Genomic DNA, 288,358 nt, shown 5'->3' on the forward strand with positions numbered 1-288,358 from the left:
GCTATGGCTTCCCCCAAAGGATTCCAGGAGGTAAGACTGCAGAGTTGTTGGGGAGACACCGCTATTCCCCTCCTAGAACTATGATTTCCAGAGTAGTTTGACAATCAATCCTTCTTTGCAGGGAATTCTATAAATTGTAGCCCTGGGAAGTGGAATATGGCATCCTAGAATCATGGAATTGTTGAGTTTGAAGGGATCCCGAGGGTCATCTAGTCCAACCCCCTGCAATGCAGGAATCTCAGCTGAAGCATACATGACAGGTGGCCATCCAACCTCTGCTTAAAAACCTCCAGTGAAGGAGAGTCCACAACCTCCAAAGGAAGTTCATTCCAGCTCGTACTGTCAGAAAGTTCTTCCTGATGTTTAGTCAGAATCTCCTTTCTTGCAACTTTTATCCATTGGATCAGGACCTATCCTCCAGAGGAGAAAACAAGCTTGCTCCATCTTCCATGTGACAGCCCTTTAGTTATTTGAAGATGGCTACCCTATCTCCTCTCAGTCTCTTCTTCTCCAGGCTAAACATATCCAGTTCCCTCAATCGTTCCTCATAAGGTTTGGTTTCCAGACCCTTGATCATCTTGCTTGCCCTCCTCTGCACACATTCCAGTTTGTACATAACCTTAGTAAACTGTGGTGCCCAGAACTGGATTCAGTACTTCAGGTGTGGTCTAACCAAGGCAGAATAGAGTGGCATTATTACTTCCCTTGATCAGGAAACTACCGTATTTACTCGAATAATGTGCACCTTTTTTGGCCAAATTACGTCACAAAGATTAGGGTGCACATTAGATTTGATGATGCAAACAAACACTTTTTGGTTTCAAGGTTTTGAAAATTGAGGTGCGCATTAAGATTTGCATAAATACGGTATACTTCTGTTGATGCAGTCTAGAATAGCATTAGCTTTTTCATCACACTGTTGACTCAGTAATGCTTGTAGCCAACAAAGACTCCTAGATCCTTGTCATGTATACTGCTGGCAAGCAGTCTTACGGGATGCAAGTGGTGCTGTGGTCTAAACCACTGAAACTCTTGGGCTTGCCAATCGGAAGGTTGGCGGTTCGAACAGGGTGAGCTGCCGTTGCTCTGTCCCAGCTCCTGCCAACCTAGCAGTTTGAAAGCATGCCAGTGCAAGTAGATAAATAGGTACTGCTGCAGCGGGAAAGTATTTGCAGCTGGTTATTCCTGGATATTACACTGCAAGCATCAAGGATGCATGCGGGGGTTAATGATCACACCAATTTCTGCCTAAACAATGATTTTAAAAAATCAATTGTTTTGACATCTGACAGTAAATATAGAGAGCTTGGAAGTGGAGAGTGAGCCTATGCATCATTCAACCACAAGGGGGTGCCATACCTCTATTTATTTATTTTCACTTTAATGCAGCTTGAGCTCCAGTGTTGGGCAGGAAGCAGTAGGCAAACTCCTCTTCCACTGCAAGCTTGCTGCATTATTGAAAAGGAATAAGGAGGGCAACATGACAGTAATCAGCTAGCTCTCTAAATCAGGGCATCTTTTGGGATTTCCACGTAATCTGTACATATCAAATGGTGATATGCACTTGGAAATAGCCCCAGAACTTCACGCGAGGGGCTCCTAGTAATCTTTCCTAAATAGAATAGAGCTCCTCAGAACAGAGCTTAAAAAACTGCACAAGGACATGATCTAACTTTGAATGGAAGTACCGATCTTACTTTATCTTCAGAACCGGAAATAAAAGTGTTTTGTTTTTTTTTAAGAAAAGCAGCACAAGAAATCCCCTTGTTCTCTTTTTTAAATTCATCTTCCAAGAGCACGTTGACATCTAAAAACCCCACGAGACAAGCACAGGCCAGATGCTCATGAGAATGGAAGCAAGCGTCTTGCGCATTGGTCTGAGACAGCTGAGTTGTACTCACCTCTTCCTAGAGAAATCCTTGTGTACTACCAGCTCACGCCAAAGATCTGCTCTCATCGCACAGGACTGCTCTGCTTCTCTGTGTGCCACAGGATCCCATTTTGGATGGAACATGCAAAAGCTGGATCAATGAATTTACTACCCTTTCTCTCCCACCAAATGTTATAGGATCCAGGATCCATCTCGACCAAGCTTCCACATTCTTCATCTGGTTTTTGCACTACAACACCCATTATTATGGGTCAGCATTTGTGCTGGCAGGAGCTTTGCAGTCTAAAAACAGTTGGAGGGCACTAGGGTGGGGAAGTTGGTCTTAATACACAGAACGCTTATTCTACATGTGCTAGAAGACTGCTGAATTTGGTAACATCTCCGAATGCTGAATGGTTGGATTTTTTTTTCAAAGGCTTTGTATAAATGATGGGCATGTTGTTTTAAAAGTAGGAAGCAGCCTTCAAAATAGAAAGTTAGGAGATTTTTACATTAATTTAGCTGGCACCCGAGCACTATCAGCGGGCCCTTTAAAAGTGTTTGTTTACTCAAAGAAATGCTAAAGTGGTTGTAAATGGAAAAGAGGTTACAAAATCAGTCACTCTTGCTATTGTGTACAGATCTTTAAAAAACAAAACCACACCCACACCCACACCCAAAACAGGTTTTTTTTTTAAACTAGGCAAGAAATCCCCTTTCTCCATAAGCAGCAAATCAGACGCAGCCCCACCTCTGGGTTATAAAATATACAGCCCATGTGGACTCCCAGCCAGTGTCTAGACAGTGGGGGGGGGGGAGAAGGAAGCAGAGGGTGGGGGGAAGAACATAAACACATTTGTGACAAGGCAGAAGCAAGCAAGCTCCTGGGCTTTTGGGAGGTAATGACAAAGCCAGGAGGCTTTGTATACAGAACGGGAGTGATGTATGAGAAAATTAATATATCTGAGAGATAAGGGACCAATAAAAGCAGAGCAAGTGGGGAAATCCTTTGTTTACTTAAAGTGTCTGGTGTTAAGGCAGAGGTGTCCAATAGTTGAAAATTAATTGCAACAGTGGCACTCAGTTACCAGAGTTAGCAGATGGCAGGTTTTTCGATTCCAAGTGTCTCCCGAGTGCAGTATTTCTTTGAGAGGGTGGAAAAACACCCAACAACAACACCGTCCAGAGAATTCCAACTTAATTCACAGGTTTCTCCCCCCCCCCCGCCCCACAAAATAAATAAATAATCAAGACCACTTTTACAGTATAAACACGCCAATTCATTCATTTTACTGATGGTTGCAAATATGAATTTCATTCTCATGGGGAGGGTGAACAGAAGGGTGTGGAAATTAAGAAAATAGCTATTTATAGAAAACAAAAAGGTGGGGTTCAGACAGAAAAAGAATCAGTGCTGACACTTTTGATGAACAGTCCCAAGGTGTCAGAAGGTTACCTGTGCAGTAGCAGCAGCAGGAGGAGGCATGCTGGGAAGCCTCAATTAGCATCGCAACTTCTGTTCCGCATATCCGGACTTCCTTTTAATGCTTCCCGAAAAACAAAGAGCCCGATAATTTCATACTGTATTTATTTAATAACTAAAATTCACAAATAAAAAGGTACTTGCAAAGTCCATTTCATTGCGTCGTCCCAATTCTCCTCCATTTTACTGCTTTCAGACCCATAGGCATAAAAAAATGGGCTTGGACTTTTTTTTTATAATAATTATAACTGTTGTATGATTGGTCAGTTGGAGCTGAAGCACCAATGGAGAAGATGCTTTATGGAGATGAGAGTACACCCCCCGGCCTTCCCACACACATTTTGGAGGAATGGAGGGAGATGTGCCAGCGCCTGGATTCCTCTGCTCCTATTTTCCCCACCCAGAGCAATCTTTGCGTTATTATATTTCTTCTTTCAAAGTCACTGACTGTAGCCTCTTTTACATTCCCCCCCCCTCTTCTGTCCCTGCAGGACTGCATACACGATGGACATTGTTCGTTTCTTACTCCTCTAGGCCACGAGCCAGCGGCAAGCAGGTCCTGTCACAGCTCAGTGCTAGATGTCGAATGGGTGTCTTTTCATTTCAGGTAGGTTTGTGTGTCTTTTCAGAAGGCTGCCATTCATTTCACTTCCTTTCATTTCTCTCTTGAGCTGCTGAAGAAGGCTACTCGTACTCCAGGAACTGTTTGTGATAGAACAGCAAATATCTGCAGGAAGATGACAAAAAGAGGAAGGACGGGGCACCATTTTAATGCTGGCTGCAGCAGCTGACTGACATTCCCATACAGCTCTCTCTCTCAGCCATGTTAAAAGCAGGACTGCTTCTCACAAGGCAGGAATTATTCCAGGGAGGCAGCAACGCTAGCTCTCTTTCGTGGTCATACTGTGAATCTCTAAATAATTTAAAGCCAATGACTCATCACGTTATGTGCCCATTCTATTCTGGATATGTACTAAATTGCTTAATGCAGAGACTGGTCTAGTTTGGTACCCAGGAAGGAGGCCTAAAGGACGAGGTCAGAGCTACACAAATGATGATGATGCTAAGCCAGTAGGGGGCACCCAGAGGGTTAACACACTGTGGCAATCAGGCTTCTGGTCTCTACAGTTAAGTTTCACTCTGGATAAATAATCAGCATTTCTCAAACCTCTAAAAGCCGTGGTACAACATTTCTGAATTAAAAACCAGCTCAAGGAGTCACTTTGAGCAATACCGAGAGAGTAAAAATTGCCTGCCTTTGGAAGAGACCGTTCCCTTCCCAAGATTTCAAATGAGTTCTCTTTTAAAATTTCCAAGGTCACACACCTACCCTTTAAGCAAGCAGTGGGGAGAAAATGTCAGGTGTAATTAAGAAAACAAGAACAGGATGATGGCATCAATCTTATCATAGCCAAGAGTGTGGAATGCCAGAAGCGAGGCAACTCCAGATTTCAAACTGTCATGCTTCTCCACGCCCCCCCCCCCAATTCCACACCAAAAATAGAATGCAGCTCTACAGTGATAAAGAACATCACAACATATTGCAGCCTTAACAACACCTAGCTATGGATAGTGGCAAGAATCATATGCCAAACCAGTTATAGGCCCTGGATGTGGCAACCACTGGGTGTCTTGTATGTCACAGGTCTGGAAAGTGCAGCTTTCAGCTTTAATTTTTTTAAAAGCCAAACACACACAAAAATACAATTTCTATTGACATCAGCTGCAGACAAGCTTGCAAACACATGCGATCAATGCGCATCAGAATCTTATAAACAAGATGTATGACTTTTGGCAGCTGGGAGTGTGGCTTCTGCATTCTTGACAAATTGCAGAGTTTATATATAGGGACCTTTATTAGGTTCCCTGAGCACAACCTTTTAAGTTCTGTTGAGTATGCAGTTTGAATTCTGCTGGACAAAACAAGCTTGCTTAACCCAAGACAACATATGTAAGGGAAAGGCGCTAGAATCCCCACTGCCTGTCCCTTGTGAGTGTATCCAAAAGGTCAGCCTGAAATCTGACTGCACATGTTCCTCTCCATTTCTCCTCATCTGGAGTCTGCTGCACTTTACACTTCATGAACGTACTGAAAAGGAACTGATCGAAACTGGCATTTTATGGCTTAAACAGGAGGTTGCCCTCCTCTGTGCTTTGCTCAAGACATACCCTTCGCTGTCTAGTACATCCTTAATGCTAGCCTTGGTGATGATGGCGTCGTCACATTTGAACCACTGGTCCTTGTGTTGCCGGATGAAGCTGGTATAGTGCCCGCTCTCCAGGGTTCCTTGGTGATTAACTACTGCAAACAAGGAATACCTGGTGGCAAAACAAGTTGGGAGAAAGCAATTAGGTCAAGAGGAAATGCAGCAGCTATTCCAATCAATGTTACTTGAGTCTTTATAAAATACTTGCAAAAGCGGGGCACATCCACAAGGGTGCTTCCTGGGCTCTGCACCCACAACTTTGGGAAATGCCAAGAGTGTTTAAAACCAACTATTAATAAGGGACATGATATGGAATGTAACTCTCAAAAGTCTCCTTGTAAGTAGTAAACATTAGAAGACTTCAGCACTGACTTGTTAATCCATGCAAAATTAGGTCAGCACAGCACTCACTCTCCTACAGTGGCCAACTGAATGACTCTGGGAAACTCATAAAACAGGACATAGTGGCACAAGGTCTCCATTGTGTAAGGGGTTTCTGAGTCTTCGGCTATGGGCTGAAGTAAATGGACTCAAGCATCTCACCCTCTGCACTGTCATTGCAGTTACCAGAAATGGGAGCTGCTGCAGAGATTCTCTGATGACGCAAGGAGTTTTACTTGGGCCTAGAATTTCACAATAATTTACCAAATCATCTCTAGAGAGAAGGCCAAGCTGTTGTCAGACTAACCCATGTCCTTGTCTGGTTTCATACCCCAGACTTCCGACCTGGCTGGAAATCAGCTTTTTGCTCACCTTACTGCACTAGACCCATCAACATTGATGCCTGGATTGCTCCCAACATATAGCAGTTAAGAGGAATATTGCCCTTAAAGAATGAGGTGCTATGGCTTCTAACAAACATCGAAAAACTGATGCGGCACACATTTTAAGTTAATTATTTTTCACAGGCCCCACCCCCCGGTGCTATGAGAGGCAACCTGTGAGGTGAATTATAATTACTGCAACAATTCTAAGCAATGCAGATAATGATTATTTGTAATAAGGTTCTCCAAGGAGCACAACCTCACATCCTGTATCAAAAGCATCCCCCTCTTTGCATTGTTGATAATGGGCTAAAATGAGTGGATTTCAAGTGGGTGGGACTAACATTGGCTACAATCCACAGCTAGGTAAGCACAAAGGCCAAGATTCATTTTACACAAAAGGAGAAGTATAACGATGCACCCAACTTAGCCTGTCACTTGCAGATGCCAGTCTCTCCTGCTGCTATCTACCCATTTACACTGCTTTCCTGACATCCTATATTCACCTTTTAAATCTGGGAATAGCAGCTGTAGTTGCATTGCTCTGGTAGCTAACAGTGCAAACCCTTGCTTTAAAGGAGTAGATTCAGGTAGGTAGCCGTGTTGGTCTGACACAGTTGAAATAAATAATAAATAAGAAATTGTCCAGTAGCACCTTATATAGAGTCCAACTAAGTTTGTTCTGGTATAAGCTTTCGTGTGCATGCACACTTCTTCAGATACTTCTTCTTAAGCAGTGTGCATGCACACGAAAGCTTATACCAGAACAAACTTAGTTGGTCTAGAAGGTGCTACTGGACAATTTTTTTAAAAAAACCTTTTATTTAAAGGAGTAGGTCAGTCATTGGGCTAGTGTGTAGGCAATGGTGGTAGAGGCAGATACAGGTGCTAAAATTGGATAGCTGATAGTAGGATTTGGAGCAGACTGTAGGATTTGGTAGCTGGCAATGGCAGAGGAGGCAAACGGAAGAGGAACAGCAGCAAACTGAACAAGCACAAAACCTAGCTCTTGGATTTTTTATTATCGGGGCTGATATATAATGCTACACGCTCAACACACCCACGCCTTTCTACACCTCTGCAGGACACAGGACAGATTTCTATTCCACTTCAACCAATTTAGTCCGTCTCATCCAAGAGGGAGAGCCACAGAATTCAATACTACTTACTTATTATCATTGTTTAGACTATCTGCCGGCTGCTGGTACTGCCCATTCATTCTGCTCTCTTTACTACAGCAAAAAACAAAAACACACACAAATATTCAGAATCATTTAAAAAGACAAAGGGTTGTAAATAGTTATTTGGTTTCTCTCCACAGAGTATATTCCAAACGTTGATTTGTATTTATAAGGTGTACATCATATAAGAGGGTTAAAAAAATATTCGTTCATGCTTGTGAAGATGCTTCTCAAAAGAAGGAGGCAGGGGGCTTAATATAAACAGCCATCTGGAACTGGCATCACCTACCCATGCATCAACAGAACTTGGTGTTTGCAGTACTAATAAAAACACCTATTGTGGCTGGTGGGGTGTGTGGGAGGGTTTGTGTACTCAGTACTGCAAGGACCTGTAACCCCCCCCCGGGGGGGGGGGAGTATTACACCTTTCTGTAAGATCTCTGCCACTGAGGGTTGCACAACTTAGGGTCGAGGGTGGAAGGCAGGTTTGGGTCTCCCTGTAACACTGTGCTACATATGGGCAATACTTTACAACCCCACCCCACCCGAATGAATGAGAAATCATTTTCCTATACAGGCCGCCCCCTGTTTATGTGGGGGTTCTGTTCCAAGGCCCTGCACATGTTGGTGAAATCACATAAAATTGAAACCCATTGAAAAAGCCTGCAAACACTCAGCTACGCCCCCGCCGCTGTTCTGCCCTTTTAGTGACGTTTCACAGACATCTTTATGACGTTTCTGGGTCACTTCCAGGTTCACTGCAATGTGCGTATATACACGGTTGTGTGTATTGAACATGCATAAACAGGAGGGCTGCCTATACAGAGGAAACAAAGGAGCACTACCAGGGTGGGAATCAAGTCTACTCCTGGCCCACAGTGATCTCAACCAATCAGAATAAAGCCACCTCTTAATCGGCAGGGAAGGGCAGGGGGAGAAATCATCATGTGCCCATATGCTTCCAACGCTTGCTCTGCGCACCAAAGCTTTTGCCTTACAAAACTGAGATGGATAGCAAGGCTAAGACGCAGAACAGCCTTCGCCTATCTGGCAACCTCTAGATTATAGTTCCCATCCGCCCCAGCCAGTACATTAACTTATAAAACACTTGCTGATGGAGAAGATGGGACACAGTAAAAAGGCTAACACTGCTTCAAAAAAGAAAGAAAAGTTTTATAGACAGGGGATAGAAATTCATGCCACTGCCCCATGGTAGTTTTCAAGGGGATAATACCAGATTTCAGGCTGCCTCTGTAAAAACTAACCAACGTAATGATTTTTTTATTTATTTAAAGCAAGCACAAGTAAGTGAAATGCACCTGACAGAACAAACCGTCTGATGAGGATGTGTGTGTCTGGTAGCTAAAATGTTTGAGGCCAAAGTAGAGCCTTTTTTTTACAGGTCATGTCACCTTCTTATCTTTGAGGGATGGGGAAGGACTGCTCCATATCCAGAATCTGGACTGGAGTGAAATGGAAGCATCCTGAAGTTAAATTCTAAAAAGCATTTGGGAAGATCTGTAGATATTGGACTACAATTCCCATCAGGCCAAGACAGCATGGCCAATGGTCATGGGAGCTGAAGTCAAGCTGCATCTGGAGGTCCACACACTAGCCACCCTTGTGGTCAATATAGGCCTCAACAGGTTCCCAGGGTGCTGCTCTCTTATGATTATAGAATCACAGAGTTGGACGTTGTTTGTACTGTCTGGAAACGACAGATGCTTTAAGGGTGGAAAATATAGTTTTGACCAATTTAGACTCATTTAGATTTCTTCTTTTATGATAGGTAAAAGCAGTGTAGCAGGATGGCCAATGGATGGCTGTATCCACTCCAAACATGCCTCTCTCATTATCCAATCACAATGATGTCCTATATTTGATGCTTTGCTAAAGAAAGGAGCCCTGGGAAGCCTTTTGTGTTGAGATCATCCATGACAGATTTCATGACAATCTAAGACTAAGGATACTTCTGTGTAAATCCCAAAACTGAAAGGAAGAGAAAATTAATCCAATTCTTCACTGAAAAGAAAATCTTAATTGCATTAGTTCTCTTTACACTGCTGAACCACACTTGCTCTTGTTCATTAGCATATTTTATGTTTTCGACTATGGCAATTGGATTACTGGTACTCTATTTCACCAGTGAAAATGATTACTAAAGGGGTGGAGAAACCAATAATTTTGAACTTATGATAAATATGTTAGCTAACATCTGAAATGTTATTTTAGTAAAATAACAATAGGAATAGGAATCCAAAGATTGGTGTGAACTTAAGTTTCTAAACACTAGTTTTAAAATGCAAGATTTCTACCCACTTCTGCAGGAAATGGCTTTGACAACAAGTGTCAGCTGCCACTAAAAAGAGTTTAACTTTCACTTCCTATGGGCAAGTATATTTTGACGTGTCTAACAACTCATTAGCCTGAGCTTGTATGCAGGAGTTATTTGTGAACATGCCTCTCCCTAAAGTATTCCAGCGAACAGAAGCATCAAGGAAGAGAGAATATATCTTGGTTAATTAGGATTAAAGCTAAACCAGGTCTTTCACAAGTGGAAGTTTAGGTACTGATATTTTATTTAAATTATTGAATGACATCTATGCCTTAAGGCAGGGCGGGAGGAGGGGAACTGAATCAGATTCCTTTCAGTTCAGGAGTACTTTCACTTAATCAAGTTTTGAAATAAGTTTAAATTTCACCACCATAAAAACACCAGTAACCAAATCATGCTGCAACTAGTTTCCAACCGGAAACTGACATTACTCATTTCTTTCTGCATGCTGTTCCACGGAAGGGGCTCCAAAACTCTTTTTAAGCAGTCTCCCTGCACAAGAATGGTTTCTCACAAGAGCAGGCCCTAGAACATACCTGGAGGCCATGAAAGGCGTCATGTCCAGCTCCAGCGGAAAGGAGACATATGTAGTGATCTTTCGTCTCAGTTTGGCTGAGTGTTCAAACCGCTAGAATAAAGAAATTAAGCGTGACTTCCTTTATGTAAGCACATCTCACTGGATAGTATCATTTCATTCTACCCAAGTCAAACCAGCAGACAGTAGGAGTAAACTACTGAAAAAGTGAGAACAAATAATGAGCAAGCCGCATTCTATTTGCACAATGTTTCTGTAGCATCTCTCTTTCCAGCAGGATTTGTGACGGACCATAACAAAACGCAACATCCTATGTACAATTCAAGTCTGCACAACAAAGTGTACAGACTTGCAATACACAACCTTTAGCATGCAGGAAAGATGATGCATCTTTAAGATCTCAATCATTAGGTCAATAATGACAATAATTTGAATTCATCATTTATCAAGTACCAGGGCCAGCAATCCAAGTTTCACCCATTCAACAAGCTGGTAAGAAGTCATTCACTGTAAGCAAGCATCTGCTTCATCTCAGATACACAGGTCAAGGAGACGAGAGCCAACCTGCATGCTCTGGCACCGGGGGTGGAGAGCAGGCAGGGGTGTGGATGGCGCGCGTCCCGGGGGGGTGGGAGAGGCGTCCCGGGGTGTGTGGCACCCGGCAGTGGGGTGGGGGTGCATAACGCGTGTCTGGGGATGGGGGCGAGCGTGATGGTATCCCCCTCCCCGATGATGCCGGGAGTGATGCGCTCCCCCCGCCCGTGACGAAAGCAGCACCGGCTTCATAATACGAGTCTTGGGACTAGAATAGACGGTCGGTCTGCCATTCACACGTTTGTGTAGATGATTTTCTATACAAGAGTGCCTGGAGGCAGTTGGAGGATAGATGGCAGCTAACAGATTGAGGTTGAATCCTGACAAGGCAGAGGTACTGTTTGTGGAGGACAGGAGGCGGGCAGGTGTGGAGGACTCCCTGGTCCTGAATGGGGTAACTGTGCCCCTGAAGGACCAGGTGCGCAGCCTGGGAGTCATTTTGGACTCACAGCTGTCCACGGAGGCGCAGGTCAATTCTGTATCCAGGGCAGCTGTCTATCAGCTCCATCTGGTACGCAGGCTGAGACCCTACCTGCCTGCAGACTGTCTCGTCAGAGTGGTGCATGCTCTGGTTATGTCCAGCTTGGACTACTGCAATGCGCTCTACGTGGGGCTACCTTTGAACGTGACCCAGAAACTACAACTAATCCAGAATGCGGCAGCTAGACTGGTGACTGGGAGCGGCCAAGACCACATAACACTACCGGTCTTGAAAGATCTACATTGGCTCCCCGTCACCAGACTTTTAGAAGACATCTGAAGGCAGCCCTGTTTAGGGAGGCTTTTAATGTTTAATAGATTACTGTATTTTATTTTTCTGTTGGAAGCCACCCAGAGTAGCTGGGGAAACCCAGCCAGATGGGCGGGGTATATAAATTATTATTATTATTTCCCATTATGAATATTAATGAGCAGGTTGGATTACTGCAATGATCTTTGCTTTTGAAAATACTACAGAAATATCAGCTGGTCCAGAGTGAGGCAGCAGGAGTTTTGTTGAGTATCAGCCCTTGGGCATAAGCAATGCTCAACTGACTTGCAGCTGCATTGGCTTCCAACTTGTTTCTGGGTACAATTCAAAATCCTAGATTTTAAAGCCTTAAACTGGACACAGGATAACTTAAAGGATCCTCTACTATCTTATGACTCTGCTCACTCTAAAATCTGCAGGGGAGGCTCTTCTCCACATCCCAACAATAGCAAAGGCATATTTGGTTGGAACACACGGGGGGGGGGGGTTCTTTGTGACTGTGCCCAAATTACGGGATTCTCTTCCCTGAAAAGTTCTGTTGGCTCCCTCTCTCGACCTTCTGCTGTCTGCTCAAGGTCATTTTATTCTGAAAGGCATTCAACCTATTAGGTTGAATAGTTTTAATAAGCTGATCTGGTTCTCTAGGTTTTCATCAATTGCTCCCATCTCTGGTTTTTAAAGTTTAATTGCTACCGGGAAGTTTTTAATGCTTGATGTTTTACTATGTTTTTATATGTGCTGTAAGCTGCTCAGAGTGTAGATGGGCGGGGGTTAAATAAATAAATAGTGTTCCTGTGGATGCTGCTGCAATCCACCTGGAGTACTGGGACAGCAATGGGAAAGCAGAGTACAGTGGTGCCTCGCTTAACAAATGCCCTGCTTAACGAAATTTCCGCTTAACGAAAGGATTTTTCGAGCGGAGGTTACCTCGCTAGACGAATGCGTTTTATGAAAAATTCGTCTAGCGAATCGCGGTTTCCCATAGGAATGCATTGAAATTCAATTAATGCGTTCCTATGGGCAAAAAAAAAATTCAATGCATTCCTATGGGATTCGCTAGACGAGTTTTTCGCTATAAGAAAAGACCCGTGGAATGAATTAATTTCGTCTAGCGAGGCACCACTGTATATAGTTCTAAATAAATAAATAAATGGTACCATTTGATTTTTGACAGAGGTTGAATTTGAATAGACAATAGCCCAGGTGCTACCCAGTATGTCTCTATCGACTTCTAATTAAAGGCTTAATCCAGTATCAAGTTTTTAAAAAACCCAACAGCCAAAAAAGGGAAAGGAAAAACAAAGAATACTCCGTATTGAAGTGCCACATCCTGACAAGAAATAAACAGAAAGGGAAGGTGGAAAGAAAGAGACAAGAAGAGATTAATTTCTGAGACAATGGGAAGTGTGATAAGCGCCACACTTTCACCATCATTTAAGCAGAATGCCACAGAAGAATGAGAGCAGGGAGCAAAAAGATGAATGAACTGTTCTTTAAGAAGGTGGCACCTCTCTCCATTTCTCGGAACTCCTGTCCTATTTACACTCTTTGTTAATTATTCTCAGCTTACAGCACCATTACAATTCCCTAGCAACAGATCGGGCTGTTTGAAAAAGAAGAAGAATCACATGAACTAGATATCCCTTTGCAGTTCTCCTCATCTTTTTTCACAGCATTATTAACACTGTCAGAACATATGCCTCTCATAATGACTTTGTTATCATTAGTTAAGCTACAAATAACTTACAGTTTCATAATTAAACAGCTGGTGGAATTTAGTAAAATTAGTTTCACCAGTGTCTGAATGCTGTTTTGATGCATGAAATATTAAATCTTAATTTTGGAAAGGATGACACAATAGCTTGTGGCAAGAGATCCTCCTCTGCTATTCAGCACAGATCTACAAATACTGTTTCAGTTTAAAACCATACTTCTCTGTACTTTAGATGGGCGGGGTATAAATGAATGAATGAATGAATAAATAAATAAATAATAATTATAAGTGGGAACTAGGTGTCTGCACAACTATGAATACACCTGAAAGTGCAAAAAATAAAAATACAAAGGCAGGTTCCCTACTGTGGAATCTGCTAACTATCACAAGCATTTCCTCTTAATCCTATGACAAAATTAGGACATTCTGATTACAGTACAGTGGGTATCTCTACCTATGAACACGACCCATTATGGGGTGCCATTCACACCCCGAAAAGTCCGTAAGTAGGGCGCCGCTACTGCGCATGTGTGAAGCGCGATAGAGCACTTCTGCACATGTGTGAAGCGCGAAGATTGCTTCTGCGCGTGCGGCAAAACCCGGAAGTATACACTTCCGGGTTTGCCGCGTTCGTAACCCGAAAATCTGCAACATGAAGCGAACGCAACCAGAGGTATGACTGTATTGGGAAATGCTGGCAAGTGCTGGGAGCTACTTGAGGCCCAATCACAAGTACGTTAAGAATGTTTTAAAAGCATATACCTTGGGAGATGTACATTATATGCTAAATAGACCAACATCGTTGTGAACACCCAATTGTGCATGAACGTTTGCTTGTAATTTCCATAAATCACACAATGAAAGGCAGAGTGCATAGTTCCAGTAGCAAAGACCCCTGCCCAGGAGGGTCCTTTGGATTCTAGACTGGGCCAGAAGTGGTTACTCCAATCCAGGGTTTTTACTCCCAGCTGCTGAAGCTGGAGAATGAAACTGAAACTTTTGATTACAGCAGTCAAAAGATGCAGCTCTTTTGACCCAGCAACAACAGACAGCCAAATTCCAAGTATTTATTTTAGGTCTGTGAATGGCCCTAGCCAATGCAGAGGCATCATGCTGCCCGACAGCAAAGGGAACAATGCTGCACATCCAATTTTCCACCTGTTCTTGGAGAGGGCTCTGAGACCTGAGCATGCAGAGTCTTGGATACACTACTTTCATATTAGAGCAGTGGTTCTCAAACTTTTTTTTTCTATAGGGCCACACTTTTAGAATAAAGATTTGCTTGGGCCACATGGAATGTTTTATTGATAAGAGATACATTGGAAAACACAACTAGGATTGTCCTCAGTTACGGCTGCTCTCATTTTGAAAATATATCTATCCATATTCCACAAAATAATAATAATATTTGGATATTATATACTACACTACACTGAAATGCTTAAATGTTTGATTGCCCTTGAATCTTCCCACGCTTGCCACCCTCTCCTGCCACATCCACTGAGAACTACTGTCTTAGATCTTGAGGTTCTTAATGTAGACCCAGGTGTTTTTGGCACCCTCCCCCCAAAAAATCTATCAAGCCTATAAGGGCAGGATTCTCTATCTGAAATCAGGATTTGGTAACTTACTTTGAGATGAAAACAGGCCACAATGGGTAATTTCTTCATAGTGAGTTGTTTGGTAGATTCCTGGTAGCTATGGCAACCACTACATTTGATTTTGGCACTGCTTCCTAGATGTTCTGGCCTTGTAAACCTAAACAAATATTTTAAGAAAAGAGTGAACGACCAGCATCAGTAAATCATTTCAACTGCACCTTGAGTTTCCACTTACATCTCCAGCACAATCTGGACGTTTATTCAGAAGTAGGTCCTACCAGATTAATCTGCTTACTCACAAGTAAGCATGCAAAGGATTGTCAATATGATGCTTCAGCAAAGGGGGCCCCGTGATCAAAGAAAGGCTAGCACTTGGTCATCCATAAAAAAGAATAGGTAGCGCTTTCAGCTCTTGGTTTCTCAGCCATTTTCCAAAAAACCCTCAAATCCTCTGTTCCCCAATAAGTAACTGGCTCTTGGCATATGACCTACTACTAAGATTAGTGTTTAAGAAAGCATTGGGGGAAATTAGTGATACCAAAAATCTTTGTACAACCTTATGAAAAACTAAAGTTTCTTTATGGAGACATTTACCCACACTGCTAACACTCATGAAACCACAATTTTAAAACCACATGGATTCAATTTTGGTTCAGTCTCCAATTTGGATGTTTATCACCATGTGGCTACCATGAGGAAGGGGAGACGAGCCGTTGGTCATCCACAAAAACTGGCTATGATGCTTCTTACACGGCTTGGTCAACTCTTTCTCCTTGCCCATTACTGCAATAACTGTGATACAAAGCTAATGATGGGCGAGCTTGCGTTCTGTTACATGGCAAAACTATGGAATTCTATCCCAAGTCCCAGCCCTGCAAAAGAGACAAGTGTTTGAGAAGGGGTGCTCTGGAAGAACAGATAATGCATATAAGCATGGAAATTTGTTTCAAAATTTCATCTCGAGCTTCTTTTTCATGGTCTAATCTACAAACCCAAAACATGCTTGCAATTTTTTCCACTTACTCACACTGCAATAAACAGAGAACCAAACCAATCTGTTTACAAATACAGTTGCTCAAGGAGTCTGTAGTTACTAAAACACAATCTTGACAATTCCTACATGGGTGTTGATTACATTAGACTTTCCACTCAACGGCCTTCTTCTTAAAACAGTCTTTGCCTTCTCACATCTATAAAGTCTCCACTACTTAATTTCCTTCATCTGGTTTCTGTGATGTTTAAATCACCCTGTGACATACATGATAAAATTACGTTCACAAAGCCTTCTTCCTTATCCAAAAAGAAGCCATCTGTATCTCATATGTACACAAACTCTTTTCCTAAAGAGATGCAACAATTACCTTTCTTTTAAAAAATATGCTTAGTATTACCAAACTTTATCTACCTTGTCTGGAATTTACTTCTGCTGAAATTTTAATTCCCAACTTCATAATCAGGCTACTTTGGTTGTTACTTTTCCTGACTCAATCTTTAAAGATGCACAGAAGATAAATGGTTGAAAGCACAAGCCTTTATAAGGTCCAAACTGTAAGACATCACTCAGATGCTGTCCAGTCTCTCAATGAGACTTGTTTTTTTGTTTTTATTATATATTTTGTGTTCTTTATCTTGTATTTTTATGTTGTGAACCACCCTGAGATCTATGGATGAAAGGCAGTATACAACTTTAGTAAATAGCCTGCATCTAAGATGTATCATTTCAGACTAGAGATGGGGCCTCTCACACTGAATGTTCCTCCTTTCCTTTATATCAAGATGACCAGACTAGAGCCCCTTTCTATATGGAGGGATTTTTTAAAACTCTTCTGATTTTGCAGCTGTGACAAGGTGCACATAAATGTCCGAAGCACCTTCTCTAAACAGATCACTTGTACTTCTATTCTGAAGTAACTGTCCCAAATAATGAAATGTGTTGGCCCAGTCCACCATGGAACTTGAGAATGAGGTTAACCCATGAACCTGCAGAAAACAACTTGATTGATATAATAAAATTACTATTTTTAGGCAACGTGCCAGTGCAGCTTTGAGGTAACACATAACAGACCATGATTTAGTGCTATGTGAAGGAGTATCGAAAAGCCTGAGCAAAGCATTGGGCTTGCATGCTCCTCCCTCATTTCTCCTCTTCCTGCACAGCTTAGAGGACAACTTCTGATGAGCTTTCAAAGATGTTGGCTTAGTGTTCCCTGTGATTCAAGCCTCCTGGTTAATAACAAACAAGTCAGTATGATAACCATAAAGTTAGCATCTAACCTCTGTCTGTTTTAACTCATGATTCCTGGTTCATGGGTAACAATGAGATCTTTGAAATGGAAAGTGATCTCAGGAGTCGTCCTGGCTGTGCAGGAGGAGGTGGCAGCAAGGTTTCCATGTGCAGGTCTGGCACTTCCCTTGGACTTATTAAGGCATGTCTACATAGAGCTAAGCTGTGGTTTATTGTTATGCATGAACCAGTCTTATGGAACTTGCTCTGTCCAAAAGTTACCAGGTATACTCAGCTGAATGTTAAGAAACACTATACTTTGAAGGTAGGCAGGTACAGAATGCCAAGGTTTTTAGCTTTGTCCAGCTAGAATGTGGTATTCCTTGCATTCTTTAGCCCAGAGGTTTTCAACCTTCTTGAGTCCATGGTTCACTTGACTGCCTTCTTTCTGCGGCCCCCCTCTGGGCTCAGGAGCCCACTTATGTCACCCCTTGCCTGCACAGTGGGCAGCCTCTCAGTTTTTCGAACACCCTCAGCCTCCTCTCTTCTCTCTACCTGGGAGTCCTCTGGGCAGCTGCTGCTGCCCCCCTCCCAAATAGAGAGACGCCACCTCAGGGGCCTGGGCAGAGGATGCCCCTAGCCTTAGCGGCCCAACAGAAACTGGCCGAACGTGAGGCCAGGACCTTACCTTGGGAGGCAGCAGTTGCAGCAGCAGGGCTGCTGCAACGAACAGCTGTGCAAGCCTTTGAGAGGCAGAGATGTGAGTGGGCATTAGAGAGGGAAGGAAAGAGGGACAGAGGCAAGTGTTGCCCACAGCACCCCTGACCATCATTCAAGGTGCCACGGCACCCTGGTTGAAAACCACTGCTCTAGTCAATGCTGAAGTGGCTTCATGTGAAGCCTAATGATGATGTGGCCAGCATCATAATGCTCTTATAGAAGTATTTGGTGTGGGTGCATTTGGAATACTGTGTACAACATTGGCTGCCCATTCTCAAAAGGATACTGTAGCACTGGAAAAGGGGTGGGGGAAGTAACTAAAATGACTAGGAGTTTGAGGACTTCCTTCTAAGTAATGACTAAAGCATTTTCCCAAACTGCAAGTTTGGGAAAAATTATTACGATAGGGGCATAATAGAATGTGTGCAATTATTTATTAAAAAAACACAAGGAAGCGCTCCTCTATATAACAAAGTTCTGATGCCCACTTCCATAGGACGTGGTAAAGATATGGTTTTAAGTCATGACAACTAAATAGAATCTCACATGCTCAGATGCAGTGTACCTCTGAATAGCGGGTGCCAGGGGCATACAATGGGGAAAGCTGTTGCCTTCAAGCCTGCTTTCCAGAGGCATCCCAACAGCCATTGTTGGGCATCGGATACTGGAATAGATGGAGCCTAAATCTTATGCAGAAGACCTGTTCTTATATTCTTTGCTACTATAAAGGAGGAGAACTGAGGACCACGTATTTCATAGAATAGACTAATCTGATGGCTTGTTTTGGAATGTGCTCTTGAGAATCCTGACAAGTGAGCAGGGACCTAGAGAAGGGGAAAGTGTGGATATTTGTTTGCTAATACAAGTAGTGAATAAAGCAGAAAATCACCATTATACAGTAGTGGAGCATCTCTTTGGAGTGACTTTCCTGTAGCTACAGCAGAGAACACTTAGAAAGCCTGAACAGAAGGACTTCTGCAGCATTCAACCAAAGCTATGAATAATAATAATATGATGTCAGGACTAAGCCAAGGAGATATATGGAAACACCTCCTCACTCTCATTCTTGAAATGGAAAGCTGTGGAACAAAGTGGGGAGAATTTCCTGGATTGTAACTGTGCAGAACTTGCTAAGACATGTAAGGCTCCTCTGCCTTAAGTCAAGCTGGTCCACCACCTTATTTGGAGGTCAAGAAACTCCATGCAGTATTGCCTACCAATTCATGTATGTTGCTGGACAAATTCTTTGGCAAGTACCTTTTGAATCTCCTTGAGCAGTAGGTGGCTTCTCAAAAAGATTTGGAGATACAGCTGATTAACAAATTCTATAGCCTAGGCTGGATCAATTTCTCAGCTCCATTGATCAATGGTACGATCATCAGGATGGCTGGAAGAATAGCGAGCCTACTCTGAAACCAGAACAAAACTTGCTTCTTGTTGGACTCTGCTCATATGCTGGTCTTGGTTACATTTATATGTACAGAGAAGCAGCTTATGTTAGGCAAGGGAAAGCAATGTTTTCTTTTTCCATAACAAAGCAATCAATGGGCAGCATCCAAAAAGGTAGGTGAAATTATGGGTCCTGCTGGCTTTTTCCTCTTCATACATTTCATAGTTCTTTATGAAAGGCTTGGCAATCCTAAAGCAAGGAATAAGCTAGGATGCTTCTTCCTCTTTTAACTGTTCTGGAAGCTGTCAGCTGCAACGCTGGACTGCATTGTTGAACTAAAATCTAAAGACTGTCTTGGTAGAGATTTTGCTGCTTCCTTCTTTAGTACATTTCTAGCTTTTCCCAATAACTGCAGTTGATCATTACTGCTAGACTGAAGGCTATCAGAATGATAGAAACATTGCTTGCAAACAATATGGACTTATTTAGACAGGCTTCTGGTTGTTCCAAAGATGGCTATGGAATATGGGCCCCTATGAAAGAGCTCATCTTTTCTCTCTCGTGATCATCTATACTTTGAGCTTCTATTATCACATGACTGCAGAATTTGGACTATTGAAAGGGTTGTTTGCCTTGGTGATATTGATTGACTACCTTCTCTAATTTTGTTCACAGAATATTGATCTATTTTATAAGTTGATAAATATGTTGTTATCACATTTTTTAGCCATGTGTTGCCTGTTATTGCTTAAGTTCATCTAGAATAGTGGCAGGAAACCTCTAGCCAATGGGCCTCATAGAGTTTACCAAGGCTTCCCCAGCTTTCTGGTGGTGCCTGTGTCATAATGAGATGCAGAATTAAGCAGGCACAACCCATGTTTCATCCCTCTGTAGTGTTGGGTAGAGGGGTATAAATTTTCTGCTCCGTCCAGAGCTGCTATGGAATGAAAATGTCCTCCTCCTTCCTCATCATAAGAGAGGGAGGTAAATAAGGTAAAGGTAAAAAAGGTAATTAAAACACTACTTCACAGCTGATCTGCATGGATCAGCTGGGGGGGGTTGTTGGTATGTCCATGTGCAAGCATGTGGGTGGCCACTCTCAGCACGACAGGTGCCCCCCACCCAAGGGTGGCCCATGGTTGAAAGATGTCCATGTGGACACCCTCCTTTATCTTCCCTAGTTGCCTTAGAGCTCTCTGGTGGCAGAAGGGGGCTCGGGGGGGAGAGGGGGGAGGGGACAAATCCAATTATAAAATGGACTGCCTTCGACTATCCACTTGCATGGATCTCCCTCGTGGCAGGAGGGGGTTCGTGGGGGTGGGTGGAAGAAGGGAGTAGATATGTTATGTATGTTCTTTTTTATTGTGTAAAATTAATAAAAATTATTTTTTTAAAAAAAAGAAAAGAAAGATGTTCATGGATGGAAAAAGGTTTCCTAGCCCAGCTTTAAGGGCAAGATGGCAGAAATATACACCCTATATCTGGCTGACTTTGCCCCCCACTCCTTAGGGTTCATTCCTACCTAGGAATTTGAAAACCCACTTCCATTAAATCTTTGTAATTTGAGGTGGGAAGGGAACCCTGTATTCCCTTCCTTAGTACTAACTTGACATGCTATTTCATCACCCACCACACACACCCTGCTTTCTCTAGCTGACAAAATTAAAAATCCTGTTCCATTTATAGAAACGTGCTTTTTTGGTGGGGAGGAGGAGATTCTGTGTATTTCCTCACATAGTATCTCTGTGAGCATCAAGTTCCTTCAGCCTGGCTGATTATCAAATGTAAGGCAATATAACATAAATAATTTTGCTCTCTTTTGCCATGTTAATCTTAAAACTCAGTTTTCCCCACTGCGTACAGTATCACAATGAACTCTGTCATTTGGACCTCTGCTCTTCAGTGGTGAATTAGCTGCCTGGAAACTTCTCTCACATCTAGCTGTTCCACACTACAAGAACTGAAGAAGAGGTACAGAAGAGAAAAGGAAGGAGACAGTACTAGATTCTTTGCCCAAAGGGTCCTGGGAAAACTGGCTGTTTTGTCCACCTTTTCCTCCTCCCCAGTATCATAAACCCCTCCCTGTCCTTTGAGAGACTCTTTCTGTCCCGACAACAAGAACGTAAAGGAGTGGTTGGAAGTCTTATGGGGAGCAGGAGCAATACTCCTATGTCAAGGTGTGCCCCTGATTCTCAGATACAGTGAAGTCCATAGTTCAACAGAATCTACATTAAAAATGTCTGGAAGAGGAGAGATCAAGCTCTAAGACTCCTTTAGCCATTTGTAGCTCTGCCGATTATTCCGAGAGGAGCATATTTTGTGCCAAATGAAGCCATATTTCCCGCAGTTTATACTTACAACAATGTGAGATAAGCAGTGCTGAAGCCTATCCATGGGGAAACTAACCAGTGGTCATCAGGTGGGACCACTTGAGTCTTGGTTACCTACCAGTTTTGTCAGTTTATGCTACATGCTTAGATTTGTCCTGGTTTCTTTTTCTGCAAGTGAACCGAACTGCTCTGCAAGATGATTCAGCAGTTAATAACTGCAGCTGAAGTGCTGTTTTGCTCCTTGGCCATTTGCCCGAAAACTGCTGGTCTGCAGACAGCAGGAGGGGGAGTTAAGATTGCTCCTTGCTAAAGGCCATCTGCCACAGTTTGTACCTTCGCAAGCAGTCCGTGAGGGTCGTGGTTCCTGACACGTGGCTCTCCCCATTCACCACACTGCCATCGCTGCCTGGGCTCAGAGGCCAAAACGGGGTAGAAGAACCTGGCAAGTCCAAACTGATGTCCCAGAATGGGTCTATCGTCGTGGAAACACCACTAGGGAGGAAGAGGAGAGATTGCAATCAAATGGATAAACTAAGCAATAGTTTGGGCAAAAGTGATACATAGGCATGATTGGCACATCCATTCTTTAAGCAGTGAAGTACTTTGAATGATTCACATGACAAAAGTGAATGTGAATGAGCACACATATGATAAAAAATATTAACAATCCTGTACGTTAATGGATTCTGAAAAATTGTTCCTTTTTAAAAGTATGTATTATTTGATATTGACATACAAAAATGTGTTCAGAAGACAATTAAACCATGTAAAAATTAGGAGGAAAGCTCCTTTTATGGCGACTCTTATCTCAAAATTGAATGTGTGGAACAGCCCTTACTTCAAGGCTGTATTTACTTGGTAGGGGGGTGAGAGGTAGTACTTCACCTCTAGAGGGTGCTCAAACTACAGAAAGCACCTCGGTCAAAACAGCTTCTTTTATTGTCAACTTTCTTTAAATGGACCTTTAAGAACATATTAAAGGGCATGGAATTTACAGCAATAGCCACTCACTCCATGAGATATACTGGCAGTGGGAATACGATCACTTAGAATGTAGTCCATGGGGTTTAGTGGTACAGAATTCTGGCACTTCCAGTCTGGACCCCAGGGCGGTAGGGGGGTGGGGGAGAAGAGATCTTCTTTCTTTAAACCAGGGGAGTGTGAAGCATACATTATTTCATAAAAGAGAGTTGGCTATGTCATCTTGTGTATTCCATGTTCATCATTTCAACGTCAAGTGAGTTATTCTGTATTTTAAAATGAAATTAACTCATTATACTTACTGGCAGACTTGACAAGTGACATCGGACTGTAGTCCACCTGTGAAAATTTGGTCTATGATGCAGTTACAGTGGTTGGGGTTGTTGGCTTTCTTCCCATTATCGTCACCTGAATAAAATAAAATAAAATAAAATAGAACAGACTTTGAAACAAATCCCTACGTAATGTATATAGGCAGATGTGCATAAAGGGCTCCACATAGTAGCAATAGCACGTATGTCAAGTTCTTAGCCTCTTTGCTATTATAGAAAGCCAAGGTAAAAGGAAATGGGTGCATGCAGAATATTGGGGGGGGGGGAACCCACCAAGTGTGAAAGTTACCTCTATATTATTGTTTGTGTTGCACTGAGTTCAATCAATGCAGAATGGAAAGTCAGTTAATCCAAAATGTACTCTGACAGAGCCCATAGTAGTGTGGGAGGATAATCTATTATTATTAACCAGAAGAATGGCTTGGCTTGGCCTGGCCTAATTCAAACACTGATTTCAGAATAGGCCAAGGTGGTTAGTGAAAATGTCTACTTAACCCCACTTAAGAGGACCAGTGAGCGACAAATGTACTTCTAGAAACAACAAGCATTTCCTGGCAAAATGGTTATTTCCACTTAATAAAATCACACATGCAATCTTATATGCACTACCTAAGTGAAATTGCCAAAGGGCGGTTAAGCAAGAAAATAAGGCATCAGCAAGTTTAAACATAGTATAAATTCTGTAGAATAATCTGGTTACCCTAACATGTTCAATAAGCTAACGGCAAGTTCTAATGTAAGAGCCAAGGCTAAGTTTCCTATTTAATGTTCTAGTCGAGTGGAATTCTCTCAACCACAGTTAAGAGCAAAGTATCATCATCTAATCACTGTTAAAGCCAGGAGGGGTAAGGGATAAGTTTAAACTGACTTAAAGTGCAGGTAAGCCTAGTCAGGTGCAATGCTTGACCAAGAGATGAACTTTGTTAACAATCCTAGATCATCAGGGAACCCACCTAGACATAACTATTACCTGTGACACAGTATCTATAAACTGGCATTAAGGTAGGTGGGGGAAATCTGCTTTATTGGAGGGAGGGAAACGAGACAGAGGGAGAACACACAATCCCATGACCCACTTCCAATCTCTTATATAGTTTTAAAAAGTATATCTCTCCTCTGGCTTGCAGGTGGGTTGGAATATATTAAACCAGAAATAACCAGTTGAAAGCACTAAGCAGGTAAACAGATTTTTAAAAAATAGACTCATCTTCAAATTCTATCAGAGTAATCCACTGCCACCAAAGTCAACCACAGTGAATATTCCATTAGGCAACATTAAAAATGCATCTACATAAGACATACTAGCAGGATGACAAAATCAAGTTTCGTAAGAATATATTTTTTGCATTGGGCTGATTTGGGATGGATAGAGTTAAAACCCTCTGCTTGACAATGGGTTATACAGTCGTACCTCGGGTTACGACCACCTCGGTTTGCGAACAGTTCGGGTTACGAACTGCGCAAACCCGGAAGTGTGTTCGCCGCGCGCGCATGCGCAGAAGCGGGGCGCGCGCGATCTGCGCATGCGCAAAGCGCGAAAATCACGCTTTGCGCATGCGCAAAATGGCAGCGCCCATCGCGTTCAGTTTACGAACTATTCGGGTTACGAACTGCGATCCGGAACGGATCGCGTTCGTAACCCGAGGTATTACTGTATTTTGCTTTAAACATTTTTTTAAAAAAGTATTGTTACCTGTCCCCATATCATTGGAATTGGGGAAGCTAATCCCACTGATTTGTAAGAAGGGCCAAGACCAGCTTGGAATACATTATTTTTAGCGGCGAATTACTAAATTCCAGGTGGACCCAGGTGGCGCTGTGGTTAAACCACTGAGCCTAGGGCTTGCTGATCAGAAGGTCGGCGGTTCAAATCCCTGTGACGGGGTGAGCTCCCGTTGCTTGGTCCCAGCTCCTGCCAGCCTAGCAGTTCGAAAGCACGTCAAAATGCAAGTAGATAAATAGGAACCGCTACAGCGGGAAGGTAAACGGCGTTTCCATGTGCTGCTCTGGTTCGCCAGAAGCAGCTTTGTCATGCTGGCCACATGACCTGGAAGCTGTACGCCGGCTCCCTCGGCCAATAATGCGAGATGAGCGCGCAACCCCAGAGTCGGTCACGACTGGACCTAATGGTCAGGGGTCCCTTTACCTTTACCTTTTACTAAATTTGCACAGCATTTAACAAGTGAACTATTTTACTATGGAACAGCTGTCAATCAAAAGGGATTTAACTTTCAGCCAGGAGACACAGTACACTAAATTCTTATTAACACACAATAGGTTCTCTGTTCCTTTTTTAAAAGAAGTCATGCAAAGTTGCATTGCTGACTCAGTTGTGGAGTGGGATGGAAAGAAAAAAGCTACACAGTATCACCTTGCTGCTTTGATTTCTCTTGTTTTGTGACAATTTTATATAATTTTAAAATTTTATTATTGCTTCTATTAATTATCTAAGAGGATCACTCTGATTCTGCTTCAGTGCAAAGAAACAAGACTTAATCCTTGCATCTGAAAAGCATTTCCTTCTCTTTAGGCTTTCTGGTACTCAGACAGAAGCCAACAAATGGCCTCTTCACATTTTCACTGTCCATCAGGCAACATCCCTGCTGGATATGCTTAATAGACAGCCATTTCTGCCCACAGGAGGATAAGATTGCTCCCTTTTCAATTACCCAAGTCAATTAGGTTCAGCGAGGAGGGGGTCTCAAAAGACTATTTTATAAGCTTGTTCACAGCAACACAGAAAGGTATTACCCATTCACTGGGCTTCCCATGGCATCTGGCAAGAAAGGAGGAAAAATGAAATTACCACCTACTTGCACCTGTCAATATGTAAAGCAGCAGCAACAGCAAAAAGGCGTATTATTCAACTGAAAGAAAATTATCACTTAAAGGAAAATGCTGCTCCATATGCCCTAATATATCAAAGGTAAAAACTGAAGGGGTTCAACTATGTGAGGTAGACCGGTTTTAAAAGCTCTATGTGCCCCACATGATGTGGCTAGATGGATCCAACTGAAGATTGTATTATTACACCTGTAATTAAAGTGTAAAAAGGAAAATGCTTCTCATATACTAGATGGAGAAGGAAACCTGGTTAGTGCTCGAATTGCTCTTAATTGCTCTTAAACAAGAGGCCATAATGGGAAAAACTGCCAGGAAAAAGCCTCACCTTTGCAGTGTCGATGTAGCACATCTAATGCAGCAATGAGGAACTCGTGTGCATCCTGTTGCTCGTACCCTGCTAAATGCCGTGCATGCGTCCATACCAGGTGCAATAACCTATATGGAATGTGAGGAGATCGGTGCCCAGAGTAGAACTGCTCGGAAAAAGAACGTAACAAATGGTCAAAATATTTTTCATTGGGATAGTTTGAATGCAATAATAAACCATTGTTCAGTGGTGTGAGAATGTGCCTAGCATCTGTCCAAGCCTTTTTGCAGCTGAAAAGGCAAGTTCAGAAGCTTTCACTTTCATCTTCCATTAACTATTGTATTCAATGGTGCTTACTCCCTAGTAAGCGAGTTCAGAATTTCAACCTCTGTGTCCATATCCAACCCACCATCCCAAGCAATTTACCACCATATCAGAAATGTTTTAGGTTACCTAAACCATTTCTGATATAGTATCTTGGAATATTTCATCCCTGTAACAAATACAATCTTGGGTTTGTTTATCACATGGATATGCAATGTCAAGTCAGAGCTGGCCTTTACTCTGCATTTTTTATTCTGGTACAGAATTCATGGCTGCCCCAGAACTTGGACTTTCAGTCCAGTTCATCAGCTGGTCTTGTCCTGCTGGTCTTGTCCACACATTCAGGGTGTGCTAGGCTGTGGTTGCAGAGCAAAAAATAAATGAAATCCTCTACTATGGGCCAGGAATACATGAGTTTGTGTGGTAATGTTGAACAGGCCTGTGCAATCCACACAGACAAGATATGGTAGATTGAGCAGACAAGACCAAAAGTGGGTCTAATGGTCAAGAAGGTGGTTTCTGATCTTAAACCTCTGCTGCCTTGCGGGGTATTATTGGGAGAAGAAAAGGCTAAGGAGTAAACCCTACACAAACCCAGAGTAGAGTCCCTAAGACAGTTGGGTGGTGCTGTGGATGCCTCCTTCTGGCAACTCCTGCAGCCAAGGCCCTCCATACACACTGCCCAGGCTTTGTGCACTGGGGAGGTCACTTCAGTGCTGCTAATGCAGCAGTTTGACTTCACCCCCGGAGGTACACTCCATTATCTTTGGAGACAGATGCGGGAAAAGGTTGAAGGAAGTACCTAATCAAATAAGCAACGAAGAGTTCTGCAAGAGAGTTCCATCTTCATGGGGAAAGGCAGTTGGGAAGGCAATTTTTTTTAAACTGCAGACATCACTCCAATGGGTGGGTGATATCTGCTGATGGTTTGGGGGTGTGGGGTTCAAATCTATGTTGACTGTGTGCACCAATGCCCCATGACAGAATGCTGTGCACAGCCAATGCAGAAGCATCAAACTACCCCCACCCTAATCATCAGCTGATGAGTTGGGGTTAAACCCTGCTCAGTTTGGCTGTACAAGTCAGTTTTTGGTTGTTGTTTTTTAACCAGGAAGGGTCTTGCACAGTAACACTGCTAAAATGGAGCACAACCCCTTCATTTTAAGCAGGGGTTTCAATGCAAACATCTACAAAGATGAAGTTGTTGTTGTTTAAAAAAACAATAACTCTGCTTTAGATGTGCCATGCTGCCTTCAGGCTTTCAAGATGTCAAATCACCTGGCATCACATCAGGTGACTGACATGTGGGCAATCCTGCCCACCTATCAAATTTAGCCTGCAGGGCCAATCCTGATAAGGGTCTGGCCTATGCAGTCAAAAAGGTTCCCCATCCATTTTACAGCCTTCAAGCCATAAAATTGATACAACTGATACAATTGACACACAGCATGCACACCTTTCTACATTATTCAAGTTTTCTTGTGGTGAATGTGGTTCTGTTCATTACTGGGACTGTAAATTATGTTCTTATTGTTGTGCACCGCCCTGGGATCTTTGGATCAGGGGTAGCATATAAATTGAATTACTTTTACTACTACTACTAATAATAATAGCGGACAGTAGACATCTTGCTCAGCCATCTTTAGAGAGGGATAGATGGGGAAGTAACAGCTTGTATATAACCTTATATGCAATTCAATTAAGAAGCAAAGTGTGTTTTCTTGCACAGCTACCCGTATTTTTGGCATGAAACTACACTGCAGTAATGCAACAATGCACAAGCACTTTTTATGCATAAGAGGATCGATAGGCAACTCTGAGATGCCAACAAGAATGTCACCAAGGGACTAGAGTCCGGGTGTGGTAACTGAAATCTGCTGACACTGCTGCTGTGACAACATAATTCAGGGAAATGCAGCAATAAAATTTGTCACTTCTTACAATTAGCCTTGGCACTATCCGGTCACTCTACCCAGTAGCACTTTCCATAATTACTTCACTGCAGCTACCCATTTTATATTATTTAGTGCTTCATTAGGATGAAAAGGAATCTTAAGAAGCAGCCTGGGCTAACCACTGGCTATTACCATGCGGAGGATGAAAATGCACCTAACCTGTATCTGAGCACAAGCAATGCTGTAGGTGCAGCAATAGTGCCTCTACATTCCTTTAGCCCCCCACCCACCCACCCCCGACCAAAGAACTTTAGCTTGGATGTGGTTCTTGATGTACAATATTTTCAATGGATAACAGTAAGCAGACAAAGAGGCAAAAATAGATTCTACCCTTTGATGTGGAAAAGCAGTTCAATACTAGAAAAGAGAGCCAAATTAAAGGTGAAAAGAGAGCGGGGATGGATGCCAAAGAACTGTTACACACACATACACAGCACACCAAGATTTTTATCCCAATGTAATCAAATAATAACCTGGTAAGCTTGTATGTAGCAAGAGCCCAACCCTGTCTCACCATATAAACTACAGAGTACAGTGTGCCCAGCAGGATTAAGACCTTGGGAGACCCTATACTCCAATCTTAGGCTTAATTTCTCAAAGCTTCCTTTTAGGAACCACTGTTTGAATCCAACATCTTTATCCAGTCTCCATTTTCAGAATGGCAGCTGCCGAAAGAGGACATTTATCTCTCTCGTGTGTTGCTTGTAAGCATGGCTGTATTAACTGCAGTGGAGGGCTGGGAAAATGCCCTGCAATAAGGAGAGTGGGTTTCACCTTCTCACCTTGGCCACGATTAAGGGATATATCTGACTAAGAAACATGGTGAAACAGGGAGCTTGATCAACCTTAACTGTGGTTAACACCAGTGCCAATTAATTCTTTTAATTACGAGTAAGAATGTCCTACAATCTTGCCCGGTACCCCCAAAGTTTATTGGCATAACCACACAAATATGGATGGAAAATAAGCCGAAAAGGCTTCCACACTGCCATCAAATGCTTGTATTTATTCTAGTTCCTCATACATCTTTATTTCAGAGATGAACTGTTAAAAAAAAGAACATTTCAAACTAACTAAAGCTCCCTTGGGAACAAGCCACTAAATTAATTTATTTCGTGACAAGAGGCTGCAGGAAAAGGGCGCTACATGATTCCTGTTTCATTTGATTTGATGAACAAATTCTACATTGTTATTTTTTTTAGGCTGCCCTATGTTACAGATAGCCTTCTTTAAAAGTTTCTGAATGAGGCCTTGTGCGGTCACAGAAAACCATGTGTGCACCTGCACACTGAGGCCACAAAAAGCAGCCACGGTTAAGTAGTATGTCTGAATATGGACGACATGTTTAAGGATGGGCTGCAATCTAAGGTGCAAAAAGTCCATTTCTACTGTACACCAAGATCTCCTATGAAAAGAAACACATTTCCAGAACCACATTCTTGTATTAGAAGACTAAACCACCCATCATCTACATACATGCACACTCATAAATATATTCATATTTCTCTCTCATAAATATATTCATATTTCTCTCCTATGGCAGGAAGCTAATGAAACAACCTTAGATGTGATGAAGCTAATGAAACAACCTTAGACCTTCATCACAGTGTAAACTAGGGGTTGGCAAGGTTTACCTCGCCTGGGCCAGTTCACTCCAGCAGAGATCCCTCTGTGGGCCGGATTGCGCATGTGCATGATTTCCGGCGCCTCGGAAGCGAGTCCCCACGCTGTGCCAGTTTAACGCAGTGCATGGGGACTCACCGAGTGGGCGGCTCGGTTCAGGGGCCGGTTAAACGACCCCTGTGAGCCGTTTGTGGCCCATGGGCCTTAGGTTGCCTACCCCTGGTGTAAACCCTATTCGGTTTTTATGCAATTCTAACTATATTAACTCTCTACCACAATAGACAGACAACACAACAGAACAGCTCCATTTGGCATTCACTCCCTTGATTGTCACCTGGCAGCAGCCATTCTCTCATGCTGCAGGCACAGCAAGAGATGAGAAGGAGGGTTACTTCTTAGGCTCTGCTGAGAGACCAGCTATATTTGGCTCTTCAGCTCCTTGAAAAGCTTTCATTCCATCTTATCATTTGTAAGAACTACTCTTTAAGAACTATTGTCTTGCCTAAGATTTCTTTTTTCATTTTCCCTCCCCATTCCCTTTACTTTTTATGTCATGTCTTTTAGATTGCCAGCCTGCAAGTGCTTTTGTTAATTGTGTGTAAGCTGCTCTGGAAGTCTTTTCAGCTGAAGAGAGAAGTAGAAATGCTTTAAATAAATAATGGTAAAATATGGTTTAGCATGATTTCTGAACTGACAAACTCTGCTGTGTGATCAGCTAGTGAAACAAATTACGAAGCATGTTTTCAAATGCATTTTTGAATTATGATTTGTGCTATTTGTTGTCCACATGGGTGCTACCGTATTTCTTTTTCTTCCTTTTTGCATCTTACCTTACTCTGTGCACTTGTAATTATGTACTTTTTATCTTTCAATAAAAAAAATATTTAAAAAGAATTACGATTTGTGCTAACCAGTTTGTTAAATGAGTAGACAAACTATAGTGATGGCCACTGACTGCACTGCCTCAAGAGGTTCCCGCACCATAGAGAGGAGAGTGAACTTACAAAGCTAAGTGTGGAGGGGACAAAAAATGAAGCTCTAAACCTCAGTTTGCCTGTTATACAGTGGTACCTCGACTTACAAACGACTTGACAACAGAATTTTTCGACTTACGAATGGGGGTAATGGCTTATGAATGTATCAACATCCCCCCCCCCAAAAAACCGCGGCGGTTTTAGATAGGGATTTTTTGACTTACGGATTTTTAGATAGGGTTGCTTTGACTTAATTTTTTTTCCGTTTTCAATGCATTCCTATGGGAAATCGCTTTTCCAATGGCGTTTTTCGACTTTCGAATTTTTCGACTTACGAAGGTGCCTTCGGAATGGATTAAATTCATAAGTCGAGGCACCACTGTACATTAAAAGCTTAAACCAGTTTAGGTTCTCAACTATAACTAAAGCAAACCACAGTTTGTCAAAGAACCTAATCTGAACCCAAGATTTAAAAAGTAATGTTGCCATTATAAGTGAAAAGGATGACTCACCTCCTGAAAAAGTGTGGACATTTCACAGACCAGACATGAGCTGGGGCTTTGCATTTCACATTTGTGTCTGTCGGAGAGGAAGAAATCTCGCAGTAGTGGAGTGTGGGTAAGTGCTTGGACAATACAGTTCATAAAACATGTGTTCCCAAGATTGATTAGCCCTCTTAGACCTATTAAAACAAGCAAAAAAGGGAGATTTTGTAAATTGTTTTGGGTTACAAATTTGTAGTCTGCTTAAATTAATTGATTTTTAAAATCGCCACATTCAACACACAGCTGCAAATCATGATTATTATTATTTTTAAAAATCAAGACTGATGATGTATCCAGTGATGTGGTCCATTCCACAAGGGAGAACTCATTTCTTCCTCTTTGAAAGGGACTTTCAATGCTTTTATAATCAAGCCTTTGAGATACAGCAAGCAATACATCTATATAAAACAAACATTTCAAAAAATGTGTATGCCTCATATACCACAGGTACATGCACAGAGTTATGCACATTAAAATACCTTCATATTATATTATAAAGCTGAAAAATATTATTGCAGCTATATCTAACACTGGGCTAATTAATCTAGAAACAGCCTCTCCTGCTAAAAATGGGCTGATAAAAAGCAGGTACATGTTTGCTTTGCCCCTCACTGTTGTGCAAAAGAGCAGGTGCTACCCATTGTGAACAATAATGCCAAGTGAAGATTTGGTCCCTCTACAAATAGCTGGAAACAGTCTACAAAGGGGCAACAAGGTTCTACAGCAGGTTTACTGCTGTGCTCCCATCCTTAACCCCCACTGGCACCAGCACCATGAACTTGATGCAGAACAAATTGCATCTTATATTGTAGTGATGGGTTTATTTGCTTTTTGAAATTTTGTCAACGCTCTGCCTCCTGGCTCAAGAACCCTGTCCCCTTTCTTTCTTACACACACACCAGGAAGCAGTTGTGCCCCCTCCCACCATTAACACTCAAAAGAAACAAAAATAGTAAAGCTGCTTGAATTGCTAGAAGAATATATATCAGTTTGCTGCAGTGAGAGGATCACCAAAAACATTCAGTGGCTGCAGTATACAGTGGAACCTCAGTTTATGAACACCTCGGTTTACGAATTTTCGGTTTACGAACGCCGCAGACCCATCTGGAATGGATTAATTCACTTTCCATTACTTTCAATGGGAAAGTTCGCTTCAGTTTATGAACGCTTCAGTTTATGAACAGACTTCCGAAACCAATTACACCCATGCTTCGGGTTAAGTACGCTTCAGGTTGAGTACTTCGCGGACTCGTCTGGAACGGATTAATCCGCTTTCCATGACTTTCAATGAGAAAGTTCGCTTCAGTTTATGAACGCTTCAGTTTATGAACAGACTTCCGGAACCAATTGTGTTCATAAACCGAGGTACCACTGTATTATGTTATTGAACTGCATCCCTAGGTATCCACTGGCTTATTGTGGAGTAGGTGATGTGGGCAGTGGATTACACCCAATAGTATCTTGGAACTGCAGTCATATCTTGTAAATCCAGCCATGCTTATAGAAATGCAGATCACCAAGTGGATGTCAAATATCAAACATATATTCACTTGTTCTGCTTTTTAAAAAAGGTTTCTGAGAGCCAAACACTGGAATAAGAATTGCTTAAGATTAGTGACGTTGAAAAGGACCATGGCAATATTCAGTTGTGAACATTTGTGGTTAAGAAATGGAACTTGCTATCTTCTCTAGTGTGGAAGTGCATTCCTCTACCTTGCAGTTGGGTTAAGAGTTAGGGTATCAAAGAGAGATAAATTCAAATCCAGAACTTCACCCTCCTACTGCCTCTGTCCTATGATACCCAAAAAGTTTCAAGAAAGGGAAGCTGGTACCCATATACAGTAATGAAGGGAATTGTGTGTTTGGATTTCATCTATATCTACAACTCGCTCTTTAAGAAAGAAAGAATGACAATTTCTCTCTCATGCAACTTTATGTATTATATCTGTGTCAATTCTATGTATTTTAAACAATTGATCAAAGTACTGCAAGAACTCTGGCTAATGCCTCTACCCTGAATTGACAATCATTGCTTACACAACGCAACAGCTCTGGTGAGCTTAGTTTTTGCTTCTAGAGTACAGATTATGATGCTGCAATTCACAAATGTCTACCAGCCCATGAGGATACTGTACAATGTGATAGCACTACTGAGATTGTTCAAAATACTAAAGGCTCTTGCAATACACAATAATGTGTTTGAAGAGCCCTTTAGCTTTCTTCACAAGGAGGGTGTGTAGCTTGTTGCTAGGTTACTGAAGACTGAAGATAGCAAATCACTGTGCTGGATTGTATACAGAGCATCAGATGATGGATGCTCAAATCTTTCTCAAATCATTGCCATTAGCAGAATATTGCCAGCCTCTCTAACCTAACTGACCAGTCACTAGTTTATCCCCAAAGACCAGCCATTATCATCAGCCATTACCACTTCTCCCCACCTCCCTCTCCCAGCACTAGTATATGCCACATTAACCACTGTGGTTTATAGTACAAACACTGCAAATGCAGGTATATTTTAGTTCACGTGTGTTGTGTGCCTTTGAAACAAGGAAGGTCCAAGGTATAGTATATTGCAAAGAAAAATCTCTGCATGCATGCATGCATGCACAAACAAATATATTTATGTGAAGCAGAGAACTGTCTAGCACAAGTGTTATCTAATAAAAAGAGCTGGGGGGGGGCAATATTGCAGAATTCTATTTCTGTAACAAATCCAAATTCTTCAACCAGAAAATAAACAAGCCAATTAAAAATTATTTATCCAAATCCGGCGCATTTGCAGGAGTAGTAAAAAGGACATACAGTACAAACCAAATGATTGATGCAAAATGAGAAAGTCAGTGTAAACCCTATCCACATTCTCCCAGCCTTTGCTGCATATGTAGTATAACAGTACAACAACCCAGGCTCCTATGACCCACCTACAAAGACAGTGAGGCTTCAGAGCCTGTCCTTTTCCCTCTCTGCCATACTGTATTAGATGGCATAATCACTTCCTGTTTTTATAGCATCTTCTGCCCTAATCTTGTTCTTCCAAAGGAGAAAAGGGCAAATTAGAAGCAGCAGCTTCAAGAAACAGGAAGTGATGGCATGATGTGCAAGAAGACTGTAGGTTAAAAGTCAAATAAGGCCAACCTTGAGGTGAGAGAAACAGCATGTTTTATGCATGTCTGAAAGTCCATGAAATCATCATATTTTAGGTACTCAGGAAACAGCACACATTTACATGTTTTCTCCATATGTGCTTAAAAATAAGACAAGACTAAAGTTGAGTTTCAAGAAACCACAAGCCCACTTTCATTTATCACCACCAAGATTTATAAATCTCCCTTGACAAGTCATTTCCCATTATTACACAAACAAACACAGTACAGAAGAATATTGGAGTACAGCCTTAATACGGTATAAAATGTACTTCTTATGTATGTTGAAGTGTTGTAAAGCGCTCTTAATTAAAGCTAGTACAGATAGTTTTTGGCACATATTTATTGAACATTGTTTTATTATACATGCTTGTGGCTACATCTGCTTTAGTATTGGTTGATCTCCTCGGTATTATTTCATTAAAATTTACATGTTTAGTTTGCCCCATATCTAATGTTAAGTTCATAATATTCAATTTTTTTTAATTCTCCCAAAAACTTTGCGAGGGAAGGCACAAAAGGTGGCAACACCACCACCACCACCCCGCCCCCAACTGACAACTGACAAGTGACTGCCGATGTGCAGGTCCTTTCGGACCCAGAAGAGGGCGGAACAGGGAGATTAACAGGGAGGGGCAGGCTTATTTGCGCTCCGCCAATGCTCACGGGGCTAGGAACGGAACCCCTGCACAAAATGTTCGCCGCCTGCATTAATATTTAGTTACAGCATAAGTTAACCCTAAGCAATACAGATGTGCCCAAGATGCCACCCAATGAATCCATGGCTTAGCTGCTGTTTCAGTGAAGGCCACCTAGATCTAGGCCAATGATGGGCAACCTTTTGAGCTTGATGTGTCAAAATTCACCAAAAAACCGAGCATAACTCAGGTGGTGTGTCACTTCGAGAAAAAAACCATAATTTCGCGATATTTATAGTTTAAATAACAAAAATGTATAATTGTTTCCCCTTTTAAAAAAGGAAAAAGGAGAGGGGAAAAATTATTAAAGTTATGGGCCAGCGGCATTCCGCCAGTGGCCAGAAGTGAGGTCTCGGCATGCGGCCGCGTGTCACCAAAAATGGCTATGCGTGTCAGTGCTGACACGCGTGTCATAGGTTCGCCATCACTGATCTAGGCTCTGCTGCTGTCCACTAAAATGCATTGCTTCAAACAAGCTGTGATAGAAGGTCCACAGTTACAATCTGGTAGCCACGGCAACAGTTGATCTGCTTTCAGAAGTTCTTCTGGTGTTCATTTTTGTTTGTGGGATGGCAGGGAGGAACCTAGGGTTCTGATGGAGGTTCTTGTGGTCACCTGGCAGGCTGATAGACTGGTCACAATGTAGCCTGTAACACACACAAAAACAGTAGAAGCTTTAGACACCATCTTATCTCATCAGTCCATATTTAACGAAAAATCTAGAATTAAAGGTTGCATCCAACTAAGCTGTTCTAAGTAAACCCACTGAAAGTAATGGAACTAAGTTGACAATTTCCATTCATTTCAATGAGTCTGTTCAGAGCATGACTAATGTTGGATACTACCCTAAATCTTGAACTTACTTGGGAAGGAGTTCAAACCTGGATTACAATAGGGTATCAGTAAGTGGAGGAGGTACAGCACACACTTTGAGACCTCACCTAGGGGGAAAACATATATTCAGTTAAGTTTAATATTACACAACAGAACAACTGTCTACTTAAAATGACTACCATCCTTACCTTGGGGAAGAAATACAGTCAAAATTCATGCTGGCAGTCAGTAGTGGGAATGGCAGAAACTATCCTTACATAGAACTCCTTAAGCAGAAAGAAAAGCAGCCAAAGTAAAACTTGGTGATTAAACAAAATGCAAGTGTGTGTTGGTGCAGCGTTGGTCTCTGCAATATACTTACACCATTAAACTAACCACACTGTGCAGACTATCACAGTAACCGTCAGAGAATTTAAAGATGATGTTTGATGTCGCCTGCAGCCTGAGTAGACAAGACCATGTAAATATGCTTGCTGTACACCATCCATGAGAGTGCCATAACTGGAAACTGGAATTCCAGATGCGAGTTATGAGGAAGTCCATCTTTGTTTGCTGCCATAGTTCTCAGTCACAGGTATCTCTAGTGATGTCAAGAGGGCTGGAAACATTCTGTGCAGATAGTGGAAGGCACTGAGTGGGCTATGCTCAGTGCTTAAACCAGGCACCCCCAAACTACGGCCCTCCAGATGTTTTGGCCTACAACTCCCATGATCCCTAGCTAAGAGGACCAGTGGTCAGGGATGATGGGAATTGTAGTCCAAAACATCTGGAGGGCTGAAGTTTGGGGGATGCCTGGCTTAAACAATTTCTATGGGCTGGATTCAACTGAACAGCTGTGCTAAATGGGAGCCAGAAAAACCAGTCATGCTGTCACAACTGGGGCTTCATCCCGAATTGGCTGGTGGGAATCAGACCCCCCCCCGAACAGTGTACAGTGTGGTGTAGTGGTTAAGTGCGGCAGACTCGTAATCTGGGGAACTGGGTTCGCGTCTCCACTCCTCCACATGCAGCTGCTGGGTGACCTTGGGCTAGTCACACTTCTCTGAAGTCTCTCAGCCCCACTCACCTCACAGAGTGTTTGTTGTGGGGGAGGAAGGGAAAGGAGAATGTTAGCCACTTTGAGACTCCTTCGGGTAGTGATAAAGCAGGATCTCAAATCCAAACTTTTCTTCTTCTACAGGGGGAAGAGAGGGGAGATAATTCTGTCTGGCAAGCAGAAATGCTTGCATTGGCAAAACAATTTAAATAGTGTGATGCTGAATTCCACCCAATTAGTTCACAAACTAATATATTTCTGTGTTCCTAGGTTGTCCCCCAAGTATGCAAAAAGAGGAAGTTAGAAAACACTTTTTCACAATACATAAGCCTGGGAAGAGTATTCAGTGCACCTTAAAACTGAAGGACTTCTGTTCTCAGTTTTCAAAGCTAGTTCAGGAAAATCAGGTTCTACAATCTGGGCTATAGTTGACTATAATAAAGTCACATCTGCCTGCTCGTTCACCTTTGCTACCTTATTTTAGCTTGTATTAGGTCACTTCAGGAAGGTAACACCCAACACACTGAAGACAGGTACATGTTTTATGGAAGTCTGGTTCAAGTCCAATCATCATCATCACTTGTAGTCCATCAGATATGATTCCACAACAGAGTAACAACTGCTTACCATTTCCATTTCTTTATACACTATCAGGGCTGGTCTCTACAAAATGCTTCCTGGTGCTTGTGTGCATCTCTGCAGTTGTAAATTAATTACCATGTATCTGTAAATGTTTTGATTTATGGAGTTATTCATGCAATAAGCTGGAAGAGCATCATTTTTAGTCACTTGCATACATCCTTCACTTATTGGCAAGATGCAATTCTGTGTTTCTGTAAAGGATTCAAACGTTTCGACCATATGACACACATGAAGCTTCCATACACCAAATCAGACCACTGGTCTATCCAAGTCATTACTGCCTACTCTGACTCACAGTGGTTCTCCAGGGTGTCAGGCAGTGGCCTTTCCAAGCTCTGCCAGCTGGGGACTGGATCTAGGACATTTTGTATACAATGGAGATAATCTAGCCATTGAATTATGGCTACCCCTATGATTATCACTGAGACCACTACAAATTCATTATTTGTTTAGTTTCACACAGGACCATCAATTCAGAGATTTAAAAAGCTCAAGCTATTTCCTCCAGGGAATGCAAGGTGTATTTAGTGATGTACTAAAGGCTGTAATTATAGGTCTGTTTACCTTATTAACAGCACCTTTTTGCTCCACTTGTGCAAGTATGCCCCGTTTCATAAATTTCCCAGGGCTGAGATAAGCAGGGCAGTAAGTGCAAAACACGACATCTCCCTGGCTCAGTCCCGAGTACAACATAGCAAGGGGAGGGGAACTGGGTTTTAACTGAAATAAGTTTAACAAAAGAAGGGTATGTTGTTTTATAAAAATTCCTCATGCAAATGATGCTATTTCTCAACACCCATTTTTTGTTCATAAAGATTTATGTTGAACTTGTGGGTCCACAAATTCACTTGTCATGCTGGTGAGCTCACACTGTGCTTTAGAGCACCGTCAAAGATCATTATGCCAAAGACAAAACTTTGGCCTCGGGGTCATGGCAACCTGAATTTTGGCTTGGATACCAAGGTCAGCCAAACTTTGTGCATCCCTAGTAAACAATTTAGATTTTAAAATGTTCCCAAAAAACTGCAGTCAATGTTAGAATAGTAATTAGCACATAAGCTTCTCATGGGTTTATACAATTTAGGACTCCATCATGGACAATAATGACTTTGGTGCATAAGGCCCTGACAAAATATAATATTACATTATTAAATCCCTTTGTGTTCAATCAGTTTTATTCTTCCTCCTCTGCATTATTCTGCTTAAATAACACTCAGAATTGGAACGATATCCAAACACATAGACATTACATGGCAACATGAATCAGAGGAGAGCAAGAACAGCTATATTTAGACTGGTAGGTATAAAGCATTTTGGACAGTTCTTTGTTCACTGATATCTACAATCACACAAGACATCCACCAATGCATTGCCTCCATATTTCTCTCTTGTGGTCAGACATTTTCACCTTCTTCTTCTTCCTTGGTTGCAGTGCAGACCTGATGTTCATGATGACTTAACCATGGTTAAAGCAACTGGAAGTGAGCTGTGGGGTCACAGGTTTTTCTTAATCACTACAACCACCACTGGCCTTAATCAACCTTTACCAATAAAGAACACAGTTGAATGAAGTAATGAACAACTCCACCATTCTTCGCAACAACGCAACAAGGCTAAAAGGATGGTCACACTTTGGCTGATAAAATATTAAAGGTCCTCAAATCTGCTGTAGAACAATGGCTTGGAGATACAGCAAGCATTAAGTTTCCATATTCCAGCCCATACAAAGCCTTCTGCTAGAAACAGTGGAGACAGTTAAACTTTGCAGCCCTCAGCAGCATTGTAAATCAATACTGGAGGAGCTCTGCAGTGACCTTGCATCTAACTGTGCGCCTTCATTTAAAATCAATCCCAAGGCAGTTTAACAGCACTGGACTAAAGGCACAGCAGGGTGAGCTTGCAAAAGCAGTCAGCTAGACAACACGATTTCATAACATTGCTTAGGCTGTTCGCAACAAAAAATGTGTAAAAGAATAAGCTTCTTCACCTTCCTCAGTAAATCTGAGAAATAAAAAGTATACCCCAAGTATTTAAGGCTCCATTCCATGCCTCCATGCTTCAGAAGCATTCCTGATGGCCACCAAGGGCACAGGATTTGCATTTTTGTCTTGGATAGCGCCAGGAGATGAGGATGCAGCATGCAATTTGAGAGACAGGACCCAGGATCCCTTGCAGTGCTGCCACTCCAGAACCATGCTGGCCTTTACAAATCAAAGGTGCCCCCAAAATCCATGTAATATTGCAAGAAAACCTGTGAGCACACTGATTAGAGATGGTACAGTTTGAAACTGGGATCTTCAGCATACAAAGTGTGTGCTATCTATGCCACGAAGCTATAGCCAATGTCAGAAATCCCCCAGATGCCAATGTGTTTTGCGACTGTCGCAGTTCTAATCGCGACCATATGGCGATCTCTGGATGCCAGGTTGGCAACTGGCATCTCTCTCTGGCTGCTCCCTCCAGCTTTCTTAAGCAGGTAAACAGAACAGCTTATTTATTGCATTTATATCCCACCTTTTTCTTCAAGAAGTACATGGTTCACCCCCTTCCTCAGTTAATCCCTACATCGACCCTGTGAGGTAGGTTAGGAGGCTGTGACTGGCCCAAGGTCACTCAGGGGGCATCATGACTGAGTGGGGATTTGAACCCTGATCTCCCAGGTCCTAGTCCTAGAATACTTCTGCCATGGGGCAGCTCTATAAATGAAGCAGGTAAATAAGTAAATGGAAAGCAAAATGTCACTTAGAGAAGGATGTGAAATAATTTCCAGGAGGCTTGAATTTGTTTTATTTTGGGATTGTTTTATTTGATGTTTTAATTTGTTCTAAACTGCTTTTGAGATTTTTTCCTTTAAAATAGAAAGCAGTATAGAAAGCAGTGTGTATCTGAAGAAGTGTGCATGCACACGAAAGCTCATACCAATGACAAACTTAGCTGGTCTCTAAGGTGCTACTGGAAGTAATTTTTTTTAAAAAATTGTTTCGCAGTATAGAAATGAAATTAATAGTAATGAAACACACTGGAGAGTGAATCCAGAGCAAAGAGAAATTCATGGCTAATTCCTTTATCCTGATAGTGTGCAATTGGCAGTAACAAGGTTAGGAATAATGGCAAGGTCAATGCAGAGGTAATTAAGGTAATCCAGTCCTTTCTTTGACAACAAGGCACTTATTTAGGGAGGGAATACTTAGGTGATTATTAAGAACTTCAAGTGCCACTGAAAACACTGATCACTGTAAAGTGCTTCACTAAGAACCCACAAGATGCTCAAGGAAATCTGAGCACTGGAGTCACTCTTCAAGGCAAATGGTTAGTTCAGAATCACAACTAAAGTGCTAGCACATTTTGTTACCAAGAAAGCTAGATGGAGACAAAGCATTCAACAACAGTGCCAGAAGTAACCACCCCAAAAGCCAAAAAGGCATGTCAAAATATACAAAGGTCTGAAAAAGTGCCTGTTGCTAGAAATCAGGCACTTCCAAACCAGTCTTGAGTTGGCAGGTGGCCTCACCTACAAGGATACGTACATGTACAAATAATACATAAGTGGTTGCAGACAGATGAACACAACTGTGACACAAAATTAGCATGATCTATGCCAAAATTTACTGGAACTGGGAGAAAGGGTTAACTTCTCTTCTAGAAGGCAGAGTCAACACAAGGACTTTCCCCCCTCTTTGGCCCTGGGAAGAGGAACCTCTCCTCTAGACCCAAGTTGGCCATAGCTTTGAAGAGAAACCTCCCCAAAACAACGACCCTGATAATCAACTTTAAAAAGAGAAAATAAGATCAGTAAAAGAAGAAAACTTAGAGGTACCAAACAGGAGTAATGGTCATGAATTCCTTAGTAAATAAAGGGAGAGGAGTCTTGTAGAGGAGAGCACAGAAGACAGTTCTCCTCCCATCCTCAAGCCATGTTTGACTCACAGAACAGGGTTGTATGCTCCATTTTAATTATCAGTTAGTGGAGTGGAGAATACAAGAGAGGGATGTTCAGAAACGGTATCCCCAGAAAAATGGGCAGGAAGAGGAACCCTGGCTAAACCACTTGCCAATGGTGTATCTGTCCACCTTCTTGTCTAAGTGGCCACTTTACGGGTGTCCTTCATGGGGGAACTGGTGTAAAGTGCTGCTGTTGCGGCTGTCTCACATAGTAAGTGTGCAGTGATGCCATGGGGAAGTATTCAAGATTTAGAACAAAAAGTCAGAGCAAAACACTCCAGGAACTACCGGCTAATGGGGACTGGGAAACATATTGCCTTGAGTCCCCAGTTTTAGGAAAAGAATGAGGAGCCTGTGTTACTCAAGGTAAGAGAGAGATAAGAAGATCCAGTTGGCCTTCTGGATGTCTAGCTTTATTTTATTTAATCCATTTCTACACTGCTTTATATTTAAATAATAAAAATCTCAAAGTGGTTTACAATCCAGTTTAAAACATAAAATAGAACGTTACGAATTATCAAACTAAAGTATTACACATAAAGATCAAATACAAAATACACATTTAAAGCAGTATGATTAGCAGGAAAACTTAGAAATGTCACAGACAAAAATCAAAGACAAAAATACAGTGAAACTACACAAAACAGCATTATTCGCGACAAAATAACTCAAATAAGAACTGCACCCATGCTTCCTTCACCTGAGTAACCTCCCCCAAATACATCCTTAACAATTTCCCACATACAAACCTCATTCTCAAGCGTTCCTGCCAACCATACAAATAATACAGCTAATCCCCAGCCAACCATTTTTTGCAAAGCGTATGTCTGGTCAACAAAAATCCCTAGCAGCATTAAACATAATTTACAACTATCTCTTTCACCCACCTCCATTTAGGGCCATATCATACAAAGAGCAACTTAATCACTCCCTCCCATATATGGCCTCATGCTATACCTCAGCTACTGCAGTCAAGTGAGGCCAATATGCATTGAGAAGTGTGGTGCAAAGTTGGGGAGAGGAAAGGGTCCCCACTACACTTAACAACAATGGGAAAGGGGGTGGGCTGCAGGAAAATCCCAACTCCTCCTCCTTGACTCCAGAAAGAGTGTGTTTTTCTATGCTGCCATATGAACAGGACTGATGAACTAGTTCCTAATTATTGCTGCATTCAGACTATGTACCAGCTTGCTTCTTTTACTAACAGCTCTATCTGATACTTCCATGGAACCATTTTGCTTGTTTCAACAATGCTACCTATATGCTCCAACCTGCTAGTATAGAGAATATTACATGATTCAAAATTCTTCCTGGTGCAGTACAGAGCTCTTCTTTTTCTCTGAAGCTCCCTGGGTGTGGTGGCTGCTTTCTATTTTTCTCGCCTATTGAACTGGAAAAGGAGGTAGGGAAATCATCTACGGAATTTATATCCAGAAAAAAGCATATTTGAAGTAGAACCTGGAGTCATCCACTCTCAGACCTGACCCTTGGTTTCTCAAGATGGGTAGCTTAATTAGCTGTGCAGGTTATGAGCAGGTGTCCAAACATTAAGCAGCCCCGTTGCAGTAGCAAACAAGAATTTCCCCATCTGTTCAGGGCTGAACAAGACTAAGATGAACTTGCTGAATTATGCAAACCTGGAAAGCAACCTAAAACTAAATCCTAAACCACCAAACCTGGATGACGCTGCACTATACACTATAACCCAGGCGTGGGGAATCTTTGGCCCTCCTTATGTTGCTGGACTGCAACACCCATCATCCCTGACCATTGGCCATGCTTGCTGGGGCTGATGGAAGTTGTAGTTCAGCAACATATGGAGGGCCAAAGATTCCCCACATCCGCTCTAACCTCAAACATGTAAAGCACAAGAAGCAGATAAAAGTGCCAAAAATCACTAGGTTATCAAAATTCCTGGCACAGTGCATATTGTCCTATGTGTGTGGCTACATAGAGGAAGCCTACAAGTAGTATGTAAACGGTTTATCCTCTTCTTTAACATCCCGGGCCCCGGCTTCTTTACTCCATGCTGGAGCAACTCACAAGCTGCATGGAAAGGCCTCAAGGTATCAGCGTATCTGTCACTTAACTTCGTGTCCATGTGTAAATGCTACAAAGCGCACCATAGCTCAGCTTAGGAATGGTTTGAGCGTTGCTCAAAGAGGGACATGAATCAAACACTGCATGCCTTGGAGGTCTGCACCCTGCGTAACAAAAAATTCCAGTGTCGAAGACAGCTACACAACTGCATAAAGACCGTAATGGTAACTGCTACTATAAACTATTATCTATGTAACTGATCAGGCAGCACTTCTGAGCCTTTTGACCAAATGTGGTAAGGCTGGCCTAGCTAGTAACACCTTATAGCTCATAAGCCTATGTAAGGGCCCAGCTGCAGGAACTGTGGGCAAGTTATCATACAGGAGTTTACATTGCAACATGAACACTCCGCTGTAGGGCTGGTTGATGTTAAGATTTTCAACATTGCAATGTATCACCAGCCAAACATCGTGCTTTGGCGATAAACCACAATGCTGAAGCAAGCTGCACTGGCCTCAGCCAGCGAGGCACAGGGTGAAACTGCCTCAGCTTTCACTGCAGGAGCTGAGGTGCTTTCATCCCAGTGCCTTGCAGGCTGAGGCCAAGGCCGCCGGCCCCAGCCTGCTGCTCAGCTGGGGGTGAGGGGTGGAAAGGCTCCTGCCCTCAGCTGAGCAACCCCCAATGTCCCTCCCACTCATGTGCGAGCAACAGGGGCCACGGGGCTCCTTTCTGAGGCTCGCTTGCCCCCCACTCCCCAAAGATGGACCAGGCAGTGGTAGCTAAGTGCACAGAGCCCACCAAGCTCCATGTGTTTGACTGCCTTTGCCCGTGTGGGGGCGCTGCCTCTTTTCTCCTGGGGTGGTCATTTATCCAGGGAGGAAAGACACAGCCCACCCTTCCAGGTGAAGTCTGCAAGATGATGTGCTGGCAAGCACTGGGCCTGGCAGCACCATCAGAGAGCCCTTGCACCGCCTGGCTGAGCCCACCTGACCCCAGATGAGGGAAGCATGTGCCAGCCTTGGCAGGGCAGGGGGAGAGGTCTAACGGAGCCGGCAGCTCCCCAGCTGAGCAGCCACAATCCTGCTCCTGCTCACAAGCAAGCAGGAGCTGGATCCGGGCTCTGTCAGCTGGGGCGGGGGAGCACTTTAACGGAGAGTCAGGGGCTCTGTAAAACTGCTTGGCTGAGGCAAGAGCACTGCGCACTCCTCAGACAAGCAGTTTAAAGAGGCAGAGGGAGGAACAAGTTGTATCGCACCTCGCCGATATATTGCCCAGGCCTACTCTAGTGAGGAGAAGAGACCACGCAAAGGTTCTTGAAAGTCAGCCATGGAAAAGCTGATGCATGGAACTTGGCAGCTGCATCAAATCACTCTGTATGGAGGCTGCCATTTAAGTCCAGTCGCAAACGATTCTGGGGTTGCAGCGCTCATCTCGCTTTACTGGCCGAGGGAGCCAACGTTTGTCCACAGACAGTTTTTCCGGGCCATGTGGCCAGTATGACTAAGCCGCTTCTGGCGAAACCAGAGCAGTGCATGGAAACGCTGTTTACCTTCCTGCTTGGAGCGGTACCTATTTATCTACTTGCACTGGCATGCTTTCGAACTGCTAGGTTGGCAGGAGCTGGGACTGAGCAATGGGAGCTCACCCCTTCGCGGGGATTCAAACCGCTGACCTTCCGATCGGCAAGCCCTAGGCTCAGTGGTTTAGACCACAGCGCCACCCGCGTCCCTTAGGATGTGCATGTAGGACCTTTCTAAAAAGCAACTTACAAGAATCTGCATATCATCACTTGCTCATACACATTAACCACAGTTTGGGCATATCTGCACATAACTGATGAGTAGAAATACCTGCTACTGACTCAGCTAAGTACTGGCTGGGAGGAGAAGCAGCGGTTTCAGAGGAGTGAGGGTACAGAGCACACCCTAAGTCTTTTAATTCTGATCTAAACATATGAGAAGTGGGGGGGGGGGACGACGACTACTGAATAATATGAACTGTCCAGGAGATGAGAGGCTTCAACCAGATTCTGAGGTACAGAGTAATCCTTTACTTGAGATATACCTTTCCTCCCACCCACATTGAACAAGTGACTCATTAAAAAGCATAATAAAAGGCAGGTGTGGTACAGTTAACATTGTCCTGGGTGCACAGATAATTGAAGACACACACAGAGAGTTCTGTGACTCATTGATTTATCACACAGTTGTTTCACCAGTTAAGTGAAAATATCTGCGTCAAAAAAGTTGGCTTTATATCTGTTGGCCATATATAACTGCCAAGAGTCTTACAGTGATGCCTTAGCTCTGGCGGAGGGAGGAGATCTTCAGAAAGCTTTCCAGCAGTTTCCAGAATGCATGAGTACCACCACCACCACCGCCACCACATGTGAGGCTTCCAAAATCCCACATAATATCTAGTAAGATCCATCCCTTTTAGGAATATTTTAGTTAGGTTAACAGTCATGTATCAATATTTCATTTGTTTTAAAAGAAAGTAAGTACAGCTAAAGGCTTCAAGCATATGCCCCTAGGAAGAAAATAATTGGAAAAGACTGCAGATTAAATTATACCCCATTGTAACATACAAAGACACTCCTCCTTCAGTTTTCAAATCCCCAAGCTAGCTGGTAGTGGCTATATGATTAAGTGGTTTTCTGTGTGAAGTATATACATAAGTTTTCTGATAAAGGGTAAATGCTGCTATGGCTGAATTAATCATCATCATCATCAAACCTTTTATTGGCATCACTTAAAAACATCCATAACAAATCAATACAGAATTACCACCTCCCCAGTGGCACAAAACATTAGCCAAAAGAAAAGAGGCAAAGCAGTCGCTCGTCACAGGCTGAATTAATCAGACTTTCTCACAAACAAATTTCATGAAGTTTAAATCTCACTCTGTCTTCAGGAGTCAGACAAAGCAAAATCCCCTTCAGCAGGACATTTTTTACTTCAGTGAATCTGATGCTTGTAATCTTCAATTTCATGCTCTGCAAAATGTGTATGAGTAAATCAAGTTTGCTGGTCCTTCCTGAGTAGGATTTCTTCTACTCAGATTAGACATCCAAAAGTGAAAGAAGCTAAAGAGATTTCATCAACCACTTGATTCCAACAATATGAGACATGCACTCCTGAAGAGAATTTAGTGTATTTTTAAAGGATTAAGATTGGAATAAATTGAGACAACCAACCATATTATACAGAGAGGGAAAACCTTCTTGCCCCCATGGGCCAGGTGTTGTGGGAAGAAAGCTGCAGCTGGTATATGCCAGTGGACTTTGAGGAACGTCAACCTTAACAGGGAGGAAGCAAATTCATCAGGAGAAATTGGCAAAGAGTGCAGCATGGGTACTTCCACAGGTTGAACTGGAGATTTCTGTGGGTCACACATGGCCCATGGGTTGCCGAGGTGTATTTTGTAAACCAAAATCCTTTTAAAAAGGATCATCAACTGAACCCTTCAAGCAGACCACTTACTGTGTAGTATTTCTGCCAGACAGCAATTGCTCTCAGCTGTAGAGGTGGATGGTGGCATTAACACTCTTTTTCAACACTACAAGGCTATTCTGGACGGTTTGAAACATTAATATCTCCCACATTCCACTGTTAGCAAACTGTCAACGTTCAATAATGTTTGCCATTGGTTTGTGGGTTTGCTGGTGCTGACCTTTAAAACCTGGAATGGCTTAGAACAAATTATATCAGAAACTGCTTAGTCCCATAGGAACACTCTGACCTGTCTTGGAGGTCTAGCTCTGTCCCATGTACTTGTGAGAACAGGTATGCAAGCACAAGAGATGGGGCCTTTTTGGTGGTCATAGAGAGGCTGTGGCATTCCTACTTCTTGGTACGGCAGGAGACCTGTGACCCTCCACTATACAATAGCACATGGCGCCAAGCCAAAAGGGCACAAAATAATAAAAAATGAATTATTGTGAAAATAATAAATACATGGGGAGGGCACTTAATTTTGTCTTTGCTCAGGGTACCATATTACCAAAGTCCGCCCCGTTGGATGGGACCATAGCTCAGTGACAGAGCACATGCTTTCTGTGTAGGTGGTTGCACATTGAATCTCCAGTAACTTCAATTAATAGGGCCTAGTATCAAGTGATGGGAAAGATCCCTGCCTTACGCCCTGTAGAGTTGCTGCCAGTCAAAGCAGACAGTATTGGGTTAGATGGAGAAAGAATGGGACGTCATAGGCTGCTTCCTAAGTTTCTAAAAATGGTTCATACATGAGTCATCACAAAATAAAAATCTGTAGCACAATCCAGAACTAAATTACATTGTATAAGAAAGTGGATGTTACACATTTGTTTTCCTAGGGAGCAGCTTACTTCCCAGGAGTAAGGAAAACAAGATGCAACAAAAAGGAGAGCAGTTTTCATTCTGAGTACATTGCAACTACAGAATTAAGGTACGTATTTTGATTAGCAAACGTATTCCAAAAAGCATTTTGAAATATGTACTTTTGGACTGGATTTTGCAGACTGAATGTTCATCCATTAGAAGGCGCACCAGAATATCTTTATTTATTTAACTAGATTTCAAACTGAATCACAGATATATTTTGTGCGGTTTGAAATAAAAATGATTGTTACTTGTGTTCCAAGCTTTGGGGGAGGGTCACATTATGAATGTGATGAACAAAAAAATTGCAGCAACAGAATTTATAAGTTCATTTATGTAAAAGAACTACAGATATTCTCAAGACCTGGATATCACATCATTTATGTATGCCCCCTTTCTATGCTCTCAAGAACTCAGCTTCCAAAAATGCCCAAATCCAAAACTGGAAGTGAGAAACAAAGCCACTGCTGCTCACATTCTGTATAAAGGAAAAACAAAGTTTCAAAATCAAACCGATCCAGTATGTGCTCAAATAAAAAAATAATTCAAAACTTCCACAAAAGCCAACGGTTACGTAAGCATAACTCTCTTGACTGAAATACAAACAAATGTTGTGTGTGTTTTGCATTCCTAAACAGTAAAATCTTGATAACAAGCATGCATTGGAGGCTAAATCAGATATAGGAAAACAGGTAGCCAAGAGCAAAAAAACAAAACCAGTAAAACTGTAAACCAACAAGCAAACATTCTGTCTCTTTTTACCTTACACAGTTCTAAATGCCATAATATAAGGAATGTCGGAAGTTCTTCATAAAACGGGTCAGAGGGAGAGGAAGCGAACATTCAGAACAGCAACAGATCCTATATAACTTAGCTAGCATCTATGCCACAAACTTTTAATTTTTGAACTTGTTAATTTTTGAACTTGTGATTTATCATCCAATCCCCTAAATGGAAATCTGTAAGTAGCGTCACTAAGGCGCATGATCACACCAGACATATGAACATCATTAGGTATTGAAAACCTAAGCGAACTGCATCCAAATCACCAGATTAGACACATCCCGTTAGGCAGCAAATCTGGGAGCTTTGATTTGACTAAAATTTAACATCAACCACAGATTTCTAGAAGCAACAAACCTCTTAGAACTCTGAAGCAGCTGCGTGATTCTTCTTTCACAGATGGCTGGTACAATTGAGCCTCCTGGAGCAGTCTGCTTTCAGAAAAGCTTTCTGGCCATTTATACACATGCCTTTTCCTTCTCTTTTTTGGAGGAAAAAAATACACATCAAGGATTTAAATTCTCTCATTATTACTGTATTAGTCAAAGATGACAAGCAAAGGCCCAAGTATTAGAAAGACTGAAGAGATAGTGGTAACTGAAAGCACAAAACTACCTTTCTGCATTTTTTAAAAGTAAAATGTTACGGTGCTGTCAACTTCAAAAAGAGCAATGTTTAGATCTTTGTATCTGCTGTAAAAAAACAACACTGGTCTATTTTAAAACACATTCTCGGTGAATAAAAGAAAGGTTTATTTTTTCCTGTCAGTTGATTCTACCAGAAAAACTTGAAGTACTTGCCAGTACAGGGCTTAAAATGTAAATTTTACATTTATTTTACAACCAAAAGTCCCCTGTGAGAGGGTGATTTTGCTAGTACTGCTGCAAAACAGTTTATGCAAGGAACTTAAACTGTTTTCAGAAATATGGATGAGCCTGCAGTTTGGCCCGGGGAAAAAATCGGTCTTAAATATCCTTACATCATTTACGTAGATATAAAATATAAATTTCAGCAATCTGAAAGCAAATCAGTTAATTAAGGGACCGCTCTCATTATTCATTTCCCAGTAAATTTAAGGTATATAGCCTACTACACAATTTAAAAATATTTAGGCAGCATTTTATGCCACTCTTGACTCAACATGTACATTCCAAGTCAAAACTGGAGATAGCAAAATCCACTTTCAACTATGCTTGTTAAGACTGCCACTTCAGTAAAAAAAAATTACCAACACTTAGCCCACCCCTGTTAAAATTTGTAACCAAAGTTTACGGTTTCTTACTCTAGTTCACCATCTGAACTAGATATTGGAAAGCAAAATAAACAGGCAAAAAAGTAGCACATTTTCTACTTTTAAAAGTAGGCAGTCCACATCTTCCCAACATCTCTACTTAGGCCCTTGTGTACAGAAGCTCATGCATAGTTTATACAATACTGAAAGATGAAGCAGTGTTTCTGGTTGCTGCCTAGAGAACCAGAAGTAATTTCCAGGCCACTGTTCTGCACACACTCCCTGCCTGTGCCACCTTTATGCTGAAGAACTATTGCAATATTTATTCCACTCATGCTTCACTCTCAGGTCATGCGGCCAGAGTGTCACACAGCTGCAAAAGCCACCTGCCACTGTTGTGTTGGCATTGTCTGTGGCACCTCCCCCAGCTCTCATCATTCTTCCTGAAAAGGATTTGAACTTCTTCCCTTTTCGGTCCCCCCCCCTTGGCTATGTAAAACAACAACAACAAAAAGTTTCTTCTCGCTGCCTTTAATTTTTTTTTTGCAACAATGCAAAGGGGAATCCCAGGTGGCTCTAGCTAATTACCCATGTGCTTTGGGAACCTAATACCACCTATTGTTAATGCAGTAGAGTCTTCAGCCACAAAGACACTTCATATGCTAATCAGAGGCAGGCTGATCCCTAGCTAATACCTCAGTCTGTTGAGGAGTACTGATCTTATGGAGGAGAGGGGGGGGGGAGACGATACAAAAATTTAAGTTGTGCAAGGAGACCAACAAGAAACTGAATTTTCCTTCCTCCTTCCGCTGCTTCTATCACTACTGCTGAAAATTAGTTTGAACATTAAAAGAAAACAGGAAGAAAAATAATAATTCTGTTTCAATCAACTTTAGAAAAAATTCAAGAATGATCCAGTCAAAACATTATCAGTCTTCCGATTCAGAGTATGCAGAGGCTGTCTGGTATGCCACAACAGAACAATTGAGCCTTAGACTGGAAGCCAGGGTTCATTCAGAGCGATGTCTATAAAGCTTGTTTTATATAAGCTAACCAGCTATGTTTTGTTGCTTTATGGTGTGCTCCTCACTTGCGCGATTTTTGCTTATGTGTGCAGGGACCCGGAACATAAACCCTGCGTAAAGGGGGGGGGGTGTATTTCCTCTACACAAGCAAAGATAAAAGTACACCATGTATGGAAACAACCTGTCTATACTGTCACCAAATGTTTATAGAAACCACAGAATGCTATGGCTTCCAATCATTAACATGTAGGGGAAAGATACCTTGCTAGTACTTCACAATCATGTACATTTTCCTTTCCTCCCCATACTTGTAAGGTGGTCCCTGCTTGTTTAGAGGCTTATCTAGTCCAGCTTCCTTTCCCTACAACAGGTGTTTTCAACCAGTGTGCTGTGGCACCCTGAGGTGTCTTGAATGATGGTCGGGGTGCCATGGGCAACACTAGCCTCTGTCCCTCTTTTCTTCCCTCTCTCCTCTTATGCCCTTTTGCATCACTGCCTCCCAAAGACTTGCACAGCTGTTTGTTGCAGCAGCCCTGGCTACAAGCTCCCCAGGCAAATAGTGCCTTTGGGGCTGGCCAGGGGGTGCTGGTTGCCAGCAGCTGAGGCAGCCTCGGAGTAAGCAAGTAAGTGGGTGAGGGAGCTAATGGGAGGCCAGGCAGGCATGCACTGTTCTCACCTTTCCTGTGCTTGCTGTGTGCAATGCCTGCCTGGGAGCTGAGTGCCCACTGCTGCCATTGCTGCTTCCCAAGGTAAGGTGCTGGCCTCGCATTCACGTTTCTCCAGTATCTGACAGGTCGCTAAAGCTGGGGGTATCCTCCTCCCAGGCCCCTGGGGGGGGGGGCAGTGCGAGAAGGCACCTCTCTTTGGGGTGGGTGGGGCAGCTCAGAGACCAGGAGTGGTGGCAGCGGCTGCCCAGAGGACTCCCAAGGGGAGGGAGAGGAGAGGAGACTGAGGGAACAATCAACGAGGAAGGGTGTTCAAAAAAGGGTGAGGGGCTGCCAGCTCTGCAGGCAAGGGATGACATAACTGGGCTCCTGAGTCCCACAGGGGTGCCGCAGGAAGAATGTAGTTGGCCAAGGGAGCTGTGGACTCAAAAAGGTTGGAAACCTCTGCCCAGGGCCGGCTCTAGGTAGAGTCCCGGTGGTGCGGGGTGCCAGGGCGCCGGGCTGGTAGGCAAGGTGCCGGAGCGGATCTCCGCCCATCAGCGCCAGGGCACGCGACCTGCTCGAAACTGCCCTGCCTCTGCCCCAGAAGAATTATCTAGAGGCCTCTAGTAAGCCTAGAGGCAAGACATGCAGGCCACAGCCCTCTCTCACAACTCCCTAGGAACTGGTACAGAGGCATCTGAACCAGAAAACAATAAACCGTTGTGACCACAGCATTATCCTTCATGAATGTTCAAAGCACTTTTAAAATAATCTAAGCTAGTTGTAGCCACCACATCAAATTCTGTAAGGTAACTACGGTTGGCATTCATCCATCTCAGGAGACAATGGAAGAGTGCACCTTTGGGAGTGAAGTCAAACCGTTGGAGAGTTACAGGGTCTGCTGTGGCTGTAGAGACTGATACAGGAGAGGCATGTTTTGTTGCAGCTAGGGCAAATGATGGTATCCAGTTATGCTGGTGCAGGTGTACCAAGGTGTCTCTTCCTTCTGCATTCCTCCTAGTGGTCCTTCCTCCTCTGGTTACTGTTGCGGATACAGAACCTGACTAATCATCTGCAGACACTGCCATCATCTTCAAGGGGATTCCCACATGGTGAAGTTAACGTTGCCAAACTTCATGTCACATTTGCAGACATCTTTGTAACACAGAGTTGGTCTGCCAACAGGCCTGGTGCCTGAAGCCAGCAACCCATAGAGCACGTCTTCCATTCTGTGTAAATGACCAAGCCAGCGTAGACGTCACTGAGACAGGAGTGCAAACATGCTAGGATTGGGGGCTTGGGAGAGCACATCTTCGTTTGAGACTGTGTCCTGTCATGTGATGCCCCAAATCTTCCTGACACAGTGCATTGGAAGGTTTATAGGCGTCACTCCTGGCAGGTGTAAGCTGCCCACATCTCAGTACCATAAAGCAATGTGCTCAACACACAAGCCTGGTAGACATTCATCTGGGTATTGATCATTAGCATCCCATTCTCCCATACCCTTTTGGAGAGACAAGCTGTTGCTGTAGCCGCCTTGCCAATACTACGCTTGTGCAACGCAGCGTAGATAAAATGAAATACATATTTTTGTATCTACTGAAACTCCTCCCCTGCCCTTTACTTTCATTGGAGGACCCCAAGTTCTAATGTTAAAAGGGGGAAAACCTTCTCCTTACTCACTTTTCACATCATGCATAATGCTATAATTCTTGATAATGTCCCCTTACTAGCCTTTCTTTCTAAACTGAACAACAACCTCCAAATCACAGGAGAGGTACTTCAGATGTGTGAACAGCGTGTTAGAATTTGTAGAACTAGAGAATATTCAGAGAAGGCTAAGATTTTAACATCTTACAATGTGATAACCAGAACTGTATGCCAACCATGGTCACATCTGTATAAAGCCATAAATTAGAATTTTATTTCTGAACGTTTTTTCTAACTTTCCTAAGCATAAAATTTACCACCCACACTACTTGCCACATATCAGTTCTCATTTTCATGCCATTCACCACAATCAATATATCTTTCCAGTTAACTCGTGAAAAATTGTGCTATCAGCAAGTTTGGCCATCTTCCTGTACTCCCTGAACCCCAGATCATTTAAAACAAATTAAAAGGCAATGGCCCCAATACGGAGGTTTGGGAAACCTCACTTCTTACTACACACTGTGAGACTTGTCCATTTTTCCTACTCCCTACTCTCTGCTTTCAATTCTTTAACAGTTACTAAACCATAAGAGGACCCCATCCTCTTATCCATAACTGCTAAGTTTATTCAGAAGCCTTTGCATGAAGGACTTTGCCAAAAGCTTTCTGAAAGTTCAAGGACTGTACAGTCTTTGCCCTGCATCACTCCTATCCACATGCTTGTTGACACTTTCAAAGAAAGGTTACTGAGAAGCTCTTACCTTTACTCATGTAAATAAGCATCAATCTGCAGGAAACAGGCATACAGAGTTTTAAAGAAAGGTTAAAAGAAGTCCAGTATTATGAATTTTCTATTTCAAAGGTGTGAACCTTTGTGAGCCATTTTGACCAACAAGCAGTATAGAAATGCTGTAACAATAACAGAATGCTCTGAAGAGGGAGGAGTGTGCGTGGAATAGGGCAGGTAGATTGCCAGATGAGTGCTCCTGAGCTATTCTACCCACACCAACCAGTACATGCATAAAACTTGATGATGAGGTTTACTGTCAATGTCACAAGCACTAAACAACAAACCACCCAGAGTACATTTATGCAACCTCATTCCTTATGACATTTAATCTTTAGAATTGCCTGATTTCTTTTAAGCATTTCCCAATATTTAAATTTTCTTGGTTTGCTGTGATAACAATCTCTGGTAAAATACTTTGCATTTTCACTGCAACAAAATATTGAGAAACGCAATTTCCTCTGGAGTTCTGTTGCTCTTGTGGACAATAACTGGATTACCTGCAATATATGAACAATTACACTTCAAACCTCCCTTTTCCAAAATAAAAGGATTGTGACCATTTCTTTCATTGGCTCTTCAGTCTGTAACAATTACTATACTTTCAGGTGATTGGGGGGGATCAGACTTGCAATACTGGGATATTCAAAAATTCAGATTTAAGAAACACTTATGCACAGAGCATAGGAATTCAGCTCTCGGATAAAGAATAGGGAAAACCTGTTATACAAAGTGGGCTTTGTTAACAGTTTCAAGTAATAAAAAGTTGATCATGTGGATGAAATTGGAGAATACAAAAATTTTAGATCTTGAGAGCTATAACTGCAGTTTTGGTTGGCACGCATATCTAAATTATGAAAAAGCTAAAATAAATAAAGAATTTGCTAACCATATATTAAGAGGGGCGTTAAATAAGGTATGGATTAAATATAAAAGGTATATCAAATTGAAAACGCCATGGTGGATCTCACCTATTGAGGCTCATGCAATTAAAAAATTAAATTCTGAGAGAAAATGGCCCACATATAGACAATTAGTATAAGAGCATGAAGAGGATTATAAATTAAAGACATATGAAGAATTAAAATGTTTCGGCATTAGTAATTGGCAGTATATACAATTGATTAGCATTTTTAGAGCAGATAAAAAAAATAGGGTTTGCAAAAGAAAATTCTAATTTTGAAAAGGAAGTGATTCAAAACAATAAAAAATTACTTTCTAGAACATATAATCTCATTTTGGGGTGGGATTAAATTGAAGAAGAAACAACTGAATCAATGATTAAATGGTCTAAAGATATCGGCCAAACAATTCAAATTAATCAATGGGAGAGATTGTGGAGTCAGGATATTAAATTCACGGCATCCTATAACATAAAAGAAAATTTTATTAAAATGTACCACAGGTGGTACCTAACACCAGTTAAGATGGCCAAAATTTATAAATTAAAAAACAATTTGTGCTGGAGATGCAGTGAGGAACCTGGCACATTTATACATATGTGGTGGACGTGCCAAGAAATAAAAAAGTTTTGGTCAATGATACATGAAGAATTAAAGAAAATCATGAAAAAATCAATAAAGAAAAAACCAGAGATGTACCTATTAGGATTATTAAATGAAGAGATTCCCAAAAAGAACAAGAAAGTGTGCTTATATGCGTGTACAGCAGCCAGGATTTTAATCGCTACATATTGGAAGACATCTAAAATACCTACAAAGGAGGAGTGGATTAGTAAATTCAGCGAGTACTTATTAATGGCCAAATTGACAGCAGCTTTGAGAAATCAGTCGAAACAAAAAGTAAGAAGCGAGTGGGAATGTTTTGATGAATACATTAAAAAATATTATGTAAGAGAGGATATGCTCTCATGCTTAGAATAAAAAGGTATGAAGTTTGATAAAAGATAAAAAGTGGAGATAAAGAAGATAGGGGGATAGGAAAATATATAAAAACAGAATGCATGCAAAGAACATATACAGAGGAATAAGTAATTAATTATACAATTAATTATATGTCCGCAGCACCAGAAATCGCTTCTGTGCCTGTCTGGAAGCCGAAAATCACATCTGGACATGCACAGAAGTGATTTCTGGAGCTGCACTGCCCATGTCCAAAATGTCCGCAGCGCCAGAAATCGCTTCTGCGGCTGCGCAGATGCGAATTCTGGTGCCGCTCAGCGAGTCCCCACGCCGCGCTTATTCTTCGCAGGGGGAAGGAGTTGGAGGGGCGGCTTTTTAAATGGAGACAGCTGTGTGCTGATGGCGAAGCTCAACTGAGCGGTGCCCAGCACAGGGGAAAGGAGAAGGAGGTGCGGTGCTGATTTCTGCAGCCATGGGAAAGGAGGAGGTGGACGAGCATACGGGAGGTGCCAACTCGCTCCAAGCCCGAGCCCAGCCGCTTGGCAGAGCCATGCTTCCCCGTCCCTGCAGGCGAGCCCACCCGCTGCCCTCCAGAGCGAAGACACAGAGGGCAGGTGAGGAAAAGGCAACGGGGGGGGGGGCGTACACTGGAATATACGGTAAATAATAATGGGGAAGTGAAGGGAAGAGAGATGATACCCTAAGATTAGGTATGAAGATAAGAATCCTAGGCTTCTCTTCAGATACAAGAGTGCATAAAATAAAATCATAAGTGCACAGTATTCTTAATCACTTTGACTAATATAATTCACAGGTAGTGTAATCAATCAAAATTTTAAGGTAATCAATGATTTACTAGACATTTTGAAATGGCAAACCTTCTTCCAAATTGAACAATAGGGCATGTTTTTAAGAAGCTGATGGACCAAGCATGACAGATTTAAACAAAATGTCTATAGCTTGCCAGGGGTTTGGGTGGGGGGAAGACTGAGAGAACACCCTCTGCCACCATTGACTTCCCAGTCTCACTTCAACAGCCCTTCTGCAGAACACAGCTGGCTCTAGGGAAAAGGGCCATCTTGAATACTCTCCCCACCCCCATCAGTAAGGGAAAGAGCAAACAGCAGAATGTACAGCAGCACAGGAGGATGGGTGAAGAAGGTCTATTTAAAGGAGGATGAAACTCTCTGCTTCAACCTACCATCTGCCCCCACCACGCCACCTGTGAAATTTCATGTGCTTTTGGGAAACATATAATAGCGTCTATACAAAGAAATATACATGCCTAGAATGTGACAGATAAAGAAATAATGAGACAAAGGGGAGGAAAGCATTTCTTCTCAATTATTTCTTACCAAAAATGATTAAAACAGATTCACTAACGCCTACTGCAGGCAAGTCATGTCGTCTGAATATCCAACAATAAATACAAACGAACACATGTGGAGGGGCTGCCCAAATAATAGCAATTTGTATCTGTATGTAATGCTGATGAATCAGTATGTAAGATAACACACAGAGAAATGGTTGGAAGCAGGTATGTATCCCCACTTCCCACAGTAAAAGTACTTTAGTGGAAGAAATCATTTTTTTCCTGTCAAATGTAGCCCTAAACCCCCAACTTTCTGGGCACATAGTTTTAGATACTTTTAAATCTTGACACAGACAAAAATTTGAAGGCTTGGTAGAAGACATTATTAAAAAACATGCCTTCAGAAATAAAGATCAGTCATTTCCCCTTATGCTTTGAATTTCAGAAGGTCCCCCCACCCCCCTTACTATGGCACAGAAGCTTTCACGGAGTCAAAAGACTTTTAAGAGGTACTGAGGGTAAAATTTAATGTTGTGCTTTTCCATCTGTGCGTACATTGCAGGTTGCCAGATGGAGCAATCCTCATTTCCCTCCATGCACTGTTCTGGGGATTCTCTTGACACACACACCTGAGGCAATTTGGGAAGGCACAGGAGTAGAAGAGAAGGGAAAGTCCATGTGCAGGACATCCACTGGCAGGGCTGGTTAGGTAAATCTCTCCCTAAATATTTTTAAGGGGCAGCAAAATACAGTGTGGTGTGGTAAACTGCAAATCTCAAAATAAAACTATCAGCAATCAGTTAAACCATCTCCAAACAACTTGACCATTCTTGAGGTATAGGCATGGCTTCACACACCATCCCTGCTATTCAGTATTGATGGACCTTCTGTTTTCTATTATATATTAACTATTTGTTTGAACCTACATCGTGTATTTTATGCATTGTGACTTGCTTGTATTTCTGTTGATTATAGTTTGGTAATTATTTACTGTATTGTACTTTCTAAATTTCTATTTAATTATTATTTACTGATATTATGAGAGTCTATTTTATTGTGTACTATTATATTCTAATGGATTGTTGAATACAAATTAATAATAATCATCATTATTATATTACTTTATTTGATATAAGTTGTTTATTTTAAAGCTATGTTTTATTATGTTTGTTTTTTAATTGGATCGGATTGTTATGTGACCTTTGGTGTATATTTTGTTGCTGTAAACCACCTTGTGTATAGCAATATGGAAAGGCGGTATACAAATTTAAAGTGAAATGAAATGAAACACATTCTAGCCACACAACGCCAATGTTACCCATGTGAATTTTTTTCATTATTTATGCAATTGGCTTCTAGAAACACAAATTTCAAAACATTAACACAGTATGGCAAAAACAATTATGAAGCAGAGTATTATTTATAAAGAGCCAGCAACTAAGGACTATACAAAGAGAGGCAGGCCCTTCCCACAATTATACAGACAAATAAGAACAAGAATTGTGACATCAGAAAGGAGTCAAAAGAGATACCGGGTTAGTAGGGAGGGTTGATTTAAAATGACAAGATGTTTGATTTAAATCACATTTCCACCAATGCTTCCTGTCTTTTCATATATTGTACAATGGTGGAAATCTGACCAGTAAATCATGTTAATTTACACTGTTTCTCACAATCTTATAGGAATACAGGAACCTGTACACTGGGAAATTCCATCTTTTCTTCTTTCTAGTGTTGTTCCTTTATTTTCCACTCTGCCTTGGTCCACACCCCCACCCTCAAAAACCAAAACAGCAAAACAAGAACGAAATATATACTTGACTGACAGGTAAAAGTACGATAGGGGCAAAGTAGAGTAGCTAATTTTCATCAGATCAAAATTAAATACCTATGGTTTGTAAATATTCATATTTGAGAAACTATCTGGAAGAGGCATTGATTCAGTTTAGAAATTAACCTTTGGGTTTTGATCAAGATTTAATATTAACCCAAGTGTTTAATTTGAGAAGCTTTGTATTTGAAAAAAGCTTTGGGGGGAAAATCTGATTTAAAATATAAAAACTATTTTTAAAAACCATTAAATTTATTCACCCTGTTGGGTAGGCCTGAAGAAAAGGAGCTTAACAACAAAGAAAGTGACATGGCTATCTGAAAATGCTTATCTTTGCCCCTTATTTATTGGGAAATAGATGAATAAACCTTAGACTGTATCTTCATCAATGAACCACCAGAATGAAGCAGATGTGTAGGTGTCAGCAAAAGTTGAAGTAATGAAAAATAAACAAAGGTGATATACTGTTAAAAAAAAGTAGAGTAAGAGGAGAAAGGCTGAAGAAAAGGAAGCTAGAAGAGAGAGAAGAATGTGACTAAAGTGAGAAACAGAAGAGCAAAGATAGAAGAAGTAGTTGAAGATAGAAAAAGACAACTACAACAGTTGGTCCTGTTTGCACATAACACTTAGCCAAATCATGGTTTAGTGGTTTGCTGCTCCATCGGGGCGAGGCGCAGGGCACCTTGTTGACGTCTAGCTCCAAGAAAGGAGGAGGAAAAATGAAGGGGTGGGAAGAAGCGGGAGGAGAGAGCCTGCAAGGAGGGAGGAGGAGGACTCTGTGCTGCTTGGCGGTGGCACATTAGCAGCATGGTCATGGACACCCCAGAGTAGGGGCCTTACTGGTGGGGTGGCTGAGGCCCCTCCGCACAAGCTGATTCAGTGTCTGGTGGGGTGCCCCCTCCTCAGACCAGCCCACTCCTGAACACAGTGAGTGGAGGTATCTCAGCCACTCTGTCTCCGATGGAAGGAGGGAGGGAAGGCATGAGCGCGTGCGGACGTACACCAGCCCACAGGTTCTGAGCGACAGTGAACCAGCCCCCCGCAGAAAAAGTTTGCTGACCCCTGATACATGCACTGAAGAAGCTGGGTTTTGCTCACCTATCCTGCTCTTAGATCATCCAGCTGTTTCCACTCTGAACTCAAATAGTCCCAAATGCATGAGTTTTGTTACTTTCTGAAAACTGGGGATATTTTTGTATTAATTGGGTTCCTGAAAAAATGTCAGGTGTGCCTTATTAGGTGGGGCATGCAATTGCAATCCCTTCCCCAACCACACAAAACCTTTAGATAGTTACAGTCACTTCTACATAGGGCACAAATGACTGACAGGCAGATCATCCATTATTTAAAAAGGGTCCAGAAGTAAAATTGTTTTATGCAAATCCTCTTTTCCTGGAAACTTCTAGTCATACCTGCCTTTCAAATTAGCCTTTCTTTAGGTCTAAAGTGAGCATACAAATGTTTAAAGGATAGAAATATGAAATAACCAAATTATATAATCAGTGAAGAAATGCAGAAATCTGAAGAATTCCATTTGAAGTCTGCCACAAGCTGAAGCAGAAAAAAGAGCCACATGTTACACTTTGCTAATGGTCTGCAGTTGTAAAGTTAAGCAGTAAGTTAAAGTAAAGTTAAAGTAAAGTTAACACTCTGATTTGGCTGCGTGATTTGTACCCGCACAACTCATTTGTACTGGAAACTGCAAGAGTTGAAACAGGATAAGCAAAACTCCAGAAGCTTTTTAGATTTTCTCCTATTAGGTCATTACATTTTCACACATTTGCTCCTTAGTATTTGTGTAAATAGAAATCAAGTCTCCTGCTTTGAAGACTACGAATGATGATTCTTAAGTATTTTAAGTGACAGGGGAGAGAACTGAAGTCAAAGTGCAGTCAAACTAATGGGGCAGGTCAGAAAACAATAGAAAATGGATATGCATTTAAACCTTGAAAAGGAAAAATATTATCCTGAAACATGGATACTGACCACAGTACTGTAGAATGGGCATGGAAATAGAAGACTCTTGCTTACCTATGGTGCAGTTTGTAGTTATTTTTCTCCGCTTGGGGTTGTGTCGAAGCAGCTCTAACTCTCGTTTGGTTGGCTCCCACGTTGAATACTTTTCTCCAATACCTGAGTAACAAAGAGAAATATATATGTACTTTGGAGGGTTGCTTGAAAAAGAGCTACAATGGTACATTGTAACGTAAACTGTACCATCCATTAAGCTGGATTCCCCATACATATTACCCCAACAGTAGGCTTGCTTTTCTCTATAGTTCAGAAAGGCAGCAATTGACCTTCACAATATGTTCCCATAAACATGTACTAAAAGCACACAAAGGCAGCTACTTGTGTAGAATTCCTACCCGTTTCCAAGTAACAGTTCTCTCTCTACTCTCCACCCGCAACAATGGGTGAAAAAACCTTCAATTAAAATCACAACAACAGATTGCCCTTCATATGGGAATTTGTTTCAAGCACCCACCATTCTCTTTGGGTTCACAGAGGTCATCCTGCCAGCACAACTACTCATTGAAGCTAAATACAAATGGGTTCAGAAACAGCCCCACTGTGTCCAGCTCTGTTCAATAAAATATGGCAAAAAAGCAACCCAACCCAACTTCTTTGACAAGCTACACACCTATGTTTAAGAGACATAACACAGAATCAGATATGTAAGAAGGGATATCAAATAGTTTATTTCGAAAGAAAGAAAGAAAGAAAGAAAGAAAGAAAGAAAGAAAGAAAGAAAGAAAGAAAGAAAGAAAGAAAGAAAACACATTTTGGGATGTACCGTATACAGAATATCAAGGAACACCTTGTATTTCCTTGAAACTGTCACTGCAGACTGGATCTCCAGAAATATATATGCCAGGACCCAAAGAACCATAAATTAAGTTATATGACCTGAAGGCAGCTTTAGACTCATCCTTCTCAAATAATAGTCCCCTATGGACGGTAAAGCAGCTTTGAAACAGAGACGTTTCAAAGGCCATTCTGGTGATCAGTATTCAAAGAGAAGTCAAAAAATTTAATCTGGCTAGCATGAACCCCTTGGGTGAGTCTAAGCAGCTCTTTGGGTTCCAGGCTTCAGTTAAACTACATGCTCCTGAAAAATATTTAGATGCACTGATTTTAATGTCTTAGGGCAGTTATCATCTCTCAACAGGAACAAAAAATGAATAAATACCACCCTTATCTCAAAGAGCTATAGCTGAAAATGTGTCATTCTAACAAAGCAACAATGCTTCTTGTGGGAGCCACAGTTTGAAGAGATTGTTCTTCAGAAAGGATGTTAGCAAAATGGACTAGATGCAGGAACCACATGCACAAATGCATGCACAAATGCATCTAGATTTTTAGTCTGAAGAAGTGTGCATGCACACGAAAGCTCATACCAAAATAAAAACTTAGTTGGTCTTTAAGGTGCTACTCTAGATTTTTAGTTTGAGATACTAAGGGACCAATAATGATCTAAGAAGCAACCCAACGGAGAAATGTGCAAGACTGGCTACTGTTAATCATAAAAGCATTTTGGTACTATTATGAAATGCACTATTGTAAAAATGAGGTTTAAAGCCAATTAAAGTTCATCTTGTTCTGTGTGGAATACATATTGCTCATAGTGGTAGTACAGAAAGCAATCAAGCAAATGCATTGTGCAAGACCAGGGTAAAACAGGTGGAAAGCATGTATAGCAGGCTTCCTCAAACTCAGCCCCCCAGATGTTTTTGGCCTACAACTCCCATGATCCCTAGCTAGCAGGACCAATGGTCAGGGATGTGGGAAATGTAGTCTCAAAACATCTGGAGGGAAGTTTGAGGAGGCCTGGTGTATAGTGTGCTGTGAGGTGTAATAGTTATTTGATATTCCAATATTTTTTTCATGGTGGTTTTTAATTTATTTATTTAACTTGTGCACCACATTGGGTGCCATTTTTATGGCAGAGAATATGGCCAAAAAGAACTCCACATAAGTGATCTTTCAATAAATGGAATGTTCCTCATGTGAAATTCAACAAAGCATACATCCCATCAACATCTTTTTCTCCTAGTGATTGAAGCGAGTAAGAAAAATAAATACGACCCACAAAAATAAAGGGAAAACTAATTTCCATGAAATATTGGGCTAAGTGGCTACAGTGTTTCAGTACATTATATAGTCTGCATTTGCAATGATGAATGAGGTACCATTACAAATACGTAACTACAACACAACTACTTAGCCAGATGCTTCTTGCTGGCATCTTCACTACAGCATTTAAAATTGTCCATCAGCACATATATTACAGAAGCTCATCTGCTCCCACAACCCAATGCTGCTTTAACTAATTGAAAACATTATAAATCTAATATTAAGTTATGCTACAGTTAGCATGAAGGAGTTAACCTGGTACAGCCTGTTAAAGAGGCTTCAGAACAAAAATGATAAACAAATATTCAGTATGTAAGGAAAGCATGTTTTAGGGCAAATCAAACAGAAATAGACATACACGTTTGTGTGGATTAGTGCCCAGCTACTTAACAGAAAAAATTGGCCAGCTCAGTAACAGAAAAGTAACCACACAGTTATATACATGGACAAATATTTAGAGCAAAACAGCTTGGGTTTCTAGGTTCTCTTTAGAAAATGAGTTTTGTTCAGTTTTAGAGTGCAAGCCAACTGTCATAGCGCCTTAGGTGGTCTCCTGTTTTTCTCAGGAAACACTTAAAACAAAGCAAGGTACCACTCAAATATGTAAGAATGCTGATGCCAATATTTTAGCAGATATACAACTGCTTTTTCAGCACATGGTCTGTTGTGACATAAAATTAGGTACATTAACATAATGACAACAGTAGTGACTAACCTAAAATCAGAATCACAGAAACTGACAGGCTGAAAATGATCAGAGAATACTGTAAGCTCAGTACTCTCCAATTGCCAGTGGCTGCTTTAGACAAGAGACTTTTAGTAGTGTTAACCACTGAAGCATTCAGGGATTGGTTCTACAAATTTACAGAATTTAAAAGGAATACACAGATAACTGTGTGTAGCTAAGGTTTTTCTTCTAAATGATAAAAACACCACACTTTGAACATAAAACTGTCATTTTACACCGTAAAATCAGAGTTGGAAGGGACCCAATCCAAACCCCTGCTCAGTGCAGGGTCTGCAATGCAGGATGAGTCTCTAGCATCCATGGCAAATGGCAATCCACTGAAGGACAGCCGTCATCCTCAAGGCAGTCTGTTTCACTGTTGAACAGCTCTTACTGCTTAATAGTAACAAAGCATTCACAGAGCTCTCTATGAGCATTCCAAACAGTTCCAATATATTACGAAAGCCAGTTCAGTATAGCACAGGGGTCCCCAGACTACAGCCCCCGGGCCGGATGCGGCCCAATTGGCCTCCCAATCCGGCCCGCGACGACCGCTGCCGCCCGCTGCCGCCGCCCGCTCTTACGGCGCAGCGGCGATCTTCAAAATCGGGGGGAAATTGCCAAAAATCCTTTGTGCGCATGCGTATGGGCTTCTCCCGACCCAGAAGAGGTCATTTCCGGTGCACTTCCGGGTCGGGGGAGGCCCATATGCATGCACACAAGCGATTTTCGGCGATTTTTTCCGACTGTGTGCGCATGCGCACGGGCGCGCGCTCCCCCGCCCTCCGGCCCGCTGCGCGTGCACTCCCCTACCCTCCGGCTCGCCGCGCGGTCGGCGCGGCGGGCACCGGCCCGGAGCCCGGTAAGTCTGGGGACCCCTGGTATAGCATATAAAGGGCAAGACTTGGATTGGAGAGACCTAGGTTCAAATCCCACCTAAGCAATGATGCCCACTGGGTCATCTTATGCCAATTGTGCTCTCACAGGGCTGTATCTGACAAAAGTTGTCTCATTAGGGCAAGCACTCCTGTGCAACAATATTTCCTCTCCCCACATGTCATCCCCAAATCTGCAAATGGATGGGTGTGGGTCCCAGAAGTGACTGGGGGGGGGCAGCATGGGGGTGGACAGGGAAAGGAGAGGGAGAGGAAGGCTCATCACACAGGCAGAAGTTTTTGCACTAACTGAATGCCTTTGTTGGATACAACCCACAGCCTAGCCTACTTCAGAAGGCTCTTTGAGGATAAAATGTGTCCCATTCTAAGGTTTGGGGAGAAAGGGTGGGATTTGAGGGTAATGATGTGTTTCCCTCTTTCATAATAAGTTGTTGGGCTTTTTAAAAAAAGGAATCATAGCTCAGTAGAACACATCCTTTGCATGTAGAATGTCCCTGGCTCAATCCTATTCTTGGTATCCCCAGTGAAAAGTATCAAGTTAAAAAGTTGAAAGACCTCATCCCAAGACCACTCGAGAGCTGCTGGGTTAGTTAGGCAAATAGTCTTATAGGCTATAAAAAGCTTCCTCTATAATTTATCATTACAACCCTTAAATTAGATGAGTATTATCCTCACACTGCAGGTAGGTGTTGAAGATGAGAGACAGCAGTTTAATGGAAGCCCTAGTCTTACACTGAAATGATTAGATCACACTCTTTACCACTACACTAACATTCTACATTCTCAAGTCCTTCAATTCTAATTCTTAAAATACTATTACCATCTTGCAGCCGCTAATATAAAAATACAGTATTTACTTGAATGAAAGATAACTTTTTTGGCCAAATTATGTTGCAAAATTTAGGGTGGGCACTAGATTTGATGGCACCAACAAATACTTTTTTGGCTTCAAGGTTTTGAAAACTGAGGTATGTATTAGATTTGATGGCGCATTAGATTCGCATAAATATGGTACACTGACCTGCTCTTCCCATACTAGGATAACCAACAATATACCTCAACATTTTCTCTTTCCTTTGCAGTATGTTTTTAAACACACACACAAAACCCTGGGGACTCATGAAGGATATCAGCTGAACTCTAAGTAATATTTACAACTATAAGTATGCCACACAACCATTAATGAGACTTGGCTGCATGTTTAGTATTGGGCTATCAATGCCAGACTACAAGTCACCAATTTATATTTTTTGTCCAGTGCTGCTGTTTTGCTCTTTCAATTTAATTACTTCTTGGGCCAAAGACAAGCAGATATTAACACATTTAACGGGTTACTTGATTACCATACACAGCACACAAGGTTTAGAAATACCTTCACAAGTATTTATTGTTGGGTATTCTTCTGCACTGTTACCTTAAAATGAATTTTGCATGAAACATTGTATGCTATGATTTTCTTGTTCTCAAATCCATCACTCTTCCCCCCCTTTCTCTGCCTGAACTACTTCAAAATATTAGTAGTCATTATTTTGAGAGATGAAGAACACTATCAGGCCTACAGCAATATTTATCACACAAGAGTAGGTGATATGGCTTTATTTTAAGAGCCATTTTCCTGAACCAATTAAATGGAGATTGACAAAGAGGTTCTTTTAAAAAAATGCTTCAATTTGGCCAGAACAATGTTTAGTTTTGCTTTCCTCTCAAAAAAATGAAGGGCATATTTTGGAGTAGGTCAACCATAGAAAGTTCATGCAAAGGTTTACCACCCTTTACCTCCTGATACACATTCTCTATAACAAGAAAGCAATCTATAAATGAAAAAGCGGCATTGTAAACCATGATTCTTGTCTTAAAATGGCAGATAATCGGCAAAGGGACGCTTGTTAGTGAAATGCGTCGCCAGGTCACACTTCTTACCTGTCATTGTACACTGGTAGTGAGAAACCATTGTTGGGGTGAAGGCTAAAAAAGAAAAAATTAGGGAAAGCAAACTGAATAACAAAACAAATGTGTGTACATATACTTGTGTGTAAATAGTTACAGATATACATACTATATGTATAAACAGAGTGTGTGCTTATAAACCTGGCACATTCTATGAGATAATCACACAGGGATAGAGGTGACACTTTGTAGGAAGGGAACATATTTCTTTTGTGCTATACTTAAAAGTAGATTTATTCTATTAACTTTGCACAATCACAAGAGAAGGGGTTATTTCATTGAAAGTAAATTTTAAAAGCGTAGGTTGGCTGAAATTTTATGAGGTGTGCATGTTAAGCAGTCTAGCCTCTGAAGATAAATTTATCTCTACATTTGTTGCTCCTACAACTTGCATTGGTACCCCGTTTCCCTATTATTGATTTCTACCTTTCGATGGGTGGGAGGGCCAGGTGTAACTAAGAATGAAAGTGAGCGTTCTTTCAGCAGATACTTAAATAAAATCAAACCTTGTAGCTTCCAAGCCTTCCGTTGTTCTTCTTTGGCAATTTGTTCCATATCTTTGTCGTATATGTAATCTTGACACATAAAGCAGTATATACCCCCATACAAAAGGTCTATGGCTGCAGAAACATAAGGGGGTTGGGAAGGGGGTTGGAGAGAGAAACACAAAAAATTAAAAAATTAAAAATGTAGGCATTGGCTTCCATAATAGCATCTACACACATATCCCCTGACCTTGAAAGGGGGAAGGAAGAACAAAAATACCAAGTGTTACTATGACACATGACACTTTTAACGCCAACAACCTTTTCTACAAACAAGTATTCTCAGACAAATAAGGAATGAACATTTAAAATATATTTCTCAGATTCTCCTGGTAGTTAAAATTATTCCTTGCCATGGACTCAGATTTGAACTCAACATGGACAACATGATAAAAATTCCTTCTCTTCAAATATAAATACAGGCAAATCTCTAATAAGGACTAAGATACAGAAAACAAACAGCTTGCAAATAAAAAAAAGGCAGTCCACTAGTGTTATAAAAGATGAAATAAGATGTTCAATTATAGAAAGCTGCATCAAAGCTAGGCTAGTGACAGAATTACTGTACTTCTTCTGCCTGAGAGATCAAAGTGGGCAAAAATCTATATCCCAAATACATATAACCAAAGCATTTTTTTCTAAGATGAACATCAGCACATTCCTCTCAATATTTTAAGGGTTCTCAATTTAGTAAATAAATCACAAATCACATCTATCTCCATTGACTGAAGTGTAAAAATCACTGATTCATTATTTTCCAGAGTTGCCATGGTGCAAAAACATGGATCCAAGCCACTTATCCATTAAATCTTATGTCACTTGTGTCAACAGATGTATTCCGCAATTTGCTGGTGGTTTTGCTGTTATCCTATGTAAAATTTAAGAGAATCCATGAGCACCCGTACCTTAGATCAATGTTTTTATGGTGCTGACAAGCACTACATCTGTGATTTTCACTGTACAGTCCATCACTGTTAGGGCTGGTGGTTTGGGGTGGGAAACTCATGTAAAATCAAGCAAATGCAAGAAGATCCATTTTAATTCTACTGGATACGATTTTCATCCAGACACTATGGAAAAGCAAATAATTTGTGCAAATGTGCTCTCTCTCTCTCTCTCTCAGTCTGGGGAGGGGTGTAGCAACCAGAGGAGTTGTTGCCCACTGTACTCTGTTCTAAATGTACTAAATATTCTAAATGTGCCCACATGTCCCCAGATATAAATAAAATATTTACAGCTAACAATGTAGGTGTACATTTCTGGAAGGATGCAGGATGAATAGTCCACCACCTAGAAAATGGTTCCCAAACTTTTTCGGCCACTGCTCCCCTTGGTTCCAATAAACTCATCCCCAGTGCTTCCTACCCCACCCTATAAAAAGCTTTATTCAAAATAGTGGTTTGCATGACCTACTAAGGAAGATTAACAACACAATTAAATTCAAAACAGTAACCACTGCACATTTGTTCAAAGTCTAATTTAAAATCTTTAATTTAATTAAATCAACAAAATTAATGAACTTGATACAGCGATACCAGCTTCTCCAAGTCTGGTAGTCATTTACACCTCCAGCACCCCCTGCCACACCATCTTAGTGCCCCCAGTTAGAGTACCTGGACACGAGAAGGAGTGACTAATGCATATCAGTTCAGCAGACTTAGTCTGTGACTCATCAATCTGTTGGTGTTCCTTGCTTGGTGTTACGTCTTGAATTGCTGAGTTTATTTGGAGCAAGGGAGATTTTTTTGTACTTGTATGTATCTATCTGCAAAAGCCTAAAAACTATGTCCAGAACTATTTTGCTGATCTTCTGTAACAGAAAACTATTTGGACCTTAAGCTGCTTCCTTGTGGTGAATGGTACTGGGGGCAACTTCCTCTGTGAATCATATCATTCTCAACAATATTTTGCTATCCCAATCTTCAAACAGCTCTTGAAGACATACACTTCTTTACTGTTCTTATATGAACTTCAAAACCTACAGGGCATTCTTACACAAAACAGATTCAATCTAATTAATCAGCTGGTTTTTATCTGCTAATACTTACTTCTTGCTGAAAATGGAGGTTCCAAAATTGCCCTCTAAAGATGCATTGAACTCCAAAAACAGAGTCAAATCAGTCTCCTCCCAATAAAAGACAACACAAGCTATTTACATTTTTTACAGATATTATATACACAAATTCATTAAGAAATTTCAGTTCAGACTGATATAAGACACATAAAAAAATTCTTGCATCAGTTTCACATCCTAATTTGGCTTAGATTGGTGCCACACTGACCCATAAAAGATGATAACCAGGATTTCAAACGTCCCATGGGTTCAGGTGGCTGCCAGTGTGTTCTGTCTCATTTTACAGATAAATGCCATATTTCTCAGCTGATAATTCAGTTGACATGGCTAAAAACAGATACTATACAGTGGTACCTCGGTCTACAAACAGCCCTGTTAACGAACTATTCGGTATACGAAATCTGCAAAACCAGAAGTAGGTGTTCTGGTTAGCGAACTTTCCCTCGGTCTACAAACAGAAGCCGAATGGTGGAAGGGCACCGGAGGAGGGAGGCCTCATTAGGGAAAGCACGCCTCGGTTTAAGAACGGCTTTGATTTAAGAACAGACTTCTGGCACAGAAGTTCATAAACAGGTACCACTGTATCTAATTCACACATGCCTCCTCCATCAGAAGAAACTAGGTTGACTTGAATGCAATGCCTGCATGTAACAAGAGCTAACTGAACCTCAAGATATAAGTCCAAGCTATTATAACCTCCTTTCTTCTCATCTTGTTTTGAAATAATGTGAACTATAAATATCCAATTTCAAATCTTCAGGTATAGAAGCCCTGAATTCTGAAGGACTTAATGTATGTGAAAGTTTAGAGCAGTATCTGAAAATATCTTAAATTAGATTTCCCAAAGCATGTTTTGAGAGAAGCTGTTCTTCCAACAAAGCCAATACACTGTGTTTCAAACGGTGGCCAGATACCTTTCATAAACTTTATCTTTAAAATAGACCATTGAAAGAAGTACCACTACATGCATTCCAAGTGTGCATTGCTGTTGCTTCTAAACATTATAATCATTATAAGCCTGACCAAAATAAGTTAGGGATATTATGTATCTTAAATCTTAAACTAACTAACTAACTAACTAACTCTACAAACTAAGGTTCCTATTCCTACCATTCTTGCTTATTATCAGTGTAGATTTAAAAAATAAAATGCCAATTTTAACTGTTGCATAGAATATGGTACTTGCTTATATAACAGTTACATACAAATTAACTGTTGCTATAGCAATAGGGTGGGTGGATGTTAGGAGCCTCATAAAGTGATATTTGAATGTTATATTTTAAAATAGTCAGATATTTTCAAGTGAATTATCATAGCCCTTTATATATATTATATACTACAACTTTATCATAAATCAAGGAAACCTCTGCAATTAGTTTAAATTTAAAAACAGAAGTCAATTATTACAAAGTCCTCCAGTATGTGATATGCAGTACAGGTATGTGGAGATTTGAAGAGAAATTGGATATTTATGAGACTCATTTTATTATAATCCTGCCTCATGAAGAATTTTCAAAACAAGTTGGAACAAAACAAGATGGAAAGGTGGAACAAAGGCTATTTTTTAGCTTGCAATTACTTTAACTTCTTCCACTAAGAGCTATTTAATACTCAATCTCTCTGAATTGACACAAACTTTTCAAGATTTTACCCAAGTACGTTTAGGGATTATGGGGCCAAAGCCTTCATCAATCCTTAGAAACCTTTTTCATTAGCAGTACTGTATATGCGACAAGACAGCTTTGCTAACAGATTCCCTGGAAGCAATCGGTGAGATGGCATCTCAAAATACCCTTTCCCGTCAAACGTTGAGGCTCATGATACACATTGCCAAGTCAATCACTAACAAACTGGACCTACACATTCCCTCTCATCTGCTCTCACACATAGCTGTACCTGCAGCTATTATCCCAGCCATTTATTAGCCAAGACTAGCAACATGAATTTCCTCATGCCTCAGCTCCTCTCTCAGAAATAACAGCCAATATTTTGGTTGGCTGCCCCACTTCTATAACAATGTGCAATGTAATGTCCAACTTTTTTTCCAAATAAGGGGTACGGGTCCAGATTTTCAAAATGAATATAGTGCCTCCTGCAAGACAGATTTCTGCAAGGCTTAGGTGTGAACATTCTCTAGACAATGTAATATAAGCTCCTGTGGTGAGATATATAGAAGCCAAGGACACAGCAGAAAAGACCCTGCACATTATGGGTGTGATCCCCAAACAAGCACATACTAGTTCTTTTCTACTTTATGTTCTTCTGTATATTTTGTTCTACTCTTTTACAAAAAGGGCAAGCATTTGAACTTCATCCTTCCCCCTAGGAACTGAGTTTTGTTTCTCCCTTATTGTAAGTACTCAATTATAGGATGGCCCCTGCAATGTTCTATATATGGAGTGTTTTTACTTTTAAAATGTTCAAAAACTTTGGCTCCACCCCCACCCCCAGCAAAAATCCTGGCTATGCCCTTGCTAGGATGTTTCATAGTTGGAAAGGGATTTGAACCTGGGTTTGCCACATCCAGTCACTGAACCACATTGGCTTTCCAACAGAGCTACTGTGGTAGGACATCTAACCATTTGGTGTCAAACACAGTCACAGAAGATGGTAGTACATATCTGAAATAGTAATGAAGTTTCATTGGGATTCAGGATTCTGCTGTTGAAAACTGCCTTAACTGTCTTGCATTCTGGCAAGTCACTGCACGTAAGGCCCGTTCCCATATTGCCACCCTCCAGACCTTTTGCGGGGAAGGCAACCAAGGAAGGGCCTCAGGTGACTCAGGGTTAGTTCATATTCGTGTCCATTTTCCTTTTTGCACAAAAAGTCCAAAAGGGGTTCCCAATTCAATGTCAGCAATCGTTTTTCTTTAATTAAAAGTATCAACTTTGCCGCCAACAATTTCAGAAACCATGCCTCCATATTAAATGGTAAATGTTTCCCTCTTGGCACATATAAGAGTCTCCCCACTGTGATCAAATGTTGAGATAATATTCCATAATTCTTTTGTATCCATTGGTTTGCACCCAGTTCTGTATCTTCAATTCCCATTTCCTGTTATATCTGCCATGCTTTCCCCATGGTATCTATTAATGATTGTTCCATTTGTGGTTCCATTTGTGTTCCTTCCATTCTTTTCCCAAATTTTAAATAGCTTCATCCTCTGGGATTACTCCAAGTTGTATGTGGAACTCTTTCTCTCTCTCAATTCCATCAATGTCAGATTATCCAGATCTTTCTTCATCCATAACTTCATTTTTGTTTTCCAGTATCTCAGCTTTATCAGTTAGCTTGCTGCATTCCCCCCCCCCCACATGCATAGTGGGTTCTTCGATTTCATCACTTGTCCCTTCTAGTTTTGCCATAGTTTCAGCTCTCAGTCCTACCAGTTCCTTGTCATCTAAAGCCTCTATGTCATATCTGAGTCCATTTTCCATTTCATTCAACTCTGGTTTAATTTCATTCCTTACTTCATTGACTGTTCTTCTAGTCTTATCAATTTTTTTTATCTATCCCCCCCTAAAGCCTATATTGTTTCATTGAGAGACATTGTTTGCTCTGTCATCATTTGCTTAAGAACATCCACCTCTTCCCCCCCCCTTCTGCCTTTTTTTTCTTATTCTGAATGGGGAGGCTATTTTCCTGCTTCACTGAAGTTATTAGGACTCCTGTCCCTTAATGGCCTCCATCACTTCTGCAGTATCACAAGCTTAATTCCATTCCCATGGATATAGTGTCAGTTGGCAAACTAACTTTCAATTTCTTAAACACACTTTCATCAAATAAAAAAAGAAAAAGAAAAATAATCCACTTAAAAGCTTCACAGAAATTCCCCTTGTCCATTTAAAACTTTCTCATTTCACACCATAAATCCAGCTTTTTGTTGCTTTTATCAATGCCATAAGCAGTAGCTTTCTTTCCTTTTCCTTCTTTATTACGGAAAGCAGTGAACTCACCAGGTGGCGATTTTCACTAACAGATGCAGGAACTCTTTTAGGCTGTAAGTTATCCTGTACCAAAGATGATTAAGAAAGTGAGGCATTTGCAGTCATAGTGCCCATAATAAGGCTGCAGGGTGGTTTGGGTAAGATGGTGGCTTCCAGGCACTGAACCCACAGGGCAGGAAAACAACCCTCCAACAATCTCTCTAAACTGCAAAGAGCAAATTTTCAAAGAAACAAGAGGGGCAATCCTTTTGTTTCAACTTCTTTCTGGAAGTGAAAGCTGACAGCAAAACCTGTATCAGGCTATCATCAAACATCATGCTGCTATCTCCCATCGGTAAGGAACCAACAAAAAACCTTCCGTCTGCCCGGGTTCCTCCCCCAGAAAAATGTATCTAACCATTCATAATCACCCCAGCAGTCGCTCCACTAAGAATGAATCAGAAACAGCAGCAACAATTCATCAGTCTGAACAGAAAGATTTAAAGCCATCCTGTGAAAGATGGCAAGTGAGTAAGTCCTACCAGGCACGCAGAGGGAAAGAGGTACAGTACATAAGAAACGTATACAGTATGTGACTGGTCGTCTGGGGTCAGACAGGGACCTGGAGAAAGGCATTCCTTTGTGATCAAGAGTCCACAGGTTAACAAATGGATGCCTAAAGTCCTTCAAATTCATTGAAGTCAGTGCACTTCTTTGGGGGGAGGGTCACCTACATCAGAACCAACTCTTTCCAAGTGAGCAATGTTGTTGTTGTTGTTGTTTAGTCGTTTAGTCGTGTCCGACTCTTCGTGACCCCATGGACCATAGCACGCCAGGCACTCCTGTCTTGCACTGCCTCCCGTAGTTTGGTCAAACTCATGTTCGTAGCTTCGAGAACACTGTCCAACCATCTTGTCCTCTGTCGTCCCCTTCTCCTAGTGCCCTCAATCTTTCCCAACATCAGGGTCTTTTCCTTTTTTTTTTTAAATACATTTTATTCCAATTTTCCAAATTCAACAAATTAACAAAACCAATCTTTTATACAAAATCTTATATTCACATCTTTTACCTTGCTCCGCCGAGCTATGACTTCCCCCCCTCCCTTCATGCGGGTTTCTTGTTAATTCCCTTTTTTGCAGTTCCTTTTTTAACATATTGGTCAATTCGTAAGGTTTATTTTAATCCTGCGAGAGTTTTTAATGATCTACAGTTTTTCTCCATATAGTCCACATATTTACTCCAGTCCTTTTGAAACCTTGTCTCCCCCTGGTCACGAATCTTGCATGTCAATCTAGCAAGTTCAGCATAGTCCATCATTTTTATCTGCCACTCCACAATTGTAGGTAATTCCTGTAATTTCCATTTTTGGGCTAACAAAGTCCTAGCCGCGGTTGTTGCATACATAAACAGTGTTTGATCTTCTTTTCTAATCTCTCCTCCTATTATTCCTAACAAAAATGCTTCTGGCTTTTTTGGAAAGGTATATCTAAACATCTTTTTCAATTCGTTATATAAACTTTCCCAAAATCTTTTAACTTTTTCGCATGTCCACCACATATGATAAAATTCACCATCTTTCTCTTTACATTTCCAGCAACTTTTATCACTCATTCTATACATTTTAGCTAATTTAACTGGAGTTAAATACCATCTGTACATCATCTTATATACATTTTCTTTCAAGGCAGTACATGCTGTAAATCTTAAAGTTTGATTCCATAATTTCAACCACGCATCATATTCGATATTATGCCCCAAATCTTTTGCCCATTTAATCATCACTTCTTTTGTCAACTCATCTTTTGTATACCACTCCAACAACAAATCATACATCTTTGCCAAAAGCTTTGTTTTGCCTTCTAGCACTTCTATTTGAAATTTGGATCTTTTATCCTCAAAACCTATTTTTCTATCTTCTTTAAGCACATCATTTATTTGATGGTATTCTATCCATCCTGTTAACACTCCTTTAATGTCCTCAAAAGGTTTTAAACTCCATCCTTTTTCAGTTTTCGTCAAGATTTCCTCATACGTGGCCCGCCTCTTCTCCATATTTACTTTCTTAACTGTTAATACCTCTGCTGGTGAGACCCACCAGGGTGTTTTAGTCTCTAACAGCCTTTTATTTCTTTCCCACACCTCGTACAGAGATCTTCTTATCACATGATTCGTAAACCCGGTATGTGATTTCTTTTTGTCATAACATAAATATGCATGCCATCCAAATCTATTGTTAAAACCTTCCAAATCTAACAAGTCCGTATTCTCTAGAGTTATCCATTCTTTTATCCAACAGATACAGGACGCTTCATAATAAAGTCTCAAGTCTGGCAGGGCGAATCCACCTCTTTCTTTCTTATCTACCAAAATCTTATATTTTATTCTAGGTTTTTTCCCCTGCCAGACAAATCTTGATAAAATCTTTTGCCACTCTTGGAATTGCCTCGTACCTTTAACCACAGGTATAGTTTGAAATAGGAATAACATCTTAGGTAATACATTCATCTTTATTGTTGCGATTCTTCCTAAGAATGACATTTTCATATTAGTCCATCTTTCCAGGTCTTTCTTTATTTCCTTCCATACTTGTTCGTAATTATCACTGTAAAGATTAATATTCTTTGCTGTCATCCATATTCCCAGATATTTTACCTTTTTAGCCACGTCGAGTCCATGTTTTAACTGTAATTCCTGTTTTTCTTCTTTCGTCATATTCATTGCCATAACCTTGGTTTTTTGTCTATTTAATTTGAATCCTGCCAATTGGCCAAATTTCTCCATTACTTCTATAGCTTCTGCAACACTTTCCTTTGGATTTTCCAATGTTAAAACTAAATCATCTGCGAAGGCTTTCACTTTAAATTGCTTTGCACCTATCTTAATACCTCTAATTGTAGATAGGTCTCTTAATCTGATCAATAATATTTCCAGGACCATGACATCAGGGTCTTTTCCAAGGATTCTTCTCTTCTCATGAGGTGGCCAAAGTCTTGGAGCCTCAGCTTCACGATCTGTCCTTCCAGGGAGCACTCAGGGCTGATTTCCTTAAGAATGGATAGGTTTGATCTTCTAGCAGTCCATGGGACTCTCAAGAGTCTCCTCCAGCACCATAATTCAAAAGCATCAATTCTTCGGCGATCAGCCTTCTTTATGGTCCAGCTCTCACTTCCATACATCACTACTGGGAAAACCATAGCTTTAACTATACGGACCTTTGTCGGCAAGGTGATGTCTCAATCACTGATGGATCAATGCCTTGTCGTGGCGAAGGGGCTTGAATAACTCAGAGAAGCTATGAGCTATGCCATGCAGGGCCACCCAAGATGGACAGGTCATAGTGGAGAGTTTTGACTAAACGTGATCCACCTGGAGAAGGAACTGGCAAGCCACTCCAGTATCCCTGCCAAGAAAACTCCATGGACAAAGACAACAGGCATATAAAAGTGAGCAATACAAACCTGATTAAAAGGTATTTGAAAAAGAAGATGTCTGCAGTGTCAATCTCCACAAAAAGAAACTGGAGGTGTTTAAAGATCACAATACTGCCTTGTCCATAATACTGATTGCTGCAGACTTTCAGTTCCTCTGGAAAATGTAACATAATACCATCACCCCAAAAAAGTTGAATAAATTTACGATTTCTGCTTTTCTCAGCCATAGGATCCAGATGCACCCAGAAACTCATTATTTGCTTATTTACAAATGTGTGTGTTAACCACACTGGAATACTGTATCCACTTTCATCTTCCCATACAATAAAATTGATCTAACTATGGTTCAGAAATTAAGCACAGATGCACAAATCACTGTATTTACAAAAACTACATGCATCTTGGCAGCAGCTCTTATATAGGTCTTGTGGCACTTTGCAGTCTATGTAGAGAAAGGGGAAGAGAAAGAAAACATGAACCTCCTGCATAATTTCATCCCAGTTGATTATTTTTAATGACTAATTCACACTGACTACATTCAAAGTAAAATACCCTGTTATTAGTTTTTGTTGTTTCTTATCCCATTTAGCCATTATAGGCAGTTCATAGGACAATTACTATCAAGCTGAAGCTAGCAGGAGCCAGTTCTATTGTTTCTAACTCTTGAGTTGAAAGCTATTCTAGGTCAGACTGTTTCTCAACCTAGCCCAGCAGTTCTCCAGGGTCTTAGGAGAGAAACCTTTCACACCACTTGCTATTCTGGAGATAGCAGGGACTGAATTAGAGATCTTCTGCATGCAAAGCATGAGGATTCCATACTCCCATTTTGATCCTAATTTATGATATTTTCTGCATAGTAAATTTGGTACACAGTAAATTCAGCTCAAGGAGCACTCCAGTTGTCCACCACCACTGAAGAAGTAGCAGGTGGCTGGAGTGGAGACCATCTTTTCAGTCCTATCAAACATACATTCCTTCCTGCTAAGGAATTAATATTGCAGTGTGGTCCTGCAGGCGAAGGGCTACAAAATGAGACTCACAAAGAAGATGACTGCCACAGGCTGGGGTCTCACTGTACAATACATAAGCCTATAATTACCTTGCCAGCAACTTTCTTTCTTTTTTCAACCAAGAGTCGTATTTTGAATGATCAAGGGCTTGGAGGTGGACTAGCTCGACCCACCAACCCACCTCCTACAAAGCATATGCACCAGCAAACGGCTCCAAGTTCTTTCTGCCCAGGAGGAACAGTAACAGATGCTTTGGCACAGGTCTTCCTTTATGCACCTCCATTCTGACTTATACACACAGGACAAATTTAGGTTGCTTTTAAAGGCCATAGAAATCAAGGTGTTAGAGAGTTCTAACTATATCTCCGTTTTGGAGAAAAGTTGTGAGATGCATAATACTGAATGAGAAGGGGAACTTGTCCTCAAGCTCAGGGGTTACACACTGGGGGTGGATTTCACCCCTAGTACATGCAAATACATCATTCTGTAGCATATATGTAGCTGCTTCTGCTAAAGCATCACAATTTGTTATCTGGAGCTTCAGGTTCTGCTCGTCTCCATGGAGACTGATGTAAGCTCAGCAAAGTCACTAAGTGCTTCAAAAATAATTTCAGTTCATTTTGAGATGTGTATGCATGTAACATATTTTTTGGTGGGTGATCAAATGGCATTCCAACGGTGCTGTTTCAGACACTGCTGTTAAGAATATTTTCATCTGACATTTCAGGGCTAGCACACATCAAAAGGGAGTTTCCCCAGTCGTAACCTTGGCCAGCAGGAATTTTTAGAATAAGTATTAAGACTTATATGCACTCTAAATTTAAGCATAAAAGATTTAAACCATATTACCACCATATAGATCCCAGGCAAATAATTGTAGCAATTAATTAGACCACACACTCTCACTCTCTCCCATTTTTCAAAAGGTTTTCTTAAAGCTAACGGCCAGTTCCCATTGGATAGCTTCATTTACCTCTAACAATCCTCTCCCCTCCCCACCAAAAAATGTTACAGGTATGTCACTCTTATTCCACTTGGTTGCAGATCTAAGCATCCCCACACTTTGCTGCTGTATGTTGGCACCACCAATTTGTCAAGCAACTAAATAATAATCATTAATATTTTTTTTTAAAGTATTTCTTCAAAAAAACCTGTAGGTGGCAAGGACCATCTTAAGAGGCACTCGCCCCTCACTCTCACACAGGGAGCCTTTTCCAAGATGTATGCCTGCTGTGACAGACAATATCTTTTTAAAAAGTATACTTCCTTTCTTCAAAACTTTTGTTAATGACATGTAAAATTATGCTAATTTAAAATGAACTTAAACTTAATCAAGTAAGATTTCTCTGATCATACAATAGCCTCAGTTTTCTCATACTGAAACCCACGTTACCCTCAGAGTACAGTATAGGTCAAGGTAGTGAGCCACTAGCCAATGGGCCTGCAAGATCCTATTTATGGTAACAGCAGCGCTGTAAAAATAATAATAATAAAATAATCATGAAGCAACAGTGGGAACCCCTTCCCCAAGCATTCACAAAACAGGTAGGTGCACTCTGGTCTGCCTGCTCCTAATTCCTGCAACTGAAAAAAACGCCTTAGCTGGTGAAAAGAAACACACACATAACTTTTAAGAATTCTGGCCCTCCTATTATGGTTTCATTGTGACAACTCCCATGCTATTTTCCAAGCCACTACAAGTTGACTGCATCTGAAATACAGTATATGAAGTTCCCGTATACTGGATCCGATCATGCTCTTTCTAGGCCAGTATGTAGAACATAAGAAGTTGCCTTATACAAAGGCAGAGCCTTAAGTCCATCTAGTTCAGTACTGGCTGGTAGCAGCTCTTCAGGGTTTCTGACAGGGCCTCTCCCAATCCTCCCTGGAGATGCCAGGGACTGAAGCTAGGGCCTTCTACATGCAAAGCAAATGCTCTATTGCTGAACTATGGTCCTTTCCCAATATTTTCCTGTATTCTCTAAGTGGCAGTAGCTCTTAGGGGTCTCAAGACAGAGGACTGCAACCAAACAACTGGTCCTGGCTAATTTGGATACTGTAATTTGTCCTTGAGAATATCACAGTTGGTGCCTGGATCACTAGGAGTTCCTTCAGTATCAAAAGTTTGAAAACTAATGTACTTTAGAAAGGATACGGCATGCATGCAAACATGCACAAAATGTGGGCAAAATGTCTGACTTTATGCATTGATAATTAAGTGAACAGGTAATTCAATCTTCATGGTTTCAGTTAAGCCTTTTCAAGATGTATAGTAAGAGTAAGAAGTACTATATATAATAGTTATTTAAATAATAGGGCATTTGCATAGACATTGATAAGATAATATGACATACTGTTTGCTGAATCCTACCAGGCTGAGCATCTGACAAGTCTGGGAAGGTGAGGCAGTAGATGGAAAGTTTTTAACTAACGAAGTAAATACATTACAATCAAAATTCATTTTTAAAAACACTCAAAAACACCTTCAAGGAGGTTGTCTATCCAAGTCACCATTATAAAGCTCATACATTAATGCAGGCCTAACTGGAAGTCCTGCTAGGTGAACTATGTTTCCTTCTTTATAAATAAAAGGGATTTAAGCATTTTAAAAATGAAGGTTTTCCAGGATAAACCACCAAAGACCATTTGATTTTAGGCAGGAAATTATAAAATTTAAAAGATATCAAGATCCAATGGAATTAAGTGTTTGACATTTTCTGTTAAAATCAAGAGATCAGCTTTGCAACTGTAACACTCAGGTATGCCAACATCTTACAAATGAGCTTTGCATCATAATAAAATGGAAAACATAAATACCACTCTCCTTTCCACTAACTAGAAAGCAGTTAGTTATGCACTGTGTGTGTGTGCTTGTGACTTATTTATTTTTAGCTACCTACTCTCAATTAATCAAGGCCATAATTATAGGGTAACTTCAGACTGTAAATTACCAGAAAAAAATGAGTGGGTTGTTGTTGTTGTTGTTGTTGTTGTTGTTGTTGTTGAGCATTCCCTAACCACACCCTCTGGAAATGACCGTCCAAGTAGGATTGGAACCACTGCAAAGTGGTGCTACCCACCCCTAGTTCTGACAGTCGCTCCAGCAGGATACCATGGACGAGGGTATCAAAAGCTGCTGAGAGGTCGAGAAGAATTAACAGGGACACGTTTCCCTTGTCTCTCTCTAGCCAGAGGTCATCATACAGGGCGACCAAAGCAGTTTCTGTGCCAAAACTGGGCCTAAAACCCCAATTGAAATGGTTCCAGAAACTCTGTTTCTTCCAAAAGCACCTGGATCTGGTCTACAACCACTCGCTGCATAACTTTGCTCAAGAAAGCGAGATTAGCAACTGGCTAGTTACCGGTAGTTAGTTAGGTTTTCCAAATCCAGGGAAGGTTTATCAAGGAGTGGTTTTACCACTGCCTCTTTTAAACAGGCAGGGGTCACCCCCTCTTGTAAAGAGGCATTGATCACCTCCCTGGTCCAGCTAGCTGTTCCCTCCCTGGTGGTTTTTATCAGCCAAGAGGGGCAAGGATCTACAGCACAAGTGGTCGCCCTGACCGATCCAAGCACCTTGTCCACATCCTCGAGCCTTATCAACTGAAACTCATCCAACACAACAGGACTAGACTGTACTCTGGGCACCCCATGAGATTCATCTGCTATAACAGCACGGTAAAGTTCTTGGTGGATGCAAGCGATTTTATCCTCAAAATGCATTGCAAACAAGTCACAGAGAGATACAGCTGGTTCTACCACCTCCTTTGGGCCAGCCTGTAAAAGGCTCCATACAACCCAGAAAAGCTCTGCCAGACAACATAATGAGGATGCAATGGAGGCAGCAAAGTATGCCTTTTTGCTGCCTTCACTGCCACTAGGTAGGCTCGATAATGAGCACTTAACAGAGTTCAGCTGCATTCATTCGGATCTTTCCTCCACTTGCATTCAAGCTGTCTCCCAGCTTGTTTCCTCGCCCTAAGCTCTGGATTTTACCAGGGGGCCCAATGGGCTCCATGAAGTGGGAGAGGGTGCTTAGGGGTGATTGTGTAAATAGCCCGAGCCATTCGGGTGTTCCAGAGGTTGGTCAGGGCTTCGAAAGAGGCACTAGTCATATCAGCCAGAAAAACCTCTATATGAAATATCCTCTATAACCAGAAGAGTCAAGTTGTCTGGGTTCTGAGCTAAATGTAGTATTTTCCACACTGTAAAAATCATTAGTAAACAAGCATTAGTAAACAAGCAATGCTATTGCAGGAGTCTAAAAAGATTGCTTACCTAAGTTGTGTCGCTTTGCCTTTGCGTGCTCGTGGATGTGTTTCTTTGTAAAACAGCCAAAGAAAACACAGTACAGGCAAGAATGAAGTCTGTTCAGATGGGCACCACACATATGACAGATGCACGACTTTGCCTGAAATACAAAGATGATATTCATTACAAATAGCAAATACTTTATTGTGTAAGTTCATCCACTCTCTGATTAGGTTTGTAAGTACTAACATATGTTTCTACTTTCCAGTATTAAAATGAGCCAGACTGATAGCTAGAACTGAATTCTCCATCCAAAAGGGATATGCAGGCAGCTATTATGCATGTTTTCCCACTAATGAAACACATTGACAAACCCATACATCTGTTGGTCCATCCCTATTTATTATGGCACAGATACAATCCAAAACGGTACCTATCAGAACAGCTAAAAAGGTAAAGGTAAAGGGTTGCGCGCTCATCTTGCTCTATAGGCCGAGGGAGCTGGTGTTTGTCCACAGACAATTTCTGGGTCACGTGGTCAGCATGAATAAGCCACTTCTGGCAAAGCAGAGCAGCGCACATAAACGTCGTTTACCTTCCCACCGGAGCGGTACCTATTTATCTACTTGCACTTTGACGTGCTTTCGAACTGCTAGGTTGGAAGGAGCAGGAACAAAACAACAGGAACTCACCCTATCGCGGGATTCGAACCGCCGACCTTCTGATCAGCAAGCCCTAGGCCTTGTGGTTTAGACCACAACACCACCTGCGTCCCTTATATCAGAACAGCTAGAGATTACTAGAAAGTGGTACAACATCCTGTTAACCTTCTGCTAGCCAGTCAGATGTCTTTAGTCAATTAAGATTTGCAAACTGCTAAAATGGATAGCTAAGCAGATAAAACTCATCAGAGGAATAACTTGCTTATTTGTTTATTTATGCAGCTAAGTTGCTGGAGAAATACTCTTTGATGCACTGAACTCTTATTATAAAGATGTAAGAAAAGACAGGAAAGACTTTTTTTGATAATATAAGGAGAGAGTTCCCACCACTGTGCAGTACCACAACACATTTTAGACTAGCAAAATGTCTCTTATATGTAAGATGGGGATGAAGGATGTATTCACGTGCATAACAAACATATATTACACACACAGTTTGCCACTGAAGACCTGGCCACCCGCTGTCAGGGATGTTGAATTGTTTTAACCCCCACTGCAACTCCATCCCCAAGTATCCTTTTTATTTTAGTCCATTCATGAATGATGACCATTCATTCCTACTGAGAAAAGAAAGGGGTACATACATAAAAAATCACTGCAGTGGAGGTTAGATATGCTTTCTGTTTCTTCTGATCCCAGCACTCGATTCAGGATTAATCTCCTCAGCTGTGTCAGTCTATTTACTTTGCCCCAGAGAAGTGTGAGAGTTCCAATCTGCATCTCTTTCCCCTGAGTTTTACCTTCTGGATACGTTAAAATATTGGGAACTGGGTTTTGTTTTGTTTGTACTTATTATTCTAAGTCTACCAAAAACCCTTTTGTCCTCATTCCATTTACCAAGATTTGTACAGAAGTCAGAAGGTACCAATTTAAAATTGCATGCTGGTCCAGACACACAGACTTTAGAAAATGGTTAGGTATTAAATTCAGGTAGGAGGCTAACCATTTAAGCACTCTGGGTTGTAGCCAACCAAGTTCTATTCAATGCAGGCTCATTTCAACTAATGGACCTAAGTTAGTAATGTCTGTTAATTCCAATGAGTCTACCCAGAGAAGAACTCAGCTGGATAAAACACTTTAAGTCCAACTTTGACTTAAACATCGCATCCAAGCTGAAAGGTGAAAACAGATCCACTTACAACAGCTCCCAGGGTGGGAGGCTGGGAGAAGAAAAGGAAGTGAGCTGGGAGAGTTCACCGCTTTCTGTGTGAGACCTACCTCTGAGAAAGCACTTTGCCTTTTCTTCCACCCAGTCTCTTTTTCATTTAGATTAATTTGTTTTTATTGTATTGCATTATGAAAAAGCTTCAATATTTTTCAAATGGAAAACCAATCCTCTTACAAACCCAAAACCACACATCTATTTTCTGGATTATTTTTAAACATAGATAAAATTCCAACACTTATTTACATAAAAGTTGCAAATTTCATAATGCATCAATACAAAGTTGTAATTCTTGGGTTCAAAGGGCTAAAATATGAGCAATCTCTCTGATGAAAGGCACTATGTCAACAACTCTTGACAATTTGGTTTCTAATTTGCTTGTACACAACACAATGAGGTAACAGAAAAGAAGCTACAGTACTTTCTTACAGGCACTCAAAATGACTAGCAGAAAGTGACATCATTTTGTTCCTGGCAGACTTCAAGAGTAAAAAAAAAACATGTGAGAAGCATAAGGACAGGAAAAGTTACTCCCAAAGAGGGTGGGCTAGGTAGGTACTGTATAGGCAGGAAGAAGTTGGGCTTATTCTAAAGAAATGTTACTAAGCTGAGATTTCTCAGTGGACAATAGACCATTTCCATATTGAGAATGCCCAAGAATTAGAATGCCCACTCACATTAGAATGTTTGAGAACATTCTATGACATCACAGCAGACTAGTCAATGGCAAGTAAGAGGCCAACATACTGGTAGAGAGACAATAGCCATTCTGACCTCACATATATAAAAAAGCAAACTCTCAAGCTTGCAAGCAAGTACTAAACAAATGTTGCTGTTGTTTTCGTTCAAATTTCTATACTGCCCCTCATCCGAGGATCACAATATATATGCAAAATAAAAACACAAAAATATATACCATTGTAACAAATATTTAACTGCCAAAATTATTCCGGGGGGAAGAGAGGGAAGGAATAACACCTAGTGAAGCAAGAACTCCTCTTCAGTCACTTGGCACTTATGGATATCACTTGAATGCTAGCCCCCCCCCCAATGTCAATATATGTGTTGACTTTGTCCCTGACTCAGCTACTCAGCATCCTTTCAAGAAGACCTAACACAGATGCAGAGATTGCATCCCCATGGAGGTAGTTCTTCAGTCAACCACTGACTGCAGCTACGGCAAGTAGGCAGCATATTCTCAGAAGCCCTTTCATGTGTGTTTTGTTACCGAACACCCAAAAGGGCATTAATCAAAGAAAAAGCTCTTCTGATACTAAATACTGCAAGACTTACAATGATTTATTACTAGAGAGACACTGAACTCAGTTGTATTCTGTAATCCTAAACAAGTTTAAGCTAGGAGTCCTACTGATAATAGTTTCTGGGTAAACAGGCTTAACAACTAGGTGTAGTTCTAATGATGCAATTCTTTTTTCAAATCATGACTTTTTCAAAAGCTCAAGAAAGTTTGGGAAAAGACAGAACAGGGCAACATCAAGGTGGCTTATGAATCATTAGCCGGGAGTGTTAAAAATATAGACGGCTGCTATTTATGACATTCAGCATTGCAACTCACAAAACTAAAAGTTTAAAGAAATTATGCGAGCCTGTAATATAGCACTTGGAACTGAGATACAGTGGTACCTCTACTTACGAATTTAATGCGTTCCGAATGCACATTTGTAAGTCGAAAAAAATTGCAAGTCGAATCCCATAGAAATGCATTGGGAGAAAAATTTCGTAAGTCAAAGCAACCCTATCTAAAAATAAGTAGAAAAAATCCTATCTAAACCGCATCCAAGATGGTGGACGGAGCTCCGTTCGTAAGTAGAAATATTCGTAAGTAGAGGTACCAGTGTATTAATTTTTCTAGCTGTTGACAAATAGCAATGTTGTTTACTGGTTTAACCATCAAGAGTAGGGGTGGGGGACCTTTTCCAAAAAGAGGGCCACATTACTGTGAGCATTTTCACCCCTCCCATTCTGAAAATCTGGTGATATCTGCTGTTGGGAGGGAACAGTTAGGAATTGTTACTTTGTTGTTTTTCAGTCCTGACTCTGCTCTCTGCTGTGTGCTGTGTGCAGTTTAATATCTTCTGTAGACAAGATGGCTAAGTGAGAGGCTGTAACACTCACAAAGCCAGATCTGTAAATATGCAGTAGTTAATAGAAATAAATGAGGAATGTTTTGAAACCTCTACAAATGCTTCTGCTGTTCACTGCTGATTTGGTGCTCATAAAGCCCAGTTATGAGTCCATGATTCCCGGGTGTATGCTGAAGGTGTTCCAGACGTCCTGCCCAGGCATAGGGGCCTAAGAAGACCTGGACAGATCCTGGCATTTACCCACATATGGTAGCAGGCGGATGGTTGCTGGTAGCAGACTGGTGGTTGCAGATGGCTATTGATGGTTGGATAATTGGATGTTTCTGATCCATTTCCATCTGATGCTGCACATCGGAGTTGAGCTGTGAGCTGAAGCTGTTTTTCAAGCTGCTGTTTGATTTACAGAAAGGTATGTTGCTGGCTGCCAGGAAGACAGCAGAGACGCTTTTCCAGTTTGCCTGTTAATTGTGCTGAGTGGGGAGAGAAGTTGCTGAGAGAGTCAAGAGTATTTGGGGTGCATGAAGGGAAGTGTCTTGCTGTTAACTAAACACAGGCATGGCTTCTGCACATTCTGGCCAGATGTCTCTATCTTTTCCTCTCCTTACACCAGAGACCTATCCTACATGGCAGGTCAAAATGAAAGCACTTTTACAAAGGGAAAAGCTTTACCATATTATAGAAGATGACCCCCCTAATGAGGATGATGATGGATGGCCAGCGTGGCATGAGGCAGACATGAGAGCCAGGGGGACAATTATTCTGAGTGTCCAGGACCAGTTGTTGGTCAACTTGGAGAACCAGCAGACTGCACGGGCTGTTTGGAATAAACTTCGAGATATGCATCTAAGACAAAATGCAGGATCCAGTGTGCTTTTCTTTAAAAAGCTGTGTAGGCTGGAATTGCAGAAAGATGGTGATTTGCCCAGCCATCTAGCCCAATTAAAACGTCTCAGACAGGATCTTGTCCAGCGAGACTTAAATATTTCAGAAGCTGTTTTTGCAATGCTTATCATAAACAGTTTGGATGAATCTTATGATGCTGTAGCTGCTCAATTGTCGTCTTTGCCCAATGACCGTCTAACAGAAGATTATGTGTCTAGCGTGCTCTTGAATGAGTGGGATCGCAGACAGACTGCTAGAGAAAGCAGGGACAAGGCTGTTGGAAATGCCTACAAGCCTTCAACAGGGGAAAGTGAAAGTGTTGCAAAAGCTCTTAAAATGCGCCGCTGTTTTTCTTGCGGAGAGGTCGGCCATTTTAAAAATCAGTGTAAAAACTCTTCAAAGAAGAAGGGCAACTTCAAAGGCAAAGGGGGAGGAGGCCGAAAACCCCAAGGGCCAGCTGCATCAAAGGCTTTGATTTCACGCAGTTCTAATCAACTCACACGTTCTGTTTTTGTTGTCGACTCAGGAGCCACAAGGCACGTGGCCAATGATAAAAATCTCTTTCTTCATCTTGAGAAACAGGGAGGAGCAATTCATCAAGCGGATGGAACGACTATTAAAAGTTTGGCTCAGGGAACGGTTTCTTTGCAGAGCCTTAATGCAACAGTTAAAAATGTTATGTATGCTCCTCATTTGCAGGATAATCTCTTGAGTGTTTCTCAGCTAGACGCTCAAGGATTTAAAGTGGTGTTTGCAAACTCTCGGTGTGAAATTCTTCGAGATAACAAACTCATTCTTTATGCTAAGTGTGTTGATGGTTTATATGTATTGCCTTTTGTTACAGGTACAGCTGCTGGAGCAACTAAAGAAACTGAAAAGGCGTGCTGTAATATATCAGTAGATAAGAATGAGAAATTGCATAACCATTGTATTCATGATTATCATCGTTTGTTTGGTCATTTGCATTTCCAGGCAGTAGGTAAAATGCAAAATATGGTTGAGGGCATGAAAGTTCAAAAGTGTCCTTATCATATGAAATGTGTCTCATGTGCAGAGAACAAAATTAAGCAAGCTCCCAAAGGTACAAAATCTGGGAGGGAGGTTAAGAAACCTTATGAGATTGTGCATGCAGACTTGGTTGGACCTCTAGCGCTCTCTAGAGGAAACTCATGTTATTTTTTGGTTCTGATAGATGCCTATTCTAGATATGTTTGGGTCTATATGTTACAAAAGAAGTCTGAAGCCTTCTCTAAGTTTCAAAAATTTTGTGCATGGCTCAGGAATGTTCACGATGAGCATGTACGTTGTCTTTTTACTGACAGGGGTGGAGAATTTTGTTCAGAACAGTTTGAAAACTTTACTGCTGAACAGGGCATAGAGCACATGACTGCCACGCCCAGATCTCCATGGCAGAATGGTTTATGTGAAAGAGTAAACCAGACCTTGCAACAAGGAATTAAAACTCTGTTGCATGATTCAGGCCTACCCAACCCCTTTTGGGCTGAAGCTCTATCGTGTTTCACCTATATTTACAACCGCAGGTATCAATCAGCCATTGATTGCACCCCATACGAAATGCTGTTCAAAAGGAAACCGTTTGTAAAACATTTAAAAATTTTCGGTTCTGAAGTTTGGGTGCACACTCTGCAAGGTGACAAACTGAGCAAATCTGGTCAACATGGCATTTTTCTAGGTTATGAAAAAGGTTCTTATCGTGTGCTGATGACAGACACAAACACAATTAGGCTGACCAGAAGCATGGATTGTAATCCAAAATGGGACAAAGTTGGCATTTTTCAATGTCATCCCATTTCAGATGATGAGGTGGTGAAACCAATTAACAAAGAGGCAAAACCTGTAATTGATGCTGATGGTAGCACAGATTCTGACACTGATACAGATGATCAGAATGAAAAGACCTCTTTTAAGAAATCAGATGGGTCTGACACTGATCTAGAGGTAGAATCTTTGCCAGATACAGGTCACCATTCTCCCAAGGAGGAGGAACCAGACCCAGAGGATCCCAGAGTATTGCGTAGATCTGAGAGAACTACCAAGGGACAAGCACCTAAACGATTTTCTAAAGAATTTGCTAAAGCTGCTATTTCAGATATGGCTGCCACTAGCAATCCAAACTCAGTTTTTGAACCAACTAACTACAAAGAGGTTCAAAATTTACCTGAAAAAGATGCCGAACCTTGGCTTAATGCCATGAAAGCTGAATTGAATTCCCTAAAGCAAAATGACACGTGGGAATTGGTTCCAGTAGAACCAGGCATGAAACTTGTAGACAGCAGGTGGATTTACAAAACCAAGACTGATCAGACTGGTAAAGTGGTCAGATATAAAGCCAGATTAGTTGCACGTGGTTTTTCTCAAGTTCCTGATCAGGACTATCATGAGACATATTCACCGACAGTCAAATTTGAGACAGTTAGGCTGTTGATGAAAATTGCTGCAGAAGAGGGCATGACCATATCTCATCACGACGTTAATACTGCGTTTTTGTACGGAATTCTCAATGAGAGTATTTACATGTCACCGCCAGACGGAGTGCAGATAAAAAAGGGAATGGTGTGTAAATTAAAAAAATCCCTGTATGGTCTAAAACAAAGCGCTCGATGCTGGCACACTAAGCTGACAGAAGTGCTGTTTTCCTTAGGTTTCAAGCAAGGAAAGGCTGATTCTTGTGTTTTTGTTAAAGAATCTAACCAGCACAAATTGTACTGCATTTGTTTTGTGGATGATATTTTGTTTTTCTGGAAGGATGCAAATATTTACAAAACCACTCTTGCAAAACTGCAAAAGCATTTTGATATGAAAGACCTAGGGGAAGTCAGCAATTATCTCTCACTGGAAGTAGAGAGAAATAAGCAAGGTGATGTTTTGCTGCATCAATCACGTAAGATAAATGATGTGATTGAAAAATTAAATCTGACAGATGCCAATTCTGTAGACACCCCCATGGTCACAGGGTACCAACATGATACTAATGCTAATGTTTTTCCTGACACTACATTGTTCAGAAGTGTGTTGGGTAAACTTAGTTTTATAGCAAGGTGCACAAGACCAGACATTGCTGTTAGCGTAAATTTGCTCAGCAGATATGTAAATAAACCTACAGTGCAAGACTGGAAGGCGCTGAAACGCATAGTTAGGTATTTAAAAGGCACTATGCATTACAGGTTGAAGCTTACTAGCCAAAACTCTGGAGGTCTTGAGATCTATGCCGATGCCAGTTTTGGTAGTGATACAACTGATGGCAAGAGCACCTCAGGTGTGTGTTATTTGTACAATCAGTGCCTATTTGATTGGTCTTGTAAGAAACAGGCAACAATAAGCATGAGTTCATGTGAAGCAGAACTCAACGCTTTAAATTTTTCCCTCATGAATGTAGAGTGGTTATTGCAACTATGTGAGGATATGAGAGTTAAAATTTGTTGTCCAATTCAAGTTTATCAGGACAACAAAGCCTGCATAGAACTAATCCATTCAGAAGGGTGCAAGCAAAGAACAAAACATTTGCTAATCAAATTGCACCGTGCCAGAGAATGCATTCAGAAGGGAGTTGTAAAAGTCTCATATATGCCAGGGAAAGAAATACCTGCTGATGCTTTGACTAAAGCTGTTAATAAGGAACAACTTGGTATATATGTAAAGAAATTGCTTTTGTGCTAGATTTTCATAATGGTCAGAATGAAAAGGGGGAGGTTGTGAGCATTTTCACCCCTCCCATTCTGAAAATCTGGTGATATCTGCTGTTGGGAGGGAACAGTTAGGAATTGTTACTTTGTTGTTTTTCAGTCCTGACTCTGCTCTCTGCTGTGTGCTGTGTGCAGTTTAATATCTTCTGTAGACAAGATGGCTAAGTGAGAGGCTGTAACACTCACAAAGCCAGATCTGTAAATATGCAGTAGTTAATAGAAATAAATGAGGAATGTTTTGAAACCTCTACAAATGCTTCTGCTGTTCACTGCTGATTTGGTGCTCATAAAGCCCAGTTATGAGTCCATGATTCCCGGGTGTATGCTGAAGGTGTTCCAGACGTCCTGCCCAGGCATAGGGGCCTAAGAAGACCTGGACAGATCCTGGCATTTACCCACAATTACCACATGGGCAACTTTCCAAGGGCCACATGCCAGGGATGGGCAGGGTCAGATGCAAAGTGAGTGGGTGAGATACAAAGTGGGCATAGCAACAAACGTGTTTCTTACCTTTGTACAACAGAGATCATTTCAGACTTGTGGAAATGAGAGGTTTCTATACACACCAACCCACATCTCTTCACCCTCCATCCAGGCAAGGAAGCAGCAGCATCTCAGCCTGGCAAAAGCAATGGAGGAAAGTGCAGAGCAGAAGGAGGTAGTGTAGCCTTGGAAGAGGGTGTAGCCTGGGGAAGTGTTTCAGGAGCTGAACAGAAGTTAGGAGGGTTGCATCTGGCCACTGGGCCTGAAGTTCCCCCACCCTGATCTAAGAGGATAGCGTATGATCAATAACATTGTCTGGGAAATTTAAATATGCCAACTAGATGCCCTGGTACAACATTGCAGCCAGTGCTTGTCAGACCTCACTTTAAGTGTCATGTGAATTTCCTTGGTTAACCAAAGCTCCTTTAAGGAAATTGGGTAGAAGAAAGTTGTTGTTGTTTGAATTTATATACCTCCCTATACCCGGGGGGGGGTCTCAGGGCGGTTCACAGAATAAAATCAATATATAAAACCACAAAATACCTAATAAAAGGTCTGGTTAAAAAGGAACGTTTTTGCATGGCACCTAAAGGTGTATAATGAAGGTGCCAGGCAAACTTCACTGGGGAGAGCATTCCACAAACGGGGAGCCACTGCAGAGAAGACCCATTCTCGTGTTACCACCGTCTGAACCTCTTGAGGAGGGGTGCCCATGAAGGAAGGCCTTGGAAGATGATCTCAGGCAAAGGAATAAACTTTCACCATATAACCGAATTCTTCTGGCCCATGTTATGAAGGGGTACAACTGAACTGTAATCTAACCCACAACAAAATAACATGCAAAGCAATCCTATGCATATCTTTTTGGAAATAAGCCCAGTGACTGAATGGGACTTACTCATAAGTGTACTTAGGATAGCAGCCTGAAATTTTGAATGATTATTATTTATTTCATTTATGAATACTTCCTATGAAGCATCTCAAAGCAAATTCACAATAATTAAAAATCAATTTTAAAAATTCCAACAATACTTAACGTACCTTACTAAACTTAAAGCTACTTTCCAAATACAACGTATTAATTGAAAGGAGGATGGGAAAGTAAATGGTTAGTAGATAAAACACCTAATAAAGTCATGAGGGCTTCTGATAGCTCTGTCATTATGTCTTATTTTTTCTGCTGGGATTTAGGTTATATGTGATGCTACTACAGTATATAATCTCCACATGTAGGACTCTTACATAAATATAAACACAAGAATATCAGGGAAATAATGGGGAGAAATAACAGAAAGACAATACTGGGCAATACACTTTGCCATACTCAGGTCTACCCAGATTCTGCAATTCTGTGAATGTATAGGAAAATTTACAGAATCTGAATGAAGAATTCACCAGCCTTCCTGAGAATACCACCTAATGGGAGGGCAAGGAACCAAGTTTGTTCTCAGATTTCCAGCAATATGGCTTCAATTTGATTGCATAATTTATACTAGAATTTAGTGTAGAAATTTTGATTGATTTTTTAGAGTGCAGAATACAGGAAGTATCACTAATGTGAATTAAAGGGTTAGAAAATCCAGGGCTCTTAAATAATAATAAAAAAATATTCACATAAACCTAAGGGTATTATCCTACAGTGAACAGCCAGATATAAGATTCCAGTGTATCCCACTAGAAGAAATCAACACTTTCCTTGACAGGAACAAAGCTGACAAAGTCTTTGCTGCATGGAGAAGATAGTGAAAGTAGACTGAAGGTTTTCTACAGTTGCAATGATTAGCTCTCCCATTTCATGTTGAATTTCAGTTCTACAGCAATAAGCTATACTAAAAAAAAAGTACCAAAATACAGAAGACATATGAAGAAAATACATTTCATATCTAGGTTCTCAACACTAAATGTAACCAAACTTCTAGCACAAAGGCACAGAATGGGGTAAAATAAAGAGAAATGGAAACTTATGTTTACCAAAGCTTTCTTGGACTCTACCATTTAATTTTTAATTATGTTTTGTACACTGCTTAGTTTTGTTTGTTATACTTTTGTTTTATTTTAGTTTTTAGGAAATTGCTGCCTATTATTGTTGTACGCTTACAGTTTTTAAATATTTCATTATATTAAACATTATAATTTTTCATAAATAAATTTCCTTACATTGGGTTTCATCAACACAAATATAACAAGTTTACTTTAGAAGAGCAATCAGTCATCTTCAAAGGCTCAAATTTCCACAAAAAAGTTATCTAGTGTAATGGCTCAATAAACCAATTCCTAATATAAACCAGTCTGATTATGAGGGGGAAGATTTTTCGTACTGTAATGTTTTATAATAATGTTCAACCTTATGCTGTTTTTAAGCAGCTTTAAAATTATGAGCATTTCTTAAGACTTTTTGGCTTTATTTTATTTACTAATAAAAACTATGAGAAAAAGAATAAACCAACTCCTCTAGGATAAAGAACCCTTGGCAATGTGTGAGCATATGTCTAAATAATGGCTGAACAGCTGCATCTCTGTATGAGGAAACTTCTTTCTTTACAAGCTAAGAGAAGATGAGAAATTGGAAATCTCTCTCTTTTCAGGAATACATATACCGGTATACCATCATACATACACACACACACACCCCTACTTATATTTCAGAATGCTGATTTCCCCGTTTTCTGCAATGCACCACTGCAGTAGCCAATTTCACATGAGAACAAGATGATTGCCAATACCGCAGTAGTGTGTTCTAAGATAGAGTATAAAAATCTATTACTTTACCTCATTCATTCCCCTGTGTCAGCAAATCGTGAAAATGTTTTTAAACATTCTATTAGGTAATGCATTGATCTAATCTTCAGGGACACGTGACTTGAGAAGTAATGCAGCAGGCAAGCTCAGCAGCCCAGCTCAGCAGCCCTGCCTACCTGACATTGTGCGGGGTTGTCTTATTCAATGCTGCCCATGAAGCTAAGATGTTATTTGCACGGTAGGAACATACAGTGAATGAAATTCTTCCCAGGGATTTGAGGGGGGTGGAGAGAGAAAGGAATGTATGTCTGGGGTAACCTGCCCTGATACTCTGATGAAAAACACTAGCTTCATTAACTATAAACCCCAAAATTTGGAACCCCCCAAACTGGTGCCAAAGTTTTCCAATTGTTTTGCAGTGTGAAACCCCCCCCCATTTTCCAGTGTCCCGCAAACTTAGGAATTGATAACTATGACCCCCTGGTTTGGGTATCACCCAAAAACCTGACATTGTCCGATTCACTCCAAACCAGTCCCAAAGTTTTGCATTGTTTCCAGTGAAAGCACCATGTGTTGCAGTGCTCCCCAATATGCAGAGGAATAGATACAGGCATCCCCCCCCTCCGCTGCCGCCGTATGTGGAGATTGCATTCTGGGCCCCCAAACACATAAGTGAAATTGTGTAAAGTGGGGAATACCGCACTTTAATAGGGAGGGAACGTGGGGAAGAATGAAAGGGACACTCACCCTGGAAATTGCTCAGGACTGCTGCATGGCCTGTCTCGACTCCCTGCCTTCTGGGAGCCAGTGTGTGCAGCGGTGATGGTGGCTGGCCACAGAGGCCAAGGGCTGAGGAGGACACCCAGTGGAACTGGCACCAGGAGGGGGGCATGGATGTGCGGCGGAGGTGGGGAGATTGCACCTCCCTTCCTGTTCCACTGTAGAATCTCCATGAATAAACAACAACAAAGAGGCTGTGGGACTGTAAAAACTGTTTTTATTATGACATAAAAGTTTTGTTGGCCAGAGGCTACTTTTTTGTATGTGTATACATATATACAGTACACATATGTATTGAGTTTTAAATATTAACAGATTTTACAACAAACAACTATAAACAGTCATTTTGGTGATATTCTTCTTAGGCTAACTGGAGTCCTGTGCCATCCTGAGATTGTTCTGAATTTAAGATCTTGTATTTCTGAGGTTTTATTATTTTAAGATCTCTGACTGAATGGCCAGGAATTTGAATTTGCTACAGCTGCATTCACACAGGGGTTTTTCTTGCCTTTCCAAGTTGAATCCAACATATTATCACACATGATAACACATTTCAAGACATTATTTTAAAAGATGATGGGAGTGTGCAAGGGTGCCTAAAAAACACAAAAGTTTTGGAGGCAATTGGGCAACATTGGATTTGAAAATACCAGAAAGGCCACACAGAGAGTGGTTCACAGTTTTCGGGGTGCTGCAAAATGATTGCAAAACTTTGGTACCCGTTTGCAGTGAATCAGACAGTGTGAGAATCTGAGTGTTGTTAACTACAGTGGCATTAACTAGAACCCCCAGTTTGATGCATTACTGGACTTTTTGTGGGGTGCTGCAAAACAAGGGGTTCAAAATGCAAAATGATTGAAAATCTTTGGCACCAGTTTGGAGTAACTCAGGTTTTTCAGTGATACCTATGACCAGGCATCCCCAGCTTGCGGCCCTCCAGATGTTTTGGCCTACCACTTCCATGATTCCTAGCTAACAGGACCAGTGGTAAGGATGATGGGAATTGTAGTCCAAAACATCTGGAGGGCTGAAGGTTGGGTATGCCTGCCTATGACTCTCTGAGTATCAGGGGGGGGGGCTGAAAAACTATTGCAAAATTTTGCCAATGGTTTGGAGGGGGTCCCAAATTACAGGCTTTGTAGTTAATGAAGCTGAAAATACTCTTAAGCACAATCTTTTCAGAAAAAGAAACTTAATGGAAATGTAGATCAAAGCTTTAGCAACTCAATGGTTCTTATGTAGGCAACTGTAGACCTCAGTTCCCTTCTGTTTTGTTTTTAGCACTGCAAGCTGTCCACAGAAAATGTGAACTTAATTAGTCCACATCAAAGTCACTTCATTTCTGCTAGCAGCGAAGATAGCTACAATATAGATCCTCTACAATATGATTTATTTATGCAACATGAGGGAAAGTCAGAAAAAAGGGGGGAAATGTTAACTCCCTCAGAGTCAGTTTCTTTTTTCTAAAAAAATGCCCTGTGTGATTTAGGTTAAACTCAAGTATAAGACCACATCAGAGTCACTGCAATTCTGCTAGCAGGAAAGATCACTGCAATACAGATCCTCCACATTATTTATTTATGCAGCGTATAATTTAGTAGACTGGTCTAGGAGTTAATCGTCTCCCAATTTTCCAGTCCTTAAAGTTATCAAATTATGCACAATTCTTACCAGTGGTCTGGTTCTCATGTCATGCTAAATCAAAACATTTTGTGTACTCCAGGAGAGACTGTAGCCACTTTGCTCCTCCTAGTAATTCTGCTGCTGTTCTGCACTGAGCTAAGCCCTAGTTTAGCTTAGCACAGGGGTTTGGAATCTCTAGCCAATCTTGGCTCACCAAGGGACTAATTGGACCTACAATACTATTTCCGCCAAATCACACCCACACGTCAATCAGTTGACATCAGTTGATGAGAAGGATCCAATTCTGCTACATGCTGCTTTGCCAGCATGTTTCCTGTGGGGAATGCCCTGGCAAAGCAGACTCCAAAAAACAGGACTGAACCATCCATTCATCAGCTGATCAGTACATTAGAGAATGAGTGTTTCCAGGATGGACCTACAGTCATATAAGATACATGCCACTCACTCATTGGTACCCTGGACAATGCAATACGAATACGTAATCCTTTAAAAATCTTTTTTAGGAAAGCCTGCAAGATGTGAAATATTTAAATATATGAAACAAATGAGTTTGGGAGACTAAAGACACTATCAGCAGCTTCATTTAATGCATTTATTGTTAGAAGTTCTGCACTAAGTGGGGTTCTTATGGAGTTTCCATGAGAAAAATTAAAACTCTGGCAAAAACTAGCCAAAACAACAAAAGGTTAAATATTTTATGTTTAGCATCACTTCATACCCTGCTGGTATTATCTCCACATTTTCCTATCTACTAGACAGTAATTACATAATGCCACCCCCAGAAATTAGTAAATTATAGTGTTTTCATTTATGGACACTTTGCATTAAATGCCAAAGCAACTGAAAACAAATATACAAACTCACAAACTGCCTGCTGGGATTAATGGCTAAGAAAAATTCCCAGCAAATGTGTTTCTACAGCAATTAAGATTTGACTTTAAAAAAAAATACTATACACATACATATGTACAAAGATGCTTGCCCACATTCCTAATATACTGAACTATTTCAAAGACAGTACATTTAAAAAGCAACCACTACCACCACATGAACATTTAACACAATGCACAGATCTTCTAAAATCTGTTCAGCATCCAAGACCACAAAAGCCAGCATCTAATTTCAAACATTATGCAGTCTACTTACAAAACACTGCTTTTCATTGGTGAACAGTAGGATTAATGCTACTCACACTAGGAAAATGCAGTTCAACACTACACTGCACTGATGGAAGCAAAAGCCAAGTCATCTTCAGAAATGAACATACAGCTTATTAGATGCAAAAGGGTAGAAGAAGAGAGAGCAAGAAAATGCAGAGGGCAAACTTAACGTTTTCCACCATTTGAACAGTAGTTAAGGACTCTTTTGAAGCAGTTTCAGGGAGCACGACTGTTAATTCTCTGTGTCAAAACAAGCCGCATTTCCGTCAAAGTGGTCGATGAAAGCAATAGCACTTTTTTTACATCAGAAAGTCGTGTGTCTGTGTGTCTCATTATGGAATGCATCATGTTTGACCCTATGCAAATGAAATAGTAAGATTCTTCAAGTTTCTTTTTCATAATATATTTAAATCCAGCAGGACCTAGTGAATGGTCCAAGGTCATCTGATTTTGCAGAAGTGCTGAAGCTAAGCAGATGTTGACCTGATAAGTCTTCTTGGAGAAGATATTCCTGGAAGCCCTAAACACATACTGCTATTTCAATCTAACCCTCAGACCCTCACCCTTCTGCATCAGAAACATGTGATATTTCCCCTGAAAGAATTGTGAATTTTGAGAAGGTGATCAAAGAAAGAGAGGCCATGTCCAGAAACTTTAATTCATGCACTATTTTCTCCGAGAAGTGAAAGGGTCTGACTGCCTCAGCTGGAGATTTGTCACTTGAAGCTAACTTATAAAGAGGCTATATAAAAACACTTTTGCTGTTTCTAATACTTTGCATATATGCTTGGGCCCACTGATTCAGATAGTATTATATCTCACCTGTTCTCTAAGCAGCTCAGGGCAGATTACCTATGGGTTATTTCATTTTATTCTCAAAGCCACCCTATGTAGCAGTTAAAACTCAGACATGACAACTGCCTTGAGCTTACCCAGTAAGCTTTATGGGTTAGTAGATTCTGTATTCCAACTACTGTACACAAAGTACACTTTCCCCCTAGGAATCAGCACCTGAAGGCCAGATTTGGCTACATTAATGCAATCACCCTAATCTGCCTATGAGACATGTGGAGGGGACGAAGATGAGGACCATGGCAAGGCAACTGAGCCAAGTGTATTACTATCAGAAATGGGATAGTTACTGTTCCTAAGTGTGTCGTGTCAATATAGGCATCCAATATTATTTCGCTTGCTTCTTGGATGCAATTTATCATCTGAATAAGTTGTTAATAGATCCCTAAAATACGGTAATATTCACTCACCTAGGAGTGAAAAGGGGAAGCTGATTTAACGCTACACCCTGAAGTCCCAAAACCTAAACTCTCACCTTCATCATGGCTACCTGACATAAGAAAGGCACCACTCACTAAATAAGCAGAATTTTTTCAAGGTGTTTGCTTAAAAAAACACTTTATCTTGGCAGCTGAAATTAAAACCTTAATGTTGATTCCTAACTGGAATCCAAGCCAGTTGGCTTTTGCAACTATCTCAACAGAAATCCTTGACAACCACATGCTTTTTATGGGCAAGTTCTGCAGTTAATGTTTTTTGTTTTTTGTTTTACTATATTCCTTACTGGATTGTTATTTAAACTTCATAATAAAGTCTTTAAAAAACCAAACCCAAAACAGCTGGCCAATAAATAAATCCTGGGATACATAAGAGTACAAATAGTAGTATACATACTGTCATAAATTATTCTATACAATAGAATAAACTTTTAAAATAGAAGGTTCCTCCACTCCTTTTCAAAACAGCATTCTGCAGAAAATAGCTGCCTGCAGTCCTTCTGTAAAGGCACCTGCTATTTAGTCCACAAAGAAAGTGAGAAATCTGCATTGCTGTCTGACATTTTCTCTTGAAAAATGCCTTTCAGGGATGGACTGGGAAGGGTGGCATGTTTCTGGAAAATGAAGCTACTAGTCTTTAAAGGGGGGCAAGGGGATGGGACCCAACAAAGCAGCTGTCAGAGCCAGTTCTTGTTCAACTAGGGTAGAACAAGGCCAAGTCATTGGGGGAATAAGATGAAGGCAGTCCATAGCCAGCAAGGAAGAATGACAGCAGAGCCTGAGCAGTGACTTTATGTGTGTAGTAGAGCAGCATGCCCGTCCTGCATACAAATTAACATGTGGCTCATTTGAACAAACCATCCTCAAAAAAAGGAAGGTGGGAAAGAACTGCATGTGCCCCAATATGTGTATGTGATTGTGGTGGTGCAGGTCTCCCCTTCTACTATTCACTGGACATTCATCTATATATATGTCCCCCTCCAAAAAAAAAAAGGTCAGTCAAGATACTCACAGAGGAGCAGTAACTCATTTAACATATGTGCCATATTTATTCTGGAAATACCATTGCTACTTTGCCTCAATAGCTTGTTACCACAGATAAACCATTTTGCTGTGGCTGCAAGTCAACATTTAAGGTGCTCAGAAAGAGGCAGGAATACATTGTTACAATGAGCTATGTTCACTATAAATCTACCGTGTTTCTCCGAAAATAAGCCATACCCCGAAAATAAGCCATAGTGATAGGCAGTTTAACCTTGTAGGTTAAACTGTACCATACTTAATAAAAAATAAGACATCCCCTGAAAATAAGCCACTGTGTTTTTTTTTTTTTTTTTAGGAAAAATAAATATAAGACGGTGTCTTATTTTGGGGAAAACACGGTAGTACGACTATCCCTCATATATTCTTTAGAAGTAAACCTATTGTATTTGAGCAGGGGTGTGTGATTTCTAATCTGGTCATGACTGGGGTGCAGGAGAATATATTTGGGTGCAGGAGCTACAATCCAACAGTTCCAAGGCAAAAGAAGAAATTTCTATGCTAGAAGAAAAGAGGTATGGTGGAATAGTTGTTCAAATGGTCAGGCCACCTTTTGAGAAATGGTATACAAAATACATTTATAATAAATAATAATAATTTATTTATATTCCACCCATCTGTACCTCAAATGACAAGGTTTCAGCCGAAGCATAATCTTATTTTTGTGATTGTATTTTTTGTAACTGTAGGAGAAGGGTAGGTAATAAAACCACCAGCATGCTTAAGGTTTGAAAAGGGAAGCATTCTGGAGTCTAGAACTAGTATTTAGACCAGGCATCCCCAAACTGCGGCCCTCCAGATGTTTTGGCCTACAACTCCCATGATAACCTAGATAACAGGACCAGTGGTCGGGGAAGATGGGAATTGTAGTCCAAAACATCTGGAGGGCCAAAGTTTGGGGGTGCCTGATTTAGACCATCTAAGGAAGCCAATTCTAAAACAGTCAGGAAATAAACCATCCCATCAACGAGTACCAACAGAGGGATTGATCGCCTTTAAGTGAAAAGAGATTCCCTTTGCTTTTGGGAGCATAGCTGAAACAGTTAATCTTTGCCAAGTCTTAAACAGGTCCTATTCATGCCATCAGTTGTGTGTGTTATTAATCCATGCTTACACATACAGATTCACCTTTCTATGTTAGGCAATAATGTTTAAAACATCATGTTGTAGAAAGGACTACTAGACAGAAGAGTTCAATTTGGCACGCTTGTATGGCTGTGGAAGCACAAAGCGACAAGACCAGCAGCATGAACAGTTACAGAATGACTCTGCCATGTGGCATAGAACCAACTCTGCTGGCTGGTCTAACCTCACTGCCCTGAACAAGGCAGGGGATTAAAATGTTGGTTACTGCCAGAGCATGGCTGTGCACCAGGCTTTCCTTGCCTGGCAGACAGTCTACTTGGAGTCATTGCCAGCTTACAGAATGTCCAGCAGCCTTCAGGCTGTTCCTTTCTACAACAGCAACACTGCTTTGGCAAAGCAAATATCAGAAGTGGGTGCTTCAAAACTAGGAAGTAAATACATACTAGCATAGTTTAAAAAGAAGACAAAAGAGGTTCCACTAGTACAGTGGTACCTCGCAAGACAAAATAAATTTGTTCCACGAGTCATTTCGTATTGTGAAAATTTCGTCTTGCGAAATTTAATTAATGCGTTCCTATGGGGGGGGGAGCGCAAAAAAGTCGCCAACTCACCTGCCACAGCCGGAAGTTTTAAAGGCTCTGGGGAGGGGGAAGCAGGAGGAGGGCCAGGGAGAGGCTCCCTCCCTCCTTCCCCAGCAGCCGGACCCTCACGCCCAACCAGACAGCCAGCCCATTCGCGCGCAGGCAGACAGGCTGTCTGGTTGGCCTCTCCTGTTCGTGCGCAGCTCTCCCGTGCACAGCGACTTAAGGTGAGTGAGGGGGGATCCGGCTGCTGCTCGGCTGCCAGCGGCCATTTCGGTGCAGCGGCACCAATCGCCAAACACCATGTCCCTGCGGAAGCTGGGTGATGGCGGTGGCGGAAGCGCGAGGCAGGCGGGCTCCCCAGAGGAGGCTCGGTCTGACTTTCTCCTCCTCGAGACGCCCTGGTTCGCCTTGCGAAGTTTTCTATGGCACGGCCATAAAAAACTTCGTCTAGCGAGTCTGCCAAAAGATCGCAAAAACGTTTTTGTCTTGCAATTTTTTCATTGCACGAGGCGTTCGTCTAGCGAGGTACCACTGTATCATGAATACTAATTATTTATATCCAGAATTGGGGTGAGAACTAAGCAAGACAGTAAAGTACACTTATACCATTTTCCCTGTTAAATCTGAAGAGCAACAACAAGGAACCTAGACCACGCTTAAGAGGGACTATCCTTGTTCAAAAAGAGTTTCTCTGCAGCAATATGAGGGAAAAGTTGTCAAATGCATAAGCAATGAGCACTGAAGGTTCAACATCAAATCACCAAGTGTAGTTTCTGTAGCCTGTAGCCTCCTCCAAACAACCCTTAGTCACTCCTGCCTCCTGCAATTTTCTTCCTTGACATCCATTATCTTAGCCCTTGGCAGTAATTGTGAAGTACTGTATAACAAATGCAGTAATTTTCCAATTTGCAGATCTACACTAAGGGTTGTAGCCAAACTAATTTCTACTCAAAGTAGACCCACTGAAATTAGTGTACTTAAGTTGGTCATATCCATTAATTCCAATAGGTCTACTCAAATTCTAACTAATGGTGAATGCAGTCCTAAGCATGCAAGCAGTAAGTATTTGTAACGAAGGAACACCATGGCAGGAATGAACATGCAGGCACCTAGGATTTGAAATATTTTTTTCTAGCTTGTCTAATATAATTTCACTTTCAGGGTAAGACAGGAACAGACAAATTGGTATCAAGCAAAGGTTTACAGGTTCCCCTAGATAATAAATATCTGAGAGCAACAGACTTCACTAAGTCTCTGCCCCCGCCTTTTCCAGTTGCCCTGAAGCATAAAAATAACAAACACAAAGGAGGCATTCTTTCTCTGTTTCTCTTTCTCTCTCTCTCTCTCTCTCTCTCTCTCTCCACACACGCACACACTCATGTGTGTCTTTATGTACATGTATATATATTCATATACACATACATATATTCCTCTAAAGATCAATACTGTAGTAGCTACTGTGAATGTCTAATTATGTCTCATCTTCACATATTGCTATCATAACACTGAAAGAACCAAAAAGCAATGTTAGAAAGTGGGACAGGAATGCTAGGAGCCATGTGGCTCCTGGGACCTGGGTTGTGGGAGCCAAAAGCAAAATGTCCAAGCACCTTTTTTCCCTTGCCCTGCTACCAGACCGGGCAGCCCCGCAGCAAAAATAAAAATCACAATTGGAACCATCACAAAAAAATCACAATTGGAACCATGCCAGTCACAAAACGCAACTGGTACCTGGCTAATTTCAAACACTGCTTACTTGTACAGCATCTGCTTCCAGAGTGCATATTTCTACTAAAAGAATATTCCTAAGTTTTGACATTCTCCTTTTCTATACAATATACATAAAGCACATCTATGTAGCTTTGCATGTTCTTTGTTATAGTCTTTGTTTTTTGGTTTTTTCCTTCAAAATATAAACACCTGAGGTAAACGCTACAAAAGGCCCAAGAAGGAATTTATGAGTACTGCATGGCAAGCCAGCAATTTAGCTTACTAGTCATTTTCATAATGGTACTACAGTCCACAAACAATGAATCAGGTATTCTAGATGCAAGGTTGTGCTACAGTGACTGGACTAAACAGTGTAGCTCGCAACAAAGGAAGCAGTATTCTGAAAATCAAAAGAATTCACAATATTCCTGATATACAGGCTATATACAGTGGTGCCTCACTAGACGAATTTAATTCGTTCCACGGGTCTATTCTTATAACGAAAAATTTGTCTAGCGAATCCCATAGGAATGCATTGAAATTTTTTTTTAAGAAATTTGCCCATAGGAACGCATTAATTGAATTTCAATGCATTCCTATGGGAAACCGCGATTTGCTAGACAAATTTTTCATAAAACGAATTTGTCTAGCGAGGCAACCTCCGCTAGAAAAATCCTTTCTTTAAGCGAAAATTTTGTCTTACGGGGCGTTTGTTAAGCGAGGCACCACTGTACATGCTTTTTTTTTGATACCACATCAAGAAAGAGATTGGGAAGATTCAGAGGAGCAAAGAGGTTGATTAGAGTGTCTATAGAATGCTGAACAAATGATATACCTAAGTAGATGCAACCAAGTAGGTTTGGCACACAAAAGAAGCAGTTTGAGACGGCAGGGGGAGTTGAGAAATCTGATCTTCAATTATTTAAAAGGCTGCCATGAAGATCAATGTTTGCTGGTACTATCAGTGGCCCCAGTGAGTATACAGAAAAGTAGATTTAATATAAATTATTAGTAACCGCTTTCAGAACTGGCCAATGTAACAGGTTGCCTAGCAATCTCATCTACTGAAGATATATTTTAAGTAGCAACTAGGTAAACAATGGGGATGAAACAGAAATGTTGCAATGCCAAGGACTGAATTAGGGAGACCTTGAGTTTCCTCAAAGTCGTAAGGATAGTCTTTAATTCTCAACTTTTTATACTAGAAAGTACATAGTATCTACTTTATTCTGAATAAGAGTACCAACTACTCTTGAGACTGATACCTTTGATATGCCAAATCTCAAAATCTTCACATATTACTGTAACTTCTGGGAAATGTTTCTGAAAACTGAACTGACATCACTGATGATTCTCAAGATTCCTAGACAGAGGCATGTTAATTTCAAACACCATTAAACCACAGGCAAGGCAACCAAACTGAAATAGAATGTTGATTAATAAAATTCACAAGTTCACATTTCTCAACAAAATATCCTATGTGAACTCAAAGCAAAGCTTGGTTATGGACTAATGTCTGTCCTTTAATGGGAGCAAATATTTAATTATTGGTACAGGACATAGCTAAGGGGAACTGCCCTGCGAGCAGTAGTTACACATTACTCAAGTCACCTTTCAAATTGCCAGAAGCAAATCAATTCATCAGAATTACAGCACATTTACTTGTACATGGAAACAGATAAAAATATGCCTAGAATGAGCCATGAATGTGCTATTTGAATTGATGAATCATACAGCTTTAATTTTTTTTAGGTGTAGATCTGACTGGCCCAGGACCAATGCAGATGTGTTATGTGATATACATATTCCAATTCTCTTATCCCCTTTTACTACTTTACAATTGCTGCAGATGTATACATTGAAGTGATTGTAACTCAGTAATATCACTGACCAACGGGGGTGAAATACAGATCACTAATCCTGACATTTACTAATTGCCATGCTTATTCTATGAATCAGTTGTTTATATTCAGAACCTCCATGTCAAGGAATGCAGCTCCACCTAAGCTTGTGATCACTGTAACATGCTCTCAGACATGAAACTTTAAAAAGAAGTGCACTGCCATGAATGTCTTTCCTTTTGCTTCTTCATATTGGAGATGGGGATCAATGCTGAACAGGTTTAGCAACTAGCCATTTTCTGATCCGTTGTCTTACTTTGTCCAGCTTCTGAGATACTTCACACTAGCCAGCAACCCCCTGCCAAAGGTGGTGATCAGGTGTACACCATCCTGAGCTCCTTGGAGGAAACTGGGATAAAACTCTTAGTTATAAAGTTAAAACTACTTCAGGCATGCCCAATGGTTCATGCACACATAGCAGGATTTTCTCATTTCTTTGAACCGTGAAACATTATGCTAAATGTACAGCCAACATGTACAATTAACAAGAACCACTCTACTTTCCAGATTGCAACCCAGTAACCAAGAAATATATGTTGCCATACAAACTGACTTCTTTTCCCCACCTTGATGCATGCCACAGTGAAGACAGTGATACAACAGCAGCTATAACGGAGCACATGGACATCAGCTGTGACAAAGCCTCATGCATGCTAAAGAGGGATGCCAACATTAATGTGTGGAACCAAACACACACAACCCTTTTGAAAGTTAAATTCATTATTTACCACATATTGTTAAGAATGTGAAAGGCTTCCAGTGGGGGGGGGGGTGTCAAATAAAGTCACTTTGTATGATATATCTGGCCTATAAGCTACCAGATCTCGTCATTCCTGTGACAACACAAACTGCTTTTGAAGCTGCTTCAGATTCACTATATAGCATAGGAGCTGCTGTACAAGTCAAAGAGCCACTTGGCCACATAAAACTAGCTACATGGTTCTTTGGATCCTGACTACATCTTTCTTATCATTTATTCTTCTTAGTAACCATTGATTTTGCTTCTCTCATCTCTTGACCCCTTCCACTAGGGTCTCCATCCTTCCAATGGTACCTAAGGAACGCATGCTGTACAGACACACTTGCACTCTACAACTACCATGACTGCTGGACAATCAGTTCTCTCATTATAGTCACTGACTCATGACCCTGGACAAAATCTCATCAATAAATTTTAGTATGAAAATACTTACATATCCGGCAGTCATATAATTGGTACATTTGCATATACAAGTCATTGAACAAGGAAGCTATCATTTATATACCGACATTTTAAAACATACTTTTAAATAGGAAATGAAGCAGACAATCAAGGCTAAAATTAGAAGGGTGTCTTCCAAAGTAATTTGTACTGCCTATGTTAGTGTACAAACATAGCTTATTTTTGTTTCTTTTGACATTCATTCTCTTATTTATTTTATTTTAAAGTGAGACACCCTGGAAGGAAACCAGTATCCAGGAAATGTTCACAGCAATAGCATCACAATGATTCTAGACTTTAATGTGGTTAATTATGGAACACATTTTAGCATTTTAAGTGTTCCTCTCCAGGCCTCTCATAACAATTGACAGACTATTTCTCATACCTCTGGAGTGTTCTCCTTTGTTGCTTAAAGAGGAATAAGTGGCAGCTAGCAGGACTGTACCCCATTGTCACAAATGAAAGGATCTAACAGAAACATTAGTGGAATAGGAAAGAAGCAGTCCCTGTTTGTTCCTAATCTTTTTCTCTTTCCAAATGAAATATATATTGTTTAGCCCTACAGCATGTCACACATAAATACTAACAAGACAAAAAGTACATTTCAAGCCACATCTATGCAGAGCTAAACCTTCCACTTTAGCCATCAAAATTCTAATTTCTCTTTATTTGTTCAAATAACAATATCAAATATAAAGAAAATCCTCAAGAAACTGAGGGAGAACTTCAACTAGAACTATTCCTATCAGACTAAATTCAAGAAAATTCTTTTCCTTTTAAAAGAGTATAAAAATGCAATCCAAGTATATTTCCCTATTTAATAAAATAAAACAAAGGAATTAAATTATGTACCTATCACTCATATTTACTTATGTAATTTTTCCATCTACTAATTCATTTTGGGTGGCCCTGCTCTTACAAGCAAAAGGAGATTAAAAGAAAGGCAAATTAATCCTAAATTAATTTAGAGAGCGCTCCTAAATTTTAAAAGGGGGGTTGTACTTCTACAAACTTCACTATTGGAAGAAGTAACAGCCGAATATATCATGGATCTGAATTTATTATGACTAGATGTCCAAACAACATTTGTAAGTTAAACATTAAGGGTAGTAGCTTAGCTCTACTCAGAACAGATTCATTGAAATCAATGGACCTAAGTAAGCCATATCCATTAATTCAAGGTCAGCAACCTCCGGCCCATGGGCCGGATGCGGCCCACGAAGGCCATTTATCCAGCCCACGGGCCGCCCGTTTACCGAGCCGCCTGCTCAGCGAGTCCCCCGCACGCTGCGCTAAACCGCCGCAGCATGGGGACTTGCTGAGCGGCGCCAGAAATCGCATCTGCACATGCCCAGATGGCGAAAATCGCTTCTGAACAGGCGCAATTTCCGGCATCTGCGCAGCTGCAGAAGCAATTTCCGGCACTGCGGACATGCGCAGACACCATTTCCGGTTTCGTGCTGCGCCCGTCCAGCCCATGGATGACGTCCATGGGAACAATCCAGCCCTTGGCTGGATAACCTTGCCGACGCCTGCATTAATTTCAAGGAGCCTACTCTGAGTGAGAGTAGCATTAGATTTCACCCTAAATTTAAAGTATTTGTGCTAAGATTTCACAGATTATTTTTTAAGTAGACAGCAAAGAATAAGAGTGGGTGATACATTGAGGTTGAATCCCGACAAGACAGAAGTACTGTTTGTGGGGGACAGGAGGCGGGCAGGTTTGGAGGACTCCCTGGTCCTGAATGGGGTAACTGTGCCCCTGAAGGACCAGGTGCGCAACCTGGGAGTCATTTTGGACTCACAGCTGTCCATGGAGGCGCAGGTCAATTCTGTGTCCAGGGCAGCTGTTTATCAGCTCCATCTGGTATGCAGGCTGAGACCCTACCTGCCCGCAGACTGTCTCGCCAGAGTGGTGCATGCTCTAGTTATCTCCCGCTTGGACTACTGCAATGCGTTCTACGTGGGGCTACCTTTGAAGGTGACCTGGAAACTACAACTAACCCAGAATGCGGCAGCTAGACTGGTGACTGGGAGCAGCCGCCGAGACCACATAACACCGGTCCTGAAAGACCTACATTGGCTCCCAGTATGTTTCCGAGCACAATTCAAAGTGTTGGTGCTGACCTTTAAAGCCTTAAACGGCCTCGGTCCGGTATACCTGAAGGAGCGTCTCCTCCCCCATTGTTCTGCCTGGACACTGAGGTCCAGCGCCGAGGGCCTTCTGGCGGTTCCCTCACTATGAGAAGCCAGGTTACAGGGAACCAGGCAGAGGGCCTTCTCGGTAGTGGCACCCACCCTGTGGAATGCCCTCCCACCAGAGGTCAAAGAGAATAACAATTACCAGACCTTTAGAAGGCATCTCAAGGCAGCCCTGTTTAGGGAAGCTTTTAATGTTTGATGGATTTCTGTATTTTAATATTTTGTTGGAAGCCGCCCAGAGTGGCTGGGGAAAAATAATAAATTATTATTATCCTCAAGGTAGGTATGTGCAGTGAGAATACCAATACAGTTGTACCTTGGTTGATGAATGCCTTGCAAGTCGAACGTTTCGGCTCTTGAATGCCGCAAACCCGGAAGTGAGTCGAGCGGACTTCCAGAACAGATTCCTTTTGACTTCCGAGGTACCACTGTATATAGATTGTAAGACTAGGGATCCAGAAACAAAGCATAGTATAGCCTACATCATGGGTAGGCAAACTAAGGCCCGGGGGCCAGATCCGGCCCAATCGCCTTCTAAATCCAGCCAGCGGGTGGTACGGGAATCAGTGGTTTTTTACACGAGTAGAATGTGTCCTTTTATTTAAAATGCATCTCTGGGTTATTTGTGGGGCATGCATGGTGTTTTTACATGAGTAGAATGTTATTTAAAATGCATCTCTGGGTTATTTGTGAGGCATAGGAATTCTTTCATTTTAATTTTTCCCCCAAATTATAGCCCGCCCCCCCCACAAGGTCTGAGGGACAGTGGCCCCCTGCTGAAAACGTTAGCTGACCCCTGGCTTACATGATTTATGAAGCCACATTTTCCCCCAGGAGAAATCTGAAGGCACACTTTCGCTAATGGGGCCTCCCGCTGCCGCCATGCCACCGGCGTGCAATTTCCGTTCTCATCCTGGGACAAAGTTCTCAACCTGAGGTACTACTACTGGGTTAGCGGAGTTTGTAACCCAAAGCATTTGTAACCCGAGGTACCACTGTACAGTTGAATGCCAACAATATTCAAGAATCAAATAGTTCTTCTTGGCTTTCATTCAGAAGTCGTGTGTTAGTCTAAACATGGAGTTGCCAAAGTTTGTACACCATGGACCCTTGAGGACTTCCCCTAGTGCCCATTAAGCCTCTAATTCTCTCTCCATTACTTTTACCTCCATATTGAGGTACAAAGTGTGGTTACTTCCCCATTTCCATCCCTGAAAAGCACATGGAGATGAAGGCGCAGAACAATGATTCTCTTTCTCACTTCTTCAGTTCATTTCAAGGCTCAGATCAGTACCTGAGTAAATGGGGGAAAGTGAAAGAAGTAGGAGTGGAGGAAGGGAGAAAAATGAAGCAAGAAGGCCAAAAGTGGATTGGAGTAGATGTCAAGAGAGTGAAGTACCAAAGAACAGAGAAAGATGGTGAGTGAGAGAGTACACATCAAATCTAATAAAACTGATCCTATTGAAAATGCATAATTTCGCACAAGTTCCCACCCCTCCCCCTGTATCCAATCACAGATCACGTCTATCTCCATTGAAAATCATGGATATTATGCTTTCCAGCACTGCCATGGTGCAAAAACATAGATTAGAGAAACAGATCCTTATGAATCCTCACAATTTTTACAAGGGCTCTCTTTAATACCATCACCAAATCATGTCACCTCTGTGGGCACAGATGTGATCTGTAATTTGTTGGAGCTTCTGTTGTCATCCTATGTAAAATTCATGAAAATCCATTCAGATCTTCTGTGTTTTTATTTTTTACTATGCAGTGCAAACATGTAAGCTTTAATTTGATGATAGTGTTTGGAGATTCTGTTTAAAACCATGCAAATTCAAGAGGAAAGAGGAAAATTCTACTGGAACAAGTTTTTTACCCATACTCATGGAAAAGCAAATAGGGTGTGTGCATTCTCTTTTTCCCTGTTGGGAAGGGGCGCGAGAAACAACCAGACCCAGGAGTATCCAGGGCACTCATAAAATCCAAGTGTGCCCATGGGTCTAAAAAGGATTGCAATCCGTGGACAATCAAAAATGTTGTTTAAAATGAAAGCTAACCACAGAGAGACAGAACATTTGAGGTAGAAGTTAAGAGCTTTTAAAAAACGATACCTGTTCCTGAATAAAACTTTCACAAAGGAAAAAAGAGCACTTGTTTATGCCTTTACTATCAGACAAGAGTATGATGCAACTAAAAAAAGGTAGGTTGCTACCTCCATACAGGTACAGTGGTACCTCGGGTTACAAACACCTTGGGTTACAAACTTTGCCCCAGGATGAGAACCGAAATCGCGCACCGGCGGCATGGCAGCAGTGGGAGGCCCCATTAGCTAAAGTGGTATCTCAGGTTAAGAACGGACCTCCGGAACCAATTAAGTCTGCAACCCGAGGTACCACTGTATTTGACAGTTGTCAGATGCTCAATCAAATAATAGGTAAACAATCAACTGGCATTTTAACCTTATTTTTCATCAGCTACAGAAATACAAGAAACCAAAACATCCTGCAGTGCTGAAAGTATAAAGCACACAATAAGCCTCCCCAGGAATTAGTTCTTTACACTATCAGGGTGAGTGTCACATCTGTCATAAGCAGATTACCAAAACTCACCACCCATTCCAGAATTAAAACAGACATGTCCTGCAAGTTATAGGCAGATTTGACAAATTAACTCAACTTGCTCATTCCCAGTCAGTTCTATTTACCTCACTCTTCTGATAACAAAGCGATTCAGAAACAAGTCTTCAGAATCCTTAAGATATGAAGATGTACCAACAGCAACGTGAGCCTCAAAAATCTGCACTGGTAGAAAATAAATTTCCAATGCAAGATTTGAGGATTCAGAATATATTAACCATCTTATTAAACTTTGATGCCAATTCACTTCCTTTCCAGTAAACTCGCAAACCATCAGATACCTACCACTTGACCAAATATTTCCCTCACCCCCCAAAATTACATTCCTACTGCGCTTACAACAAAACTGAACCTGTTAGTTTCCTGTTCTTGACTACAACTAGTCAGATTTTTACCATTATTGTGAACTGTAAAGCCTAGCCAAATTCAATAATAAAACAATTATATACAGGCAACTCCCCTTTTATGCAGGACTTGCATTCCAAGGCACCATGCACGTTCATGGGACATACATAAGCCCATCCCACCCCCTTCTGGTGTGAAAAATGGTACACACGTCAGCAGTTGCACGAATGCCAAACGCGTGCAAATGTGGAGTTGCCTGCATATGTATGTTTCTCCCCCCCCCCCCCGGGTGTGTGTATGTGTGTGAGATCTAACAAGAAAGCATGTATAATACAGCTGCCTCACACATTTCAAGATGGAATCACATGAGAGGAAGTGGGTCCACCCCTTGCACTCCAGTGAGGAAAAAGGACTGAAATCCTAAAAAGCATAGAATACCATCATACCCACACCACCAACCAGCTAAGCATGACTATACAGCTACTGTGAAAATTACTTGTCAAGTAAAGAGAAAGAAAGGCAACATGGAAATAGCTGGAACTCAGGCAAGAAGGTGGAGCATTGTGAGAGAAGAAGCAAGTACCGTGTTTCTCCTAAAATAAGACACGTCTTATATTATTTTTTTCCTCCAAAAAAACACACCACGGCTTATTTTCAGGGGATGTCTTATTTTTTTATTACCTAAGTAGGGTACAGCATTATTAAGTATGGTACAGGGCTTTCTTGCGCCACCCGCTGAGCCTGCTGCCGGGTCCCAGGGCTTCACGTGGCGTGGCTGAGGCTGCTGCCGGCTTCGCGCGGGTCCCAGGGCTGCACGCGGCGCGTCTGAGGCTGCTGCTGGCTGCTGCGGCTTCGCGCGTCGCCCGCTGCCAGGTCCCGGGCTTCACGCAGACGGCTGAGGCTGCTGCCGGGTCCTGCGGCTTCGCCCGCCGCCAGGTCCCGGGCTTCACGCAGACGGCTGAGGCTGCTGCAGGCTGCTGCCGGGTCCTGTGGCTTCGCGCGATGCAATGCGGCACGGCTGAAGCTCCTGCCAACTCCTGCAGCTTCGCGCGCCGCCCGCCGCCGGGTCCCAGGCTTCACGCAGCCAGCTGAGGCTGCTGCCAGCTGCTGCCGGGTCCTGCGGCTTCGCACGCCGCCGGGTCCCGGGCTTCACACAGCCGGCTGAGGCTGCTGCCGGGTCCTGCGGCTTCGCGCGTCGCCCGCTGCCGGGCTCCTGCCAGGTCCTGCGGCTCTACGCGCCGCCCGCTGAGCCTGCTGCCAGGTCCTCCCGGGTCCTGCGGCTTCGCACAGCGTGCACCAAAGCTCCTGCTGGGGCTTCGCATGGTGCGCGTTGAGGCTCTTGCCGGGTCCCAGGGCTTCACCTCTCTCTGGGTCCTGCTGGGTCAGGGCTTCGCGCTGCACCGACAGGCATCGTCCTTTCCCTCTTTCTACCGTAACGGAAGCGCCATCCAGACCTGCTCCCAACACTACCCGGTATGGCTTATTCGGGGTATGTCTTATATTTATTCTACTCGTGAAAAGCCTGCCATGGCTTATTTTTAAGGCCCGTCTTATTTTAGGAGAAACACGGTATATGCATGTGTATTATGTACATGATAAAGAAGTAGCAATGGTGGCAAAGGAGTGTTCTTGGACAGGGGTAGGTAAAAGAACACAGCCATTGTTATAATAGCTTCTGCAGAATCAAATTCTGTTGAAGGTAAAGGTAAAGGTAAAGGGACCCCTGACCATTAGGTCCAGTCGTGACCGACTCTGGGGTTGCGCGCTCATCTCGCATTATTGGCCAAGGGAGCCGGTGTATAGCTTCCAGGTCATGTGGCCAGCATGACAAAGCCGCTTCTGGCAAACCAGAGCAGCACATGGAAACACCGTTTACCTTCCCGCTGTAGCGGTTCCTATTTATCTACTTGCACTTTGACGTGCTTTCGAACTGCTAGGTTGGCAGGAGCTGGGACCAAGCAACGGGAGCTCACCCCATCACAGGGATTCGAACCGCTGACCTTCTGATCAGCAAGCCCTAGGCTCAGTGGTTTAACCACAGCGCCACCTGGGTCCTCTGTTGAAGGTAGGCAAGGCTTATTTCCATTTTAAATGAACGCTTTAGAATCGTTCAGAATTGTGGTCTGCACTCAACCAGTTTTTGTCATTTTTAAGTAATTACAGAATAAACCATGTGCACAACAGTACACATACCAATTAGTTTCATTTGAAACCATTTCAGGTTTGGCATAATTTAATATAAAACTGTATTTTACTGTTGTAAAATCAAAATCCTAGCCTACATATACAAAGCTGCTGATATTCATGTCATTTTATAGAGCAGTTTAGCTATGCACATTGCCCTATAGTAAATACCAGCGACAGCCATGATTTATTCTGGCTTATGCAAGTCAGCCTCTGCAACAGAACTACTACTCTTGTCTCATAAGGATATATCCATAAATAATCCAAAATAATATTCATAATATGCAGTTAAACTGTGCAATACTAATGTCAATAAAAATCTAAATTCTGCATAGAGCCAAGGTGATGCAGTGCCACAACAGGTCTGAGAAAGGGGTTGTTAAAAGAAACAGGCCTAGCTTCTAAGCAAGCCTTGCAGGTTTTCTAATGATAGCTCATCTAACATTCAGGCCACTGAACTACAGTAGCTGTGGTGTGCTTTTAGTTGGGCAATCCTTTCACTTTTAAAACTTGTAAAATCATACCAATCTTACTATGTTACATACACCAAATGTCCACTTAGCAATTCTTGTTAATTTCTAATTAAATATTACTGGCCCCAAACACATATGAAATAAAATAATAATACTAATTTATTATTTATACCCCGCCCATCTGGCTGGGTTTCCCCAGCCACTCTGGGCGGCTTCCAACAGAAAAATGAAACACAACAATCTATTAAACATTAAAAGCCTCCCTAAACAGGGCTGCCTTCAGGTGTCTTCTAAAAATCTGGTAGCTGTTTTTCTCTTTGACATCTGATGGGAGGGCGTTCCACAGGGCGGGCGCCACCACCGAGAAGGTCCTCTGCCTGGTTCCCTGCAACTTACCTTCTCGCAACGAGGGAACCGCCAGAAGGCCCTCGGTACTGGATCTCAGTGTCAGGGCAGAAAGATGGGGGTGGAGACGCTCCTTCAGGTATACTGGACCGAGGCCATTTTGGACTTTAAAGGTCAGCACCAACACTTTGAACTGTGCTCGGAAACGTACTGTCTTGATTGAGAACTGAGCAGTTTCCAGATACTCAGGCTACAAACACTTTACGTGCTTTTAACTTGTGAATATTCAGTTTTACGCGCTTGGCAAAAATAATTTTAAAAATTAAAAAGGGGGTGGATGTCAGAGACAAAATACTATGGCAATCCCACCCACTATAGCACCTAATGTGTTTTGACTAAATGCGATTTTGACTTTACACAATATCCTTGGAACGTAACCCCTGTGTAAGTTGAGTGTCACCTGCACTCAACTCTTGTCTTGCAAAGAAGATTGTTAAAAATTCTACACATTGTAGTTTTTATGACATAGTAGCTTGCAGCAGTACAAAAATTAATGCGGAAAACAGCCTTCTTTCTCGGTAATAAAAAAATGAGTTAAGAATTTAAGACCAAAGCTGCATTAACTGGTGGCAGCAGGGGAGAATAATGGAAAGGAAAAGTAGCAACATAGTACAGGAACAGCCTTTCAAAATCCAAGGCAATAAGCAATGTTGGCAGTTGAGTAGGGAAGCAAAAATTGACAATTTCTGCCCCCTGCAGTTTATATTGATATCTGGATTTTTAAGATGCAAAGCCTAGAAATAAATAAAACAGAAATAAAACAGGGAAGCAGATATCGAAAAATCAAATTATACAATCTTTCAGTTATTTATTGGATAGACCATAGTGTAAAATGCAATTTTGCAAGCTTGTGTTCCTTTGACAAGGACTGTTTTTAATTAATTCAGTGCCTGAGTTCAACCATCTCAACACCCATTTACACTATTTTTCCTTTCCATTTTTGCATACCAAGTAGAATAAAGCAGCAGAAGTCTCTCCGATGAAAAATGGTCTCCAAAATAAACATCTACTGACTCCAACACTGCAGCATCCTTCTAGAGAACAGGTTAGCTATCAGGCTACTTGAGCAGAAAATGCTTCCTCTTCATCAAATGCGTACATATTGTATCCCTCCACCCCACATGATGAAATTATGGGTGTAATCAACAAAAGGCAACCTTCCTCAAAATTCCAAAAGTTTGGCTTTAGTGTCTAGGCTTACAAATGAAGAAAATTATTAAATTATGACAGTTTTAAAAGGAAAAAGGCTCAAATTAAATACTGTGCAAGATATCTAAAAGAGCCATTAAGATTGTTAATGTAATACAAGTAATACAAGAACCATTATTGTATTACTTCCAACAGTGTCAAAGTACTTTAAAAATTATTAGTGTCAAGAAACGTAGTAAGATTTAGAAACTCATTCTTTTGAACCATCCCAAAAGGTACGAAGTATTGCCTGGCCCAATCCTAAATGCAATTATTTGAATCTGCAGCACAATGAGTGGTAGAAAAACTGATAGAAGAACTGTAGCCCTTTGGAATGCAAGCAAATACTGTATTCATATTTTACCTATATAATTATGAATTTTACCTATTTAAAAGTACTAGCAAAAAGGTGTGGGCTAATATATTTTCCCCTGTGATGCTAGTTTTCTATCAGCAGGAAAGTGTTGGGGAGCATGCAAAACTACCCCCTCACCACACAAACCTGCAGTCTGAAGTGGTACTGTCCACTCTATTATCCCATTCTGCTGCATATGTACAGTAATTTGCAGGCAGGTTTTACAGCCTAATGGTGCATAAAAACAACAAACTCCCAAAATGCAAAATCTACAAACAGCTAAGTAATCATTAGGTATGAAACACACACTTGTAGTAGCTCTTATTTTCATGAAAAAATAGGTACACAGATACTTCTTGCATCAACAAACCAAGAGAAATGCCTGCATCACTGACACCAAATCAGCAACAGTAACCACCTAACCTTCCCATATATCCCTTCAAATAGTCCTCCACATAACACTACACAAATCTAACACAAGTCATTCTCATACTGTATAAACACTGGTATAAATCACTATATTCAGCTGACATAATAAATTTAATCCAAGCACATCAGAATCTGAAATTTGCTCATTCCTGACACATAGATGTTTGACACTGACTTGACATCTAGAATTTATAAAAATGTATTTTCCAGTTGTATATGTTTTGTACCATTGATTTACTGATTGTGTTGTTTCTCAGTTTGCAAAACTTGATTTCATCAACCTCTACATGAGGTACTAAGAGTAAGGCCCACTCAGAAAGCTGTTGGAGACTAGTGGAAAAGGAAAGAAGGAAGGGGAGCATATGTAAGAAAGAATAGAAATGTTTACAGAACTGAATTATCGGGAAAGCAACAGAGATAGTTTTTCTTCGCAGTGTATATTTAGTTAGAATTCCCTCTAGACTAACTATGCAGTGAAATTAAATGTGACCGAAGCACTTCCTATCTCTGTGTATAAATTCCATTTTCCCTCACATATACCTCTGGTCCTCTAACACACTCAGATGCTGTCCCATATGATTTTTAAGATATATTTAAAAATAATAATAATCACATGTATCAATGGTGTGCAGAATCGTTTCCACCTACTCTGTCCTTGGAAACAGGATATCCTTCCTCTGCCTGCCTAGAAACTCCAAGTCCAGTCACAGCTTCTACCCCAATAACTTGCTCAAACCTCAGGGCGCCCATCCCACTCCCCAACCCCACCCCTTCCTTTTCCCTTCTGCAGCCTACACCCACCCACCTTTCCTACCCCCTCCAAACCACCCGTCATTACAATAACTCAGCTCGATAGAGCCCCCCGCTGGGGGCAAGGATTACAGAAAGCCACTTCCCCCTTTTTCGGTGTTCCTCCACTTAACTTTTTTAAAAGGCAGCTATTTCCGTGTCAAACACAGCCCACGGTTGAGAGAGGCAGCCTGAAGAAAATACTTCAGCAATGCCTTCCCCGACCCCGCACACACACACACGGGGGGGGGGAGCCCACATGTGCACAAAAGCAGGCCGGACATGCTGTTTTGCCCTGTCTGGGAAGCTCTCGGTTCTCCCTCCCTCCTGCTCTATCCCTCCCCTTCCCAGGCGTGCTCTGCAGTTGTCCGATTCCGGGAAACCCTCACGCCCTCCGACACCCACAACAGGAAAGGAGGCGGCGGCTGCTTCGGCTAACCCCGTATTTCAAAGCCTCAAAGTATGGGGGCCGGGAGCCCCATCAGCCTTCCTTCTCCTGCTCTCCCCACGGTTGAATAAAGGCGTGTTTAGGGGCACGGGAGGCAAGAGCAGAAATTTTTGACAAGCAATGCGGGACTAGCTCCCTGATCCCGTGGGGGAAGAGCTAAAGGCATATTTTGGAAATGGGAAGGGGGGTTGAGGGAGGAATCCTGCCCCCCAGTGGGGAATCGCAGCAACCGAGAATTAAAGGGAGAATCTGCCTGGACCGCTCCGTCCCGAGCCTGCCCCGCTTTTGCTGCTGGGGGTTCGCATGGCCATTTGCGCGCCCGCCGCTCTTTCCACCCACCCCCACCTACCCCAAACCCGCTTATTCCCCCTTACCTTTCGCTTCCTGGTCTCGGCCGACCCGCTCCACACGAAGCACTGGTAGATCACCCTCAGGTTCTGCTTCCAGTTCTCCACCTTGAAGCCGGTCACATGGCAGCACCCGGCGGCCGGCGGACTCATGTCAGACCCCCCCACATCAATCCGCCCGCCCCGCCGGCACGGCTTCTGCTAGGCTGCGGGAGGAGCAGGAAGAAGCAGCAGCAGCAGACGAGGGGGGGCCGGGGGGAGGTTGAGGCGGGGGAATCCCAAATGGGAGCGAAGACCGGGAAGGGGAGCCGGGACGGGAGGGAGGGAGGGATATTGTTGGGGTGGTGGGGACGATAGGGAGGGGAAGGAAGGATCTCCTCAGTCCACCGCTCGCTGGCTCCTTCGTCGCTGAGGGGGGCGACTGCGGGCCGCCACCCCCCTCAGGGCTGCTGCGCGGCCTCCGCCGCCCCCGCCGACTGCAGTGGTGGCGGTGCGCGGAGGGGGAGGGGAGCGGGCGGTGTGAGGCGGAGGGGGGAGGGGAGCGGCTCCTCTTCCTCCCCGGATTCCACCTCTTCTTCCTCCCTCTTCACTCTCCTCCTGCGCCTCTTCTTCTCCTTCGCCGCCTCCTCCTCGCCGCCGCCGCCGCCGCTTTCGCCTCAACCCCGCCCCGCCCCCGGCTGCTCCGAACAAAGCGCCGACGCCGACGACGCCACTGAGGAGGCAGAGCGCCACAAAGATGAGGGCAGAGAGAGAGAGGCGGGCTGAGGAGAATCTTCGCTGCCTGCCGCCGCCGCCGCGCGCTACCTCATGGAGGCCTCCCGGGAGAAGGAGGAGCGGGGGACGAGGGAGAGGGAGAGAGAGAGGGAAGCCCTGGCGGCGGCGGCGAGGGGCGCGGGTGCCGCTGCTGGGCGGCCGGCTCGGAGGGGTGTGTTCTTCGCCTCCGGTTCCCCCTCAAGTCAGTCAGCCTCGCGAGCTCGCCGGGGTTCGTGTCTCTTTAAATCTCTCTCTCTCATCTCATTCCCTTTCTCGCCCCCCACCCCTTTTCTGCTATGTGTAATGGTCCTCTCCTCAAAAGATCAGCGCGGCGAACTCAATCGAAGCCCCGCCAGGCCCGTAGCGGGACAAACCAACTGGGAAAGGAGCAGGGGTGCCGGGGGGGGGAGAGGGAGAGAGAGAGAAAAACGAGAGAGGGAGAGAGAACAGCGCTTCGCCCATGAACCGCAAGGAGGCCCGGCGGGTGCGGCCTTATTGGAAGCCGTCAGCTTATGTCCCTCCTCTATACCGTTTCCCATTGGCCGCCGCCGCCTTCCCTTACAGCGGGAGGAGGCGAGGGAAAGAAAAGGCGGGTTCGGCTGGGCCCGTCCCACCCTCGGGCCCCGTTGATTGACAAAGGAAGTTGGGAAACCGAAAAGGAGGGGTGAGGGCAAGGGGGGGAAGGAGCACATGCTGCGGTGCGGGGTTGTGGATTGGCGGGGCCGCCCGCCGCTCTCACACCACAGGGTTGCGGATTGGTTGGGGAAGCGGTGTCAGGGCAAAGGGGCCGCCTTCACCCCAGGCTGCAGGCAGGATGTGCGGGAGGAGGCAGAGCGCCGCTGCTGTCATATCCGCTTAACTTTGCAGCTTCTCTGTTACCCCAGTGATTCCTTGTAAGGAGGGAGGAGCTGAGCTGGATGATGAGGATGATGCTTAATTAGCCCTTGTCAAATGCCCCGTTTTCTTCTTGCCCGGCCCCGGTTCTGTAGATTCAAACCTCAGCCCTGCTTGCCGACACACCAGTGCAGCCACTGCCCCACCGGAGCAAGCCCTGCTGGGCAATTGGGTTTCCTCCACCCAGCTGACCTTGCTGCCGCCTCCCTAGTGGCCCTCCACGTGCTGTTTTTGCGTTCACCTGGGCAACTCTTCCTTCACACGAGCAATGGAAGAGTAGAAGCTTTCCTCCCTGCCCTTCGCGCTGTGCCTTGCATTTGTTAAATCTAAACGATTTCCTTCGGGTGGTGTGAACATAGACAGTAGCGGGAAGAGCCGTTACTCCGCCCTCCTGAACCATGCCTCCCATACAATAGTTTCTGTATACTGTGTGTGTATATGTGTGTGTTTGCCTATAAAATACAGGACAGCATTCGGAGTTAATAAAGACAGCAGGGTTCTTGTTCCGCAGGGGTAGGAGTGTTTAGTGCATTGCAGCAAACAGCAAAGAGTATTTTAGGCATCTCAAAGACTTTTAACACAATTTTATGATGGCATGCCTTCATGGACTAGCACAAAGTTAGTAGTACCTGCCTGGGGCCTCCAGTGGGTTGAGGGTTTGGGGGTGTGATCAATAAGATGTCACTTGTGTTTGGAGCCCTATGATAAAAACATATGAAGCTCACTTTTGCTGAACTGAGGGCCACATTCCAGTGGTGGGTGAGGTAAGAAGCAAAAGTGAGCAGAGCAACAGACATGTCTCTTAAATTTGTGTAGTAGACTAGATGACAGCCATACAAAAGTCAGCGGTTCCAAACTTCGGATGGAAGCACACCATATCTCTTCATCCTGGCACAGTTCAAGGACATATTTCAGCCTTGCAAAAATCCTCAAGGAATGTGCAGAGAAGGGCCAGTGAAGGATGTGGCTTGGGGAAAGTCCCAAGGTCTGGAAAGAGGCACCTGGGTAGGGGCTGAGGATCCCACCCCTGCCTTAACGAGATCATATTTATCCTTGGACGTTCAGCATACAAAATGATGTGCTTTGGCCCCTCCACACATTTCATGTACAACTTACCGTATTAGTGTGCCAGCTACCCTCCAATAATGGCATATGCCACAGGTGGTGTAAATAGGTCTGTTTTATTTTAATAACAACACTGTGGGCTGGGATGAGAAACTGAGTACCGGTACAAGCAATACTTTTAAAACACTTCCAAAGCACTCATGATTCTGGGATCTGTAGTTGACCCTTTACAGAGTTACAGTTCCCAGCAAACTTTAACAAACTACTTTGGGATAGGCTCACTCTGGAATTTAGGATAGCACCAACAATTCGATTTTTGTTTTTTTAATTCAGCCAGACTTTTTCGGAGTAGCATTGTTGTACATTGTTCCTGTTGTCTGTACGGATTTAATGTATTGTTATGAGTTTGTAAGTGCTAGACCCCTCTAATCCTTGGATCCAGCAAGTGCTAAAATCTAATCAAGCAGAGCTAGTTTCCTGGTGAGGTGATAGCCTGGGTGATGAACCATTAAGGGGCTCTGTGGGAGACAACAATTGGGAGATAAAGCCAGAGATTGCAGAGGTAGCAGTGATGTGACCTAGAAGTAAAGCAGAAAGTTTGAGAGAGCGCCAAAGAACAATATTTGATTTCTGTTTGAATCCAAAGCTGTAGCTATGGCAGAAACAGGAACCTTTGGGGTGTTGATGCTATGAAACCCTCCATCACAGACTCAGGTTGTCTATACGTGTAAATAAACCATATAGTATAAAGACACCACAGTCTTCTCTGTGCCTCATTGCCAAAAGGAAACACGAACCTGGGGTAAGCGCCTGGAACCCCTAGAATCTTGCACTGCTCAGAGATTAGGGTGGCGTGCAACAGTGTATGCTTTGGGTTTTATTTTTATTTCCTTTTTGTACACTACCACAATGTTTTAATGCAGCATGGTTTGCACATTCTTTAAATAAATATAAACAATCCATTTCAGCTGTCCTTGGGTACGCTGAGATCACCAATCAAGTCCATCACCTGCTAAATACCTGTATAAAGGGTAAAGGGGACCCCTGACCTTTAGGTCCAGTCATGACCGACTCTGGGGTTGTGGCGCTTATCTCGCATTATTGGCCGAGGGAGCCGGCATACAGCTTCCAGGTCATGTGGCCAGCATGAGAAAGCCGCTTCTGGCAAACCAGAGCAGCGCATGGAAACGCCGTTTACCTTCCCGCTGTAGCGGTACCTATTTATCTATTTGCACTTTGATGTGCTTTCGAACTGCTAGGTTGGCAGGAGCTGGGACTGAGCAACGAGAGCTCCCGTTGCAGGGATTCAAACCGCTAACCATCTGATCGGCAAGCCCTAGGCTCTGGTTTAACACACAGCGCCACCCACGTCCCTTAAATACCTGTATAGCAGCTGGCTATTGAATGCAGGAGAGCAGGATAATAAAAAAATGTCAGCAGCAACCATTCCTGGAAAATGCAGAATGATTGCCCTGACCTGAATAGATTGCCACCATGCATTTAGTAAAGAGCAAGTGTGCTCAATTATTTTTTTACAGGGTAGAAGAGTACCTACCAGGATAGAGCCACTCCCTATTTTGCATGGCAGTAGCTGCCCTGTTCCATATCTGTTGTGGCTGAGGTTGTAAACTCAATACACGTCTCTGGGAAGTACGTCTCACCAGGATGTATTTCTGAGCAGGCAAGTATAAGCTTGCACTTTCTTGTGAGCGCTGCAGAGGTATTAGTCCATGCGGCTTCTACTTTCAGAATTGCTCCAGGTCCTCACCCACAATCTTTCCATACACAGGTGTGTTTCTGCAAATACCTGCCTGTCATTTGAACCTGCACAATCAAGGCAAGCGTAATACTGCTGAACAGCCGTCAAAACAAAAAATGAGGGGGAAACAGTGGCATGTTTTTGTCACCAAGTCGCAGCCTCCTTCCTGTTTATTCTGGAGTCTGCAGGTTTGTGCTTGTTGAAGTTACACCTGGGCTCAGAAAAAGTTTCTACCTTCCTGAGGCATGTTGGGGTGGCGGAGGGAATCTGGGGAGGCAGCAAATCAACACCACTAAGCCTTGGGGAACCTACTGAATAAATCCTGAAACTACTGAAAAATTAGCTGTGCATTAGGAGACAACAAGGCAGATGGAAGCGGCTTTTATTAATTCTGCCTCCCTCTTGCACCCCGTCTACAGTTGACTGTTCATTCCCAACACTCCTGCTAGGCTCCCAGATCAGGTGTAAGGCTGGCTGGAGTGGAGAGAGGCAGAGGTACAGTACACTTAATATTAGACTCTGGACTCAGCGCTTTAGCCTTTTACTTGGGGGAAGCGCTCCTTAGATGGTCACGTTGCATTTGGGGGACCTTGTGTTCATTCTGCTGAGTAGAGTTCCCCCAAAGCTTGTCCTGAGGGTGCTATAGGGGCAAAACGACCTGTGCAAGGATGTTGTGAGATGGAACTCAACCACCAGCCAATTCTTCCATGCAAATGCAGCTTGTTCAATGTGCTGTTTGGCTACGAAAAGACCTTTCTGTGAGGAAGCAGGTCAGTAAAAGCTCATGAGACCTTAGTGAACTCTTTATTCAAAGGAACAAACAGTTTTGGAGGCTTCTTCGTAAGCCTTGGTGATTTGTCTATTATTGGAGGCAGGGAGCAGGTCTTGTGAATTAACACTCCACCTTTTCTCCCATGAATCGAATGCAGCATCAAATGGTACAAGACGCCAGATTCTGGCTACAGAGCTAGATCTTCTTAACTCAATACTGATGGCAGCCTATCTGAAGCAAAACACTTCGTCACCTGAGGAGGACATTCCCAACCCTGTCCCACAGCGCAGTAAAAATAGTATATTGTGGTTATTTAATTGTGTTAATTAATCACTTTATACAAAAGGAAAAGTCTCAAAGCTGCTTGACAAGATAAAATACCACAGGTGAAACGATTTAAACCAGAGAAGTTAAAACAATTAATGCAAAAACACATAAACTGCTCACGTGATAACACCATATTAATAAGGAAAAGTCTTTGCAACCCCATTAAAAAAATGAGCACCATCATAAGGACCCACTTAATTACCAAAGGCCAGAGAAAATATAAAGGTCTTAGCCTAGCGCTTGAAAAATTATGATGGTGCCAGCCACATTTCCCTGAGGAGAGTATCACAGGAAAGGCCTATTTTTGTGTAGCCACAAATGGGCCACACAGAGAAGGGCTTCTGAGAAAGAAGATGGGGCAGCATCCATACCCTCCAACATTTCTCCAATGAAAATAGGGATGTCCTATTCCATAATACGAATAAGAATCACAAGCACATGACTCCTCCAAAAGAATCCTGGGAACTGGAGCTTCCCTCTCACACAGCTACAATTCCCAGCACCTTTAGCAAACTACAATTCCCAGGATTCTTTGGGGGAAAGCAATGTGTACTGAATGGGCTTTAAATGTGTGGTGTGGATCTGAGGCCATGGAGCATTAACGCAGCCTGGAATTTCCCAGCTGTGTAATCGGAACAGGATTTGGGGGCAAGAAACCAGACCCCATTCACTGGAGCAAGCAGTAAGACCACCAAGCACAGCAGCGCCGGCTTACCACATTTTGAAATAAGTTTGAAAGAAGATTCACATTACTATTGAAAGAGGCACAGGACCCCCTAAGTGTCCCTATTTTCCAGGGACATCCCTAACTTAGAGAAGCCGTTCCGGTTTCTGATTTGATCCCGGAATGTCACACTTTTCCTTAGGATGTCCCTATTTTCATTGGGGGAATGTTGGAGGGTATGGAGTTATTCAACCCCTGAGTTGTCTGAAGGCAATCCTGTATAGGGAAGTTTTTGTAAATGTTTAATGTTTTATTATGTTTTTATATATGTTGGAAGCTGCCCAGAGTGCTGGGGCAACCCAGTAAGATGTGTGGGGTATAAATAGTAAAATTATCATTATGGGATGGGACATCCCTATTTTCATCGGATAAATGTTCAGGGTCTCAAATTACCTAAGTGCAGCTCTGAAACTGCCTGTGGAAATGTGTCAAAGACCTGTGAAATGCTAGTATGTGAGTAAAGATCAGGGTTTTTCCCCCCTTCCTTTTTTTTTAAAAGCCACACAGAAAAGAGAGCATACAAAACATCTGGTTAAAACAGCGACCTGAGGATCAGGGGTCCCTGCACTGAGCAATCTCACGCTATCATGTTGCACACCTGCACAAAAATTATTCCCCCCTCCCCATCTCCACAGGGAGGCAAACAACCGCCCGCCCCCCCCCAGCTCCAGTAATCAGTAAGTCTTAATTCCCAGCATTTAAATCATTAGCTTTCAGGATTTTCCTGATTAATGAAGGGAGCTGGGTTTCACTGAGCAAACCCATTAAGGACTTGCTAATGCATGGTTTGATTTCACTGCCTGCAATTGAGCACATGGTTCCACAGTCCTTTGGGGACCAGGGCAATTCATGCCGGGCTCAAGAGGAATCTCCAGACATCCAGGTCTCTCTCTCTCTCTCTCTCTCTCTCTCTCTCTCTCTCTCTCTCTCTCTCTGTGTGTGTGTGTGTGTGTGTGTGTGTGTTTTAATTCAGAAAGTAAATTCAATTCAATCTCTTAAACGCTCCAACTGTCCCTGATTACGTGGTGCCAATCTCTGAACTGATGTCCCTATCAGGTCTTTTTTTATTTTTATTTTTTAAAAACCCCCATTATTAGCATGCATCCATTTCCATTGACTTCCTTTCTGCATTTTTTTTAAACCAGATAGCAAATGTTGCTGAACGCCTTTAAGATCTGCAAGCATTTCTGTCCATTGTTTCTGAAGCTTTATAAAGCACTTAGTCAATTCTGTAGATTTTTATGTATCTACAGTGTTTCTATACGATATTAGAGGGATTTGATTTTGTATAACTCACGCACTTCATGGCCGCTTTAAAATAAGTAGGGGGTGTGCACTAAGAATGAGGAGCCCTCCAGATGTTGTTATTTGACTCCATTATGGTGCTGGAGGAGACTCTTGAGAGTCCCATGGACTGCAAGAAGATCAAACCTATCCATTCTGAAGGAAATCAGCCCCGAGTGCTCAGGCTCCAATACTTTGGCCACCTCGTGAGAAGAGAAGACTCTCTGGAAAAAAACCTCTAATGTTGGGTAAGATTGAGGGCACAAGGAGAAGGGGACGACAGAGGACGAGATGGGTGGACAGTGTTATAGAAGCTACCAACATGAACTCCGGGAGGCAGTGGAAGAAAGGAGTGCCTGGCGTGCTCTGGTCCATGGGGTCATGAAGAGTCAGACACGACTAATTGACTAAACAACAAAAAGCCCTTAACAAATCTGAATCAGTTTACCTGCAAGTTTGTCTTACCCCATATAAACCCATTTGACCCCTTCAATCTCCTGAACTGACAATGTGACAAGTGCCAGATAATACCTGTTCTGCATTTGTAATAAATCTCTCTTTTTTTAGTACAGCAGCACCTACACATTGGAACTCCCTGCCTATTGACATCAGGCAGGCACCTTTGCTATACTCTTTACAACAACTGCTTAAAACATTTTTTGTATAGACAAGCCTACCCAGATATGTAGAATCTTTCCGTTTTTAGATTATTGCTGATATTTATTTTTTATTTACAAAGGTTTGAAATACCGTAGTTGTTTTAAACTGGTTTTGCCGATGTTTTTACTGTTTTATTCTTGTTGCAAACCGCTTTGACTTTTTCCCTTGTTACGGAAAATTCTGGGTGCAAGGCTGCTCAGCCACCCAGCTCGTCAGGCAAGAGGCAGGCCCACTGCGGAATAAAGGAAGGAGTCCAGCCACCAACCGGAGCAAAATAGCAAGGTTTATTGCGCAACAGGTTCAAGCTAAGACTGAACACCGGGCACAGGGTTACAAGAACTTTAAAAACTTCCCACCTAAATCCCAGAATGCATTACGAAAGCATCATCACTACGTACATCATTGTTACATACCATAGGCAACACATCAGAAAAGGGGAAGGTCTACATGGCATTAACATTTGGGTGGACAGGATTAGCATAAGGTAAATGACTTTGGGAGGAAGAAGAATGTGTGATAAGCACCAGGAGGAAATCTTTTGAGTATTTGCAAAGGGAAGACAATGAGGTCCAAGTCTGCATAGTCTATCACCTGGGGAGTCTGGAGGGGGAAATTCACCCCTTGATATCTTAAACTGTTCGAGGATTATCTGCTGGGCACCTTCCTACCGGTGTGTGTGAGCTGCTGCCTAATGAGTTGATTTTATAAGATTTTTAAAGCTAGGTAACTTCCCTGAGCTGTCAGGTCAAAATGATACATTTATGCATAATATTTGTAATATTTAACAACTTCAAAGATGTGCCCACCCCCCCACCCCGGTAATTTCTGTAACACCCTGCAACCATACAGGTTTTATGAAACAAATAAATAAGAAAGCAGGCAGGCAGGTGAGGACCAGCTGAGGCTTGTGATTGTGGGCAGCATCCTAATGGTTGTGCTGAAGGTACAAGGTGCACTTTAGTATGCAAACAAACAAACAATCAAACAAACAAACAAACAAACACACTTTCAGAGTAAAGGGGCAGGCTGCATATGCAACATACATATATAAAGCACACACCCACACAATCTGGGGAACTGTAGTTTACTCTTCACAGAACTACAATTCCCAGCACCTTTAAGAAACGGCATTTCCTAGCATTGTTTGGAGGAAGTAATGTGCTTTAAGTGTCTGGTGAATTCACAACCTTGCTGAGAAGAAACGGGTGTGCTTTGGGAGGGCCCCCCCCCATGTGCTTTAAGCGGCGCATGCTCCATCATTTGTGAAACATCATCCTTGTATAACAATGTTTGCCTGATTATGTCTCGGATAATCTCCTAAAGTGACACCTTTCTTCCTTCTTGGTGCTGAGTTAAAAAAAATATTCTTTAAAAAATCCACTTTTATTTCCTTGCCACAATGATCCTGGAGAGAGGAGAAAACACTTTAATGGCCTCCTTTGCGGAGGGAAAAGACTTGAAATCCGTGGATGGTTGACAGCGATCCATTCGAACTCCTTTACCTGCTGGAAGCATTCATGAAAATCAATGCAGTCTTGCAAAGGGGAGGGAGGCTGCAAAACAGGAAGGCGCATTGACCTTGACGAGGCACTCCTCTCTTGAATTTAAAAGCAGATACGAAAAACTCTAGCTGCTAGTTTAAATTTCTTTAATCTTTCACAAAGAAAGAGGCAATGGTTGCCTTCCTGCATTTTTAAACTTCCCTTAAAGGCCTGCCACCATCAGACGTTGCGGGGGGGGGGGGAGGGAGAGGTTTTTCTCCCCCTCCACCGTCGTCTTTGAAGCGGTTTCCTTGTGGGAACAGAAAAACATGGAAAGAATTCAATCCCGTACCGCAGCAAAACAGCATCGATGCATGCTTTGAAAACCAGAGCTTTAAAAAGCAGGCTGGCGGGTGGGGGGCAAGTGTGGGTGGGTTGCTAGCTCACCGTAGCATCCAATTATACCTGCCCTCTCTCCAGCATCAATAAGTATCCCCCCACAGGGATGGTGGAGGGAGGCGGAAGGGGGAAGAGAGCCAGATCTATTTATTTTTAAAGGCTTACTGGGAAGGAATAGCTGCAGTTGAACCACGGATCCAAAGCGCCATCTCCTGGGCAAAGCGCGCCGTGCTTCCTCGCCTGGATGATGCCTGCACTCTCTGCAAAGGAAGGTTGCGGAAGGGCGGGATCCTTGCGAAAATGCTCAGCAAGGCTCAGGAAGTCCGCCGGCAATTATCAGGGGAACGCTGCGGTGTTGTACGAAATGAAGGGGAACCTCCAAGCTCGGTCAACGGAGCTCCGTTGGAGGTGATGATGATGCAGTGGAGAAAACGGGAGAGGCCACAACAACTGCCGCCAGACCATACAGACATAATCAATGGGATGCTTATGAATGTGTCTGTTTCACTGTCTGCACAACCAACGATGCAGTATAATAATAATAATAATAATAATAATAATAATAATAATAATAATAATAATAAAAATAATAATAATAATAATAATTTTTATTTATACCCCGCCCTTCCCAGTCAAGACCGGGCTCATGGCGGCTAACAACAAATAATATCAACACAAGTATAAAAGAAACAATTCAGTTAAAACACAGATTAATACAACATTAAAATTCAATTTTTTAAATAAAAAATCTACAAATAAGATAAAACCATTATGAAATAAAACCTTAGGGGAGGGTAACCAAGGGGTCAGACTGCGTCAGTCCGAAGGCCAAACGGAACAGCTCTGTCTTGCAGGCCCCACGAAAGATGACAAATCCCGCAGGGCCCTAGTCTCCTGGGACAGAGCGTTCCACCAGGTCGGGGCCAGTACTGAGAAGGCCCTGGCCCTAGTCGAGGCCAACCACCTTGTGACTCGGGATCTCCAATATGTTATTATTTGTGGACCTTAATGTCCTCTGTGGGTCATACCGGGAGAGGCGGTCCCATAGGTACGAAGGTCCTAAGCCGCATAAGGCTTTAAAGGTCAAACCACATAAGGCATAGTCAATCGCAGTGTTCCAGTGCATGGCTGATCTTGCCATGTTTAGTTTTCATCTCCCACAGTTGTGGCTGAACCCTGGTGAAGCAAGTGCTGGTGTCTCTTACCGCTTGGAGATTGGGTTGTTGCATAAAACATATGCTTTCTGCTACCTTGTTATTTTCGTTTTTAAGTGAGTGTTTAGGCTTTGTGATAGGTAAAGGTAAAGGACCCCTGGACGGCTAAGTCCAGTCAAAGGCGACTATGGGGTTGTGGCACGCATCTCGCTTCAGGCCAAGAGAGCCTACGTTTGTCACAGACAGCTTTCCGGGTCATGCGGCCAGCATGACTAAACTGCTTTGGCTCAACGGGACACCGTGACGAGTAGAGCACACGGAAATGCCATTTACCTTCCCGCCGCAGCAGTATCTATTTATCTACTTGCACTAGTGTGCTTTTGAACTGCTAGGTTGGCAGAAGCTGAGACAAAACAATGGGAACTCACCCCGTTGTGCGGATTCGAACTGCCAACCTTCCGATCAGCAAGCCCAAGATGCTCAGTGGTTTAGGCAGAGAGCATGATTGGTCCAAGGTCACCAAGTGAGCATCATGGCTGTGCAGGGATTTGATCCTGAGTCTACCCAGTCTTAGTCCAACAGCTCTAAACACTACACCATCATACTGCTTGAGAGCAGTCAACCCACTTGAGCAATTTTGGGTACTGGACAATTTATGCCCTGCATATTTTGCGTTGCTTTAGCAGAGTTTCCAGTTCTAATTGTGAGCATTGTTGAAACTAGAGGTTTCCTCCTGAGTCAGTGCAAGTCCCAAGGCAGCTGTGAGCGCAAGGCTACCGGTAGCTGCCATATGGAGCATCCAGCTGGGGGTGGGAGGAATGCCCTGGGGGAGCTGCAGTTTCAACTTTACAGACAGGCAGGTGGCGGTACTGGGCTGACAGCAGCTACCGGTATTTGATGCTAAGCAAGGCTGAGCAGCAGATGTGACGCTGGTGACCACGAGAGGTGGGATATCAGGTCTTGCAGTGATCTGACAGAACTGCAGGATGGAGAATACAATCCTGTAGTTAAGATTCTGCTCAATCCTGTGCAAGTGCTCAAGTGTGTGTGTGTGGGGGGGGCTCTTAATGTTTCTGTGGACAATTATTGGTGATTCAAATAATTAGTCCTATGTGCAGAGTATTTTATTGAAGTGAGAATTGAGTGGATGAAGTGATATGAAGGGTGTAAACAGATTTGTATCCGACCTTTCATCCAAGGAGTTTAAGGAGTTATGGTTCTACTTCTGCATTTTATTCTCCAAGATTAAGGAAAAGGAAACTGACAGGCACTGCCACCCACTGAACTGTTAAGTAGGAAGGCAGGCAGTGCAGACTGAGGTTAGTGGGGCAACATCATTTGTCCTGATTGGCTAGCTTTCACTGGGTCATGGGCCCCTTTTATAATGCTCCCTGCCTAGAAGTTGGAATAGCTCAGTCAGTAGAGCATGAGACTCTTAATCTGACAGGCATGCGTTTGAGCCCCATGTTGGGCAAAAGATTGCTGCATTGTGGTCCCTTCAAATGCTATGAGTCTATAATGCTCCCTGCCTGAGCTGTTGTCCTTAGAAGGTTGCAAAGAGTCATGATGTGGATAAAATTTGGGGGAAAGTCAGGGAAAATGGCTTGTTTATTTTATTTTATTTCATTTCATTTACACCCCACTTCATATTTCAACAGAAATCCCTACCATTTACAAACAAAAAGGAATCAATATAAGGTATACAATACAAATCCCACATTTGGAACCAAACCTCACTACTAATAATTTCATAGGAATTCCGCATTTTAAACCACGTGATTAAGTATCTCTAAAAAACAAACATAAAAATTAAATAATAATAATTATTATTAATTTAATTTCTGTGCCGCCTTTCATCTGAGGACCACAGGGTGGTTTACAATATAAAATCACAAAAATAAATACCATAGTAATAAACAAAGACAATAAACCTCCACAGTTTAAAAGGTCATATGAATTGTTTAATTAGTCAATTACCGTAGTAGTCCCTAAGATAGTTGGATGGAGCCTTGTATGCCTCCTTCCGGAAACTTCTGCAGCCAAGCTGGTGCCAAACAAATTGCTCTGCTTTCCTTTGGACGACATCAGTGAAGCTGGGGAGTGGGGTCTTCTCTTCTGGGCAGCCCAGGACCTCCACACACACACACCAGGCTTGCACCTTGGGGAAGTCATGTCAGTGCTGCTAATGCAGCAGTTATAGGTAGGTAGCCGTGTTGGTCTGACGCAGTCAAAACAAAATTTAAAAAATCCTTCCAGTAGCACCTTAGAGACCAACTAAGTTTGTCATAGGTATGAGTTTTCGTGTGCATGCACACTTCTTCAGAATGTGTGCATGCACACAAAAGCTCATACCTATGACAAACTTAGTTGGTCTCTAAGGTGCTACTGGAAGGATTTTTTAATTTTGTTTTGCTAATGCAGCAGTTTGACTTCACCTCCAAAGGCACACTCCATTGCCTCTTGAGACAGACAGATGCCAACAACAACAAAGAAAATGGCAACATTTGTGTCATTCGCAGTAAGTACTGTAAGGTCTTTGAAACAGAATATAGCAAGAGGCATAAAAATGTGTCCGGATTACATCATAAAAACGTCATTAATATTACGAAAACACAAAATACTACCATCAGCATCATTCAACTACACAACAACCCTAGACAAAACTGATCAACCCCCCCCCCTTCACACCCCACACACAGAGCCAGTGGATTGCAGTGGTTGGAGTGCTGGACTGGGACTTTGGGAGATGCTGGGCTCAAATCCTCACTCAGCCATGAAATTTGCTGGGTGACCTTGGTCCACTCACAATCTCTCTGCCTAACCTACCTCACAGGGTTGTTGTGAGGATAAAATTCGGTGGGGACATATTGGCTGTCTCCAGTTACTTGAACTTTATTATTGTTTTATGTTTGTTTGTTTTTAAGCAACTGCATCTGCACAGACGCACAAAAGGATTACTATACTGTACTGTACTGTACTAATTTAGGTCTGCATCCTACGGAGCGCTATTGGGTGGCCATGAAGAACCACTCAGTCGGGATCTGCCCCATCTAAGGAGTGATGCCAATCAGCATCTAACAAGCTCAGCTGTGTATCCCACCCACCACCCACCCCAAATCTCCCTTTTAGTAGATGCTTTCCCCTGTCTTCGAGGCAGAACTCTATACGCGGAGGCTCTGTTTCCGGGAGGGAAGCTAAACACGTGCGGACCTTCCCAGGGTTCTCCCGTTTGTGTGTGTGTGTTTTTTTTGTATACAGTATTATAATTTCTTGACCTCGCCCCTCCGCGCGCTTGCTTCCTATTGGTCGCTTTCCCTTGCCAGTCCCCGCCTGGGAAGCTGCGTTTGAATTGGGCGGGCGGAGCAAAGCTGGCGGAGCTGCTTCCGGGTGCGTAGTCATGGTGACTGTGGTTGCCAGGTAGTGAGCTGAAGGGGGAAGCCGGGGGGGGGGGCTTCGCTTCCTGCGGCCCGTTCGGTCAATACGGGAGGATGGGGGTCCCCATAGGCGTCGATCCCGTTGGGGTGGGGTGTCATGTCTTGGTCCGAGGGCGTCCGGGTTCAAAGTCCCAAAGAGGCCTGCAGCTCACCGCCACTGCCTCTCAGCCCGGCCTACCTCACGGGGTTGTTGGGAGAGGAGAGAAGCGGAGGGCCCTGCATGCTGCTTTGTGGAGGAAGGGTGGGATAAACAGAGCAAGGGATAAGGTGCCACTGAGGCTCCCCTAGTCACAGGGCCGGATTTAGGTTTGATGAGGCCCTAAGGTAATGGGGCCCTTTATATTTCCAGCTGCCCTTTGTCAACAACAAATTGTCACTGTTTTTTTATGTTGAATATATGCTATATGGTAATTTATGAACCTAATAGGTATCTAAAGCCATTTGCACATAACAAAATATGTATTTTATCAAAGAAATTGTTGAGCTGAAATATAATTAAGAAGTAAGGTAAAGGGACCCCTGACCATTAGGTCCAGTCGTGACCGACTCTGGGGTTGCGCGCTCATCTCGCATTATTGGCCGAGGGAGCCGGCGTATATGTGGCCAGCATGACAAAGCTGTTTCTGGCAAACCAGAGCAGCACATGGAAACGCCATTTACCTTCCCGCTATAGCGGTTCCTATTTATCTACTTGCATTTTGACGTGCTTTCGAACTGCTAGGTTGGCAGGAGCTGGGACCAAGCAACGGGAGCTCACCCTGTCACAGGGATTCGAACCGCCAACCTTCTGATCAGCAAGCCCTAGGCTCAGTGGTTTAGCCCACAGCGCCACCTGGGTCCCCTAATTAAGAAGTACCGGTATATTAATAGTGAAAAATCTTGGGGGGCCCCAAGAGAATGGGGCCTTAAGCTATAGCTTGTTTAGCTTATACGTAAATCTGGCACTGCCTATTTGTATGTCGAAGCAGCAGTGAGAGTGGCCACCCACCTTGGGTGCTGGAAGGCTGCTGGCCCTTTCCACGAGGCACCGTGGAGTTGTGCAGAATATGGGAGGGGGGGACTTGGGATGTTGGGGGGACACACATTGTACCCATATAGAACTGCAGAGTTGGAAGGGACCATGGGGGTCATCTAGCCCAACCCCCTGCAATGCAGGAAATCTTTGCCCAACTTGGGGGTTCAGACCTTCATTAACATTAACAGTCTCATGCTCTAGCGACTGAGCTATGCCGGTAATCTTTCAGGCCTTTGGCTAATTAAATAACCGATGGCCTCTTGAACTGGGTGGTGCTAGTTTTTTTGTTTGTTGCTGTGTTGTGTAGTTCTGTGTTCCTATACCATAAACTGCCTTCTGATCCTCGGATGCAGGGCAGTATAGAAATGCAATAAATAAAAATAATATTTAAGGAGAAGTGGGAAGAAATACCCACAAGCAAGTGTGCCAAAGTGTTTCTGAACTCTTTGCAGCTTTACAACCTTGCACGTGTGGTTTGAACTACAGTACTACCTGTACTTGGGGCGGCCCGTATGTTTTCAAGCTTTTTTTTTTTTGTAACCTTGGCAGTGCAAACCTATACATCTTGTGGAAGTCAATCCAGTGGGGCGTACTCCCAGGAAAATGTAAGCTTAGTTGTTATAACAACCCTCATTTTAAACATAGTTATTGATGAGTGGGACTCTGCGACAAAATGCAGCCATGTGGAGTGCTTCTGTTCAGGGTTCCAGCTGTTCCATTCCATTTGCTCTTGGTTTTCCCCACCCAACACACACACACACACACCATTCTGTGATATGTGCCCATTCAGCAAGCTTAATTTCCATTGCCCTTATTGGGTGTTTTCTCTCTTTGGGGAATTTAAGTGTGTAAACTTGTGCTCAGTCTGCAATATATTAAAATCTTCGATTCCCCGCCCCCGCTTGATATCTGTTGTCAACACTCAGGGGATGTTTTAATCAATGTTAGGTGGGAAAGACTCCTCCTATCCTTACCTTCTTTTTCCAGCCACTCCATTTTTCCTCCCTGATTTTCAGGGTTTTCCCTTCCACTCAGCATTCTGTGCCATTGTGTTCTTAGGGGGCTGCTTTTTGGGGTTGCCTCTTTGACAGTTCCCCCTAAAGGTTCTTTAAACATTTACAAATCTTGACTCAAGTTGGCTGATACCTCCATCTTCTGTGTGGGTGGTGTGGTTTTGAGTAGATGATCATGAACACAGGAGGACTTGAACTGCTGTTAGAAAGTGGCAGCCTGATCCTAATCATGTTTCCTTGGAAGCAAGTCCTACTACTGTAAATTCATTAGGATTAACTTATCTAGAACCCTTTTTAATTATTTCTTGCTTGATCCTCTGTATGTTTGTTGGAAATTCTGTAGATTCTAGTGTGATTTTCTGCACAAATCTATTGATTCTGTGGTAGACAGTTAAATCCTGATGTACGGTATATTGTGGTTCTGGTAGGATGTGCTGTGTTGGTAGGTATTGTTTTAACAGGATAGGGGTTAGACAACTATGACACTGAAGAATCAAAAATAAGGATGAGCTAGTTTGGTAAAAATTTGGTAATTTTTAAATACTGTCTATTTTTATTTAACAAGTAGGTGTTATTTATCTAGAAATAGAGGTGTTGGAGCTTACCATGAACTTCTCCCTTGTTCTCTTAGGATGGCAATTGTGCCCATCTGAGAAGTGCTGGAGCTGAGCTCTTGTGAGCTCCAGCCGAAAAAAAGCACCCCTATTTTAAAAAGTTAACAGTAGAGCCATTGAGAAATCATGGGGAGCCAGGTACTGGGCTATGAAGGCCAACTGGCAATGTAAAAATCTCTCTCTCTGTCCGCTCCAAGGAGTGGACAGAGACAGGAGATTTTGGGGAGTTGTCAAGGCGATGGGGGCTGTGATGTCAAATATGTCTCTTTTTTAAATCAAAGTTTTCTGGGAGCAAGGAAGTGGAAGGAGGCAGAACCATTTTGGCATTGGCTTGAGGAGGTTGTTATTGCATATTTGATAGGCCACAATTTTTTTAAAAAAATTCCAGATCTGTGTTCTAGAACTACATGATGCTTTTAAAATAGGTTTTATATCTGTTGATTGGAAGGGAATATATTCTCTAGGTTTGGTTTTCCTTACATGGCGTGAGGTAATTTCATATATTCCCAACTGTGTGGAAAGATGGCAGGTAGAAGGGGAATGGTTGGTGAATGCTTTCACCTAAAAACCACCTTGCTTTTTGGTTATCCAAATAACCAGAAACAGGAGTGTTTAGAAAGCCAGTCACGTTTCTTCTTTATGACTGCTGTTGTAATAAATAATCCTTCATAAAAGATATTGCACTCCATTCTTCATTAAATTATATTTCCATTGATGTATAATTTTATGGTATTACTCCAAAAGAAAGTGGTGTTATAAGCCATCAAACTTCCGAAATACACTTTCTCCAAAAGGTTTCCACAATTTTGGCCACTAGTGTAGCATCTGCTCCATCCCAGAATGGCTCTATATAGCAAATCAAAGAAAGGCTTCTGGGGAGGAGAGGAATAAGCGCCTCTGAGCTCATCTTTCCAATTCTTACCTCTAAACTTAAATGACCTCTTCCATCTCAAATGCAGTGGAGTGTTTCTGAGCCTTGTTCTTGGAGGCCGTCCTTGATCACTTGTGCCAATGCTGGACTAAAAGTGTAAGCTTGGCAGCCAGCCATTTCCTTTTATAAATCTGTCTACCCTCTTGTTGAAACGTTTGAGACAGATATAGGGCACACTTCAGGGAAGGCAGCTCTGTGCGGAAAGGTAGGATCTGGTGTGTGCGGGTGTGCGGGGTCACACTGTGTTTTTCACATTGCGGGGGGTGACCCGACAAGGCCTTGTGGTGTTTTACACAAATAGAATAAGGCCCAAGGCTGTGCTGCTTACATTTATTTTTATAACGGCACCATTTTAGCTCTCTGAAAATTACCTGTCCACTACCATTTCCTTTCCTTAAGGGCATTCCCCTCCCTTCTCACACACATGAGCTCAAATCAAATCCTCTTTGAACCTCTCTTGGTGTTTGTTATAAGTGTCTCATTCTCTGCAAAGCAGAACAGAGAGGCAATTGTGTTTCTACATGTAGCTTTCTAATGCCTGCTTTGCAAACCTAATTGTAGCAAGCCACTGTAAATTTCACCTGCAAAGACTCCCTTTAAGGACGTTTTAAAGCAGGGGTGCCCAAACTACGGCCCGGGGGCCGGATGCGGCCCAATTGGGCTCCCAATCCGGCCCGCAACGACCCCCGCCGCTCGCCGCCGCCCGCTCTTACGGCGCGCAGCGCGGTGGCGCTCTTCCAGGTCGGAAAAAAGCGCCAAAAATCCTTTGTGCGCATGCGTATGGGCTTCTCCCGACCCAGAAGAGGTCATTTCTGGTGCACTTCCGGGTCGGGGGAGGCCCATACGCATGCGCACAAACGATTTCCGGCGCTTTTTCTGGCCCGCCGCGCGATCGGTGCGGTGGGAACCGGCCCAAAGCCCGGTAAGTCTGGGGACCCCTGTTTTAAAGCATACTGTAGTTGGTTGATGCTAGCAGGATAAGTCCATAGCTGTCATGTGCTACGTGGGACTACCTTTGAAGGTGACTCAGAAACTACAAACATACCAATGACAAACTTAGATGGTCACTAAGGTGCTAATGGAATGATTTTTTTATTTTATTTTGTTCAGAAACTACAGTACAACTAATCCAGAATGTGGCAGCTAGGCTAGAGACTGGGAGCAGCCATTGGGACCATATAACACTGGAACTAAAGGATCTACATTGGCTCCCAGTATGTTTCTGAGCACAACTCAAAGTGTTCCTGCTGAGCTTTAAAGCCCTAAACAGCCTTGGCCCTGTATGCCTGAATGAGCGTTCCACCCCCATTGCTCAGCCTGGACACTGAGTTCCAGCTCCAACGGCCTTCTAGCAGTTCCCTCATTGTGAGAAGTTACAGGGAACCAGGCAGAGGGTATTCTCAGTAGCGGCCCCTGCCCTCTGGAACGCCCTCCCATCCAATGCCAACTTTCCTTAAATAACTGAAGGCAGCCCTGTGTAAGAAGTTTTTTTAAAATGTTTAGGTGAGGCTCAGAAGGCTCCCCTCGCCTCACCAAAGCAGCTTCAACAAATGCCTGGCTGGTGAGGAACCCCCTGCCCCTGGAAGCCCGAAGATATCCTCTTTGGGCTCTAGGGTAGGTCTTCTGTGGGAAGTGCATTCTGGGACCTTTTTTCTGGAAAAAGAGTCCAACAGCATCCGGTTCCCCCACCCCTGGAGGAATAGGTGCTGATACCTATTCTGTAGGTAGGTAAAGGTAAAAGGTCAAGGACCCCTAGACAGTTAAGTCCAGTCAAAAGTGACTATGGGGTTGTGGTGCTCATCTCATTTTCAGGCCGAAGGAGCCGGCATTTGTCCACAGACAGCTTTCCAGGTCATATGGCCAGCATGACTTGACCATTTCTGGCGCAACGGGACACTGTGACAAGTGCCAGAGCGCACGGAAACGCCATTTACCTTCCCGCTGCAGAAGTACCTATTTATCTACTTGCACTGGTGTGCTTTCGAGCTGCTAGGTTGGCAGGAGCTGGGACAGAGCAACGGGAGCTCACCCCATTGCGGGGATTCGAACTGCCGACCTTCTGATTGGCAAGCCCAAGAGGCTCAGTGGTTTAGACCACAGCATACCTACATAATAGATATGAGCACCATTCCATCAGCATTAAGTGCTACTGAGACCCAGTGATTTCAGGAGGGAGAGTTCAGCATGTGCTCAAAATAGGTGGCCTTTTGAAATAGTTGAACTTTGCTGGGGAACTTTGCTTGACATCTTGTACTAATAAACCACTCTCCTATCTTCCTTGCTGGTTTCTGCTGTCATTAACCAGCTTATTCGTTTCCTCACATCATCCTAAAATTTAGAAAACACAGCACTGCTCACTTGGCGATGCATCAGGGAGATCAGATTTGCAACACAGTGTGAAATGGAAGTAGCTTTGTTTTATGAGTGGCAATCCCAGACTGCTTTGTGAGTTTTTAAGCTAGTTCCCAGGGTGTCCTTGTACATAACTTTAAACAGAATGTTTCCCTTTTCTTCTTCTTTTTTACAATAATGTTGATTGAATACTCTCCCTGTAGAAAATTAGTTTCTAATGCGGCGAAATGGAACTCCTTAATCTGGCACCATGTTTATTTGGGGCAAACCTTTCTCCAGAAACGAGAGACCCTGAGTGTGGTAAGGAAATTTATCTGGCTATGGATCCGGAGGCTTTTATCTCCTGGGCACGACTGTCTAGAAGGTGGTTTGCTATTTCCCTCCCTCTTGCCTGTTTTGTGTATGTTGCTGCTCTTCTGCTTTCAATGGAGTTCGTTTCATATTTTTTTGGCATTCCCCTAAATGTGTAGATCGTTGATCTTATGGTAAGACTGAGAATCATCTGATTTACAGTATTTTATTTTTGGACTAGTATGTATTGGTAATGTAACCCCTCTAATTGCAAACTCTGGTAGCAAGTACCCACAGGACCGGAGCCAAAACATGAAGAAGGTATCAGCATGCTTGGAGAACCCAAACATTTGCAGAAACACAAATAAATGTGTTTTGTTTTTTTAATTTTTAAAAAAACCCAGCTCAGTGAGATTGAGCTTGCTGAGTAGCCACAAAATGTTGAGTATATGTTGAAAAAGAAAAGGGGTGGGCAGTGGAATTCATTCATTCATTCATCTTTACATTTGTAGTCCACCTTTCCTGCAAGGAGCCCGAGGTGGCACACATAGTTCTGCTGCTTCCCATTCTATCCTCACATCAACCCTGTGAGGTCAGTTGGGTCACTGGTCCAAGATCACCCAGTGAGCTTCTTCCCCGAGTGGGGGTTTGAATCCTGGTCTCCAACACCACTTCGGCGGCTCAGCATGCATGCCTTGCTCCAGCTCCTTACAGCTTTCACTAGCATGGAGTAGGGCAAAGCCGGCAGACAGAAACACTTCTGCTAGATGGTGAGGGTGCATTATAATGTTTTCTTGCAGGTCCTGTGTAAATGTCATGAATCTACCTTTCTCTGAAACTGCTTTAAGAAACACCATTACACCTAGCATTGGAACGCCACTACATACCTATATTGTATGTGGCATGGCATCTGGTTAGCCTCCCCCCCCCCCTGGAAGTCTGTTTACTTCTGTTTGGCAATGCCTGTGGTCTGTGGGTTGCTGTCCTGTTTTTTAAAGTGCGGTTGTTCTTTGTCTGGTGTCTGTTCTTCCAGATCACAATGTTCTGATGAATATGACAGACTTCTCTCTCTCTCTCTCTCTCCCTCTCCCCCTCCCTCCCTCCCCCCCCCCACAGAAACCAGCTTCCTTCCTTTCTGCCTGGTTGCCCAGAGGTAATTCTTACTTGCCACAGGCAACCAGGCAAGTGGGTATATTTACAAGCTTGACTCAATTGGCATGTTTGCATTTGAATATTGACTCCTTGGTACAAAGCTCGTATACAGGTGTCCCCCAGCTTACGTGAGGGTTATGTTCTGGGCCCCCACGTGCATAAAGGAAATCGCGTAAAGTGGGGAGCCACCCATTAAACGCCTTCTCTGCCGCTCTCTCTTCAATCCATACCAAAAAAAATACTGTATTTAAAAATATCCACAACTAGAATGGAAACTCTGGGGTTGACAGGAGACTAGAGGTTGTGCAGGAAAGCGGCTGTTGTTGCTGCGCAGCCCCACACACCAGCTGTTAGGAGGTGAGGCCGAGCAGCATAAACAAAGCCTCCAGCCTTTCGGGGGCTCCCTCTGCCCTCACTGCCGTCCTCTTCGGGCTCTGGGGAGGGTCTCCTCGCAAACCACAAGAACTGTCCAGCTCTCTCCCGCGATTTCGGGTTTTGAGTTGAATTATTTAATAATTTCCTGGTGTCGCGCATATGCACGGTTGTGCGCAAGTCTGTCAAGCATAAGTGGGGGGATTGCCTTGACTCCCTGATACAAAGCATACTCTGTTCCTTTCCATGCCTATGATTTGAGAGAGAGGTGGAAGGCAATGTCCCAATGCAAAAGAGGCCAGAAGGCAAGTTGGCCAGCTGAGCCCAGCCCAATTGCTCCCTTGTTTACTGATTTTTACATGGGGAGCTGCTATGTTGGATTGATTCTGTTGTGTGTGAAAACAGGAGAAAGGAAGGTGGTTCGTGATCAGTTTGTGTAATGTGCTCTTGTTCTCTTTTCTGTAACTCCAGGACGAACCCTAGAAGGAAAGTGATGGATCTCACCTCTGTGATCATTCTTCCACTGCTTTTTGGCAGCCTGGGGGTTTTTGGGCTCTTCCGGCTGCTTCAGAGAATGCGTGTGAGAGCCTACCTGAAGGATGCAGTGGTGGTAATCACAGGAGCAACTTCTGGACTAGGGAAAGGTAGGTCTCAGAGGCATTTGGCATGATGATGGAGGAGGAGGAGGAGGAGGAGGAGGAGGAGGAGGAGGAGGAGGAGGAGGGGGAGAAGAACAGCTTGTACAGGACAGCTTGTACATTACTCAACATGTTTCCTCGGGAAATAGGGTGTTATTAAACTCTCATCTCACACCACGAAGGTCAAGCTTAGTTTTACAGGATCAGATTCCTTATGAAGGAGAAGGGAACTGGAGGAGTCTTGGGTTTTTTAATTTTATTTTTCAGCAGCATCTCTTAGCAAGTATACAGGTTGAGCAGGTGGGAGTCAACTCAAAACAGAACTTCTGGATTTTACAAATGTTCAAAAAATGGGGACTCGGCCATTGTGCGTATCCTCGTCCCTAGATTAAACCCAAAACTCGCATTGCATCTAATCTGTTAAATTTGCTAGTTTACTCACACTCAATTTAAATATGTACCAATTCAGATTTTAGGGCTGTAACACCACGCTGCTTTTTTTCTCTATCCTTCCCCACTTTGCTTAACCTGCCCAAGGCTTGAAAAACTCAGAAGCTTCCTCAATCTCTTGTGCCATTTTGATTGGCCTAATGAAGATGTGGCCCTCTTCTGGGTTTGGGGATATTTCGCTTGGGTCAACCTGGCAACCTTTGCTTTTTGGTGGCAGTGTGAATCCCAAAGCAGCACCAAACACCCCAGTATCATTTAAATTACATATACGCACACACAGAAAGCAGAACACCAGAACAATAGCTGCTTCACAATGAACACATGGCTTAAGTAAAACAATAGAGATTTCCACAAGATACAGAAACACCTCATCATTTAGCCCAGGGGTCACCAAACTAAGGCCCGGGGGCCGGATGCAGCCCAATCGCCTTCTCAATCCGGCCCGCGGACGGTCCAGGAATCAGCAAGTTTTTAAATGAGTAGAATGTGTCCTTTTATTAATATGCATCTCTGAGTTATTTGTGGGGCCTGCCTGGTGTTTTTACATTAGTAGAATGTGTCCTTATATTTAAAATGCATCTCTGGGTTATTTGTGGGGCATAGGAATTCATTCTTTTTTTCCCCAAATATAGTCCGGCCCCCCACAAGGTCTGAGGGACAGTGGACCGGCCCCCTGGTGAAAAAGTTTGCTGACCCCTGATTTAGCCCTTCTGGCTGGTCCTTAATGTTTCTGGGATGGAAGGTGGCTCCATCCCAGAAACATTAAGGACCAGCCAGAAGTCTATCCCGACTTATTGCCTGCTACTTTGTTCCCCATCTCCATTGCCTTGTTAATTTATTGGAAGCACAAGAGCATGCATTGGCAAGGGCATGAGGTGAATCGGGACCCCCAAACTCCAGGTCTTCTTTGCTGGGCCTCAGATCCCCTGTCCTCCTCCGCCCCAACCCGTTTTTTTGGGTAAAACTTTAATTCAAGGTTTCCCCAACTTGGGTCTCCTGCTGTTGTTGGATTACAACTCCCATCATCCCTAGCTAGCAGGACCAGTGGTCAGTGATGATGGGAGTTGTAGTCCCAAAACAGCCGGAAACCCTGCTTTAATTTGGTGGCTGGAAGACTAGATGCCCTGCAGAGTGCAGTGCTGGTGAAATCCCAGCCACCTGCCAGCTTGATTTGCCCCAAGTCACTCTATACATACTTCAACTTCCATCAATCTCAGCGAGCATGGCCAATTGCCAGGGATTACGGGAGTTGTAGTTTAGCAGCATCCGGAGGACCAAAAGTTCCCTATGCCTGCTATTGGTTCTATGAGTCATGTGGCCTGTGAAAAGTACCTAGCATTGCCAAACCTTCCTTGGTGGGGAGGAGTTTCTCAATCCATGGTATTTTCAGTCACTCCCACACAAAAACAGGGAACCTGCCCCCATAGTTGGGTAACACCTGCCCTAACCTGTTTTTTTTCCCCCAGGTTGGAGGCAGGTCCCAGCCGGTGATTCAGACTCAGGCACCCCACTCCAGTCGCTTCTCCCATGAGCTGAGAACGTCCTTAAAATGGGTGGGGAAAGGGAAACAGCCCATCCCTTAAAACCAGTTCCCCAAAGCCCGTTGGAACGAAAAAGTATTCACCTGCTGGCAGAAGGACAACAAGGAGGGAGCCAGTCTGAATTTTCTATGAGGGTAGTTCCAAAGTCTGGGAGCAGCCATCGAGGAGGGTTACTGTTGCTTGAGATACTTTTAATTAGAAACAAAAGGGATTGAGCCCTGCTTTGTTGAAAATGAGTTCCGTGCCACTGAGCTGTGTCGCCCCACCCCCTCCCCAAAATATGTTTGACAGATTCGTACAGGATCCCAATGAGAACTGAAAAGGGCTCACAGTTGGAATGAACCTAGGAAACTGCCTTACACCATTGGCTTCAGTGTTGTCGGTTCTCTGTAAAGTCTCAGGGCACGGAAGGGGATCTTTCCCAACCCAGCTCACTGGCGATTGACCCTGGCACCTTCTGCATGTAAAACATGTTCTCAGTCGTGAACCTGTGGTTCCTACCCAAAACAGTTCTAGCTGATTTATTCATTGCAATATTTCTCTCTCCCTTTTTAGGAAATGGTGAATACAGTATCATCATTATTGCTATTTATTAAATCTTTACACTGCCCTTCATCTGAAGGACACAGAGCAGTTTGCAATATGAAAACACAAAAAGCCATACCCTGATAACAAACGAAAACAATAAACCTCCTCAACACATACACACACACACCCCGTTTAGAAGGCCATAGATCAGGCATCCCCAAACTTCGTCCCTCCAGATGTTTTGGACTACAATTCCCATCATCCCTGACCACTGGTCCTGTTAGCTAGGGATCATGGGAATTGTAGGCCAAAACATCTGGAGGGCCGCAGTTTGGGGATGCCTGCCATAGATGGTTTAATTAGCCAAAGGCCTGGGAGAAGAGGAGTGTTTTCACCTGGTGCTTAAAGAGATGTGGTGAGGGTGCCAGGTGAGTCTCCCTGGAGAGAACACCCCCACAAGCAGGGAGCCACTGCAGAAAAGGCCCATTCTCGTGGTGCAGCCCTCTGAGCCTGCCATGGACACCACGACCAGTCTTGTGTTGCTCATGCCCAAGGTGTTTCAAGAGTGTTGGAGCACTGACTGTTTTTGAGGCCGTTCAATGGTCCCACAGGTTCAAAGAGCCTTCTCCAACTTGGTCCCTCCACTCAGTGTTTTGGATTGCAATTCTCAGTCAGCTCCAGGCAGCCTATCCAGTGGTCAGGGAAGATGGGAGTTGTAGGAAGAAGGCTCCCCCCCCCCTTCCCATGCACATAAAGGGGAATTATGTTCTGCAGTAGCAGCGATGCAGTGCAGTACTCTGGATAAAGGTCTTCTGCCGAGGAGATCAGTGTTCAAATCCCTGCTCGGCCATAAATTTTACTGGGCGCCCTTTGACAAACCAGTCTTTCTCACGGCAATTCTCTCACTGAAATGCTGAATCTAAACTCTGATCCTAGCTCCATGTATGCTTCCCTCAGTGTTCTGCTTTATTTAATTCACCACCTCCCCCTTTCATTTACCAGCAGAACATTTGAATGAAGAAATTAAGTATAAAATTGGGCTGAGGCCAAACAAAGTGTACCAAAACATGTGTCTATAAAGAAAATGATTATGGGATCTGTGGCTATTCAGATGTTGTTGAGCTACTGATCCAAAGTCAGCTTCATTGGCTGAGCTTGGCTTTTAGAATGATTGGGAAGGGGGGCTTTAATCAATTTCCCCACAATTGTAAATCGCAATCGTGTCCGCCCGCCCACTTGAGTTGTTCTTTTCCTAACCAAAGTAGTCTCTAACTTAATCCTGATCATTTGGCCATTTTCTCCACTGATTCTAGATCTACCAGTATCCTTTCCGAAGTGCATTCACCCAAAAGAGCATTCCAAGTGTGGTCATACAAGAGTTGTGTAAAGGCATTGCAATTTTAGAAGCTGATGGCATTTCCCCCCCTGTCCCTCTCTCTCTTTTTTTCCGCCAAGAATGTGCCAAAGCTTTCCATGCTGCTGGATCAGAACTGGTGCTGTGTGGTAGGAGCAGAGAGAGACTTCAAGACCTTCTGCAGGAGCTCTCCACTGCTGCTGGCCACCCAAAGAACGTAAGCAAGGGGGTAAGGGAGGAGGAGGAGAGACTGTAGGTCAGTGATGCTTTCCACGCAGGTCACAGGTTTATGGGGTTGTGGGAAGAGGAGAGGTGGAGAGAGAGAGAGGTGGAAAGGGGAAGACAGTAAAATTTCATTCTTCTACATAGTACATTTGCAGAGCTTTTGTGTCAGCATCGCGTACACAGGGATTTTATTTTGCTGGCAGTGCAAGAGTCCAGAGGGTGCAGGGCATGGTTGGTTCCAATGTGTTTTGTTTCTGTGTGCTGCTGGGTCAAATTAGCCCCCTTTTAAACCCAGGGTCGGTGTCAGGGCTCAGCATCATTGAATGCTCGCTGAAGCCTGTGTCCCACTGCCAATCCCTGGTGCCTCCCATCCTTGCTGCTGCTGCTGCCTGATCTGTTCTTTGAGCAAGCAAGCAAGCAGCAAGAGAAGCAGCAACCTCTGCAGGCCTGGTCCTTGATATCTCTCTATTGTATGTTAATGAGACAAGCTAACTAGGCCTGAGGGAGAAGCAAGGGAATGGGCAGCAGGGAGGTGGCCTCGAGGAGAGGGGTCCACAGAAAGCACCTTGCCCTAGGTCCATCCCCTCCCCACCCAAAACAAAAACCTAGAAGCAGCCCTGTATTAACCCATATAAGCCAGTTGCTTCTTCCAAACGTGCTGGTAGCAGAGGTTGCCAAGCCCTTTTGCCCCCCCCCCAATATTTTTTGGGGAGGGGGCTGCCCCAAAATGTCTAGAGCATGCATTGATTTATAAACATTCCCCTAGATCCCTGTTGCATGTATATAATGCCATTTTATCTTCCCAGTATCACACTGCGAGAGAGGATGGGCTACGAGAGTGGTTTCACCAAGGCTACCCAATGAACCTTGTCGCTGAATAGGTTCAGATACGATTAACTGCTTTTTTTCTTTTTCAACAGCCCCATAAACACCACACTGTGGTCTTTGACCTCGCTGACATCAAAGCAGTCATTAACGCTGCTGCGGAGATTTTGAAGTGTGCAGGCCATGTGGACATCTTGATTAACAATGCTGGAATCAGTTATCGCGGCACAGTTGTGGACACCCTGGTGGAAGTGGACAGGAAAGTGATGGAAACCAATTACTTTGGCCCAATTGCTTTGACAAAAGGTACACTGTGACAGCCTCCTCCTGTGTCGTTCTGCACACATCCTAACATTTCCTGCGGTGGTTACTGTGCCCCACTTCTTTAGCAGTTGCACCTCTGCAGTATTCTACATTTGCTTCCTGCATTGTAGGGGGTTGGACTAGTTGACCTTCGGGATCCCTTCCAACTCTACAATGCTATGGTTCTATGCAGACCACTTAAGTGCTGTTCAGAGGGCTTACAGCTAGGCTGCTAAGGGCACAAGGAGTTACATTTGTCTGGCTCTCCCTCCACCCTGGAGTTCTTCATGTGGCCTGTGGGACGCGCTTCATGCAACAGTCTTGAAAATGACACAAACCATAGGCTTACTTTCAAGCTAAAATGGTTCTTGCTTGCCATTTTAATATCTTCCTGAGCTGGAGGAGAGCTTGTAGAAAAGTGAAGCGGGCAGGCATTAGGCAGTCAACTTTTGGCTGCTTCAAAGGCAACTCCCCCCGCCCTTGTAGCATTTCTCTACATGGAGAAAATCCCAGAGGGCAGTAGGAAACTGAAGAGGTCTGGGGAACTGGCTGTTACACATTATGCTGGAATTTTGTATCACTTGGTGGGGAAAAATGTAGATGCAGCCCCTCAGCAGTTGCTTGGTGGAAACATTAGCCCACTAGCTCCATTGAGTTTTACATTCCTTGCTTATAGTATGTGTCTGCCTTTCTCAGGCCTGGGTCCCTAGATGTTTTTGGACTACAACTCTCATCACTTAGCCACCATGGCCAGTGGGCAGGAATGATGGGAGTTGTAGTTTGAGAGCATCTGGGAACCAAAGGTTGAGAAAGGCTTGTCTATATAATACACAGGGATACAATAATTTTATTTGCACCTTCCTTACTGAACTTCTGGGGAAGTAAAAAATGGGACCCACCTGTGCCAGCTGGCCCTCCCTCCAGTGTGCATCCTATTTTTAGTTCAAGTAGATTCCTTAAGAAAAAAGGACTCGTTTCTTTCACTGAAATCAGTGGAACTTTGTTCCAAATAGTGTTTCATCATCAGGGTAGGAACAATTCCTGCCTTGGATAAGGAGTAACTGCAAGGTCATCTTTTGGATCCCAGTGTGATTATTTTGCCTCTCTCTTCAGGAAGCATTTCAACAAAAATTGCAACTTCAAGGTCTGCTAGGAATCCCCAAGAAATTGTGACTAGGATAAATTAGGCAGTTGAAATACATTTACAGTTTCCACAAGCTTGAGTTTTCAGGATTTGGGGAGGGGGGGGGGCAAAGAATGGAAATAAACACACACACACAATTCTAGATAGCAGCATAAGGAAGAAACCCTGATCTCCCAGGATCCAAACACACATTATTTCTCATGACAAGATTGTGGAGTTACATTCTCATTCTCTCTTCCCTCCCTCCTCTCTCTAGCAATTCTGCCTTCCATGATCAAGAGGAGAAAAGGCCACATCGTCGCCATCAGCAGCGTTCAAGGCAAAATTGGCATTCCTTACCGCTCGGCTTGTAAGTACTTTCTTCACAAGGCTTGGGAGGAGTTGGCTGCTCTGGAACCAGCAGCTCACCGGAAAGGGGCAGCCAGCACGTTATGGTAGATACAGCACATATAGAGCTCAAGGGAGGGGAGCCTCAGGCCAGTGTTTCTCAAACTTGGGTCTCCTGCTTTTGTTGGACTACAACTCCCATTATCCCTAGCTAGCAGGACCAGTGGTCAGGGATGATGGGAGTTGTAGTCCAGCAAAAGCAGGAGACCCGAGTTTGAGAAACACTGGCTTAGGTGAACCTCAAACATTGGGAAGAATAGTTTCTGCTCTATCTTCATCTTTGCTTGTCTTCAGAGAGCTGGGTGTGACTTCCACAGGGCCAGTCCTACTGCACAAAGAACTCAATTTATATGGGTGCCAGCAATGCAGGGTCCCATTTTAGAGGGGTGCTTTGGTATCTTCTGCATCACCGGAAGGTAGCATACATCTTGCACTGTGTGGTCCAAAATGCCCAGCGCAGCCCTGGACAACTTCATTCTGGATAATTACTGCCCTTACCCAGGTATTCCTCCCCCTACATCACATTTACAATAAGAATGCAAACTTTCCCATCAAAATCTGCCTAAGTAGTTGTGCTGAATCTGATTACAGCATTCATGCTAACCTAAAAGACTTGGAACTTCTCCACATATATTGAAATCTAAGCCCTCCAACCCTAAAATAAGAAATTGGAAAAGGAACAGGGTAGTGCCATTGTTCATTGCCTGTAAAAAGACACCATGCTCAAAAGCTCTTGCTTCATTTGTCTGGCATAAACCTGTAAGATTCAGCAAAGAGCACATTGGAGCTGAGCTGGGCAAATCACTCCGTTTTCCCTCTCTAAAAGAGAAATTAAGTCTTTCACATGATAATGAAGATCCTTGCAGAGACCTATGCCAGTTTACAACTTGGTTTTGAATTCTTAAAGTCCCTTTAAGATCCTCCCAAATTTTTCTTTAATGAGAAGCTGTTCAGCAGCTGGCATACTACCAGTATTAATTAAAGTCTACCAATCTTGGGCTGGGCCAAGGGCCTGTGTGCTCCAACACTGGCAAGATGTCATTGGAAAGCTTGTGAGCAGAATCAGACATAATCACCCTTGTTGCTTGCCCCAGCAAAAGCCTACTGCCTTGGAATAGGCTGCATTTAGTTCTGGTAAGGTAAAGGTAAAGGAACCTTTGACCATTAGGTCCAGTCATGACCGACCCTGGGGTTGCGGCGCTCATCTTTCGTTATTGGCCGAGGGAGCCAGCGTACAGCTTCCAGGTCATGTGGCCAGCATGACAAAGCCGCTTCTGGCAAACCAGAGCAGCACACAGAAACGCCGTTTACCTTCCCGCTGTAGTGGTACCTATTTATCTACTTGCACTTTGGCGTGCTTTCGAACTGCTAGGTTGGCAGGAGCTGGGACGGGACCGAGCAACGGGAGCTCACCCCATCGTGGGGATTTGAACCGCCAACCTTCTGATCGGCAAGCCCTAGGCTTTGTCGTTTAATCCACAGCGCCACCCGTGTTCTGATAGTTAATAGCTATTTATGCTGTTACATGCCTTGTGCAAAAGGCAGCTATGCATTTTGACTGGGAAGCTGCAGATCGGAAATCAACTGAAATTGTGTCTTCGGGTTTTTTAGATGCTGCCTCTAAGCATGCCACCCAAGCCTTCTTTGACTGCCTACGAGCAGAAGTGGAGCAGTATGATGTCGACGTCACAGTTGTGAGCCCCGGTTACATTCAGACAAATCTCTCACTTAATGCTGTAACGGCAGATGGATCCCAGTATGGAGGTGAGGACTAGCTTTGCTCGTGTAAATTATATGTATCTGTTGGTGTACAGGGAGTGCCAGTGGAGGGAAAGGGGGAAACCTGGTTTCGCAAAGTTTGGCATTGACTGAAAAGGCCCAATATAAAAACTAGCACATTTAACGAAGTTGGATAATCTCCAATGGCTTTAGTGGCCCATGTTCAGTGGTCACAGACTCGTTTGCAGAGCCTCAGTTCTACAAATTAAGCCCATAGATCAAGAGATGTGCAATCTTGTGCCTCCTGGATCCACCAACAGAAAATTATCTCTAGAGGATGGTAGTAATTATTTGTTCTTTTCAGCAATGGACAAGGCAACTTCTGAAGGCAAGACAGCTGCAGAGGTGGCTCAGGTGGTTCTGAGTGCTGTTGGGGAAAAGAAGAAGGAAGTGCTGGTTGCTGGCTTCATGCCTTCTCTGGCTGTGTACCTGCGAACACTCTGTCCCAGGCTCTTCTTCTTCTTTATGGCATCTAGAGCCCGGAAAGAAAGGAAAGCCAAGGATTCTTAACCAATTGGAGTTCATTTTAAACCACTGGTTTCAAACCAGAAGGTACCAGCTGATGTGTCCAGGGTCTGTGGGAAGCATGAACTTCAGGATTGTTCAAGTTGCATCTCTCGCTTGTGGTGAAGGGTCGGATCCAGGCTTGTGCTGCTTGCACATCGCTGATGGCATCCGAAAAGCTGCTTTCACCACTTACAGCTTTGTTGGCTCCCTGGGACAAAGGGCTTCATCTGCAAGGAGTTAGGCCACGGGAAAATTCTCCTGCATGTTGAAATGAGCAGGAACTGCACACTTCCACAGCTCCCATTCGTCTTATTTGGGCTTGTCCACAAGACAACAGGCTACTGGCAGCTTACTATGTTTACTTTCCTCTGGCCTAGGCTCTCATCAGCTGAATGTAAAATACTTATTTGAGGGGGGGGGGACGAAAGACTACCATTGCCTCCAATATCATTCTCTTAAAAAACCTAAGTGGTTGCAGGCTGCTTCTTTTTGCCAGGGTGGGGAGAAGGGATGCAGACAGCTGAAATCAAATAAGCTTGTGCTGCACATGCATTGCCAAACTGCACTTACTGGCTTTTTGCCAGGACTCAAAAACCACCACCTCCACTACCCTTATTCCTAGTAGCCTAGCTTGGTATTTTCACCTGTTAAGCTCAGAGTAGGTCCTGGGTAGGAACTGCAGATAACCACTAGCACATTCAAGTATCAGAAAGCTGTTGTCCTCTCTCCCGCACCCCAGTTATATAGGGGTGGGGGTGGGGATGCTGCAGCTTACCTTCATTAGGCAGATTTGAGTTGCTAACTGCTATTAAAATAGCAGACATGAAAGAGGAACTACATATACTGTTTGCTCTGCAGCTCATCTGAATGTAGTATCTAGTGCGCAAAGAACAACATCCTTGTCTGATAATAGTACCAGCCTCCATCCCCATTCATTCTTACTGATTCTCTAATGCCAAATTCTAAACCCTGGTTCCTGAAAGCAGAATTGCTCATAGACAGATGCAGTTTCCATGCTTCTGATAAGGCAGGTCACACAAAGATCCAATCCTTGCAGCAATCACACAACTCCGTAGAACAAGATGGTTCTCAGAATTCTTAACCTTGAGAGTAAATAAATGAACATTGGTGATTGCTTATACTGTACCAACAGAAGCTAAAATACTTTACATAATTGTGCTTTTACTCACCCTTCTGGTTTATAATTTGAGGGAATTACTGCATTAGTTACTTGCAGAATGCCTGTTATAATCCTGCTCTCCACCAAGCAAATACAGCTAAAGGAATCTGCTTGGCTCACTCAACAGATCCTGTGACCAGAAGGCTGCAGGATTTCAACCCTTGGCCAAACTGACCTACTGACCTACTGAGCACTCCCCTACCCTCCGGCCCACCGCGCGGTAAGTCTGGGGACCCCTGCCGTAAACAGTGAACCCTCCTCAAGGAGGCCATCTACTCATAACCAAAAGCTGCACTTCAAACTTACAAGTTAGTATGATTATAGCCTTCCTTAAGAGTTATTCCTCTAGAAACAACTTTGGCACCAAAAGAAAGCAAACCACTTGAAATTCTCATCCTTTAATGAATGGTCAGTGATAACTTTGAGCTGGTTCTGTAGAATACAATTAAACAATATACTTAAAGGTTTCTTGGGGGGGAAACAAAAAACCCACACTCCCTCTTAGGTATTTTTCCGTTCATTGACATTCCATTATTGACTTCAGCTCCCAGAGTGTTCCTTTTCACTGCAGATCCATGTCTGAGGTGTAAGAAAACTGAAAAATCCCTTGATGCACCCAGTGACATGTTATTTTTGTTCTAAAAATAACAAAATATATATATATGGATAAACCAAACTGCTTCCCAGGCACCACTTCAAGAAGAAAAGTTGAATGTTACTGTGGGAGTCTTAATACATTTTTTTTTGTCTTTGTGGATTTCTCCTTCCTCTGCCGCAATCATACGGCGTAAAGTTCATAAATCTTCTTTACACAGTACACCAGGGCAGCGAGTGCTATCGTGTTATGCAGTCTCTTTCTGTGCAGGTCGTCCTTCCTCACCAGAACCACTGGAGTGGAGGAGGTGAGTGTATGCAGGGGCAGGCGAGAGAGTTTATACGCATTATACTCCACTTGGTACTTGCAGCAGGGGTCGAATTGCCAAGAGATCCCATAGAGGGTGCAGCAAGCTATGCTGAGGACACCGGCAGGCAAAGAGATGTAATGGGAATAATCTACGGGAACAGCCAGGGGTGTGAAGAGGCAGGCTGTGCCTGCTAGCACAGCTGTCTTGTGCAGGCAGTTCCCAACAGTGATCCAGCGGGCCGTCTCGTCCCCAATGCGTGTGGGCTCAATCACAATGTATTTGTACTGAGCCTCCAAGGCCTGTTCCAGCTCGTATTCAAACTGGTCCTGAGCATTCTCGCCGTTGTAGATTTCGTGAACAATGTAACAGTCCGTGGCAGACAAGGTGACCCTGTCGGAAGAAAAGGCAAATGAGTTACTTGAGGGTTGTGAACTGGCCTTGCTCACTGCCTCCCCCCCCCCATCAGTACAACCTAAGCTTGCCTAGGGGCCGTAGCCAAATTAAGAATTCCAGGCAAGCAAGCCTGGCGGTAGAGAGAAGGATGACTGATCCTCCTCTGCGTAGTTTCTGTACTAACTGCAGAGGACGAAAAGACTCTACAACCAGCACCCGGGGGGGGGGGGGCGACGACCCACAGTGGTCCAGCAGAGGGGGAAACCACACACACTCACTTTTTTTTACTAACCTAATAGCAGTTCAGGTCTTATTTACTTGGTGGTCATAAACCTGTTGTTCTGCACTTCTTATTTTACTATTATAGTGCACTGAGGACATCAACAAATTGTGCTCCACATTTAAGGACACCCATACAAAATCTGTTCGAGTCACAGTATTCCTAGCCTTGTTCCAACATGAACTTGGACATTAGAGGGCAAGATAACATGAGCACATGAAAATTATCAACTGATTTGGGAGACTTGACATAGTACATGGTACAGAAACCTTTTGGACAGAAATACTTGTCCAAAACTCCCTTTGGTAACTAAGCCTTCACAGCCACATGTTTTCAAACTTCCTTCCTTAATCACATGGGCTAGATAGGAACTTCTGCACCAAATGCTTCATACATGATGCCAGGTCAACATATGAGCTGCCCTTCCAGACAATTTTCCATATTGAGTTCCTGGGATCCCCCTGATGAAGGGCAGTTTAGAAATCTCTCTCACACAAAAAAGTTTGGTGTTGCTTTTGGTGATGATAAAAATCTAGGGATTGCTACTGGACACTATCTACACAAAACAACACTTTCAGACCCTCAAGTAGTGGCAACCAGATCTTGACTTTCACTGTATTTCCCTCCCTTGACAGCAGCTTCATCCTTCTATCTCTTTTCCTCAAAACTGACCACGTTTTCCAGTGATATAAAGCAGTGCATGTTATCAATATACCTGGCCAAAGTCTGAAGGTGGCCGCTGACATTAAGAATTAACATCACAGGATTGTTCCTGCAAGTAAGGTGTACTTACTTTTTCAGAGGCCAGTTTCTGAAGGCAAAAAGCTTTCCTGGGGAATGTTTCCAAAACATCAACCTGGAGAATGGGACCATTTAGGTACATGGAGCTTGGAAATTAACCAATCCACACTCAATTAATGGGCCTGGGAGGGGAATCAGATTCTGCCTCTTTCAAGTTTAGAAATTCAGAACATTTTCTGAACCAGCAGTACTTTGCAATTTTGCTTATGGATCCTTCACAGGTCTGTGACTAGAGAAAGACAAATAATGAAGGGAAGATCCTCTTTGGTTCACTCCCAACACACAAAACAGTGCTACCAATGGCATATTGCACCACATTCACCGCTCCCTTCAGTCTTCTACTATGAATGTTTTGCTGTTTTATTCTACCTGTCTCACTGTGGGTGGGTGGGTACTGCCAGCTCTCCTGCAGGTCCTGTTGAATTAAACTACAGTGGTACCTCGCAAGACGAATGCCCTGCAAGGCGAATGCGTTTTGCGATCTGATGGTGACTCACAAGACGAATTCATTTTGCGAAAAATTAGTCTTGTGAATCGCGGTTTCCCATAGGACTGCATTGAAATTTAATTAATGAGTTCCTATGGGCAAAAAAAGAAATTTCAATGCATCCCTATGGGAAACCGTGATTCGCAAGACGAATTTTTCGCAAAACAAATTGACTCATGGAACGAATTAAATTCGTCTTGTGAGGTACCACTGTAGTGTAATGACTTGAACATACACCTATTTTGCACGAGGGAAGTGATTCCCCACATCAAGATACACTTCAGGAGCAATCCAAACCAGAGATCTGATCTGCCAGGAGTTTGGAATAGGTGGGTCTCCAGTTGAGTCAGGGCTCAGCTAGGTTAAGCCCCGCATTCCAGCTCAGTCAGAGGTGCACCAGTCCATCCTCCAACCCAGCTCAGCTGGAACCAGTCTCAAAAAAGAAGCATTCGGGCAGAGATTTACCTCTAGTCCAGACTCTGTTCAGCTTGGTCACATTACCTAGCAACCCAGCACAAATTACACTGATGAAAACAGTGGTTTAAGTCAAACTCCATTTCTAAATTCTTCCTTTCCCTCTCCTAGGCTCAGCCCCACCCCTGGACAGTTTGCAATAGGGGTCAGTTACACCAGCAGAATTTACCCTTGCATAAATGACACTGGCCTCCTATGGTTAAATTATTCTGCCCCAGATGTACAAGGCTATGGCTTCTCCCCCTTCAAGATACATGGTAAGGAGATGCAGTCATTTCCCTGTTGTTGCTCCCACATGCTTCAAAGGAAGAGCCACAATTGATACACCTTGATGGCCTTCCTAATGTGTATTTGCAAAACCAGTTCCCAATCACAATATGCAAGGTCCAAAGCAAATGTAAAAGCAGAACTCCAGAAACACAAGCAGCACGAGAGGCAACATTAAGAAGTCATCGGCCAGAACAGGACACACTGCTGTATTCATTAGCAGACTATGAGCAAGGATTAAGATATTGGATGCTACTGAAAGCATGTCTGAGAACATCAGCAGGGCAGATCAACACACACACAAAATCAAAAAGTGCTTGTGGTGGTGGTACGACGTTGCTATTGAAGTAGTTTTCACATTCCCTCCTGGGAAGCCAAGAAAACCCCACTGCAAAATGGCTATCAGTCAATTTGGACAAAACATTTCAAGCTGCTTTGAAATTTTAAAACTTTTGATGCTGCGGTGAGGTACACCATGCAAAACAAGACTCGAGGAGCAATCTTGTTTACTTGACTTGGACGGGGGGGGGGGGGAGACGACCCCCCAATATCCTCTTTAGGATTTATTCTGAACAAAAAAACCCATAAAATAGCAATCTCTTGAAGAGGGGACTTTAAAACCTACTCTCCTCTTTCTATAACAAGCAGGGATTGAAGCACCCTGCTAGTATTGTGCTTGAGACACAGATCAACTTAGCCCATTTTAAAGCCACCACGGCAGGGGAAAGCTTTTTCCAGACCACATAGCCAAAGGACACCTTTGTTCAAAATGGGATGGAACAAAGCTTTGGAGCAGCTGTGTACTCTACACATTCTTTTTCTAGACCCTCTCATCCAAAACAAAGGGAAGCTTTGTGTGGTGTGGAGTTTGTTTAGCGTCTGCCTGGAAAAACGTTCCCACGGATGACACTGGGAGGGGTTGCAAATTTTAGCACTGTTGCAAAAAAGCTCAGCACACCCAATTCTCTCTCTAAATCAGAGCAAGGATTAGAATCTCGAGAAGAGTGTAGAGAAATCCACAGAGGCTATCCATCACGTGACAGCCTCATTAGCAATTCCTTTTAAAACAACAACACTGCATTCACCAGTTGCGGCAACCCATGGACTTCAATACATTGAAGATGAAAGTCTGTACACTTGTCACCCAAGAACCCCAAGATTAAGTCTGAACCCTGCATATAAAGTACAGCACAAATAAACCTACAGCTGGGACAGGATTTCGGGCTCTGGGAGTTAGTTTTACTGCCTCTTCATACATTTGAGATAGCCCAGCAGGGGGTGGGGGCAGGAGAGAGGATCTAGCAATAGCAAAAATGTATGCTTCAAGACTGCAAGCGTTAGCGTATACACACCCACAGCAGGAGAAATTCCTGCATTCAGCTGTATAGGAATTTGAAAACCTCACATTCACAAACACACACATATAGTATGGCTGCAAGCTATAATTGGTTGATAACTCAACTAATCCTTTAGGGGGCAAATTTTAATCCACCACAATGCAAGCTAAAGGCACACGTTTGTTCTCTGATGTCATTTTGGTGACTTCCTGTAATAAGCAATGAATGGAAATACTAAGATGACCTTCCGTCCTAACAATGAGCAGCAGTTTTTAAACTATTGCTTTGCAGCTTTATACTTTTACAGCTTCTGTGTCACAAAAGGCACCTATGTGATGTTTAACAATCAACTGGTAATTTGCACAGTAGACCAACTAAACAATCAGTTGACAATCCACAGTCTATCTCACCTTTCTGTCAAATGGGCTCAAAGCAGCTTACAATATAAAATTGAAACACAGGTCATAAAAATAATAAAAGTTGTGCCAATGTAAGCTAGCAGCCTGTTAAAAAAAGGCAGGTCATAATTCAATTAAAAGCCAAAGTAAAAATACAGTCTTAACCCAGCACCTAAATGATAGAAGCCTAGGTTCAAGAGATGCATTGGAAGGGAATACCAAAGCCAAAGTACTACCAAAGACATTGTAGAGTGCAAGCATTTCTGAATGCCTTTTGGACAAATTTTTATATCAAACTAGCTGGCCCTGCCACACGTTGCTGTGGCTCATCTGTGTGACTCACCCCCCCCTGTCCCAACCCATGACGTACCATGCCCCCTCTTCCCTCCACCCCGTCTCATCCCTGTGACTGGTCCCACCATGTCCTGACCTATCCCATCCCCTCCTCCTCCCCAACCCCCACCTAGTCGAGTCAGTACCTCCATTCGGCCTAGTCTGTAAAGACTTTGGGCTAGTATGTAAACAGGAGCAGAGGTGCTGTTGAGAGGGAAGGTTTTAAAAAGCAGAGACATCACCTTGCCAACAAAGGTCTGTATACGGTAGTTAAAGCTATGTTTTTCCCAGCAGTGATGTATGGAAGTGAGAGCTGGACCATAAAGAAGGCTGATCACCGAAGAATTGATGCTTTTGAATTATGGTGCTGGAGGAGACTCTTGAGAGTCCCATGGACTGCTAGAAGATCAAACCTATCCATTCTTAAGGGAATCAGCCCTGAGTGCTCACTGGAAGGACAGATCGTGAAGCTGAGGCTCCAATACTTTGGCCACCTCATGAGAAGAGAAGACTCCCTGGAAAAGACCCTGATGTTGGGAAAGATTGAGGGCACTAGGAGAAGGGGACAACAGAGGACGAGATGGTTAGATAGTGTTCTCGAAGCCACCAACATAAGTCTGACCAAACTGCGGGAGGCAGTGGAAGACAGGAGTGCCTGGTGTGCTCTGGTCCATGGGGTCACGAAAAGTCGGACACGGCTGAACAACTAAACAAAAACAAAAACAACCAGTGTAGCCGCTGCTACGACGCTGGTTTGCAACCTGGTTCTTTTCCCAGCATGCATTTTCGTCTGAGTGGTGTGTTTTGAAACATGGGGTTTTACATGGGACAGGTGTGCCATCTGTCTCAGCAAACTTTCCTATAGCCTTCGGACATTCGCATGTGATGTGTCAAAATTTCACCTCAATCGGTCAAGTGGTTTTGTTGAACATTGGGGATGAAGGAACATACCCAGTTTACATTTATATATATATAGATTCTCTCTATGTCAGTTATTAAGAAATGAAATAAAATGTTATTTAAATCAGGAACAAACTAGGACAAAGAAGTGGTTCTTGGAAGGAGAGGAATTCTTGCTTCTAGGACAGCACTGCCGACTGGCAAAGTTTGTGTCACATGGCGCATCAAGTATAGAAGGGTACATCCGAGTAATTGCATGAGCTTTCAAAGGCCATTAAATTCCAAGAGCCACACACCATAGGGGTTTTGGATCACTTTGTCTCAAGTCTAATCGCTAGGGTCAGCACTGTCTGGCACAGCCGAAGACAAGCATGTGTTATGTGTATCAAACTCTTTCAATGCTAACCATGGTTAAAGAATTCAGTATCACCAAGGCTGTACATGGTTCAACAAGATTGCTGGGGAAACCTCAGAGCTGAAACAATAGGGCAGTAACTGGAGATCAGAGCTGAATGGAGAGGATGCCCACCCCAGAACGCCTAACCACACACACTGTAGTGTAGTGTAGGTATTACCATTAATATCAGCCCCCAGATGCAAAGCCATGCTCAAAAGAGAGTGTTGAAGAGGGGCGCGTGAAACGAAAGGACAGCAACGCATGTGAACTGGCCTAGCAGATTTTCACTCAGAATGGAAAAGCCAAAACTTCACAGTTGAATAAAAGTAGGTTGTCCACTGTGTTTGGTCAACTTAAAGACTCACACAGCTGAATGTACGCCTAGTGGCTCACACAAGAAAACAATCACAGGATCATATATTCACAGTAAATGCTAGTTTCTCAAAATGTTTATTGTACTTCTGCAAACCTCAAGGTTCCTCTGATCCTGCTGACACCTCCCTCTGCCTTGTGGATGGTACCGCTCTGGCTATATATGCGACGGCACTCTCACTGCCTGAATATCTGAAACAGATGGAACAAGTGGAGGTTGCAACAAAATGCTGCAGTGGAGTAATCCTCCATCCTATTCTTCCCACCCAGTTTTCACCTCCACCCCTCCAATATTAACCAGTGCTCTATGGCCACTGTGCATGTCCATTCCTCATGGGACCCACCTTGCAGACTTCCCACTATTTACGGTTTTTTAAAACCAGTATCAACCACCTGGGGCCCAGCATTAGAAACTCATTGATATGCAAGCTAATTACCAAATAGCACCTTAAACCTAGGTTATGGTGTCACAATGGAGTGTCTAGGTGCCCTTTTTTGCAATGAGATTAATTATTGTTATTAATTTCATTTCTATACTGTACCACTTTATATTTTAAATGTGTTGTACATTAAAACATCAAATAAAACAATCCAGAAGAAAACAAATTCAAGCTTCAAGGAAAATATTCCAGATCCTTAAGTGAATTTGGCTTTCCCCATATTTACCTACGTAATTTGTAGAGCTGCCTCATAGCAGCTTTAGGAAGCCAGTGTGCTGCAGTGGTTGTTAGAGTGTCGGACCTAGAACCTAGGAGATCAGGGTTCAAATCTCCACTCGGTCATGATACTCCCTGAGTGACCTTGGGCCAGTCACAGCCTCCTAACTTACCTCACGGGGTTGTTGTAGGGATTAACTGAGGAGAGGGGGGTGAACCATGTTCTCCTTTCAGAAAAAAGTGGGAGATAAATGCAATAAGCAAGCTCTTCTGCTTACCTGCTTAAGAAAGCTGGAGGGACCAGCTAGATAGAAATGTTCGGCACCAACAGCCAAAGATATCCACGTGGTCGCAAATGGACCCCGCATAATGTGCCTGGTGAATTTTGAACAGTGCTCAGTCTGTACAATCACCCGGGGAGAACCTGCTGGCGGTGCAGCCACTGGAAGGTACCTGGCCGGTGGCATGTCCCATGTTTGTGGGATGCCCTCCTACTGTCTCCCTCACTATTAACTTTTAAGAGAAAATTTAAAAAATTATTTAGTCAGGCCTTTGATGACTGAAAGTCATGTCCCTGGCAATCTTGAAATTATTAGTTTGGGAGCAGGCAGTTGCTTTTAGGCATTTTAAACTGGTTTTTAGAAGGTTGTTCCATATTTAGTATTGATATGTTTGCTGCCATGCGCTCCTTTGGAGGAAGTTGCATTGTATAAATCTAATAAAAGGCTGCCAACACCTCCATCTTGTGTGTGAATGATGCCATTTTGGCTTCATAAGGATCATTGCTTGGAGAATTAAGTTCACTATTAGTACACAAGCTTAAAAATACATGGTTCATAAGCACTTTTAAACATTCAAAGTACAGTACTTCACAAGACTGGTCATTTTTCTTTACTCCATCCTTGGCATGGAATTCGAACCCCAAATACATGTGGTGCCTCCACTCTCTCTGCAAAACCCGTATCTTCTGCATAGTATTTGGATTACTCCCTTAATCCTCATTCCCAACTATAACAAAGGTTTAAGACATTCAGCTGCATTTGCCAACATTCCTCCCTCCTTCCTCTTGACTGTACATATCTGTCCCAAATACACTTATGTATTTTGGCTGAATACCGTACCAGATATGCCAATGGCACTATGTAATCCAAAGGTGGGGAAGCTCAGGCCCCTGTATTGGTTCTTCCAGGCTGCGTCCCCTCCTTGCTCAGCACTTTCTTGAATGCTCTTGCCTGATTGGAATGCGCCCTTGAACTGTGCTAATGCCCTTGCTTCCCTGAATGGAGAGGGAAGTGTACGTAGAAACCTGACTGGAATGAAGCCTGCTATTCAAGTTCCATCCATCCTCAGCCGACTTTTGCCTCTGCCTGTGGCATGTGACCCCTGGAAAGGTGCCCATTGAGGGAATGTGGACCAATGCCTGGTCTAAAGAAACCGTTACTACTCTAACTGATGTAGTCTATTATCTCCAGACAATGATGAGGGTGAGGGATGAGATGGAGAAACAGCAGCTAGTTGAAGTTGTTGTCAGTGGTTACCTGCCCCTAATGAGCAATCTGTTTTATACAAAGTCAGACCCTTCATCAATCTAGTTCAGTACTGTCTAACTGGCAGCATCTCTCCAGGATTACAGACAGACGAGAGACTTCCCCAACTTTTACCTGGAGATGCTGGGACCTTCTGCATGCGCAGTAAGTGCCCTACTACCCTGTGCAGAGACCCCTGCAAAGCTGGGAAGGGGAGAAGCCCGAATAAGCTGACAGTGTGATGTAGCTAAAAAATAGGCCCCATGCCTTCCTTAGTATTTCAACCAGAGTCAAACATCATAATATAAGAGGCAGCATGTCAAAGAGCAGCATCTGAACACACAATTTACTGGAATTCTAACTCAAAGAGATGCTTCTGACTGGTTTGAGGGATCTGCTATGTTATTAAATTTGACCATATTCCATCATGCCGGACAATATTTTATTCATTAGTTATCCGCCCAACATTAACCCTCTCATGTCAACAAGACTCCCTTTTAAGCTAACCGCCTAGCATCAAAATAGCCTGAAAGCATTTTTTTTAAAAAGCTCATTGATGGGAAATCCAAGAAGCAGGTATAACCAACTGACAAATGAAGGGAAATACATCTACCATGAAAGCTGCACGAATTCTGTGGTTATTTGATGAACACTAGATCTGTTCTGCGTCCAAAACACATTCCTGGCAGCCAAAGTCACACAGATGTTACTCAGAAGGGGACACTGAAAAAAGATGGGCAGAAAACAGACATGTACATTTCCAACTTCTCAATGGAGAGAAGGGTAGAAGCCATAATACAAGGGGGTTAACAATTATTTCAGCCAGAAACAAAGAACTGGAACATTTCTTGAGTCAGCTGCATGTAAACAGTGGTTAAAACTACACCCATCATCCCTACCGGGGGTTGCATCAAAGTAAGTAATACTGTTATGACCATTTTTAAATGCTTCTACTCTGGGTATGATCTCCTTGTTTACAAAAACAGGAATATTACTGTACTCAACTCCTGTTACCACATTACCAACTAGCATACACTGTTTTTCCAATTACCTATGACAGACATAACACTTAGCTATGGTTAGTTTCTGCTGGGGTTTGTTGACTTCACTCTGATTGAGAACTCAGTCATACAATGATGCTATAGTTTAGCTGGTTGGGCTAAACCCAGTCTCTGGAGAGCAGGTATAGGTGCCAATAAGCCCAGCTTCTTACCCTGCAAGCAAAGGCACAAAGAACCTGCTTTTACCAGTTTGCTCACTGCGGATTAAAACCTTGGTTAGCGCAATCCCAAGATTTGCAGAGCTATTCAAACCATAGTTTCACACACTTGTTGCAGCCAATCCATAACCATTGTTTAAGTCAGCATTCCCCAACTTGATTCCTTCCAGATGTTTTGGACTACATCAGCTTCCTAAGCAACAGACTCTCAGAAAACACTTCTGCAGACTTCACATGCAACACAGAGCATTTCTTTATCCCAGTTGCCTCTAACTGCCTTAAACATGATTGGTCCAAGTTCTAACTCAGGGGTCAGCAACCTTTTTCAGCCGTGGACTGTGCCTCAGACCATGTGGTGGGCCGGACTATATTTTTTTTGGGGGGGGGAATAAACGTGTTCCTATGCCCCACAAATAACCCAGAGATGCATTTTAAATAAAAGGACACATTCTACTCATGTAAAAACAAGCTGATTTCCGGACCATCCGCGTGCCAGATTGAGAAGGCGATTGGGCCGCATCTGGCCCATGGGCCTTAGGTTGCCTACCTCTGTTCTAACTGCTCTAGCATATTCACAAACACTCCACTCAATATGGATAACTTTATTATTACCGTACATTGACTTGGAAGTCTTAAACTCTCTTTCAACTGAAGATCTCATTTCATCTATTCCTTATTGGCTTCAACCATTTTAACATAAAGCTGAGAGTATTTATCTTTCCATTGATACTTCAGAAGAATCATGCCTTTCTCCACTGTCTAGTCTAAAATGCCCTAACCATTACTCAAAAGTCCTCATACTGGCTTCATGAGAGAGAATGGAACAAGCAACAACTGAAGTTAGGGATGTTTGCTGAAACCGGGATGCAAAATTATAATTAGGAGTTAACACAGCAATAGTTTCAAATGAGAGTTGAAAATACTGATCTTTTAGAAGCTTACCCATAAAACTGAGAATCTTTACAACAAAAGACTGAACTTCAAAACTAAAAATACAGTATGTTAAAACTTTTGGGGTTAATTCGAGCAATGGGAGAAATCCCCCAAGAAAACTACAGTATGTAGATATTATTTGTTTCACCTCCTACCATTACAGTATCTACATAGAAGTAAAGTGAGAGCTGGTGGCCAAAGGGGGTGAAATTGCCACAGCCAGGAGCCACCAAGTTAATTCCACCCCGCCAGCTCCCTAACCTTCCAAATCCATAACAATGCAACACCTAAAAACACAAATCACTCAACCAACAGGAACAGCTGTGCGTGCACCAAGAGGTCACTCTCAGAGGACTTTGGGGGAGCATTTGCGGCCTTCAAAAATAGATTTTAAGAGCATCCAAGAATATTCTTGGTCTAAGCAGAAGCTACTCTTGTCAGCTCCAGGTGCAACATCTGGGATGGGTGAAACACGCTCGGAGTTAAGGGACGCTGTGGACTGACCTTCCCTTGCCACAGGCCTGCTGCCCCTCCTTCTCCAAGCTGGGGGTGAGGGGATAACCTGCTTTTCCCAGAGCCTGATGGAGCCACGACCTTTCCCCCACCCCGAACCCAGACCTCGTGAGGCAACTGGACTCCTCCTCGGACTCACAGAAGCTTCACACGTTGATGCCTCCAGCGCCCCCCCCCAATCTCTCTCTCGCGCACAAACACACACACATTCGTGTGACCTCTCTTTCGGCAGCACCTCTTCCAGGAGCTCTGCAACCCCTAACCCATCCCGTGCCCACCCCTCTCCCTGCGCCCCACCCCTTCCCCTCCCCCTTCTTTCCCCAAGAATGAACTCTTGCAGCCCCCAACTCCTCCTGCCCCGGGCCCCTCCCGGGGGTGGCCCCCTCCCCCTACTATGTCAAGGCCTTGTGACGCACAGGCCGAAGCCTCGTTTCCCTTCCCTCCCTCCCCATAACTCACCTCTGCCACCTCTCTCGCCCCCCCCCCGACCCTGGAGCGACCCCTCCTGCCTCCTAAACCCAATGACCTCGGCACCCCCGCTTCTTCGGGCAATCCTTCAGCAGCACCCTTCATTCCCAGCTGGCGCCGGCTCCGGGGCTTCCCCGTCCTCCCCCTCTCTTATCCCAAACGCCAACCCGCGCCCTTCCCGGCTCTCCCGTCCCACAGAGACGCCCGGAAGCGGCCTGGCTTCGTCCCCTGCAAGGCCAAGAGGCCTCAAAGAAGCTGAGGGGCCTAAGGGGGGCGTGAGGGGAGAAGCAGCCCTCGGCTCCCCTAGGCCCAGGGCGTGAAGGCCTGGAGACCGGGGGGGGGTAGGTCGCCGAGCAGCCAGCCGGGCCGCAGTCGCTCACCTCTCCCTCGCGCCGGCGGCGCCGCCTCCGCTGGAGCTGCCGGGGCCAGTGCGCCTCCTTCCCCATGCCGCCATCTTGGAGAGACTCGCTTCGGAAATGTCTCCGCCAAAAGTGAAGGCGGGGGCGGGGGGGCGGGGGAGGGAAGGGCGCGCGCGGTGAGGCAAAGGGTGGGAGCGGGAGGGAGGAGGGAAAGGGTCCCGAGGCCTGCCGGGAAACGTAGTCATCTTTAGGGTGGGGGCGGGGTGGAGAGGTGAGTTTGCTCCCGTTCGGAGAGGAGAGGCGGGGCAAGGGAAAGGGAGGATTTAAAAAAAGAAAAGCGGGAAAGGTTCCCGCTCCGAGCTCGAACCACAAGCCCCAGAGTGCTTCGCGCAGCGGCGTTAAGCGGGAGCGGTCGGACTCCCCATCCCTCGCGGCTGCGCATGGGAAATGTAGTCACGATGCGAACGAGCTGGGAGGAAACTTATAGGGAAGGGGGAGGGGAGAGGAACTACAGCTCCCAGGAAGCAGCGGGGCGCGAGAGCCATGCGGTCGCCTCTCGCAAGGCCACGTGGGGCCGAGGGAGAACGTTTACCAACACGGGAGAGCAGGGAGGAAGGAGGCCCCTGAGCGTGCTCCGCCCCCTGTTATGAACACGGCCAATCACAGCCGGCGCCTTTCAGAATGCTCATGTCCTGCAGCTGCGCCAAGAAGCCTGCTTTTTGCAAGTTTACCGTATTTGAAAGCAGCTGCCACTTATTGTAATAGGATTTACTTCCAAGTAACTGCCTAATTTACGGCCTTGCCGCCCCGATCCAATTGCGTTTAATCTGCAGCCATTTCTGATTATTTTTAAGAGGAGTTTTACATCCTGGGATTACAGCGGCCCATAGCTAAGGTCATTTGGGTCACACAGAGGGACACATTTATTTGTTTATTGCAGTTATATTCCACCTTTTCCTCCAAGCAGCAGAAAACCGGCACACATTGTTCCCTCCCCTCCTTATTTAAATCCACAACAACCCTGTGAGGTGGATTGAGACTGGCCCAAGGTCACCCAATGAGTTTTGTGGCCGACGGGGGGGGGGGAGTTGAACCCTGGTCTCTCAGGGCCTAGTCTGACACTCCAACCCCACATCATGCTAGAAGCTTCCTTAAGATTATGTACTTAAAGCTACAGAATTTACAATTGGCGGGCAGAATGCTTCTGAAAGCCAGCTACTGGGGAATCACCAGTGTGGATAATAGTGCTGCTGGGCTCAAGGTTCTGCTTTTGGGCTTCTCATTGGGGCATCTAATTGGGTGCTGGTGCAATACTGATTTTGTTGTGGTTGTATATTTTGAATAGATCTCATTCATATGTGTGTGAATTGTTTTTAAATAATTGTCATTCCACACACACACACCAGTTTTCAGCAGTTCTTTATTTTGGCTGGAAGCTGCGTCGAGTCCCTGTCAGGGGAAAGTTGAGGCAGAAATAAACGTATAGTGGTCATTATACATTATCTAATTGGCCATTGCAAAAACAGGGTGCTGGACTAGACAGCCTTTGGCCTGATCCAGTGGGGCTCTTATGTTCTAATTTGTCCATCTGGGTATCGTTAGATAGTACTGTATTGTCTGCTCTGACCTTCGACTGGCAGGAGCTGTCCAGGGTCTCATACAAAGATCCTTCACTTCACCTGGCATGTGAGGCTTCTTAAATGAAGAGGAAGGGAACCTCTGCATGCAAAATGGGTTCTTTGCTGCTACATGGCTCATCTTTTTGACCTATTGGACTAGACCCTGTTTTATATGTTTGGATCCTTTGAATTTCTGTTTTATTTGCTTTTATGTGTTTTCATGCTGCTGTTATTGTTGGTTTCAGGTTGTATTTTAGTTTTAATTATATATTGGGTTGCATCCAGCTAACTTTTACTCAGCATAGATCCATGGAAATGAATAGACCTATGCCTAATAGCCATGCCCATTAATTTCAGTGGGTCTATGCTGTGTAATTATTAGGCACCATTATTTTATTTATTAAACTTGCTAGTTGCTCGTTACCTAAAAAGATCTCCAAGTGACTTGCTGTGAAAGCATTTACGTAAATGCGTGATACCAAGAGAAAAAAATCATATAAAGTATTAACATCCATACAACATTAAAAAAACAGTCACCCACATACACCCACAACAGTGAAAGGTGACAATGTTGACCCATATCAAATGCTCTAAAACAGAAATGAGGAACCTTTGGCTCGCTAGATGTTGTGAGACTCCCATCAGCTCCAGGTAGCATGGTCAATGGTCAGGAATGATGGGAGTTGTAGTTTATCAGCACCTGGCATTTCCCTTTTCCTACTCTAAAACCTACATATAAATGAACTCATGGATGCTCCCCCACTGAGAACATATCTTATTTTGAGCAGCCAGGTTAACTGCTGCTGCTTCACATCAATGCAGCAGACCCTGTATTTTTAATTTAAATAATAATAATAAAAACACTTGGAGAAATTAGTACCAGGAAGTGGCCTGGCCAGTCTGGTCACACCAGGCTGAACATTACTTCTTCCATTCAGCTGCGTAAGGCATTTTAGATCATCTGAATTATCAGAGCTTCACATAGCTGCATTTGCAAAATGGCTTTTAGATATTGCCTGAGATCTTGTGTGTTATGGTCACCATGAGGTGCTATGACTGGTGTGTGGAACAATTCTGAGCAGTATCCCTTCTTCCCAACAACTGTGAGAATTGGACCAAAGCGGGTGCATAGCTAGGCCCAGTCTCAATAAAATTCATACAAACAAGCAGTGACATAGCAGGAACACATGTTCATATCTGAACAGAAGTTCATGTCATTTCAGGGGTGCTTTGGGCTGATCCACTTGATAACCAGAGCATAATGTGTGAATGGACTCTCCTCAAAGTTGAGGTGACAATCAAATGATACAACACGATGAATCTTTTGTGATTCTTGTGTGTACGAATGAGCCATCAGCAACCTAAGTTATCTCTTGCAAATTAAGATAATGTCATAAACGGTGTGTTCCTTCTCTGGCCTCTGGCCTCACTGATCCTTGTTTGTTTTTTTGGAATGTACGAGTGGAATCTGCAACAAAAAGTTGCAGCACAGAATGCTCTTGCTTGGAGGGGCATGTCTTCTTCCAGGACACTCCATTACATTCCCTCTCCCAACATTTTCCACACCTCAACAGCCAGCATTCCATGGCCGCTGAGCCAGGATTGCTTTGGGTTCTTGTGCAAGGCTTATATGAAATGGCCCTCAAGAACTGGACATCTGCCAGGGTAAATATTGGTATCTAGTCATTCCACAATATTGAGAACATGTATGTCATCTAAGGGCAAGGTGAAGCCAAGAAATAACCTTCACTCACCACAAGTGACTAAGCCTCCATCTGCGTTATACTTTTAAAGCAGTATCGTGCTACTTTATCACAACTTCCTGAAAGAATCCTGGGAATTGTAGTTGGTTAAGGGTGCCGAGACTTGTTAGGAGACCTATTCCCCCCATAGAGCTACAATTTCCAGAACGCCCCGGGAAGAGGGATTCACTGTTAAGCCACTCTGGGAACTGCAGCTCTATGGCAGGAATAGGAGTCAATCTGGAAGCGCCCATAATTAAAGCCCTGCAGGATCAGGCCCAAGGCACATTGAGTCCAGCATCTTGTTCTAACAGTGCCAAACCAGATGCCAATAGGAAGCCTACCAGCAGGATCCGAGGACAACAGCCTTCTCCCTACTGGTATTCAGAAGCATACATCTTTGATACCGGACATAGTGCATAGCCTTATCTTCCAAGAATATGTCTAAACCTCCAAGAACATTGGCCATGCTGCCTGGGGCTGAAAGCTGGAGTCAAACCACCAGGAGAGCATCATGGTGGCTCTCTCTACTTTAGAGTTTTGAAATTTACTGCATTCCAGAGACACTGCCTTTACATTGTTTAATGCCCACAATTTAATCCACGCGAGTTACCTCTTCTCTTAAGTTACGTGTCCTTCCCCATCAAATACCAGCAAGACAAGTCGACGCCAATTGGTTTAGCCACACATTTTTATTTGTATACCATGCAATAGGGTCGGGTTTCCTTAATAATATGACAAATGGGGGAAGGATAATGTTAGACACAAACACAACAGAAAGATCATTTTAAGAGGTCCTGAGTAGGAAAGGCACATTATTTACCACTTTTAATTGAATAGTAAGGGGTTGGGGGGGCAATGAAAATATATCCACACTGGGTGGAAAACACTGGAGGACAAGTCATAAATAGATATTCCATTTGGTGGTTTGGGGAGTTATTCAATTGTCTGTGTTTTCCCCAATTAGCTTTATAGCTTGTGCCTTCAACACTTGAGCAAGGGAGATGTCTCCATGTTCTGTTCTGTTCTGTTCTGTTCTCCAGCAGCAAGCCGTAGCAATGGTCTTAGCAAGCTGCAAGGAAGATGGCCCATCACAGAAATAAGCTAGTCTTGAACTGGGGAACCTGTGGCCGGACTCTTAAGTCCACCACTCCTGATCATTGGCCATGTCAGCTGGAGGTGATGGGAGCTGGGAGTCCAACAACATCCCGAGTGTCATGGATTCTCAATCCCTGATTTAGACACAGGGAGAGAGGTCGTTTCCTCCCCACCACAGTTGCTTCTGCAAATCTCTTGGTGGCAAGGGATGAGTAACTGGAAACTCCAGCTTGGAACTGGCAAGCACTGCTATTCAACATAATATCAAAACACAGAGAACAGAGAAGGGGGTGGACCCAGCAGTAAACCCTTGGGTGTTGTAATAAAAGACTATCAAAAGACATCTCGGGTGGACCAGAGACTGAAATGATCGTTGTAGCACCTTCAGGATGAAGCTCCAGCACTAGCAAAATACCGAGCTTGTTTTTAAGGCAGGGTTGGCTGGCCTTGATCTCACCAAGCTCTCTTAAGAAATCAAAATGAAGGACCCTTCACTGCATTCACCCTAGGCAGAAACTCTACCTGCGTTGAACAGTGGTATACATGAGCAGGAGATGGAAGTCAGTGTTTCTGACAGCCATAAATGCCTGCCTACACACACACACACACACACACACACACACACACAGTGTACAAAAAGTGGGACTAGGATTGCATTCACTGCTTGGTTCTTTCCACGTGACACCCGACAGCATACCTAGCACGAGGGCTGCATTGAAATGTTGATCTTATCAAGACAACAGGAAAGGGGATTGGCAATCACGACACGGTCAACACCCACACCGGACATTTCAAGCATTCTTATGCCACTTTTAACAGCCACGGCTTCCCCTAGAGAATCTTCCGAACTCTCCGCGACTGTGAAAGCGGTACAAAAGTGCTTTAAAAATATGGTGCGGACGAGACAGTAGTTACAGAATGGTAAGAAACTGGTGGCTTCCTCTGCCCGTCTGCTTTAGCTCCCTTCGGCCCTTAAATGGGCAGAGGTGTACCCATTTTCCAACCCAAAAATGTCAGCAGGCAGGGGTGTGCGTCAAAGAGCGGGGGAGAGTGAGTGAGTTGTCAGGAGGGTGGAAAGACATCGGATTTCCCTCCACAAATGCCAGAACTGGTTCTCTGCTGTTTTAAATACAATACATATAAGCACCAATCAACCTAGCTTCCTGTTGAAAGGAGCAATGTTACCACGGGGACCCGTGGTCTTATTTCTGCCAAACCCACCAGCTATATTGTTGAAGAACCAAGCCGGGCAAGAGAGGGGGGCATTTCAAAGCGATAAATGTCTGGAACAAACAGAGAAGCCCCTGTGGCCTGCCGTCACCATGGCAGCCTGACCTAGCCCGCCTTGCTGAGAAAGCTACAATAGCTCTCAAGTCGAGTACATGTCTCCCACACAAGGACTTCGGAGCAGAGGGACAGGGCTTGGGCAACGTGACGGAAAGGGGAGGCCAAAATTCATAGTTGGAAAAACTAGAGGAGGGAAATGGTATTGCCATTTTCGATCATGTAACCCACAGGCATGCGGAGATGAGGTTCAAGTGTTAATTACTTCTCCATCCACACAAACGCTGCTTAGAGCAAGCCAGAGAGCAAGCCAAGTCTTTTCTTTCTGACAGCTTTCACATGCTTATGTCCAAGGCAGCCAAGCAAATCCTGTTTTTTTGCACTGTCCGTTTCTGTCAGGAAGTCAGCTGAAGTTTACTTGCCGCAGCTTTTTCCTTGGCTCGTCTCCACTTGCGACCCTAAAAAGCGGCTGCCGATCATGACTGGCTTTCCTATTGTTAAAATGCCCAGGATTCGTTTGCCTCGCACAGCTTCCTCTGCCCTGCCGTTTCCTTCCTTCCTCCTGCTACCCGTTAAACTCTCAGTCTTGTTATTGCTTCTCCTGTGTGTGAGGAAACGCCCGCCACTTGAGGAGGAGAGCTCTGGAAGGGGGCGAGGAAGAAGAATCCCACCAAAACCCCAAAGGAAAAGAAAACAACAGGCCCTTTCCTTCTCCAATGTGCAGTCACGTTTTTCAGCCTTCCATCCCAAACGAACTGGATCGCTTAATTACACCTTTCGCCTCTGGGTGGCCACCCAGGTACGCCATTCCCTCGTTGTGGGGAACAAAATTCGCCATGTACACTTGCTAACTGTCTCACTCAGTCCATATTGCTCACGTCTGCAGAAGCACATCGGAGTGACACAGTTTTCTCGTCTCTAAAGCATCGTGTCTATTGCAGTTAGCACCGAAAACCTGCTTCCTTTCCAAGTCCAACCCCTGAGACAGCCATGGTTTATTTTGCATTGTTAGTTGGCATCCCAACGTAGCAAAAAGTGCTTAAGGGCCTAACTGGATGTTCAAAAAGACTGTCGCCTCTGCAGGGCTGTAGATTTCAAGCTTTCCCCAACCCTGCATTGGCAAGGAAAGCAGTGCCTGGTCTCCGATCATTCTGCTCGATGCTTATTATTTCGGGAGGAAGAACCAAAATTAGGAGGTGACCCCTGGCCTGCTTGCCCACCCCTCTATTGCCACAACGCTAACAAAGGCCTAGTTTTACACCTGGTGGTTTCCTTAAGATAGGAGGCCGAAGTAAACAACAAACATCCAGGTGATACCAGCTATCGCAAGAGCCAGGTGGAAGCATTGTTGAGGAGTTGCACGTTTGTCTTTACAAAAATAAGAACTCTTGAGCATGTGCAGGGGGCAGTGTAGGGGTCCCAAGTCAGCCCACAAACAAAAGCTGCACTGGGCCGCCTAGAGAAGCCAGGCTTGCTCATGCCCATGTCTTAAGTAGTGTAGGCCCTTCAGCCTTCCTGCGTTAAGACTGTAAACGTTCCAGATACTGAGGCAGTGGGTTCTCCTTGACGTATTTCTGAATGTACCAACATGTCAGGTGGGCTTTCAAGTCCTCTTCGACCACAAAATCCAAGGCTGCCTGGAAACAGAGGAAAGCAAAAGAACCACCATCAACATCTTGCAACATCAAGTTCTCATAAGCCCTATCAAGACCCAAATGTAGCAGCTGAGTTTTCTGCTTTGAATAAGACACTGGCTGTTTGCTGGGTAAGGTTCCAAATTTCTGACTAATTTCTGGCTAAATAGGATTTGGCTGTCCGGATGTGCCACTACAAATGCTTAGCAAGCACGCGAGCAAGCATCTTTTTGGAGAAAGAGTGAGGTCACATCTATACCCTACACCAGGCATAGGCAATCTCGGCCCTCCAGATGTTTTGGGACTACAATTCCCATCATCCCTGACCACTGGTCCTGTTAGCTAGGGATGATGGGAGTTGTAGTCCCAAAACATCTGGAGGGCTGAGTTTGCCTACGCCTGCCCTACACATTTAAAACACATGGCTCCCATCCCAAAGAATCCTGGGTACGTACTATAGTTTAACACACACACACACACACCGAGCAGCATCTCCCACCACCCTTAAACCACAGTTCCCAGGATTCTTTGGGAGAAGCCCTGCGCTTTCAACGTATGGTAAGGATGTGACCTTAAAAGTGCAACAAGTAAGCTACATAGAGGTTGCTGGTGCATGTTGAATATGTGGTCCGTACAGGTGGCAACCTACCATGAATACTGATTTTCAGTATTATAAATTACAAGCGGGTTTGTCCCATCCTTATTTTTAATTTTTTTTTGTTGATATTCATGGCCTCGATTGTCTCGATCAGGGCTGCAATGTTAAATGGATTTATAACTGAGGGCCTTCTGGCGGTTCCCTCGCTGCGAGAAGCCAAGTTACAGGGAACCAGGCAGAGGGCCTTCTCGGTAGTGGCACCCACCCTGTGGAATGCCCTCCCACCAGAGGTCAAAGAGAACAACAACTACCAGACCTTTGGAAGGCATCTCAAGGCAGCCCTGTTTAGGGAAGCTTTGAATGTTTGATGGGTTTCTGTATTTTAATATTTTGTTGGAAGCCGCCCAGAGTGGCTGGGGGAACCCGGCCAGATGGGCGGGGTATAAATAATAAATTTATTATTATTATTATTATTATTATTATTATTATTATTATTATTATTATTAAAAACCGTTAATCAGGAGCACATTTTAGTTGATTCATTCAGACAGCAGATTTTAACATGTTAATGTCAGGAACCTAGGGAAATGCTTTATACAGAGTCGGGCCATTAATCCATCTAGCTCATTGTTGTCTTCACTGACTGGCAGAGGCTCTCCAAGATTTCCGGCAGGGTTGCCACTCAGCCCCAAAGATGCCAGGGGCTGAACTTAGGACCCTCTGCGTGCAAAGCAGATTATGATTACAGTGGCATCTTGCTAGACGAATGCCCTGCTAGACGAATTTTTCGCTAGACGAATGTGTTTTGCGATTGGAGGTTGCCTCGCAAGACGAATTCGTTTTGTGAAAATTTCATCTAGCGAATCGCGGTTTCCCATAGGAATGCATTGAAATTCAATGAATGCGTTCCTATGGGGGGGAATTTCAATGCATTCCTATGGGATTCGCAAGACGAAATTTTCGCAAAACGAATTGACTCACAGAACGAATTAAATTCGTCTTGCGGGGCACCACTGTATTATTTATTGAATTTGTATACTGCAGATCTCAGGGTGATTCGCAACATTAAAAAAAATACAATGTAAAAACACAAAATACATGATAAAAACAAAAACATACAAACAAATAACACCCCCCCCCCAAAAAAAACACCAAACCAACCCTAAAACTGCAGGTGGAAAACATCATCTTGAAAGTGGTATCTCCCCACCCCCCCAGCCGAAAAAAACCACCATTTCATACCCTGAAAGTGTCCCAGAAAATCCAGGGCATCTCATTTTCTCTTGCGAGAGAATAGTGGTAAATTTGGGGTTTGATCTCACACGATTTCACGCTACAATTTCCCCCTGAATAAAGCATTTGGGGGGGGGCACAAACTCACGCGACACTCAAAAACGCACAGTCGTGTCTTCCCTCAAATAATTTTGGGAGCTGTAGTTTGTTACACTACTCCAATTTCCCTCCCAGTGTCGTCTAACAGCAGCCATAAGAAACTAAAACTCCCAAAATTCTTGGAGGGAAGACATGACTGCTTAGTATCATAGCATATGATGTGGACTAAGATCATATAATTGTACCACTGGTGTCTTCTAAAGCAATGCCTGTAACAACACACATGTAAATTCTGGTCAGCCAAAGAGGGCATATAGGGATGGGGGGGGCGTTATTCGGGTTACATTTAAAGCCATATCTAACCTATTCACACTTTCTGAAGCAATCTGAAATACAGTCATCGTTAGAAATCTGCACTTCTTTGAATTTTGCGATGTGGTTCCCCAACCAAACAGTATTTCTAAAAATGCATATATTAGGGGAAAGTGTTCATAAGAACATTTTCATGCATAATTTTTTTAAAAAATGCATTATATTAGGGGAAATTGCCTGCAAAAACGCGTACATTAGTCAGAACTGCATACAAAAATGTGTTATGATAAATTTGCACTAAAATGCTAGTGAATTTTCATGAGGATTAGATAGATAGATATAGATATATAGTGCAGATTGAATGTGGAGAATTGAATTAAGTATTGGAAAATGAGAAATAGAGAACCAAAATAGAGAGATCCTTCTATTCCTATAGGGCAGGCATACAAAAATCCTTTGTATGGACAGCCCACCTTTAAGCAAATGGTCCCAGGATGGTTTAAAGATATAACAAATATGCATAAAAGGTAAAGGGACCCCTGACCATTAGGTCCAGTTGTGACTGACTCTGGGGTTGCGGCGCTCATCTCACATTATTGGCCAAGGGCATATGCATAATGTATATTAAAATCATAAAAACCACTGAACTTTCAAAAACATATTTGAAAAGACAATGCTACTAGACCTCAAGAATCGCCGAAGAATTGATGCTTTTGAATTATGGTGCTGGAGGAGACTCTTGAGAGTCTCATGGACTGCAAGAAGATCAAACCTATCCATTCTGAAGGAAATCAGCCCTGAGTGCTCACTGGAAGGACAGATCCTGAAGCTGAGGCTCCAATACTTTGGCCACCTCATGAGAAGAGAAGACGCCCTGGAAAAGACCCTGATGTTGGGAAAGATGGAGGGCAGAAGGAGAAGGGGACGACAGAGGACGAGATGGTTGGACAGTGTTCTCAAAGCTACGAACATGAGTCTGACCAAACTGCGGGAGGCGGTGGAGGACAGGAGTGTATGGCGTGCTATGGTCCATGGGGTCACGAAGTGTCGGACACGACTAAACAACAACAACAACAACAACTAGACCTCAAGGAATTAGGATTGCCCCAACAAAGAGAGCAGCTGCTGTTTTACTGGGTTTCTCTGCGGATTTTAGAAGAGTTTTTATTGTAAGATATTGTTCTCCTCCTCCCCTTTTCATTGATGTTATGCTTTGTGTGTTTTTTCAGCGTTGTAAGATGCTTAGAGCCTTTTTATGTAGCTATGCTTTAGCGCTGTAACTTGCCCTGGGACCTTGGTGTGAAGGGCAGAAAAAACGAGTAATAATGATAATAAATGCTGTGACGATATTATCAAGCTTGTGTATAGGAATTTAAGAACAAACAAACAAAAAGACAAAAGCAGCTTGGCTAAGAAAGTTGCTCTGGGATACACCAAGCCATTGTTTGGATGCTTAAGGAAGCCTCCGAGTGCCACCTCTGATTTGATGTTAGTGAAATCGCTATCTCTTTAAGATGTGGCAGGAATTCCTCCTGGCGCAGACTGGGCCCCCTTTATCACAGCCTCATGCAGACAAAGGAAGCTGTAAATTGTCCTCATCTCCCCTATGTCTGTTGCAGAGGGGAGGGAGGGAGCAGGATTACCACTGGAGAGGAAGAAAAGCAGGAACAGCAGGACTCCCCTCTCCAACCCCCACAAATCGGTCAGGGCTGGGCAGAAATAAGAAAATCCCTACTGGGAGCTTCATGGATCAAAATTGCAAACGATGCCACTTCTACCAGAAATTGCAGGTTGGAGAGGTCGCTTTCCTTTCCCTTTTTATTTCAACGCTCAGATGTAATAATCGCTGCACAGTTCTCCTGGATCATTAGCTAATTTAACAACCAGATGCTGGAGCAGGGGGAGAGAGAAGTGAAGGAGGCTCAAATGCAACGGATCCAAGAGAAGGGAGAGCTCTGGAATGAGCAGCTAAGAGAGAATCCAGAGCTCTGGGATTCCGCTGCATATATATACGGTATATAGATGCTTCAGATCGCAGAGAAACAACTAGTGGCCTGGTTAGATCTCCATGCCTGGCTGCAGTAGTTTGGCAAGCATGAAGCTTGATCCAGACAAGACAGGGGCATTATTAGGATGTGGCAAATCAATCAATCAATCAATCAATCAATCAATCAATAGAATTGGAAGAGACCACAAGGGCCATCCAGTCCATCCCCCTGCCAAGCAGGAAACACCATCAAAGCATTCCTGACAGATGGCTGTCAAGCCTCTGCTTAAAGACTTCCAAAGAAGGAGACTCCACCACACTCCTTGGCAGCAAGTTCCACTGCTGAACAGCTCTTACTGTCAGGAAGTTCTTCCTAATGTTTAGGTGGAATCTTCTTTCTTGTAGTTTGAATCCATTGCTCCGTGTCCGCCTCTCTGGAGCAGCAGAAAACAACCTTTCTCCCTCCTCTATATGACATCCTTTTATATATTTGAACATGGCTATCATATCACCCCTTAACCTTCTCTTCTCCAGGCTAAACATGCCCAGCTCCCTAAGCCGTTCCTCATAAGGCTTACATACTATACAACAACAACAACAACAACATTTATTATTTATATGCCGCTAATCTGACTGGTTTGCCCCAGACACCTTGTAGGCGCCCAGTAAAATATTAAAAACATGATAAAACATCAAACATTAAAAGCTTCCCTAAACAGGGCTGCCTTCAGATGTCTTCTAAAAGACAAATAATTGTTTACATTATTTCCTTGACATCTGCTGGGAGGGCGTTCCACAGGGCGGGCCCCACTACCGAGAACACCCTCTGCCTGGTTCCTGTAACCTCACTTCTCGCAGGGAGGGAACCGTCAGAAGGCCCTCGGAGCTGGACCTCAGTGTCCAGGCTGAATGATGGGAGTGGAGATGATCCTTCAGGTCGATTGGGCCGAGGCCATTTAGGGCAGGCATCCCCAAACTTCGGCCCTCCAGATGTTTTGGACTACAATTCCCATCATCCCTGACCACTGATCCTGTTAGCTAGGGATCATGGGAGTTTTAGGCCAAAACATCTGGAGGGCCGCAGTTTGGGGGTGCCTGATTTAGGGCTTTAAAGGTCAGCAACAACACTTTGAATTGTGCTTGGAAACGTACTGGGAGCCAATGTAGGTCTTTCAAGACCGGTAGTGTTATGGTTTGTGGTTCTTTTTAAAGAAGAAAAAGCGTCATCAGCCTTTTAGTTCTAACGCAACCGAATGCAGACATTTCTCTTTTGCAAAACACCTTTCCTTACATAATGCATTTTGGTATGTTATTTTCAGCAATATGTGCATGTTCTACTCTACCATGTGTATTTTTGTACACATTACTTGGGCTGGAGAACCGCACTGCAAAATTAAGAATTCCAAAGGGTGGATTAGTTAGATTCACCTTGAAATGTGAATTGAAACAATTTTCTCTCAATACAGTCGTACCTTGGAAGTTGAACGGAATTAGTTCCGGAAGTCCGTTTGACTTCCAAAATGTTTGAAAACCAAATCGTGGCTTCTGATTGGCTGCAGGAAGCTCCTGCAGCCAATCAGAAGCCGCGGAAGCCCCATCAGATGTTCGGCTTCCAAAAAGAGTTTGCAAACCGAACAGTCACTTCAAGATTTGTGACATTCGGGAGCCAAAACATTCAGGAACTAAGCCGTTCAAAAACCAAAGTATGACTGTATTTCCATATCACTTTGCGATTCCCCTCCCCTCTTTCTAACAAAAGTTCCTTATGAAAATTCACCAACCTTTTGGTAATTTTTTTCCCTAACGTGCAGAGTTTTGTGCGCAATTTTGCCAAATATACACATTTTTGCAAAAAGAAAGTTTCCCAATAGTTTCCCAATACAATGCATTTCTGGATGTTAGTTTCATTGATATAGGCATTTTCATTGACATTTTAACCGTGTGTGTGTGTGCACATGTGTGTGTGGCAGAGAAAGTTTAAGTTATAATATCCAAAACAATAAATAAAATGAAATGAAAAAATTGCACATCTTTATTGGCTGGAATATTGCACTGCAAAATGGGAAGAAACAGAGGTTTTGAGGGTTGGGGTTTTGTGCCTGTATTGTTTTGCAAAGTGTGAATTAGGTAGGTTCGCCTTTAAATGCAAACTAAATAAAATTTCGCCCCTATCCCTAGAAAGGTGGTAGGCTATGCACTGCCAGCAGGGTGCATTCATGCAAATGCCTTTCCCTACCAGTGCGCTGCAGACAAGAAGGGCAAGCAATAAAATAAACAAACCAACAAACCATTTAAACAGCAATCTGACAGGCAGAAATGTGGCAGGTAAAGCTTCTCCGACCAGCTTTTTCACCTCCGCACATTTGTCAACATCAGGCTACCACTGAACAGAGAGGAGCCAGTCAACAGAAGCGGGCAGCCTCTTTTCCATCCATCCCTCGATGGGAGGGCATCTCTTGTTCTCACGCTGAAGATCAAGAGAGGGCACGAGGGAAAGAGAGCACAGTCACATCTGCCTCCTGCCAACCCTTCTTTATGGAAATGAGGCAAATCACAGGCAATCAAATATGCAAAACAACAACAACCGAGCCTTCTCCATCTCCACGCCTTGCCCACCCTGGTGCTACTCCCAAAGAGACCAGGTCCGCTTCTGGAAAACAGGAGGGCTAAAAATAGCAGGCAAGCTTCCAGAGAAGCAGGGCTTAAAGAGGGGACAGAGGAGGAGGCAGTAGTGCAGAAGGATAATGCGGACATTCGTCAGGGTTTATTAGAGCAGGCAGTAATTGGGCATATGTCTATCTCCTGCCCCCCCGCCCCCCGCAACCCTCCAAGCTCTGCATTCAATTGAGCCTTCCTGTGCTGTTTCTTTGGTTCCCCTCCAACCAGCTCCCCAGATAACAGCGAAGCCCTTGCACATTTTCCACCTGGCTTGAGCACACAAAGCTGCCTGGTTGCGCAGGAGTGAGGGGAACCCCAGGCCCCTGGGGGGGGGCAAACGTGGCCCCTCTAAGCCTCTCTGCCTGGCCCTCAGGACTCTCCTCAAGCCACACCCCTTCACACAACCACACCCCACACCCTCATTGAGCATTTCTACCTAGCTGGAATGTGTCCTTCAGCTTAAGAATAATAATAATAATAATAATAATAATAATAATAATAATAATAATAATACCGTAATAATAATAATTTATTATTTATACCCCGTCCTTCTGGCTGGGTTTACCCAGCCACTCTGGGCGGCTTCCAACAGAAGTATTAAAATACAATAATTTATTAAACATTAAAAGCTTCCCTAAACAGGGCTGCCTTCAGATGTCCTCTAAAAGTCTGGTAGTTGTTTTTCTCTTTGACATCTGGTGGGAGGGCGTTCCACAGGGCGGGCGCCACTACCGAGAAGGCCCTCTGCCTGGTTCCCTGTAACTTGGCTTCTCGCAACGAGGGAACTGCCAGAAGGCCCTCAGAGCTGGACCTCAGCATCTGGGCTGAACGATGCAGGTGGAGACGTTCCTTCAGGTATACTGGGCTCACTGATTAATTTCGTGTGTATCTGAAGAAGTGTGCATGCACACGAAAGCTCATACCAAAATATAAACTTAGTTGGTCTTTAAGGTGCTACTGAAGGAATTTGATTAATTTTGATAGGTCTAACTCTGAGTAGGACTAGCATTGGGTACAATCCAGAGTTTGTGTCGACCTACAGCCATCCAGACATTGCTAGACTCCAACTCCCATCAGCCTCAGCTAGCATAACCAGTGGTCGGGGATGATGGGAACTGTAGTTCAACAGCATCTGGAGGGCTACAGGCTTGCCATCCCTGTAAGAGAGGCAAGTTTGGAAATAAATTGTCATAATTTAGGGAAAGCTTTAGGGGAAGACTGTGCTATCAGGTGAGTATGCAGGTTTGGGTGGGCAACCCCCAGGAAGAAGAAGAAGAAGAAGAAGAAGAGGAGGAGGAGGAGGAGGAGGAGGAGGAGGAGGAGGAGGAGGAGGAGTAGTAGTTTGGATTTGATATCCCGCTTTATCACTACCCGAAGGAGTCTCAAAGCGGCTAACAATCTCCTTTCCCTTCCTCCCCCACAACAAACACTGTGAGGTGAGTGGTGGAACGCCCTCCCATCAGATGTCAAGGAAATACAGTGGTGCCTCGCTAGACGAATTTAATTCGTTCCACGGGTCTTTTCTTATAACGAAAAATTTGTCTAGCGAATCCCATAGGAATGCATTGAATTTTTATTTTTATTTTTTGCCCATAGGAACGCATTAATTGAATTTCAATGCATTCCTATGGGAAAACGCGATTCGCTAGACAAATTTTTCATAAAACGAATTCGTCTAGCGAGGCAACCTCCACTCGAAAAATCCTTTCGTTGAGCATAAATTTCGTTAAGCAGGGCATTCGTTAAGCGAGGCACCACTGTATACAACTATCTGACTTTTAGAAGACATCTGAAGACAGCCCTGTTTAGGGACGTTTTTAATGTTTGATGTTTTATTGTGTTTTTAATATTCTATTGGGAGCCGCCCAGAGTGGCTGGGGAAACCCAGCCAGATGGGTGGGGTATAAATAATAAATTTATTATATTATTATTATTATTATTATTATTATTATTTATGATAATCATAATTATAATAATAACAGGTTCACTTGTTTCTATGGGTCTTCTCTAAGTATAACTTAATGGGATGCAAGTTTTATGCAAATATGTGTACTCTTTTGGGGAGGATCTACAAGTAGAAGCACCATTTGCGACCCGTACCTTTGCCAGATGTTTGGCTATTCCTCTTCCTCTGTAGGCATCAGGTACTTCCGTGTGTTGCAGGTCCACTATTCTTTTCCCCACGTACTCGTACAACAGGACCGCTTTGTCATGACAACCTGCGCGAGAAAAGATGGCATCCACACACTTACAAGAAATATGGAACTAAACCAAGAACCAAAACCTCCTAGACTTTCTGTGGTTCTTATTATTATTTTAAATTTATACCCCGCCCTCCCTCCCAAAGGACCCCAGGGTGGTAAAGAGCAATGGATAGAACAACAGTAGAAATCTATTTTAAAGAACTTTACAACAATTCCAACACAAGTGCAGGCTGGGAAATATCTCAACTTCAACGCCTTGTTGCAAGAGGAAGGTCTTCGGAAGGCCCCAATAGGACAACAGAGGTAGCACCTGTCTAATATTCCAAAGGGCAAGTGCCACCACACTAAAGGCCCGGAATTGCTACATTGTACGGGATGGACTTCCATAGGATGCCTATATAGCTCAGTTGGTTAGAGCGTGGTGCTGATAATGCCAAGGTTGCAGGTTTGATCCCCGTATGGAACAGCCGTGTATTTCCTGCATTGCAGGGGGCTGGATGAGGTCAGAGCTTTCCAAACTGTGTGTCGCGACATGTTAGTGTGTTCGACTGCAGTGTGTAGGTGTGTCACACAAGCGCTCCTCCTGGGGCTGGAAAGGAGTTTGTTTCACCTCCGGTTTGCTAGTGAAATTTTATTACTGTGTCGTGAAATGATGCATGTCTAAAAAGTGTGTCGCCAACATGAAAAGTTGGGAAAGCTCTGGGCTAAGATGATCCTCAGGGTCCTTTCCAATTCTATGATTGCATCTTCAGGTGGCCCTCACCTGTCTTCTTCCATTATCTTAGGGTCAGTTTTATAGAGCACTAAAAGCTATTTATGCAGCACTTCAGTACATTCATATTACATTACTACCACTATATCTTCTCAATAATTCTCTAAGGCAGGAGAATTGTATTACCCATTAGCAAAGAATCAGTCTTCATAATGGACAGAGAATAGACTACAGGTGGGGGGAGCTTGAGTATTTTAACAGTCCTGGGGAGGAGTGCTGATTAGTATTTATGGAAAACAAGGGTGGGGAACCTATACCCCTCCAGTTGTTTTCAACTACAACTCCCATCAGCACTAACTATTGGCCATGCTGGCAAGGGGTGATGACGGTTGAAGCTGAACATCTGGAGAGAGAGAGAAGGAGTGTAGTGTTTTGGTCCGAGTGTTGGACTGTTGTTATTCGTATCTGTCTGTTTTGAGGGACAATGGAGTGCAGCGGCATAGTGTGGGGAGCCAGGGGTGGCCATGACCCCAGGCACACAATTTGGAGGGGTGCAAACCAGGCATCCCTACACAGGGATCCCTGTCTTGCCCTGCCTTCCGCCGGGGGTCTCTGGGCCTGGAGCCCCGCCTGGCCCCGCTGCAGCATTCCTGGCCCCCTTGCTAAATGGCTGCCCAGCCAGCGTTCACTCACTCCTCGCTCAGACGGTGAGTGGGTGCAGACGGAGGTGGGCAAGGGGTCACCCCAGCATAGCACGGTCTGGCATTCCTCTCCATGGGCACTGGGAAGATTCACCCACCAAGGGCCATGTCGGCCATCCCAGCTCCCCCCTATGCGGATGGACAGGCGGCATAGCACAGGCCTGCTTGGCTCCAGGGACGAGGGCTGGGCCAGCGCAGTGGGCTCCATTCACCTTCCAGGGCTGCGCACACCCTGGGTGCCAGCAAACACTGCTACGCCCCTGAGGTTAGCAGCACTTCTCTGGGGAGCAAGACTGGGTAGTGTACATGGAGGTCCTGGGCTGCCCAGACAATGAGACCCCGCCCCGTCCCAGCCTCGCTGGATTCATTTTGCTGTCTCTCATCTTCTGCTAAAAACTTTATCTGCAATCCATCTGCTTAGTTGTTAGGTACACTTGTTACGGTGGCATTTTTCACTTCCTGCATTAGCCACCATGCGTAGCTTAAGCTATTGAGCAGGAAAAGCAAGGCAAATTTCCTTTAAAAATATATATTAAAAAAAATAAGAAGGCCAACATCAAGGCAACTTATAAGCATGTCTGAACAAAGCTGTTTTCTGTCTTAACTGGGGCAGGCTCCCACAAGTAGGTCTGCTTTTGCACTCAGGTCTTACTGCACACTTCACATTGGCAACTGGTTGACCACTGTGAAAACGGAGTGCTCTTCTAACACTATTGTAGAAAAAGACAACAGACTCCAGAGATTCCTGCATTGCAGGGAGTTGGGCTAGATGACCCTTGGGGGTCCCTTCCAGCTCTGCTATGATTCTACATCCTAAGCCTGCTATCTGCAGATAGGAAGCCACTGAGTCGGGCCATTCACTTATCCAGCTCAGTAATGTCCAGACCTGGGACGCGGGTAGCGCTGTGGGTTAAACCACAGAGCCTAGGGCTTTTCGATCAGAAGGTTGGCCGTTCGAATCCCAGCGACGGGGTGAGCTCCCGTTGCTCCTTCTGCCAACCTAGCAGTTGGAAAGCACGTCAATGTGCAAGTAGATAAATAGGTACCGCTCCAGCGGGAAGGTAAAAGGTGTTTCCGTGCGCTGCTCTGGTTCACCAGAAGCGGCTTAGTCATGCTGGCCACATGACCCGGAAGCTGTACGCCGGCTCCCTCGGCCAATGACGCAAGATGAGCGCCGCAACCCCAGAGTTGGTCACGACTGGACCTAATGGTCGGGGGTCCCTTTACCTTTAATGTCCAGACCAGGTGCAGGGAACATGTGGCCCTCTAGGGGATTGCTAAACCACAAGTCCAATCATCCCTGGCCATGCTTGGCGAGGCAACATCTGGAGGGCCAAAAGGTTCCACACACCCGGTCTAAATTGAGCAGCTGTGGGTCTGCAAGAGCTACAATTCTCAGAGCTTCTTGGGAAGAGGAATTGATTGCAACCCCCTCTGGGAACTGTAGCTCTGTGAGAGGAATAGGAGTTTCCTTTCAACTCTCAGCACCCCTTGCAAGCTGCAGCTCCCAGGGTGCTTGGGGGGGGGAGCTATGACTGTTCAAAGTGGTAGGACACAGTTTCTAATTTATAGCGCGGATGGGGCCGAGCTTTCTTTCAGCTGGCGCAAAAGACCGCAGAGATTGTGCGGTTTAAATTTCACACACAGGACGCATGAGGCAGGGCAAGGACTGATTAAACACCAATTGAAAAAGGAAAGAAAGGTTTGCATTGACTCATAATCTTGTAGGCATGGGAGCATGTCAGGCCAGAGCGGAGGGACTGCAGAGCTCTGTGCGCAGACTGCATGTGCTCCCGCGTAGAGCTGTCAATCACCCCAGGCAAAATAAAAAGCCCCCAATTCATACATGCGCTGAATAGCACCCAGGCACAGCTTTGAGTTTTGGGAAGATGCTGGGCAGGAGGGGGGGTCCCTGGGAGGTGGAAGAGGCTGGTACGACCCCAGACAAGGGATGACGGAAGTCAGCTAGGTCTTTTCCAGCCTCAACAGGCCAAGTGTGTCAGACACACAATTCAGCTCAGTGTCGCCAGACTGAAACCACTGCAATGGCGAAGGAGCTGCCACACAGGGGAGTTTCTTTGTGGAAACGGCATTTCCAAATATCGCTTACGTGGGTTAGCTAAGCTTTGCTGTGCTTTAGGACTCTGCGCTCACAGCGAATCTGTATGAAAGAGCGCACAAGGTCCCAGGTTCAATCCCCAGCATCTCTAGGTAGGGCTGGCTGGAGAAGTCTCCATGTTTGAAATCCCACAGTCACTGCCAGGCAGTGCAGACCAATGGTCTGACCAGTGCTTTCCCCCCAAGAAAAATAGGTTTCAGAACTCACCATGAAGTTGTTAACAGTAACCCACTGGGTGACTCGGGGCAGCCCTGAACAGACGCTGGTTTGGCAACAGCAGCATTTGCCACCTGTGGAACGTGCTAAAAACTACATCAAGCTGGCTTGGGGGGGGGTCGCCCCTAGTTCTGGTGCAGGGCAAATAAATGCTCCCCCACCTCCTTCGTTCTTAGAATCAGGCAGAAGGGCCCTTGTACAAATGCCTGCACATGATAAGCAAAGTGGAGGAGCCTCTCCTCTGGCCTGATCCAGCCACTCCCCTCACCCCATATCCAGGTTCTGAAAGAACCTAGTGTGGATGGGAAACACGGAGGAAAGAGTTCGATTGCATGTAATTGTGCGCAAAGGAACACGCACAAAAATGCACATGGGAAAAGTTGGGTCTGTGCAACCCATGTGAGCACTAATACCCCTTCCTGTCTCTCACACTTTTTAAACAGGCAAATGAGGTAATGCAGATAAGGACACTCCTTCTTAGCCTTCTGACTAGGCAATAGGAAACGGCTATGAATGCTGTTTGAGCAAGCGCCCACAGAAAGAAAGAAAGAAAGAAAGAAAGAAAGAAAGAAAGAAAGAAAGAAAGAAAGAAAGAAAGAAAGAGAGAGAGAGAGAGGCCAGGCAGGTTGCAGAATTAAAAGGAACAGTTTGTTCCGAGAGCGCCGTTGCTTTCTTGCGATTCAGGACAAAACTCTGTTTACAAGGCGGTTCTTTTCCCTCAACCCTGAGCAACTGGCATGTTACTAGAGAGAAAGAGAGCGACAAACAGACCACAGAGAGAGGACTTAAGCCACAGGAGTGCCAGAGAACTCTCTTGGCAAACAGGCCAGCTCATGTTTGACACTGCAAAGCTTCTTCCTCTTTGGGATTCACCTTCAATTCAAATCGGAGAAGGCAAACTGGGCAGGGCAATTTAAAACAGCAGCAGCAACAACAATTATTGCACATAAGTGAGAATCGTTACTTTGGTTTTCGGTGCCAAGAATTAAACAATCTTCTGGGGAAGTTTGGAAGAGGCCACAAGGACAAAGCAAACACAAAGGATCATGGGGGAGAAACGTTGCAGGATTCCTATTAAAATCTACAAGCCCCTATCTATCACTTTCCTTAGTTTTATTTCACACACACCCAATAGCCTTCTAAAACACACTCACAAAGGAAACCAGCAAAAAAGGTAAATGGGGCACGTCCTCTCTAGCTCCCCTGAAATACAAGCAGCATGTTATCCATACCCTTCAACATTTCTCTGATGAAAATAGGGACATCCTATTCCATAATAATAATAAAATAATAATAATTTATTATTTTTACCCTGCGCCCATGTGACTGGGTTTCCCCAGCCACTCTGGGCAGCTTCCAACATATATAAAAACATTATAAAGCATTAATTTTTTTTTAAAAAAACCTTCCCTATACAGGGCTGCCTTCAGATGTCTTCTAAAGGTTGTACTGTATAGTTACTTTTCTCCTTGGCTCGAGGGTCACATAGCTCCACACCCCACAACATTTGTCCAATGAAAATAGGGACATCCTTAGGAAAAGCGGGACATTCTGGGATCACAACAGAAACCGGGACAACTTCTGTAAATATGGGACTGTGCCTGCAAAATAGAGACACTTGGAGGGTCTGCAATAGCACTTTAAAGGGCCATTGCTTCCCACTGAAGAATTCTGGGAGGTGTAGTTTGTTAAGGGTGCTGAAAGTTGTCAGCGGACCCCTGTTCCCTTCATGGAGCTACAACTCCCAGAGCTTCCTGTGAAGAGGGATTGATAGTTAAACCACTCTAGGAATTGTAGCTCCGGAAGGGAATGAGGTCTCTCAGATACTCCTCCCATCATCTGGAGCACTCAGTTGGTTAGAACACAGTGCTGATAACGCCAAGGTCAGGTCGCGCGTTCAATCCCCATCCGGGCCACCTGCATATTCCTGCAAGGGGTTGGACGAGAAGACCTTTGGGGTCCTTTCCAACTCTATGATTCTATTATCTCCCGCCACTGACATGCTTGCTGGGGCTGATGGGAAGTGTACATACACACACAAGCTCACTTGACATAGTACAGCCCATTCTATCTTCTCAGAACACCCACCAACTGATTCTGCTGCTGGTGCAGGCAAAGTCTCACATAGATAAGGCAGTAGATCTGAATCTGGATGGAAGGAGGAAACTCTCACAATGGAATATATCCCCAGAAATTTTTTTTCCTGAAACTACAAAGCTTGCATATCAGGAATAAATAATAATAATAATAATAATAATAATAATAATAATAATAATAATAAATCTATTAAACATTAAAAGCCTCCCTAAACAGGGCTGCCTTCAGATGTCCTCTAAAACTTTGGTAGCTGTTTTCCTCTTTGACATCTGATGGGAGGGCATTCCACAGGGCGGGTGCCACCACCGAGAAGGCCCTCTGCCTGGTTCCCTGCAACTTGGCTTCCCTTGGTACTGGACCTCAGTGTCCGGGCAGAACGATGGGGGTGGAGATGCTCCTTCGGGTATACTGGACCAAGGCTAAGCTTGAGAGAATCCTTGAGAGCCAGTGTGGTGTAGTGGTTAAGAGCGGTAGACTCGTAATCTGGGGAACCGGGTTCGTGTCTCCACTCCTCCACATGCAGCTGCTGGGTGACCTTGGGCTAGTCACACTTCTCTGAAGTCTCTCAGCCCCACCCACCTCACAGAGTGTCTGTTGTGGGGGAGGAGGGGAAAGGAGATTGTTAGCCGCTTTGAGACTCCTTTGGGTAGTGATAAAGCGGGATATCAAATCCAAACTCTTCTTCTTCTTCTACCTTCTCCCCACTGGGAGAGCAGCTCCAAGACTTTTTTTTTCAGGGCAGGAACAATTATGACCACTTGCAGCGCTCTGGCAAGGGAAGGCAGTGATAATGAGGCTTTCAAGTTTGTGATGGGTTAGCACAGAGCAGCCTTCCCAGCTATTTTTGGCTGGGGGCTGGTGCAGCTCAAAACACTTGGAAGGCACCAAGCTGGGGAAGGCTGGCAATGGAGGAAGTCAGAGAATGAAAGTCCTACTTCATACTAGTGGTTTAAAGTGTAGCACTTCTTTCCAAGATCATTCGCAATTCCAAGTAAACACTAAAGGTTGCATTTTGGCTGGTGAAGATCATTTAATGAAGCTTAGTGTGCTTACAAGCTAAACCTGTGCAGTCGCCACTGACCAGTGGACTTTACTCTTATGCATATGTTATTGCCGTCATGCTGATCCCAGCAGTTCCCAGGTTTCAATGGAGATAAATAGTGGCTTTGTTTGGATGCAGTGCTAAACAATGGACGATCTGCAGTGAGCTCTGGGTTTATCTTTCCTCCCTCTCCTCTTCTGATGTAACTGCAAGGAGGCGATCTTAAGCTTCCACTTCCAATTCAGATTAAGTCCAGTTTAGTGCAGGGGACGGCAACGTGTGGCCCACGGGCCAGATGCAACCCACGAAGACAGTTTTGCCGGCCCACGAGCCGCCCCTGAACCAAGCTGCCCACTCAGCAAGTCCCCCGCACACTGTGCTAAACCAGCGCAGCACGGGGACTCGCCAAGCAGCATCGGAAATTGCATCTGCGCACGCGCAGATACTGGAAATCACTTCTGCACATGCCCAGATGCCGAAAATCACTTCTGCACAGCCGGGATTTTTGGCGTCTGGGCATGCGCAGAAGCAATTTCCAGTGCCGCGGACATGCACAGACGCAATTTCCAGCGTCGTGCTGCGCCAGTCCGGCCCATGGACGATCTCCGTGGGAGTGATCCGGCTCATGGCCAGTAAACGTTGCCGACCCCTGGTTTAGTGTGTCGGACAAACCCTGAACGGTAGGTAGATTGTTGAAAGGAGGCGGTTTAAGCCATAGTTTGTGAAAGTGGCTTGTTTCAACTAACTACAGTCAAGATTAATCAAGTTTAGGGATCAATGACATACTAAACTGCAGTTCATCTAAAGTGGAAATGAAAAGTTTCTGATCATTTTCTTGTAGCTGTGCCAGAGGAGAAGTGGGCAAGCCAAGGTTTAGTGTTACTTCTCATCATTAGAGCAAGTCTAGGGTGCAGATCTGCCCTCACTGCAATGCCAGTAAACTGGTTCTATAGCTAGGTAGCACCCTCTTCCAGTCACACTTACTGGCTAGCCCACTTCACAGGGTTGCACCACTATTTTGAGCTCTTGGGAGGAAAGGAAATATAATTATTTTAAAAGGTGACAGAGTCCAACAATAGAACATACTATTCCCTAAAAGGAACCACTTGTTCGATGAAACCCTGAATATTTAAAATGCACCATGACCTCCTCTACAGCCCTTCTGGGGATGCAGCTGTTCCTTTGGCCATCATGTGGCAGAGAGTTCCACATTTCATTCAGGTGCTTGATGGAAAATGTTATTGAAACCAGCTGCAAGCTTATTCAACAGTTTTCCCTATACGCCCTGCCTTCATTGTAAAGAGTGAGCACTAACATCTGTTCCCTGTTCATTCCCCCCCCCCCAAACTCTCCACCCTTGTATAAATATTTCCCTATCATGTTCCGCACACCCTTTCGAGATCTCTTTTCGGAGCTAAAGAAAATTAAAGCCGACTGCAACAATACCTTTTCACTCACATAACTTTTTAAAAACAACAAGAGCAACTGAACTGATTTACAGCTCGGCAGATTTCCTACGGGAATCCATCAGTATGAAACTATTTTAACCATGTGCTATTTAAAGAAACTGTTTGGCTTCACTGTTTTCTTTGTAGCCCTTCAGTCGTCCCAGCAATATTCATTTGATGGTTTACTTTCACCCATTGTTAGGCCTGAAAAAATTGAATGTGGTGGTACTTAGCGAAAAACAAAATATCTGTGTTACTATTCTTAGTAGCTTATGAACAATGTCTCCTACTGGGTATATCATTTTTGAAATTGTTTACCCATTTTAATATAACCTGCAATTTGACAAGGAGCAAGCACTTAAGATCCTTTTTTCCTTAACCCAAAAATGGTGGTTCTTAGCTTAAAAATAAAAGCAGAAGAGGAAAAATGGAACATATCTTGATATATTTAGAAAAGACAAGCATTTTCATTGAGAGAAATTTATCCATGCAATACAGTATATATTTGAGCTGAGGTTAACAGAAATAGCCACCTGCCCGGTCACCTGCAGCGAGCAAGAATCTGTTGCAGGAGATTCTCCTATGCAAACAGGAGAAGAGATTTTCCGTGTTCCTTTCAGGTCAATTGTGGGTCATAAATGACTAACAGAGGTACATCTGAAGAAGTGTGCATGCACACGAAAGCTCATACCAATGACAAACTTTGTTGGTCTCTAAGGTGCTACTAGAAGGAATTTTTTTATTTTGTTTAGAGGTACATCTCTCACTGGGCAGGGTGTTAAGTTTTATGTATTCATCCGCAAGGGACTTTTATCCACTCTTATCATCTGACACAGAACCATCTTGAAACCAAATGGTACTCTGAGGAGTTACTTCATCATTTTCGGCTCCCACCCCTTAATATTTGATGAACTCGTTTTTTTGCATTGCTCACACAACCCGTCTGCTGAATGGGCAATGGTGTTGTACCTTTCCACACAATATTTAAAAATAGCATTGATAATATCTAACACCAGCATATTGTTGGAGATGCAGGTCAGTGCTACTGGCTTTGGGAGCAAATATGCATTCCTTTACGTTGCTGATCCGTTAAATGGGTAGACAGGAGCCTACATAACAGCCCTGCAGGATCAGGCCAAAAGGCATTTCTAGTCCAGTGTCCTGTTCATGAAGACGCCCTGGATGCAACAGCAATTCTCATGAAAACATGGGAAACTGCTTTCTGCAGAGTCAGAATATTGGCTCATTTAAGCTCAGTGTTTTCTGTTCTGACTGGAAGCTTCTTTCCAAGGTTTGTGGCAGGGGTCTCTTCCAGCCCAAGTCTGGTACCCTCGCCTTGCTCCTTGCCTACCCCTCAATCCAGGGTCTCCAGATGGTTTTGGACTACAATTCCCATCATCCCTCACTGCTGGTCCTGCTAGCTACCGTTAGGGATGATGTGAGTTGTAGTCCAAAAACAGCTGGAGACCTAAATTTGAGGAACCCTGTAATCCATCCCTTCAGTGGTCAAGCAGGAAAGCTATGAAGCATGCTTAAGCCATTTGAGAATCCCAGCATGGACCTTGCAAAAAATAATAATGTTATAAGTCTCTCTCTCACACACACACAAGCTTCATTCTTTTCACATGGCCTGCCCTTAGTAATATTGCAGTCATGGACCAGGGCAGAGCTTTTTTTTTCAGCTGGAGCACAGTTCCAGCACCTCTCAGGTGGGTGCCATTACGGGCTGGCACCACTAACAAACTAGTTTCCAGGACTCTTTGAGGGAAGTCATGTGCTGTAAATGAATAGTGTGTGAGCAGCCCCAGATTTGGGAAGGGTTAGGTTTAGGGTTACTATTTTCTGCTTTGCTTCAGACGGCAACATGCCTTGAACTAGCCCTGGGCCTCAGCCGTGATGCTAGGAAACAAGGGGAGGCCCTCTGCATATACGGTAGTCATGAGTGGTGCTTTTTTACTACATGTGCTTTAGGACTCTCAAGCCACACCACAGAAAACACGACTGCAGCCGTAGCCAATCTCTGACAACCACAAGAAATCATTCGAAAGCAACTCCCTTTGGAAAGTCTGCAGGGTATATAAGTTATGCATAGGATCAGGCCCCACATGCTGGTCAGATGCGGCTTAAAATCTAAGTACTGTTCCCTGCAGCAAAAAATAAGTAGGGAACCGGATTTATAAAAGTAATCTTGTTCATCACATGATTTACTCAAAATTAGCAGATTGGGAGAAAAGGGAGGGGGAGAAGGCGGCAGCAATCAAACTAAAAATTAAGCAAGTTTGTACCACAGAGCGGGGCGGAAGGGGGAGGGACGTGGGGGCTTCTGGTATCAACCTCCACAGCTTATTTAAAAATAGATCCTGCAAGGACAGGTGTTCCCCTACCAACCAGAGAGTAACCAAGACAGCAGTAGCAGCAGTTTGCGCGGGGGGGGGGGGGAGAAGAGTAACAGAGACGGGCACAGAGGAAATAAGAGCGCAGCTCACACAGGGGAAGAAGGCAGGCGGTTGGGGGGGGGGTAGAAGAAAAGAGAAAGCAGGAATAAAATTTCTTGGTCGCCCCTTCTCCCCCACCTCCTTCTCCTTCCCACAATCTCCCTGTATCCAGTTGCTAAGAGGTTGACACCATAACTAATCTGTTGCATAACTAGCCTCCCACTGCAGCAAGAGTTTTTTTAATTAAAAAATAAAATAAAGAGGGGGTAAAGGAAAGAGAGAGAAACTAATGCGGGGGGGGGGGGGCGATAGCTATATATAAAATTAAGCCTCCCAAGAACAAAAACCAGATATTTGCTTTGAATTCTCCAAGGGAACAGCACCAGCGTTCCGGCGAAGGCTTTTTATTTTTGCAAGCGCATCCATCGCCTCCCTACATTCCAAACAAAAGATTGCGCGGGGTGGGGGTATTTTTGGGGACACACACGGACACACAGCAAATCCGATAGGGCCAAATAAAAGGAGGGAGGGGAGACACGCACGAGCCAACCTCCAACCCCCAAGCTCCCCTTGCCTGCCCCTTCTTCCGCCACCTCCACCTGGTCTCGCCTTTACCGTTCAGCCTGACGGTGAACTGCCTCCTCTTGCGGTCGTGTTCCACCTGGATCGGGCAGCCGGGCTCCAGGATGTTGAGCTGCCCTGCCTGGGCCATGGTGGCGCGGGCACAGCAGCAGGCCGACCCGGGCGCGGGCTGGTTGGTTGGCTGGCTGGCTGGCTGCCTCCTCCCTCCGGCGCCCCGCTTTGGCGTGCTCTTCGTGGGCTCGGTTCTTTTGTGAGCGCGCGGGGGGCGCCTTCCGAAAGGGCCGCTCCTGCTGCTCGCTTGCCTTCTCTGCCCCCCCTCCTCCCCGCGCGCTCCTGCCAAACCAGCCAGATGTGTCCAAAAGAAAGAAAGGAAAAGGGGAGCAATGTTCGGCGGGGAGCAATTAATAGTTAGCAGGCGCTGCTGCCGCCCCCTCCACTTCTTGTTCTGCGTCTTCCTCCCCCTTCACCGCCTCCCCCAAGCCAACTTCAGCGGAGAAAGAGTGCAGGGCAGTGACCAGGGAGAGACATCATAATCTCCTGCTGAAACTGACACACAGCAGCAGCAGCAACAAAAAAATAAAATAAAAACCACACAAAAAAGCCAGGAAATCAGCTGTGGACTCACGTGCCAGCTGGCCGTCCAATGGCTGCTCGGCCTTTTTTGTTTTGATACATTCCATTCGGCTCTTAAAGGGACCGCGGCCCCCAGATCTTCTCCGGGTTTGTGTGTGTGTGTGTTTACGTTGAAAGGGGATGAGTTCTTCCTGGTTGCAACTATTTGTTGTTGTTTAGCCGTTTAGTCGTGACCCCATGGACCAGAGCACGCCAGGCACTCCTGTCTTCCACTGCGTCCCACAGTTTGGTCAAACTCATGTTGGTAGCTTCCAGAACACTGTCCAACCATCTCGTCCTCTGTCGTCTCCTTCTCCTTGTGCCCTCAATCTTACCCAACATCAGGGTCTTTTCCAGGGAGTCTTCTCTTCTCATGAGGTGGCCAAAGTAGGGTGCAACTATAGGTTATCTTAAAAGAGGGAGAAGGGCCCCTGACTCACCCAATTCCAACTTGGGCTGCCTAATGTCTTCTTTGTGCTTCCATAGGGGGTTGTGTCGGTCGTGTAAGTCAAATAATTGTGCAGTTGAAAAGAAATCCCCCAAGGGCTATCTTCCTGCAAGGCAGGAACCGCTGCTAAAGAACCCCTGGCAGGGAGCAGGGCCAGATTTGCTTATAAGCTCAACAAGCTATAGCTTGGGGCTCCACTCTCTTGGGGGGGGTCCCCCAGAAAATTTAAAAGCAAAAAAACCTGGATGCACATTTTGAAAATATAAGATAAAAAACTAATAAAATAAAACCTACGTACAGCAACAGTGTTGTGTAGGCTCCTATGATATAAGGAATGGGGCCCGCCTGCTCCCTAAAATATCACTGGTTTGCTCATTTCTACATACAGGGTACCTACATTCTGCATAGACTGGTTGCATGGCAGCATGTGCAAATGGCTTTAGATACCCATTAGGTCCCTAAATCACCATATAGCATATATTCAACACAAAAAAAGCAGCGACAATTCGTTGTTGACAAAGGACAGCTGGACATATAAAGGGCCCCATTACCTTCAGTAGCTTAGGGCCTCATCAAACCTAAATCCGGCCCTGGAAGTGGCCCAGCCTCTGTCTGAAAACTTCTAAGGAAGGATGCGGCCCAATCGCCTTCTCAATCTGGCCGGCGGACGGTCCAGGAATCAGTGTGTTTTTACATGAGTGCTAGTTACATGAGTAGAATGTGTCCTTTTATTTAAAATGCATCTCTGGGTTATTTGTGGGGCATAGAAATTTGTTCAACCCCCCCCCCCAAAAAAATAGTCAGCCCCTTCTCCACATGGTCTGAGAGATGGTGGACCAGCCCACAGCTGGAAAAGGTTGCTGATCCCTGGCCTAATCCTATTTTATGTTTTTATAGAAGACCACCAAAGAAAGCATTCGGCTTAATTATATTTAGGTTGATCTGGGTTTTCTCTTTCTAAGCAAGCATTTAAAAGTCATGTCAGTTTTAAGCTGTTCATATTCATACTATAAAGTTGTCTTCTATAACCAACCTGCTTATACTGCTCTACTTTGTGGAATTTTGATATTCAGATCTCAGTTGGATTGTGTTTCTGTTGGGTGGTGTGGGGGCAAAATTCCATTTTTGTTGGGTTCAGATAAGAATTGGTCCACAGAAAACCCCCAGGAAACATGGCTGGCAGCAATTCAGGGAAGGCTACCATTAGAGAGATTAAATTTCAGTGCTTAGGGAACTGGCAGAAAACTTCCTCTGAATTTGCCCCATTGTGTGGATTCTGCCTAGAATTAAGCTGAATGACATGAGTCATAAGAGCTAACTGGGAAATGGAGGAAATAATCCTGACTGAGTTTATTTACTTCTCACTTTTTAATTAAGCCTCTTATTTGCAATGTCCCCCTTTGAAGTTAAATATAAATGTATTTTTCTTTTTAGAGAATGGGTTAAAATCCTTCCCACAGTTATATTTGAGTTTAAAGTCTGGGAACTGGCTGGTGCGCCTGAACTCGGCTGTGGACACACTATAGTACCTTTAAATCACAATGCAAAGCACATTCTTTCCTTCAAAGAATTCTGGGCTCTGTAGTTTACCCATCATAGACTTACAACTCCCAGCAACCTAACTTAACAAACCAGGGTTCCCAGAATCCTTTGAGGGAAAGAAACATGCCTTGAATGTGCTTAAAAAAAACTGTATAGTGTGTACACAACACAGGAATTCCCCGTGCATCTGCTTCGAATTCATTCCAGTTTCCTGCAGCTGCAGGACGACCCACCTCACATCTGATGTTGCATGTGGGACAGCCAGGTGTGTTTTCAGAAAACAGCCTCTTAGGTTAACTGGAGAGAGCAGGTAGGCCAGGTTCAGCCTGTAGAGCCAAAAAAATATTCCCCACCCCAGGCCAACATAGTTCTCAAGGGCCTACAAGATGGGAATGCAGATACACTAGGAAGTCCACAAACAGGATCTGAGTGTGACAATACTTTCCCTGCTTGTGATTCCCATTAAGTGGTACACAAATTAACAAAGGTATTTTTAATGCAAATTGGTGTTGTCTCTTGTCTACTTCTTGGGTGATGCTCGAGCGGCCACCTTAGTTTGTCTCCCCCTCTCTTTGTTTTTAGATAGTAGGGGACTTTTTAAAAACAAACATCCCGTTGACTTACAGTTTACAAACAGCTATTTCATATTATTTAAATTGTGTTGCTAGTGAATTTTTTAAAATCTTTGTATGATCTTTCATGAAGCTTTAGGTGTTGCTGACTTTACAGTGAAAATGGCCGTAAGATCTAATCTGGTTCCATTTTGGTTCTCTGCTCTTTTAATCAGCTTTGATTTGTTTTCGACAGAAAGGTAGGATGTCCACTCATATCCATGTCATGCATTTACAACACTCTAATACAGGGGTCAGCAAACTTTTTCAGCAGGGGGCCGGTCCACTGTCCCTCAGACCTTGTGGGGGGGGGCGGACTATATTTTGAAAAATAAATAAATAAATTTTAAAAGTGAATGAATTCCTATGCCCCACAAATAACCCAGAGATGCATTTTAAATAAAAGGACACATTCTACTCATGTAAAAACATGCTGATTCCTGGACCGTCCGCAGGCCGGATTGAGAAGGCGATTGGGCTGGATCCGGCCCCTGGGCCTTAGTTTGCCTACCCATGCTCTAATACCACTTTAACACAGTCATGGCTTTCCCCAAATAAGCCGAGAGTTTATTAGTGACCTCAGAGCTACCATTCTCAGCACCCTTAATTAACCAGGATTCCCAGGATTCTCTGGGGGAAGCCATGGTCATGCTAAAGTCATAGCTGCCAAGTCTCCTGCTGAAAAATGCGGGATCAGCAGCGGCGCAGCACCGGAAGTCGCTTCTACGCATGTCTGGACATGCGTAGAAGCAACTTCCGGTGCTGGCGCCGCCCAATTTCCGGTGCCCAGGCATGGGCAGAGCGGCACCCGAAATGGAGCCTCCCTGGCAGGTAGGAAATCCGGGGGGTTTCCATGATTATTTTTTTCTATTCGGGATAACAGCGGGAAACAGATTAAAATCCGGGGATTTCCCGCGAAAAACGGGAGACTTGGCGGCTATGGTTAAAGTGGTAGGAGTGTTTGAACTGTAGGGTGTGAATTTGATCTCCATAATTAACTGACTGGTGTCAAACTATGATTGTTGGTGTGTTAATTGCTTTGGGGCCTGGATCTGGCCCACTGGTTACAAGTTGGACCGTCATTATTCTAGGATGGTAATACAAGGATATGTGCAGATTACTGTTTACTCTGACCTCCAGCATGCTCCCACAACTGGTGTTTGAAGCTGAGTACGCATGTTGTGAGCCACACAATCCATATGCACCCTGTATTTCCCGAGAAACGATCAGGTTTGATGATATTTCCCACAAACCAGCTTAAACACAAGTTGAAAATGCAAGCCACAGATAAGCTGAAGCATGTACAGTTTGGATCGCCGTTGCACATGTGCGGATGACAGCTTCCTAGAATAGGATTCAGAGGGGTTTCGGGCACAGGGAAACAAATCAGGTAATGTACCCAGGTCAGGAGCATCCCGAACTCTGAGATTTCAGGGCCCAAACCTGAGTCCTAAGGGCAGCTCAAGGTGATGTCATGGGGATGGGCCCTGGAGACGGAGGTTAATTGGGAGAGGGGAGCAGAGGAAGGCGTATCCCCCAGCGTGTACAGCTGAAGTTTGCAAGCTGCATGCACCGCTTTCTTAATAAAGTCACTCTTGGAGATTCAAGCCCTTCACCTGCCACCTGGAGGGGGCCAGGTGAACCTGAAGACTTCAGGTCAGACCTGGAGGGCTGGCAACCCTAGGTACAGCAAGTGCAAATGTAACTTGAAATGCAGTGGTGGGGACAGCGGACAGACGACATCACTGTGTTTTAAGCTGCTAATGTGTACACATGCCAAGTCACTTGCTGTCTCCCTTTCCTAAAGAGGCACTTGGCCAGCCTATTGCCTCTCATTGTGTATCTGTTTTGTGCATTCTTTGGAGAGGGCCCTTGACAGCAAAGAATTTCTGGAATGGAAGTGGGTGGGGAATTTGAAAAACCACCCAGTATGTGCCGTGCTATTTACTCATGCAGCTCATTTTCCTACAAGGCCACCTGACCTTCCTGCTCCTGTTAAATCGCAAACAGGAGAAGGTTCTGTTGGCTGAATCTCAAGGAAGCATGAATGACGTTTCAAGCTCAGGGTGGAAGGGGGAAGACGGAGGAGCAGTTCCGTCTTCTCCCGAGTCTTCGCACACACAAACACTCAAAGGCTGGCAGTGTAGGAACGTAGAGCTTATTTATAACCTGAGCCTCATATCAAAGCCTTTCTGGGGGTGGTCATAGTATGGAACACCTGCTTTGCATGCAGAAGGTCCATGGTTTAGTCCCTGGCATCTCCACGTAGGACTGGGAAATACTCCCAGTTTGAAACCCTGGAGAGCCATTGCAGAAAACACTGAGCTTAGAGGAACCAGTTGGTATAAGGCAGCTTCCTAAGTTGAAGTCCAAATGCAAGCTGGGCTGGTGCCAACGCCTGCCCTCCTTGAGCAGCTGACCGGGTGTCAGGAGCCAGAGTCACATGATCAGCAAGAAAAAACATGGTGTCAGCGCTCTTCACTCTTCACAGAGCAGGCCTAGTGATCCTAGCAACTCTTCCCAGTAGGTCTTGCTTCAATGAATCAGTTGCAAGGGCTGAAAGTCTCTGCCTTTCCCCCCACTTTGCAAGACTCCTCCCCTCCCCTCCAGGGTCTTTCCCAAGCAGTCTCAAACTGTGCCTGCACACAACCAATCTCTGCTTTGCTCATTTCCAGGGCCGTCTTAAGCCCATCCAGCGCCCTGGCGCTAGGTCCCTCCAGCGCCCCCCTCCAGAGCCTCTCCAAGGGCCCGGAGGTGTCAAGCGGACCGCGGCAGCAGCGGGAGGCCACCTCCGAGGACTCCGTGCTGCGCCTCCTTCTCGTTTCCCCAGCGCTGGGTTCCGCTCAGTCAAGCTTCGCCACCAGCGCGCGCACCACGGGACCAGCAAGAGCTGCTTGGGCGCTGTGCACGCGCTGGTGGTGAAGCTCGACTGAGCGGAACCCAGTGCTGGGGAAACGAGAGGTAGGCGCAGCATGGAGCCCTCGGAGAAGGAGCGCAGTCCTGGCCAGATCACTGGAACCCTGCGCTCACTTGGCGCCCTTCCAGCGCCCTCCAGTGCCCGGCGCCGTGGTTCTCTACGCCACTAGCCTCTATGGCTAGGACGGGCCTGCTCATTTCATTTCTCTTTGTCTTCTAGGAGGCCAGGGAGGGGGGGAGCTGGTCGCAGCATGGGGTGGGGGGAACTCCCTGGATTCTTCAGGGAGAATCCTGCCCCATCACTGCCTCTTGTCCCCTCTCCAGCCCTCCTCTTCTGCCTCTGAGTCTGGGTTTGCAGATGTTCTTGGACCACAACTCCCATCATCCCTGACCGCTGGCCATGCTGGGTAGGAATGATGGGAGTTGTAGTCCAACAACATCTGGGAACCCAAGTTTGAGAAAGGCTGACCTAATGCCTTACCTGGAAGCACCTTGGCTGTCTTGAAACTCACAGCTCAAACAAGTCCCATGCCACCTTGTGATTAAACCATCAAACGACACTATCTGTACAACACCCAAGACTTCTATGCCGCTGGTGAGTTAAGCTTAGGATAACAACAACAACAAAAACAAAAACAACAATTTATTTATACCTGTCCATCTGGCTGGGTTTCCCCAGCCACTCTGGGCGGCTTTTAACAAACATTAAAATACAATAATCTATTAAACAGTAAAAGCTTCCCTAAACAGGGCTGCCTTCAGATGTCCCCTAAAAGTCTGGTAGTTGTTTTTCTCTTTGACATCTGGTGGGAGGGCGTTCTACAGGGTGGGTGCCACTACTGAGAAGGCCCTCTGCCTGGTTCCCTGTAACGTGGCTTCTCGCAGCGAGGGAATTGCCAGATGGCCCTCGGGGTGGACCTCAGTGTCCGGGCAGAACGATGGGGGTGGAGACGCTCCTTCAGGTACAGTATACTGGACCGAGGCCGTTTAGGTCTTTAAAGGTCAGCGCCAATACTTTGAATTGGTGGTGAACATTCTTTCCCTCAGGCTCATGCCCAAAGCATAATGAAGACCCCATCAAACTATACTTTCAAAACAGTAACATTCCACTTTAAACAGTCATGACTTCCCTCAAATAACCCTGGGCGATGTAGTTTGTTAACAGGGCTGGTCCAGGGCATTTTGGCGCCTGAAATGAACCACAATACAGGCAACTCCCCCTTTGCGCACACTTGACATGTACGCAATTGCCAACATGTGCACCGTTTTTTTGCCCCAAAACAGAGTGGGCCATGACCCGGAACACAATCGGGAGTTGACTGCACAGCACCCCACCAGGGAACAAGGGGATGAATGAAGATCTACACCGGGAACAAGGGCGAGAATAAAACCAGCCTTACCTGATGGTTGAAGTGGGAATCAAAAGCATTGTGGGTGGTGAGGAAGGGGCCTGCTTGGAATCATGCCAGCAGCCCCCAGAGGGCAGCCCCTGCCATTTACTCCCCATAGCGGGAGTACAGCAGCAGCACCTATTAGCCAAGAGGCTGCTGTAGAGGCAGAATGGCGGGCGGGCTGCTAAACAGCCCCCAAGGAGTGAGGGGCAGTTGTAAAGCTGCTACTATAGCAGTGGCGGCGGCAGCTGGCGATGTGTTCCTTGGATTTGCTGCCCCTGTGGATCCTGCCGCCCTCACCTTGCCTAATTGGTGGGCTGCCCCTGTTTTGTTAAGGGGTGCTGAGAGCCATTAGGAGACCCCCTAACTCCCCTTCCCAGAATGGTTTAATGATAAATCCCTCTTGCCAGGGAACTCAGGGAACTGGAGCTCTGGGAGGGGAATAGGGGTCTCCTAGGGTTGCCATACGTCTGGGAAAACCTAGACATACCCTGTTTTGGGGGGCCAACCTGCCCATCCAGGTGGATTTTTACATTTTAAAGGAAATGTCCAGGTTTTGGAGGGCTCAGGCTGCTCTGCAGTTCACGGCCATTGCCAGCCAAAGAGATGCACGGGCGCAACATATCTTCAAGATATGGCAACCCTATGACCTAACAACGCTCAGCCACCCTTAAAAAACTACAGTTCCCTGGACTTTGGGGGGGGGGAGCCATTACCATTTTAAGTGATCTAATATGCCTTTAAATCAGGCTTCCTCAAACTCGGCCCTCCAGATGTTTTGGGACTACAATTCCCATCATCCCTGACCACTGGTCCTGCTAGCCAGGGATGATGGGAGTTGTAGGCCAAAAAAACATCTGGAGGACCGAGTTTGAGGAAGCCTGATTTAAAGGAATATTAGATCACTTGAAATGGTAATGGCTTCCCGCCCTACCCCGAGTCCTGGGAACTGTAGTTTGAGGAAGCCTGCTTTAAATGTACAGTGGTTCTTGGAGGAAAAGGGTGGGATGGGAATATGGGCGTACCCAGGAACAAATCTGGGGGGGGGGGCAAGCCATGGTCATCCAGGTTGTGACATTTCAGCACGGAAAAGGCGAATGAAACCAAAATTTTATTATATATAATTATAGCAGTGTTTTATTACGGTAGTTGTACTGTAGTTATTACAATTATTTGCTTGAATTTTTAAAAATTTCTATTCTAATTACATGTCTTATACTAATATCATTTTTCTTGGGTTTGAATAAAATGTTGATGTTTGTTTGGTGCGGCCTTTTTACGTACCTGGACTAAACAAACTGGCAGTTGTGTGGTATAGTAATGCATATACAGTCCTGCCACCATGTACACTGGTTAAAGCAGACTACTGTGCTACACAAACTCTTCACAAAACTGAATTCAATAACTACATCTTTTAAAGATGTAGGAAAATTAAGGAGTACTCTCACTGGAGGAGAGTATGGTAGGGTGTCCCTCTTTCCCTCAGAAAATGTTGAAGATTATGGTGTTAAGCGACCCCCAAGCTACATCTGCTCCTGGTGGTCATCTAGTCCCACCCCCTGTAATGCAAGAACATGCACCTATCCCATATGGGGATTGGGCCTGCAAAAATTTGGCTTTATCAGCACTACTATCCTGCCAACCAAAAATATGCAGCTTGCCCAAATGGGGATTGAACCTGCATCATAGGGGTTATCAGCACTATTATCCTGTCAACCCAGGAATAGTACCTCAAAGTTTTGATGGGAACCTGGGGGTCATCTAGTCCAACCCCCTGTAACGCAATAATATGCAGCTTTCTCATATGGGGATAGAAGCTGCAACCCTGGCGTTAATAGCACTACTATTCTGCCCAGAAAAGTACCTCAGAGATTGAGGGGGTCCTAGTGGTCATCTAGTCCAACCCCCTGTAATGCAATAATATGCGGCTCTCCCATATGGGGATTGAACCTACAAGTTTCATAAAGAAGATTCCCAATCCTACCTAGAGATGCCAGGGACCTTCTGCATGCAAAGCAGGCTATCTTCACTGTGGTACAGCTCTAAGATTAGGTTAAGTAATTAGGCCAAAGGTCATTTAGTAATCTCGACAATTTACTGGAGATTAGAAGAATATAATTTATTATTGATAGAATTTTATTTATTTATTTTCTATATTAAATATTTATTACTATTATTATTATCATCATCATCATCATCATTCTTACTACTACTATTACTACTACTGATTATTATAGAGCATTATTTAGTCTTTATGCAAGGCAAGCATAAACTAGCAGCTATGAGAGTAAAATAATCAAGCAACAATAACAAATGCAAAACAATTTAACTAGGATTAGAGTGATTTAGCTGCTGGCTAGAAAGGGACTTAGAGGGAACCTTTACGATGCAAAAACCAACAGAGGTGACCCAGCAATCCTTCCCTGTCCCAGGGAATGGTCCACACTGAGGATGAACACTGCAACTCCGCTCTCCGCTGCCGGCTGGTTTTTTTTTTTGCTGCGCAGGAGCTTCCCCCCCCTTTTTGCTTCTCTAGGGAGGGGCAGCTGCCCCCTCCTGCCCCATGCTGGGTACACCCATGGATGGGAATGCAACAAATGAACAATGAAGTAAATAAAAGAGGCATCTCTATTACCATGTTATCTATACCCTGGATTATATGCTTACCCTTTCGCTGCAGGAAGTTGTGGTGGGACTCTCGGGAGTGAACCAAAGGGCTGGATTCCTCCCAGTACAGATACCTCCGTTTCAGAGAAGGGACCTTCCTCGGGACCACAGCAGGGTGCAAAAGGGTTAAACTCCCCTGCTACCTACTTACCTGCTGCAGTTTAGATACCGTACCTGTCAGACCTTCCCTGCAGCAGAGGCTTATTATAATTATTATTAGTGTATTTGCCTGTTAGGTGCAAAAGACGCATTTAACATTGGTGGGAGTGGCCTCCTGCAGTCTCTCATTGTTTCCTCCTAGGTGGTGGGGTACTCCTTTAATCCATGGCAGAGATTAGCAGCCTACCGGTAACAGCTTCCTTTCCACACCTTCCTTTCCTACTGAAATGAATAACTTCTCCACCCACGCATGCAGTCCTAATGTCTCCCCGCCCTTTCATTCTTCTCATAAGGCTTCTCTTTTCCTGTCCACCTTCTTACCCAATTCCACCCTTCGAGATAAGAGGGAGTTAAGACACACACACAGAGAGTAGGGTTCATAGCTGCCAAGTTATCCCTTTTTTAAAGGGATTTTCCCTTATGCTGAATAGGCTTCCTCGCGAGAAAAGGGAAAACTTGGCAGCTATGGTAGGGTTGCCAGACTCAATAGAGGACAGGACTTCTGTGCCTTTAATTGCCCTGCTCTCTTTTGAGTCTGGAAACCTTACAGAGACACCAACAGACCCTTTGTTTAATTTCCTGTCCTCTATTGAGTCTGGCAACCCTAACAGAGAGGCCAGATTGCATTTGGATCCTGTTATGTACTGAGCTGAATCCTAGAACAATAGGATCCAGAATGCAGCAGTCTGATTGGTCTGCAGGAGCCACCCAGTCCAGTCCAGGTGGAAGTGAATCAGCAACCTGATTGGCCTGCAGGAGCAGCCAATCAGGCTCCTGGATGAAGTGAATCCACAACCTGATTGGCCTACAGGAGCGGCCCGGAATTAGCCAATCATGCGGGGCCCATTGTGTAAATAATGTATATATAGCAGACGTTTGGGGGAAAGTTTCATTCAGTTTTACAAGCTGCAATAAAGAGCATGAAATCACTGCAGGACTCCAAGTATATTTCAGATCCCTATTTCCCCCCCAGTGTGTGTAGGGCAGGCATGGCCAAACTTGGCCCTCCAGCTGTTTTGGGGCTACAATTCCCACCATTCCTGACCACTGGTCCTGTTAGCTAGGTATGATGGGAGTTGTAGTCCCAAAACAGCTGGAGGGCCAAGTTTGGCCATGCCTGGTGTAGGGTGTTGCCAGCTCAGGAGCAGGCCAAACCTTGAGATTTCAGGGCCTAAACATGGGAGCTAGGGGTGGCCCCTGGTGACGCAGCAGCATAGCGTGGGTTGCTGGGACCCAGGACGGGCAAGTTGCAACCGTCAGCTGAGCTCACCTCCACTGAAGCCTGCAAAGGGGAGAGCCCAACCAGCCAAAGCGGGGAATCCCCCTAACATCCTTGGAGAGGAGCACTGGGCTGAGCCGTGCTGGGGCCCCTCGCCTGCTTCATTCTGGGGCCCACAACCTGAGTTGCTCGGCTGCCGTTTCCAGAATGGAGCGGGGATCCCCATGGAAGCCAGCACCTGCGCGAGGGCTCCTGATTGTGCCCCTTTCTGTGGACTGCCCAGAGACCCAAGGACACCATTTTAATATATAATAAAATACAGACCTACAATTCCCAGCACCCTGAACAAACTACAGTTCCCAGGATTCCCTGTGACTGCTAAACAGGCATAAAAGTGCTAAGGAACGTGTGGTGTGGATGTGATCCTTGCCCGCCACACAATGTTAAGCTGGAACAAGTATCCCTTTTGATAGCTCAACCTGCTCTGGAAGTTCTAGATTCCAAGCTTGGATGGTTCTCCGCTGGTAATGCTGCCCCTTGTAGTTCCCTGGTTCACCACATGGGGCAGCTTCCTGAGGACGGCGATGTAGCATTTCTATGTTGCACGATGCGCCGTATGAACATTTGGGTGAAATTCTTAATGGGCTGTTTTAATGCACTGTGGGATCATTCGGCTGTAGCTGGATGGGATGGGATATACACATGGTTGTAATGTGGCTGAGTTCTGCAGCAGTCTGCTTTATGGTGCCCCAATATATTACATCTGGAGGTAACACATTTCCCCTAAATAAATACAGTGATTCCCAAACTTCCCCACCCCACCCTCTCAACGGACCACGTGAAAATTATGGATTTTTCCTGCTGGTTGTAGCCAGTGCTAGATTACCAAATGCATAGACTAAGAACGTGTTTAGGGCATCAAATTTTTAAAAAGAAATTCTAAAAGAATTTGGAAAAAAAGTCATAACCAAGGGAAAAACCAGACCTTTATTAGACTTTTTAAAATTACTTACCACCTAAACTGGGGGCAGGCGTTCTACTAATGTAGATAGAAATACTGCAAGGAAATCAGATCCTGTCATGTGTTGCACATGACATAGAAACATAGAGTTGTAGAGTTGGAAGGTACCCCGGGGGCCATCTAGTCCAACCCCTGCAATGCAGGAATCTTTTGCCCAACGTGGGGCTCGAACCCACAACCCTGAGATTAAGAGTCTCAGACATACATGCATGTACATTTCAGCATAAATATTAAGTTCTGTGACATTTTGAAAAAATGAAATTTTACAGTTTTGCTTCGTTTTTATTTTGAGTTACATATGGGGTGGCGCCATAATCTTCTCAGTGCTTAGGGCCTCTTAAAAAGTCTGAGTCCAGCCCTAGCTTTAGCAATTATAACGTGCCGTGCTAGATGCTGCATGGTTTATGATTGTATTTTTGCAGACATGATGGGGACCAACTGAATTCAGCTCATCCAGAATTTGGGAACGCCTGCCTTAACACCCAAATTTCAAAGCAGTGTTTCCCCAGTTTAGCATGGGTTATTCTGAAAGTAGTGTGGTCTAGAGAAAAAAGTTTGAGAATCACTGGTTTGGGCTATGTTGGATTCAATTCTGTGGAGACTCCTACCATGGGCGAGCAGGACTTTGTTAGGGGGTGGGACTTCTGGTGGGGGGGGGCAGAACCGATGTGATTGGTGAGTTTAGTATTTCTATTGTTTTACTTGTTTTTTTGGGGGGTTGCAGCTGCCCCCCTGCTCCCCTTTGGTTATGTCCATAACCCATAAACACTCAAAATCTTGGGGGGGGGGGACATTGCAAATTATCCCCCAATACATGTTTTTATTTTACCAGCAGTTTTAATAAACCAACTTCGAGATAAAATCAATATTATTTTGGTCTATTGTCGCGGGACCCTAAACCAGGGCCTACTTGCCTATTTGGTCATCTGGCACTGGTTTTTTTAGACAGTGCTGGGCTAGCCAGAGGCACACTCTGACTCGGTGCAACAAGACAGGTAGCTTCCTGAGGTTTCAAAAAAACAAAACAAAACAAAACAAAAAAACCTCCCAGAACAGATTCTGTTCCTGTAATAGGAAAACACCAGATACAACATATCACATAATTTGGGATTGCCCTCTTCTAGACACTCATCGCAGAGATCTCCTAGGGACTCCCTTACAGCTCAAAGTATCAATTTACAAAGAGTCTGTCATCCAATATTTGTTGAGGGATGATACTACAAAGATTGTTTCAGGGTACTGAGCCAAGATCTTTAAAGCTAAATCGAATGTAGCCTGATTTATTCAGTGGTGGCTATCTAGTCTTTTATATATTGTATATGTTTGGCCACCTCATGAGAAGAGAAGAATCCTTGGAAAAGACCTTGATGTTGGGAAAGATGGAGGGCACTAGGAGAAGGGGACGACAGAGGACGAGATGGTTGGACAGTGTTCTCGAAGCTACGAACATGAGTTTGACCAAACTGCGGGAGGCAGTGGAAGACAGGAGTACCTGGCGTGCTATGGTCCATGGGGTCACGAAGAGTCGGACACGACTAAACGACTAAACAACAACAACATATGTTTGGATTATCAATGCATTTGGACGATTTTGGATGATTTCACTGTTTTAACTTATGCCAGTGAAGGCTAATAGCAGCACCAGCAGCAAGCTTCCCGTTTTCCTGGCAGCCTCTTGCCAAACCACAGAGGGCAAGGGTGCAGAAGAAGCAAGACCTCGGATGCTGAAACACAGCATGCCAATGGTAACCCAGTGTAGGAAAACGATCTTTTATTTTGAAATCTTTTAAGATTACATTTTAGTTTTTCTGTTATGTTGCTTTGACTGTATACTCTTTATGTGGCTTTCTTCAGATTGTTTTATTTTTGTTTTATTGATTCAATATGCTGTAAACGGCTTTGAATTATGGTGCTGGAGGAGACTCTTGAGAGTCCCATGGACTGCAAGAAGATCAAACCTATCCATTCTTAAGGAAATCAGCCCTGAGCATGGGCGTACCCAGGATCAAAACTAGGGGGGGGCAAGGGGAGGGGCCAAGGCACGGAAGGGGAGGGGCCACAAAGTGGGCGGGAACAGCGAACTCGCGCTCCGCCGGGCTGTGCCCCTCCCTAGAAGCAGGGCTGGTGGGCGGAGGCGGAGCCCAGCCCAGCGGAGCGCGAGTTCAGCGTTCCCGCCCGCCGCGCCGCGCTCTCTGGTTCCCCGCCGCGCTCGGCCTTGCCAGAGGGCGCGACGGGGAGCTGGAGGGAGGGCGCAGCGCGGCGGGCGGGAACGGCGAACTCGCGCTCCGCCGGGCTGTGCCCCTCCCTAGCAGCAGGGCTGGTGGGCGGAGGCGGAGCCCAGCCCAGCGGAGCGCGAGTTCAGCGTTCCTGCCCGCCGCGCCGCGCTCTCTGGTTCCCCGCCGCGCTTGGCCTTGCCAGAGGGCGCGACGGGGAGCTGGAGGGAGGGCGCGGCGCGGTGCGGCGGGAATGGCGAACTCGCGCTCCGCCGGGCTGTGCTCCGCCTCTGCCCACCAGCCCTGCTTCTAGAGTAGGGCAGCTGCCCTAACTTGCCGCATGGTGGGTACGCCCTTGGCCCTGAGTGTTCACTGGAAGGACAGATCCTGAAACTGAGGCTCCAATACGTTGGGCACATCATGAGAAGAGAAGACTCCCTGGAAAAGACCCTGATGTTGGGAAAGGAGAATGGGACGACAGAGGACGAGATGGTTGGACAGTGTTCTCGAAGCTACGAACATGAGTCTGACCAAACTGCGGGAGGCAGTGGAAGACAGGAGTCCATGGGGTCACGAAGAGTCGGACACGACTAAACGACTAAACAACAACAAAACCGCGTTGAGATTTTTCTTTAAAATATAAAGCTGTACAGAAATTTTTAAAAATAAGATAAAATAACTTGCAGGCGAAGAAGACGACGACGATTCCTGTGGCACCGGGAGCGCGAGCGCCTTCCGCCTTGCGCAGAGATCACCGCGCCGCAGGTGACTGGGATTCCCTGCAGGGCTACCTGGGTATAAAAGGTAGAGATGGGGAAGGGGCGTGGCCTAAACACAACCCCGCCCCCTTCAGAGAAGGCAGCCAATGCGGGGGCAGAACGGATGGTCCTGGGCGGGGCCGGGGCTCCTTTTATGCAAGCTCGTCGCCGCCCCCCCCCTGCAAAGGCTGTGGCGCTTGATTCCCGGGAAGCGTGCGAGGCTGTTTGGACATGTCCTGGGTGCTGCCGGCGCGCGCCCTGCCCCGACGTCTCCCGCTGCCTCACCTGGGCGCCTAGCCGGATCTCATCGGGCGGAACCCGCGAGGAAGCAGCTCCCTCTCCCCCGCCGACCCACGCAGCCAGAGAGCCATGTCCCTTCCGAAAGGTAAGAAGAGAGGGATCTCGCGTGGGTCGTGCGAGTGGCAAGAGCTCTTTTGCGCCCCAGGCAGGCAAAGGCCAACTGCTTGCACCCACCCACGCACCCCACCCCAGTGCAAACTTCAGCGTTCAAAAACGGATGGCAGGAAACACACAGCACTCGAAACCGCCAAAAATTTGCAAGGATATAAGCAATGCAAGATCTCTTGCTGATCTCGAGTCTCCCAAATGCGAATGGAAATGTTTTAGCGCACAAGTCGAATGGAATAATGTTGTGACTCTGTATAAATTTGGCCTAACGATAGCTCTGGGTACTCCGAGAGCGGGATCTACCCGATTTTGCCCTCTTCCCTTTAAAACTGAAAGGTGGCCACACTTTTGTCTCTCTTTTTTATTACCTCTTACTGTTTTGTTTAACCGTTTTTAAAATGAGTTTTGAGTTCGTTGGTGAGATCGTTTGTCCCCGAACTTCCTTGATTGCGTTTTATTTTCAGTCATTATTATGCCAGTGCAATGTCTTGAGAATAGTGTTGAAAGGCAATTTGCCACCAGTACTATTAATTTAGTGATTATTAATGGTTTTGTGGTACAATAATATCTGGAAGGTGGCTTGCCTGGAGCATGATTGGTGCGAAATCGGAATCCTGCCCTCCTCTTTAGGTGTCAAATCTGAGTGTATTTTTCAATCCAAAATTGTATCGAGGTCTCTGTAATCCACTGTGGGTGCAAACAGGTGTGTGTGTTGTATTTTATGATGGTTGTATTACTGTATTATTTTTTGGTAGGAGGCAGAAATAATCCTCACTCTGCCCAATGTGTTGCATTGAACAAGGAATACTGCTTTTCTGGTAAGTTATTCAAAAGGGGAGTGATGCTAGACATCTTTTTGGATAAAGAAAATAAACAGGGCACTGATTCAGCTAAAGACTTGTAGAACGTCATGGAATATTGGTAGTATATAGCCTTCCTTTTCCCTACCCCAAACTGACCCCGAGTTATATATTTTGGGGTCACACTAGTGTGCGAGGGTCATTCAGTGTAGCCAAGAAATGGAATTTGAAAAGATGCTTCTGTATAAAATTTTGTATGAGCGATATTTATTTATTTGGAAGTTTGTATCCTGCCTTTCTTTGAGAAATAGACTTGACGTAGCTTACAGAAAAAGAAAAAAGGCATAAAATATGTTAATGAAACAGCTCAGATGGCTAAGAAACAAGTTCACGGCTTAAACCTAAGAGCAGGGTTTGAAAAACCAGTTAAGCATAAAAATAAAACAGACGTTGCTAAATTATTGGTAAAATTAAGAAAAGCTTGTCTGAAACTTGACAGAGGGAGCCAAAACAACCCTCTCTATAACATGTAAATTATTACATTTATGTCCCCCAGTTCCTTCAAGGAGCTCAAGGTGGTATAAGCTGAATCCTCCCTCTCCATTTTATCCTCACAACAACAACCCTATGAGGTAGGTTAGAGTAAGAGATGGAGACTGGCCTAAGGCTACCCGGTAAACTTCATGGCTGAGGAGGGATTTGAACTCTGGTCTCCCAGGGTTCTGGTTCACTATACCACACTGTTTTGTGTTATAAGTAATGCGTATCTTATAAATGTGTGTGTCATCTTTATCTGTGCATATAAACATGAGGGGCAGTGTGGTGCAGCGGTTAGAGCTGCCAGTTTCATAGCGACTGGCTTTGCAGGGTTGTTGTGAAGATAAAGTGGGTGAGTTGAGTTCCTTAAGAAGCTGGGTTGCAGAATGGTGGTATAAGGCACAAATGTATGCAGAAAACAGAAGGCCTTGCTTGCCACTACGAGCTTCACAGGCATTTCTTCCCTTGTGCCGCGTCAGTTCTTTCTACAGATGTTTCATATTTCTGCTCTTATCATCACAGGCTGCGTGAGCTTCGCTCTGTGTCATGCAGCAGCCCTGAGCTGTAACTCAGCCTTGGTGGGATGGGCAGATAGCGTCATGCTTTTGTTTTGGAACGCTTGCTCACGTTTCTGTTTCCAAACCCAAAACTCGGCCCTCTTTGCTTGAGATCTGGCTGCTTGTTCTTGACTGCCTGAACTCTGTCCAAGGGGCAAGATATTGCACAGCTCCTGTGGTCCTCGCCGCACGTCAGAGGGCTCAGGGCAGAATAAGAGACATGCTTGGGGAAAGGCCCTGGCTCACCGGTAGAGCTGCCGCCTTGCATGCAGAAAGTCCCAGGTTCAATCCCTGGGATCACCAGGTAGGGTTGGGAATGTTGCCTGCCTGAATCCCTGGAGAGGTGCTGCTGGTCATCATAGACAATAGATGTAGCTGGATAAAAACCAATGGTCTGATCTGGTATAAGGCAGCTTCCTTTCCTGCTATTAGTAAGTGGCTGGAGAATGCAGTGGCTGACAGCAGTACAGAGATAGAGGGCAAGAATCAGTCGGAATATATTGACCGTATCTCTCTCTTGCCACTGGCAACAAGGGATATGGGGAGATGCTTTTAAAGCCCTGTGGCTCTGGCGAGGTGGAGTCTGTGGCCTATGTCCTGTACTGGACAAAATCTTTATCAAACGCCTCTTATTTGGAAGCTACAGCTGCTCCAGAATGCTCCAGCCCGGCTGCTGACTGGCGCCTGTTCCAGAGAGCATAGAATTGTAGAGCTGGAAGAGAGCACACGTAGATAACTTCGTCCAACCCCTGCAAGGCAGGAATCTTTTGCCCACTGTGGGACTTGAACCCACAACCCTGAGATTAAGAGTCTCGTGCTGTACCAACTGAGCTATCCCAGGTCATGAAAACAATTGCACAATTCAAAGTGTTCGTTGTGACCTCTGAAGCCCTATGTGACTTGGGCCCAGGCTCCCTGAGAAAATGTGCCTCCCTATATATGAGCCTGCCTGGGTGCTAGGATCCTCGGCTGACCACCTTCTGTCGGTCCCATGAGCATCTGAAGCGCATGGTTGGCGGTGACATGACAGGGAGCCTTTTCCCGTGGCTCCAACTTTGTGGAATTCCCTCCCAGGAGAGGTTAGACTGGCTCCGTCCTTGGCAGGCTATTCAGATGGCCCCAGTGTCCAAAATTAGCCAGGCACCGGGTGTGTTTTGCCATCCAGCAGCCATTTATGTGATGGGTGGTGGAAGGTCCTAATAGAGGTTTGGGCTTTGCTCCTGAGGACATAAAATGGACACACATTTCACGATGCTATAAGATTATTCCTTCCTTTAGTCCGGGTTGGAGCATGGCCTGAGGAGGGTCCCAAGGACCAGAGAGAGAGGTTGTGTGGGGGTGTCATTTATCTCCTGGGACTAAGGTTCAGCATCCCTGTCCTGCGCCTAGAATTTCCAAGGCTGCAAAATCTGGAAAACAGCTTGGTTTGTGCCGACACTGCAGTTAATTGTACAAAAAACATATATTGGGCTGCAATTCCATGCCCATCGAATAAACCCCATTGAGCACAGTGGGAATTGTAAGCGTGTAAAAATGGAATCGTGTTTGACACTTTTGACCGGGCAGCACGCCTGAGCTGTGTGTGCCTGTGTGTGTTCTGCTTAAGATAAAAAATAAAAAATTTAAATACAAGGGAATGTCCCTTTCTGGGATTACAGTTGGAACAAGAATGCTTCGTTATTTGTTAATTCCCCACATCAAAGGCCGGGGAACCCTTTTAAGTACTCTGTTAATGACTACTGGGGTATGGCCCGCACGTTGTTTGCATAGTTAGGCATAATAGAGTAATTACTACTTGCGTAACTGGCAAGAAGAGAGAGAGAGAGACGGCTAGATACTGAAAATGTTCTTTGCGTTTCGGTGTTCTCATTTGCCAGGCCTTGCTTTATGGCAGGCTCGTAAATAGCAGCTTGCCCGATTTGCCTGCGGTGGGTAAGAATCTCTTGCCTGCAACTGAACTGGGCGAATTTTGAAAATTGGAGGACAGTTGTCCATCAATGACTAACATACCGTAGGTATGTGCAGGCAGGCAGGTGAGTCAACAAATATGTATGGGCAGGCAATGTTTTTCTGGTTGGGCTAAGTAACTTTGCTGCGAGGGTGAGGAAGCTGTGGGCCTCTCCAGATGTTGATGGACTACAGCTTCCACAATCCCTGACCATTGGCCATGTTGGCTGGGGCTGATGGGAATTGGAGTCCAGGAACATCTGGAGCAGAGCTTTTCAAACTGTGTGTCATGACATGTTGGTGTGTTTGGCTGCAGTGTGTAGGTGCGTCACACTCACTGTACTCATCCCGGCCCTGGAAAGGGGTTAGTTTAACCCAGACTTCCTTAACCTCGGCCCTCCAGATATTTTTGGCCTACAACTCCCATGATCCCTAGCTAGCAGAACCAGTGGTCAGGGATGATGGGAATTGTAGTCTCAAAACATCTGGAGGGCCGAGGTTGAGGAAGCCTGGTTTAACCTCCAGTTTGCTAGTAATACTGAACTCTTGCACTGCGAAATGATACATGTCTAAAAAGTGTGTCACCCGACAAGAAAAGTTTGGAAAGCTCTGATCTGGAGGGTCATACTTTCCTCATCTCTGTATTAATGGACCGAATCCTCTACCTCTGAGCTACAGTCTTTGGAATAGAGTTTTGTTGGAGACAGCCAGGAGCATTTGGAAATGCCTCAAATGCTGGTGTGATAAAAGCAAGTGGTTGCTGTGTTGTAAAAATCGGTCCTTAATATCCTTTCGGCACATACTTGGAGGCCTGTCATCGCCCACTTCCCTTTTGGCACCTTTGCAGAAATCTCTTTGGCGGGTGAGAATGCCCAAAAGTGACACAGGAAGCCACTTAATGAAGTGGGGTAATTTATTTGGACCATTAAAAAAAAAAACTCTAAACGTCTCCAAAACCACTTTGTATGTGGATTTTTAAATAAGTCGGAAATGGAAAGCTATAGGGTCATTGTGCCATTTTTTTAAAAGTGTGTATCTGCTTATCTTACTTGTCAAACTGCAAAATGAACGGAAAGTGGTTTGCAGCAATAGAATACTTGGTCAATATATTAAAAACTATACATTAAAGATTAAGGAAGATTAACAGATCGTGAAGCTGAGGCTCCAATACTTTGGCCACCTCATGAGAAGAGAAGACTCCCTGGAAAAGACCCTGATGCTGGGAAAGATTGAGGGCACTAGGAGAAGGGGACGACAGAGGACGAGATGGTTGGACAGTGTTCTCGAAGCTACGAACATGAGTTTGACCAAACTGCGGGAGGCAGTGCAAGACAGGAGTGCCTGGCGTGCTATGGTCCATGGGGTCACGAAGAGTCGGACACGACTAAACGACTAAACAACAACAACAACCAAGATTAAGGTTACCAGACCTCCAGGTTTGTCTTCCCCTGACGGGTGGACGGCTTGAATCTCCAGGTGGGTGAGAGTGCCTGAAGAAGTGTGCATGCACACGACAGCTCATACCTATGACAAACTTAGTTGGTCTCTAAGATGCTACTGGAAGGATTTTTTATTTTTATTTTGACTGCCTTTAATAGAGTAAAAGAATATTAAGAAGATCATGCATGTTATTTGTGAGCTTTAGCCTGGCAGGACTTGGCTGCAAATTATAGCATAGAACCTCTGGGAGACCTGTCATCCTCTGCTCCCCTCTCCCAATTAACCTCCATCTCCAGGGCCTGTCCCTGTGACATCACCAAGTCTCAGGCTTTGGCCCTGAAATCTCAGGATCTGGGATGCTCCTGAGCTGGCAATCTCATTGAAGATACATAAATCAGCAGTCGTGGAAGAGCATGATGAGCCCCAAGTAGAAATAAATGACAGAAATCCTGATGCAGGTGTCTCGCCACTGATGGGGGTTACATTCCCAGGTACCACACGTATACGTGAAATCGTGTATAGTGGGGAACACCATCTAAAAAGCCGAACTCGGTCCCAAATTCACAAAAAAAAACCACCAAACTCCACCACAACAATCCAAACTCTAGCTTTCCCTCCAAACTCTAGCTTTCCACAGTTCTCAAACGTTGGTGCAAAGGCTCATGGGATTGCAAGCTGTGTTCCCACTCTTTTTGCGCCATTTTTGCTATTTAAATATTTCGGTTGCACGTGAGTCAAAATGCATGTTAAGTGGGGGAAACGTTCGGAAACCAAGGTGCAGCTTCCGATTGACTGCAGGAAACTCCTGCAGCCAATCGGAAGCCACATCGGAAATTCGGGTTCCAAAGAACGTTTGCAAACAGGAACACTCGATTCCGGGATTGCGACGTTCGAGAGCCCAAAGCGTTTGAGTCGCAAGGCGTTCGCAAACCAAGGTACAGCTGTATTAGCATCACATGCAAAAACCACCACCATAACCTTGTGTTAACCGAGCAGCTAAAGACATGCAACGACCTGGGCTGTTTCCCACATAAACATGCAACAGGTTGTCAAAGAAAAGATAGCTGCAGTATGCTCTTTCTGTAAGCTAATCCATGGTCAGTCTTAGTTCAGGGGTGGGGAACTTGTGGCTTTCCCAGTATTGCTGGATCAATATGTTTCTGACCGTTGCCCAAGGGGCTGACGGAAATTGTTGTCAGTTACCTGTGCATTCCTATAGGTGTCTACTCAGAAGTAAGCCCCATTAATGGAATTGGGTTAATATTGGGTTAATGGAATAATAATGGAATAATATTAAGAGCAACAACAATAAATATAATTAATAATAATAATAATAATAATAATAATAATAATAATAGGTTAATGGAATAATGGGTTAATGGAATTAATGGAAGTTTTTATAGGATTGCACTGAAAATCCCCACTGATTGGACTTTATTGGATGCTCACCCATAAGAAAACACTACTTTGGGCTATTATGAATAAAAGCCTTTAATATATTCATATATTAATACAGCAAACTTATTTTTATGATAAGTATCCGATCTTCATCAGTTTAAAGCAGCAGAATATTTTCTTGGAGAAGCAACATCACTGGATGTGATCAAAGTATGGTCCTTTCAATGGCTATTATCTATTAGCTTTACAAATAATACTGTATCTTGTGCTGCTGCTTGTGTGTGTGTTTGCTTATCCTCATGTGGAAAGGATGCTGGAGAATTATCACCTATGCAGGTGAGTGAGCCTGGAAGGCATCACTGGCTTGTCAGGTGCCTTTACAGGTAAGTGTGATGACAAGGACCTTGAATGATTTTTTCAAAACATAGGAAGCTGCCTTATACCTGAGTCAGACCATTAGTCCATGTAGGTCAGTATTGTCTACACTGGCTGGCAGGAGCCCTCAAGGGCTTCAGGAAGGAGTCTCTCCCAGCCCTATGTGGAGATGTCAGAGATTAAATCTGGGCCCTTCTGCCTGCATAGCAAATGCTTTACTCCAGAGCCCTATGGAAGGAAATTATATTTTCAACACTGCTGCTGGAAGTTTCGAGGTGAATTTGGAAAGTGGTTTTGTCTTAATTGTGTTTTTTGGGGACTATTTTAAATACGTAAAGGCATTATATTATAAAATCTTATTATTTTTATCTTTTGTTCACCTCCTTTTGGCAACTCCTGCAGCCAAGCTGATGCCACAAACGCATTGCTCTGCTTTCCTTTTCGTTCAAATATATTCTATTCAATTCCCACAGATTTCACATATAATTCCAATACGCAATACAGTCGTACCTCGGATCCGTTCCGGAAGTCCATCCAACTTCTGAAATGTTCGACTTCCAAAGCGCGGCTTCCAATTGGCTGCAGGAAGCTCCTGCAGCCAATCGAAAGCTGCAGAAGCCCCATTGGATGTTCAGCTTCCAAAAGAACGTTCGAAAACCGGAACACTCACTTCCGGTTTTCGATCGTTCGGGAGCCGGAACGTTAGACTCCCAAGGCGTTGGGGAGCCGAGGTACGACTATAATTCTTTCCTATGTTTTATCAACTTCTCATCCTGTTTTCCGATTTCCCCCCTACCTCTTTGATGCACCCCATCTTCCTTCTTTTGTATCCTAATCACAGTACAATAATTTCTAAATCTTTCCATTGCTCATAACTCAAAATCCTGCTTGCGTATTCATCATATTATAATATCCCTTTAAATGCACTGCTTTCTTTTGGACCACATCAGCAAGACCAAGTGGGGTGCCTTGTTGTTTGAGCAGCCCAGCACCTCTGTAATAATTTTTTAATAATAATACTAATAATACTAATAATAATTATTTATACCCTGCCCATCTCTGGCTGGCTTTCCCCAGCCACTCTGGGAGGCTTGCAGCAAAATATAAAAACGTAATAAAGTGTCAAACATTTAAAACTCCTCAATATGTACAGGGCTGCCTTCCATACACACTGCTGAAGTTTGCGCCTGGGGCAGATGGATGTCAACAGCAATTTCTGTCCCACTTTTCTTCCATCCTGGACCTCAGATCAGCATAGCTCCTGTTCTGAGATGGTCACCCACCCAGATACTGACCAGAGGCAGACCTACTTTGCTTCAGCAGGCCCTCTTGCATCTTCAGACCAAAACCTAGGACCGTATTGTGAACTGCTGTGGTATATATTTGCAAAAAGAAGTAGAATATACAGCCGTCTTAAAGCAGGTGTAGCAAATATTGCACACCCTCCAGTTGTTGTTGGACTCCAATTCCCATCAGCCACTACTAGCATAGCCAATGGTTGCAATCCGGAGGGGCCCCACATTGGGCATCACTGCCATAAATGAATAAAAAAACCACTTCCTTCTGAATCCAGTTAAGCTCATGCATAAATGCTGGCCATTGCATCTTTATTAAGCCCTCGACTTGAGGAAAGGAAGTGAGCTGGAGTCAGGATGGAAGTTTCCGTTGTGTACTTTAGTTATTATTATTTAGAAAGACAGGGTGCGAGGTAGCATGGTGTAGTGGCTAGAGCACTGGTCTAGGACAGGCCTAGGGGTGATGGGAATTGTACAGTCCAACAATGCTTGGAGATGCCATAGGTTTCCTGGCTTTCTAGCGTAACCTACTTCACAAAGTGGCTGCGAGCGGGGTGTGTGTGTGGGAAATGGGGTGGCTGTGGAGAAATAATTGTCTATGCTACCTTGAACTCCTTGGAGATATGGCAGGATAAAAGTGTAGTTATGGCATGGAGTTGTGGTATGTAGCACCAGAACTGGAGGGCGTTGCCATGTTCTGTTCTGAAGGGAGTAAAATGGTGCAATAACTACATCAGGGCAATTCCTTTATTTGGACCAGGGGTCCCCAAACTAAGGCCCGGGGGCCAGATGCGGCCCAATCACCTTCTAAATCCGGCCCATGGATGGCCCAGGAATCAGCATGTTTTTATATGAGTTGAATGTGTCCTTTTATTTAAAATGCATCTCTGGGTTATTAGTGGGGCCTGCCTGGTGTTTTTACTTGAGTAGAATGCATCTCTGGGTTATTTGTGGGGCATAAGAATTCATTCATAATTTTTTCCAAAATATAGTCCGGCCCCCCACAAGGTCTGAGGGACAGTGGACCGGCCCCCTGCTGAAAAAGTTTGTTGACCCCTGATTTGGACCAACCAAAATGTTGCAGAGGTGTGTCTGTGTATTTCGTTGTTCATCTTGCCTTTTTATCCCGCAGAATTCTCCAGGCTGCATGTTTAAATAAACCGTCAGGGAAGAGGGTAAGGAAGATTAAAATCTGGGCATGTGGGGAAAGTTCACAGGTCTACAGTTCATAATAATCCTCGGCTGGTATGCGGGCAGGAGTTTCTTTTGACACACCTGTCCCATCCTTTTCTGCCTTGAACATCCTATCTTTGTTTGCTTGGCAGGAAGCCCCGTGGATTGCAGTGAGATTTCTCCCAAGGAAATGTGTGAAGGATTGCGATCAACGGGTTTTCCATACCATTCACCCTCCCTAAACGTTCTCTCCCACATTTTCCTCCTCCCCAGTAACGCTTGTCAACACTGCATGGATTCTGAAGAGGTGGGTTGGGGTCGCCGAAGGCTTGCCATTGTGAATTCGTTGGTTCTTTGCCGTTTTCGCTGCAGCAAACTGACTGGCCCACCCACAGTGGTGGCCCGCGCCCATAGGTGCTTTTAGGGCGGAAGGCCGGGGGCCCCACAGTAGGCAGAGCCAAGATTGTTAGCTGGCCCCCTATTCTCCTCACAAGGTTCCCAGAATTCCCTGGGAAGAGGAATGGACTGTTTAAACATAACAAACTCCTGCTCCCAGGATTCTTTGCAGGAAGCCATGACAGTTTTGGGGTGCCCAAACTTTTTTCAAAGAGGGCCAGATTTGATGGACATGCATGAGGGCTGACCAAAGTTGTTGAGCTTTTTTTTTAGGATTAGGCCTCTAAATTTTGGATTTTGGACATGCCTGGTTTAAAGTGTTACAATACCGCTTTAAACAAATAGTGTGTAGATGGAGGTGGGGGCAAAGGTGGACTCTGTCTTTCCCCATTAGGTATCCCACCGAAGTTTCAAGAACTGAGGGGGATTTTCATTCCGGTGAGGTGGTTTGCAGAATTCTTGCAGGGTTTCAGTGAGGGACGTCCCAACATGTCCCTGTGGGTTGAGCTGAGCTGTACGTGTGTGTGTGTGTGTGTTTAACCAGAGAGAATCCTGATTTGCATTTCCTGTCTTATTGACGTGTAACCCTCTTATGAGTCAGCACCGTCATGTTTCTGAATGAAGAAGCTGATTCACCAGCAGAAGTGTGTAGGCTGGGCCCGGCTTCCTGGTCCTTGAAGCAAGCGGCTCTGCCTTTTAAAGGGGAAAAATGGTGTGGCCTTGAGTTGTGACAAGGTTTACAGTGCAAGTATGAGGATAGATCCCAACTGGTCCAGTTTCTGCTCCCCTCATGTGGTGGAGGTATGGCTTCGGGGGCGAACGTTGGTAGTATGGCTCTCTGAGCAAGGACAAAATTAGGTGCCCCCCCACCTCTTATTCGCCTTTTTTCAACTAAATACTCACATTCCAACCCACCCCACCCCGAAGTTCACTTTTTGGAGAAAAAGAGAGAGGACTAAGTGCAATTAAAAATAATGAATTCAAATTTCTAAGCCTGGTGCCTGCAAGTTATTTGTGGGGCCTGTCTCTCCTACCCCATCCCTCCCTGGGATGGGTCGGCACCCAACAGGCAAAAGGCATTCCTTGTGCAGAAAATAGAAGAACTGGGTAGAGGGCATTAGATTTCTTCCTTTGTTTAAAAGCAGCTTGAGCTTTTTAATGTGGCATTGCACAGCCGAGCTATCTGCAGAGTAGAATCATATGGTGCAGTAGGAGATATTGGGAACTAACAAGACCTGATTGTTCCCCCAAATATTATTTATTTATTTGTGCACCACCCATCTGTCTGGGTTGCCCTGGCCACTCTGGGCGGCTTGCAACAAAATATTAAAAACACAATAAAACGGGTTGGCAAGGTTTACCCATGATTTACGGCATCTGTGTCTGTGTAGATGTGATTTCTGGTGCTGCGGAAGCGAGTCCCTGCGCATGGGGACTCGTTGAGTGGGCGGCTCGGTTTGGGGGTAGCTTGTGGGCCGGTTAAACGACCCCCGAGGGCCGCTTGTGGCCCATGGGCCTTAGGTAGTGGCATCCGCCCTGTGGAACGCCCTCCCGCCAGATGTCAAAAAGAAAAATAACTACCAGACTTTTGGAGGACATCTGAAGGCAGCCCTGTTTAGGGAAGCTTTTAATCTTTAAGAAATTAGTGTATTCTAATATTTCTGTTGGAAGCCGCCCAGAGTGGCTGGGGAAACCCAGCCAGATGGGTAGGGTATAAATAATAATAATAATAATAATTATATAGGTTGCCTTCCCCTGCAATAAAACCTCAATAAAACCACAACAAAAACTTCCCTTTACAGGACAGCCTTCAGAGGTCTTCTAAAAATCAGGTGTTTATTCCCTTGACATCTGATGGGAAGCTGTTCCACAGGGAGGGTGTGATGACTTAACGTAACCTCTCCACTGAGAATATTGATCTGTTGGTAGAACAAGGTCTTGGTTTTGGTCATTAACATAGTTAAAGAAAGGGGGCCCTTGTGTCTTCAAAGGGGTCTCTCTTCATTATGCCTTTAATTGCCCTCTTGTGTCTGCTGAGAGGTTCCTTGAAACTACACTTCTTGCAATGAGGGAACTGCCAGAAGGCCCTCCGGGAGTCTGGACCTATGTGTCCAGACTGAATCATGGGGTTGGAGATGGTCCTTCAGTGTTACTATATTTTAATGCACAAACAGACAGCTTGAAACGGGCATCAACTGCATAACGCTAGTTGGCCAAGAGATTGTCCCACCTTGGAGAAACTCTGCTCCGTTGCATCCGTCACGTTGTGATATTAGAATCATAGAATCATAGAGTTGGAAGAGACCACAAGGGCCATCCAGTCCAACCCCCTGCCAAGCAGGAAACACCATCAAAGCATTCCTGACAGATGGCTGTCAAGCCTCTGCTTAAAGACCTCCAAAGAAGGAGACTCCACCACACTCCTTGGCAGCAAATTCCACTGCCGAACAGCTCTTACTGTCAGGAAGTTCTTCCTAATGTTTAGGTGGAATTTTCTTTCTTGTTGTTTGAATCCGTTGCTCCGTGTCCGCTTCTCAGGAGCAGCAGAAAACAACCTTTCTCCCTCCTCTATATCACATCCTTTTATATATTTGAACATGGCTATCATATCACCCCTTAACCTTCTCTTCTCCAGGCTAAACATACCCAGCTCCCTAAGCCGTTCCTCATAAGGCATCGTTTCCAGGCCTTTGATTAATTGGTTGGCGCTGTCAAATTCTATAGTTCCATCGAGGGAGAAGTGTCCCAAACGTGTCCTGGTAGCCTAACTCAAATTGGTCTGGTGCATTGCTGAAGCATAAATGGAGAGAGTGCCCTAATAATAATAATAATAATAATAATAATAATAATAATAATAAATAATTTATTTGTATCCTGCCCATCTGGCTGGGTCTCCCCAGCCACTCTGGGTGGGTCCAAATCGAGTATTAAAACAATACAGCATCAAACATTAAAAACTTCCCTAAACAGGGCTGCCTTCAGATGCCTTTTAAAATTATTTTTAAAAGGCTTGGAAACAATGCCTTATGAGGAACGGCTTAGGGAGTTGGGCATGTTTAGCTTGGAGAAGAGAAAGTTAAGGGGTGATATGATAGCCATGTTCAAATATATGAAAGGATGTCATATAGAGGAGGGAGAAAGGTTGTTTTCTGCTGCTCCAGAGAAGCGGACACGGAGCAATGGATTTCAAACTACAAGAAAGAAGATTCCACCTCAACATTAGGAAGAACTTCCTGACAGTAAGAGCTGTTTGGCAGTGGAATTTGCTGCCAAGGAGTGTGGTGGAGTCTCCTTCTTTGGAGGTCTTTAAGCAGAGGCTTGATGGCCATATGTCAGGAATGCTTTGATGGTGTTTCCTGCTTGGAAGGGAGTTGGACTGGATGGCCCTTGTGGTCTCTTCCCACTCTGATTCTATGAAAATTAGGATAGCAAATACATATTTTACATATTATACATATCAATTTACATTTCAACAGGGGATGGGAGAAATATTCAAGCAACGGTATATACAAGTGATGAATACATGGGAAAGAATGCATGGGAAAGATAATAGAACATAGCTATGTAAACAACAACAACAACAACAACAACAACAACAATGTAAATCTAACTCTGATCAGGAGAACAATCTGCAACACAGCCAAGTGTCCATTGCGCCATTGTAAGGAGGTGGCATGCATGCACATACCTGAACTTGTGCTGTAAGTAAACCAGCCCCGAGTTTGCACAAGAGCTGAGATTCCTGACATCGAAACGAGCGTGCAACGTGGAAACGAGCCCCTAGCACAGCAGCCGTTTTAAATCTGTCCCACGCGACCCCACAAATTTGGTACATTTCCAGGTAAAAAAATGGGTCATGTTGTGATTCTATTAATAGAATGCGATGCATAAGAGAGGCAAGGCTTGTGTAGTGGGAGGCATTATCTCTGGGGAAACAAACAGTACCGTCTTGGAACTTGGGGAGGCAGGAAATTAATAGTGCAGCAAGCTGAAGGCCCTGTGCTGGGAATGGGGCAAGTTCCTTCCGGCTGGTGGTGGCTGCAGATAGTGGAAGGAAATGCGACAGGAAGAACGGACCATCAGGTGCCTGAGCTTCTCAAGTACGCCTGCAGCTCTTGAAACACACCAGTTCTTCCTTCCCCTTTCTGCACAATGAAAATGGAAGTGATTCTGAACCCTGAAGGCTAACCATGTTCCTTCTGGGAGGTGCTGATCTGGATCTTGTGCTCTGCACGAGAGGCAGTGTGGTGTAATGGTTAGTGTTGGACCTGAGAGACCAGGGTTCCAATCCCCACTCGGCCATGAAGCTCACAGGGTTGACCTCTCAGCCTAACCTACCTCACAGGGTTGTTGTGAGGATGAAATGAGGATTGTGCATTTCACCTGTAAGAGGAAGGGAGTACAGGGAACCCCCTCCTCTTATCAGGAGCAGCTCATCAACTAGCAGCCATGAGAGCGCAGACTCGGCAGAGGCAAGGCAGGAAGTGGAAAGAGGGGACCGGGGCTCTGACAGCCTGGGAGAGCATGAGCCCCACAGGCAGGAAAGGAGGGAAGAGAGCAGAGGGGAAAGGGAAAACATGGAGCGCAGACCTTTGCCCCCGGTTCCGGAATTAAGGAAGAGAAGGAAGGGGAGGAGACTGAGCGTCCCGCGACTATTATGTTGGAAGAGGGGGCGCAGGGGGGCAGTCCCGGATTCTGCGTCGGAATGAGCAGACTTGTTTCTTGGCCTCCCGTTACACTGTACATAGAGTGCACCAATAAAGACTGTTAAAAGACAAGCAGGTGGCGAGTCGTTACTCTAGAGTAGCCGCAATAACCTCTGACATCACCCTTGGAGACAAAAGTGGGATACAAACGCAACAACAACAACAAAAAAAAGCAAACACACCGCATTTTTTTTGCCCCATAAGACGCACCCGGCCATAGGACACACCTAGGTTTTTTTAGAGGAAGAAAACAAGAAGAAAAAAATATATATTTTGCTTTCTTGAATTGTCCTAGGCATAGCAGCCAACTCCTAGAGGCCTAGGTGCCTTTGCCCCCCATTAAATATTTGAGGAGGTCGTTCCCCCTCATGTTGATGGGCGTTGTCATTCATATAGTGTGCATGCACTTTTGTCTTGAGATCAATTGCAGCAGTTCTCAACCTGTGGGTCCCCAGAAGTTGTTGGACTACTACTCCCATCATCCCTCAACTCTCATCATCCCTGAGCTCTGGCCTTGCTAGCTAGGGGCAATGGGAGTTGTAGTTCAACAACATCTGGGGACCCACAGGTTGAGAAAGGCTGATACGGTATGTGAGGTGGGGCTTACCTGCTCCCCCCCCCCATATTTTATTCAAGTTGGAAGAGGGAGGGAGGGGAGGAAGGGGTGAGAGAGAGAAAGAAAGAGAAGGAAGGTGTGTGTGAGAGAGAGAGGGAGAGAGAGAGAGGAAGAGAGATGGAAGGGAGGAGGGAAGGGAGAGAGAGAGAGAGAAAGAGAGGGAGGGAGGGAGGGAAGAGAGAGAGAAGGAAGGAAAGAAGGGGTGAGAGAGAGAGAGAGAGAGAGAAGGAGAGAGAAAGAAAGAAGGAAAGGAAGGATGGAAGCTGGGAGGAGGGGCGGAAGGGGCTCCCTTCCATCTCTCCTCTCACCTTGTTCGCTGTCACGGAAGCAGCCAAGAGCCGGTTTCCCACTGCACGCGGCTCTGGCTCTGGTGTGGGCTCTGGCTCTCGCATTCGCTCCATAGGACGCATGGACTTTCCCCCTTCCTTTTGGGGAGGGAAAAAATTTGCGTCTTATGGAGCGAAAAATACGGTAAGTAGGGTCCTGCTGGATGAGGTCAAAGGCCCATCGAGTCCAGCATCTTTTATCACAGGGTGCAGCCAGTTGCTTGCCAGCAAGACCTGAGTGGAACACTTGTAATTCCCAGCAGCTGGTATTCAGAGGCAGACTGCCTGATAGCTCAGTTGGTTAGAGCGTGGGGCTGATAATGCCAAGGCTGCAGGTTTGATCCCCGTTTGGGACAACTGCATTTTCCTGCATTGCAGGGGGCTGGACTGATCCTCAGAGTCCCTACAATTCTATGACAGGATCCAGCCATTCTGGCTTGTAGCTATGGCAGCTGGGACATCCAGAAATCATAAAACAAAGCAGCTACATATTCTGCAAATAAGAACATTTAATAATAATAATAAATTGATTTATATACTGATCTTCACCAATCAAAAGATCCTAGTGTGGTGTACATCATTTAAATAATAAAAGCAAAATACAAAGCATAATAGATAGCATAATAATCATTTTGATATTATAGTGTACTTTGTTGCAAGAAGCCAAGTTGCAGGGAACCAGGCAGAGGGCCTTCTCGGTGGTGGCACCCGCCCTGTGGAATGCCCTCCCATCAGATGTCAGAGAAAAACAACTACAGTGGTACCTCTACTTACGAATTTAATGCCTTCCGAACGCACATTTGTAAGTCGAAAAAATTTGTAAGTCGAATCCCATAGGAATGCATTGGGATAAAAAAATTGTAAGTAGAAGCAATCCTATCTAAAAATTCGTAAGTAGAAAAAATCCTATCTAAACCGCATCCAAGATGATGGACGGAGCTCCATTCGTAAGTAGAAACATTCGTAAGTAGAGTTATTTGTAAGTAGAGGTACCACTACCAGATTTTTAGAAGACATCTGAAGGCAGCCCTGTTTAGGGAGGCTTTTAATGTTTAATAGATTATTGTATTTTACTTTTCTGTTGGAAGCCGCCCAGAGTGGCTGGGGAAACCCAGCCAGATGGGCGGGGTAGAAATAATAAATTATTAGAATATTATTACTGTTGGCATCCGTCTGTCTTGAGAGAAAATGGAGTGTGCCTCTGGCGGTCAAGTCAAACCACTGCATGATATACGACACTGGAATGTTTCAAAATAAAAAAATTCCTTCCAGTAGCACCTTAGAGACCACCTAAGTTTTTTTTTATTGGTATGAGCTTTCGTGTGCATCTTTCAGATATCTGAAGGTGCATGCACACGAAAGCTCATACCAATAACAAACTTAAAAGGTAAAGGGACTCATGACCGTTAGGTCCAGTCGCGGACGACTCTGGGGTTGCGGCACTCATCTTGCTTTACTGGCTGAGGGAGCCGGCATACAGCTTCCAGGTCATGTGGCCAGCATGACTAAGCCGCTTCTGGCGAACTAGAGCAGCGCAGGGAAACGCTGTTTACCTTCCCGCCAGAGCGGTACCTATTTATCTACTTGCACTTTGTGCTTTCGAAGTGCTAGGTTGGCAGGAGCAGGGACCGAACAACGGGAGCTCACCCTGTTGCGGGGATTCAAACTGCTGGCCTTCTGATCAGCAAGCCCTAGGCTCTGTGGTTTTAAGCAGAGTACCATACAAGGCAGCTAACCTGACTAGCCAAGCAGCCACTGATTGTTTCAACCTCCCCTGAATGTCCCCAATGCTCTGCAGTTCCTGGAAAGCTTTTGAACATGACACACGTGCAGAGTTCTCTCTCGCGTAGAGCAGGCTGCCTTGCTAGCTAGTTACAGACTTGCATTTCTGGAGTGCATTTGTTCAAGAGCTCCACATAGTGACTTGGGGTTTATTTTTAAAACAGTGTCGGAAGCATGCTTTTCTTTTTAAAATAAGTATCCCTTCTCCTTTTCTTTTGTTGAAATGTTTCATTTTTCCACCCGGCGTTGCCCATTTAATTCAAACTCAGTCAGCTAACAACACTTCCTGTTGACTCCCCTCCCTTATTGGCTGCCGTTTCGCAGACGCCAAATAAAGCAACAGTATATAAAGAGAGGAGGCTGCTGTGGAAAGAGCTTTTTGTGTGGGTGGCTCAGTTGTGAATGGGATCATAACTGCAGCTCCTCTCTCTTATCTTCCTGGCAGCATTGACGAGGGAGGGGGGCAGGAGTGTTATTTTTGTTTCATTTCCTTTTTCGAGGCTGAAACTGTGTTCCAGCCTGTAAAATCCGCAAGCCTTTGGCTGAAAGTTATTGCACTTGCAACTTTCTCACCGGTGTGATTCTCTTTAATTTTCTTTCACTGCTTCTGATTATTGGTGCTTTTGTTAAGCAAGGCCAAGCCCGAAAACTAGATTGGGGGAAATTTTATGGGGAGGGCTAAGGCTACAATGGGGCATGTTGGCCAATGCGACATAGTGCAGCCCTCAATACAAGCAGTTACAGGCACAGAAAATTCAAGAGTATTCACTTACAGTGGAACCTCGGTTTATGAACACCTCGGTTTACGAATTTTCAGATTACGAACGTCGCGGACCCATCTGGAACGGATTCATTCACTTTCCATTACTTTCAATGGGAAAGTTTGCTTCCGTTTATGAACGCTTCAGTTTAAGTACTCTGCGGACCGTCTGGAACAGATCAATCCACTTTCCATTACTTTCAATGGGAAAGTTCGCTTCAGTTTATGAACAGACTTCCGGAAACCAATTGTGTTCATAAACCGAGCTACCACTGTATTTACATTTATATCCCACCTTTCTGTCAAGGAGCGAGCCGCAGTTTGTAGGATTCTCCCCTCTTCATTTCATCCTCTTAGCAGTCCTGCAAGGCAGGCTAGGCTAAGGGACTGTGATGGGCCCATGGTCACCCCGTGGGCTTCAGAGGGGTGGGTGGGTGGGTTTGGACCTTGTTCTCTCAGGTCCTACAACACTCTAACCCAGGCATCCCCAAACTGCGGCCCTCCAGATGTTTTGGCCTACAACTCCCATGATCCCTAGCTAACAGGACCAGTGGTCGGGGAAGATGGGAATTGTAGTCCAAAACATCTGGAGGGCCGAAGTTTGGGGATGCCTGCTCTAACCACTGCACCATACGGACCCTGCTTTAAAAATAAAAATGTACAAGTGGTTTCGAACACGATGTAATGTGTGTGGGGACAACACACAGCAAGCGCCTGCCTCTTGGGCTTCTGTTGGGTGCCTGTGGACTGCATCTCCCATCATCTGTGGCCCTCCAGTCATCTTTGTTTACTCTAGTGGAAAACTCGCAAACGGGTCACTAGTACAATGCCTGTCTCCTGCTGTCAGGGATGAGATTTTAAACATCAGAGAAGCCTTTTCGTGTACTTACGCTCCAACCTTAGAGGAAAATTGTGAAGACATTTTGGATGGAGGAGTTGTAGCTCCTTGCAGGATCTGGAGACAGCGTCAAAGAGGGTTGCGTGCTGGCCTTTGATTAAGCTATGAAGGCGAGGAATGAGATCGGCTTTACCATCTATTCACCTCTCAAGTCTTTGCTCACTTGCCAATAAAATGGATGAACTGCACCTTATTAATCAAGAAAACTCAAGGAACTCCAATATGCTAAAGAGGAGGCTTACAGAAAAGGAGACAGATCTTTGTACAACCAAGCTAGGTTGACGAAGGAGATTAAAGTGGCAAAACGAACCTATGATTCAGACTCAATTCTCTTTGGAAGAATTTTCAGAACATTACTGAATATAAGAGAACATCTTCTGCTCCAGAGAGTCAAAAAATTGGTAAATGACATGAATCAGTTTTATAGCAGGTTCAAAAGTCAAGCATTATCAACTAGTGCCATTCAGTCGGCGCCAGAGGCACCAACAACTACCCCAACCTGTTCTGAAGCCACTCCGCTGGTGATCGGGAAATAGTGCTTTGCACACTTTGTATAAAGTACTTTTACATTGCAATGTAGCCGAAACAAAATTCCAAGTACAGTGGTACCTCCAGGGCCGTCTTAAGCCCATCCAGCACCTGGCGCTAAGGTCCCTCCAGCGCGCCCCTCCAAGGACCCGGAAGTGCCAAGCGGACCGTGGCAGCAGCAGGAGGCCACCTCCGAGGACTCCGCGCTGTGCCTCCTTCTCGTTTCCCCAGTGCTGGGTTCCGCTCAGTCAAGCTTCGCCTCGACTGAGCTGAACCCAGAGCTGGGGAAACGAGAAGGAGGCACAGCGCGGAGTCCTCGGAGAAGGAGAGAGATGCGGCGCAGCCTCTCATCTCGTGGAGCGCAGTCCTGGCCAGATCGCCGGAACCCTGCGCTCACTTAGCGCCCTTCCAGCGCCCGGCGCTGTGCTTCTCTGCACCACTAGCCTCTATGGCTAGGACGGGCCTGGGAACCTCGACATCCGAATGATTCGACTTCCGAAGTCGGCAAACGCAGCAGTTTTTTTGCCGCGCGTGCGTTCTGCGCCTGCGCCTTCGTAAGTCGAGGTACCTCTGTACTGTACTGTACTTGGCCAATAAATTACTATTCTATTCTATATTCTATTCTATTCTGGATCATTAGTGATGCTGAACGGGGCTGATGGGAACTGCAGTGTAGCAACATCTGGAGGGCTGCAGCTTCCCCATCCCTGGTGTGCAAACCTGTTCCTAACACATGGAGAATGCCCGTGTCGGATATACTGTACTGAGAAATGAAGGGAACAGGAAGCACGAGAGGACATGTGCTTCCTCTCCTCCCTGTCTCCAATTCATTCCGTAATGTCTGGAACCACAGACTTTCCAGGTGTGTTTGAACCTAGGCCTGCTACACGCCTTATCTGCAAGAAAATCAACATTTCGCTCAGCTTTTTTAGGTGGGATGGACAAGGCTTTAGTTAGAAGTTGGGTTTTCGTTCTTAACGTCCTTTCCTTGAATTGTGCTGGTAACAATTGAAGGGGAAGAAGCTGAGGAATGCTTCTCTCTCTCTTTCATCTTCAGATGCTGACTACTGCCACCCTTCTTGTTTGTGCTGTTCTTGAGTTCCTCCCTGGAGAATTGTATGATCCCCCCCTTTATTTATTCTGCGTTTCTCTTACACAAGCAAAGGAACGTTGGGGCAGTTCAAGATTTCCTGAATTCAATCTTCTATGGTGGTTCAGGCTCAAAATATGCTCAAAAACCACACAAAACACCTGTGGGTTTAAAATAATGGTTAAAGGAAGCATGCTGTTAAGCCCAGGAAATAAGATACTAGTCCTTAAGGATGTTGGTATGAGTGCCCCCCTTTAGTCCTTTCAAAGACAGATCAAGACCTTTTCCAAATAGCCTTTGAGTTGACTTGTTGGCTGCTGTTTCTGCTGTTGTATTCTGTACTGGCCATTCCAATTATTCATTTTATTAAAAAATGCCACCTGCTCAGGACAGTGCGATCGGTCCTTTCCCCCACCATAACTTTATCTTCACAAGAGCCCTGCGAGGTCGGTCAGGCTGAGAGTGACAGCTCAAGGTCACCCAATGATCCTTGTTAGTGTTTCTGTTACCATGCTGCGTGCGTTATTTTTTGTGTTTTTATATTGTAAACAGCCCTGTGATCCTTGGATGAAAGGTGCCATAGAAATGAAATAAACAAGAACAGAATTTTTTAAAAAAACACTTCATGACAAAGTGGGGTTTTTAAAAGGTGTTTTTTTGGGGGGGCCTTTGTATATTTTTATTTTTACTTCCTAATGTATTTTTAAAAAATAATTCTACTTTTTTCCATTCAAGAGCCCAAATCAATTAACAGCAAAACATTTTAAAACCCAGCAACCATAAATAAAAATCTTAGGGAATGCAATAGAGCACAAGCTTTGCCTGGCATCCTTCTGTCTCAGGAGACAGCGGAGGTTTGCGCCTTTTGGGAGTAAAGTTAAACTGTTGGAGAGTTGCAGCGCCTGCTGTGGCCCTAGAGACCGATACAGGAGAGACATGTTTTGTTGCAGCTGGGGAAGATGAAGGCGCCCAGTTTTGTTGCTGTAGATGCACCATGGCGTTTCGTCTCTGTGCTCCTCCCAGAGGTCATTCTTCCCCTGGTCGCTGCTGTGAACACACGACTTGACTGCCTGTCTCCAGGCACTGCTGTCGTCCGCGAGGGATTCCCACATGGCAGGGTTCATAGAATCATAGAGTTAAAAGAGACCACAAGGGCCATCCAATCCAACCCCCTGCCAAGCAGGAAACACCATCAAAGCATTCCTGACAGATGGCCGCCAAGCCTCTGCTTAAAGACTTCCAAAGAAGGAGACTCCACCACACTCCTTGGCAGCAAATTCCACTGCCAAACAGCTCTTACTGCCAGGAAGTTCTTCCTAATGTTTAGGTGGAATCTTCTTTCTTGTAGCTTGAATCCATTGCTCTGTGTCCGCTTCTCTGGAGCAGCAGGAAACAACCTTTCTCCCTCCTCTATATGACATCCTTTTATATATTTGAACATGGCTATCATATCACCCCTTAACCACCTCTTCTCCAGGCTAAACATGCCCAGCTCCCTAAGCCGTTCCTCATAAGGCATCGTTTCCAGGCCTTTGACCATTTTGGTTGCCCTCCTCTGGACATGTTGGTGTTGGTATTGCCAGCCTTTGTGTCATGTTTGCAGACATCTTTGTAACACAGAGAGTGGATCTGGCAATGGGCCCCGGTGCCTGAAACTAGTTCCCCGTAGAGCACATCCTTGGGGATCATGTCATCTTCCATTCTGTGGGCATGACCAAGCCAGCGCAGACATCGCGGAAACAGGAGTGCGAACATGCTGGGAACATGGCCTTGCGAGAGCACGTCTTTGTTTGAGATTCTGTCCTGCCATGTGATGCCCAATATCCTCCTGACCAGGGTGGATTTGATTTAAATCAAATCAATTTAAATCACTAGTAAGTAAGACTCGATTAAATTCATTCATTTTTTTACAGAAAGACTCATTCTTGCTGGTATAATCTTAATATTTACAACCAGAGGAAGGTTTCATTTGGAATAATAAATTTTCAGAGTAGTTTTTACAGTTATATTAAAAAATGACTGATTTGGTTATACTACTAGAAATACATAGACAGTTAACTTATTAAACCTCACATTAATTTCATAATTAACTGTTTCTATTTGGACAGACTTTTCTGCTGTACTTTATTGGAAGGAGAAAAACAATCATTTCCTTACTAACAATTTAAACAATTTATTTAACTAAAACAATAACATTATAGCATATGTATCCCTGTTTGTTAACTGATGTGGTTAAACGATTTTTTTTTTAACACACATGAGTTTTAGCACACATGAAAAACTTAAAACAAATCATTATTTTCTGATGAATAGCCTTTGGACTATAATGTAACTTAAATAGAAAACTTATCTTTAGAAAGAGTTTTCCTCCAAAAGCATTTTATTTTAAAAATCTGATTTAATTAAAAAAAATAATCTGATTTTTTATTTATTTATTTTAAATCATTGATTTTTATCTACCCTGCTCCCGATGCAACGCATGTGGAAGCCGTTGAGGCATCGCTCCTGGTTGGTGTAAGCTGCAGGTCTAGCCAGGCCTGCACATGGAGCATGATGCTTAATGGTAGTGAGTTGGGAGCACAAGCTTGGGATGCAAAACATGTCCCTAGATAAAGGTTGGGAAAGGCAGTTGCCTGAGAGCCCTGGAGAAATCTTGAATGCTACTGAGGAAGATAAACCACCAGTCTGACTCGGCATAAGTTAGGTCAGGAACCCTGTGGCCCTCCAACATTGCATCAGCTTCGACCAGCAAGACCAGTAGCCAGGGATGGTGGGAACTGTGCTTCAGCAATATATGGGGGGGGCACAGGTTCCACACCCCTGTGGTATAAAAAGCAGCATCCTATGTTCTTGATCAGGGGTCAGCAGAATTTTTCAGCAGGGGGCCGGTCCACTGTCCCTCAGACCTTGTGGGGCGCTGGGCTATATTTTTTTTTGGGGGGGGGAAATGAACGAATTCCTATGCCCCCGGACCCATAGCTGCCAAGTACCCCGTTTTCCCCAGGAAACCCCCGTTTTTACTTACCTTTTCCCGGTGGTCTCCCATATCACTTCGTCTCCCATTTTTCTCCGTTATTTTCTTCTGCCAGAGATTTGCCCTTCTATGGGCACCAAAAATGGCCGCCGCCGGCTTCAAAAGTCGCACCTACACATGTCCGGAAGTGCATAGACGTGACTTCCGGTGTCGGCGGCGGCCATTTTTGGTGTCCATAGATGGGCGGAGCGACACCGGAGGTTGCGTCGACGCCCTTCTTGACATGCGTACAAGCGACTTTCGAAGCTGGCGGCGGCCATTTTTGGTGCCCATAGAAGGGCAAAGCGACGCCAGAAGTTACGTCGACGCAACTTCTGGTGTCACACGGCTGCCGGTCCCGGATTCTGCAGTCCGGGACTTGGAAGGTAAGTTGCCCCCAGAGGTACATTTTAGATTAAAGCACACATTCTACTTATGTAAAAAACACGCTGATTCCCGGACCGTCCGCGGGCCAGATTGAGAAGGCGATTGGGCTGCATCCGGCCCCCGGGTCTTAGTTTGTCTACCCATGTTCTTGCTGATGCAGCAAAATTACTGCAGCACATCAATACCAACCTCCCCTAAGGCATCCTGAAAACCAGGTTTTAATTAGCTGCATAAAATGTCTATGATGACAGGCAAGACAGACTTCCTTGGGGAGACTTCAGACTTTAGAGCATCAGCCGCATCCTCCTTCTCTGTCTACCTGCTATACCTAATCTGGCAGGAGAGGGGCGTGTCGTGGGCGTGGGGCAGGACTAGGGTTGCCAGACTCAATAGAGGACAGGACTTCTGTGCCTTTAATTGCCCTGCTCTCTTTTGAGTCTGGAAACCTTAAAAGAGAAACCAGCAGACCCTTTGTTTAATTTCCAAGCAAAGGGCCTGCTGGTTTCTCTTTAAGGCTTCCAGACTCAAAAGAGAACAGGGCAATTGAAGGCACAGAAGTCCTGTCCACTATTGAGTCTGGCAACCCTAGGCAGGACCCCCAATATTTATGATTGCAGTAAAACAGTCCTGGCAAGAAATATTCAGATTATCAATAACAGTTGAAATGCTTACAATTGCTTTAAAAAGTAATTACAATAGGCAGTAATCTAAAAAGAACACGTCAACATCTGTATGTCCAGATAGGCTTGCCTAAACAAGTTACAGGTAGGTAGCCGTGTTGGTCTGGCGTAGTCAAAACAAAATAAAAAAATCCTTCCAGTAGCACCTTAGAGACCAACTAAGTTTGTCATAAGTATGAGCTTTCGTGTGCATGCACACTTCTTCACGAAAGCTCATACCTATGGCAAACTTAATTGGTCTCTAAGGTGCTACTGGAAGGATTTTTTTATTTTGTTTTGCCTAAACAAAATAGTTTTAAGCAGGTGCTGTAAAGAATACAGCAAAGGTGCCTGATATCAATCGGCAAAGAGTTCCAAAGTGTAGCTGCTACCACAGTTAAAAGATCAGTTTCTCACAAATGTGGATCGTATGTGTAACAGGGCGACTTCTGCTTACTGAAGCGGTCAAGTGGGCATATAGAGGGAAAGGCAATTCCACAATAAACTGGCCCTAAGCGGTTAAGAGCTTTATATATCAAGCTTTTGATCTGAGCGTATGGGGAGAGCCAGTGGTTAAACTGTTGGACTAGGGCCTGGGAGAGCTGGGTTCAAATCCCTACTTGGCCATGGAATTCACCGAGTGGCCTTGGGCCAGTCACAATCTCTCAGCCTAACCTACCTCACAAGGTAGTTGTAAGGATAAAATTGGGAAGAAAATGACCACCTTGAGGTCCTTGGAAGATAAAGACAGTTTATAAATGTAATAAACAAAATTTTGTTTTGTACGCTGCTCTGACTACTTTTATATATAAAACAAAACGGGTGGAAACGTATTTTTAAAAAATAAAATAATAGAAATGTGTACATTTGGATATCATGGCAAATTGTAGCTAGAGGAAAGGCAGACATGTAGGTGTGTGATATGCTGTTCTTCCAAATGTTACCGGAAGGCAAATGTGTGGCAGCGACGACTTGGGTGCAATTTTTAGGTTGATTCTTCAACATCAACTTCGCTGGAGTGGTCATGTTGTGCAGATGCCTGATTTTCGTCTTCCAAAGCAACTACTCTTTAAGCAACGAACTTAAAAATGGAAAGTGTAATGCTGGTGGTCAACAAAAGAGGTTTAAAGCCTCTTTCAAGGCAAATCTTAAAAAAAAACACAATTGGGAAACACTTGCCTGCGAGCACTCCAGTTGGAGAAAAGCCTTTACCAAAGGTGTTATGGGCTTTGAAGACACTCGAACTCAGGACGCAAGGGAGAAACGTGCTAAGAGGAAGGCACGCTTGGCAAATCCACACCGTGATCAACTCCCGCCCGGAAACCTATGTCCCCACTGTGGAAGGACGTGTGGATCCAGAATTGGCCTCCACAGTCACTTACAGACTCATTATTAGAACCGTGTTTATGGAAGACAATCTTACTTGGCTACAAGTGATCGCCAAAGAAGCAGCAGCAATTAGTAGGTACTTTTAGGCAGCGTTGAATGGGTGCAATGTGTCACACACACCCTTGCTCTGGATAGTATATCTCTTCACTCACTTCAAAATGGGGCAAGGCAGCCTTGCTCTGTTTGGGGGCCTTCCTGCCCATTCTGCTGAGTGGGGGCCCAGACCTCTGCCTTGAAAGTCCTGACCTGCTGGTTCCAGGAGGGTTGGTTTACAGCCTTTGAGATCTTGAGCTGGCAAGGGATGGGGTGCTTTTGTGCCTGGGACTAGCCTGCTGTGGAGAAATTCAATTTCCATAGAACTGAATGACTTTTTATTTCCTTAGTCATAACTGTGGGTAGTTGAGGGGGGTAAACCTGCACAGCTTGATTTCCATGTAATCTTGGAAACTTCCATCTCAGTTAAAATGATGCTTTAAAAAAAATCCTTTTTTTCCTCCATCCCATTTTTAAAAAACTAGATTGCCTTAGGCAGAAATAATAATAATAATAATAATAATAATAATAATAAATAATAATAATAATAATAATATATTTATACCCCGCCCATCTGGCTGGGTTTCCCCAGCCACTCTGGGCGGCTTCCAACAGAAAAATAAAACACAGTAATCTATTAAACATTAAAAGCCTCCCTGAACAGGGCTGCCTTCAGATGTTCAGGGGTGCCTTCAAATCTTTGAGGTTGTAGTGATCAGTTGGGATGCAGGAACAAATTGGAATCAGTTTGCATTTAAAGGTGAGCCTTACCTTATTTGCCCTTCCTGAAAACAACTGAAGCACAGCGGTTCTTTGAGATTTGCACGTCTCTGAATTTTGCATGCAGCATTCCAGCCACGTGCTGAGCACAAGAACGCACTTATTGGTGTAGAAGTTGCATAAAAATATATGCACAAGAATGCAATTGTTAGTGGAGAACAACATGCAAAAACAAAGGGGCTCTCCTTCACTGGAGGCTTTTAAGCAGAGGTTGCATGGCCCCCTGCTATGGTTGAGTCCCTGGTCTATTGTACACTGAGCTGGGCAAGAGGTGCGACGGTGTCGAAGGGGTGCATTTTCATTTTCTGCCTCCAGCGTTTCTCCTTGTGCTACCTTGAGACACAGAGCTTGCAAAGGCCCCCTGCCCTAGAAGTGAGCTCTGGCCGAGCTCCAGGCTTGTCGGCAAGGCGCTGAGTCATGCTGGCCTCTCTTCCAGTCGCTCCTCCTCGTTCTGAGAATCTCTTCCCTTGCAGGAAGAGTTGAGTGTGCAGCCCGCTTTCTGACTTCGAGGCCAGCCACGCTGCTGCTGGCTGACGGGGTCTCAAGGCACTGCATATTTCAGAGCTGACCTGCAGAGCACAAGAATGTGGACAGTCTGTGCCAAAAAAAAAAGTGTAAAAAGCCAGTGGGAAGCAAGAGCTACGGAGTCGCTGGAACTGTTCCCACCCCTGTCAAACTCCCCACAAGCAGTCTTGGAAACTCAGATACATAAGTTAGGCGCCAAATGGCTCCTTAAACCAAGGTTGCAGTCGCCAAAACGGAATGTAGTTGCCATTTTGGGGCAAGGTGGCTCCGAAGTCTTATTTTTCAACTGATGGACGGATTCTCAGTTAAATCTCTGGCTAGTTGAGACGACAACCTTGAGCTAGGTTAAGAACTTTTGAGAACTTAAGGAAGAAAAGCCACCCTTAGCGTGATCTCTGGATCCTTGTTCTTTACCAGGGATTTTAGACATTGAAGTTCAGACCCATTTGGAGATTTTTATATAGCAGGGATGATAAGTACCAAACGTATATCCCTGTAGAAACGACAGCATAACAAGACATGAGAGACAGTTTCTACCTCCATCAAGCCGGAGGGGCAGACTCGTTCTGCATATGGTTTACCCTTGAATCTGCCCTGCAGTAAGGCAGCACGTTGAATCCAGCGAGGGCAAAGTAATAAAATCAGTTCGTTTATAGGAGAGTTTTAACAGTTTGGAAGCTGGATCTGCCCAGTCCCTCTGCCATTTTGTCTCATTTGTGCCTCACTACCATTGCTTAAGGGACCCAGGTGGCGCTGTGGGCTAAACCACTGAGCCTAGGGCTTGCCGATCAGAAGGTCGGTGGTTCGAATCCCTGTGACGGGGTGAGCTCCCGTTGCTTGGTCCCAGCTCCTGCCAACTTAGCAGTTCGAAAGCACATCAAAAATGCAAGTAGATAAATAGGAACCGCTACAGCGGGAAGGTAAACGGCGTTTCCATGTGCTGCTCTGGTTCGCCAGAAGCGGCTTTGTCATGCTGGCCACATGACCTGGAAGTTATACGCCGGCTCCCTCAGCCAATAATGCGAGATGAGCACTGCAACCCCAGAGTCGGTCACGACTGGACCTAATGGTCAGGGGTCCCTTTACCCTTTACCTTTACATTGTTTATTAGGGGACCCAGGTGGCGCTCCTGCCAACCTAGCAGTTCGAAAGCACGTCAAAATGCAAGTAGATAAATAGGTACCGCTCCAGCGGGAAGGTAAACGGCGTTTCCATGTGCTGCTCTGGTTGCCAGAAGCAGCTTTGTCATGCTGGCCACATGACCTGGAAGTTATACGCCGGCTCCCTCGGCCAATAATGCGAGATGAGCGCGCAACCCCAGAGTCGGTCACGACTGGACCTAATGGTCAGGGGTCCCTTTACCTTTACCATATTACCATTGCTTAAGAAGTGTAAATGAATTGCATCAAGGTCCCACTGGTAAAGTACAGGTGTTCTTTACCGAGTTTCTTTGTATTTACAAGGATGGCATCAAATTCTAACCTACACAGTGCAGCTAGTTTCTCATGGTTGTCTCATGCAGGAGGGAGAGGGGGGGAGATAGAGTGCGGAAGAGGGAAGGGGCAGAGCTTGGGGGGGCTTACCGGGAAACATCAAAGTGTAATTTCTCTATCCGTTATACTCGACCCTGCCCTCTACTGAGTGAAGGCATGCAAAGTTGCATTTACCCAATGTTAATTATGTTGGTTTTGGAGGAAGCCGAACTGCAGCCAAAGGGAAACGGCACTGATTGTGACAAATGCAGAGCAGGTTGGAAATATTTGCCTCCTCACATTCCTTCTCCCTGCAAGCTGAAAAATAGTGCATGTTGGCGGTCAGGAGGATAATCTGAATCCTTCTGCCCAGGGAGAATGACTCAAGCCCCGAGGTTTTTCCGATCTGGGGCCCATATCTCCACTCCCTTCTCTCCCCTCTGCAACTTTTAAAAACATAACCAAAAGAGATATAATTATTTGCTTTTGGGGTTTGTGACCGTGCTGCAAAGCAGAGAGCTTGTGCACCTTAATTTGCTGTGATTGGATTTTAAATTAGCATCTCTTCGTAGACATTAGCATATGTAAATTTGTGTCATGGGCCTGCCTCTTGGCCACACCCCTGTTTCTGCCTGTGATGCTTCTTTGCATTGTATGTGAGAGAGAGCTTGCCGTGAGTGTGCAATTCCTTTCCACACACCTACAGTCTGTCTCAAAAACCCTCCTCTCTACTGGTTCTCCATACCCCTAAGGCTCAATTGCTGCTTCCCAACCAGCCCCTTCCGGGTTTCTCTTCCTCTAGCTGGTGAATCTGCTGTGCCCACGGCCTTGCAAGTCCGCTGGATCTCGGGTTTAGTGCCAGATCAGCTTGTGTGCCTGAGTCTTGCATGAGCTGGAATTTTTTTGCTGAGTTGGATTTTTTAATATATATTTTAAAAAGTCTCCCCCGCCCCTTTTCTCTAGGGGCTTATGAGATCACAGCTCTAAAACCCAATCAGCAGAAATGGTTCGATGGAGCCAGCCTTGCGGGGAAGGTTGCTATCCACTTCTTAGGCTTTCTGCAGAGCAAACCTCGGCGCCTCTCTCTGTATATGGAGATCTGTGCCTCTGCAGCCCATCTGGGTCCCATTATAGAGGGGCTGAAGAGGCACAGCCTCATAATGCAAGAATTTTGCGGTTAACTCAGCCACGATCCTCCTCCCCACCCCCCACCCCCTTTCCCCACAAGCCTCACTCAATGTATATGGTTTAACTTAACGTAACGTAATTGGGGCATTTTTCAGCGATGACGAAACTCTCTGCTCATTTGAAGGTAAAGCAACTGGGTGCCCTATTGTTTCCTAGACTGATTCATTTCGAAATGATAGTTAGGAGGGGGGGGAGAGAGAGAGATACTGTATGAACAAGTTTCTGCAGCCACACTGAAACTTTGATTTCTCTTTGATCAGGTAATTGATGACCAGTTTTCCTACCGGCCCTTGGGAAGCAATGAGACAGTGTTCTTTTCTATTCCATTATGTTGTTACTATTGCATTTGTTCCATAAGTTCAGTTCTCCGCAATAAGTGATTTTTTTTTTTAAAGTCCTAATGAAAATTCACCAGCGTTTTAGTCTCAAATTTATCCAGATATATACAGTGGAACCTCGGTTTATGAACACCTCGGTTTATGAATTTTCGGTTTACGAACGCCGCGGACCCATCTGGAACGGATTAATTCACTTTCCATTACTTTCAATGGGAAAGTTCGCTTCAGTTTATGAACGCTTCAGTTTATGAACAGACTTCCGGAACCAATTACACCCATGCTCCGGGTTAAGTACACTTCAGGTTGAGTACTCCGCGGACCCGTCTGGAACAGATTTATCCACTTTCCATTACTTTCAATGGGAAAGTTTGCTTCAGTTTATGAACAGACTTCCAGAACCAATTGTGTTCATAAACCGAGGTACCACTGTACATTTAAGTATGCAAGCTTGTCATATATATAATATACATGCATGCATGCATGCAATTTCCCTTAATACAGTGTATGGAGCTTGCAACTCATGGGCCTAAAATGGGGTCCAATTCGGCCTGCCAGGCCTTCCCCATCCATGGCCACCTGCCCATCAGCTGATGTCAGCAGTGACATCAGCCTATGGATGGGAGGGCGGGGTTTAATTCTGCATTGACTGCATTCTGTTCCCAGCAGGTAACAGAAACGCTCGACTTGGTCAGCAGGATTTATATACTGTATGTATTTATTAAATTTCTACATCACAGGGTGGTTTACAATATAAAAATGCAAAAATACATAACATAGTAACGAGCAAAACAACACCCCTTCCCAATGTTCGAAATTAGCCAGGTGCCAGGCGCGTTTTTTGACTGGTGCTGGTCCAATTGTGAGCACATGGAGATGTCTGGGATGCCAGGTTGGCGACCGACATCTCCGTCTGGCTGGCTCTTTCCAGCTTTCTTACACAGGTAAGCAAGTAGAGGTTATTGTATTTATATCCCACCTTTTTCTCCAAGGAGTGCATGGTTCACTGCCGTTTGGCGACGAGTTTCTAACACTTTCCCCTCTGCAGTTTAAAAGGCCATAGATTGTTTGTTTAAGCAAAGGCCTGGGAGAAGAGGAATGTTTTCGCCTGGCGCCTAAAGATATGTAACGAAAGGGGCCAAGCGAGCCTCCCTGGAGAGAGCATTCCACAAATGGGGAGCCACAGCAGAAAAGGCCCGTTCTTGTATTGCTGCCATCTCGACTTCTCATGAATGGGGCAAATGACCTCAGGTGATGATGAGCCTGCTCAAGCTTTATATTCAGCATTTGAGGCTCTGTAATCTACTGGTGAAAGCTGTGAGATTAGTGAGTACCAAGGACAGAGCCTCTTCTGTGGTGACTCCACATTCTCTTTGGAAGAATGTATGGCCTCCGTTTTTGCATGTGGTTAGTTTCAAAGCCCCGTTCTTTTTAACAGAGGTTTTCTCTGCTGCTGCCACCTTAACTATTTATTTATGGTTTGTTTATTCATTCTGCTTTTAAAAGTATGCTGTAATCTGCTTTACGAGGGGCTAGTTACCTCCAAAAGCAAGCTGGAAATCTATTGAGTACCATGTCAGGGATTGAGTGTTCGAATCTGTCCTTAAAGGAGTGGATGCATTTGCCAGCTTTAATAGCTGGGCAGAAGAGGGAGGTTTATCCGTCTTAGGAGCAAACAACACCTCCCCTCACCCTTCCTAAAACTCAGCTGCAGAGAGGTCCCAGTTTTGATTGGGACTTTGGTGCAGAGGGAGGGGTCTAACTTTTGCAACCACGCTGTACAGCGCTTGCTTAAAATGTCTCTCTCGCCCCACCCTGCACTGAGCAGAGAGGTACATCATTTAAGAGCCCCTCCAGACAGCTTTTTTATTTGCAGTATTTCCTTGATGCAGTAATCGTACATTTGTGGCGGATGGTGATAATAGTGCACAAATGCTCCTCCTAGCCCAGATCCTGCGCCGAGTCGTGTTTCACTCCCGTGCCTTAACTTCAAACAAGTCCGCCCAATCTCTTCTCTTTCTGCCTCCCTCCCGGCCGCCCTCCTTCCCCCCCCTCCCCGAAAAAAATCAAAACCCCCCGCAAGCACACTGGCATAGGGTTACCGATTCCACTCTCCTCCTGACAGCTGGCTTGCTCATGTTGCAAAAGAGGAGCTCTTGTTTCGCTCCTGACGCAGGTTGCTGCGAGGGAGGCCGGGCTTGGGAGTTTGGCGTCAACGGGATAGGTGAGAGCTGTCACCAGGAGGAACTCTCTCCCTCTTCTCCAGAAGAAGTTCCATAGCTACCCAGCTACAGTGGAACACAAACAAAACCTTTTCACCGGTGCCATTATTCTATCACTGTTATTATTTCATTTATTAAAAAACAATGAGGTAGCCTTTGTTTCCGCCGCCCGGCTTCCCCTTCGATATCTCGGAGAGATGCATGCTGCTCCTTAAGTCAAATGCAGGGAGTTTGCAGGCCTGTGTAAGTTGAGATTCCTGCATTGTGGGGGGGGGGTTGGACTAGATGACCCTCGGGGAGCCTTCCAATTCTGCAATTCCATGATTCTATGTTTGCCCAGGGCGCGCGCGCGCGCGCACACACACACACACACACACACAGCCTTGCGAGGGGCTGAAATGTGGATTGCCAGTGTGGCACTTGTGGGCACACATCTGCCCACAAATGTTTGTCTTAGTGCCCACAGTTTTATTCTCTCCGTGGGCCCCCATTCCCTGCTGAAATTGCGCTTGAAAGAGGCCGCCTTTAGCCAATAGAAGGCTCATTTTTAAAGCCCAACCACGGTGCAGGGGCAATTTCGGTGATGCCACAGATGGGGCGAGAGGGGAGTTTCGGCCCGCAGCAGCTCCTCTGGTTTGCAAATGTACCCATAGGCCCTGAAAGGATGGCACCCTATGGACATTATGTCCACCCTATGGACAGACCTGTTTGGGTGTGTACCCATTGGAGCAGGCACCCCCAAACTGCGGCCTTCCAGATGTTTTGGCCTACAACTCCCATGATCCCTAGCTAACAGGACCAGTGGTTGGGGAAGATGGGAATTGTAGTCCAAAACATCTGGAGGGCCGAAGTTTAGGGGTGCCTGCATTGGAGTTCTGAAAACCGGGTTTGTCCATGTACAGTGGTACCTCGCAAGACGAATGCCCTGCAAGACGAATTTTTCACAAGACGAATGCGTCTTGCGATCTGATGGTGGCTCGCAAGACGAATTTGTTTTGCGAAAAATTCGTCTTGCGAATCACGGCTTCCCATAGGAATGCATTGAAATTTAATTAATGTGTTCCTATGGGCAAAAAAAAAGAAATTTCAATGCTTTCCTATGGGAAACCGCGATTCGCAAGACGAATTTTTTTGCAAAACGAATTGACTCACGGAACGAATTAAATTCGTCTTGCGAGGCACCACTATAATGTGTGAAATCACAAAAGGGTTGCCAGGTATTGGAGATGTCTCCGGTGTTAGTCTTACCCAGAGAAGACCCATTGAAATTAATGCACATGATCTATTTCAGTGGGCCTACTCTTAAGTAAAACTTAATTGGATGCAACCCTCTGTATTTGATCTGAAATTTCAGGGCAGGAAGGAATATCTGAGCGGAAGGTGCTAGAATTCGTGTCTAGCTGCCTTCCGTTGACCAGTTTCTCACTCTTGGTTCTACCCCATGTCCAATAGACTCCGCCTACTGTTCCTCAAAATATTTGGGAGAACTGTTTTAGAGAGAAAAAGCGTCATTGTCGTCTCTTATGCCTGTGTTTCAGCTGAACCACCATCTTTGAAGGGAAAATCCTCCTTTCTCTTATCCAGGAAGGAATGTCTCTTTAAAATCTATTTATCACAAAGGCATCTGCTATCCACATTTTTATTACAGTACTTTTTTGCATTTGTATTACAAACAATTTGGTGTTTATCTGTTGGCTTAACAGGGTCATCAGAGTCACTCCTGACCTAAAAATAAAAATCAGATTCTGCCTTTGTGCACAGAGAGGAACATTTCTAGGAACGTGGGCAGTTTTCCGGCCGAGAAACAACAGCACATTACTCACAGACGCCCCCACCCTAAACCTGATCTCTCCTAAAGTATTATTCCTCTGAAGTAGACTTTCAGGTAACTCTTACGTCTGCCTCGTTCTTAGTAGATGCTTCCGCTGTTTCATAACTCATTTATTTCATAAGAATTATATGCCACTTGATGGTTAAAAAACAAGCAAGCAAGCAAGCCTCAAAGCAGTTTTTAGAATACTAGAATTCAACAACGGCAAGGTTTTTAGAAACTGTACTCAATATTATAGGTAAATAAAATGTTATAATTAACAACAATGCATTTTTTTTATGTCATTAGCTGCTTGGGGACTTTTTGTGCAACCAGAGTTGTCTTGGGGCAAGAAAAAGCGACAAACAAATTTAATTTATAGTAAGTGGGATGGCTCAGTCTGTAGAGCACGAGACTCTTAATTTCAGGGTTGTGGGTTCGAGCCCCACTTTGGGCAAACATTCCTGTATGGCAGAGGGTTGGGCTAGATGACCCTCAGGGTCCCCTCCGCCTCGATGATCTTATGATTTCCTAAGCCTACTTGGGGTTGCAGTTTGATTCAGTTGCAATTTTGCACATGAATGGGGCATGCCTTTCCATGAGCCCCCCAGACGGGGAGCAAAATATTGGGGTGCTGGCATGGGGACAGCGAGGATTTATCTTGTGGGGGGCAGGTAGCCAGGATTGGGGGTGGGGGGGTAGGACACCCACCTGTCATCATACTCTAGCAGATTCGGAAGGAAATGTCTCCACAACAGTTTTTAAATTACTTTTCTTTTGACCCCCAAGTGCTTGGAAAAAAAATCTGTCAATCTTTCTACAGTGCAGTGCTCCCCCCCAAAAAAAATTGTTTAGGGGTACTTTCATTTTCTCATTTTGAAATACTGCCCCTTAATGAGGCCAAACTTTAGATTCACAAAATGTTTAGGTGCATGCGTCGTCGTCCCCCGCAAGAAAAAAGCACCGCTACAATGTATACTTGTGGTTAAGTATTTTTTATTTATTTGCTTGGTTGGGGGGGAGGGGCGGCAGCCGCCCATGGGTGCCGCTCGGCCCCCCCCCCGGCCTTTCCGCGCTTGGAGAGAAAGGGTCCCCGATTCCAATCCTGCGCTGGCGTTTCCAATGCAAAAGTCACGCTTGGGCCGGCTGCTGGATAAATCTCCTTTTTGGGCGATCAGCAGCAGTAGCAGCAGCAGCAGCAGCAGCAGCAGCAGCAGCAGGAAGAGGCTGCAATGACCAGCTTCGTGTCCCGGCCCAGAGCTGCCGTCTCCCCCGCTCCCTTCCGCCCCGATTCCCGGGAGCCGGGGCTTTTCCTCGCCCGCCTCCAGCGGGCAGCCTGGCCGCTGCTGCCTCCCCGAGTTGGCGGCCTTCCAGTTTCCTGTTTGACGTCACGGGCCTCTCTTTCTCCCCTGCCGCTTGCTGCTCTTTTTGCAACTTGCGCTGCGTTTCGCTTGTAATCCGAGAAGCCCCCGGAACGGGGCAACCTCAGCTGCCGCCTGGAGAGATCGCGCTGCGCTTTACTACCGCCGGGAGTTGCTTCTCCCTCCCTGCTGCCTCTCTCGCGGGGTCTCTTTTTTTAGCCTGCGGGAGGAAAAGAGGAATAAAAAAATCCGGATTGCTTTGACTCTGTGCAAACCTCCCCTCCCTCCTCCACTCGCCTCCTTGGTGCGGGTTTTTTGCACGCCAAGAGCACGAAGGAAGAGTATTTAAAAAATTTTTTTTAAGGGAGTAGGAGGCGAAAAGAGAAGCAATTGGCGGATAAAGGTTCTAGTCCGCAAGAACTTGGGAGCATGCACCCGTGCTTTTCCGACTAGCCGCCGCTTCTTGCAGCCGACCGGGGGTTGCCCTTTTTGCAGGGCGCAAAATCGCCCCTTCCGAGGCGCGCCGTTCGCTGTTCTTTCACTTCTGGGAACCCAACATGGACAGAAAACAAGGTAGATGTGTTGCAACTGTCGGGAAAAGGGTGGCGGAAGGCTTAAGAGACCGATTGCAATGCAGCTCGTGTTGCTCCCAAGACTCCTTAAAATGCCCTGTGTGCAATTGCTAATTTTATTTTATGTTTTATTTTGCAAAGGGGGTCTGTGCTCGGCGGAGAGTCGCAGGAAACTTGCATGATTTTGCGGGGAGGTGCCGGGAACAGCCGGAGGAAGGGATTTGCAAGGTGGAGGGTGGGGGCGGCAGAAATGTCATCCTGGTTCAATCATGAGCGTGCAAAAAATTAAAAAAGTTTTGCAGGGGGGAAGAGTTGGGTGGTGCATTTATGTGTGTGCGGAATGCTTTCCCGTTGCACAACTCCCCCCCCCCCCCAGCGCCGGGTTATTGTTCTGCAGAGAACATTTCAACGTTGCATGCTGCCTGCAAGCCCCCGCTCCCCTTTCCAAGTTCTGATTTTAGCTTGGCAGTTGACAGGTAACACTCTGGGGTTGCTCCTGCAGCTGTTGCTGAGTTTTTTACCCCCCCCCCCTTTCCCCTTCCTTTGCACAGGCCTCTGCGACTTGGAAAGGGGACTTTTCTTAGTGAGCTGCTTTTTCCTCTCTCGTCCGCGTCCCCTCCCCCACGCCCCAGTTGCAACTTCTGCAAACAAAAATGTCACTTGGCCCTGCAAGAAGAAAGCTCTCCGAGGGTCGGCGATGGGGTGATGGGCGGCAGCTCCAGGCTTCCCCTCCCCCGCAAGCGCTTGCAAACTTGCAATGCCCACAGGTTTATTTTTTGGTGTGTGTGCGTGCGTGCGTGCACGCACCTAAAAGCTCTCGGTTCCTAGACCAAGATGTGCTCGGTCAATTTATTCGTTCCGCAGTCTCCATTTGTTTGTGGACCATGGGTGGTTTATAATCCTGGGGTATAAGGCGATGCACTCTGCACGTGCACAAAAGCAGACTTTTTGCCTGCCACGCATGCGCTCGCAGCATGTAGTGTGCTCCCGGGGACCCGATGGTGCAGAAGGGCCTCTTGGAGAGGGGTGGGAAAGAAACTCGAACTTTTGCCCGCTCTCTCAGGACTCTGTGTACTTTCTTGCAATCTGCCGGGATTAATGCATGCCTTCGGAACATCTCTTGATGTCTGCGGTGGTTTCGCCGTTGAGCAAGTTTCCAGTTCTCGCGGATGGCTAAAATAAAAGTTTGGCTGTAGAAAGAAAAGTTTGCAGGCATGCACAGAATTTCTGCCGCATCTCTTTAAGGAGGGGAGGGGCAGGGCCTTAGAGAAGGCACCCTGCTTCTCAGCCTATTCCTTCCTCTTGAGGCAACATCTGTGCAGTGCACACCAGGCAGGAATCCTTGCAAGCAGGCGTCAGAATATGCTTGGGTCAGTTTCAGTGGCTCCTCTAGTCCAGCATCCTGTTCTCACAGTGGCCGGCCAGAAACCCGCAAGCAAGATTTGAGTCCCAGAGCTCTCTCTCCTTCCGTGGTTTCCGGCAACCGATAATCAGAAGTATTGCTGCTTCCGAGACACACTGCTGCTTCCAGAGGCAGAGCGTGTAGCTAGTGATTCGACCCCCCCCCTCGAAAAATAGGTGCCGGTACTTGCAATGAAGTTGTTACAGTAAGTGCCACACTTTTTAACAACAACAAAAAAGAGGTGCCAGTATTGCATACCCTTAAGCAGCCCCTGGAAAAAAAAATATCTGGCTTGTCCTCCATGATTGGTTCACTCCTCTTTTCAAGCGGCCCACGTCAGTGGTTTTATATATCCTGTTGTCAACACATGGGAAGCGCTGGGGCTTGCTGATTTGCCAAAGACCACCCATTCAGTTTGTGCAGAGGTGGGATTTAAGGCTGTCCAGGGCAGCTGTCTTATCAGCTCCATCTGGTACGCAGGCTGAGACCCTACCTGCCCGCGGACTGTCTCGCCAGAGTGGTGCATGCTCTAGTTATCTCCCGCTTGGACTACTGCAATGCGCTCTACGTGGGGCTACCTTTGAAGGTGACCCGGAAACTACAACTAATCCAGAATGCGGCAGCTAGACTGGTGACTGGGAGCGGCTCCCGAGACCACATAACACCATCGGTCTTGAAAGACCTACATTGGCTCCCAGTACGTTCCCGAGCACAATTCAAAGTGTTGGTGCTGACCTTTAAAGCCCTAAATGGCCTCTGCCCATTATACCTGAAGGAGCGTCTCCACCCCCATCGTTCTGCCCGGACACTGAGGTCCAGTACCAAGGGCCTTCTGGCGGTTCCCTCGTTGCAAGAAGCCAAGTTGCAGGGAACCAGGCAGAGGGCCTTCTCGGTAGTGGCGCCCGCCCTGTGGAATGCCCTCCCATCAGATGTCAAAGAGAAACAGCTACCAGATTTTTAGAAGACATCTGAAGGCAGCCCTGTTTAGGGAGGTTTTTGATGTTCAATAGATTATTTTATTTTTCTGTTGGAAGCCGCCCAGAGTGGCAGGGGAAACCCAGCCAGATGGGTGGGGTATAAATAATAAATTATTATTATTACCGTGTTTCTCCAAAAATATGACACCGTCTTATATTTATTTTTCCTCAAAAACACACACGGTGGCTTATTTTCAGGGGATGTCTTATAAACTGCCTATCACTATGCCTTATTTTTGGGGTGTGGCTTATTTTTGGGGTGTGGCTTATTTTCGGAGAAACACGATATTATTGTTATTATCCCTTGTGTACTTACACTAGTGGTTATCTCACACAGCGGACAGGATCGTTTGAGAATGTTGCACTGATCCTGGCCCAGCTGCACTTAACTTGCCAATCATTTCCCAGGCCCTTTCCCCCCCAGGGAACTCCAGGAATTGTAGCTCTGCAAAGGGGCACTAGGTATCTCCCATAGCAAACGACAGCTCCCTTTATTCTTGGGGTGGCAAGCCATGACACTGAAAAGTGCTGTAACAGCTGCTTTAAAAGTATAGTGCAGGTGGAAACTTGGAGGGATAAAGCCATCCAAGCAGCTGAAGACATTGTATACCGAAATGTCTGGGCAAATAATAAGTTTTGGCACTTAGCGCAGTGTTTGACGCCAGGTGTATCTCCATCTAATAGTGAACTCGGCTGGTGAGTGCCAACAAAACTGTAGCCAAATTGGAACAGGTTACCCCGTGTGCTCAGAGGAAATTCAAGCTTTGCAGAAGTAACCCAGAACACTTAAGTGTTACCCACTTAGTAGTTTAAGGGTTTGGAGTATTTCTGCAAACCTCCCCCACTCCCAATATTGTCCAGTGAAGCCTGAAGATGCTCAGTGACCACAGAATGCTGAGTTCTCTTGGAGGAATTGGGGGGGGGGACCGCTAGAATGTGTGTTCTGGAAGAGACGCAGGCTGGCTTTGTATTTATTTATTTATTCCATAAAATTTATATACCTCTTGATTATCGGGACGACGACAACAACCTCTAAACCCGGAACAGGAGTTCTTCAAACTGCAACACATTGGTCTCTGTTTGCAGCATTACTATTACTGTACAGTATTTATTCTTCCTGTCTTCCAGGAGCTCAGAGTAGCCGGCTTAAACCTATCCTGTGATTGTGGTTAGATTGGGATAGTGTGAACGGGCCAAGATCCATCCGGGAAACCTGGGTAGGGATCTCTACCCAGCTCTCCTGGATGTGCATGACTTTGGTTGGTCATTTTGTAGTCCACTCTGCTCATGCGCTTGAACGCACATGCGCAATTCTCCCTTGACGCATCGTCTGCAAGGCAGGGAGAATTCCACCGCTGCGTGTCATCCGCTGTAGAATTGCTATCCCAGAATATAGCAAGAGGCTCCTCCTGGAGCTTTGATATTGTTGGCATGATCGTCTGGAAGGCTAGTGAAAATCCAGTCTCGGTAGTACCAAACAAATCAAGGATTTGGTAGTTGATGCTCAAACCATACCATTCAAAAAACAGCAACCCTAATCCCCTAAGTAATTTTGGATGTGTTTTTGAAGGGTTTCCATTAGGGGAATTGGGGGAAGGCCTCAGGGTGAAAGAAAAGGTAGTGCAGTGGAAGTGAAATAATTTAAAAGCACACCCCTTGGAAAACAATTGTCGCCTGGGATGTTTTGGCAAGATACTGAGGTTAGGTGAGTGTGCTGCATGCTTGTCCACTAATAGGTGAAATGTCAACAATCGGCTTCTCTGTAATTCCTAAAGGCAAGAATGACACTGTGCAGAACAGCAGTTAATCTTTTCGATTTTATTTATGGGGTTAGTTGGTTGACAAGAGGATAAGCGAGGGTTGCTTGTTCTCTTTCCCCGCAACCGGTGTGGCAGGACATCCTTTAGCATAGGCACCCCCAAACTTCAGCCCTCCAGATGTTTTGGACTACAATTCCCATCTTCCCCAACCACTAGTCCTGTTAGCTAGGGATCATGGGAGTTGTAGGCCAAAACATCTGGAGGGCCGCAGTTTGGGGATGCCTGCTTTAGCACAACACAGGTTCTCCTGGATATAGCGTCTGTTAGCTGCGTGTATTTCTGAGGAGGGATGTGTGTTGGCTACCCTGGCCAGCCAAAAAAATTAGAGAACCCCCCCCCCCAACTCCCCATAAGCAAAGCTACATCAGAGTTTGCCATCTCTCTGTCTGGGCTGCACATTGCGAACTGTAGCACGAGTGGGGTCAGTAATAAAGTGATTAAACTAGTGATTGTTTCCTTGCTGCATTGTTAAAACCAATCTGCAAGTTAGGAATCTGTTGGCAAACTAACTTTGCAAGATGCAAACACATAGTGGTCTTGAGAGTTTAAGAACAGCTCTCTCTGGTCCAGTGCCCTGTTTTCACAGCGGCCAAAAAGATGTCCCAATGAAAGCCCACGAGTTGCAGCTTCACTCTCCTGGGACTTGGCTGCAGTTCAGACGCAGACTCCCTCCAAAATGTAGAGGTAGAGCAATATAGCCTTAGCTTTGGTCCATTTGTCTAATACCGTATAAGAGCATCAGAATATAAAATGAGACTGCCAGATCAGGCAGAAGGCTCGCCTAATCCAGCTTCCTGCTCTCGCAGTGGCTAAGCAGATGCTTCTGGGAAGCTCGCAAGCAGGACTCTTGGGTGCAACAGCCATCTCTTCGCTTGCAGCTGGTATACAGAGGCTTGCCACCTCTTGCCTGTAGCACCTGAAAGCACATTCGGCAGAAAGATGGCTCCTAAGCTGTATGCGTTCTCCTTGGTTAGGCGAGTGAGCGGTTCTGTTAATACCCATACTTTACAGCAGTGTTTCTCAACCAGTGTGCCTCCAGATGTTTTGGGACTACAACTCCCATCATCCCTAGCTAGCAAGACCAGTGGTCAGGAATGATGGGAGTTGTAGTCCCAAAACATCTGGAGGCACACTGGTTGAGAAACACTGCTTTACAGAACCTTTCCCTGCAAACTGGCATTTAGTTAATGTGCAATTCCTGCTGCAGGGGGGATTTTTAGACCAGCTGGAATTCTCTTTCCTTGTCTCTCCGTTTTGGTTTGTCATCCTCCTGCTTGCTCAGACAAGTATTCGGAGAAGTGTCAGCTGAGTGTAAATCTCCTTGTGCTATTTATAGCTTTTCTTTGCCCTGTGTGTGTGTGTGTGTGCGGTGATGAGGATGTATACAAGAGGTGGAGGAAACTGCGCTGGAGCCTTAGCAAGAGGCAACCCTGAAACTGTAGCCGCAGCAAACATTGACAAGGCCTCCAAAACAGAGAGGCGGAATTTCCAGCAGAGCTTGTTGGGTTAGGAACAGGTCACCAAACATGCATATTTTCATGCATGCTCCTGGCTTGAGGTGTTCCAGGAAGCTGGTGTGTCAGAAGGGTGGAGATTGCAATGCAACGTGAGGTTGAAACCCATCCTTTAATCTCAGAGGTGTTGCAATGGTGCTGCTGAGGAAACACAAATGTTAACAAGGGCGCAGGCATTGGGGCGGTGGGTTTGAAGATGCTTTTATTGTTGCTGTAAACTTCAGCCTGAAGATTTGTGGAGGGGGTGGGGTTGTCATCCAACCTGCACCCTACAGGTGATTATTCTAATCTGACCCCTCCAGATGTGTGGGGTCTTTTTGCAAGCATTTTCTGCAACTTTTCAGAGATTTAATGGTAGTGCTTTGGTGGTGGATATATATTGGACTGATATATTGGACTGTCCATGCAGTTTCATTCTGCTTTGTTTTTTCCTGTGATGCTTCCCCAGTGTTAATGCATTACTGCCATCTGGAGGGACAACCCTCCAAAAATAGTGGTATTTAAAAAATGCTATATTTTGGTAGGAAGTTATGGGGAATTAATCAGTTGGAATCAAAGCAGTAGGTTCAATCCCAAAGCATTGAAGGCACAAACAGTATTGAAAGAGGAATTGCATATAACTGCCCTGGTTTCATCTTTTATCGTTTTATTTCTCATTTAAATTTATTTATTATTTAAATGTAGCTTCCCACCCACTCCAAAAAAACCATGCGTCTTTTAGATATTTTTAAAATACAGTACTGGTTTTAATGTATGTTTGTGCTTCTTTTTTGCTTAAAATGTTGTAAGTTGCTTTGAGTTGCTGTGGCAAAAGATGCAACTAATAATTTTTTTAAAAAAATTAATACTTTTAATTTGGTTTTGCAAATATAGAATTATAACAGCACAATACAAAATAGATATCCATATTTAGAGATCTCTCCAAATCTCTGGACTTCCCACCTTCCCCGCCATGGGATCCTATTGTCATTCCTTTCAACTGCGTATTATTTCGTAATCCGCATTAAATGTCTCCCATTTTGTCCATAATAATAATTGCTACATTGCAAGTGTTATTGCAATCCTGCTAGTGCTTTCGTCTGTTTACAGTGGTCCCTTAGGTAAGATGCTACTAATAAAATAAATGGAAGGACAGATCGTGAAGCTGAGGCTCCAATACTTTGGCCACCTCATGAGAAGAGAAGACTCCCTGGAAAAGACCCTGATGTTGGGAAAGATGGAGGGCACAAGGAGAAGGGGACGACAGAGGACGAGATGGTTGGACAGTGTTCTCAAAGCTACGAACATGAGTCTGACCAAACTGTGAGAGGCAGTGGAAGACAGGAGTGCCTGGCGTGCTCTGGTCCATGGGGTCACGAAGAGTCGGACACGACTAAACGACTAAACAACAACAACAACAATAAAATAAATGAAGAATAATAATATAATCTGCAACTAGACTCTGGATCCTTGAAGAAGTAGGATTTGCTGGCGACATGGTACTAGCACCCCTGATTGTGGAAGAAAGGGGGCAGAGTTTGGACCTGAAGATCTGGGCACCTCTCCACTGATAGCTGTGCCCGTCTACTCATGAGCAGAACTCCCTCCCTTGCGTGTGTCACTCTCTCTTGGTAGAAGTTGTGGGCTGCAGTTTGAGAACACAGCATTCCAGCTTTCTCATCCACCCCAGCTTTCACTTTTTTGGGGGGGAGCAAGTCTCTAGGCCTCAAGGATGGGAGGGTGTGTTTGAAAGTGCGTGGGGGGCGATGGCTTCCGGAATCCCAGAATCCCAGGGAGGCATCTGAGTAAGAACCTCTGGGTGGCAGGACTTCAGAAGCTGGCTCTGCTGTTTATTTAACAGTTTGGGAAATCAGAGGAGCAAAAATAGCAGACTGCTGCAGAAGTTCCTCAAGGAAAATAAGCCAATTGGCCTAATTTTATGCTGATTGTAGAATTTTGGGTTTCCTTCATGCAGGGTTTTTGGATTAAATACACCCCCCCCTTCTCTCTTTAGCATGGGGTCTCTCTCTCAGTGTTAGAAACTTGGATATATAAACTAGGCACCAAAACGGCTCCTTGAAACGGGGATTACAGTCGCCAAAACCGAATGTCTTAGATGTCGTTTGGGGGCCAGGCGGCTCGAAAGTTCTATTTTTCAGTAACACCACTTTTTGGTTCCTGAATTTCGTTCCGATGGTGCAGATAAAATATCATGGGTAAAATTCTTTGGAACCCAAACGTCCGACGGAACTTCCTGCAGCCAATCGGAAGCCATGCTTTGGTATTAGAACGTTTTGGAAGTCGAACGGACTTCTGGAACGGATTCCGTTCGACTTCCGAGGTACAACTGTAAGAGCACTTTAAACAGTCGTGGCTTCCCCCATTTGTTAAGTGAGGTGTTAGGAGAAGACCCCCCCCCTTTAGTCTCCTCCCGGAGCGGCTAACTGTCAATCCCTCTTCCCAGGGAACTCTGGGAATTTCTGTTCTGTGAGGAGAACGAGGGTCTTCTAAGAACCCTCAGCACCCTTAAGAAACTACAGCTCCCATAATTCTTTGGGGGGGGAAGCCTTGGTGATTTAAAGTGGCATGATACTGCTTCAGACGTTTAGTTCAGATGAGGCCAGAACCAGAACTTGAATATTGACCATCCTCTCCTCCCCCCTACCCAAAAAGCTCTGTCTTGAAAAGTGCATGGAGGCCATTTTGTGTTCCAGAACATTTTTTCCATGTAAACCTGTCCTTGAGCAGTAGAGGCCCGTTGTGCAGTTAATGGCTCCTCTCAGTCCTTTCACACTAGCAGAAAATAGGAGGATTCTCCATTGCTGCCGCCTCCTTCATGAAGGCCGTAATGAATGGCTATTGTCCTGCTGCCTGCTGTTCCAGTCTGACATCACCGGTGCTCTTTTGCGATGGTGTTGGACAATCTCTCTCCCCCCAGTTAACCCTTCCCGCGATCCCTTTGAGTTTTGCAAGCTCCATTCTACATCTTCACAACTCGAGGAGAACCGCAGATTTGCCTCAGGGTGCTCGGCTGAGCCTGAGACAGGCTTGACTCTGAAACTGTGGTTTTTTTGCATGCATGGTTTGTTGTGGCATCTGCACCACCTGACAGAGCTATGGTTTGGGAGAGGCTGTCGAAGCTGGGGTTCCCCCCCCCCAACCATGGTTCAGGGGCCCTGATGTTTTGATGTTGCATGTGAACTGACAAATTGTGACGTTGCTTCGGCCTTGAGAGGCTTTGGTTTGGGGACTTTTGAGGCACGGGAACAGAAACAATAGGTGCTATGGTCTGCCTGAGTATTGGCACAAATTGTGGTTTGGAGCCTAGGCTGGTTGGCAGCCAGGGCCGGCCCAACGTGCAGGCTGGGTGGCGCAGGGCACCATGGCGCCGGCCCGCCAGGAGGGCGCCGCGAGCTGCGCTCACCTGCTGGCCAACCGGTCTGCCGCACAGCTGCGCCTGCCCGCCTGCTGCGCAGCAGCGCCGGTGGCACCCGTGCTGCGTGCGGCGCCCGCCCGCCCACCGCGCTGGGAAACGGGGTGGTAAGGCGCCGGAACGGGGCGGGAGGGCGCCGGAGGGATCCGGCACACCACGGCACCGGGAGCGCTTAAGACGGCGCTGTTGGCAGCGCAGGAAGTTGTCTTCTACTAAGTGAGACAAATGATCCTTCTAACTGCTCTGCTGACGGGGAATGGCTTTCCATGCTTTCAGATGGGGAGTCTTCTCCAACTGCGCCGGGAAGTGCTGTGAAACTGGGACCTTCTACATGCAAGGCAGATGTTCCACGGCTTGCCTACAGATTTTCCCTTTAGCTCACGTCATCTGTTGAAGCTGCTGTTGCAATCCTGGAGCTGCAAGCTCCCCCCACTCTCTCTTTACCAGAATTATTACAATCCTCCCCCCATGCTTTATGCAGCCTACTCCTGCAGAACTATACAGTCATACCTCGACATCCGAACGCTTCAACTTCCGAAGGTTTCGACTTCCAAAGTCGACAACCCCGGAAGTGTTTTTGCTGTGCACACGCAGAAGTGCGAAATCGCACTTTGTTCATGCGCACAAGCAGCGCTTCAACATCCGAAAACCTCAACTTACAAGGAACGGATCGTCTTCGTAAGTCGAGGTACCACTGTAGTTGGGTGTGCATTTTGGAATGTGCCAGGCGAAAGCTTTCTAGTGGAGGGAGCCTAGCTGTTAATCAGACAGAGCGTCAAGGACCGTCAACAGATCTTGCCAAGGCCCAGCAAGGACTGGGCATGTCTGTGTGCCAAATTTTGGCCTCACACTGGGCACCATAGTACCTGAGTCGGCCACTGATACTGGCCATGAAACTCACAGAGTGACTTTGGGGTTGTAGTAGTTTTTTGTTTTTAATGTTGTTTGTTTTGTTATTTACAGGTGAAACTCGGAAGATTAGAATATCGTCGAAAAGTGCATTTGTTTCAGCAATGCAACTTACTATTTTTTCTTTTTCTTTTAATTTTTTTACAAATGCTTTCTTTTGGAAATTCCACAGTAATAAAACAAATAATTACAAAAATACAAAAATAAACACTGCTATTACATTTCATTAATTACATTCCATTTATAATTGACCCGCCTAACGACAAATAATTACAATTACAACAAATAAAGGCTTGACATTTCTTGCTTTGCATGTCATGCAACTATCTCATATATTGGTTTCACCTTTTAAGTTGCATTACTGAAATAAATGCACTTTTTGACGATGTTCTAATTTTTCGAGTTTCACCTGTATATGCCTCCCATCTGACTAGCTCGCCACTCTGAGCGGCTTCCAGCAAAATATATAAAAAAACACAATAAGAAACCAAACATTAAAAAAAACTTCCCTATACACTGCATCTCAGCCTAGCCTACTTCATAGGGCTGTTGTGGCAATTTTGCAAGGAATGAACAAGGAATAACTCAACACGCAGGAACACCCCCCCCCCAAACCGATGCTGTTATGTGGAAATTCAGAAGAGTTCTCCTTAAGAACTGTACACTTGGTGCCCAACCCATTAAGACCGAAGTTTCCCGTGGAACAGATGGGCATTTTGCACTATCTCTCGAGTTGTCCTGAGGATAGCAACGGTTGCTGCTAACGCCAGTCCTGGCCAGCTGGATCCAGCCTCGGAAACTTGGTGACCTGAACGATCGTAACCCCCCCCCCCCAGTGAGCGGTGGCTGCCGCCACTGCATTCTGAATGAAAAGCTTGAACGGATTCTCAAAAAAAGGCAGCGTCCTAAACTGGGTTTCATAGCTTGCTACATCCCCACCCCAAAATGCTCGGAAATCTAGTGACCTCTAGTGGTCAAGAATGACCTGAAGTGGTAGAAACCCAGAGCTTGTTCGCCTGCGGCTCCCCGAGGGTAGGAACCCTGGGGAATCGAAATTCAGCCGCTACCCTGGGACTGTGTTGTGCATCCCACAGCCCAGAGCTGGTTCGTGCTGGTTAGGAGTTAAATGGCAAAATCCAAGCATAGGAGGCTGCCTTGTACTAAATCAGATCGTTGGTTTATGTGGAAACGGTTCAGTTTGGTTGTGTACGTTCTGATGTTTTCCCTCTGACTGCTTTTGCTTATGTTCATAGTTATAGAAAAGTACATGTGTTGTAAGGGGCCTTGAGCGTGGTTTTAACTTTGGAAAGGCGGCATACAAATAAAATGATTGTTTGATTGATCATTGGTCCATCTAGCAGAGAGGGATAGCTCAGTTGGTAGAACCTAATAATAATAATAGTAATAATAATTTTTTTTCTTTATTAAATTTGTATACTGCCCTATACCTGCAAGTCTCAGGGCGGTTACAACATAAAATCACAATATAAAAAATACAAAAACAAAAAAACCCCTCAATATCTATATCAGGCGTAGGCAATCTTGGCCCTCCAGATGTTTTGGAACTACAATTCCCACCATCCCTGACCACTGGTCCTGTTAGCTAGGGATCATGGGAGTTGTAGTCCCAAAATATCTGAAGGGCTGAGTTTGCCTAGGCCTGATCTGTATGCTGCCCACCTGACTGGGTTGCCCTAGCCACTCTGGGCGGCTTCCAACAAATTAAAACACAGCAAAACATCAAACATTAAAAACTTTTCTATACCTTTGCCTTCAGATGTCTTCTAAAAGTCAGAGAGTTTTTTATTTCCTTGACATCTGAGGGGAGGGCATTCCACAGGGCAGGGGCCACTACCAAGAAGTCCCTCTGCCTGGTTCCCTGTAACATCACTTCTCGCATGAGACTCCTAATTTCAGAGTTGTGGGTTCAATCTCCACATTGGGCAAAAGATTCCTGCATTGCAGGGGGTTTATACAGTAATTCTTTAGTACCTGGATAGCGGCTTGGCTAGAATTGGGCTCTTAGTTTGTTTTCTCTTTCTCCTTTCTCATAGATCCTAAAGGATCCTCGGAAAAGCGGAAAGGAGGTAAGGGATCACTTGAACTTTTTGGAAACATTTCTTCCTCCCCACAGTGCTTTTTCTTTTCCTCACCCATGGACTGTCATGGACTGGTTGGAAGCAGAGGAATGATGGGAGGAACCAGCTTGGGAATTCTTAAGAGAAGAAAGCTCAGAGCCCAGGGATTGGTGGTGGGACAATGATAAGTAAAGGGAGAAGACTGGGAAGAGGTGGTGTTGAAAGCTGGAGAGGTAACAGGGCTTAGTGAGATGGGAGAGTCTGTGACAGAGAGAAGTCCAGAATCAGAGGCAGAAGCTGAAGCCTCTTCTAATTAAAGGGTTTTTAATACAAAGTTTTGTGGGCTAAAATTAAAAGTTAAAATTGATATTTTGTGGGCTAATATAAAGTTGCAGGCTAAACGTGACATAAGGGAGGTTTTCAACTGATTCCTTAAGGAGAAATATCCTGGTGGTTCTCCATGGAGATGAGTTCCACTGTTGAAAAGGTGCCACTCTTGAAAAGACCCTGTCTTGCTTGAGAGATCATGGCATTGGAATTGATGTTTAGGACCTAGTCCTATTCTGAACATCGCCCGAATGGTACATCAATATTTAATTGATTACATTTTGGGTGTATATTTTTTTTATTCCCTCTCCCCTCCAAAGAGCTCAAGTGACCCCCTCTCCCTTGAAACAACCCTGTGAGGCAGCTCAGATAGTGACTTTCCCATGGTCACCCAGTCCAGTGAACATTGTGTTCGAGTGTGAATTCGAACCTGAGTCTTCCCAACCTCATTTCAGCACTGCTATGCCCCTGCTGGTTCTTGCTTTATTAAAAATACCTGGGGTAGCTCAGTTGGTAGAGCATACGATTCTTAATCTCAGGGTCATGGGTTTGAGGCCCATGTTGCGCAAAAGATTCCTGCATTGCAGGGGTTGGACTAGAGAACCCTTAGGGTCCCTTCCAACTCTACAGTTCTATGAAAAAAGATAATAAGAGAGTGTGTGTCCTCTTTCTTTCCAGGGCTGAGGAAGAAACGGCCGCCCCTCTTGAGCATGCCACCAGCAAACAAGCAGTCATCCGTCCCCCCAACGTAAGAATCGTTGCTTCGCTCTCTTGCCAATTCCTAATATGCTATCTGCTGTTATGCTTTCTATTACGATTTTTAAATTATTGGTGCTCTGTAATGTATTTTTAGTCTTGTACGCCGCCCTGGGATATTTTTTTGATAAAAGGGTGGTTTATAAATTGAATAAAAAACCAAAAACAAATAAAGCTGGAACTCTCCAGCTCATTGTTTATCTACATAAGGAGAGAGGAGTTTGTGGCTCTGCTGGACTATATAGCTCTCATAAACCCCTGACCATTGTGCATGCTGGCTTGGGGCTGACGGGAGTTGGCATCCAACATCACCTTTGTTAGGGTCACAGTTGCCCACTTCTGCTTTAGATTCTCCTCCCCATTTATGTGCCCCTCAGTTTTGATGGAACCCTATGGAATTTACCGAGTGTAAGCAGCCAAATTGCAAAATTTAAGAAAATCGACACCAGGTGGTGGGTACTGGATTGGACTTTTAAATAGAGCCTTTGTCTTTCCTTGCAGACCTCCAAGGAACTTGGATTCCAGGACTTTCATCACTGTGGGTGAGAAGGTATATTGATGCTGATGTTGTTCTGGTTTTGTTTTTTGTACTTGTTTGGCGCCTGCACACCGATTAACAACATTTTTTCTCCCTGTGATGTTATCTCGATTATCAATCATTCTTCCTTGTTCATCTTCAAATAATTGTTTTGGGTCTGGTTTTATATACATCACGACTCCTTCCTTTTTTTTGTTACATCCGAGGTTACCAAGTCCTTTCCCAAAGTCCTTTTGTTCTTCAATATTCTTCGACATTTCCTCACTATGTGTGTTTCTCGGAAGCAAATCACATCAAGGTTTAACTTCTTTAACAACAAATGTTGTTTGCGAAAGAGAGAAAGAAGGTCGCAATACGAATATTGGCTTGATCCTAAGCTAAATTTATATTTTGACACACACACAAAAAAATTCCTTCCAGTAGCACCTTAGAGACCAACTAAGTTTGTCATTGGTATGAACTTTCGTGTGCATGCACACTTCTTCAGATACACTGAAACAGAGAAGTCACCAGACCCTTATATATAGTGAGAGGGTGGGGAGGGGTATTACTCAGAAGGGTGGTGGGAATGGGTGATTGGCTGATAGGTGCGGTAAACCTGTTGGCGGCTGTTAACGACTGCAGTTGGTCTTACAGGAAAAAGCAAGGGGTGAGATGGCTAAAAATAGCATTATCATGTATAATGAGATAAGAATCCAATGTGTAAGGGGGAGGGAGTACAGAGTACCCCCCCCATCATCAAGAGTAGCTCCTCACAGAGTAGCAAAGGAAACACAGACTCGGGGGAGGGAAGTCAGGACACGGAGAGAGAGTGCCCGGGCTCAGGCAGGATGAAAGAGCCCAGACTCCACAGACGGGAGGAGAGAGAAGGGGACAAGGGGGAGAGGGAAAACATGGAACGCAGACCCTTTCCTCCGGTTCCGGAATTACGAAGAAGGAGAAAAGGAAGGAGATTCAGTGTCCCGCGCCTTTTATGTTGGGGGCGTTCGCGCCGAGGGGCACTTCCGGATTCTGCATCGGAGCGAGCAGACATGTTTCTGCACCTGCTTCACTGTACATAGCGGCACCAATAAACACGTTATGGAAAAGTAACCTGAGGAGCGTCGTTACTCTAGAGTAGTCGCAAGAAACCCCTGACACAATGTGTCTATTCAGACCAGGTCTCTCCATGGTTTTAAGTTTGGTAATAAGTTGCAATTTGGTAATAAGTTGTATATTTTGACAGTTTTTTGTGCATCTCTCTCTCTCTCAACAGAACTTCGAAGTAGAGGCCGACGACTTGGTGAGCATTTCGGAGTTGGGAAGAGGAGCTTATGGCGTGGTGGAGAAAGTGTATCATGCGCAGAGCGACACCACCATGGCTGTGAAGGTAAGAGCTGCAGTACAGTACTATATAAAATTTTATTTACTGTATATGGTTTTTCAAATTAAAGTTTTACAATCACATATCCAACATACATCATAAAAACAAGATTCCAACGAATCTCCTGGACGTCCCTCCTCCCATTTGCGGGTTCTATTGTTAGTCCTTTCCTCCTGCATATTTTCTAATACAGTAGTCCCTTGGTTCTCAAACTCAATCCATTCCGGAAGTCCGTTCCAAAACCAAAGCGTTTCAAAACCAAGGCGCGGTTTCCCATAGAAAGTAATGCAAAATGGATTAATCTGTTCCAGACTTTTAAAAACCACCCCTAAAACAGCAATTTAACATAAATTTTACTATCTAATGAGACTATTGATCCATAAAATGAAAGCAATAAACCATGTACTGCAGTCACACAATCAATCAGTAGCTGAACTGGGTTCCACACAGTCAAAAAAAAATAAAATCTGCAAAAGCTAAAATAAATAGCAAAAACAGGCAGACCTCAGGGTAACGCTCAAACGGATGTGTGGCACTCAAAATGGAGCATGTTCGGCTTCTGAAAAAAGTTTGCAAACCGGAACACTTACTTCCAGGTTTGCAGTGTTTGGGTTCCAAGTTGTTTGAGTACCAAGGCGTTGGAGAACCAAGGTACCATTGTAATCCACATCTTTGACATCTCCATTATATCCAAAATTCACCATTAAACTACAAGTGTTATTCCTATCCTGCTAATGGTTTTAACTGTTTAGAATGATTTTTGAGATGAATTATAAATTTCCCCCATTCCTTATTCAAAATTTGGTCTTCCTGATTTCTGATTCTTCCGGTCATTTTTGCCATTTTGGCATAATCCGACAACTTAATCTGCTGTTCTTCCCTGGTTGGGAGTTGATCTTCTTTCCATCTCTGGGCCAATAACATCCACACAGCCGTAGTTGGATACATAAAAAAAATACTTTCTGCTCAGTTGGGATTTCGGCACCTAGAATTCCTGAAAGAAAGGCTTAGCGTTTTTTTAAAGAAAAAGTTATTTCAAACAATTTTTTTTCAATTATATATCATTTCCCAAAACTATTTTACTACCTTACATGTCCACCACATATGATAAAATGTTCCTGCCACAGTGAGGTACTTGGTCCATCTGGAATAGGGTGTAAGAAGCTGGGCCTGTGGCTCTCCAGATGTTGCAGTCCAGCCAGCATGGTCAGTGGTCGGAGGCAACATGTGGGGTCGCAGTAACACCTGGAGGAATAGGAGAGAGCCTGGGAGAGGTGCAGGGCCCCTTGTGGTTCTGGAAAGCTTTAATTATATATATGTGTGTGTGTGTGTGTGTGTGTGTGTGTGTGTGTAACTCAAAATTAGAATATCATCAAAAAGTGCATTTATTTCAGTAATGGAACTTATTATTTTTTATTTTTATTTTAATTTTTACAAATGCTTTCTTTTGGAAATGCCACAGTAATAAAATAGTAAAATAGTTGCAACAGTACAAAAATAAACAACGCTATTACATTTCATTAATTACATTCCATTTATAATTGACCCGCTTAACGACAAATAATTACAATTACAACAAATAAAGGCTCGACGTATCTTGCTTTGCATGTCATGCATCTATCTCATATATTGGTTTCACCTTTTAAGTTGCATTACTGAAATACCGTAAATGCACTTTTCGACAATATTCTAATTTCCCGAGTTTCACCTGTATACACACCCCCACACTCACCATATGTGTCAGGGATTGGACTCAAGGGGACTAGATGGAAGAGGAATGGGGGAGATCACACACGCACACACACACACACACACACACACACACACTGCTGCGGGAGAAGAGGAATACAGCATTGAATAGGGGGTTAAGGAGTTTGAGGAAGGTCACAGCTCAGAGATAGACAAACAGAAGAGTTGGGAAATGTTAGAAGAATTTGGGGGGGGGGGAATAGCTGTGGCAGGACATCCAGAGGACACGTCACTGGAAAGTATTTCTGACTCCCCTTCTCCCAGAACTCGCCGTTCGCTAAGAGTGCAGGAACAAAGGACTCAGAGACAATTGGCCATGAGTGGCCACTGTAAGGGGAGGTGCTGTTGCCAGGAAGGAGGAGCCAGTTTGTCAAGGCTTGCTGCATTCTTTTGCCTCTCGCTATTATGAATGAATAAACTCCTTAAAAAGGACTCTACCTCGTTTTCTCTGCTCTTGTTGCGACCGGGGGAGGAATAGTTTTCCCAAAGCCTTGACAGTATGGTTCTTTTCTTTCTCCTTTTCCGCTCTCCGCAGAGAATCCGAGCCACTGTGAACTCTCAGGAGCAGAAGAGGCTAGTGATGGACCTGGACATTTCCATGAGGACCGTGGACTGTTTTTACACTGTCACGTTCTACGGAGCCCTTTTTAGAGAGGTAGGTGAGCAGCGGGAAGGCCAGAGCCTCTCTGTTTTTGCCAGCCGCCTCGGACAGCGAGCACAACTTTGGAAGTCTTTGCAGGGGGAAGCCAACTTGGCACCCTCCATATGTCTTTATTTATTTATTTATTTATTTATTTATTTATTTATTTAAAGGAGATAATACGGCACAAAAAATGTAATACTTCAGTAATAACATGGGTTAAACAAATATCATTCTCAATAACGTGCATTTTTGAAAAATTAAGTTCCAATGGCATGTCTCGAAATTAAGCAGGGATGACTCCTGCCACACCTTTCCATTGGCAGGGAGTTCCACAGGGCAGGGCCTCTGGTGAAGGCCAACCAATTCAACACTCTCCTCCTTCTCTCACTCCCTTCTTTTCAGGGTGATGTGTGGATCTGCATGGAGCTAATGGATACGTCCCTGGATAAATTTTATAAGAGGGTCCTGGAAAAGAAGAAGACGATCCCCGAAGACATACTTGGGAAAATAACCGTGTCTGTGAGTGGCGCCTTCTTTCTTTGGGGTAGCTTGTTGTGGGACCCACCCACCCATAGGAATTGAGCCAGGGAGGGCAGTCTGCATGATTGCTAAGCGCAGAATGCAGCAGCCAACACCAATGGAGAGACCCCAGCTTCTCATTAAAATCAGGGGGGGGTCGTGCAAAACCCTTCTTATTAGTTAAACTTCTATATCGAGGACTGTCTCCCCAAGCTGCTTATTTCAGGCTGGTGAAGAGGCATTTGTATCTCCCCCTCCTGCTGCAACAAACTCCCTTCCCTGCTTGCCTCCCAGAACCAGAAGAGGCATGAAATGGGCAGAGGAGAGATAGGCGGCACGCAGGCGCAGTCTCTGATTGTTTGGAGAAGAGAGGACTTAGGCAGCTGTGGGGGACCTTCAGTCTCATGGGGGCAAGACTTATTGGAGATGAGTTTCTGTGCTCATAAGACCTGACACTCCTTTGCAGATCGCGTTTTTTGGCTAATAAAGAGTTAACTGCAGCGTGATTTACTGCTGGATCGCTCAAGGCATGGCAGGTCACCTGGTTGGCCAAAGCAGATCTGCAGCTAGAATACACCTCTCTCTTTCTCCCTCTTTCTCCAGATTGTCCGAGCCCTGGAGCATTTGCATAGCAAGCTGTCTGTGATTCACAGAGGTAGGCATCGGATTTTGTGCATTACTAGGGCTGATCAGGGGGCGTAGAGCTCATAGGCAGGGCACCTCTTGGGATGTGGAAGATCCTAAGGTCAGCCTCTAGCATCTCCTGTTGGAACGATCCTGGCTGCAGACAATATAGAAAGATTGCCTGCCCAGAACCCTACCAAGCTGTTGCCAGTCAATATGCAGTACTGAGATAGATAGAGGCAGACAACAGTCTGAGCTGATAGAAGGTGGCTTCACCGTTAATCATTCCAGAGCCGCTAAAGTTAGTTTCCATTCTGCCTTACTGGACACACCTTGTCATGTTTGCATCTATACCTTGCTTATAATAATAATTTATTATTTATATGGGGGTAGATTTTACAGGCGAAGGGTTTTGAGATGTGGTGATGCTCGAATCCCTTCCAATCTTCGCCCCATCCCGAGGGACGAGGGTAGGGCGAGCAGGGATTACCCACCTCCGTCACTGGTGTTGTGCAATGCCAGGTCTATAGGCAATAAAACCGCCACTATGAGAGACTTTTTCATCTCACTGGAGGTCGACCTGGCTTGCGTGACTGAGACCTGGGTGCGTGAGGGCGAAGTAGTTGCCCTGCATGAAATAACACCCCCGGGCTTCTCCGTCCTCCACCAGTCGCGGACTGTGGGTCGGGGGGGAGGGGTAGCGCTGTTAATCCGGGAGGATTGCTCTTTCAGGGCTCTGCCATCACCATCAATCACCGGCATTGAATGTGTTGGCCTAGTGTGGGGCACCAAGGGGGGCTTGGCTGTCTGGCTGGTGTACCGACCACCTAGCGCACCAGCAGCCACCCTGTGGGACCTGCTGGAGGTGGTGGCAGGCTGGGCCTTGGAGTTCCCTAACCTACTGGTTTTGGGGGACTTCAACGTCCATGCAGATGCCACCCCCTCCTCACGGGTTCCGGATCTGGTGTCTTCCATGGCGACACTAGGGCTCTCCCAGTTTGTTTTGGGTCCCACACATCAAGCAGGCCACACGCTGGATTTGATCTTTGGTGCAGGTATAGACGTGATCATGTCCCCAACTGTGGAAGTGCCATGGTCTGATCACTACGCTCTGAAAGCCAGGATTGACTTCCCGCCCCTCCCCTGCTTGGGTGGCGAGCCTATTTGGGCTCGGCCGCATAGGCTGATGGATCCTGATGGATTCCGTCAGGCCTTGCGGGACCCTGCTCCCCCTGGCGGCTCATTAGAAGAGCTGGTCGAGAACTGGAACAACCGGCTCTTGGCGGCCATCAATGAGATCGCACCTAAGCGCCCTCTGCGACCCCGCCGAAACCGGGCCCCTTGGTTTACCGAGGAGCTTCGGAAAATGAAGCGGGACCTTAGACGGCTAGAGCGAGTATGGCGGCGTGCTCACGACGGAGCCTCAAGAACATCTTACAGGAAACTTATGAAAGCCTATGAGATGGCGGTGAAAGCTGCAAAAAAGTCCTACTTCTCAGCTTCCATTGCATCCGCTAGCTCTCGCCCAGCACAACTTTTTAGAATAATCAGGTCTTTAACAACCCTAGAGGAACAGCCAAATTTAAATACGAATTTGACCCATAGCTGTGAGGCATTTGCGAGCTTTTTTGCGGAGAAAGTCTTGACACTCCGCCGTGACCTCCCTGCCAATTTGGATACAATAACGGAACTGGAGGCCCCTCGACTGTCTTCGAGTTCAGTATTGGACCAATTCGATCAGATACTCCCTGCCGATGTAGACAGATTCCTCCGGGCTGGAAGGCCCACCACTTGCTCCCTGGACCCGTGCCCGTCTTGGCTGATTAGAGCGTGTCCAGATGAGGTACGGGCCCCCCTGGGTGAGATCATCAACTTGTCCCTGGGCACAGGGACTTTCCCAGAGGAGTTGAAAGAGGCAGTGGTGCGTCCACTCTTAAAGAAAACATCTCTAGATCCTTTAGATCTATCCAATTATCGCCCGGTTTCGAATCTTCCATACCTGGGTAAGATAATTGAGAGAGTGGTTGCCGAACAGCTTGGTAGGTTTCTGGATGAAACATCGGCTCTAGATCCATTTCAGTCCGGCTTTCGCCCTGGTCATGGGACCGAGACAGCTCTGGTAGCCTTAACAGATGATCTCCGTAGACAGCTGGATCGAGGTGGGTCGGGACTGCTGATTCTTTTAGACCTGTCAGCAGCCTTCGATATGGTCGATCATGACCTTTTAGACCACCGCCTTGCCGACGTGGGGATTCAGGGCACAGTCCAACAATGGCTGCGTTCCTTCATCTCAGGTCGGGGACAGAGAGTGGCGCTAGGGAGGGAGTTGTCGCCGCGGCACCCCTTGGTGTGTGGAGTCCCGCAAGGCGCAATCCTTTCCCCAATGCTTTTGAATATCTTTATGCGCCCCCTTGCCCAGATTGTCCGGAGTTTTGGGCTGGGTTGTCATCAATATGCTGATGACACCCAGATCTATCTGTTGATGGACGGCTGCCCTGCCTCGGCCCCGGACACACTCACCAGGTGCTTGGAAGCTGTGGCTGGATGGCTACGTGGGAGCCGACTGAAGTTAAATCCTTCGAAGACAGAGGTCCTCTGGCTAGGTCGGGGCGACATGGGGTTGGGGGGCCAACTCCCATCTTTTGCAGGGGCTCAATTGGTACCAGCGCCTTCTGTCAAGAGTTTGGGTGTAACCTTTGACGCCTCCCTTTCCATGGAGGCGCAGGTTGCATCCACAGCAAAGGTGGCATTTTTCCATCTCCGCCGCATCAAGCAGTTGGTCCCTTACCTCTCTCGCCCCGATCTGGCCACAGTGATCCATGCGACGATCACCTCCAGGCTTGACTATTGTAACTCGCTCTACGCAGGGTTGCCCTTAAAGCTGACCCAGAAACTCCAGCGGGTGCAGAATGCCGCGGCGAGGCTCCTTACAGGGTCCCGGCCGCGGGATCACATTCATCCAGTGCTTTACCAGCTGCACTGGCTCCCGGTGGAGTACAGGATCAGGTTTAAGGTGCTGGTTTTGACCTTTAAAGCCCTATGCGACTTGGGACCCTCGTACCTACGGGACCGCCTCTCCTGGTATGCCCCGCGGAGGACCTTAAGGTCCACAAACAATAATATTCTGGAGATCCCGAGTCACAAGATGGCTAGATTGGCCTCTACTAGAGCCAGGGCCTTTTCAGTACTGGCCCCAACCTGGTGGAACGCTCTTTCCCAGGAGACCAGGGCCCTGCGGGATTTGTCATCTTTCCGCAGGGCCTGCAAGACAGAGCTGTTCCGCCTGGCCTTTGGGTTAGACTCAGCCTGACCCCTGTGTTTTTCTCCCTCATGGCTTGGATTTATGGCCTACTTGAAATGAGGCTGCACTTTAAATTTTAATACTGTATTTTAATCTGTATTTTAATTAATTGTTTTTATGTTTTATTGTGGTTCTGTTGGTGTCAGCCGCCCTGAGCCCGGTTTTTGACTGGGGAGGGCGGGGTATAAATAAAAATTTATTATTATTATTATTATTATTATTATTATTATTATTATTATTATACCCTGTCTGTCTGTCTGGGTTTCCCCAGCCACTCTTGGGTGGCTCCCAACAGAATTAATGATAAAAAAACAAAAAAACACCAGACATTAAAAACTTGCTTAAACAGGGCTGCCTTCAGATCGTCTTCTAAAAGTCAGATAGTTGTTTATTTCCTTGACATCTGATGCGTTCCACAGGGCAGGCGTCACCACCGAAAAGGCCCTCTGCCTGGTTCCCTGTAGCTTCACTTCTCGCAGTGAAGGAACTGCCAGAAGGCCCTTGGAGCTGGACCTCAGTGTCCGGGCTGAATGATGGGGCTGGAGACGCGCCTTCAGGTTTAGGGCTTTTAAAGGCCAGCACCAACACTTTGAATTTTGTTCGGAAACGTACTGGGAGCCAATGTAGATCTTTCAAGACCGATGGTGTTATGTGGTCTCAGTGGCCACTCTCAGTCACCAGTCTAGCTGCCACATTCTGGATTAGTTGTAGTTTCAGGGTCACCTTCAAAGGTAGCCCCAAGTAGAGCGCATTGCAGTAGTCCAAGCCATCACTCTGGCAAGACAGTCTGCGGGCAGGTAGGGTCTCAGCCTGCGTACCAGATGGAGCTGGTAGACAGCTGCCCTGAACACAGAAGTGACCTGTACCTCCATGGACAGCTGTAAGTCCAAAATAACTCCCAGGCTGCGCACCTGGTTCTTCAGGGACACAGTTACTTCACATGCATAATTTTGATTTGCATGTTAACATGTGGACAGTCTTGGGAACTTGATGCAATGCAACAGGATGGGAGCACAGTACAGAACATTTCAGCTGCATTTGTAGCCCCCCTAATTTAAAGGCCTTTGGGGAGGAATACGAAGTTGTGCACGGCATGGGAGCCCTGCCCAGGTTTTTGTGTTTTTTCCACAGACACAATCATGAGGTCTAGGAACTTGAAAGTGTTGTGGTTTGGTTTGGCATTGACTAAGACTCTTGTGTTCAGCACACAGCTAGAGTTGTGGGCATGGCAGCGGAAAGCCCTCACAGTTCCAGCTGCGTGCTCTTCAAACATACGACTAAAACTCTGCGCAAATGTGCCTTTAAATAATTTTCATTTAATTTTTTTAGCAGAGTAGGGTTGCCAGACTCAATAGAGGACAGGACTTCTGTGCCTTTAATTGCCCTGCTCTCTTTTGAGTCTGGAAACCTTAAAGAGAAACCAGCAGACCCTTTGTTTAATTTCCAAGCAAAGGGTCTGCTGGTTTCTCTTTAAGGTTTCCAGACTCAAAAGAGAGCAGGGCAATTAAAGGCACAGAAGTCCTGTCCTCTATTGAGTCTGGCAACCCTATAACAGAGGGAAGTCTCCCTAGCCAATCCAGAGAAAGGAGTGTTAACCAATCTCTGTGCATCTTCCTCTTAACAGACGTAAAGCCGTCCAATGTCCTTATCAATAAACAAGGACATGTCAAAATGTGCGACTTCGGGATCAGTGGATACTTGGTAGATTCCGTGGCAAAGACCCTGGATGCTGGTTGCAAACCTTATATGGCGGTGAGTTTTTGATCAGTTGTTTGGGGGCATCCTGCCCTTCTCTTGTCCACATCCTCCACCCCACCCTGTTCAGTCAATCAGTTTCTTAAGATCAGTGATCAACCTTCAGGAAGAAACATGCACAGTTATTTTTTTATATGTTGGTTTGTTTGTTTCCTATATCCGAGGATCACAGGGTGGTGTACAATATAAAGACACAAAAATACATGACCTGGTGACAAATATAAACAATAACCACTCCCCAGTATAAGACACTATAGATTGTTTAATTAGCCCAAAGGCCTGAGAGCAGAGGAATGCTTTCATCTGGCATTTAAATGAAGGCACCAGGCAAGCCTCCCTAGGAAGAGAATCCCACAAGTGGGGAGCCACCATAGAAAAGGCCCTGCTCTCATGTTGCTGCCCTCTGGACCTCTTGCAGAGGAGGCAGACAAAGAAAGGCCGCAGGTGATGATTGCAGGGTCCAGGTGGGTTCATATGGGGAGAGATGGTCCTTGAGGTATTGTAGTCCTGAGCTGTTTGTACAATAATACCAGGCCCTGGGATCTTTGGATAAAGGGTGGTAATATAAATTGTATCAATAATGGGAAACCAGACTGATAAAATTACAACAACAACAAATCCGTTTATTGCGAGGACCATGCCTTTACACAGATATCAACACAACAATAATTAAAAATATTAAATAATTAAGAAAAATAATTAAAAATATTAAAATTCATTGCATACTATCCCATGTTGGGATAAAATTACTAACAACAGTCTCATGCTATAAAATGGCAGGCATGGAAAACAAAATTATAAGTTTGCTCAAATGAACTCTGGTGAGTTTCACATGCACAATATTTAGCTGCTCTGGAAGGAAGAGATGGATGTGTTCTTATCTGAAAGGACCCCCCCTCCCCAAAAGCATAAAATGCATTTGATCATCCTGGGAATTTCCGTAAAGTGAGTTCAGTAGAAATCTTACGTCTCTTACGTATATCCCAGGAAGAAAAGTGGTGTTTAAGTGCATGACTTGTCAAGTTCTACTGTGGTTTTATATTTTGGTGGGAGCCGCCCAGAGTGGCTGGGGCAACCCAGACTGATGGGTGGCATAATTTTTTTAATAATTATAATTGTAGTAATGATTATTATTAGTCTGCCTCTCTGGATTCACAGAAACATTTGCATTGACAATAGGGGACTTCTTTGAACTTCCCCTCCAGAACTGCTGATGAAAGCGCATTTAACGGTGCCAGAATAAATGCCCCATGATGTTCAAAGAGCACACACAGAACCCAATTCCTCCTCCTTGGTCGTTTCACCAGAATGAGTGTCACTTGGCTGACGACCCTTTCCAGGCACTCTTTGGGATGAATGGGTGGGAGGGTATACTCTGCCTCTTGCTGTTGGCCCCCATAATAGTGTTTTAGTGATAGGAGTGATACAGATTGTCCACACGTCATTCCACTTTGTTAATTGTTCTGTGATGCTTCCCCGATGTGAATGGGCATGATTGCGGTCTGGAGGATAACTCTTGTGCTCTTGTAGGGCAAAGCAAAATGTACCTGGATATTTGCAGTATTAAAAGCCCCCCACAGGATTTCAGCAGGAAGCTACAGTGGTACCTCGGGTTGCGAACTTAATTCGTTCCGGAAGTCCGTTCTTAACCCGAAGCGCGCATTCCCAACATAGGCCTCCTGCGGCCCCGGAATCGGATTGCGTTCGTAACCCGAGGTACCACTGTGCTTAATGTGCAGTGTGTCTGCCTTGAGATTTCTGCAGGTGCAAACAATATATTTATATCCTACCCTACCTGCAAGGAACTTGGGGGAGTGGTTCTTTGCCTCCCCTGTTTATCCTTAAAACAGTCCTGCAGGGTAGTTTGTGGCTGAGAGAATGAGTGGCCTGGCTCAAGGTGAGCTTTCGTGGCTCGGCAGGGACTTGAATCCAACTTTCCGTAGCTCAGCCACCAGACCTTGCCAACCCTTTTCAATATCTTGCCTTTGCAGCCAGAGAGAATAAACCCTGAGCTAAACCAGCAGGGATACAATGTGAAATCGGACGTCTGGAGCCTGGGCATCACCTTGGTAAGAAATCTAAGCAGAAGTGTGTCTGTGTAAAGGGATCAGTATCTACAGTCAGGAAACAGTGAACACTGTTGGGGATCCATGAAATATATTGCCTGAGATATTGTCACCTTGTTGTGGGGCTTGCCCCAATCCAGAATAGACATATGGAACTCCCTGCTACCAGATGCAGGGGTGTGTATTGGTGCACTTAGCTTTAAAATAGGATTTTAAAAAACCACGGGGAAAGTTTCATCAGTGGCTACTGGGCGTGATAGCTACATGGAGCCTCCTTGTTCCAAGGCAAGATACCTCCATATAGGAAATGTCAGGAACGTAGAATGATGAAACTGTTGCCTTCAGGCTTTCTGGTTGGCTACTGCAGCAAGCAAAAACACCGGACCAGGTAGATGTTCCGTTTGACCTGGAAGGGCGCTCTGTTTATGTTCTGATCTGGTCTCTCCCTCTCAGATTGAAATGGCCATTCTCCGATTCCCGTACGAATCCTGGGGCACCCCTTTCCAGCAGCTGAAGCAAGTGGTGGAAGAGCCCTCGCCTCAGCTGCCTGCTGAGCATTTCTCACAAAACTTTGTGGACTTCACAGCCCAGTGGTAGGTGCCCTTCCCATCCAGGCCGCCATCTTGTCTCCCAGAATGCACTGCACTGGAGGCGATCCTTTCCCTGAAGCACAGGGCTTCAAAACACCCCCCAGCTTAGCATGCAGAATGCCCCTGGCAGCACCTCCAAGTTGGTTTTATTGAAGTAGGTTTTACCCTCGGGCATTTTAATCTGGTTTAGGAGCCTCTTGGCTGTTGGTGGTTTTAAGGATGTGTGAAATACAGCTTCTTCACCACCTGAGCTTTGCTGTTGGAGTGATTTGTAGGAAGAGGAACCTCATTTCCCCACCGTATTCAGGACCATATTAAAATGCCACACAAATAAAACCAATGACTTCATTGCTATGAAAGTTACATTTTATGTTTACTGCCTTCATAGCAACATAGTATAGTGCCTATCTGGCTTTCCTCTAAGGTTCTTAACGTTTTGTACAAGCGACCTCTTAACTCTCACGGATTTTCTCTATAATTTCCTTGTTTTTCGTTCTCTCAGTTTGAGGAAGAATCCTGCCGAACGATTGAGTTATGTGGAGCTCATGGTGAGTGTCTCTTCTTTCCTTCCTTCTCCAAATTTTGTTAAGGGTTATGTGGTGCCAGCAAGTAATTATAGAATTGTAGAGCTGGAAGGTACCACGAGGGTCATCTAGTCCAACCCCCTGCAATGCAGGAATCTTTAGCCCTTACCCATGATCCTGAGATTAAGAGCTAGCCAGGAAATGACTGCCCTTCATTGGAGGATTTTAAAGAGTTTGGACAGCCATCGTATCAGGGACTCTTTTGTTGTGGACAGCCATCGTATCAGGGACTCTTTAGTTGTGATTCCTGCATTGCAGGGGGGCTGGACCAGATACCCTTTTGGGGGGTGGCTTCCAACTCCACGATTCTATGACTGCTACTTCCTTTGAAACCATTCTCCTTTCCCAACAGGCTCACCCGTTCTTCACTATGCACGACACCCGCGAGACCGATATGGTCTCCTTCGTCACAGAAATCCTCGGAGACGACTCCTAAAGTCCCGCGGACCTCACCATCGGAACAAAAGAACCAGCCCTGCCTTCTCCTGGCGGGGAGAGAAAACGGAATAAGGATTTTTATAGCATCAACTGTGGTTTGCACAAAAAGAGAATGAATGTCTCCGCTGCTTCCTTCCCGCTCCCCCCCCCCAAAATAATTTTCCTCTTCCCTCCCACCCCCTTTCTCGGCATCATGCTGGACTTAGAGCGATTTTATTATTATTATTTAACAAGAGGCCTCTACGAATGGCATGTTTTCGATCCCAACTGTAGCCACACACAATCTGCTTTAAGGGTTGGAGGTTGCTGTCGCCTCTCCTTCGGGTGGGTTTTGAGAAAAGCACATTGTTGTGCGCATGTGTGTGTGTATGTTTGTGTTCCTATGAGCATGTGTGCTTTTGCTTGGGGAGACCTGAGCCCATGCAAAACTGCATTAATACAAAATCACAGCGGCCATGGAAATGTCACCTGCCGCAGGTTAACCAGCAGAGCTGCAGGGCTGGTTGTTTTTTGGGTGGTGTCTTGCAAGCGGCAGATTGCATTAAAATATATATATATAGCTCAGTCGGTAGAGCATGAGGCTCTTAATCTCAGGGTCGTGGGTTTGAGCCCCATGTTGGGCAAAAGATTCCTGCATTGCAGGAGGTTGGACTCGATGCCTCTCGTGGCCCCTTCCAACTCTATGATCTGATATCTATGAACTGAACCCACACCCCAGTTACTCCCTGTATGTAGAAAACTAGCTCTTAGAGCAGAAAGGAAGAGTTGTTTAAATGTTCTCCTCTACTGTGGAAGTCTGGGAAGGACTCTCACCTATAATTTTGTTTTTAACACGACTCTTAGTTTTGTTATTGCCCCCAAACATTTACAGTCAAACCTCGGTTTACACCTACCTGTTTGTGACCGCTTCGGCGAGCGACTGCTGCGGACCCGGAAGTGTTTACATCCGGCTTCTGCGGCGTTGGATGCGCAGACACGATCTGCGCAGCTCGTTCATGCGCAGAAGCGATCTGCGCAGTGCGTACGCAGAAGCGCTCTATCGGCGCTTTGCACACGTGCAGAAGCGTGCCTTCGGGGAGCGACCGCTTCGGCGAGTGACCGCCTCCATGGAACGGATTGTGGTCGCAAACCGAGGTACCACTGTGCTCATTTAATTCGGACACCCATTTTTCTTAGGCCTAAACAGACGTCGCCTTTAGCTTTCCACAGCTAAATGTAATATATCATCAGTTTATTTTAAATGCTCCGTCCTGTCACAGTTGTGTGGCAAAATCAGTAGACACACACATACACAAACCCATCTTTAAGCACAAGCAGAGAGTCTCTCTCTCCAAAGTGATTGAGTTGAGCTGCCATCTCTCTGGTGACCTAAGACCACAGGTGCGTCCTGTTGTCGGACTGCCCTACCCATCATCCCTCACCTGTTGGCCCTGCTGGGGTTGATGGGATTTCTAGCCGAGCAACGTTTTGAACACCACGTGTTCCCCACCCCTGCTATAGAAAGAGCCCCAAGGGGACCGGCAGGCAGTTCCTAGCCATACTTAACGGAACGTCGGCAGTGGAGGGAAGAATCCTAACGTCCAGTTTTATCTAACAAATCCCCAGAGCTTTCCTTTTTAATGAAAATAGCAGTTGGACGTGGGGTGGGGTGTCTATATGTATTGGGGTGGGGCATGTTGAGACTTCTGCTGCTGTCTTTTTCTACCCAAAATTCTCTCTCTCGCACACACACCAGCTTCAATACCACCCAGCCAGTATGGTCGGTTGCCAGCGATGATGGGAGTTGTAGTCTTAATAAGGCTTTTAAAAATAATAATAATCCACAGACACGTTTTCATCTGCGACACATTGCAGGGTAGAAGCATCCGTGTCGATTTCCCCACCACAAGCAGAAGCAGGCTCGCTTTTTCTGTCGTGCCAGTGAATGCCTGCACGTGGGGAAGTCGCGAGTCAGGTTGTCCAGTGTTGTGTGTGGTAACTGGCTTTCACTATCTGGAATTTCTCAGGCAGGGTCCCATTTCCATTCCTACCTGGAGATGCTGGGAATTGAACCTGTGATCTGCATACAAAAGCCAGGTGCTCTACCGCTGAGCTAGGGACCGCCTCCTTTTGTCCACCTGCCGTATCCTCTCGGAAAAGGTGCTTACCAACACATTTGACACTGGTTTCTAAGTTGTACTTTAATACCCTGCGCACGGCCGTCAAAAGGGAAGCATTTACCTGTGATATTTTATAGCCCAGGCACCCCCAAACTGCGGCCCTCCAGATGTTTTGGCCTACAACTCCCATGATCCCTAGCTAACAGGACCCAGTGGTCAGGGATGATGGGAATTGTAGTCCAAAACATCTGGAGGGCCAAAGTTTGGGGATGCCTGATATAGCCCCACTTGGTTTCTGTGGATTGCGCCTCTCCCCTCTCCTAAACACACGGGCAAGTCATATCCATTATTATTATTATTATCTTCTTTCTTTTTAATGTATTTGTACATATAAATTATATTTTGAAAACTCAGCATTATGCCAGAGGTGGGAATAGGTTTGGCAAAGCAACCAGCAATTTCAGTTAGACCAACCAGCCTTAGGGAGTGTTGGCAAAGCGTTGTGGTTCAAAGGGGGGCGGGGGAATAAGCCGCCTAATTTTTAACGGATCCTTTCTAAAGAAGCACCCCTGGATTCTTAAAAGCATGCCTTGGGCCTTCAAAAGTGGCCACCTCCTTTGGAGAAATTAGGTTTCCCCCCCTTTGCTCTCCCTCCTACCCCCAACCCCAATAATGTTCTTAAAAGCCCTCTGCCTTAACTACTTTTGTAATTCTGTGGAATAAGGTCCAGGGTTCTGGAACCGTAGGAATGCAAGCAAGATCAGTCCAAAGCTCCATCGTAGACCAACCAGATCTCTCCAGGAAACCTGCAAGTGGGGATCTAAGGGCCCTCGATTCCTGTTAGGGCCGGTCCTGCCATTTGGAAGAGTGAAGGGTCTGCCTCGGGCTGCATCTGCTGAGGGGCCGGGAGCAGCTGCAGAGTGGTACCCGCATGCCTCCCAAGCTAGCAAACTGATTTTGAAGGCAGTTGAGGAGGCAGTTCCATCACCTGTGCTGAAGTTTGGCCCCACTTGCTCTACACATTTGAAGTAGCCTCCTCCTCCTCCTTTAAACAGTGCCAGAAACTGCGGAGAGCTGTTGGGAGAACCCCATTCGACTCACAGAGTCCCTTGGGGGAAGAGGGATTGGCTGCTAAACAGCTCCTGAGAACTGTAGCTTCTGCCTGTGGTGGGCGTGGAGTTAACCTTTGGCCTTCCCAGTTGTTGCTGGTCTACAACTCCTGGGATCGGTGGCCTTGCAGGGGCTGATGGGAGTTGTATTTCGGCAAAGGTTCCCCACGCCTGGAATATGGAATGGGTGAGGAGAGGGGCCACCTCCTGCTTTCACGCGGGCAACACCATGGCGTCACTGGCTGTGTTGTTTTTTTCATACCTGGGCTTCAGTAGCCATGCCACCACTGAAAGTGGAGCTGGTATATTGCCACCATGTTTCCTATTACTCCCTTCTGTAGCCACCAAAGCCAGCGGCCGTTGTGGCGTATTGCGTTAGTAACCTCCTTAAATTAAATAGGTGTCGTATGATCAAGTTCGTTTCTTTTGTCTGTCCCGGAAAACCCATGCCTTCACCATTTTAAATGTTTTTTTAAAAAATTATTTTTAAAAGATGATGAACCACTTTCCCTTTTTCTTCCGAATTCCCCCTCCCACCATCTCTTCCCAAGGCAAACCGCCGCACTTTTCTTATGGGTTAGCCCTGCAAGTGCCGTGTGGCAGGTTTTTGAATTGCAGGTGTTGTATAACTTTTATCATTCGTCCTTATTTTGAATGTTGCGGTTGTACCTTTCTGGAAAATACCCCCCATCCTCCTCTTCCTTCAAAGCTTTGGTGGATTTCTTTTTTTAAAAAAACCTGCATGGTTTTTGGATTTTCAGGCTCTTCCCCCCCTTTTCTATCCTCCCCAACCTCCCTTTTTCCAAAAAGAACCTGGTTTGAGAAGGCGAGAGTGACTCCATTTTGAACCCAGCAAATGAAACGACTGCTTCCCCACTAGAGGGAATCCAGGCCAGGGGCTAAATGTAGCCCATGTGCCCTCTGAATAGCTGTGGGGGTTCTCCAGGCCACACCCTCTCTGTCCAGGCCACACCCTCTCTGTCCAGGCCACACCCATAACTGTCCTTACCTCACACACTTGTTGAATGGTTTTTGCCTGACTGGAATATGTCCTAATAATGCCTCTCACTCACCTGGATGGTGAATGCTGTGTGTGTGTGTGTGTGTGTGTGTGTGTGTAGAAATTCGCCTATTGTATGTAGGTAAAATTCACATTCAGCGTTTGCCTCTGGTCCTGCCTGCTCCCAGAATGTGGCCCACCAAAGGTTGCCCACTACGGAATGTGGCCCTCAGCCTGAAAATGCTTTCCTGTCCTTGTTACATGAGCTGGAACTATGTGGAGCCAGAGAGAGCCTTCTGGGTTGATCTTAGTATAGGGAGAACAACATAACCGCTCTCTAAACTACACTGCAGTTTGCTTGCTTTCTCTCCTCCGTTTCCCCTACCCTGCCTTTCCAAAAAAGGCTCACCAGTGGGGATGGGAAATGGTTTTGTAACTAGGAAAGGACTGGATGCTTTTATGAATTGGAAGACTGTATATAACAACGAACTTGGTCATTGGTTTTCAATAAAATAAGCCACCCAACCCAGTTTCTTCTGTGATTTTTTTTCTCTTAAAAACACTTTAAATAAAAGTAACAGCCAAGCTTTCATTGATGATGTGTTCTTACTCTAAATCAGTGTTTCTCAAAATTGGGTCTCTCTCCAGCTGTTTTTGGACTACAACTTCCATCATTCCCGGCCACTGTTCCTGCTGGCTAGGGACGATGGGCGCTGTAGTCCGAAAACAGCTGGAGAAACACTGTTCTAAAGCTGTTCGCCATCACAACTCTTAAATCTTGCACGAATTCCTAGCTGGGGGAAGAGAACTGCTTGCTTAAGAGATCCTTGGTTTGACCCAAATTGTTCTGTCCATTACTCTAATGAGTTGCCATTATTCTGTGACGAGTTGCACACCTAGATCAGAGCTGATTTGCAATAGCTCCAGACTGCCTTGCATGTTTGCAGAACAACTTACAGAAAACTGTTAAACCCCAATGTTTTTTAAATGTATATTCCGTCAAGGCAAGCGTACAAAGGCCTTCTACACTGCTGTTCATTTTTGCAACATGACATGGATGCAATGATAGTGCAGTAGCAGTGGATTTACACTGGACTGTTGACAAATCATTTTGCTCTACTAGTTCTGCAATCCTTCCCCCATGTTAATTGCATTACTGCTATCTGGAGGGGTCCCGCTGCATGACAAAATAAGGGCAATAAAAAAGTTAAACCGAAGCATCAGTTGTATAAAATGCTACAGGATTTCAGCAGGAAGACACAGGATGGGAAACAGCAATACGTCTGCCACAAAACATTTGCAGGTGCAAAATGTATTGGAATAATCACTTATAACTGCTCCAGTACCAGCAGGAGCAGAAAACCACCATGAATTCATAAGTAGGGGCGGCCCACTGTCTCCTGACTTGTTCCCAAATTCCTGGTGGAACTTAAAATGCCATACACTATTGCCATCATTTTATCATTTCCCCACATTTTTTGGTCTGGTTAAAAAAACGATGGGAGGATTGCAGTAGAAAGTGCAGGCTAAGGAGCAGATTAAATGCAGGTGGGGCCTAGTTCATTCTCAAAAATACTCATTTTATAAGAAACAACAACAAAAATTTCTTACAAACACTAAATACAGTCTTGCGAATTTAATCCGTTCTAAAGGCACCTTCGTAAGTCGAAAAACACCATTGGAAACGCGATTTCCCATAGGAATGCATTGGAAATGGAAAAAATTCATAAGTCGAAGCAACCCTATCTAAAACGGCCGCGGTTTCCCCCCGGATGTCGAGACATTAGTATGTGCGCAGCCATTACCGCCATTCGTAAGTTGAAAAATTCGGTTGTAAGTAGAGGTACCACTGTGAACTACAACAAACAAGCTAATACAAAACAACTAAAACACAAAAATACATTAAAATATTTCTTGTATAACTCTTTATTTTCTTTTACATCTCAAATGACTTCCCTCGTTCCCTTCTTTCTGAATTTCATTACTGTATAATACATTTTTAGCAGTTTATTCTCCATCATCTAAAAACCAAACCTTAATTTAATTATTCCATAATATATTAACCAAATCTTTAAATTCTACATTTGTTAAAACTACTTCAAAATCTTATTTTACCGCTTATAGCCTATATCAGTGTTTCCCAACCTTGTGCCTCCAGATGTTTTGGGACTACAACTCCCATCATCCCTAGCTAGCAAGATCAGTGGTCAGGAATGATGGGAATTGTAGTCCGAAAACAGCTGGAGGCACAAGGTTGGGAAACACTGGCCTATATAATCTTCACAGAGGAAATACTTTTCTAAATATTGCAATATTTTTTCAAATATATTTTGCATTTTTTCCAATCTCACCTGGTTGCTCTTATCCATGCTGAATTTATACCTTAAAGCAAGGAATTAAGTGCCATCTGCCTTTTTCAGAGTTGGAAGAGGTGTTGGAGGAGGTACTTCAAGAGTGCTATCACATTTTGACGAATGCCTTCTAAATTAGGTACCATATCCCTATTAATCTTTTATTCATAACAGCACAGCTTCAAAAGAGAAGGGGCTTTGTGCTTATTTTTAAGCATTTTTGTCTACTCAAAGTGGCTTAACGATGCCAAAGTTGTCTTCCTGGTGAATGTAATAAATGCATATCGGGGCAGGTGCAAGAAATTCCATTCAATGCTTTTGTGAAGTGATCCATTTTTTACACCCCCCCCCAAAAAAAACCCTCAATACCTCTGTACCACAGATGTTCAGGCTGGAATTACTTGCATTATTTTAAATTCTTTAAGGAAAACACAGTTTAAGCCGCCCCAAAATAAGATATTGGAGCACTCCAAATTCTTTGCCCGTGCATGTACACGGAAACTAATACATCTAGCTGAAAGGCAACACATTGAGATCTGCATTGATCATTGCAATGTGTCCCTAATCATAACTATTGCATAATTATAATTAGGTATACGTTGCTATTTTATAATTATTGCATAATTTTAAGATTATTGTATAATTGTAGAAGGAGGAGTGGCTGTGAGGAGATGTGGCTGTGAGAGTATTGGTGCAAAATAAATAAATTCCTGGATGCCAAAATCCAAGTTTGGGGCAAGTAGTCTTTGGTGAGAGAACCCCAGCAGAGATTTAAAGTCACAAGGTATGCAGCGAAGTAAAATGTGAAAATATAGGCTGTTAGTCCTTTAAAATGTGACCCTCCAAGTGAGTCCCAAAATGTCCCTTTAAACAGTTTCTCTCCAAAGTTTCCCTCCTCACTCATCATAGGAAAAATGTGGCATATATGTTAAGTAAGGTTGGTAGTACAAGATAAGCGGAAGTAACATAGCTAGGCCTGGCAGGACAGCTTACTTTATGGTTTTAACCCCTTCATGCATTAATTAGATTTAAGCATGTTGGTTATGTAAGGCTGGTTATCCCACAGAGGGGACTATCGTGAAGGGACCCTGTACTTCTGAATTTGCCACTACACTGCTGCTTGCACCTGAGTAGACATAAAAATGCACATTGTGGCTCTGCTCACAGGTGCTATTCATCCCATCAGGCACTGCGACACAGTTTCCCTTACTTGCTGGCCATTGTCTGGGAAATTTTCTGATAATTATAAGAAAGTGATATCCAAGCTTTCCCATCTTTCACCACTAGAGGGTGCTGTTGACATATGTTTGCCCCTCTACCCTAGAAGATTGCACTGTAAAACAATATTAACCATGTCTGCTCAGAAATAAGTCCTATTGGATTTGACGGGGCTTCCAGGTGAGTGGCGCTACGGTAGGATTGTAGGCTTAACTTGCTAACTAGCTATCAAAATCGTAGATCCCACTTTCCACCAAGATGCTGAGGGCACTGAACCTGCCATCATCCCATTTTTATTCTCAACAGTAACCCTGAGAGGTATGCCAGACAGCAAAGACGTGTTTATTAATCAAAACTACATGCAAAATATGTTTATTGAAAGAGGATAATATTAAAATGCAATTTTTAATAAGGATTTTAAAAAAAGAAAACCCACCTCCTGCACTTCCCTGCCGGTAAAAATAGAATTGTTGGCCTCTGTTCGAGAGACAATGGAGTGAGCCTCCGGGGGTGAAGGCAAAGCACTGTGTTAGCACCAAAGTGACCTCTCCGGGGTACAAGCCTGGGCAGTGTGTAGGGGGGGGTCCTGGGCTGCGCAGAGGACGACCCCCCCCCCAGGCATCCACGAAAGCAGAGCAAGATGTTTGGCCCCCGCTTGGCTGCAGGAGTTGCCGGAAGGAGGCGTACAAGGCGCCATCCAACTGTCTTAGGGACCACGCTCTGGATTTGTGTAGGGTTTACTCCTGAGCCTTTTCTTCTCCCGAAGATGTCCCACAAGGCAGAGGGTACAGATCATAGCTGCCAAGTCTCCCGTATTCACCGGGAAACGCCCGTTTTTCCGGCTGTTCCCAGCCGAAAAAACGGATTTTTTTGTTCCCCCCCAGTTTATTCTGGCACGGCGGCTATTTTGGAACTGGGCACAGCAGCATCAAAAGTCACTTCTGAGCATGCTCCGCCCAGTTCCAAAATGGCGGCAGCGCTACTTCCGGTCTGCTACTTCTGGTCCGGTCCCTTATTTCTCGGGCTGGAACTTGGCAGGTATGGTACAGATCTTCCCTTGGGTTTACTCCCAAAGCCTTTCTCACGGAGAAGTTTAGCCTCGAGGCCATGGACATTTAGCACCAGAGTTTTCCTTCTAGATGGGCTTCCTTCCCAGGTGGACGAGCCCCATCACTTCCCTCTACAGCACGTGCAGAAACCACCTTCTGGACCTTTGGACTCGCTGTTGGTCTTGTCTGCTGAATCGACAGCAGCCTGTTTTTGCATGCAGGGGGAGTCCCTAACTCACTGAGGGTTTGAGACCCATTGGTTCCCTTCACCTGGTGTAGCCGGCCAGTCAAAGCCGTTTCCTGGGATTGTGGCCGCTGTCGCATGCTGACAGCTTCGAGGAGGCACAGGTGAGAACTGAGTGCAGGGTGGGGACCAAAGGTGACAAACTACCCCAGAAGGAGCACAAGGTGTGTCCTCCACCAAAGGTTCAATCTGCCTGCAGAAAAAGAAGAGTTTGGATTTGATATCCCGCTTTATCACTACCCGAAGGAGTCTCAAAGCGGCTAACAATCTCCTTTCCCTTCCTTGTCCACAACAAACACTCTGTGAGGTGAGTGGGGCTGAGAGACTTCAAAGAAGTGTGACTAGCCCAAGGTCACCCAGCAGCTGCATGTGAAGGAGTGGGGAAGCGAACCCGGTTCCCCAGATTAGGAGTCAACTGCTCTTAACCACTACACCACACTGGCTCTTGTGGGACTCTCCTTGGAAGTGCCCTGTAATTTGAATTTTCCCACTGCTCCACAGTCCAAAAGTTTTAACTACAGCAAATAGCCATATGCCACCACCCACCTGATTTGTGTCAAGACCTGTGACTGGATGCCACCACCCACCCGTTGTACAACGAGGCCTGTGATTGGTGCTCCTGACCCATCTCCAACTCCTCCGCTTTCAGCCCTGCCCTACCGGTGGATGTGGACAAAGGCTTCTGTACTGCCAAGATTCCAGCTTTCTGTTTTCTCCCCCTTTGCTGTCGTAAAGGAAGTGTGGGATGCAACAATATGCATTGTTGCTCTAACACAAGTTGTTTGTTGTCATTGTTGCAGCGGGGACGGGACGCGATTTGGTGGGACTAGGGGTGGAGACCATTGCTATTGTTCCCCCTTTACAATGGGGCCATTGGTCACTGGAGGCCATGGAAGTCTTAGCAGAGGGGGTGCTTCCACCCACAGAAGCCACCAGATGGTGCAACTAAAGAGCAACTCTTTCTTGTTCTCCAGAAGCTGCAAAGCAAGAGGGAGGGCTCTTGAGAGACAACGCTAGCAGGGAACAGGGTGCTGTCCTGGACCGGTTGGACGCAGAGGCATTCTGGGAGGAACCAGCTGGAGAACCATCCAGGGAAGAAGGCTCAGATCCTGGGGAGGGGTGGTGGGACAACCAGGAGGGGTCAGAAGGAGAAGGGGGAGAAGACTGGGAAGAGGAGGTGTTGGAAGCTGAAGAGGTAACAGGGCTTAGTGAGCAGGGAGAGTCCGGAAGTAGCGGGAGAAGCTGAAGCAAAAGAGGAGGAGGGCCAAGAGGCAGAAATGAATCTAGCTAATGAAGAATCACAGGTGTCTCTCCCTCCTGCTGCAAGCCTGGGCAGCCCGGACTCCCGGACCCACTGCCCAGGCTTGCACTTAATTTTTTTTTATCTCTCCCACCCATCTGGCTGGGTTTCCCCTGCCACTCTGGGTGGCTTGCAACATCTATAAAAACACAATGAAACATCAAACATCAAACACAAAAGAATCTCTACAGTGGTACCTCGGGTTAAGAACTTAATTCGTTTTAGTGGTCCGTTCTTAACCTGAAACTGTTCTTAACCTGAGGTACCACTTTAGCTAATGGGGCCTCCCGCTGCCGCCGCACGATTTCTGCTCTCATCCTGAAGCAAAGTTCTTAACCCAAGGTACTATTTCTGGGTTAGCGGAGTCTGTAACCTGAAGTGTCTGTAACCTGAAGCGGCTGTAACCCGAGGTACCACTGTACAAGGAACAAACCAACCAATAAACCAATAGAAATTGATAACAAGAATAATAAAAATACAGTGGTACCTCAGTTGTCGAACGTAATCTGTTCCGGAAGACCGTTTGACTTCCAAAATGTTTGACAACCGAGGTGCAATGGGCCTACAAAACTGGGCATAAAAATGCTGCTCATTGATTTGATTTGAACTGTGTGTGAATTTTTATTGCAGGTTTTTTTAAACAACAACAGCAGCAACAGCAGCAGCAGCAGCAGCAGCAGCAACAACAACAACAACAACAACGCAAAATGATGTTGAACTGGGAAGAACTGAGTTTAAGATGGAAAAATCCAGAAATTGGGAGTTCTGTCCATTCCTCCGCTGAAGTCTCCATGCTGGTTCAGTCCAACTTACACAGGCCTTCCTTCCCCTCTCCTTCAATTACAAACTTAATAGCTACATCAAGAAGCATTAAAAATGCATTAGGCCTCAGTAAGAAAAGGAACAGAAGAGAGAGAAATCCATCATTTTAAAATTACTTTATTAGCTCAAAAGGGTTTTTATTTCACCCCCTTTCTTTTTTTAGACACTGACCAAAAGAAAAAAGAAACGAAAAGAAATAAGGTTTCAGCTGTTTCCCAAATGTCCCCCGATACATTTGCTGCTCCTGGCTAAACTATATTATTTCAGACTTGCTGTGCCAAAAATCAGGAGCCTGTTTTAATTGAACTTTCTCCTCCTCAATGGACCAGAATTCTAAGGATGCTCTCTCACACAAAGCGTAGGTGTTTCCTAGACAGCAGTAAGGGCTGCATCTACACTGACCTGTGTAATGTTATTAGGATGATATTAGATATGTCCTTCTAAAACACCACAGGGCGTACTTGTAAATTAGAGTGGTTTGTTTGTTCTTTTACCTTTCTTTATTTTGTGTGTGGTCAAAACCCTTTCTCCCTGCTGTTGGTTGCTGGTTGCTCTAGGGCCAGGGCCTTTTCAGCACTGGCCCTGATTTGGTGGAACGCTCTCTCACAAGAGACCAGGGACCTGCGGGATTTGACATCCAAGCCTGGCCTTCGGCTTGGACTCACTCTGACCCCTTATATGGAATTTGGTATATAAATTTTCCCTTGGCTTTTTTGCTGGCCCATGTAGGACCAGCATGGAAAGCTGGCTCGGGTGAATATCTGATGTTTCCTCCCTTTATGGTCTTGATTTATGGGCTACTACTAAAACGAGGCTGCATTTTAAGCTGTATTTTTAGCCGTATTTTAATTAACTGTTCTCTCCCCCCCCCCATTTTTCTTTTTCTCTATTACGTTTTATTGTAATTTATATTGGGTGTTAGTCACCCTGAGCCCGGCCCTCCTGGCCAGGGGGGGCGGAGTATAAATAAAATTATTATTATGATTATTATGAATTTCAGAGCTCTCTGGTGTTGCATTTTAATAACACGTTATGAAGGTTAAAAGTGGGGTGTCGTGTGTCCAAATAAGCTATGTAAACCATTCCTTAACCCTTCCTTAACGTTAAAAACCATGACTAGGTCTGCCCAAACATTGTTTTCCATGGAAACGAGAAAGGAAGAGCTTCCTGGATTAGTTTTGCCATGAATAAAGAGCAAACAAGGAATGCTGAGGCGAAAGGGTTTCAGTAGACTTAAGCATGTTGGTGATATGAGGCTGGTTATCCCACAGAAAGTGAAAATTGTGGTGGTTTGCCTTTAAGTGCAACCTGAATTGAATTCCCCTCTCATCCCTTCTAATAATTAAGTAGCGAAAACAAAATTCCATTGTTCTACGCCTCAAAATCCTACAAAAAAAAAAAAAATTCCTTCAGTAGCACCTTAAAGACCAACTAAGTTTTTATTTTGGTATGAGCTTTCGTGTGCATGCACACTTCTTCAGATACCAGACCAACACGGCTACCTACCTGTAATCAAAATCCTACAGTTATTCAAACTGCTTTGAATTTGTGAGTTGCTCACTCCTCTTAACTTTGTATTGTATCTATAGACAGGGATGGGGGAACTAGGAGGAGCTCTTCAGATGTTGCTGGAGTACAATTCCTGTCATCTCTTGATCGTCGGCTTGGTCTGGCAGGAGTTGGCCCCAGAAATCCACAGGGTTCCCCTTTCCTGCTATATAGTAGGAAAAGTTTCAGGTGCTTCTTTTCGTTAGACACATGCACTGTTGAAAAGCCACAGCAGCAGGGCCGCTATGAAAGAACGAAGTTGGCAACCTCCTTTGGAATCGACTGTGGGGTATTTAAAGAAAGGTTAGTGCAACATGGGAGGCCTATTTGTGGATCTGGAAAAGCACCAGGAAGACATGTTGAAGCAATTAGACCATCTCAAGGCAGAATAACCTGAAATAACCTTTCCAAAAATAAGACGAGAGTCCCCCGCGGCATCTTAAAGAGTAACAAATATATTAGGGCATAAGCTTCCGTGGAGCCCATAATAAATTGGTTAGGGTCCCTTGGGACTGTTGTTCCGCGCTGCAGGTGACTTTTCCAACATGTTCTTAAGGCCCAATAATATTGCATTAATGGTGGGTTTATCCTGCTTTAGTTTCTTCTGCAATGCTTCTCCGCTGCTACGATTATCATTGCTGTCCAGAGGAGATGTAGCACAATCGAAAAATGCATTTGTAGTAAGGGAAGTCGCAGGGGCTTCAGCTGCACGGGGGCTGATTGGAAAGAAAGTATGTCCGTGGAAAAGACGACAAGATACCAACGAAAGAAGAATGGCAAGAAAAGCTGGTGGAGTACGCTGAAATGGCAAAACTAACCGGGAAACTAAGGGACAAGGACAACAGAGACTTTAAAAAGCATATGTTGTATTTACAGAAATATTGTAAAGAAGTGGACTCACTAGCAGGGTTTGAGTAAACACTTACAATTAAGAGAACAAGCATAAAAGTTAAGATGTAATAATGAGAAAATAACAAAGGGTCAGATGTAATACGAAAGGGTATGGTACGGAAATGATAAGATTGCATCAATATCAAACTAAATGATTACAAAATCAGGGTAGAATAAAACAAGCAGGAGAAGTAAAGTATTTAAAGAACCAGAAGAGAAAGTTGAGGGAAGTCACGGGAGGTGAGGTGGAGGAGAATGGGATTTACCCTGTTTCTCATATTTTAAGACATACCCATAAAATAAGCCATAGCAGGATTTTTAAGCATTCAAGGAATATAAGCCATACCCCGAAAATAAGACATAGTGATAGGTGCAGCAGCAATGCCGGCCGCAGCAGGAGAAGGAAGAAAAAAAAAGACATCCCTTGAAAATAAGCCATAGTGTGTTTTTTTGAGGGAAAAATAAATATAAGACATGTCTTATAATATGAGAAACACGGTATATATTCTTTTTGTGGTGATAATGATTGTGTTGAATATAAAATTGTAAAACTTAATAAAAATTATTTAAAAGGAAACAAAGCATGACTGCCCCCCGGACATCTTGAAATGGAAACGGCAATGTAAGCGGGATCTTGTGTGACCTCCCCGACAACATCACGAGCACAAACGATCATGAATGTGTAATAAAGATCATCCGCAGGGGCCCTAAGTCTTTAAGAGATTCTTTGTTTTTGCAGCGAGAGGCTGATGCCTCTACCCCCCTGTAAACTTTCTAAAAATAATACCCCTATAACCAGAGTTCGCACTCACGAGCCTCTGCTGAACTATTTGTTCCTTCCCTCGACAAAGTGTTTCATGTTTGGATAGGACTCCCTCCTTCCCCTCCTCTTTGTTCCTCTGAAACTGCACTTCTGGAATTGAGAGCAGAAAAGGGTGCCCAACCTCTCCTGGCCTGCCCACCTTGGCAGGACTACTCTGCCTTTAACAGCTGCGTGTGGTTGGCAGGCAAACTCCGCACAGGAAGCTTTCTGATCGCTCAAATAAGCCTCATCTGTGAAGTTTCTGCCTGCTCCAAGGAAGAGCAGTCCTTCCAGATTATTAAACAGTTATAATGTGAAATATTTTATTGCCAAACATAATGGAATAAAGTCACTATTTATTTTTTAAGATGGTGGTTGAATTCCCCTCTTCTAGGTAAAGGGTAAAGGGACCCCTGACCATTAGGTCCAGTCGTGACCGACTCTGGGGTTGCGCGCTCATCTCGCATTATTGGCCAAGGGAGCCGGCGTATATCTTCCAGGTCATGTGGCCAGCATGACAAAGCCGCTTCTGGCAAACCAGAGCAGCGCATGGAAACGCCGTTTACCTTCCCGCTGTAGCGGTTCCTATTTATCTACTTGCATTTTGACGTGCTTTCGAACTGCTAGGTTGGCAGGAGCTGGGACCAAGCAACGGGAGCTCACCCCGTCACAGGGAATCGAACCGCCGACCTTCTGATCAGCAAGCCCTAGGCTCAGTGGTTACCCACAGCGCCACCTGGGTCCCTATTCCCTTTTCTATACAACCATTAAACGTGTAAGAGCCCTGTCCACCTGGACACCTTACCTACCACCCAATCTTTTTTTTAAAAAAATGTAATTTTATTTCTTTTACATTTTTACAAACATCCACAAAATAAGCCGCAGCAACCATGTGTTTGTTATTTGTTTATGTTTTATTCATTTATCGTAGAACATTTGACAGTGGAACAGACTTAATTGGAAGGTGGTAGACTCTCCTTCCTTGGAGGTTTTCAAGCAGAGGTTGGGTGGCCATGTGTTGTATGTATTCAGTGGCCTGTGTTTGCCTGAACTTGAGTCGAGACTAAGGATCCTGAGCAGCTGTGTTCTAATTCGATACATGATGTCCAATCACAGAACATTTCAGGATTTGGGCCTCTGCCATTGGCCCTTGAACTCTTGAGTCGTGATTCGCAGCTTGGAAGTTTAGACAGCCAATCACGTGGGGAGTGGGAGTGGCCCAGGTGCTTTCAGGAATGTATATAAGCAGTTGCTTTGCCCATTTCCCAGTTATGTAGTAGTTCAACAAAGGTTCTTACTGTTATCACTGTGTCTTGCCTTGTGGGAACCTAATAATAATAATAATAATAATAATAATAATAATAATAATAATAATAATAATATATTATTTATACCCCACCCACCTGGCTGGGTTCCCCCAGCCACTCTGGGCGGCTCCCAACCGAATTCAGTGGTGCCTCGCAAGATGAAAATAATTCGTTCCACGAGTCGCTTCGTCATGCGGTAATTTCGTCTTGCGAAGCGTGGTTTGCCGTGACAAAAAAAAAACCCACAGCCGAAAAACTTCGTCTTGCAAAGCGCAGCCATAGAAAACGTTGTCTTGTGAAGCGCTGAAAACATCGCAAAATGCTTTTGTCTAGCGAGTTTTTCGTTGTGCGAGGCATTCGTCTTGCGAGGTACCACTGTATTAAAAACACAATACAGCATTAAACATTAAGCGCTTC

At 44.5% G+C, this 288,358-nt stretch overlaps 5 protein-coding genes, 1 long non-coding RNA gene and 1 pseudogene across 23 annotated transcripts; 2 read left to right on the forward strand and 5 right to left on the reverse strand.

Annotated features, from left to right (window-relative positions):
* Positions 1 to 3,139: 3,139 nt before the first annotated feature.
* USP22 (ubiquitin specific peptidase 22) lies at positions 3,140 to 119,578 on the reverse strand. 3 transcript variants are annotated; one of them, XM_088656692.1, is made up of 15 exons: positions 118,384 to 119,426; positions 82,384 to 82,516; positions 80,462 to 80,534; positions 67,625 to 67,738; positions 67,092 to 67,136; positions 61,443 to 61,544; positions 31,552 to 31,721; positions 26,182 to 26,329; positions 22,983 to 23,088; positions 22,033 to 22,191; positions 15,066 to 15,192; positions 10,377 to 10,468; positions 7,494 to 7,556; positions 5,523 to 5,672; positions 3,140 to 4,080 (listed from the first exon to the last, which is right to left on the reverse strand). In XM_088656692.1, the coding sequence occupies exons 4-15, from the start codon at positions 67,701 to 67,703 to the stop codon at positions 4,038 to 4,040; spliced, it is 1,284 nt and encodes a 427-aa protein (XP_088512818.1). In that variant the 5' UTR covers positions 67,704 to 67,738; positions 80,462 to 80,534; positions 82,384 to 82,516; positions 118,384 to 119,426; the 3' UTR covers positions 3,140 to 4,037. The 3 variants fall into 3 exon arrangements, with proteins under 3 accessions (XP_088512818.1, XP_034987992.1, XP_034987993.1); XM_035132101.3 differs by lacking the exon at positions 80,462 to 80,534 and having other exon boundaries at positions 118,384 to 119,578; XM_035132102.3 differs by lacking the exons at positions 67,092 to 67,136; positions 80,462 to 80,534 and having other exon boundaries at positions 118,384 to 119,014.
* LOC148683710 (uncharacterized) lies at positions 36,025 to 36,550 on the reverse strand. Its single transcript, XR_015946788.1, has 3 exons — positions 36,451 to 36,550; positions 36,292 to 36,369; positions 36,025 to 36,075 (listed from the first exon to the last, which is right to left on the reverse strand). It is a non-coding gene; the product is annotated as an uncharacterized LOC148683710 (long non-coding RNA).
* On the reverse strand, positions 81,326 to 82,368 carry LOC148683711 (uncharacterized; annotated as a pseudogene).
* A 13,236-nt stretch (positions 119,579 to 132,814) lies between the features above and the next one.
* On the forward strand, positions 132,815 to 150,951 carry DHRS7B (dehydrogenase/reductase 7B). 8 transcript variants are annotated; one of them, XM_088657392.1, is made up of 8 exons: positions 136,802 to 136,840; positions 139,191 to 139,287; positions 141,274 to 141,446; positions 145,415 to 145,530; positions 146,459 to 146,669; positions 148,067 to 148,159; positions 149,809 to 149,961; positions 150,281 to 150,951. In XM_088657392.1, the coding sequence occupies exons 3-8, from the start codon at positions 141,296 to 141,298 to the stop codon at positions 150,484 to 150,486; spliced, it is 930 nt and encodes a 309-aa protein (XP_088513518.1). In that variant the 5' UTR covers positions 136,802 to 136,840; positions 139,191 to 139,287; positions 141,274 to 141,295; the 3' UTR covers positions 150,487 to 150,951. The 8 variants fall into 8 exon arrangements, with proteins under 8 accessions (XP_034987696.3, XP_034987695.3, XP_088513516.1 ...); XM_035131805.3 differs by lacking the exons at positions 136,802 to 136,840; positions 139,191 to 139,287 and adding an exon at positions 132,815 to 133,015; XM_035131804.3 differs by lacking the exons at positions 136,802 to 136,840; positions 139,191 to 139,287 and adding an exon at positions 132,975 to 133,045.
* A 1,094-nt stretch (positions 150,952 to 152,045) lies between these two features.
* On the reverse strand, positions 152,046 to 164,815 carry TMEM11 (transmembrane protein 11). Of its 6 annotated transcripts, XR_015946915.1 has the most exons (4): positions 164,703 to 164,815; positions 161,803 to 161,912; positions 159,105 to 159,199; positions 152,821 to 152,958 (listed from the first exon to the last, which is right to left on the reverse strand). XR_015946915.1 is itself a non-coding variant. In XM_035131852.3 (3 exons), the coding sequence occupies exons 1-3, from the start codon at positions 164,766 to 164,768 to the stop codon at positions 152,442 to 152,444; spliced, it is 693 nt and encodes a 230-aa protein (XP_034987743.3). In that variant the 5' UTR covers positions 164,769 to 164,815; the 3' UTR covers positions 152,046 to 152,441. The 6 variants fall into 6 exon arrangements, 3 of the variants coding, with proteins under 3 accessions (XP_034987743.3, XP_034987745.1, XP_088513522.1); XM_035131852.3 differs by lacking the exon at positions 159,105 to 159,199 and having other exon boundaries at positions 152,046 to 152,958; XR_004693593.3 differs by lacking the exon at positions 161,803 to 161,912.
* Positions 164,816 to 168,715: 3,900 nt separating this feature from the next.
* On the reverse strand, positions 168,716 to 193,575 carry NATD1 (N-acetyltransferase domain containing 1). 2 transcript variants are annotated; one of them, XR_004693584.3, is made up of 4 exons: positions 192,535 to 193,575; positions 181,046 to 181,164; positions 178,576 to 178,754; positions 168,716 to 172,061 (listed from the first exon to the last, which is right to left on the reverse strand). XR_004693584.3 is itself a non-coding variant. In XM_035131746.3 (3 exons), exons 1-3 carry the CDS (start codon positions 192,629 to 192,631, stop codon positions 171,945 to 171,947), a joined length of 333 nt encoding a protein of 110 aa, XP_034987637.1. In that variant the 5' UTR covers positions 192,632 to 193,077; the 3' UTR covers positions 168,716 to 171,944. The 2 variants fall into 2 exon arrangements, 1 of the variants encoding a protein (XP_034987637.1); XM_035131746.3 differs by lacking the exon at positions 178,576 to 178,754 and having other exon boundaries at positions 192,535 to 193,077.
* A 14,664-nt stretch (positions 193,576 to 208,239) lies between these two features.
* MAP2K3 (mitogen-activated protein kinase kinase 3) lies at positions 208,240 to 276,938 on the forward strand. 3 transcript variants are annotated; one of them, XM_035131094.3, is made up of 13 exons: positions 208,240 to 208,443; positions 256,925 to 256,957; positions 257,954 to 258,023; positions 258,533 to 258,581; positions 259,825 to 259,938; positions 262,217 to 262,336; positions 262,727 to 262,843; positions 263,447 to 263,498; positions 268,393 to 268,520; positions 270,515 to 270,592; positions 271,043 to 271,182; positions 271,682 to 271,727; positions 272,116 to 276,938. In XM_035131094.3, the coding sequence occupies exons 1-13, from the start codon at positions 208,428 to 208,430 to the stop codon at positions 272,197 to 272,199; spliced, it is 1,047 nt and encodes a 348-aa protein (XP_034986985.1). In that variant the 5' UTR covers positions 208,240 to 208,427; the 3' UTR covers positions 272,200 to 276,938. The 3 variants fall into 3 exon arrangements, with proteins under 3 accessions (XP_034986985.1, XP_088512603.1, XP_034986983.1); XM_088656477.1 differs by lacking the exon at positions 208,240 to 208,443 and adding an exon at positions 209,264 to 209,284 and having other exon boundaries at positions 272,116 to 276,134; XM_035131092.3 differs by lacking the exon at positions 208,240 to 208,443 and adding an exon at positions 244,096 to 244,837.
* Positions 276,939 to 288,358: the final 11,420 nt, after the last annotated feature.

This window comes from Zootoca vivipara, chromosome 13, assembly GCF_965207765.1.
Source record: "Zootoca vivipara chromosome 13, rZooViv2.hap1.1, whole genome shotgun sequence".
Lineage (NCBI taxonomy): Eukaryota > Metazoa > Chordata > Lepidosauria > Squamata > Lacertidae > Zootoca > Zootoca vivipara.

Excerpts from the sequence above, each read along its gene's own strand:
- MAP2K3 (XM_035131094.3), top strand. Across the intron at positions 262,844-263,446 it reads TTGGGAAAATAACCGTGTCT|ATTGTCCGAGCCCTGGAGCA; the intron begins GTGAGTGGCGCC and ends CTCTTTCTCCAG. Across the intron at positions 271,183-271,681 it reads GTGGACTTCACAGCCCAGTG|TTTGAGGAAGAATCCTGCCG; the intron begins GTAGGTGCCCTT and ends TCGTTCTCTCAG.
- TMEM11 (XM_035131852.3), bottom strand. The coding sequence starts at position 164,768 with ATGGGGAAGGAGGCGCACTGGCCCCGGCAGCTCCAGCGGAGGCGGCGC. Across the intron at positions 161,913-164,702 it reads GCCGCCGGCGCGAGGGAGAG|TGTCCCCTTCTGAGTAACAT; the intron begins GTGAGCGACTGC and ends ATCTTTTTTCAG. Across the intron at positions 152,959-161,802 it reads GAATTCGTGCAGCTTTCATG|GGTCACCTTGTCTGCCACGG; the intron begins GTAGATGTATTT and ends TTCTTCCGACAG.
- NATD1 (XM_035131746.3), bottom strand. The coding sequence starts at position 192,631 with ATGGCCCAGGCAGGGCAGCTCAACATCCTGGAGCCCGGCTGCCCGATC. Across the intron at positions 181,165-192,534 it reads GTTCACCGTCAGGCTGAACG|GTTGTCATGACAAAGCGGTC; the intron begins GTAAAGGCGAGA and ends TTTCTCGCGCAG. Across the intron at positions 172,062-181,045 it reads TAGCCAAACATCTGGCAAAG|GCAGCCTTGGATTTTGTGGT; the intron begins GTACGGGTCGCA and ends CTCTGTTTCCAG.
- DHRS7B (XM_035131804.3), top strand. The coding sequence starts at position 133,026 with ATGGTGACTGTGGTTGCCAG. Across the intron at positions 145,531-146,458 it reads CTGCTGGCCACCCAAAGAAC|CCCCATAAACACCACACTGT; the intron begins GTAAGCAAGGGG and ends CTTTTTCAACAG. Across the intron at positions 149,962-150,280 it reads AGATGGATCCCAGTATGGAG|CAATGGACAAGGCAACTTCT; the intron begins GTGAGGACTAGC and ends TGTTCTTTTCAG.
- USP22 (XM_035132101.3), bottom strand. The coding sequence starts at position 118,509 with ATGAGTCCGCCGGCCGCCGGGTGCTGCCATGTGACCGGCTTCAAGGTG. Across the intron at positions 5,673-7,493 it reads AGTCTAAACAATGATAATAA|GTATTCCTTGTTTGCAGTAG; the intron begins GTAAGTAGTATT and ends TTTTGCCACCAG. Across the intron at positions 4,081-5,522 it reads GATGTACTAGACAGCGAAGG|ATATTTGCTGTTCTATCACA; the intron begins GTATGTCTTGAG and ends ATCTTCCTGCAG.